This window comes from Pipra filicauda, unplaced genomic scaffold (assembly GCF_003945595.2).
Source record: "Pipra filicauda isolate LSUMZ 115617 unplaced genomic scaffold, ASM394559v2 scaffold334_size1588553_pilon, whole genome shotgun sequence".
NCBI lineage: Eukaryota > Metazoa > Chordata > Aves > Passeriformes > Pipridae > Pipra > Pipra filicauda.
In genome coordinates, this window is record NW_024104459.1 from 323,479 (window position 1) to 599,628 (window position 276,150).

The 276,150-nt window shown below is 44.0% G+C and overlaps 31 protein-coding genes and 1 long non-coding RNA gene across 46 annotated transcripts; 13 read left to right on the top strand and 19 right to left on the bottom strand.

Moving 5' to 3' along the window:
* Positions 1-335: 335 nt before the first annotated feature.
* LOC113988034 (histone H4) lies at positions 336-722 on the bottom strand. Its single transcript, XM_027721264.2, has one exon. It carries the CDS (start codon positions 711-713, stop codon positions 402-404), a length of 312 nt encoding a protein of 103 aa, XP_027577065.1. The 5' UTR covers positions 714-722; the 3' UTR covers positions 336-401.
* A 5,411-nt stretch (positions 723-6,133) lies between these two features.
* LOC113997370 (histone H1.03-like) lies at positions 6,134-6,898 on the top strand. The gene has a single exon (XM_027739142.2). It carries the CDS (start codon positions 6,153-6,155, stop codon positions 6,831-6,833), a length of 681 nt encoding a protein of 226 aa, XP_027594943.1. The 5' UTR covers positions 6,134-6,152; the 3' UTR covers positions 6,834-6,898.
* Positions 6,899-16,400: 9,502 nt separating this feature from the next.
* Positions 16,401-17,076, top strand: LOC113997386 (histone H4). The gene has a single exon (XM_027739159.2). It carries the CDS (start codon positions 16,432-16,434, stop codon positions 16,741-16,743), a length of 312 nt encoding a protein of 103 aa, XP_027594960.1. The 5' UTR covers positions 16,401-16,431; the 3' UTR covers positions 16,744-17,076.
* A 1,185-nt stretch (positions 17,077-18,261) lies between these two features.
* On the top strand, positions 18,262-18,807 carry LOC113997376 (histone H3). The gene has a single exon (XM_027739148.2). It carries the CDS (start codon positions 18,279-18,281, stop codon positions 18,687-18,689), a length of 411 nt encoding a protein of 136 aa, XP_027594949.1. The 5' UTR covers positions 18,262-18,278; the 3' UTR covers positions 18,690-18,807.
* Positions 18,808-22,716: 3,909 nt separating this feature from the next.
* On the bottom strand, positions 22,717-23,244 carry LOC113997377 (histone H3). Its single transcript, XM_027739149.2, has one exon. It carries the CDS (start codon positions 23,222-23,224, stop codon positions 22,814-22,816), a length of 411 nt encoding a protein of 136 aa, XP_027594950.1. The 5' UTR covers positions 23,225-23,244; the 3' UTR covers positions 22,717-22,813.
* Positions 23,245-23,806: 562 nt separating this feature from the next.
* LOC113997389 (histone H4) lies at positions 23,807-24,398 on the bottom strand. The gene has a single exon (XM_027739163.2). It carries the CDS (start codon positions 24,381-24,383, stop codon positions 24,072-24,074), a length of 312 nt encoding a protein of 103 aa, XP_027594964.1. The 5' UTR covers positions 24,384-24,398; the 3' UTR covers positions 23,807-24,071.
* A 12,262-nt stretch (positions 24,399-36,660) lies between these two features.
* On the top strand, positions 36,661-37,923 carry LOC113997371 (histone H1.10). Its single transcript, XM_027739143.2, has one exon. It carries the CDS (start codon positions 37,032-37,034, stop codon positions 37,695-37,697), a length of 666 nt encoding a protein of 221 aa, XP_027594944.1. The 5' UTR covers positions 36,661-37,031; the 3' UTR covers positions 37,698-37,923.
* A 1,126-nt stretch (positions 37,924-39,049) lies between these two features.
* On the bottom strand, positions 39,050-39,534 carry LOC113997383 (histone H2B 1/2/3/4/6). Its single transcript, XM_027739156.2, has one exon. It carries the CDS (start codon positions 39,520-39,522, stop codon positions 39,142-39,144), a length of 381 nt encoding a protein of 126 aa, XP_027594957.1. The 5' UTR covers positions 39,523-39,534; the 3' UTR covers positions 39,050-39,141.
* Positions 39,535-39,809: 275 nt separating this feature from the next.
* LOC113997381 (histone H2A.J) lies at positions 39,810-40,524 on the top strand. Its single transcript, XM_027739154.2, has one exon. The coding sequence runs from the start codon at positions 39,850-39,852 to the stop codon at positions 40,237-40,239; it is 390 nt and encodes a 129-aa protein (XP_027594955.1). The 5' UTR covers positions 39,810-39,849; the 3' UTR covers positions 40,240-40,524.
* A 4,709-nt stretch (positions 40,525-45,233) lies between these two features.
* LOC113997374 lies at positions 45,234-73,213 on the top strand. The gene is made up of 5 exons (XM_027739146.2): positions 45,234-45,895; positions 49,414-49,425; positions 62,309-62,323; positions 63,804-64,149; positions 72,713-73,213. The coding sequence occupies exons 1-5, from the start codon at positions 45,610-45,612 to the stop codon at positions 73,038-73,040; spliced, it is 987 nt and encodes a 328-aa protein (XP_027594947.2). The 5' UTR covers positions 45,234-45,609; the 3' UTR covers positions 73,041-73,213.
* LOC113997378 (histone H3) lies at positions 46,812-47,228 on the bottom strand. Its single transcript, XM_027739150.2, has one exon. The coding sequence runs from the start codon at positions 47,224-47,226 to the stop codon at positions 46,816-46,818; it is 411 nt and encodes a 136-aa protein (XP_027594951.1). The 5' UTR covers positions 47,227-47,228; the 3' UTR covers positions 46,812-46,815.
* LOC120322467 (histone H3) lies at positions 48,067-48,481 on the top strand. The gene has a single exon (XM_039383978.1). It carries the CDS (start codon positions 48,067-48,069, stop codon positions 48,475-48,477), a length of 411 nt encoding a protein of 136 aa, XP_039239912.1. The 3' UTR covers positions 48,478-48,481.
* On the bottom strand, positions 52,623-60,441 carry LOC113997391. Of its 4 annotated transcripts, none has more exons than XR_005564551.1 (3): positions 60,085-60,441; positions 59,675-59,846; positions 52,623-54,368 (listed from the first exon to the last, which is right to left on the bottom strand). It is a non-coding gene; the product is annotated as an uncharacterized LOC113997391 (long non-coding RNA). The 4 variants fall into 4 exon arrangements; XR_005564550.1 differs by having other exon boundaries at positions 59,675-59,776; positions 60,081-60,441; XR_005564552.1 differs by having other exon boundaries at positions 59,675-59,779; positions 60,081-60,441.
* Positions 61,147-61,929, bottom strand: LOC113997379 (histone H2A-IV). Its single transcript, XM_027739151.2, has one exon. The coding sequence runs from the start codon at positions 61,829-61,831 to the stop codon at positions 61,442-61,444; it is 390 nt and encodes a 129-aa protein (XP_027594952.1). The 5' UTR covers positions 61,832-61,929; the 3' UTR covers positions 61,147-61,441.
* Positions 62,178-62,665, top strand: LOC113997382 (histone H2B 8). The gene has a single exon (XM_027739155.2). The coding sequence runs from the start codon at positions 62,201-62,203 to the stop codon at positions 62,579-62,581; it is 381 nt and encodes a 126-aa protein (XP_027594956.2). The 5' UTR covers positions 62,178-62,200; the 3' UTR covers positions 62,582-62,665.
* A 15-nt stretch (positions 73,214-73,228) lies between the features above and the next one.
* Positions 73,229-73,710, bottom strand: LOC113997384 (histone H2B 7). The gene has a single exon (XM_027739157.2). The coding sequence runs from the start codon at positions 73,708-73,710 to the stop codon at positions 73,330-73,332; it is 381 nt and encodes a 126-aa protein (XP_027594958.1). The 3' UTR covers positions 73,229-73,329.
* A 267-nt stretch (positions 73,711-73,977) lies between these two features.
* On the bottom strand, positions 73,978-74,649 carry LOC113997387 (histone H4). Its single transcript, XM_027739161.2, has one exon. The coding sequence runs from the start codon at positions 74,562-74,564 to the stop codon at positions 74,253-74,255; it is 312 nt and encodes a 103-aa protein (XP_027594962.2). The 5' UTR covers positions 74,565-74,649; the 3' UTR covers positions 73,978-74,252.
* A 3,013-nt stretch (positions 74,650-77,662) lies between these two features.
* LOC113997375 (histone H2B 1/2/3/4/6) lies at positions 77,663-78,141 on the top strand. The gene has a single exon (XM_027739147.2). The coding sequence runs from the start codon at positions 77,678-77,680 to the stop codon at positions 78,056-78,058; it is 381 nt and encodes a 126-aa protein (XP_027594948.2). The 5' UTR covers positions 77,663-77,677; the 3' UTR covers positions 78,059-78,141.
* A 1,218-nt stretch (positions 78,142-79,359) lies between these two features.
* On the bottom strand, positions 79,360-80,131 carry LOC113997373 (histone H1). Its single transcript, XM_027739144.2, has one exon. It carries the CDS (start codon positions 80,113-80,115, stop codon positions 79,459-79,461), a length of 657 nt encoding a protein of 218 aa, XP_027594945.2. The 5' UTR covers positions 80,116-80,131; the 3' UTR covers positions 79,360-79,458.
* Positions 80,132-82,019: 1,888 nt separating this feature from the next.
* Positions 82,020-82,654, bottom strand: LOC113997380 (histone H2A). Its single transcript, XM_027739153.2, has one exon. It carries the CDS (start codon positions 82,639-82,641, stop codon positions 82,252-82,254), a length of 390 nt encoding a protein of 129 aa, XP_027594954.1. The 5' UTR covers positions 82,642-82,654; the 3' UTR covers positions 82,020-82,251.
* A 2,976-nt stretch (positions 82,655-85,630) lies between these two features.
* WBP11 (WW domain binding protein 11) lies at positions 85,631-96,274 on the bottom strand. Its single transcript, XM_027739178.2, has 12 exons — positions 96,175-96,274; positions 94,969-95,086; positions 94,149-94,180; positions 93,429-93,522; positions 92,846-93,042; positions 91,865-91,998; positions 90,978-91,177; positions 89,996-90,190; positions 89,361-89,462; positions 88,251-88,568; positions 87,431-87,613; positions 85,631-86,745 (listed from the first exon to the last, which is right to left on the bottom strand). Exons 2-12 carry the CDS (start codon positions 95,030-95,032, stop codon positions 86,312-86,314), a joined length of 1,953 nt encoding a protein of 650 aa, XP_027594979.2. The 5' UTR covers positions 95,033-95,086; positions 96,175-96,274; the 3' UTR covers positions 85,631-86,311.
* Positions 96,275-100,034: 3,760 nt separating this feature from the next.
* SMCO3 (single-pass membrane protein with coiled-coil domains 3) lies at positions 100,035-106,978 on the bottom strand. Of its 2 annotated transcripts, none has more exons than XM_027739187.2 (3): positions 106,960-106,978; positions 102,759-102,809; positions 100,035-101,042 (listed from the first exon to the last, which is right to left on the bottom strand). In XM_027739187.2, the coding sequence occupies exon 3, from the start codon at positions 101,026-101,028 to the stop codon at positions 100,351-100,353; it is 678 nt and encodes a 225-aa protein (XP_027594988.1). In that variant the 5' UTR covers positions 101,029-101,042; positions 102,759-102,809; positions 106,960-106,978; the 3' UTR covers positions 100,035-100,350. The 2 variants fall into 2 exon arrangements, with proteins under 2 accessions (XP_027594988.1, XP_027594984.1); XM_027739183.2 differs by lacking the exon at positions 106,960-106,978 and adding an exon at positions 103,303-104,246 and having other exon boundaries at positions 100,035-101,045.
* On the bottom strand, positions 106,599-119,484 carry ART4 (ADP-ribosyltransferase 4 (inactive) (Dombrock blood group)). Of its 2 annotated transcripts, XM_027739225.2 has the most exons (4): positions 119,368-119,484; positions 117,449-117,484; positions 115,533-115,602; positions 112,804-113,952 (listed from the first exon to the last, which is right to left on the bottom strand). In XM_027739225.2, exons 1-4 carry the CDS (start codon positions 119,432-119,434, stop codon positions 113,823-113,825), a joined length of 303 nt encoding a protein of 100 aa, XP_027595026.1. In that variant the 5' UTR covers positions 119,435-119,484; the 3' UTR covers positions 112,804-113,822. The 2 variants fall into 2 exon arrangements, with proteins under 2 accessions (XP_027594980.1, XP_027595026.1); XM_027739179.2 differs by lacking the exons at positions 112,804-113,952; positions 115,533-115,602; positions 117,449-117,484; positions 119,368-119,484 and adding exons at positions 106,599-107,231; positions 108,092-108,818; positions 110,105-110,493.
* A 2,706-nt stretch (positions 119,485-122,190) lies between these two features.
* On the bottom strand, positions 122,191-128,313 carry LOC113997410 (matrix Gla protein). Of its 2 annotated transcripts, XM_039383975.1 has the most exons (6): positions 128,223-128,313; positions 126,448-126,540; positions 125,431-125,579; positions 124,612-124,647; positions 123,439-123,514; positions 122,191-122,566 (listed from the first exon to the last, which is right to left on the bottom strand). In XM_039383975.1, the coding sequence occupies exons 3-6, from the start codon at positions 125,489-125,491 to the stop codon at positions 122,428-122,430; spliced, it is 312 nt and encodes a 103-aa protein (XP_039239909.1). In that variant the 5' UTR covers positions 125,492-125,579; positions 126,448-126,540; positions 128,223-128,313; the 3' UTR covers positions 122,191-122,427. The 2 variants fall into 2 exon arrangements, with proteins under 2 accessions (XP_039239909.1, XP_027595024.1); XM_027739223.2 differs by lacking the exon at positions 126,448-126,540 and having other exon boundaries at positions 128,223-128,300.
* An 18,954-nt stretch (positions 128,314-147,267) lies between these two features.
* ERP27 (endoplasmic reticulum protein 27) lies at positions 147,268-165,521 on the bottom strand. Its single transcript, XM_039383994.1, has 7 exons — positions 165,461-165,521; positions 164,865-164,965; positions 161,965-162,456; positions 158,396-158,509; positions 155,186-155,311; positions 148,450-148,647; positions 147,268-147,786 (listed from the first exon to the last, which is right to left on the bottom strand). Exons 1-7 carry the CDS (start codon positions 165,519-165,521, stop codon positions 147,745-147,747), a joined length of 1,134 nt encoding a protein of 377 aa, XP_039239928.1. The 3' UTR covers positions 147,268-147,744.
* Positions 165,522-165,964: 443 nt separating this feature from the next.
* Positions 165,965-171,261, bottom strand: ARHGDIB (Rho GDP dissociation inhibitor beta). The gene is given in 5 exon segments (XM_027739200.2): positions 165,965-166,758; positions 167,702-167,765; positions 169,273-169,349; positions 170,221-170,304; positions 170,888-171,261. Coding segments are annotated over 5 exon segments (603 nt in total). The 5' UTR covers positions 171,066-171,261; the 3' UTR covers positions 165,965-166,558.
* Positions 171,262-186,336: 15,075 nt separating this feature from the next.
* On the top strand, positions 186,337-195,186 carry PDE6H (phosphodiesterase 6H). Of its 2 annotated transcripts, none has more exons than XM_027739190.2 (4): positions 186,337-186,444; positions 191,020-191,209; positions 191,472-191,512; positions 192,383-195,186. In XM_027739190.2, exons 2-4 carry the CDS (start codon positions 191,067-191,069, stop codon positions 192,457-192,459), a joined length of 261 nt encoding a protein of 86 aa, XP_027594991.1. In that variant the 5' UTR covers positions 186,337-186,444; positions 191,020-191,066; the 3' UTR covers positions 192,460-195,186. The 2 variants fall into 2 exon arrangements, with proteins under 2 accessions (XP_027594991.1, XP_027594989.1); XM_027739188.2 differs by lacking the exon at positions 186,337-186,444 and adding an exon at positions 187,835-188,019.
* A 20,742-nt stretch (positions 195,187-215,928) lies between these two features.
* On the top strand, positions 215,929-226,286 carry AGBL3 (AGBL carboxypeptidase 3). The gene is given in 12 exon segments (XM_039383995.1): positions 215,929-215,996; positions 216,231-216,297; positions 218,065-218,514; positions 218,517-218,584; positions 218,586-218,627; positions 218,629-218,717; positions 218,720-218,763; positions 218,765-218,806; positions 219,566-219,646; positions 219,803-219,882; positions 226,086-226,153; positions 226,156-226,286. Coding segments are annotated over 12 exon segments (1,230 nt in total).
* Positions 226,287-229,310: 3,024 nt separating this feature from the next.
* On the top strand, positions 229,311-234,852 carry TMEM140 (transmembrane protein 140). Its single transcript, XM_027739140.2, has 4 exons — positions 229,311-229,409; positions 231,392-231,507; positions 232,104-232,217; positions 233,103-234,852. The coding sequence occupies exons 3-4, from the start codon at positions 232,205-232,207 to the stop codon at positions 233,738-233,740; spliced, it is 651 nt and encodes a 216-aa protein (XP_027594941.1). The 5' UTR covers positions 229,311-229,409; positions 231,392-231,507; positions 232,104-232,204; the 3' UTR covers positions 233,741-234,852.
* Positions 234,853-235,230: 378 nt separating this feature from the next.
* CYREN (cell cycle regulator of NHEJ) lies at positions 235,231-236,538 on the bottom strand. The gene is made up of 3 exons (XM_039383996.1): positions 236,220-236,538; positions 236,067-236,133; positions 235,231-235,754 (listed from the first exon to the last, which is right to left on the bottom strand). Exons 1-3 carry the CDS (start codon positions 236,339-236,341, stop codon positions 235,515-235,517), a joined length of 429 nt encoding a protein of 142 aa, XP_039239930.1. The 5' UTR covers positions 236,342-236,538; the 3' UTR covers positions 235,231-235,514.
* A 1,154-nt stretch (positions 236,539-237,692) lies between these two features.
* WDR91 (WD repeat domain 91) lies at positions 237,693-256,403 on the bottom strand. The gene is made up of 15 exons (XM_027739127.2): positions 256,255-256,403; positions 254,355-254,534; positions 253,128-253,335; positions 252,182-252,264; positions 249,903-250,027; positions 247,840-248,017; positions 247,404-247,562; positions 245,226-245,425; positions 244,627-244,777; positions 243,077-243,171; positions 242,589-242,757; positions 241,787-241,895; positions 240,195-240,307; positions 239,232-239,429; positions 237,693-238,339 (listed from the first exon to the last, which is right to left on the bottom strand). Exons 1-15 carry the CDS (start codon positions 256,375-256,377, stop codon positions 238,175-238,177), a joined length of 2,256 nt encoding a protein of 751 aa, XP_027594928.2. The 5' UTR covers positions 256,378-256,403; the 3' UTR covers positions 237,693-238,174.
* A 12-nt stretch (positions 256,404-256,415) lies between these two features.
* STRA8 (stimulated by retinoic acid 8) lies at positions 256,416-272,100 on the top strand. 8 transcript variants are annotated; one of them, XM_039383982.1, is made up of 10 exons: positions 256,416-256,450; positions 257,364-257,561; positions 259,237-259,312; positions 260,741-260,825; positions 261,217-261,369; positions 264,429-264,711; positions 265,951-266,027; positions 267,168-267,212; positions 267,693-267,804; positions 271,293-272,100. In XM_039383982.1, exons 2-10 carry the CDS (start codon positions 257,454-257,456, stop codon positions 271,365-271,367), a joined length of 1,014 nt encoding a protein of 337 aa, XP_039239916.1. In that variant the 5' UTR covers positions 256,416-256,450; positions 257,364-257,453; the 3' UTR covers positions 271,368-272,100. The 8 variants fall into 8 exon arrangements, with proteins under 8 accessions (XP_039239916.1, XP_039239914.1, XP_039239920.1 ...); XM_039383980.1 differs by lacking the exon at positions 256,416-256,450 and adding an exon at positions 256,672-256,945; XM_039383986.1 differs by lacking the exon at positions 256,416-256,450 and adding an exon at positions 256,672-256,945 and having other exon boundaries at positions 257,364-257,408.
* The last annotated feature ends 4,050 nt before the right edge of the window (positions 272,101-276,150 follow it).

Here is a 276,150-nt window from a genome sequence, read left to right on the forward strand (position 1 = left end):
CTGGACATGGGTCTGGGCGTCTGGGCTAGGGCTACCGGCAGCGCCGCCCGCTGAAAAGTGATCAAGCGCCTGCTTCACAAGCCCCACCGTGTCCGTCAAACACGCTGGTCACGAGGAAACAAAGGATTATTTTCTTGGGGGAGGGTGTTATTGCCTTAACCGGGGTTTTGGCGTTTTTCTTAAGCCGCTTAGAAGCAGCAGCCCGACATGAAAAATGTCGGGTTGGGGGGTGGCGAGGCGGAGAGCGGGAGCATGAGAAGGAGGAGACTTACTAAAAAGCAAGCAGGAGCAAACAGAAATACAGCAAAGCAACACAGCTCTTCTGAAAGACAAAGTGGGTGGCTCTTAAAAGAGCCTTTGGGTTCGGTTTCTCGAGGTGATCCGGGAACAAAAGGTGCGTTTTAGCCGCCGAAGCCGTAGAGGGTGCGTCCCTGGCGCTTGAGGGCGTAGACCACGTCCATGGCCGTGACCGTCTTCCTCTTGGCGTGCTCGGTGTAGGTGACGGCGTCGCGGATGACGTTCTCCAGGAAAACCTTCAGCACGCCGCGCGTCTCCTCGTAGATGAGCCCCGAGATGCGCTTGACGCCGCCGCGCCGAGCCAGGCGGCGGATGGCCGGCTTGGTGATGCCCTGGATGTTGTCGCGCAGCACCTTGCGGTGGCGCTTGGCGCCGCCCTTGCCGAGCCCCTTCCCGCCCTTGCCTCTGCCAGACATGCTGCCGCCTCTAACCGCTCTCAGCTGCCGCCGCCCGCGCGGCGCCCTTTATGCGCTGGGAGCCGACCTGGTTGGGAGCAGGGGCGGGCACGGCGGGCGGGGGCCGGGCCTGCGCCTCCGCCCCCTCCGCTGCTCTCGGCCGCCGCCCCGGGGCCCCGGCGGCTTCTCCGCCACAATCCCCGCCTCCCTCTCTGCCTGCGCCTCGCGCCGAGGCCCCCAGCCCCCCTCAGCCCACTGAACCGCTTTCCCCCGCATCTTCCCCTTAGGACGCATCAACGGCCAGTAGACCTTTCTATGATATTCTGAGCGCACTTCCCCTGATGAGTCGATATAGACTCGGCCTGACCAGTCTCAGGTGCCGTAGAGTGTTGCGGCCTAGTGCGGCCGTGCACCGGGATTCCGCCAGTCTTGCAGGGGGTCCCCCGGATCTTTCCAGCTGGTTTACGCAGCGCTCTCCCGGTATAGTGTTATGGGGAAGTGTTCCGAGTCACTTGCCTTGACTTCGCTTATCTTACCCTCTCCTGCCACCTTCTGGGCTTTATATAATTTTCTTTAAACATTTTTAAATTGCATTTTCTACGTGATGACTTAAGTGTTAGGAGTATACATTTGTCTTGCAATTGATGTTGGTCTTTCAGTCTTATAATGAATATGTTCCACTTTAGTGTGTTGCTTTACCTGCAGCACAACATATCTGTTTTCCACATGTCAGGTTTTTTTTATAAATAGCCTATCTTTTTTATAAATAGCCTATCTTTTTTATAAATAGCCTATCTTGCTGGTACTGATTATTTCCAACAATAGGTGCAGATCTTATGATTTGGTTTCATTTTATTTTCCTTTGTGAGGAGCACTAAATCATTGAACTCATATTCTCTAATTCTTCTGCTGCTGCTTACTGTATACTGGGAACTTATATGGCAATACTTTTAAAACAAACTTAACCAGCTACAGAATATAATTGTCAGAATCAGTGTGCCCACTTTATTATTTTCTCCCTTTTGCCTTTTTTAGATATCAGTTTGGGGCCTACATAGGCTCTGGAACCCTTTTAAGTAGCATTCCATGTGAAAATATATATATATAGCCTAGAAGGCAATGGATAACTGTTAACAATTTATAAAACCACAAGCTAACTATAGCAAATAGGGTATTAATTATTGGTTAAAAATTCTGAAAGCATATCTTATAATTTTTCTTAATTGTTTTACCTGTTCATTTAGGTTATCTTCATTTATATTTTTTGCACTTTTCTTCTCAGCTTCTTTCCTTCATAAATTATCAGCGTGGAGACCATTGTCTGTGCATTTATCTGGTTGGTTTCTTCAGTGCAGTTTGTTTGATGGGTTGTTTTGGTCTCTGCTTGTTGGTGTTTTGGGGGGCTTTTTTGTTGTTGTTGTTGTTTTCAGAAAATCTGCATGAAAATATTTTTATATGCGGATGAAGTTCTGATTTGTATGTTACGAACACTAAGTTGACCTCTTTATGTTTCATCAGTGAGGATTACTGCTGAACATGCAAAATGTGAGCATAGCAGCTGCAAACTGCATTTCAAATTCTCCCCATCTGCAGCAAACAGCAGAAATCAGTATGAAGTGGCTGCCCTGGGCTTTGTTCCTGTGTATGCCTCTAAACCCTCCGAGCTTGGGCTGTTACATAGTAACAGGAATTCTGCTAGCTGCTATCAATGGAGTTTGGGAACTTTATGAACTGATTTTGCCATATGGAGGAAAAGTAAAAAAATTCCACATGGGTTAGGAATTTTGCAAACTTTTTTGACTTTCCTCACTACACTATACCAGAATGTTATCTGCTTGTGCCATATCTGGAGTTTCTAAAGGGCAATAACTGTGAATTGCTTGTGGACAAGAAGGCCTCATTCCCATCCTACCCTTACAATTCAGGAAGGAGCTCTAATATGGTTGTTACAAAACCACTGTAGGTCACATCCTTCTTCCATCAGCTTTGGGAATCTGTGACCCGGAAAATGATTCTTTTTCACCCATACTTATTAGTAGATCTATACTGTTGACTAAGCATAAAACGACCCTTCTTATCATTCTCATCCTTTTGCCAGCTCCAATAGCAGCTTTTAGGTCTCATGCTGTGTCAGAAACTGCTATTGCTCCACCCGACAGAAAAAGAAAAATGAAAAGTTACAATCCATTTGAGCTTCTTCAAGCTGAGCAGCAGGGTTTCTATCTTCCCAAGAGTGTTAGTGGACAAAGGCTGGAAGACAGAGAAATAGTTTTCATTTGTATTTGAATGGTGTTTCTGTGATTTCAACACTGATCTATTTCCTGACAATGAGGCATATTTTTGGCATGAGAAAAAAAAGAAATAAAATTGATATGTCTTTCAAATGTGGAATACAGACTTTTTGAACATTTTGTAGTGTTCATAACCCACGATGAATCTTGCCCTATATGCAGAAATTGTAAGACAAATAAAATAAGCTTGCCCTACAACCAAGCCAAGAGCCTCACCCTTGTGGAAACCACAAGTCCTGGTGAAGAAATTAGCTGCTATTCATTTACACATGGGATATTGAAAATACTGAATCAACATTTATTATAGGACATTTTGACTTTAATTAGTCATTCAGGAAAATAAATGTCAGTAGCCACAGAGGAAAGCAATGGGAGCCTATGACTCTTTTAAGCAGAAAGAATCAGTGATTCATGATTTACTGAACAGTAGGACACCTGTGCTTGGCATCAGCTTTGAAATTTTTTATTAAAACACGGGAAAACAATCATTTGGTACTACCTAACCCATTCCTCTTTGGAATAGGAGCAAGGCGAAATGTTTGGTTTCTGTAAACAATCTGTATAAATTTGAATTCATCCAGAGCAGGTGTGGGATTTTAATGCAGAATCAGAACTCACCACATTTTCCTGTCAACGGCTCCTTTTTTTTAATTTTTTTTTCTATTCACCTCTAAAAAAAAACTCTGAGTAGAATCTCTGCAAAAGCCTGTGCTAGTCCATAAACATGTTTATTTCCTGGAAGGAAAGTCACAACATTTAAAAAAAATATTTCAGTATTACTACTGACACTTACTGATTCAGAAAATGAAGGGAAGGTGAATGGAGTGATGATATCCAAATACAACTTCTACCTGAAGAAACAGGAGAATATCAAAGTCTGGAGAAGCCTTCCTGCTATATCTGTGTTAATTGCACCAAGTTGTTAACTTGAGCATTTGCTCTCTGTTTTGGGTTATATTTTATAGTGGCTGAAAAATAAAATTTTAATCTACAGTGGCTGAGAAATAAAAACCTACTTACTGGATTAAAATACAAATATTTGGATGATTCTAGGATATTATGTTTGAACATCCAAAAGTAAAATACATCTGAATAAAAAAGCCAGAGAGGTAAATTATCTCTGAGTTGCATCAACGCTCAGGTCTGCCCTTCCTGTGTTCTGGTTTTATGCCCATCTTTGGTTTTGGTCTGCACTGTAGAGGAGATCATAATGGCTTTTTACCTATACGCATCCACAGCCTGATACTACCAATCTGTCCTTTCTTGGTAGCAAATCTCTCACACATGGTGGGTAGGGATTATCTCCAATGTTCAGTAATATATCTTACGTGAAGCAATGATGAGCTTGAGACACCAGTATCAGATCACGAAACACTTCAGTTTCTAAGTAAGTCAACAAAATATCGTGACAATGAAAGCCAAGAAAAAAGTTGATGTTCTGTTTATATTTCCAGGAATCTTGGAATCTGTTTCTGTCTGAAGGAATTAGGGAAAAACAAAATGATTACTATGAGTCTTTCAAAGTTTGATAAGGATTACAGTACTCCTTGTACAAGTCCAGAGAATTCACAGAAAGCTGCAATTAAATATGAATAGCTTGACACAAACAAACTACTTATATACAGATATCAGAGAGTTACAAAATATTAGCCCCAGTGCCTCTGGGAGGTGTTGAACTCTCTATTCTTTGTGCCTATGGGATTACTACTACTAGTTTAGAAAAAAAATATTTTCCTCATTGTCAGCATTCTGATACAGCAATCAGTAATGTCACTGAGGACCTTAATCCTCCCCCATTATACATAATAAACATCAGATTAAATGGGCATTAAACACAGTTTCCCATTTCCGTGTTTAATAAATAAACAATCACAGTCCTGCAGTACACTTTGCAGTTTTGTCACGGTCATTATCACAGCCACATAATCCAAAACACATATTTATCTTCGTTTTATAGGTTTTATAGATTACTGAAAGAGACCTCACTAAGGTGTATTTTTTTCAATATTTACCTTCAAACAAAGGTTTAAACCCCCCCCCCGGTATTCCAAATTACTGGTACTTGGTCTAACTGTAGCCCTTTAGATTTTTCAATTAAACACGGGTAATTAGAAAAGAATATGACAGTTCACAAAGGCTCAAGTTACTGTGTTTTTTTATTTTCACAGTCCCAGATAGTGGGAACTCTATTACCTACATTTCATTCGCCCTTTTACATTTACTTTTCACCCTGAATATATTTGTTTACACATTTTTAGGAGCTGATGGTAGCCCGGATATCTAGTGTATGAAACACGATACTATTGCAGGCAGACTTTTAAAAGTTATTTAAAAGAAAGCAACATGGCCTTGCAAACGAAGCAAAGAAGTGATATACTGCAATTGCAACCATCATGACTCCTGAATTTAACAAACGAATGCGACTTCATCAAGATTACATTGAAAGTGCAATGACAGAAACACCACTCTTCAGAGGGGGCACGTCGGAGCTTTGTTCCAATGAAATACCGAAGCAGAAGGAAAATAACATCGACTTTCACACATCCAGCTAAAGCACAAACGCCTCCCCACAAGGCATTAGCTGAGACACCGGGATTGCTGAAGGGACACCGAGAGGGATGATTTCGGAGGGAAGCGGCTCAGCCGAGGGAGTCAGCTCTGCATCCGCGCCTGGGACCATGGGGCGAAACTGTGTTACTTCCTCGGCTTTAATATCAATTTACTGTGAGACCAACCGTCCAAACCACCTTGTTTTTGACCTGCTCTGTAGGGAACCTTCTAAAGAACAAGATTTCATGCCAGTTGTGCCGATTTAGCCCATGGTATAATTTTAATTTAAAATAAAAACAGAAGGTTTCTCTCTGCCGAGGTCTCTGCGGCTTCACGCTGCTAAGTTTCAGCGGTCGCGTTTCCCTCATTTCTACTCCTTCCAATGGGAAACTCCATTAGCTTGTAGGACAGACTCCCTCCTCTCCTCTCGGGCAGAAACGGGGTGCATCGGCAGCAAATTTCGTGAGGAAAAAGTCCTTTTTGGACCGGGAAAAAACACAACGGGTGCGGCGGCGGGCGGTGGAGCAGCGCGCGGCGCACCAATCAGCGCGCGCGGCGCTGCTATAAAAAGGGCAGCGGCGCCGCTGCCTCCATTGTTCGCCCGGATCCGCAAGGAAGCATGGCTGAGACTGCTCCCGTCGCTGCGCCCGATGTCGCCGCCGCCGCCCCGGCTCCGGCTAAGGCTCCTGCCTCCAAGAAGCCGAAGAAGGCGGCAGCCGGCTCCAAAGCCCGCAAGCCCGCGGGGCCCAGCGTCACCGAGCTCATCACCAAGGCCGTGTCCGCCTCCAAGGAGCGCAAGGGGCTCTCCCTCGCCGCGCTCAAGAAGGCGCTGGCTGCCGGCGGCTACGATGTGGAGAAAAGTAACAGCCGCATCAAGCTGGGAATCAAGAGCCTCGTTAGCAAAGGTATTTTGGTGCAGACCAAGGGCACCGGTGCCTCCGGCTCTTTTCGCCTTAGCAAGAAACCTGGAGAAGTGAAGGAAAAGGCTCCTAAGAAAAAAACAACCGCAGCCAAGCCCAAGAAGCCAGCGACTAAGAAACCTGCCAGCGCCGCCAAGAAGCCCAAGAAGGCAGCGACAGCGAAGAAGAGCCCCAAGAAAGCCAAGAAGCCGGCGGCCAGCGTGGCTAAGAAAGCAGCCAAGAGCCCCAAAAAGGCGACAAAGGCTGCTAAGCCCAAAAAAGTGGCGGCAGTAGCGAAGAGCCCTGCTAAGGCAAAAGCGGTGAAGCCAAAGGCAGCAAAGCCGAAGGCAGCCAAGCCAAAAGCAGCGAAAGTAAAGAAGGCAGCGCCGAAGAAAAAATAAATGGTTCGGAAAAAATCCTGTCTGCCTTGCAGATAAACCCAACGGCTCTTTTAAGAGCCACCCAAGTTTTCACAAAAGGAGCTGAAACTTCTTTTTTACATCTCGGGGGGGGGGGGGGGGGGGGGGGGGGGGCGAGGGGGTGCGCGCGCGCGTACAATTTTAAGCTTCTTTTTCTCCGTTGCTCTCGCTTACTTTTAGGTGGACTCGGTAATAAATTTCCGCGGTCTTGTTTTTTACAGGTGCTGGGCAGCACCGCAGCACAGCTGATTTCAAGAAAGTCCGCTGGCGTTTGTGCAAATACCATCCCGTTATCCGCAAGGTGCGAGCCCGGAGTCCCTGTTGGGAGTTAAACAGCGGTCAGGGCGTCCCGGCTCTTGGGAGCAGGGCTGGCAGTGTAGTTTCTCCTATCAGCCTGGAGACGGGAGAGCCGCGTTCGGAGGCACCTCCCTCCGCCCCCGGAGACCGACAGATTTCGAAAAGCCCGCGCTGCGTAAAGATTGGCCGCCCCGCTCTTGGGCTTTTCTACTGCCCAGCAGTTTTCAGGTTAAAAAGGCGTTTCACCTTTTATAAGTTCACTCGGAAGAGGCTTAAGAACTTCCTGGTACGTCTCTTCCCTTCCTCCTCGCCTCCCGCTCCCCCACTCCTCCCCCCGGCTTTTCCACTTCCAGTCTAGTTTTCCTCCTTTGGAAACTGTAGGGCGAAGGGGATCTGGGATGCGCGGAGGTTTCGAGCTACCTTGATGCTGCCCGCAGGTCCTCCACTTCGGTGCTGAAACTCCTGCGCCTTGGCGCTGCCGGGCTCTGCTCTTAGCTGGGCGTTCGTTTCGTCAGTGGAGGCGCTCGGAGACGGCGTTGGGCGTGGTAGGAACCCGCGGGGGTCGGAGCCTCCCTCGTGTCTCCCCCTAACCCTGAAACGGCCTCGTTTCCCCGATGAATCTGTTTTCCTAAATATGGGTTCTTTCAGCTGGCGTGCAAGCCATATACAGAGTCGAAATATTTGATTTTATATCATATCAATGCAGAGGTGGGTTCTAGGTGGAATATCCACAAGGCTAGTACACTTTCAGTATGCCAGGTTTTTTCATTTTTATGGAATTCGAACAATAAAAAGCTGGTATTTTCTGTATATGTAACAACCTACAGATGTAGTCACTGGTTTTGTGTTTTCTTGTCTCTGTTTAAAGATACAGTGCACACGCTCTATGAGAAAGGGGCTTATGTGAGTAAGGGGCACTCATAGTCTAGGGGTGGGTACTTACCATGTTAATGAGCTCAAAGTTTAAGCAAGTTGTTCTTTGGGTTTGTAGTTTCATTTGTAGTGTTCTCCAGCTCTTGCTTCTCAGAGCATGGCTCTTGGTTCCTGCAGGTTTAGTTATTCCCTCATTTTTCATAAGTGCTTTTATTAGTGCTGTACTAAACTTAGGTGAATTTGCCACCTTCTCATGGTACTTTATTCAACAATTCAGCCATACTCTCCCTCCCTTGCTTTTACTGCACTTAAGTGATACCCTTCTCTCCTCTTAGCCCTGTCTGTGTGCAGGGGTGGGAAGCAGTCAGGGAGCAGTGAGGGGGAGAGGCTGTTTCCTTGCTTTAGTCACAGTGCTGGTACTACTGCTTCCCCAAGGAAGAATGGGGAATTTCAGGAAATTACCTACTTAGCTCTTAGCACAGATGGTTGATCTCATGTCCGTAGCTGTTAACCTCATATATCTCAAGGGATCAACTGGAAACAGGGTCCCTGCAGTTTGGAAGAGAAATGGTGGGATTTGATTTCACTGGTATTCGTGTTTTCGCAGACTGACAGCATCCTAAATCTGTACTAAAAGGGGAAGAAATACAAAACAGAGCATCTATTTTGAAGTCTTGTTCCTGAAACACTGTTCTTACTCTTCATTGCCTCTTAGGGTGAATCCAACATTTTGATCCTTGCTTGAGTTTGTGATCTCTTCCTTTACGTAACATACACACTGGCATACACACCCCACTTTTCCTGAAATTATCTTGCCATATCCCTTCACCCTGACAGCCTGAATTCCTGAGTTCACTTGCCTGGGCCCCAGTTTGGGGTGGAGATGTGCTTACCAGACTTTCATAGTTAGCATTAGTGGAGGATGTCAGGAATTGCACATGCTAATTCTCAAAGGGTTTCACCCAGCTGGGTGCACTGACCCAAAGAGAGTGGGTCAACTGCAATTTTCCAGCCTGCTACCGCTATTTCTGGGAGGGAAACTAGAGGGGAGGCGTTTTGAGTGGGCACGGTCAAACTGCATGTATATTGTTGTAGTAAATGTGGTATACTTAACTTATTCTTAAAGCTGAGCTTGAAAAGGTGAAACCCATTTATAGTCACATGGGCAAAAACATATCACACACATCCCTTCTAATTGAATTGAGTTCAGCAGGACAGCCCTGGAATAAATACTTCGGCCTCTGGATAAGTCTAGGTAATGACAGAAGTTCAGTCTTAGCCAGTTGCAACTTACCCTCGCTGCTCACTTTGGGGAGGCATCAAGCTGGTCCTTTTCTGACAGGTAAGAGGGAAAACTCAAACTGTTATAACTGTATTTATACAGTTATTTTGTATTTATACAATTATATTGGAGCAGTTACACACTTCAGATATTGCAGTAGAAGGGATTTAGAAAATTAGTGCATTACTGAACACAAGTGGTGGTGGAGAGCACTGGCCTATGTACAGTAATACCTTTACAGGCAAAGAGTATATAGCTGTGGCTTCAGCTGAGTAGGCTTTACCGCTCTTATCTGGAGATAGCTGCTAAATTATGGAAGACATTGTTCCACACTACAGAAAGGAAGTGTATATGTATGCAGGAACACTGGACATATTGGCTGTTTAGGCTCCAGTATCCACTACAGGAACAAAATTAACATCCAACCAAAAAATCCTGTTAAACTTGTAAAGCTGGTTTGGGCAGTATAGCATAAATATCTATTGGATTTTTTTCTTCCTACTAAAAAAAGGGAGTGTAGTGACTAAGCGCAAGAGTGGCCTGAGAAAAATCATACTACAGGGATAAGTGTAATGTCATTTTTATGCCAGTTACACCGCTGGCATATAAGTCTGTAACCCTGATTCATCATTGCTCATTCTTAACCCCTCAGCATTGTGAATGCCATCTCATCTTATCTATGGGATAGGTGTGCAAAACTCCAGACTGATTCTCCCTTTAGAAATAGCCTATGTTAAATTGCCAAGTAACTGCCATGATGTCCAATTAATGTGTGTCCCTCAGGACCACACATAACCTTCAGCAGGTTTCTCTCCAGCTCTCAAGCAGATTCCTATTCTGATCATAAGAAAAGTTGATATCCTTAGAAAAAATTTTGCTGTCATGCCTCAAATTTCTAATTAACTTGCTGAACTGGGGTTTAAATATGTGATTTATGATTGCAGTGAAGGGGGAACACATCTCACTGTTCTATGACATCTTTTTTGGACATCTAGGCATTAATTTGTTTTGTCAAACATGTTAAGATGCCCTATGATACTGGGGAAAGAAGGAAAAGAGATGAGCTCTGTTCAGTATCTTCTAAGATGTGCTATATGGTAAGATGGACAGCTTGAAAAGAACTTGAGATGTCTTCATAACGAAAAATCAAACCTCAAAACAACTAAGGTGCCCTAATGTTTGATTTTGTTATCTTATACTACTGATGAACTGGTCACACTCCTTATTACAAGGAACATCTTCCTTGCTCATCATGCCTTTATCTCCATACCTCTCCTAGGTGGATGTCTTTTCTATGAACCAATGAGCAGAAACTTCTCCAGACATTTCCTACCACATTCAGTAGTTGCATTAATATCCCAAAATAAGATGCCATCAAGACTTCTGTATTATTTGACAGAACAGCTCTATTTATTGAACTACTTATGTCCACTATGTCATGTGCCCAGACTGTTCCACATCTGCAAAGTACTCAGACTAACAGATATTCTGAGATGAATAGTAGATTTGTTAAATTTCTGCAATGCCCTCACTGCATGAACATTTACTTATACTAGAGACTCTAAAGAATACCATGGTTTGGAAAGCAGGTGATAGGGGAAACAGCTTTAGGATCTCAGGCAGAAAACATATTTTGTTTTGTGAGTAGTTCTCACCTGGGAATGGGATGGCAACCAGGCTGATTAGGAATTCTGCGCAAAAATTTGACACAGAGAACTGAGCTGCTGATGGTGAAGGAGGAGGTGGTTTAATAGGAGGAAAAAAACCAGGCCAGTATGACAGTGGGCAGTCATACTTTGACAGAAAACAAAAGGATCTGCTTTGTGATTTTAAATGCTAAGATGCCCCAAAATGAGGAGGAAGGTCAAAAAAGAAGAGTTCAGCATTGCAAATTATTACAATTACATTTCTCTTCCATAGGGTCAGCTATTTATTTCACAGATGTACTTACTGAGTAAATGTGCATATCAAAAGTTTACGGTGTTCTATCACTGGAAGTAGAAATGGAGAAAGAAAATAATGTCAAATGAATCAGTGAGTTAGAAAAAGGTCTAAAAATAGCAGAACAGACTGTTAGCAACCTGCCAAGAATTCTGTTTAAGTTAGTCATTCACAGAATAATAAATTTACTTGGTACTGATGAGCAGGTCTATGATGGGGTTACAGAATTTTTCATCAGCATTAGTCACCACAAAGCCCAATTGCCTGTCAGATTGCCACAAAACCAGGTAATTTTCATATATGTATTTCTTTACATCTTTGTTCTCTGTTAGTGAGTTATGTTACTCCTGTGCTTCTTGTGTATCTGTATCTTTTATGGTCATCGTTGTCATGTGAGAGTAAGAGTTTATTCAGCATGGCCTTAGCATGTCTTTGAAAAATTATTAAAATGTCTCTCTTTAGAGGCTCACTTCTTAAAAACACCAAAGCTGAAGTTTTATTTCAAGTGAAAGTACTCCAATAGTTTCCAAAAAACCTTCTGCATTTGACTGAGAAAATTGGAAGCTGGTCTTGCATAAAAGGTTGAGCAACGTTAGTTTGTGCACAAAGATGTTTCAAATTTGTGCTGGAAACAGTGTTGATAACAAAGGCTGGTTTTCAATATTGCTGAGCAATGCTTACTCAGCATCAAAGCCTTTTCTTCTTTTCGCACCACCCCACCAGTGAGGGGGCTGGGGGTGCACAAGAGGTTGGGAGGGGACACAGCCAGGACAGCTGACCCCAACTGACCAGAGGGATATTCCAGACCATATGGTGTCATGCTCAGGCAGCTAAAGTGGGGAGAAATAAAAGGAAAGGGGGCGTTCAGGGTGATGGTCATTATCTTCCCAAGTCACCATTACGTGTCATGGAGCCCTGCTGTCCTGGAGAACACCTACCTGCCAATGGGAAGTGAGGAATTAATTCCTTGTTTTGCTTTGCTTGTGTGCATGGTTTTTGCTTTACCTATTAAACTGTCCTTATCTCCAATCACAAGTTTTTACATTTTTCTCATCTCTCTGGAGGTGAGTGAGTGAGCAGCTGCATGGTGCTTAATTGCTGGCTGGGGTTAACCCGTGACGGATGAATAAAGCAGAGAAAAAGTCCTTCATAGTATCCTGGGCTGAATAAATTGTGAAATGTATGTTGTGTACATTTCAAGACTAAGTTTACAGGTTCTCAAAAAGAAGGAGCAGAGCGGAGAGACAGCTATAGTGTATGGACAGAAGCTTGGGACAACCACTGTGGAGTCTGGAAAAGTAAGAGTACAATATGAATGGCATTAATACCAGACTTGTTCTCTGCTGGTTGCGTGTTGGTACAGATTTGGGCCTGCTTCAGTTCAGGTACAGAACCACTTTTCAACCAGACAGCTTTGACTTAGCAAGGTTACACAACATAGCTTTTCTTCCACAAATTTCTTTTTTACTGTCTAGATCACAATGCACCCAATCTACTGCTGGGCACTGGGGGTTACCAACCACTATTTTTTCTGTGGGAATTTGAAATCCCTCTGCACCAGAACAGGTTGTCAAAGCACAATGAAGTCATCAGTGTGACTCCTCCTAAGATTCCCATTCACTCTCCCTACTCAATTTTGAACAATTCTTCCTAGATTTGGAGTTGTGTTTTATTCTGATTTTCACTTTGCAGATTGGTTTTTGTGATCTCTTGCATTTCTATTCCGATGTGAGTTTTGTTCATCATTCCTACAGGCCTTCTGCTGGGACATCAGTGAAACCTCAGTGAGTGGAGAGTTTCCCCATAAATGAGTTCAGGATTGGGCTGCCAGGAGTTGGGGGAAATTTGAAATGTAGAAAAATAATAATAGGATTATTGTGTACATCAGTCACTGAAAACTTGATCTAGTAAAAGAAGTCCCTACCCACAGCACAAGGGTGTGGGATGTTGACCAAGGACCAAGGCAAGGGCTGTATCTTACTGTCTATGGCCTACCCTGTGTACTTTCTGTGTCATCTTTGTGCATGGAGGTACGTATCACTGCCGTCAAGTGAGAATGATTTGATTGAAGGAAGAGTTCTTGTGGAGATAAGATGGTCCTGCTTTAGCTCTGAGAAACAACACAGAATAGAACAAAGTCATATCATCTGAACTTTGAGGGGCACATGGCCAAAAAACTATTTTTTGCCTAAAAAGGAGTCATTTAACTATTAAAACTCATACTACTACATATGCAAATAAGCTTAATGAAGTATGTGTTACCACATATATGATTATATTACTTAACTCTCCACCTAGATCACGTCATACGTAAGAGGAGAGTGGGATAAGAGTGTGCTATATATAAGAAGGCTAGAAATTTCACCTACTTAGGAGGAAGACCCCAAAAAAACCTTGGAGACCATCGACGGGTTACTCTCCTCTCTCTCCTCCCGAGTGGGGAGGCCTTCTTGCTAAGCTTCTGCACACAATTGTTGTTATTATTATTATTATTATTATTATTATTATTATTATTATCCAGGTTAACCCAATATTATTGTTCTTGTTGGAGCTCTATCACAGCTTGTGCATTTAGCAATGGCTATTTCAAATCGGTATTTCTGTTGCTTCAACAAACTGCACTATTTTTGAATCTGTGATTACACAAGTTCTTATTGAATGCAACCAGATCTGTAGTGCTGGATCGTAAACTGCACTATTTGTGAATCTGTGCTCATGAAAGTTCTTATTGAACACTACTAGGGTTACAGTGCTGAATTTGCAGTAATCAGAAATTAAGCCCAGTTAGAATGCAAGGGTGTTAATTTTCTGCCAAATTTTTAACGCAACACAGAGGTTAATCTATATGATCTTGAGTGTCCCTTACAGTGCAAATAATTCTATGGATCTCAAGTTCCAGTTTAATTCATTGCACTGATTTCACAGACCAGATGATATTTGATGTATACTTTAGAATCAGCTGGAAGGGAAGAAGAGAGGGAACTCGGCTCCAAACTTGCTTCACTTTATTAGTTATATTTCTGTCATGAGTTTAAAGAAATTCTATGGAGAAGCATGTATCTATTATTTTTTAAAAAAATCCTTTTCCAGATTGTTCTGATATTTTGCAAAGGAGAGAGACAGCAAGAGACAGAGAATATTATATGTAGTCACAGATTCTTGGGCAGAAGAAGCTCAGTATGGGGGAGGGTTATACTATGAGGCTCTAACTTAATTTCATTCCCTTAAAAAAAAAAAGGCCGAAACAAAAATTCAGCTTTGCAGAGCTGGACAGCTTATGAAAAATGCATAGGTATGTGATTTGGCGAAGCCCAGAATTTTCTGATAACCTCATGGCGGACATCTGCAAGTGGTAATAACTTCCAGGAGAGGCCCTTGATACAGAGTCCCTGAAGTCTGATTGAGCAGACTGAACAACTGGATTTTCATGGCAGAGTGGGTTCAAGCAGCAGCAGCCAGTGCTAAACTACTCTGTTTGTAACATCCCGTGGATTTGTTTGTGTACACAGAGAGTGAAAAAGCCAGCTGGAAATGTTACACCAAGTGTATCCTTACCAGTGCAGGGCATACCTACCTTACTGTCAAAATCTCCTGGGAATGACAGAGGAAGTGACTATGGAGTGCCCAGTTTCTCATGGTAGCCTGGTCTTCCGCAGCAGTCCAGTCGTGGTCCCTGAAATTCCCCCCGTGAAAGGAGCAAACTGGCCTTAGGAGAGAGAACACCATGAACTTGGCTTTGGCATCCCCACTGTACTCTGGAAATAAAGTACCTCCATTGCCCAATCTAGAATGCTATCATGTTCCTTGTGGAACAGGGCCTTTGTTACTGGTTTGAAACTTTAGGATGTCTCCTTTGGAGTCCAGGTATTTGTCTTGCCCCATTTGGGTTTCTTTTGGGCCTGTGCTGAAGAAACTGTGCATGAATGACATGGCAGACTACATTATTTTCATTTGTCAGTGAGGAGCCACTGGAACACTAATTTCTCTGCTAACAGATGCAACATCTGTACCTGTGATCTGTGTGAAGATAGAGGTTGATTATTGTTTAATCTTATGTTCTATCTTTACGAAAGTGTACATTACAGAAAGCTGCCAAGCTTGTAGGAAAAAAACCCACACAAACAAACAAAAAATGTCCATGAGAGGGCAGCAAACGCTCAATATTGGAAACTTTTTTTTACCCTTTCCAAATATTTTCAGGTCGAAAACGATCTACTGAATGATTTTTGATAAATACTTGTTTTCAACAGAAAAGTCTCCGAATATTTTCCTCTGCTAAAGAAAGCAAATCCAGAGCTGAATACCTACCCCACAAGTACAAGGCCACCCTTATTTTATGTATTTAATTTTTCAATGTCTCTAAAAATAGCCACATTCTTGTCTTTGCCACCACAGCAATGGAAAATCCTGTAAAAATATTAGTTTAAAAAATCGTTTTGTCTTTTAAAAATGAAACTGAAACATGTAAAGTCTTGATTAGTGTACCTTTACTGCTAAACTCACCTTCAGACAACTTTCAGAGAGAATGGGAAATGAAGATGAGAAAAAAAATCGAGGAGGGGTAGAATTTCTCTGAAACATGATTGGACAGACTTCGCTGCAAGACTATCCGTTAAAAAACGTGTGCAGTAACTATATAAACAGTAAAGCAGCACACGAGAATCTATGTAAACTGGTGAAATTGAAATACATAGGACATACCAATCTTTGAAAATAGTTATAGTGAAAAAATCAAAACGTAATTTAAGCGAATCAATAACTGTAATAATTTTCTATGAGTGAGCTTTTTCTTCTAAACGATCACAACACATCAATTATTTTTAAAAGTATATATAAACTATTATACACAAAGACACGATGACTTTGCTGTAAAAAAAGAAAAAAGACAAAAAATCGAAACCAAAACCAAACAAACAACAAAACAAATTAAAACAAAGAAACAAACAAAAATCGAACACACCGAAAAGTGGCAGAAACACCGAACCGCTTGCGCTGCGGGGAAGGGAAATTCGCAAAAATTCCGCACATTTGTGCTCGCGGGTCGTGCGATAGAGAGGAGGTGGCGGGAGCGTGACTTATGCTCCGCCCCTGCGCTCTGCAGTCCTCAACCAGGTCGGACCGACCGCAATATACACGCGCTGGGGCCCATCCTCACTGCACAGCGGCTGCAGCTGAGCGAGGCGCACCATGTCTGGCAGAGGCAAGGGCGGGAAGGGGCTCGGCAAGGGCGGCGCCAAGCGCCACCGCAAGGTGCTGCGCGACAACATCCAGGGCATCACCAAGCCGGCCATCCGCCGCCTGGCTCGGCGCGGCGGCGTCAAGCGCATCTCGGGGCTCATCTACGAGGAGACGCGCGGCGTGCTGAAGGTCTTCCTGGAGAACGTCATCCGCGACGCCGTCACCTACACCGAGCACGCCAAGAGGAAGACGGTCACGGCCATGGACGTGGTCTACGCCCTCAAGCGCCAGGGACGCACCCTCTACGGCTTCGGCGGCTAAAACGCACCTTTTGTTCCCGGATCACCTCGAGAAACGAACCCAAAGGCTCTTCTAAGAGCCACCCACTTTTTCCATTAAAAGAGCTGTGTTAACTTGCTTAATTGAAAACGGTAACTGAATTTAAGTGTGTAGTATCCAATTTATTAAGATTATTAATGCTAGTGATGGAATACCATTGCTATGCATTGTGATTAACCCTGTGCTGTGTAATGTGCAACTGCTGCTAACGGGGAAATGCTCATTGCTGTGTAAGATGCACTTTTCCTTGTGTATTCCAGATTCTCTTAGAAACGTACCCCAATAAAAATCACTTCGAGTGCTATTTAGTCAAAACTGAAAGCCTACTTTTTTTTTAGTGTTCGCCAACTTAAACAACTATCTTAACTACAATTTAGTGGTTTGTACTTCAATTTTTTTTTTTTAAGTAGATACTTGTAAACCAATTAGCTAGGGAAAAATAAGAAACTTACTCTGAGATAAACATTTTCTTATATTTCTAATTTTTATAAACTTCCTTTCCATGTCAAATGGTTTATTTCTAGAAGAAATCTCAAGAGTAAATCTAATATTATTTTATAAAGATCATGTTTTTTATTGGTTTGGAGGGAAGGGAAGGGCTGGGAGGGGACAGGACAATAAAACCAAATCATGACCCTAGAAACACATTAAAAAAAAAAATTTCAATAGAAGACGTGTGCAAGCACTTTGCATAGGAAGAACACTCCAGTCTGGGACTCACTTCTAAAGTATTTTTGTTGTACTTCCTTCATCACTGAAGGGAAAAGAACAGGATTTCAGCTTTACCTAAAACCTTTGGAGATCATTTGCCACCTGCAAACAATGATAATAAATACTCGTGGTCACAACCTGATTTTTTCACAAACTTAATGAGCAGAGACAAATTAAATAATAGCGTGATACCATATTCCTTAAGCTTTTAATTTCACTGGAAATAAAAAAAAATAATTGCCTGAGGAGTCTCAAAGTCACAATTTTACCTGGTGATATGTAAGGCCTCATTCAGAATTTCCTAGTGAAAATAAAACTAGAGAAAAAAATAGAAAAACTAGGGAAAAATAGGAGGAAAACATTAAAACATTATCTCGATTGTTACAGCTTGTTACATACTTGGAACAACTTGTTATAGGTACAAACTTGCATTATTAGATTCTTTGAGCGCCTGTATTTAGAGGTAACAGCCGGTTTTTCCTTTGAGACTTTCGGGATAACGTGCCCGTTAACATAAGAAAGAGCTCTCTACGGCACTGAAGTAAGTTTTTCCTTTTTTTGTTATCACCCCAGGAGACTGGCAGAGTCGAAGCAGAGGAGATACGAGCGCAGAGTCTGAAATACCCGCCCCAGGCCACGGACCGGCAGCAGGGTCCGAGGGGCTGCGGCCTGGATTGACACGGTAGCCAATGAGAGCGCGCTCCTGTGGTCCAATCAGAGACGAGGCGGCTCTATAAATAAAGGCGTTGCAGCGCCTGTTACAGTTACTTGGTGTTCTTGTTCCGAAGGTTTGAGAGCGGGGAGCGATGGCGCGCACGAAGCAGACGGCGCGGAAGTCGACGGGCGGCAAGGCGCCCCGCAAGCAGCTGGCCACCAAGGCGGCCCGCAAGAGCGCGCCGGCCACGGGCGGCGTCAAGAAGCCGCACCGCTACCGGCCCGGCACGGTGGCGCTGCGCGAGATCCGCCGCTACCAGAAGTCCACGGAGCTGCTGATCCGCAAGCTGCCCTTCCAGCGCCTGGTGCGCGAGATCGCGCAGGACTTCAAGACCGACCTGCGCTTCCAGAGCTCGGCCGTCATGGCGCTGCAGGAGGCCAGCGAGGCTTACCTGGTGGGGCTCTTCGAGGACACCAACCTGTGCGCCATCCACGCCAAGCGCGTCACCATCATGCCCAAGGACATCCAGCTCGCCCGCCGCATCCGCGGAGAGCGCGCCTGAGTCTCCTGCCGCAGCCCTTCCCCGGCAAGGCACGCAGGCAGCCCACACAGACCCAAAGGCTCTTTTAAGAGCCACTACACAAGTCAATAAAAAGAGCTGTAATGCTGTTTTAAAACGATCAGGGTTTTAACGTTTATTTTCAGGCTGAAAGCTCTTATTCTGAGGTTCCAGCTGCTCTTATATCTGTCCCATCTTATTTTACTGCTTCCTGCATATAAATAATTCTCCTTAAAAAAACCCACAAGGCTTAATATTTCCCTGTTTGCAATTCACCCGCGGTACTTTGCAAATATTAAAGGGGAGTAACAGGTGCTTTATGAACACTGGGTGGGGGAAGGAGACAAATCAAAGGGTTGAAATGAGAGATCGATATATTACTTGAGGAGGGGTTGAGCAGACAACCTGAGGCAGGATGGAGGGGTCTACATCCGTATGACAATGCTGGACATTACACAGCATTGTGAGAAGGGAGGTGGAAGGGCGGTGGGTGGGGGGACAGGATAGGGTCAAGCCTCTGTCCAGGGAGGGCCCCCTGTGCTCAGGAAATCTGCACCTTAAACTCTGCGGCTGGCTGGGTTAAAGCAAGAGCAGAAACTTCCTGTGGCTCGTTGGAACTGTGTTACTGTCAAACCTGGCTAAAACAGATTGTCTTAAAGGGAGCTTCCACCTTGTTCAAACCACTGTTAATGCCAGAAGCAAGAATATCCACCTCAATAAACCAGTTTTGAGGCTGGTCTAAAAATGAGGGACTACCACGCTGATGACCTGAGGCTTCTTTCTGGCAGCACAGAAAAGTACCTGAAAAGGTCAAGAAACTGATCGAAAAGTACTGTAGACAGGAATAACTTATTGTGTTTGTCCAGATTTGTTGCCCTATAATAATAAAAACAGTCGGAAAAAGGTTATGTATTTTCTGAGCATTTTTTTGGGAGGAGAGTATTTTCAATAAGAGTTTTATAGAAATCTTGGAGCAGAAACTTATGTGTTCTTGTAATAACAGATATAAATATATTTGTCTTTGAACTTGCACTTCTCCAAGTAGTGATCACAATATCTGACATGCTGAGTTGTCAGATTTCTGCAGTCAGTTCTTTACGATTCTTCATGAGTATCTGGAAAGATAGATGTATATGCATGCAGCTTTCAAATTTCCAAGAACCCACCTTTGCTCAAATTGTTACTTAGACAAGATTGGTCTAACAAGAGTTTGAGAATTAAATTAGGAAGTAAAAATTAGGCCTCGGATTCATAACGCGGATTCATAACGCAGATTCATACATAGTTGATGTTTCTCCTCTTATTTTGGGAAACATCTTCCTATCTTCTCCCCATTTGCAAAAACATCTGGTACCTGAGGTGCAACAACCCTGAGTGCTGAAGGCTGCTATTAGAAGCCAGAGCAGTCACCTGTTGTCATTAGAGGTTTCTGGGCATTATTTGCCTGCTTAAAGACGCTGCGCCATAGACACAATCTGTCAGAGATGGCACTCGGGTAGATGAGAAAAGAAAGTGTAAAGACTCACTAGCAAACAGATAAGATTAAGGTTTGTTCAGGGGTTCAGTCTTCCTTTTTTTTTTCCCTGCTTGTTTTTTTCTTCCTCCCACGTAAATCCCCCTGAATGAATTTGTTGGTCTACATGGCCTTATTTTAGAATCAAGCTGCAATGAAAGCAGAGCTGCAGTGTTACCAAGTGCTGAATGGAATGGTTGTGCAGTCTGTATTGAACAGTATGTTACTTTTTTTATTATATATTTCACCTCTTTCAAGATACATTTCACCTCTATTCCTTAGCATGTAAATTAAAACTTTTTTTGAGTTTGAAGGGAATGGAAATAAAAGAAGCTTAACTGATAAGAAAGAAAATATTTGGAGGTTTTGGAATTTAAGTTGTTGCATGACAAACATTTCTCCTTGTTTGATTAGGCAGCATTGATGTAAGAAGAGAATTTTAACTTACAGCCTGGGGAATGAAGGAAACCTTTCAACCGGCCATAAAAGTTCCACATGCTCTTAAAAGTCAGACAAATGCAGAAACAAAAGCATAATCTCAGTCCTTGTTCGTTCTGCTTCAGTTGTCTTAGAGCATATTTAATACTAACTAGAAAAAATAAATAAAGAAACTCTGTCTTATTTCTAAAAAGTATCACTAATAATACATTGCCAGTGTGAAACAACAATTCGTATCAGCATGGAGCCTACTGAAGTCCTAGAGCGTAGGCTGACAAGTAGTTAATTTTAAAATTATAATAATATAATTTCTTATAAATTAAACCTATAGGCACAGTCTCTGTGCTACACCAACATGAGCACTGCTGCTTTCAGAGGCCTAAAATTGTCACCTTACACTGCAAGTGGTGATGTAAAAAGGGATGAATGGAACAGAACAGTTTCAGCTATAAGAGACTCACAACGATCATCTAGTCCAACTGAGAAGTAGTTCCTACCATTCAAAATACCATAGCATATGGTTGGAAATGCAAAAAAAAAAAAAAAAAAAAAAAAAAAAAAAAAAAAAAAAAAAAAAAAAAAAAAAAAAAAAAAAAAAAAAAAAAAAAAGCCAGGTGCTGCTGAGGCAGAGAGGTTTGGGAAAGAGATGGAGGTGGAAGGATTTGAGAACTAAAATTTTTGAGGGAAAAAAGAGCATATAAATGTATGTATACAGGTATAGAATATGTACATATATGTATGTGTATATACTTTGATACCTACATCACTATGTTATAAATATTTCTTACATATACCATGTTTATGTCCTGTTGGGTGTTTCAGAAACACACCATATGAAACTTCTTACAGATTCCCCCAGATGCCATACTCAAGTACGTGAAGTTTAATTTCAGACCAATTTGGCTGGTTACATTTACAGAAGTGTATTGGATAGGCCAGAGTCCATTATCAAGGGAAAAGGAAAAGATGCTGGGACAGCAAAGCAACAAAATCCATAGGAATGTGGGTGGTTTATTTGTGAATTAATAGAAAACTTACCTCTCTAAAATAATAAAACAGCGAGAGTCGACAAGCCTCAAACAACTAAAACTGAACTAAAGGCCAAGTGTAATTTCTTGACTACAAAACTTTATTGAATCAACAAAATTCTCCTAAGTGTTGACTTTCTGATTCCCTGATTTTTTTTTTCTTCTACTGACTCAGTTTTCTTCTTATCAAACACAAAACCCTTGTCTTCAGTTACCAAAATCGTATAAGCCTCTTTGCTGCAGCTCTCCCATTAGTTACAAAGGTGCAAAAGCTTGACAGCCTCTTCCTTTCCCTTGGTTGATTTGGCACCATGCAAAAGCCAGAAAAACTTTTACGGAGCCAGTGCTCTCAAGGTATTTCAAAAACAGAAGAATGACTTCCCAAAAATAAACACCAGATTCTCTTTGCCTTTTCCAAATTGTCCTTAGTCCTTTTCTCCAGCCTTTTCTCAAACTCACAACAGAAAAAAAAAAAATAAGAATAAAAGTGACAATAATTTATCATTTTTTATTCCTTTCATCAAGCTTATAATCTTAGCACTGTTTTATTCATGTGATAGAGGCAGGGCTGACATATCCAGCTAAAATTTCTTTGGTACATCATAGTCAAAGACACAATAAGAGTATAATGGTTAATAAAAAGTTGATTGAAACTCGAAGTTTGTCTTCCAATACTAACTCAGGTTATGCCTTCCATAATACTTAAAAGTAAAAGGCTGCTCTAGTCAACAAAAATTATGGCAAACATAGCACTTTACAGGAAGCAGTATGTCAGGAGTGGGAAGGGTGCAGGGAAAAATGGGTGTAACTTGTCTGTAGTAGTGTGTTGCTTTTTCTCAATATCACTCCTTTTGTGCAGCTTACTTATTCTCTATAGTTAAATGGGCATTTCCAGGCACCTCACTCAAACTGCACTAAACACTGCTCAAAACAATACAGTAGTTCAAAGTGACTATTTAGCAAGGTTTACAAAGTTATTATCGTTAAAATTGCAATAACCAATAAGAACTTCAGAACCCCTAGTTTGTAAGAAAGTATGAGAAAAGCCATGTTTCAACTCTCTTGTGCAATGTGGTGGCTCTTAAAAGAGCCTTTAGGATGCGGGGATAATGTTCAGGGACATCTAGACAGAAACTGTGGCCGCAGAATCAGGCGCGCTCTCCGCGGATGCGGCGGGCGAGCTGAATGTCCTTGGGCATGATGGTGACGCGCTTGGCGTGGATGGCGCACAGGTTGGTGTCCTCGAAGAGCCCCACCAGGTAAGCCTCGCTGGCCTCCTGCAGCGCCATGACGGCCGAGCTCTGGAAGCGCAGGTCGGTCTTGAAGTCCTGCGCGATCTCGCGCACCAGGCGCTGGAAGGGCAGCTTGCGGATCAGCAGCTCCGTGGACTTCTGGTAGCGGCGGATCTCGCGCAGCGCCACCGTGCCGGGCCGGTAGCGGTGCGGCTTCTTGACGCCGCCCGTGGCCGGCGCGCTCTTGCGGGCCGCCTTGGTGGCCAGCTGCTTGCGGGGCGCCTTGCCGCCCGTCGACTTCCGCGCCGTCTGCTTTGTGCGCGCCATGGCTCAGGGAGAGCAGTCACCGCTGAGACCGCAGCGAGAAAATAAAACCGCTTCGCTCCCGCGGGCGGCTTTTATAGAACGTTCCTCACCCTGATTGGCTACCGAGAATCCTCCGCTTTTATTGGATGATTTCAAATTCGAAAAGCCCGCCTGAAAAGCGCGCGCGCGCCCTCACCAACCGGCCGCCCGCGCGCGGCCTCCCCCCCCCCCCCCCCCCCCCCCCCCCCCCCCCCCGCCGCGTCTGCTTTCAGTGTGGTCTATTTCTTATAACGATTTTTACAGCCTACCACGAAAATAAAACCTTTAGGGGAAAGTGTTCAAAAGGGAAATAATTGGAAATTATGCTCTGTTAAACGCTTAATTAAAAAGAAGAAACTTTCCTAAGCTTTAGCGCACCGAATGCGCGAAGAATAACGGACGATTTCCTACACTCCACTTTTAAAAGGACAAACGGGATGATTCCGGTATTTAATTTTTTAAGAGGCTTAAGGAGTGACCAGCCGTGATACGTCCCACTAAGTATCACAATAGACATTAACATAACTAAAGTGTAAACATATCTACTTCCACCATTAATTTAAACAGACAGATGACATGCCTCTAAAACAGGCCACCTCGGATCAGGAGTTCAAGTTTAGAGTGCTTTGCTACTCGTTTTGCTTTTACAGAGACCTGAAAAAAAATGGTCCTAAACCTATATTAATAGAACGACTATGTCCCCTCCCCTCTTTATGCAAGACGGGCCCCCAAAATGTTGCAACTCAGCTCTTTTTTAGTTTAAGTGGGTGGCTCTTAAAAGAGCCTTTGGGTTCGTTTCTCGAGGTGATCCGGGAACAAAAGGTGCGTTTTAGCCGCCGAAGCCGTAGAGGGTGCGTCCCTGGCGCTTGAGGGCGTAGACCACGTCCATGGCCGTGACCGTCTTCCTCTTGGCGTGCTCGGTGTAGGTGACGGCGTCGCGGATGACGTTCTCCAGGAAAACCTTCAGCACGCCGCGCGTCTCCTCGTAGATGAGCCCCGAGATGCGCTTGACGCCGCCGCGCCGAGCCAGGCGGCGGATGGCCGGCTTGGTGATGCCCTGGATGTTGTCGCGCAGCACCTTGCGGTGGCGCTTGGCGCCGCCCTTGCCGAGCCCCTTCCCGCCTTTGCCTCTGCCAGACATGGTGCGCCTCGCTCAGCTGCAGCCGCTGTGCAGCGAGGATGGGCCCCAGCGCGTGTATATTGCGGTCGGTCCGACCTGGTTGAGGACTGCAGAGCGCGAGGGCGGGGTTCCCATCGCTTTTTCCTGTCTCCGTGACGGATGACGACACATCGTTTCTGCAACCTGTTAGAGAGCTGCGAAGTCTGCAGTATAAACAAAACACCACACCTCCCCCCCAAAAAAAAATTCAGACGAGATACATGTTCGTACAATTGAAAAGCTTTTTTCTCTCTCCTTAGATTTGTATAAACCATTTTTATATGTGTATGTATTTTATTTTATTGCTCGAGCTGATGTTGGTTTGAATTACTTTAAATTATCATTATTTTCATGCTGTTGATCTTGATACTTTTGGTTTATTTGTGTTCAAAGTGCTGTAAACTTTTCTACAGAATTTTTAATGATTTCGGATCTCTTACCAGTTTTAGGAAATTTTCCACATTATTTAATATACTGGTTACTTTATTTCCATTTCTACCTCCCATTTCTCAAATCTTCAATTTTGACATAAGTAGCTTTGTGTCTTTAAGCAGATATTAACCAGAAGGTGGAATAGAATCCTTTTTTATAATGCTAAACTTATATTATTTTACGACTTCTGCTAGTTTTGCACCTTTCCAGTTACTGCAGTGGGGTAATTTTTTAAGTTTTTACCAAAGGTTCTTTACTACAACTAGTAGACCTACATTTCTGCTCCCTAATTAGTAAAAAAAAAAAAAAATCCTGCTGTTGACAGAAGACCATGCATTTGGATCTTTACCTGTTTTTATTTTCCTTTTTTTTAAGAGATCTAAATCTATACTTAAAAAAAGGAGATTCTGAATTATTATTTATTAAAGCAAGGAGCAATCCTTGACATAGGATGTTCAAAATGTCACATTGTAAGAACATCCTGAGCTGGAATAACTGCTAGACTAACACCTAAAGAATGTTTCCTTTTTTCTTCCCAGAAAAAAAAAAAGTTTATTATTTGTTTTCTTTTGTCATTTTATGTATGAAATGCAAATATAATTTCTGTGTACTTTTTTAAACTGTACCATTTTAGATACAATAAGTAGATTCTCTATTGTGAAACTAAACTGGGAAGAAGCAGCTTCCCTCAGTCTGTTTAATAATGATGGAATTACAATTACATTCTATCATAAAACCAAAAAAGTGTTTTGCTCTCTAAGGCCATAATAAAAGCATAAAAGAGGAGCTCATTATCCTGACATTTCAAATATTTTTTCTAATATTGTCCTTAGGTGGTTGCGTGGTCAATATCAAATCTATGGCTTTTTGGGGGTGTTTTTTGGTTTGTTAGTTGGGTGGGTGGGTTTTTTGAGACAAAGGCAACAATTATGATTTAGATAAAAATTGTCTTCTCCCTATCTAATCTGTATCACTTCAGAAACGGGGTATATTAAGAAACATGGGGATCTCTGCTTATCCCCTCTTTCAATATGAAGCAACCCCCACTGCACTCTTCTGATCAGTTACTGTCATTCACCAGGCAGAACCATTCACAGCTTCTACCTACACTGTAGAAACTGCTTCCTGTTGCAGAGGTGCAGAAGAATGCATATATATAATGTGAAGTCTCCTTAGATTTTGGATAGTCCTAAGATCTTCCTGGGAGGAGTGAACAGGTGAGCTGAGTATGATTATATGATTATATGATTATATGATTATATGATTATATGATTATATGATTATATGATATATATGAGTATGAGTATGAAGTGAGTATGATTTTGAATCTTAGAAAATGTATTATGCTGGCTACAGTTCTTGTTTATACTGAACTGTCAGGTCACAAAACAGTAAACAAATTCAAGCCTCTTCTGCTGTAACTAACCTAAAGAAGAATTTCAGAAGAGGGGTTTGTTTGTTTGCTTGAGGTTTTGGTTCGTTGGTTAATTGTTTTTTTTTTCTAATTCAGACTGTCTTTTCTTCATTTAGTAGTGTCATACTAGCAGCAGAACACCAAATTTCAATATCCCTCCCTTTCTGCTTTCCAATCCATACTTACTAGTGGCAGTCCTCAATCAATAGTAGTTAAAATTTTGTTCATTTATCATATCTAGTCTAATCAAATCCACAAGATGGAATCAAGACATAATTCTGCAAAATAGAGGCAAAGGCTAAGTCTCTAGTGTACTAAGAACACTATCTGTGTATTCCCATAGGTTTTTTGCTCTCATCATTTGGTTTCCATTTGTAAGTTTTCAGATCCCTTACTTGTACTCTGGTTTGGCATCCCCTAGGTAATGAATGTGATGGTTTTTAATATGTGTCTAAACTCTACCTCAAGGTAGGTCACCTACAGGGTATTGTGTCTGTATTCATAAACTCAGGATGGGTAAATAGAATATGCAGTTATTAATTAAATAGTGACTTTTAAAAAATCATTCATTATACGTTACTAGAGCCTCAAGGTTTGAGTTTAGATCAACGTTACACAAAAAAATAGAGTCACACATTATAATTTAAGAATATATATGAATAAAATTCTGGAAACACATTCAAGTTTTTGGACCAGTAGTTTTGAATTTTGTATTGGAGAGTTTTTCATATTCCTTCTTTTCCACTCACTGGCAGCTGGTGCTTCATTCCCTCTTCAAAATATTCTCTGTCATTCTCAAAGGAAGAATAGAATTGCAATCTGTCATTTATGACTGAGACAGGTTGTACAGATCCCTGCTTTGCACTGTTGCGTGCTCCTGTGATCTACCAAGCTGAACACATAGTAGATCTCATCTGGACCACCTGGAGGAAAGAAACAAAATCTTCCCTTGTTCTAAAAACGTGGGCGCTTTTGACAGACCAGCACACACCCACAGGAGAAGGGCAAAATGACAATGAGCTGGAGGAATAATGTTCTGTAAAGAAAAATAATGTACTGTAAAGAAAAACTGCACGTATCTTAACACCAGGGAGACTGAAGGGTTACCATGGTTTTTGACAAGACAGCTGCACCAGTGAATCATCAGGTTCCCTCAGACTGACGTCTTTCTGAGCAAACCAGACTAAAATATGGGGTAGGGAGGGTGGGCCATGTATATGTGGCTCTGTCCAACACAAATTACAAAAACTGGACAAAATGGAAAGGTTTGAAGGGAGCAATGGGCTTGAGATGGTTTCAATCAATATATTTCTTCACAGGGACTGAGGCCAAGCGTTGACATCGAGCATTATAGAGACCGGAATGAGAATCACATTTCTACTGTGATTCAACCGTATATTGCAAATGCTTTGTTACGCTTGTGATGCAATTTCAGTACACTGTTGTATCCCTCTGCTAATTCAAAATCCAATGTAATGTCAAGTATGCTCAATAAGAAAATTTGGGATTAAACATTAGACTCTCCTCATGTGTAATATCTGAAAGAACTTGGATTGAGCCTCTACAACGTGGAGATCTGATCAGCTGGGACCTGTCTCTACATCTGTGTAGGACTGTAAACTGCACAAGATCTGACTTCTTTGGTAGACTTTAAGCTTTTAAATATACACCTGAGGTCCTTGTTCTCTGTATCCTCGTGCCCATATACTCCACCTTCAGTTCAGCACATAAACCACGCTACAAAGTGTTGTTAACCAAAATAGACCAGCCCACATCAGTTTGGTAAAAAATTTTTTATGCACAGAAATCTTTCATTTTGAGACTGAGGTCTGAGTCAATATTTGCATGTGCAGATTTGCCATTTGGAAGGAATCTTCTGGCAGTAGCATAGTTGCAAAACCGTTTTGTGTTGCTTAAGCAAAACTAGCAAACAGCGTCACAAATTTACTTTAATGATTGGTACTTTTATAACTAATTTAATGTTTCCTCTTTCCCCTCTAATTGAGAAAGTGAGAGGTGGAGAGCCTCATTCTCACCTTTTTATTTAAGCACTCCTGTCAGTCAGAGACACAAGAGGTTGGGCTGCAGCCCTGGTTTGGACTGTTTTCAACCTCCTTCTTGCTGCCAAATTCAGAAACTACATAGGGACTGCTAAATCAAGCAAAAACCTCTGTCATGGTCCAGTAGCTTAGGCTGCATCCTTTGAGGATGCAGTTTCCCATTCACAGAGAGTGACTCACAGATCAGATGATCCACACAGAGGCAAAATCTTCCAAAAATTGTCTCATGGCCATGTTGTCTGAGTGACTGTCATGGAGAAGGCTTGCATGGGCCTCAACCCTACCAGTCCATGCACAAGCTGCAGTCTTACAGGCTCACTGAATAGCTAGTATAGCTGAATAGGTCCACGAACAAAGGCTGGAGAAACTCCTAGATCAGGTTTGGAGTATTGAGAAGTTAATAAGATACCTAGTTCTTCATGCAAAGCTTTTCTTAGGACGTAGAGAGAAGGGACAGCATCAATAACCTGTAAGTGGGGGCAAGGGCAGCCATGTTGGGCAAATCCTGGGCATGCCCAGGGCATTCCTGGGCTTCTCCCAAGAAGACACCAAAGGACCTCTCTAACAAGTGCTCCGGGTGGTTTCCCTGAACCAGGGTGGCCTGTGGAACTCTGTAGCACACCATGAGAGTCTGCTCCTGCATTCAGGTAGAGACACAGCAAACCAGACACTTGGCAACCACAACAGACACATGACTGCTTCTCTCAAATCCTTACTCTGCTTTCTAAACTGGCATTTGAAGCAGCACAGGTCTCATGACACGCTGACCATTGATTAAGCTAGAAAAAAGTTATCAAGAAAGCATTGTAAGCAACATATTTTTTTGTACAGCTGAGACTGAGCAGCTCCACTCACACAGAGCTGCTCTGGGCAGTAAGTTTTGCAGCTGAACTCTGCCAACTCTTATAGAGTTCTAAATACTTAATAGCAGCTGAAGTACTGCCTTGTCCAAATGGTCTCTCTGGGGCGTAGTTTTCCAAGTAGTGAATCTAATGTGGGCATCCCTGTAGGAATTTATTGAATTTTGTCTTGGGCTGTGTGTTTCTGGAGAAAGCCAAGTCTGAAAAATGGTGATGTGCATTGTGTTGGTGTCTCCAGACACTACTGTTATGCTTTGTTTTTGTTACGGTAGTACTTAGTTGGAAAACCAAAAATGACAGTTGGAACTCCCAGGTGCTTACAGGGATTTATTTGTGGTTATGCTCTGGATAAAGAAGCAGGCTTGTCTTCAAGGATACAGCAGTTGAGAAAGTCACCACAATGTCCAGGTCCTCTCCAAGGTCAGACCAGTCATAACCCTGATGCAAGGGTTGTTGTTCTTCATGTGCAGAACTTGGCACTTCTCTTTGCCACACTGCACGAGATTTATGTTGGCCCATACCTCAGATTTATTAAAGTCCTTTTTAATTGACTGAACTACTTCTGACTCGTCTACCCTTTCTCACTTGGTGTTATCCTCACAAGCTAAATGTACATTCTCTCTCATCTCCCAGGTTGTTCCAGAAAACACCAAGTAATATCAGCCCTAGGGCATTATTTTAATTACTGGTTGCCTGCAGACACTAAGCTGTTAAATATAGCCCTGTGACCCTGTGCTACAGATAATTTTCAAATATCTAACATCCTGTGGATCCTGCCCATAGTCCCTCTGTTTCCAAATGAGAATGCTATGGAGATGGTTCCAAATATATCATTAAATGTCAAGTGTATTGCACACGGCACTCCTCCATTGTCCACACAGATACTTTCTAATCAATAGTTCTGTGATAATTACCCGTACTTAGACATGAGCAATTTTTGTCGGCCTCCATCCACTATCAAGTCAACAGAACCCATTTTATTTCTGAGAGTTACTCAGTCACACTGATTCTTGGGGACTCTGCTATCATTCCATACAACATTTTCTACTCCGTATTAGAAGTTATTTCCTTACTGCTAACTTGCTTCAAAGACCATCAGTTTCTGTATTTTCTACAATGTATAATGAGGAAAAATTACTTCTTTTCTCATCATGTTTTAAGTGTTTAAGAAACTTCAGTTTTTCAACCTTCTTTTTCAGTCAGAGGACTTGAACATGCCTTTTCATTATGAAATAGTTTTTAGACATCTTACAATTACTCTTGCTCTCTTCTGCGTATTGACTTATTGTTCGCTTCTCATTACTTGAAGTTTGGTACTAAAAACTAGGCCTGAAACTCAAAGTGGGACCACACCATTCCAGATCCACACAGGTGCTCGTCAGCTGCTACTGACAGTAGCAGTTCTGAAATATTTTTAATATTTACAAAACTGATAGTTCTTTCTGGGTAAAGTGTCTAACTTATTTTTGGAGATAGTGTCTCTTATCAGGCATTTTTCAATACATAAAATGTCCTCAATTGTTTTAGCATTTGTTTGTTTGTTGGTACTCACAGTACTTATATACAAGCTATGTAGACTAAAATCCAAATTATAAATAAAATTATACCAGGCCTAGGACTGATGCCTGCAGAACTCTGCAGTTTGACACTGCATTTTAATTTCATAGTTGACAATCACAAACATTTAAATACAAGTTTCTACCCTGAAAGAGATGGTGTTTCTGATACACCAAGTTTTCATGATTAATACTTTCATTTCAAATACTTTTCTGAAATGAAATAAAATGAAACAAAATGAAACAGAGAGAAAATCTGTAATATATCAGCCAGCACAAGGAAAACATTGCATCCTCTACTGAGACTCTTTCTAAAGTCAGTTTTGGAGAAAGCCTATTAAAAACGGTTTTCATTTCCTCCCTTATGTGTGAGTACTGTAAATTCTTGATTTTATTCATATCTTCCTTGAATTTGTTTAAGCTTGTAATTAGTAAAACTCAACATGAGTTATTCCTATCCCAGGGTGTGCTGAGTCTGTAAACCTGAGAAATGCATTAATCTATAATCCAAAATGCCTAATTATGTGCTTATTTCTTGGACATATTCTTTAGATACCTAAAGAGTAAGAAAGGCTGCACAGGATGAGTATGTAGATGTGTCTATGGCGTACCATCCCAGGAAAGCTTTCAGCATCCTATTTCCCTTCACTCAGCATGAAAGGCTAGAATTACCTATGAAAGCTTAGGAAATGACATCTGATAACGTGGACTGTGTCACTGAAGGGGTAGAACATAGTTTTTTTGTATCGATGGCCTAGTGTCAATTTACATTTCTGACCAAATCAGCATTTGCAAACTACATCACAAAAAAAAAGAATTATGGTTTGACGATGCTGTGCATCTGGGAGAACAGACAGCATGTAGCATAGTTTCAGAAACAACATTTCAGTTTTTTCCAGGCACTCTGTAGAAGTCACAGCTAGGGTTACATTTCCACACTTTTGCACGTAGATCCCTATGTTTCTTCGTTTTTCTGCACTTATCTTTCTCCCCTTTATCTTCAACTGAAAATAATACAAAGGTAATTGATCTACAGAACAAAGTAACAGAGAATCCTACTCATAATCAAGATTTCTAAGTTCAGTAACACTACTTGTAATAATGATAATTCTCAGTCAAAGGGATGGGTAAAGAGAAGTAAAATTTGGTTACAAGAGGATCTCTGATCCAAAGGCTTTCAGAAGCTGGAAGAAATGTTTTGATGATTTAGGCTGTTATGTTATGGGCAGACAAGGAAATTTGGGGGATGATTCATTAAAATGCACCATCCTTTTTTGCCCATTATCACATATTTAGCAGTTATGGCAGGCAGGAGAGTCACCTCTTTGATCAGAGTCACCTTTTGATCTCTCCAGAGTGTAGAGATGTAAGTTTTACTGAGACTCCAACTAGCCTTAACGTATCTTTCAGTCATATATTGCACAATCACTGAACCAAATTGGTGTAGCTCAGACTGGTCTTGACAAGCCTTGAAACTAAGGACTGTGTGAAGGGTTACAGTATTTTTTGAAGCTGTCTTTATTTAGCTACCAAAATTGAAAAAGTCATGGGAGTGCCATTCAGGGTTAATCTAATAGGCTTCACAAATTAACCTGGAGAAGTACTGTGTGCAGAACAGTACTGAGGGAAATAATTCTATCCCTCCACTTGGAGGCATCTGGAATGTTGCATCCAGTTCTGGCCTTCACAGTACAACAGAAACATGAACATAACAGGAGTGAGACCAGTGAAGGGGCACAAAGATGATGAAGGGACTGGACTATCTCTCACATGAGGAATGTCTTATCAGTGTGTTTAGATACCTTATGGGGGGAATAGAGGAGACAGATCCAGCCTTCTCAGTACTGCCCAGGACAAGAGGCAGTTGGTACAAACTGAAACACAGGAAATTTTACTTAAACATAAGAAATAATTTTTTAGAACCTGCTCCCCAGAGATGTTTTACTGTCTCCCTCTTCTAGATGATCCTTCTTTGATCACAGCGATAGAACCTATTGCATTAGGGGTTAGATTAGAAGACAAGGTATTTTTTTAGCAGATGTGATTGCCCTTATACTGCAATAAAGGTAAGTATATTTTTGTTAGCTTAGTTGAAGTACAACTAAAAAATACAGGCTTCTTTACTACTGACAACTCTTTGACACCTTGAATCTTCCCTACTTCAAAAACTTTGCAATTGCTGAATCAGTATCATCAATACAGTTTTATCATGCTAGACCTGACTAATGTCTTTTGATCTTGTTATGGTATTTTTATTATTAATACTGAGTGATTACTTGAATGTCTGCAAAATTATTATTTGTGAAGAGGAGAGCATGCTATAGTTAAAAGTTGGCAATTTCTCTGTATCTTCACTGTCCTAACTATAGTAATTATAGTTGAGTGAAGACTTTCAGCTAAATTTGGCTAATCAGCTTATCTGGATTGCTCTTTTCCTGCTGTCCGAATGTATTCTTTGCCTTTATTTTCTAATGTCCAATCTGTTTTTCCTCCATGTGAAGCTCCTGTCTTGAAAAGAAAAAAGTTAAGTATTTTCTTTACTATACAGGTTTAGGAATTACTTCTGGTATTATATGTGAACTATTTTTGAAGATCCTTGCATTGGAAAATACTCTGTCATTTTCTAGGCTCTTCTGTAATCTGCACTAGCACCTACACAGCCAGGCAAGGAAGCCAGGGTATGTTGTGTGATGATGCATGGAAATGATGCTATGTTCTGGGTGCACTTTTAAAGAGGTGATAAAAAATTTGTTTGAGTTCCTAAGTAAGAGGCAAACAGAACCTACATTTGTACAGGGTGCTTGGAAAGGAAATCAGAGAGAATATTGAAAAATGTTTGCTGTTTAATTGAAATTAATTATTAAATGAGTCACATTTAAATATTTATCCCTTCACAAGAAAACTACAAACAATTTTTATTACCAGCCCACTCTCCAAACTTTTTTTTAATTTTTAAGTAATTTTGTTTGACAGGAAGAAAATTTCTCTGTCTGGTGGAAAAACTGTTCCACAATCTACCACTGATTTGATAAATTATGCGCTCAAATGCTTGTTTTGCTTTGTCTTTTTCTTTTATCTGTAAAACACCCACGGCAATATCATTTCTATCTGCAATGATCAGTCTCTAAAATAGGAGAACTGTCACTGTGGTCCAGTGTTGCATTTAACAGCTATTTCCAGCAGTGCAAACTTGAAAATTATTCAAAGCTCTTGATAACTTTGTTTTAACATATTAACTAGAAAATGTCATTGCTTGGCCTGGAGTGTGGGAATAACCCTAAAAAAGCCTCCACTTTTCACAGCACCTCATATCCCTAAAGCCCCTCTCTTTAAAAATAAAAAGATCGCCTTCTGCAGAAATGGACGGTAAAATCAAGAACATTTTCTCTGCTCAGAAGTAGGCCAGGGATAATTCTTTGTACAGAAGAGAGTCAGTGTGATGGTTAAGGGAAAGATACAATAAAGGATGCTGACACAAAATGCCAGAGGCCAGCTGCCAAGACTTCCAATGTCTCAGTCTACTAGGGAAAAGCAAAGGACTTCAGAAGTGTAGCTCAAAATAGGGAGCAGGAGACGTGAAAACTTGCAGGAATGAACCCAGAACTAAAAGTGAGAGAAGCCCTAAATTCCAACCCTTGAAATTCTCAGATAATGACCTTCACAACCTTTTTCATATGCTTTCCTTACAAAAACAAACCAAAACAAAACAAGGTAAACAAACCCCCCAAAACCATTCAGAGACGTCCTTGACCTTTTAAAACTTGCCAGAGTAGGGACAGCAATCCTTGTGTGCTGCAGGTGGAGTTCTAGTGATTGAGCTACTTAGGGAGCAAGATCTGAGATCTCTTCTCCCATCCTACCTCCCGTCTTTCTAACCTGCATCCTGTTTATGGGGGAAGGAGAGGAAACCTCTCCTCTCTTGATGAACTGAGAACAGGTTTACTAAAAGCAAGCTTGAAGGGAAACTTGCCCAAATGTGTGAATGTGAGGGATGTGTAAAGAGGATGCACCCCTGAGGCTACAGCTGCATTCTTGCACCAGTAGTTATTGTCCACTCCCAGTTGCTCCCAGCTTCCTGATCATTTTCAAGTGTAACAAACCAGAGCTACAGAGCTCTAACACTAAACTATCAAAGCTACAGAGATTAAGGCACATTAACCTTCATGCTGTCCTTATCCTCGGAATAACGTACATCACGTTTAAGAGACCTGGATGGATGACAGCACTTCCAGGCTCTCTCTTTTGTATCACTTACAGTCAGATTTTGCTTTATGGCCGTCTTTGTTCATCCAAACTGGAAAGTAAGCATAATGCCCTCATCCTACCACAGCCAACTACTTTTATATCTCTCGAACATATTCATACTGTTAATCTGGGTTGCCACCCTGAGCTTTCAAAATCTATGGCTACCGTGGATTTGGTCTAGTTGTTTATGTGGGAACGATGTCATGTTCAAAAGAAGTGTGGCAGATTTCACAGCCCACTTCAGTATGCTTTTCAGTCTGTTTTTTACTGTGAAGTACTGGCAAGCTTAATTTTTCCCAATCTCCACTTTTCCCTTCCTCTCCTTCAAAGTATTTATTGTCTGGCCTGCATGCAAACACAACAAAATGAAAATAGAAATAAAAGAGAATATGAAAAAGTGAAGTTTCACTGTTTTTACTTGTAATTCTAATGTATCTCATGTATAATTACCATTTTAATCTACCTCCTTTCAACTAAAACTGCTTGCTATCAAATATATTGTATCTTTAGCATTCAATATATCAAAATACACACCAGGGCCTTTTAAAACATATTTGATGTCATCTTGAACCTCAAATTCATCCATGCTCCTTTGCTGAAACAGCATGACAAATTTTTTACAAAGTACAGTGGGGTAAAATGTTAAGTTTGATCTTTACTTGTTTTTTGCAACCAAGGGAAAAAAATCTGGCTTCTTTTTAATTAGAAACCAATCAGGGCTTTTGTGTTCTAATTTAATAAAAAATTAACCCAAACAATCCATAGCAGTCCTTAAAAATTTTAATCAATTTCTATTGTCACTTTATGAGACTTAATATTTTAGTGGGATTATGATAATTAAAACTGATTATGATTTATGAGGATGTCTTAAAATTATTTCAGTACTCTGAAGATTTGGGTGAAGCCCTAAATTGACAAGTGTTTTCCCTTTCCTTGAAAGAAAAGAATGGGAGGAATATGAAACCTATGGAAAACAACAACAACAACAGAACAAATCAACACCAAAACCCCAACACTCAGTGTCCAAATATTTATAGGTAATATTGAGGGCGAAGCATTCTATTCACAAAGGCCATCTTTCCACAGTATTTAATTTGTTTGGTGAGAACCGGGGCTTCAGTAGGCTCTATTAATGTTTAAGTAGCATATGATACATATTAGTGTATCTATACCTGTGAGACATTTTTCCCCTACAAACCTGCTTCTGAAGTTTGTAAATCTTAAAGAATAGTATATACTATTGTACCTGAGAAAGCGTTAAATTAGTAGTTTATTTGGAATTCATATGTATTAACTAGGCATTAAGAGCTTCATTTTGCAAACAGACAATTTGTAAAAATATCAAAATCATTCTATCCACTTACAGAACAACACACACAAAAAAAAGCAGAGCCCTGGCAAGTTCCAAACAATTTTCAACAGTATATATATACCTCTGAAGGTTTCTTACGTTCTCAAAACAAGAAATTCTGTTGAAATACTGTATCCTTAATAGTTAAAGATATGGTTAAGAGAGCCGAATCTTTATCCATATTCAAAGCTCAGCCATGAAATTGTGTTACTTCCTTCTCTTTGAAATCAATTTACGACAAAAATACTCAAGCTGCACACTCGGTTTCTATCCTAACCTGGAGAAAACCCCCCAAAGAATAAGCCTGTATTACTGGGGAGACTTTTTATCTACGCGTTTTATTTTAATTTAGAAGGAAAAACAAAAGTTTGCCGTTCCCGGGGTCTTTCTGGCTTCACAACGCGGGGTTAAAAACAGCTTTTCTCTTTCATCTGTTATCCAAACAGCAAGAAACTCTCCCGAATGAAAGTCCACTGTCTTCCCTTCACTCTCCGAAGAAACAGGGGTGATTTTGCAGCACTCGTTTTACAAAAAATATGAATTTATAACTCCGAAGAAACACAGACTCGGAGGAGGAAAAGCTCTTCCTGGCTAACAGTTAGGCGGGCTCTGCAAAGCACCAATCACAGATCACCGCTTCGCTATAAATTCAGGCATCGGGGTTACTGTAGCCCAATTACTTTCTTTTGATTAGGAAGAAGTCTCTGCAGCGATGTCGGAGACCGCTCCCGCCGCCGCTCCCGCTGTCGCGGCCCCCGCCGCCAAGGCCGCCGCCAAGAAGCCGAAAAAAGCGGCGGGCGGCTCCAAAGCCCGCAAGCCCGCGGGGCCCAGCGTCACCGAGCTCATCACCAAGGCCGTGTCCGCCTCCAAGGAGCGCAAGGGGCTCTCCCTCGCCGCGCTCAAGAAGGCGCTGGCTGCCGGCGGCTACGATGTGGAGAAGAACAACAGCCGCATCAAGCTGGGGCTCAAGAGCCTCGTCAGCAAAGGCACCCTGGTGCAGACCAAAGGCACCGGCGCCTCCGGCTCCTTTCGCCTCAGCAAGAAACCTGGAGAAGTGAAGGAAAAAGCTCCCAAGAAGAAAACAGCCGCAGCCAAGCCCAAGAAGCCGGCGGCTAAGAAGCCCGCCAGCGCCGCCAAGAAGCCCAAGAAGGCGGCGGCGGTGAAGAAGAGCCCCAAGAAAGCCAAGAAGCCGGCGGCCAGCGCGGCCAAGAAAGCAGCTAAGAGCCCCAAAAAGGCGACGAAGGCTGCCAAGCCCAAAAAAGCGGCGGCAGCAGCGAAGAGCCCTGCTAAGGCAAAAGCGGTGAAGCCAAAGGCAGCAAAGCCGAAGGCAGCCAAGCCGAAAACAGCCAAGGCAAAGAAGGCAGCACCCAAGAAATGAAGTGTTGAAGTGGAAATACTTAAACCCAACGGCTCTTTTAAGAGCCACCTACTATTGTCCCCAAAAGGGCTGATACACTCCGTCACTGAGCTCCGTGCCTGCAGCAGAGCTGTCCACACGCCACTATCCGTGTGGGACATTTGTCTGGGGAGTGGATGGGACGCTAAACTTCCAGCCGTGGTTACGCTAAGACTTGGAAAAATAAAGTCTACATTCCCTGCGAAAACGCTTTCTGAAGGCTGCCTTTTTTTTTTTTTTTTTTTGAGCACCGCAAGTGGGTGTATGTGTTAAAGGGACTGGTTAAAGGCGGGTACCTTTCTGGGGCGTGGAGGTTTCTTTCATTGCTCTTATCAGCGTGATTTCTAATAGCATGGATGCGACTGCCACACCTCTTAGTGACTGTAGCAGGGAACTGTCAGCACGACTCCTCCGCTTTCTTGGTAATGACCTTTCCGCTTGCCAGCGCTGCCGTGGGGCAGGTCCTGATTTCTGCGTGACTTGACCGACCTGCTTTTTCGAGAAGGAGATCGCCGGGGAGGGAGTGGGGGGAGGCACCAGCGTTCCTGTTCCGCACCCTGCCGAGCTCGAGGCGGCGCAGCCGAAGCGACGAGAGCTCGGCCGGGCAGCTGTCCCGGAGCGCGGGGGGGGCTCAGCCCCGGGGCAGCGCAGGGGCGGAGCGGACGCGGAGCTCCCCCAACTCGGGGGCTCGGGGAGCGCAGCCCTGGGGCCGCCTGTGATTGGCTGATGGGAGAAGCCGCAGCCGCTCATTGGGCGATTAGGAAATTTGGAAAAGCGCGCGCTACAAGGCAGGGAAAGGGAGGGGAAGGAAGGGGGGGGCGCACGGAACTCTCCCCGTGCTGGCTCCGCGCCTGCCGGTGCTTCCGGGTCCCCGCGCTCCGGGACAGCTCGTCCTCCCATAGCATCTACCCTCTCTGAGTTGTTCTCGCTTCTCACAGGCTTTTTTGTCCTTGCCTTACGATCCTGTCTTCTCATACAGAAGGGCAAATGTTTAAGCTTATACTATTCCAGGACATAAGTGTAAAAAGTGATCAGGGTCGATTATTTTCCTTTTTTATTTTCCTTTAATTTAGCTATGATTGGAAGCTATGTAAAATACCTAATTTTGATGGAACATGAAGTATAATGTACGGTCACATCTTTACTGTAGAAAGAGCTTAATATGTTATCGGGGGAAAAAATTGAACGTTTTTTATTAATTAAAACAATAGAATTAATTTAAGTTGTAACTCAAGGCTTTCAGAGATGGATTAATTATCACTGCAAGCTACAATGACTGCTTGAACATTAGTTTTATAATTGTCTTACGTTCCTTAATAAAATTTTCGTATTAAAGACTAAGGCACTACAGTGTAAAGCCCTTTTAGAGAGTATGTGGGTGGCTCTTAAAAGAGCCTTTGGGTTGAAAGTGACGGTCCGAGGCGCCCTACTTGGAGCTGGTGTACTTGGTGACAGCCTTGGTGCCCTCGGAGACGGCGTGCTTGGCCAGCTCGCCAGGCAGCAGCAGGCGCACGGCCGTCTGGATCTCCCGCGACGTGATGGTGGAGCGCTTGTTGTAGTGCGCCAGGCGCGAGGCCTCGCCGGCGATGCGCTCGAAGATGTCGTTGACGAAGGAGTTCATGATGCCCATGGCCTTGGAGGAGATGCCCGTGTCGGGGTGCACCTGCTTCAGCACCTTGTACACGTAGATGGAGTAGCTCTCCTTGCGGCTCTTCTTGCGCTTCTTGTCGCCCTTCTTCTGCGTCTTGGTGACGGCCTTCTTGGAGCCCTTCTTCGGCGCGGGCGCGGACTTGGCCGGCTCGGGCATTTTGACAGCGCTTTTCCTCTCTCTGAGAAAACTCAACACCAAAATGGCCGCAGCCCGCGCTATTTATAGAGCGGTTATGCAAATTTCGGCCCTCCAACCGTGCAATGCGATTGGACCTTACCGCAAGGGGCGCGATTTCGCCTCCGATTGGTCAATATACGATCCGCATTTTAATTGGTTCTTTAAGCAGCGACCGGTTCCAACCAATCGCCAGCGGCCAATCCCGCCCAGGGAAGGGATAAAAAGGGGAAGCTCCTTTGCGTCAGTAGAATAGTGTCGGTTTAGCTATTCAGGGTGAGATCGAGCTTTGTAGCAGACGCTTAAAACATGTCCGGCCGCGGGAAGCAGGGAGGCAAGGTCCGAGCCAAGGCCAAGTCGCGCTCGTCGCGGGCCGGGCTGCAGTTCCCCGTCGGTCGTGTCCACCGGTTGCTCCGGAAAGGTAACTACGCGGAGCGGGTGGGGGCTGGAGCTCCTGTGTATATGGCGGCCGTGCTCGAGTACCTGACGGCCGAGATCCTGGAGCTGGCGGGCAACGCGGCCCGCGACAACAAGAAGACGCGCATCATCCCCCGCCACCTGCAGCTCGCCATCCGCAACGACGAGGAGCTCAACAAGCTGCTGGGCAAGGTGACGATCGCGCAGGGCGGCGTGCTGCCCAACATCCAGGCCGTGCTGCTGCCCAAGAAGACTGAGAGCCATAAAGCTAAAAGTAAATAAGTTCGGCGAGCAAAGCTACTCAGACTTAGCACGAGATTTTAAACCAAAGGCTCTTTTCAGAGCCACCCACAGAGTCAGAAAAGAGTTGTGTTGCTTTCTTTACAAAGGTGCTCTCGTGCTATCTTTAAATGCAACTTTGTTTAACTAAAACGAACTTGTGTTGCATTATTTTAAACTTTTGTTTCTACAGAAGAGGGGTCATACATTTGCTTTCTAATTCTCCCTTTTTTGCTGAAAATCCTATCAGTTTGAAATTATTTGGGGTTTTTTTTTCTTGTAACAGTAAAGCACTTATATCTTCATATTGATTCTGCTCAACTTTCATGATTTCATAGGCTTGTAAAAGTATGGGAGGGTGGCTAAAAGAATAGGGAGGGTGTGGAAAAAGCTATGTAGCATGAAAATAGATTGGAGACCATCCCAAACTCGTATAACTAATAATGAAACTATTTCTTCATTTCCTTTGTAGGCCTCTGTTCTTCAAAAGATCTAAAGCTTCCTTATGATTTAATTTTATTTAGAAATAACATGAGCAATGCCTTAGGGAAAATGTCTCTTTTTGATCTAGATCTTTTAACTAAGACCTGCACTGTAAAGCAATAGTGTAGCACCGTTCCATTCTTTCTACCCTTAAAATTCCCTCACTGTGCATTGCTATTCCTCTTGTTACATCAGTTTGCAGTGGGCAACATTACTTAAATTTTCTATGTTGCTGGCACAAGTATCACCGAAAAGCACCACCTTTAATCTCTTTATATTCACTGTCATAAATTATTAGAAAGACTGTCTATCTGATTCCTCTTGTTAGGATATTCCCAGAAGCTGCATCTGACGATCTGTACTACACTATTAAGGCCATAGGTCCCATCTGTGCAGCACCTCTGCTCTCCATCCCCTGGGGAGGAGGAATGCTCTGGGCTTGGAGGAGGGCAACACTCCCACTCTGCCTCTCCTTGCTACTCCCAAGCTGTAGCAGAGAGGCTTTTTTGACAGGATTGTGCCATGGCTAAAGTGAGACACCAGCGATAATTTGTGGAGAAAAACAGAGAGATGCTGGAGAACCAGCCTTATCTGATACAGTGATGGTATCTGTGCCCAAGGGTCTTGTTTGTAAGTGTACACATTTAGGGTTGTAATGTTTTCATTATGTTGTTTTATTGGTCCTCATTTCCTGCACCTACATGTCCTGGCCCTTACACTTCTCTTTTTGAATAACTGCAGTGGTAATCAAAACTACTTTAACATGCACAAATCTTCTATCTTTAGTTTCCAGAACAGATTCCAAATGTATGTGTGTCAGAAGATTGCAATCATAGAATGGTTTGGGTGGGAAGGGACCACTACAGATTTAGTCCAACATCCCTGCTGTGGATAGGACGTCTTCCACTAGCCCAGGTTGCTCAAAGCCCCATCCAGCCTGACTTTGAACGTCCTCTAGGAATGGAGCATCCCACATTTTCTCTGGACAACCTGGTCCACTGTCCCACAACCCTCGATGAAAAACAAATCCTTACTTACGTCCAATCTAAATGTATCCTCTTTTAGTTTAAAGCCATTATCCTTTCTTCTGTCCCTAGAGGCCTGAAAAAAAATCTCTGTCTTTCTGTATTGAAAGGCAGTCCCAAGGTCTCCCCAGAACCTGCTCTTCCCCCAGCTGAATAAGCCTAACTCTCTCAGCCTTTCTTCACGGGAAAAGTATTCCAGCCCTCTGCTTGTTTTTGTGACCCTTCTGCGGACCTGCTCTAATAGATTCATGTCTTGCTTGTACCAGAAGACCCCAGAGCTGGATGCAGAACTCCAGACGGATTCTCATGAGAGCAGAGTAGAAGGAGAGAATCACTTCCCTCGACCTGCTAGCCACGCTGCTTTTGATATAGCCCAGGTTATGACTGGCTTTCTGGACCACAAGCATTCACCTCTAAATCAAAGAACTGGAATTCCAGAGAAAGGCCATGGGGGGGGGGGGGGGAATCTGTATCCAGGAGCTAGATTTCTCTGCAAACAAACTCCCTTATGTGAAAATCAGAGTTGGTGTCACAGGGGAGGGCCCTGTCCTCTGAGTGTGGATCTCAGTCCAGCACATTTCTCCAAATTCTTTATGTCATCTAACCAGAAATCCATTATTTGCTTCAGAATTTCATTCCAAACACCTCTTAATTCACTCACTAGTCTGCTCGCCCCAGTAACTGTAGTTTCATCCTCTCTGATACTTAGATTCACTCCTTAGCACTCCCTAGTTCTGTTCTTAAGCACCAGTGGTTTCACCAATTGTGAACCCTGTGCTGCCAGCACACTGGTGAGGCCTCAAAGTCCTGTAAATCAGATGGATTACACAACACGAAAGAGTGCTGGAAAATCTACTGGTATTAAAGACTCACAGCTTTCAGGCAAATTACACTGGATGAAGGAATGCAGCGAAGGAAGTTTAAATAAATGAGTTTCATTCGCATATAAAATGAACAGTAGGAAAGAGGAAATCCATACGATATGGTGGCTTAGCTGTGTCACTGGATTCCAATGCACCTCCACCTGCTAAAGAACTTGTGATGAAATTAAAAAACCTTCCAACCGAGCTCCCTCAAATGTTATAGATCACAGTCATGCTTAGGGATAACTCAGTAATATCAGTCTTTATATCAAAAGACTGAGAATTGCATAGTTAAAAATATGAAGGGCTTTTTCTGCTCTTTTTCATCTATATTGCTTATAATGTTAGGAATAATGTACTCTATTGAAAAGATCTTGCATTACTTTAGTTCGCATATTGTTATAATTATTATGACACTTGTAGCAGACACAGACAGGGATTTAAATTGCCATATAATCTCTCAAGAAAATTAAGAGCAGCTTTGCAGTTGGTTATAACACACTGATGCAATGGTAAGTCATGGTAAGATATTGCTTTATTGCAATGAACAAATGTAATTTCCTCATTGCAGTTTAATGAGGAACTAGGGCAATTGCCCTAATTAATGCGCACTTGAAAAGCTACAGATTTTTATTTTATTTCTTTAATGGAGCTGAGTTTTGCAAAGGTTTCTGTTCTCGTTTAACCCCCAATGCTGTTTGTCCAAACTGATGAGGAAAATGTAGTACCTACAATCTGAGGATTAGATCCTAAACTTCAATCCAAATAAAAATTATTGTCTCCAATCAACAGTAGTAGCAACTTCATTAGGGATTATATTCAGCAGGAAAAGTTTCTTTCCACTTTAGTTATTTTTGCCTAAGAAAATCCTCTGATCCATGAGAGAACTGACTAATGTCACTAACAGAAACACTCGGGAAACATCTGTGTGCACTTGTACCAACAAACAGACAAGGCAGCCTTCTAGAAAGTGTGACATTAAATTACATCTAATGTGCTCCAGACACTGAGGAAAAGGAGTTGCAACTATTTTAATTACTGTAAGCTACTAGTCTCAGCCTCTTCATCACCCATTTCTGCCAGAAATGGAAGAAGATTTTCCTAGTCTTTCAGTTGTTATAATGCTAGAAGGAAAAGTTATACTATGATCCTCACTCTGCATTTAGAAAGACTTACAAAGACATTATTATTTGACATACTGAAAGATTTTGTGTAATTCCTTTAGGCTTTCTTTAGCATTCAGAATGTTGTTTATAACTGCCTCAGGAAACATAGCTAGACACAGATCTTCAGGTATAAAGAACAAAGCAGACTTTGTGGAGCCAAATGGTAAGGTTAGGCACCAGCCTAACAGGTCCACCAGTGTGAAATCTTCCAGTTAGTGTTTGTTCATTCAGTTAAAAAGCAAACATAATCTAAATTAAAGCTATGTTTGCTGCTCCTATTGTATATATGAGTGGCAATTCTTTAAATTGTTTAAAATAACAATTTGAATGGAGAAGGAATTCGCAGGGATGATTATAATCATAACAAGATTTGTACATTTTGACACCTGTAACCAAATGCACAACTATCTCAATCGCATTTCTCCCTGAATTTAGGGAACACTTTCTGCCAAGAAATATTCTGGAAACGCTGCCAAGGTTCTGTAAATTATACTCCTGAATAACTTTAAATAAACAACTGCACAAATTTCTAAGGATATAAAAAAATTTAAACAGTAGACAAGTTTGAAGAGTGCAAAATACTACTAACATAAAAATTGGCCAGTACCATAGCCATATTACTTCTATTCTGAGTATAAGTACTATTTACAATCTTAACAGATTTAATTTAGAAATGCAGTCTTATAACTCAGTCAGTATTTATTCATTCACTTCATAAATACAGTCCAACATACTGTAAGCAGCATGTAGAGATGTTTGTTCACAACAGTGTGAAACAAACGGCAAAATTTCTGGATTCTTCGTTTGAACAAAAAATTTTTCGTTAGTATTCATTTTTCAAATGTCATACAGATATCTGCTGTATGATATCCGTAATGTTTTCTCTCGCTTTTTGGATCCCGATGTATGCCAGCGAACACTTCTTTCGGGGCCTGGCAACTGCCGGGAGCGAGCCTAGCGCCCCGCGGCCAGCGCTGCCCCCGAAACCGTACCGCGGGGCTGGGGAGGGCTGAAAGGATGGGCGGACGGTCCCTTCCGCATCCCCAAACAGCCCCTCAATGTTGCCTTCAAGGAGTTTCAGACCTAAATGTTCCCCACCGAACTCCCTCACTGATGATATTCTCTGCCGTTTAGGACCTCGCTCCCTGCTTCCCTTCGCACAGACCTGCAGGTCGCTCTGTGCAGATATAAAAGCGCGAAACGCTCGGTGCCCAGCCCCCCAGACCGCACGGAGGAGAGGACAGCTGTGGGAGTGTCCGGGTAGACAAAGAAAACGCGAAGCCGCCATGGCCGAAGAAAACAAAGGGAGCGCTGCCCGGGAAAGGCGCCTCCGCCAGCTACCCGCGAGTGGAGGCGGAGAGCAGCGGCGGGGCGGGAGCACCGAGCGCGGTCCCGCATTGGTCGGATTTTGCCGCAGACCCGCGGGGAGGGACGGGGAAGGGAGCGCCACCGCCCCTGCTCCTGGTACCGGAGGAGACGCAGCGCTGCCGCGGAACTGTCACCCGCGCAGGGGACACGGCCGGAACGGCACAGGAAAGCAGCAAAGGGACGCGCGGGCTGACAGCGGGCAGAGACAGCGCAGCGCGACCCCTCCGCGGGAAGGGCGGTGCGGGGCCCGGCCCAGCCCGGGAGAGGCGGTACCGCCGCGCGCGCCAGCGAGCCAGAGCCGGGAAAGAGCCTCGGCCACCGAACGGCGGGAAGCCGGGGAGGGGGGCGGGGACTCCGACTGAGACCCCGCCTCCGGCAGCAGTCCTCAACCAGGTCGGACCGACCGCAATATACACGCGCTGGGGTCTCATTTCCCGTTACAACCATCGCAGCTGAGCGAGGCACACCATGTCTGGCAGAGGCAAGGGCGGGAAGGGGCTCGGCAAGGGCGGCGCCAAGCGCCACCGCAAGGTGCTGCGCGACAACATCCAGGGCATCACCAAGCCGGCCATCCGCCGCCTGGCTCGGCGCGGCGGCGTCAAGCGCATCTCGGGGCTCATCTACGAGGAGACGCGCGGCGTGCTGAAGGTTTTCCTGGAGAACGTCATCCGCGACGCCGTCACCTACACCGAGCACGCCAAGAGGAAGACGGTCACGGCCATGGACGTGGTCTACGCCCTCAAGCGCCAGGGACGCACCCTCTACGGCTTCGGCGGCTAAACTCGATTCCTGGCCTAGCTTACGCTTTTAAAACACAAAGGCTCTTTTCAGAGCCACCCACAAGTTTCAGGAAAAAGAGCTTTAAATCGTTGCATGTGTACGTAGTTGTTGTACTTGCGGTTAAATTTGTAGGCGGAAATAAGGGAAGGGACTTCGCTTTTCTTGACCGGGGGCTCCCTGGGCTCAATAAAAAAGGAGCTATGGCAGTTACATCCTGTATACCGGCACTTTGCTTCCCGCGCTCTCCCTCACACACAGAGCACAGCTCCTCTTTGGGAAGGGCAATGGAAACTACAGACAAAGGGGAGAAAAAGCGGGACGTCGGGAGCAAGCGCTGGTTTCCAACAGCCGCTCTCCCGGCACCACCGTTGTAGTCTGATGAGGCGGGAAGGAAGCTCGTGAAATGGCGGCGCTCTCCTCTCTGCCAGTCGGGGGGCGGGACAGAGCGGGAAGGCGGGGGGAGAAGAAAAGCTAAGAACACCCGATAGCGTCCTGGGCACTGCGGAGCAAAGAGGCTGCGAGCCCTCTGCTGAGCAGCCTTCCCGTATTCCCCCCCTCTCCTTGTAAGGATGCCTTTTTCTGCTCCAGGCACCGCTCTCGGCTGCACACATCACCCCAACCCCTCTCCCCTCCTCCCGCGCCGGCAGCTTGAAGCGTGTACCTCAGAACCACTGACACACACCGGGCGGCAAGGAAGGGCGGGACTGGGCGCTACCGGAGAACCACACACCTCCCCCACACCTCCCCCCCGTTATCCCAGAACCGGCACGTACAAGCGCTTGCTACAGACTGCCCGCCCGTGCCTGCTCCATAAGAGACACAGCTCTCTCCAGTGGTCATGTGGTGGCTCTTAAAAGAGCCTTTCGGTCTGGTAGTGGTGGGAAGGTAGAAAACTCAGGCGCGCTCTCCGCGGATGCGGCGGGCGAGCTGAATGTCCTTGGGCATGATGGTGACGCGCTTGGCGTGGATGGCGCACAGGTTGGTGTCCTCGAAGAGCCCCACCAGGTAAGCCTCGCTGGCCTCCTGCAGCGCCATGACGGCCGAGCTCTGGAAGCGCAGGTCGGTCTTGAAGTCCTGCGCGATCTCGCGCACCAGGCGCTGGAAGGGCAGCTTGCGGATCAGCAGCTCCGTGGACTTCTGGTAGCGGCGGATCTCGCGCAGCGCCACCGTGCCGGGCCGGTAGCGGTGCGGCTTCTTGACGCCGCCCGTGGCCGGCGCGCTCTTGCGGGCCGCCTTGGTGGCCAGCTGCTTGCGGGGCGCCTTGCCGCCCGTCGACTTCCGCGCCGTCTGCTTCGTGCGCGCCATTCCAGTTTACTGTTCCTTCCCCCTCAAGCGGACACCACAACAATTGCGAGCCCCCTTATATTGTGTGGCGGCCCCGCCTTCCCGCCTGTGATTGGTCAAAGTAGAGGAGAATACAATTGGGTAACAGCGGTAGCTGGAGGTGCCCCGAACATCAACCCTGTGCACAGGGACTTAATCGTCTTTCTTTTCTAAAAATAAACTTCGGCATCTTTTAATGTTTACCTTGTATTGTGTTTTCCTCTAATCCTTTTTTACCTCCCAAGTTGTTTCAGAATCCGAATAGCACCTGCCGACTGTGTCTTTTAAGTAAACAATGTAATCACTTGTATTACCTTAACTGCTAAAAGAAAAGAACAAAAAAACGAAGTCGTAGGGGAGTTTGTTTCGGATTGCACAAAAAGCACTCACTTTCTCTGGAAATATTTCCATAAAAAATATAGAATGACAAAATATTAGCGACCTGCTTTATAGACACGAAAATCTCGGTGAATACCCACCTAGAGAAATATGTTTTATTTGCAACCAGCTTCACTAGCAGTCTCCTCTTGGGAATTGCATGAGAAGAATTATCTCGATGAAAGGTACAGTTATTTAAGCCAAGTTTTAAAGATCAAAATGTGGCCTCCTAGGAAAAGGACTGAAGGAGCCTGTGGTGAGTTAATTATGTAGGAGCCAAGAGCGGCGTAACGCGGGGTTTTCAAATTGGCCCAATGAGCTCGGCCGTTCCCATCAGCCAATCAACGGGCAGGGCTCGGATATAAAAGCGACCTGGTACCGATTCCGCCTACCAGCTTTCCCTTCTTCGTCGTTCGCTGTGGTCCGGGCGGCAGCTCTGGTGTTATGGCGCGCACGAAGCAGACGGCGCGGAAGTCGACGGGCGGCAAGGCGCCCCGCAAGCAGCTGGCCACCAAGGCGGCCCGCAAGAGCGCGCCGGCCACGGGCGGCGTCAAGAAGCCGCACCGCTACCGGCCCGGCACGGTGGCGCTGCGCGAGATCCGCCGCTACCAGAAGTCCACGGAGCTGCTGATCCGCAAGCTGCCCTTCCAGCGCCTGGTGCGCGAGATCGCGCAGGACTTCAAGACCGACCTGCGCTTCCAGAGCTCGGCCGTCATGGCGCTGCAGGAGGCCAGCGAGGCTTACCTGGTGGGGCTCTTCGAGGACACCAACCTGTGCGCCATCCACGCCAAGCGCGTCACCATCATGCCCAAGGACATTCAGCTCGCCCGCCGCATCCGCGGAGAGCGCGCCTGAGTTTTCTACCTTCCCACCACTACCAGACCGAAAGGCTCTTTTAAGAGCCACCACATGACCACTGGAGAGAGCTGTGTCTCTTATGGAGCAGGCACGGGCGGGCAGTCTGTAGCAAGCGCTTGTACGTGCCGGTTCTGGGATAACGGGGGGGAGGTGTGGGGGAGGTGTGTGGTTCTCCGGTAGCGCCCAGTCCCGCCCTTCCTTGCCGCCCGGTGTGTGTCAGTGGTTCTGAGGTACACGCTTCAAGCTGCCGGCGCGGGAGGAGGGGAGAGGGGTTGGGGTGATGTGTGCAGCCGAGAGCGGTGCCTGGAGCAGAAAAAGGCATCCTTACAAGGAGAGGGGGGGAATACGGGAAGGCTGTTCAGCAGAGGGCTCGCAGCCTCTTTGCTCCGCAGTGCCCAGGACGCTATCGGGTGTTCTTAGCTTTTCTTCTCCCCCCGCCTTCCCGCTCTGTCCCGCCCCCCGACTGGCAGAGAGGAGAGCGCCGCCATTTCACGAGCTTCCTTCCCGCCTCATCAGACTACAACGGTGGTGCCGGGAGAGCGGCTGTTGGAAACCAGCGCTTGCTCCCGACGTCCCGCTTTTTCTCCCCTTTGTCTGTAGTTTCCATTGCCCTTCCCAAAGAGGAGCTGTGCTCTGTGTGTGAGGGAGAGCGCGGGAAGCAAAGTGCCGGTATACAGGATGTAACTGCCATAGCTCCTTTTTTATTGAGCCCAGGGAGCCCCCGGTCAAGAAAAGCGAAGTCCCTTCCCTTATTTCCGCCTACAAATTTAACCGCAAGTACAACAACTACGTACACATGCAACGATTTAAAGCTCTTTTTCCTGAAACTTGTGGGTGGCTCTGAAAAGAGCCTTTGTGTTTTAAAAGCGTAAGCTAGGCCAGGAATCGAGTTTAGCCGCCGAAGCCGTAGAGGGTGCGTCCCTGGCGCTTGAGGGCGTAGACCACGTCCATGGCCGTGACCGTCTTCCTCTTGGCGTGCTCGGTGTAGGTGACGGCGTCGCGGATGACGTTCTCCAGGAAGACCTTCAGCACGCCGCGCGTCTCCTCGTAGATGAGCCCCGAGATGCGCTTGACGCCGCCGCGCCGAGCCAGGCGGCGGATGGCCGGCTTGGTGATGCCCTGGATGTTGTCGCGCAGCACCTTGCGGTGGCGCTTGGCGCCGCCCTTGCCGAGCCCCTTCCCGCCCTTGCCTCTGCCAGACATGGTGTCCCTCGCTCAGCTGCGATGGTTGTAACGGGAAATGAGACCCCAGCGCGTGTATATTGCGGTCGGTCCGACCTGGTTGAGGACTTCGGAGGGGCAGGGCCGGGGCGGGACGTTCGCGCCATCGCTCCCATAGCGGGCAGAGGGGCCGCGCGCGCTGCAGGTTAGGCCCCGCCTCCGGGGGCCCAACCCGCCCCTGCCGCGTTCCCTCCGCGCTCCGCCGGCGCTGAGCCCCAACAAAGGGCCCGGCCGGGCAGCCGAGAGGGGCCGGCGCGGTGGGTCCGGTACCACAGGAAATCCACCCTTTTTTACCGCGAGCTCAGAAAAGGTAGTAAGGTGCCTTTTTTTTTTTTTTTTCCCCGTGAGGGCGACACATTCACTTCTTTTTGCAGGAAGGAAAGTCTTGTGGGTGCACTGTGTCTCCGACTTAGTGATAACACGACGTTGTTTTGTCTGCGAGAGTCAGGTCTGATGAAGGAGTTAACTTGTGTCTCTTGCTGATGGACCGATGAAAATCTACATTGCTCCATGTGTTTTTAAAGATGTGGCATGTGTTTGATTATTCTCATGGTCTTACTTTGTTGAAACATAATAAAAAACTTTTGCTGTTTCTTCACATGATACTACTTTTTGAACGATATGTGTTCTGGAGCTGTTGATTTGTGCTGGGGTGCCTATTGGCTCTACAAGTCCGTTCAGGTGCAGTGAGTCCTGAAAGCTTCCAAACCTTACATGTGCACACACAGTTCTACTTTTTCTGTCTGAATTATTATTTAAATTTACCATGAATGTATGTTTGAGGTATTTTTACCTTGTTCTTGAAGGATCATCAAATAAATGCTATTCCATACAGTTGCTACTTACCATATCTTTCTTGGCAGGAGTTTTTCCCTGGTAAGTTATACCTGTGTACAATGCACATTTTTTGTGTTTTTTTCATCAGTGTAGTGGGTTTCTGTGGCTGGGTTTTGGTAGCAGGGGGGGAGCTACAGGGGTGGCTTCTTTTAGAAGCTGCTAGAAGATTTCCCTGTCCCACGGAGCCAATGCCAGCTGGCTCCAGGACGGACTTCCTGCCGCTGGCCAAGGCCGAGCCAATTAGGAGTGATAGTAACACCTGTGTGATAACATATTTAAGAACAGAAGATGGAAAAAATTTCAGCCAGGGAAGAGCAGAGTAAGAACATGGGAAGAACAATGTAGACACCAAGGTCAGTGCAGAAGGAGGGGCGGGAGGTGCTCCAGGCACTGGAGCTGTGACCCCTGCAGCCCGTGGTGCAGACCATGGTGGAGCAGCTGTGCCCCTGCAGCCCATGAAGGACCATCGGGATTCAGAGACCCACCTGCAGCCCATGGAGGAGCCCATGCTGGAGCAGTAGATATCCAGAGGAGGCTGTGACCTTGTGAGAGGCCCAAGATGGAGCGGGGTCCTGCCAGGGACCTGCAGTCCATGGAGAGGGAAGCCCACGCTGGAGCAGGTTTTTCCCAGTTAGGACTTGTGGACCCATGTCGGTCCAGCTCATTTGTGAAGGACTGCACCCCATGGAGGAGTGACCCACGGGACAGCAGTTTGGAAGAACTGCTCCCTGAGGGATGGACTCACGCTGGAGAGGTCCATCAAGGACCATCTCCCGTGGGAGGGACCCCATGGGAGCAGGGGAAGGACTCCTCTCTCTGAGAAGTGGCAGAAACAACAACTGACCATAACCTCCATTCCTCATCCCCCTGCAACACTGGGGTGGAAGAGGGAGAACACAGAAGGAAGGAGGGGTGGGGGGAAGGTGTTTTTAAGACTTTTATTTCTCACTCTTTGGCTCTTATCCTGCTAGTGATAAATATAAGTACCATCCCCACTTTGAGTCTTGTTTTGCCCATGGAGGTAATCAGTCACTGACCTCTCCCAGCTCCTAACTCATTAATCCTTAGCTGTTTGGGTTTTTTTCTCCTCTGTCCAGTTACAGAGGGAGAATGACAGAGCGGCTTTAGTGGGTACCTGGCATCCAGCCAAGGTCAACCCACTAAAATTGGTCAGCTATTTCTTATTTTGTTTCATCGTTCCCATCTTTTCCCTGTTTCAAATGGATGCTCATTACTGTCTAATGCTTCTTAAACGTGAAAAGGTTTAGCTTGATAATTTCACATACTTTTCCATTTTAGCCATCGCTTTTTTTGTTGTTCTTGTTTGTAATTTTTCATCATTTTTCCTTGAAAGTTCTCTTTCTCAGGAGGTGTGAGAGGAATGGATGTTACAAGACAGAGACTTTAGGATTTATTTTTCTCTCTTTGTAGGCCTTTTGGTATGTATGTTATTTAATTCAGGTTATGCTTAGCCACCATTTTGATAAGTATTTCCATATGTAGATGGCCATCTTTGTAGTGTTTATCTCAATTTATATCTATTAATATCACATGATTTAGTTCTACAGCTATAACAAGGACATATTTATCTTCTGATATCAACCTTAATGATGCTATTAGGACAGATAAAGCCCCCCCACCCCGTTTATGGTAATGTTGTGGTTTAACCCCTGCCAGCAACCAAGCACCATGCAGTCGCTCGCTCACTCCCTCATCAGTGGGATCAGGGAGCCTTGCAAGCTCCCCTGTTCACCTCCCATGCCCACTGTTGATTGACACTTTGCCAAAAAAAAAAAGTTGCAATCTTTTTTATCATTCATTTCTTGATGTTTTTTATTTCCCTATATCTCTTTGTGTGGCAGTTAATATTTTTTTCCTATTAAATTTAACCTTTGCTTACTTCTGCATCATATTTTCTTGATCATCTCTATATTAGACTTCTTTAAGTAATCAATTTTTTATCCTTATCCAGGGTCCATTACATTTTAAGAGTGACAATTCAGAGGAAGAACCAAAACAGATATTAATGTAATTTGTTCTTAACCTAAGCAATAGTTTAATTTCAAAGAAAAAAACCCCACAGATTATTTAATGAATGAATTTTTATTATGACCAGTATTACACAGAATCCTTGTAGATATGACAACAATGTACAGGTACGTAGATTAGATTGGTGCATTACAGTGTGTTTGTGTTATTTGAGGAAATATTCTATATTTCATGATTGTTCAAGTCAAGTAATGCTTACCCAAATTTATCTTTTCCACACCAGGCAGTTTAAGTTTCTTGGTTCTATTTTAGCATAGTGTGTGTGTCTAGTATCTTTCTAAGCTTTTCACTGGCAAAGTAACAGTGTGTGTGTTATTGAAGTATTAGGACATTTCTGAAAAAGAAACAAAATTAAACCTAAAGGAAAAGCAAAAAACCTGTTTACAGGAACTTGAACCTTTCAAGGTTATGGAAAAGAAAGGAGGAGTTCTAAGCAATTCAAATTCACTCAATTCTGGAGTAACACTTCATTTCCCAATATGACATATTTTATTTTATTGCCAGTTTCATATTTTATGGCCAGGGTTCATCCTTTACTCCTGGTGGTTCATCTGCATGGATTGTTTTGTTACTCAAAAGCAAGAAGTGAGTATACGGACTACAAATTAATAATAATTTTTATTTTTTTTTTATTTTTACAATGAGCTCTCCTTATTAATCAAAACAGTATGAGAAGAGCAAAATGTTTTCCTGATCAGGCAGCATGAATTGGAAGAGCCCAGAGCTGTCTCCCATGATGTGGGAAGGCAGTCATGGCACATTTTGAGTGAAGGAACAGGTTGAGTGATGGCAGGAATGAGTGAGAGAATGACTCTACTCCTTTGCCCACTCTAGGAGTGTCAGGAGATTTTAGCACTCCTATTCCCCTCTGCATCAGCTTTCAATCTCTCATCCTGACATTCCTTCTAACACTCTCATCCTTCCCAAAAGACAACCATCCCTTTGAATAGGCTGTTGAAATAGTGTGAGTTTCAAAATTTAAGCCTCTGTGGTACGTTTTTTAAATTAGCTAAAAGTATCACGATAGATATATTGAAAATTGGAGATACAGATTTGCTTCACCTCCTAAAGCAAAAGCTTGTAATAAATGTGCTACTTCATTTAGGTGAGACACTTGTGAGAGAAAGCAATCATCTTTTTTTGCATCATCTTCCTAGGGAAATAGAAGTGTTCCCAGAGCATTATCACATGAAATGCACAAGTTCAACTAAAAATAGAGATGGATTTTTGCCTAGAGTGACAATCAACATGACTAAATATTGTTAGAATTTGTCTAATTTCATGGAGGAAAACAAATATTTTTGAAAGTTGCATGACAAATACGTTAATTACAACGTAAGTAAAATTAAAGCTTGGTGCACCCTACTTACAGGGAGACTCCGAGCTGTCAGTCTCTGCACAGGCCACCTTCCAGGATACTGAAGACAGGCCCATCAGTAGGACTGGTTGTTAGACCCACAATATAAAGGAGAATCACACATTTCACACCCCAGCGTGCCCCTAAATTTCTGCCAGACTGAGGCTTGGTCAGCTCAGTCCTAGTTTTCATTCTGATTCACCTGGACTAATCTGATGCACCTGGCACCTGGAGTGGCTGCTCCCCATGGGTCTGATTGCCTCAGGGAACAGCAGGATTTCTTCTGGGGTGTGCATCTGCTTCCAGGCTCTACTTACAACTGTGTGCTGAAGGCCAGAGCTAGTACTTCTCTAGGTGGAAGCCGGAAATCAGCATGGATCGTGGTAGCTCCCATCCAGTCACAGTGTGTCCATCTCTGACAGGGCTTCAAAAACCACATCAAAATCATACATATACTTTTTAACTACTGATGCTTTGAAATGTTATCTTTTCATGCATTGATGTGTTTATGCAGAAACCCTCAATAACTCTTGCTGGTTATCCCCAAATTCACAGAAATGGACAAGGGACAATTTGGTCTGAAATAAACCCCAAACCAAACAAACAAAAAAAAACAAACCCAAAACCAAAACAATAACACATAGGAGAAAGAAAGTTAGAAAGTTATTTACAAGGCAATATTTTTTTCACCTTTATAATTTCTGCATGTATAGTAATTACTGATCTTGCTAGTACTATCCAGTGCTGCTGCTATTCTGTATGAACTTCTTGTGGCTACAAGGTCCTTCAGCAGTTAGCAGTCTGCACACACACAAGATTAGCAACTAATTAGAACCTCACCACCCATAAAGACATACAGACTTGGACTTCTGGATCATAATGGATGATGGCAAATCCAACCATCCTTTTGGTGAGGAACAAAAAAAATCTTTATTTTCCTGATATGCAACAGTGAACTTGCCATGACCTCTACAGCATAAGCATCTCAAGCGCTCCATCTTTAGGTGTTTTGGATGTCATTAAATAACAATAAATTTCAGTCTTCTCATTTATTCACTTTGATTTAACCACAGTTTTCAATTTTACTGCTTGTCCTTCCCCCGTGCCTGATCCTTAACTCAGTCTTCAAAGCTGTCTCACCACAATCTTCCACTTTTACTGCACCCTCCAGTTTGATCCTAATAAAAAATTCTTCCCACATCTGAAAACAACAAATAAATAACTAAAACAAACATGTTCAATGCTCAGAAGTACTTCAGTGAAAATAACTTGAATGTCAAGAATCACTAGAAGAGGAAGGAACAGTAAAACAGGATATTGTATCTTAGTACCATTGTAGCATTGAGCGAAATAGTTGCACCCTGAGTAGTGTACACATTTCTGGCCCATAAATAAACAAATAAATGCAAGTGGTAAAGAAACTTCTGAGAAAAGTGATAAAGATGATTTAAGGTCTAAAATGGCTTCTTTACTAAGAATATTAGGACACTTTCAGAACAGAGACCACTACTGGTTGAAGATGTTCTTGCTTATTTTTACTATCTGTAAGGTCAGTGGTTAAATCTATCACATTTAGTGAGGTCTAATCTAATTATAAAATTAGTTATAAACCAAAAGGTTACTGAAACCAGAAATGCTAAATTTCATAGGCAGTTTCCTTAAGTAAATGGACTCCTTTTCTCTATAGGCATTTTCCAAATCAAAGACAAAAGATGAAGATGATGTGTGGAAAGACGAGATTGGTGCCATCCCTCTCCTTTATAGAAATCAATTCCAGACTACACAGCTGCTTGCACAAGCAAAGCACTTGCTAATGCCTGTGGTAAATAGTTCACAAACTGGTCCATTTAATTACATGCATGTCCTGAGGATTGATTTTGGTCTTTTTCTATAACATAAAAAAACCAAGCAAAGAAATCCCCCCCATAAAAGCACCAACTCCAAACAAAAATCTGACTCTTCCTCTCCTCCCCCCCTCCAAAAAACCCAACCCAACCAAATAACAGCAAAACAACTTCCCCTAAAAAAAAAAAAGATCCTATTCAAGTGCTTAACTATTTTTTTTTTCAGGACTTCTAAATTGCTAGCATCCCGGTTTGGGCTGGTATTTTCACGGTTCTCTTAGAAAATAGTTGGGAAGGCAACAGAGGAATTCCATGACAGGAAAAAGCTGCAACGTCTTTAGGAAGAGGATTTGGTTTCTGTTTGAAATCCCTCCCTACAAGTGAAGAGCAGTATCATTTGTATGCAGAGTGCAGAGACCTGAAACAATGAAACTCTCAAAGATGTGGTATATAGACATGACATCTGGAGAGGAAAAAAGGTTTGTTTGCATCAGCCTCGTTAGTATGGCAGGGTTGTTTCTGTACCATGCACCCATACATCAAGTTTTCTAGAACAGAAAGGACAAGGGGAGGGGAAGGATTTAATGACCATGGGCTCCTTACAGAAGTATTTTATCATATAGGATGATCCATCTCTCAGTTGTGAAGCCTGTAGAATCAAAATAACATTTTCTGTCAGAGCAAGCTGGAACATCCCAACTGTTCCTTGTTTTGGTTTTGTGGTGGGGTTTTTTGGCTTTTGTTTGGTTGGTTGGGTTTTTTTCCCCTTAGCCTGGGCAGCAGCCACAGTATAAATAAATGGCAGTCAAAAAATACAAACTAGCAGTTGATAGAAGAAACCAGAAGAATTCAAAACGCAGGCTGGTTTTAACAACAGCCAGGGCGAGGGGTTTATCACCCCATTGTGGTGTCATCTAGCAGATTCATCTTCCTTGTCCGCAGATTAACAAAATGAAAATGACTCGGAAAGGGACAGGCGAAGGGGGCAGGAAGCGGTGGCAGAGAAGGTAACCAGAGGGAGATAGAAAGGAAAGGAAGAAGGAGGAGGCTGAAGAGGGAGGTAAGCTGCTTCCAGGGCAGGATTGGTCAGAAATTGCTGCAGCCCAGGCGGGTCGTGACTGGGCACCCCCCACCCCCCCCCACTTCCCTGCTGGGCACCAGAGCTGAACCGGAATGCCTCAAAGAGATCAGCCCCCCCTTGACTCAGCTTGCCATGGTAACGATAAGGATCTCAGAAGATGCAAAGACAAAGACACAGGAGGACTTAGCTAGGGTTTACTGCGATCTGTTTTTCTGTTATTATTAGATACACGCAGAGTATTTACTGTGACCTGCAGAAAAACGCAGTTTTCTGCTGCATTTCCATAGCTGTAGTGCAATTGGTTTCCAGACTTTCCAACAAACTTCCTGAGCATCAGGAATACCTCCAAAATAGTGTGAATGGAGACTAGTGGATTTCTTTCATGTTTACCAAAATCTAAATCGATCCTGCACTATATATTTGAGAGAAACACACAGTAACCTTTTCTTTAAAAAGTTCATTTGGTCTCTAAGCAGGTCTGTTTTCAGTGTTCATGAAAAATAAACTACTCGTGGTATTATTCAAACAGTTTCTATAACATTATACCAGATTTGTAGGATATTCCTACTTTATTGTATTTTGGTGTGCTATATAGGTTTGCAAAAGGTACTAAAGAAACTAAAAATTTGAGTGAAGGAATTTGGGAGTAATTTAATAAAAGACCTTCAAAAGTTGAACCTTTGCATAGTGTATGTGATGTAAATGTTCAAATAAGTTTTACAAGGAGGAGCCTACAGAATCATGGGGATAGCATTGGTACCAAGCAATTAATTCCATTCATGTTTGTTGACCTATGTAAATACTTTAGCTTGTCTATATTGTTGATAAATTTGCTAGCCTAAAGCAAATTCTCATGAGAAAAAAAAATAAAATCACAGTTTTCTCTAAGACTTTTACTACCAAAGGAGCTTGAACAATATTTCAGTTCTGTCCTCAATCAGGTCACTAGAGAAAAATTAAGCATAGACAGTCTTTTTCAAATACAAACAAACAAACAAAACAAAAACAGCAAAAACCAAACCAAAACAACGTGAATAAGACTTTTTGAAGGAAAAGAATATCTAAGGACTTTTTCTCACACTGTATTGTGACTATGAAAAAGCCTAAAAGTGAATGTTCTTCTATTACTTTACTTTTTTAAAATTTGTTTCTCAGCATAATTGGGAATGTTTCTGCAACTGAGTGTAGTTTATTTTTCTTTTTTTTTTTTTTTTTAATATTGTCTTGCATATTATGTTTTAGTCCTTTAAAAAATAGAGCTGTTTTTTAGTAACTACAGGGTGAATAATATTCATGGGAGCAAGTCATCTGACAGATTGCACTACCTATGCTACAGTTAGTACTTTAAAGCAAGGATATATTTTGTGTGGACTTAAAATTCAAAAGTAAATTAGTGTCATGTATGTTATTAAACACTTATTTTGTGACCACCAGCATCTGTGGTGCACTGTTCTTAAATCTAAAGTCTTTTCCCTTTTTGAGAATTTAGGTCGGCTTAATAGTTGAAATGAAATTTGGTAAGGGAAATTTTGCATCTGCAATGAAATAAAATATTGTGGTTTTCAAGAAAACACTTTTAACTCTCATCTGTCACATAAGCAAACAGGTGATATAGTACATTTCTCTCTTCTATTTCAGTATATACAACCCTGTTCTTTAACTATAGTATGCAGACAGAACGTGTTCATTTATAACAAGCGCAGTCACCTGAAGTAGAAGAACAAGTTGCCTTTCTACATTAAATATGAATGACTGGTCAGGAGAAACAGGTATACGCAGTAATCATAGGAAAACATTCCAGGTGTAATTTAGCTGAGGAAAAAGGATTTAGTATACAGAACTTAACAGTTTTCCTCTACTAATAGAAACATACTTAAACCCGTCATGAAAATCCTATTGGTGGGATAGAGAGAACATTGTTTATAAATTTCTGTATAAGGAAACCGAGCTAGTTATATGCATCTAGTTATAGCTAGATGCTGGTTACCATCTCAAGGGGGAAGCATGGCTGGAAAGTTCTGAGAAGGAAATGGTGAACTTCATGAATTACAATACTGAGCTTAACTAGTTTTTAATGAGGAACATAGTAGAAAAACAATACAAACACTTTAGACTAGATTCCAATCTGCTTATATCTTATTTGAAAACTCTTAGAATATTTGTGTTTTCAAATGATTTTTCAAAAATCAGAGGGAAAAAAACAAACAACAAAACAAAACAAATCCAGCCACCTCTTTTCCAATTTCCAAGAGAAGCGGAACAGATATACTGAAGTGTCTAAGAAGAAAGTATGAGCATTGTTCTTGAAAAGAAATGCTCCCTCCTCACACTGTGTCTTCAAAGGCAAAAATGAAACTCGGGAGGCCTCTGTTTCAGGATTTTCAAATGGCCCAATCAGAACCTTGTACAAATCAATTCCCTGCTTTAGACTCACGTAATCTCTTCCTCCCATACTAAATATACACCAATAGAAGGCTATTTTGCCAAATATACTAAATACAGAAAATTTGAGATTATTAAACAAACAAACAAAAAAATCCTTAAGTGTTTTAAACCTAATTCTAGCCTCAAATTTCAGCATAGTTACTAATAAAGTCCCGCAGTTAATGTTGTTTCAAAGTCCAGCTCTGAATAGTAGGTGATTAATACCTAATGCAATTTCTTTCAGTAAGACAGAGATGATTAAAAAAGAAAAAAATCCTCTATCTATTTCGGGAAATAAAAAGATAAAATAACAATCAAAAAACCAAACACACACACACACACACAAAAACAACAACCAATCAAAAAAAATCCCAAACCAACCTGAAAATTGTGCAAAAATCTTGTACCGTTTGATAGCAGTCTCGCCTTTCTCATCTTGTTTCCAAACAAGACTTCAGCTAGGCACTCCTCCGTTCTCTCTCTCTGCTTGAAAAACATTTTCCATTAACGCAATGGCACAGTGGCTCATTTCTCTGCCTCCTGAGACAGAATCCTGAAAAAAACCCCAACCAACCAAACAACAGCAGAAACAAACAACTGCTGAGTTTTCCTTTTTTAGTTCTCGAGGACGGTTTTAAAGAACAAAGAAAACATCCTTCCCAGCTCTGAGAAAGCCTCATTCTGAGTCTCCCAGCTCCCCGCGTTGCATTCCTGCTTCCCCTTCGGGCAGGTTTTTTCTTCCGGAATAAACATTACTGAATAAAAAAGAAGTAAAAGCCTCTTTTACCTACATCTGCCTAACAAAGGTGAGAAGCGGTGTTCTTTACAGTAGAAGAAAAGAAAAAAAAAAAAAAAGAAATAAAATTAACGTGTTCAGAGGAAACAGAGGGGACAAGAGCTGTCGCTGTGCCCCAGCAGGGCGGACTCCCCGAGGCACCAATGGCGGACAGGCTCCTCCCTGCAAATACCGATCTCTCGCGTAGTATCTTGATTTATGTGCCCCCAACACCTCGGGATCCTCAAGCCAGATGCGGCGACTTCAGAGCCCGCGACTCCCGCGTCATCAAGGCCGTGTCCCCCCTCTTTGGAGCACAAGAGGCTTCCGCAGTCGAGCAGGCCAAGGCAGTCGTACCAGCCAAGGGCCCCAAAAAGGCAACTAAGGCTACGAAATCCAAAAAGGTGGTACCGAGGAGCTCGGCCAAGCCGAAAGCGACAGTACCCAGAGTCTGTACCGTATAAGTAAAGGAAACTTTTGCAGAAAAACGCCAAGAGCACTTTTGAACACCACCAGGATGAAAGAGAAAGAACTGAAACAGTTCAAATCTAGACTGGTACATGATGACCCCCTTTCCTGGGTATGTGTGAGTTTCCATAGTGCTTCTATCTGAACTCACACTCCAGCCTATTTTGCTTTAACTCCATTATGATAGTCACCATCATTATTTATCACTTAAATAGAATACCTGGCACTGCCCTTTGGAAACTGTCCTGGACAGCATCACAGTGAAGTACTTACCATTTTCTTACTATCCCCTGATAGCCCCAAATTGCAAACAAGAAAAAAAAAAACAACCTCAGAAGGCAGAAAATTACAGCAACCACTACGCATAAGGCACCCGGACACCTTTCCACCCCAACGCAGGGACAGCAGCGGCTCACTGGGAGAGGAGGGGGCCCAATCCCTCTCTGGTTTGAAAACCGCGCATTCCAATCGGATTGGCAAGGACGGCGCCGTCCCCGCCCCATACTACCACCACCGAGCTTAATGGTGCTTCCCACCCACAGAATCCATGGGGAGGCAAGCAGAAAGTACACCCTTGCCTAGTTCACATCTCTCAAACCATGCTGCGGTGACCGATTTCAATCGCAATAGATACATTTTATTTTTTTTTTCTTCCCAAAAAAGGGAAACGGAGTCACATTTACAGAAGAACATGGATATCTTAGAGAAAGAAAACTGCAGGGAACTACACTGATCAGCAAGTTAAAAATACACAGAAAGTTTATACTTCAGAAAGCTTCTTTTGACATTTAAAATTTTCAGATATGTCAAATAGCATGTATTTGTAGGGTCAAGCGTTCCTGCTCTTTCTAGGAAGATGTAGGTGGCTCTGAAAAGAGCCTTTGGGTTATTTGATCTGGAGAACTTTACTTGGCTTTGGCCTTGTGGCTGTCGGTCTTCTTGGGCAGCAGCACGGCCTGGATGTTGGGCAGCACGCCGCCCTGCGCGATCGTCACCTTGCCCAGCAGCTTGTTGAGCTCCTCGTCGTTGCGGATGGCGAGCTGCAGGTGGCGGGGGATGATGCGCGTCTTCTTGTTGTCGCGGGCCGCGTTGCCCGCCAGCTCCAGGATCTCGGCCGTCAGGTACTCGAGCACGGCCGCCAGGTAGACGGGCGCGCCGGCGCCCACCCGCTCGGCGTAGTTGCCCTTGCGCAGCAGCCGGTGCACGCGGCCCACGGGGAACTGCAGCCCGGCCCGCGACGAGCGCGACTTGGCCTTGGCCCGCGCCTTCCCGCCCTGCTTCCCGCGCCCGGACATGCCTCAGCAAAAAGAGAGCACAAAACAGAAAGGAAATAAAAATAATACCCCACAGAATACCTCGGAAAGCCGTGCAAAAGGAGTAAATACGGCAAAAGGTCCCACTCTGCGTTTTTATCCCTTCCTTCCGGGGTTCAGTGGGACTCCTGATTGGCGGAGGCAGGGATTGTGGAATTTACCAATGGGAATGCAGATGAAAGAGCGACCAATCGAAGATGCTCGATGGTTTGACATCACGGCCCCAGATTGTCCAATAGGCAAGAGCACCGTCGAGTCATATCATTTGCATACCGCCCCTATAAATACGGGCGTCGCCGCCTTTGTATTTACGTCGTTCCTGCAGTGGACAGGTAGTGACAGACCCGTAAAATGCCGGAACCAGCTAAATCCGCTCCCGCTCCGAAGAAGGGCTCCAAGAAAGCCGTCACCAAGACCCAAAAGAAAGGTGACAAGAAGCGTAGAAAGACTAGGAAAGAGAGCTACTCCATCTACGTGTACAAGGTGCTGAAGCAGGTGCACCCCGACACGGGCATCTCCTCCAAGGCCATGGGCATCATGAACTCCTTCGTCAACGACATCTTCGAGCGCATCGCCGGCGAGGCCTCGCGCCTGGCGCACTACAACACGCGCTCCACCATCACGTCGCGGGAGATCCAGACGGCCGTGCGCCTGCTGCTGCCTGGCGAGCTGGCCAAGCACGCCGTCTCCGAGGGCACCAAGGCTGTCACCAAGTACACCAGCTCCAAGTAGGGCGCCTCGGACCGTCACTTTCAACCCAAAGGCTCTTTTAAGAGCCACCCATATATTCAGTAAAAGAGTCTGTCACACTAATTACTTTCGGTGAGTGGTGCTTGTAATTGGTCCTGGTTTAGTTCCCAGGTTAGGACATGCTGTTAAAAGAGTAGGGAAAAATGTTTATCCTGTTTACCGGGAAAGATTTGGGTCGTCTTGCGAGTGTCCTATCCTGACAGGCTGTTTGCCAGGTCTATAAAAGGAATGCTAAGCGCCTAATCGAGTTTTAAATCTATTTGTTCTCCTTCCTCCTTTTAAGAGTATATCTTTTAATTATTTACAACGTCAGTCTTGTCTCAGTGCAGCTTATACTTTTTTTCCTAATAAAATATCGTTGTCCCCTTTAAATATTAGATGTCATCCTCAAGTGACTTGGCTGCAAGCCAAAGCAGCTTGTTTACGCAGGACAGTCTTTAGGGATTAGTCTGTGATATTTGCAAGGGAATGTTTAATGAAATCTATGCCTCCAAGCACAGCAGAAGTAAAAACGGTATAGAGAGCAGTATAATTCACTAGCTCCTCAGGTTTCATAAGGGAGTGGCGTACGTTATATTGTATCCCGTGGCGCATAAGCGCGGCAGAATTAAGGGTTTTCTAAGTGACAACATAATAGGAAATTACAAGTTAAAATAAGGGACACTTAGAAAAAAAAACAAAACCAAAAAAACAAACTAAACCAAACAAAAAAAATTACCAAAGGTGAGCGCTTTATCGCACTTGAAGTTGCTCGGGTTGCACAGGGAAGGCTGTTTTTAAGAAAATGCCTTTTACGAGGGAACTTGAATCCTGGTTGTCCCGAACAGAGGCCGCGATAAAAGCGTTTGCTGCGGGGTGAAAACACGGCTGCCCGGTTACAGCTGTGGCACCACGTCCGGCTGCCTCCGGCCCCGCTCCGCCGGGCGGAGCTGCAAGAGATGAGAAGAGGGAGCGCGGTCGCTTCCCGGGAGGGAGGGAGGGAGGGAGGAAGGGTGGGAGGGAGGGAGGGAAGGAATTGCGGAGCGGGGACCGGCAGCTGCTCCCGCCCATCCCCCTTCCCACCGCGCGGGCTTTTCGAATCCTTCCCCCTGTCCAATGGCAGCCAGGTCTGCCTTCGCGCTGGCCAATCACAGAGCGGGGATGGCTATAAATAGAGTCCCCCGCGGCCGCCTCCTGCACAGGGATTGCTTTTTCGACTCTGCAGGGGCTGCTCCGCGGAACATGGCGCGCACGAAGCAGACGGCGCGGAAGTCGACGGGCGGCAAGGCGCCCCGCAAGCAGCTGGCCACCAAGGCGGCCCGCAAGAGCGCGCCGGCCACGGGCGGCGTCAAGAAGCCGCACCGCTACCGGCCCGGCACGGTGGCGCTGCGCGAGATCCGCCGCTACCAGAAGTCCACGGAGCTGCTGATCCGCAAGCTGCCCTTCCAGCGCCTGGTGCGCGAGATCGCGCAGGACTTCAAGACCGACCTGCGCTTCCAGAGCTCGGCCGTCATGGCGCTGCAGGAGGCCAGCGAGGCTTACCTGGTGGGGCTCTTCGAGGACACCAACCTGTGCGCCATCCACGCCAAGCGCGTCACCATCATGCCCAAGGACATCCAGCTCGCCCGCCGCATCCGCGGAGAGCGCGCTTAAACTTCATCAAACGGATCTTTCAGACCATCGAAAACCCAAAGGCTCTTTTAAGAGCCACCACATGGCCACTAAAAAGAGCTGTAAACTCGTAGTCATGCATAGGAAGTAGTGTGTTTACCTGTGTTTCGGGTGGCTTTACGTTAAGCGAGATTTGACATCTCAGGTAAGTAGTAAACAGCATAAATTACGTGTTAAAGGAGTTAAATCGTGACTGTAGCATTAAGCGGTATAGCGTGCTGAGGTGATTAAGCGGTATAGCGTGCTAGGACAAATCTTCGTTCAGGGTGGAAATTGCTTTCTACACGTTTTTCCAGATACTTATATTTTGGCTGTTAAAGAAAATGTTGTAATCATTGGCTTTCCTTTTCTGAAGGGGAAGATACTCAGCTGGAATATGTATTTTTTTTATCCGTTCAGCTGCGTGTCCGTAAGGCTTTTGTACAAACTGCCTGAATTCATAAAGGGGTGGACCTTTACTGAATTCTGCGGTCACGACTAGAGAATTTAAGTTTGTTGTAAATGCTTTCTGCTGTGCTGCGTATACTTTATGTTCTCATGGTAACGTTACAGCTAGTTTTCCTTTCCAAACATTTTTTTATTATTGTTATTTCTGGAGGACTCTGGGGCCTTGTTTTTTTTCGGAAGCTGCAAGAAGTCCTTTCCCGCCTTTCCTGGAAGGGCGCTTGGTCAGTAGTTTTTCCAGTGTTTTATCACTCCTAGTGTGAGTATTCCTGTCGTGAGCGACGTCTCGCGGGCATTTTTAGCCCTTCTCAAGCACCCACATTTATTCCGAGATAAATGTATTTCCAAAGAGTTGGGGCAGGGCAAAGGCAAGGGTTTTTTCTGCGAGTCGCGTTTTATGAGTTGTGCTTTTTCCTGGTGTCTTCTCTAGGACACACTCGTGGCATCCTTAATGTTTCTGAATATCCTGTATGAATTATTAGAGATGTCAGTTTAGATCAATTTTCTCCATCACTGTTGAGGCTCCCGAAAAGATTTTCTGAAGTTACCACAGAGGAAGTGTTTTCCAAGGAATATCTGTGACTAAAAACTTATCAAGTCTAGAATTATTTTTAAATGGAGACTCTTCCTTATCTGTTGTAGTCAGTGATATTCAGTGATATTCAGTGATATTCAGTGATATTCAGTGATATTCAGTGATATTCAGTGATATTCAGTGATATTCAGTGATATTCAGTGATATTCAGTGATATTCAGTGATATTCAGTGATATTCAGTGATATTCAGTGATATTCAGTGATCCTACCTGGAAAACAGATTTTTCCCTGACTGTAAATTCAGTTGCACATCCCCTTGCTCTCCTGCTTGATAGATCTACAGTTGGTGACTGAAAAATTTACATTTCAAAAAAAATTTCTGACTTTACTTCGCCTTTTTGTTTGTTTGGATTTTTTTGTTGTTGTTCTGGTTTCTTGTTGGTTTTTTTTTGTTTGTTTGTTTGTTTGATGTTTTTTGTTTGCTGGTTTGGTTATTTTGTCTGTTTTAATGCTGCAGGTCGCTTTGTAAAATTTAGGGAGCTTCCTGTTTCATTGAATTATTGGAAGTAATGCCCTTTTCTCTGCTACAAAACAGTACCTGTGCCTTTAAGAAGCGGTTGGATTGAGTTGAACACAGCCCTCATTTTAACTCGGAAACAAAGAGTCCCCGAGAATTGCTTAGAGGAAATATTTCTTCTGAAAAGCGTAAAACCTGCAAGACTCTTAGTTCTCTCTTAACTGTTGATACGCTTCATCTTATTAATTTTCCTTTCTCTGTGTCAGGAACTTGGACTCTGCAGCAAAATCTGACCAATCAAGTGCCTCGACACACCATTTTCTTTCTTCCTGTTTTCTCACTTTCAGCCATTTTCTGATACTTAACCTCGGAGGGATAAAAGGGAGGGGGGAAGGTATAGGGAATAGTGCTTTGAGGATTAAGAAGTCTCTGCTCTGATTTATTCATCCCACCACATTTGTTCGTTGACATAGGACTTGTATTTTTCAGAACAGATTTTTGTTTTCTTTGAGTAGAATACCAATGGGATTACAGCAATGAATTTTAGTGAAAACAAACTCATTTCCTATTACTGTCTGTCATAGACAAAGATCTGTTTATTAATCTGAACCTGTTTATATATGCTTATAATCAAAAATGCAATAAATCAATTAAAAGTAAGCCAGTGGTCAAAACATTTGAGTCAAAAATTATGCACTTTTTTTTTCCATGTGCAAGATATAAATTATTTTTGAGGAGTGAGATGGGGAAACAGGTTTTATTTTCCTTAATCTCTCTCATTTTTCATCTAGTCTTTTCAAGATCTCAAACTGTTAATAAATAAAGTATTATTGGGACTCATTCAGAGAGTTGCATGCTTGAATTGTAAAAAACACTTAATACTCCCATCAGCCGAGGAAGAAAACAGATGTGCAGTGATCTTTTTTTCAGGAAGGGAGAGCCCATATAAACCATAAATTATAATGTCTAAGTCTGAAGTAGTTTTGGGGTGTATTATAAAAGGGTGTAATTTACACATAGGTGACTTAGTGCAAGACTTCATAACTCAAAGTGAGAATAAAAGTGGAGGTTCCTCTCATGCCAGCAAGGTTTAGCTGCATTTCTGTGCTTTTTGCAGGAGAACCTGAGATAAATGGATGCTGCCAAGTAGAAGCTGGATGTGAGCAAGACCTGTGTGCTGACCAGCTGGGCATTGACTTGTAAATTGCTGTTGGTACTCAGGTAAGATGCTTTTACAGGTGATCTTGGATGCTCAGCAACGTACTTGGCTAAGACTGTTCTGGGCTCTTTAGCCATCCTCTATGGATGAATGAATCAAATTCAAATCACTGCATGGAAAAATGTACTTCCTGATAGTCTAATGGGTAAGATACAGCATAGATACTGAGGTCCTGGTGAAATACTTCATTTCATCAGAAATACATAAGAGAAGGTCTGATGAAAGTATCTTTCTAGAACTAAAATATTTGAATCAGTCCTGCCTGGCACCTATCAGTTTCTGAAAAAATCTGAATAGATATATCCATATGAAAAAGAGATGAGATTTTAGTTTCAATTACCTATTGTAATGTACATATTTTGTAAAGGTGATATGGAGGTGGTTTCCATTCAAGCCAGTATGCAAAGATAGTTCCTTAACACGTTTTCATTTGCAAATCCCTCTTGTGGAATCCCTATTGGTTACGGTCTTCAGTAATCACAAGCAGTGAAGTCTGAGCTTAGCCAGCCTCAGCTCTCCTACAAGCCTGGCCAGTACTGCCCTGCTGCATCATTGCCTTTCTCTTCTTTCCCACTTTTGATTCATGTTGTATCTTCAAGCTAGATATAAGCAGGTTTCAGATTGCAGATGTGCAAACAACATTGTCGAAACAGTATGAACACTTGTTAACATTTCGTATTATGTATCAGAAAGTACTTTGTCAGATACTGTTGCCATGGATTTAGTTGTACTGGCCACAACAACTGGGTCTGATCCTAGGATCCTGCTAATTAATGTACTCTTCTAAGTGAAGGTTTCCAATTTGTCTTTTATTAGTTCTCAGCTTACAACTTGAGCTGGGTGGATCTGGAGAGTGACCACTACACCAGAAATTATCCCTCAATCACACATGTACCACCCAGCACTCCACTTAAGTCCATCACTTGTTCCTGGTCAGTTGTGTCTTGATTTTTATTTTTTTTTAATTGCTTTTAACTGCTGTGTAGGTGTCTTTTGTCTGACATTTTCTCAGTCCTTGGAATTGTTTCTTTAGTCCTTCCTTACCTTTTTCATTCTGCTTTTGGCTAGTTGTATATTAGCAACATTAGTTTCTCAACAAAAACTTTTCTTTTTGTCAGCTCTTGTGGCCTAATGCAACAACCACTTCAGCTATTTGTGCTAAGCCACTAGTACTTCATGAGACTATGGAGAAAGAAGAACACAGTTAATAAAATTTCCTCTGTAAGACCATGAAGCAACAGAAAATGGAAAGCTCTGTTCTCAGTAAGCTGATAGAGCAATAAAAGGGACTAGTAATAAAAAACCCCAACAAATTAGAGGAACATAATATATAAAAACAATGCAAAACAAGTTTGAATTAAAACCATTTGTACATAAAAAATGTAAACCCAACCGGTTGGAGGTCTCAGCCCGAAGTTGCAATGATGGATAGAGTTCAGTGAAACAAATCCTACAGCTCCAGGGACACTGGGGCTGCAAAAGACATATCCCAACATTGCTACTTCCACACTATTCTCACCTGTGCCACCCACGGTGCACCTCAGTCTAAAGCTGCTTTTAGGTTTGGCTTCAGGTTCAAAGAGCCACAAAGCCTAGAGCTCCAGGGACACTGATGCTGCAAAAGGCATGACAAGGGGAGCATGGCACTGCCTGTAAAGCTTTACAAAATTCTGGCCTGTAAGAGCTTCAACCTGTGATGCTATCAATAGGTTAGTAATTGATCCAGAAGGCTCATGATACACTTTTTCATAAGTGTTCCATATGATCCCATGCAGTATGTCAATGTTGTAATGAACATGAGGATGTAGATCTAAATGCACGATGTAAGAAGCACGACAGAAACACACACACACACACACACACCCCAAAAACTGTTTCTGGGACACAGCCTTTCAGAAACAGCTGACAGTCAGATGTAAATCTTTGTGTGTTTCAGATGTCAATTCAGTGTGCTGAGGTTTGAACATTTCCCAGATTAATTTAAACTACTTGATAGTCCATGAAAAGCAGGTAAGATCTCCAGTGCACAAGTGTAATGATAAGTAGCATTTGAGAATTTCTGTATGCTTTACTGCAGTCAAAGAGCTCATTGTCCAAATCATTGTCACGCTGAGATTAAAGGAGTTCTAAGCAATAAACAATTCTAGTTGCAATTCAAGTTAGTTATATTGTGAAATAAAATATTATGGGAGCTTTCTACCATCCACCCCTCCTAAATGAAGTATGGTGCTGGTTGTTGAAAATGAATGTTATTTTCCTTATTTGGGCCAATTTTGATCTTCCCATCAGTTCTCCCAGGTAGAGTCATCTAACAGATTATTGTTTATGTTTTTAGGAGAAACGAACATGTTTGGGAAAAAAGTGAAGATCATTTACATGGGTTCAGGCTAGTCCACTTCCAGAAGAGGTAATTTTAAAAGTCTAAGAGTGGTAACTATACATACACCAAAGAAAATGCAGGGGATTGCCAGCATTTGTCACTTCAGGGCTGCTTTGGCCAATATAATACAGAAATTTCACTAGACCAGATGTGTCACCTCACCTCTGCATCCAATGCCTGAAAATTTTAACAGTCAGCAACATTGCCAGTTTTTGCTGGTTTGCTGGTTGTTTAGGAAGGTACGTGCAGAGTTTGAGTTTACCTTGCAGCTGCACAAGTACAGTCTACACAGAAATAAAATGAACAGCCAGACTAACATGAAGTAGTCAATACTGATTACATGCTGTGAAGACTGAATTGTGTGTGTGTGCACGTGTATATGCAGATATTATATGTTTTCAGAGATCTGTAACTTTGGGATCTTTAAATAGGAAGAATAGGGAGTTCTTAACATATCCTCATAAGATTCATCTAGCTTAATGGTCCTGAAATGAATGGCTGTAAGACTCCATTAGAAGTATTTCAAAATACCCAGTATTTTACAAGGTCTTCTATACGATGTATTTTAAGAACACTTTCAAATACTAATACTTTTTATCCTCAAGAGTTTTGGAGGTGGGGATTTTTATTTTTTTTTTTTGGGGGGAGCACATTATAAATAATGTTTAAGAGTTACTTTTTATTAGCCATTTAACCAAAAGTACAGTTAAAAGTCCCCACTAATTCACCCAGCTGTTCCATTATAGATGCAGAACTCAACTACTACACCATATAGGACAGGCACTCTCACCCATATCCCCCTGTTCAGATCTCAGCACATTGAATGGCATCTGAAACCACACAGCTCTCAGACCCTTCCTGAAACCCTCCATGAGGCTCCACCCGGTGTTTGCTGTTGCAAAAAGGACGGTATTGTATTCCTTCTCCTCTTACATACCTTTCTGTAACTCTTTTGTTTATCCATCAGTCCTAATGATGCCTTTACTTAACATTCTGGTTTCTGTTTTGGAGTTGAAAATTGCTTTTTCTTTCTAAATGTAAGAGGCTTATCTGACTGGAAGACGATACACACATGCTAATGGATCAATCACTATTGTAGGAGACTCTAGATGCAGGAATCAAATAGAAGACTGACTAATGGAGTTTATAAGAATGTGACTAAGCAGAAAAGCACAGAGGGCCTCAGATTAGGGAAAAATAAAAATCAGATGCACCATGACACATCCCTAAATGCTTGTAGTCAAAGTTCCAAAACAGGCAGTTGCCTAAGTTATAAAATGGATTCTATCAGTAGATTTACACAGTTTCATAAAAGAAGGCTGGAGAGTTTTGAACAAAGTTATTTGGTGAAGAGGGAAATGGAAAAAAAGCTAAAAGATAACAACAGCTTGCAAACAAACAAACAAAACAAATCCTAACAAAACTAACCAAAATCAAACCTGTTGTCTTATGTTTCTGCATTTGGAAAAAGTAATTTAGATAAATCTATCTTCTAAAAAGATAGCAAATTCCTTTTTGCACATGTATCTACTACACTTTTGAGGGGATAAGGAAAGGAAGGTACATGGAAAGAACTAGGTAAATTTCTTACCCTAAAATGTGTGAGCCATTATGATTAATAAAAAAGAAGGATGCAGGGAGATGGGGTTGTTGTTACTGAAGCACTTCCTTGTTTTTTCTTGTCTTTTTTCAAAGATCTCACACAAAATTATGCCAGTGAAAATGTTTTATAATGCTTATATTTCATAATGTTTTGAGTTCTCACAATATGAAGACTAAATGCAAATTAAAACAGAAATCACATCAAAACAAAGTCCCTAAAAAGTTCTTTGGAAAATTCTCATTTTCACACTTTTTGAAGACTTACTTATGATTATTTCAATATTGCTCTATTAAATAAAAAGATAATAATAAATTATCTTTAGATAAAAAAAAAAAAAAAACCAATAAAAATTTGTGGGAAATTGTGCTGTTAAAAAGAAGAAAGGGGAAATGGCCCAATTTTTTTTTTTTTATTTTGAAATTTTGTTTACTCTCAGTATAAATTAGTTTAATAGTATCTGTGTCAGGAAGTAAAATTTATTACTTTGAGCAAGCATACCTTAATCCAGGAAAATTAATAACATTAGAACAATGATCTATATTTTAGAGTTGACAGTTAAAAATATGAGTAGCATTCCTATTTTAAATGGCACGTGTTTAGCAAGGGGATAACCCAAATATTAGTGTAATAGAGAATCGTAATAGGCTTTAATTTCCATTAAGGTACAGAGCCTCATACTTTCCCAGCAGGAAGCATTCCCAGAAAATGATGTTGTAACCTGTGGTGCCTTCCTTACCTATCTGTCCTCTTAGGAGAATTCTTTAGGCTCTCAGCTATCCTCGAAATGGCCAAAAATATGCTTGATGGGTAAAGGGTATGACAGCTAAATATGTACGTGTTTGCATGTGTGTGCATGTGTTGCAAGAGAAAAAAAAAAAAGAAAAGAAAAAAAAAACAACCAAAAAAACCCCAAGGAAACAAACAAGGCAAAACCACTGAACTTTTCACCTTTAAATCCACAGGAAGAAAATTCTACATGACATTAAACACACAAACAAACAAGAACAAAAAAAAAAAAACCAAACCCTCCCTGCTCTTACCACGCGGCTTGAGGGTTTCTCCCCCTCCCCTTTCAAGAAGGACTTAGTAACAGACTTACTTAACTTAGTTACTTAACTTAACTTAGTAGCAGTAACTGAGTAGAAGCACTTAGTAACAGAAAGAAGCTGTGGGTTGAGGAGGACAAGGCTGCGAGAGATTTTATAAATATACCCGAGGAAGGTTTCTAGGAAGGAAATATTAATAAAAGAAAAATTTAAAAGCAACACTTAAAGCGTCCAATACACAGGCATACGCCGGGATGGCGGGCAGAGAGCAGAGGCGGGGCGGGAGCACCGAGCGCGGTCCCGCATTGGTCGGATTTTGCCGCAGACCCGCGGGGAGGGACGGGTAGGGGAGCGCCACCGCCCCCGCCCCTGGTATGAGCTGTTCCGCCGCGGAACTGTCACCCGCGCAGGGGACACGGCCGGGACGGCACGGGAAAGCAGCAAAGGGACGCGCGGGCTGACAGCGGGCAGAGACAGCGCAGCGCGACCCCGCCGCGGGAAGGGCGGAGCGGGGCCCGGCCCAGCCCGGGAGAGGCGGAACCGCCGCGCGCGCCAGCGAGCCAGAGCCGGGAAAGAGCCTCGGTCACCGAACGGCGGGAAGCGCGGGAGGGGGGCGGGGACTGCGACTGAGACCCCGCCTCCGGCAGCAGTCCTCAACCAGGTCGGCTCCGGGGAAATAAAATGCGGCTCCAGGGAGCCCAAGTGATTAGAGACTCAGTACGGGAGAGTTTGCTATGTCTGGCAGAGGCAAGGGCGGGAAGGGGCTCGGCAAGGGCGGCGCCAAGCGCCACCGCAAGGTGCTGCGCGACAACATCCAGGGCATTACCAAGCCGGCCATCCGCCGCCTGGCTCGGCGCGGCGGCGTCAAGCGCATCTCGGGGCTCATCTACGAGGAGACGCGCGGCGTGCTGAAGGTCTTCCTGGAGAACGTCATCCGCGACGCCGTCACCTACACCGAGCACGCCAAGAGGAAGACGGTCACGGCCATGGACGTGGTCTACGCCCTCAAGCGCCAGGGACGCACCCTCTACGGCTTCGGCGGCTAAACTCAAAAAAGTCGCTAAAGTCATTGTTAAAACCCCCAAGGCTCTTTTCAGAGCCACCCACAAATTTTACAAAGAGAGCTGTTTGTTACTGCAGAGATGGTAGATGCAAATGGAAAGCTGCTGCCTCAGCAGTTTTGCGATATTGCGTTCTAATAAAACGTTATTTACTCTTATTTGCATACATTGCATAATTTATAAGAGAAAATCCCATAGTGTATTAGCAATTACAGCTCCGTTTAGGAAAGTGTGGTGGCTCTTAAAAGAGCCGTTGGGTTAATTTAAAATTCTTCTACTTGGAGCTGGTGTACTTGGTGACAGCCTTGGTGCCCTCGGAGACGGCGTGCTTGGCCAGCTCGCCAGGCAGCAGCAGGCGCACGGCCGTCTGGATCTCCCGCGACGTGATGGTGGAGCGCTTGTTGTAGTGCGCCAGGCGCGAGGCCTCGCCGGCGATGCGCTCGAAGATGTCGTTGACGAAGGAGTTCATGATACTCATGGCCTTGGAGGAGATGCCCGTGTCGGGGTGCACCTGCTTCAGCACCTTGTACACGTAGATGGAGTAGCTCTCCTTCCTTGCTCTCTTCCGTTTCTTGTCGCCCTTCTTCTGCGTCTTGGTGACCGCCTTCTTGGAGCCCTTTTTAGGCGCTGGAGCAGACTTCGCCGGCTCAGGCATCCCTAATGTTTTCTTTCCAACCTCTTCGCTGTAGCTCAACAACATCGAAAATGGCGCCTGCCCCCCCCTATTTATAACGGCGTTATGCAAATTAGAGGATTGTAATCGTTCCATTCCTATTGGAGTAAAAAATACCAACGTAATTACAGGCACTTCCTTTCTGTGACTCTCACAGCTCAGGCGCTGCATTTGTACCGTTGTTGTGCTTTGCGGTTATCGTGAAGGCAGTACTGCTTTAAATAGCAAAATTATGTAAGTACGCAATAATTGCTGCACTGAGTTTACATTTATTAGTGAAATTACGTAACGCCTCTAAACTTAGCACACCGGACATTTTGATATAGCTGATTTTTCTGGACCTTTAGAAATTTTTTTTTTATTACATGACTGATTCTTGGATTACACAACCAGAACATTTTCACAGTAAATCTATCGCAACCTTAGCTCAAAAATCAGTAATAAACAGCTCTCTTTGTAAAATTTGTGGGTGGCTCTGAAAAGAGCCTTGGGGGTTTTATTGATGTAATTTTAGTGACTGGAGTTTAGCCGCCGAAGCCGTAGAGGGTGCGTCCCTGGCGCTTGAGGGCGTAGACCACGTCCATGGCCGTGACCGTCTTCCTCTTGGCGTGCTCGGTGTAGGTGACGGCGTCGCGGATGACGTTCTCCAGGAAGACCTTCAGCACGCCGCGCGTCTCCTCGTAGATGAGCCCCGAGATGCGCTTGACGCCGCCGCGCCGAGCCAGGCGGCGGATGGCCGGCGTGGTGATGCCCTGGATGTTGTCGCGCAGCACCTTGCGGTGGCGCTTGGCGCCGCCCTTGCCGAGCCCCTTCCCGCCTTTGCCTCTGCCAGACATGGTGTCCCTCGCTCAGCTGCGATGGTTGTAACGGGAAAAGGGGCCCCAGCGCGTGTATATTGCGGTCGGTCCGACCTGGTTGAGGACTGCGGCGGGGCAGGGCCGGGGCGGGACGTTCGCGCCATCGCTCCCATAGAGGGCCGGGGCGGCCGCGGCTCGGGAGGGGCCGCGGGAGCGGATCCGGGCGGGCTCATTCCCTGCCCGCGACACAAGGCCCGGCTTCTCGGCCCCGCCGTCGGCGCTCTCGGGGCCGAGGGGGAGCGGGGTCTCGCCGGCCACAGGGCTGCTGCAGTATCCGACCAATTGTGGCGGCGGGGCCGCGAGTGCCGCGTCCCGCCCGCGCTCTGCCGGCGCTGAGCCCCAACAAAGGGCCCGGCCGGGCAGCCGAGAGGGACGGGCCCGCTGGGCCCGGTACTACTGGAAATCCCCCCTTTACTACCGAGAGCTGAGAAAAAGTAGTAAGATGGGGGTTTTTTGTTTGTTTGTTTGTTTGTTTTCCTTGAGGGCGACACTTTCACTTATTTTTGCAGGGAGGAAAGTCTTTTGTGTGTCCCACGTCTCTGAATTATCACGTGGCCTTGTGTTTATGAGACTGACGTCCTGATGAAAGAATTGATTTGTGTCCCTTGTCTGATGTACTCACAGAAAACCTGTATTGCTTCAAGTGCTTTTAAAGATGTGGCAGGTGTTTGGTCATTTTCATGGTCTAACTCTTTATCGATATGTATTAAACTATTTCTTTTGCTGGGTTTTTTCCTTCACATAATGCTACTTTTTGAACGCAAAGTGGTATTTATTATTTATCATAGTTCTACAGCTGCGTTCACAAGGAAAGAAGGACACAACGTTTTAATGAGTTGCATCATCTTAATCATCTTTAGTAGTTTCAAGTGTCCCGATGTTACTTTTTGGTTTTTGAAAATGCATGTTTACTTCCTCCCCTACTTTATTTTTTTCTTGCATCTTGTCTTTTTTTCAGTACAGTTAGTTTATGCTGTAGAAATATGACCCACATATTATATGTTCCTGCCAGGAGTTATAAGGTTTTCAGATGATAGCAACACTCAACAATTTAGAAAACTAGAAAACTTGCAGCTATAAATAGCAAGGTATGGAGCATGAAGGCAATTAGGCTTAATATTTTAATCTCAATAACTAAAAGATCTACAGTAGCAACCTGCAGCCTTGCAACTCAGCTTCTCAAATGTGATTCTAAGGTTCATCAAGGACTTCAGAAATCTTCCCAAATAATCACAACTGCTAGACAGCTGTGCCTTATCGTCAATATATTTGTAATTATCCCTAATGCTATGTGCTAAGTGTCTCCTGCTGATGATCTAGCCATTCTATAACTTTTCCTGAGAGTTCATCTTGGTCCTTTTCTCTGTATTCCACACAGAGGAAAACACCAGATTAAAATGAAATTATGTTCAGAAATCAATCTAAATTCCCATCGCTTATCCTACTATGCTTAAAAGTCTACATTTTTATCTTTGCTTGTTTATTTTGGTTAATATTCTCTCTTGGTCTGTTTTTTGGGTGTACTCTGCTTTTCACAGGTGCACTCTGTAAGCCCGAGAAAATACATAACTTTCTGGCTTTTCTTCTTCATCAGATGATTTGTCCTTCAGCATTTCTGACTGGAGAGACTTCAGGAGGTGGGATATTAATGTCAAGATACTACTCAAAAATTCTGGTTTTTGGATGGAGCCTATTTAGGTAATAATCACAGAGAGAAAAGAATTGTCTTTCTGACATGACATTTCAGAATAAGAAAGAGAATTTTCCAGAAAAATCTGTGTAGGGCTCACCCAGGAGCTGCACTGGCAAAACACTAACAGTAGCTTTGCCTTTATGACATGCTATTGCCTCCTAGACACTTCCAGCTGGAACAGTTACAGGAGAAAACTGTCAGCCTGTAGCACATGTTCACGTGGAGGAGATAAACCATCCAGGGGAACGAGACAGAGTCCCACAATTCATACTGTTTCATAACACGAGATAAGCTGGCGACTCTATCAAGCCCTGACATCTTTTAGTTATTCTAGAGCTGCTGATGAAATCTTTTCTCTGTTCCCTCCCTTCACACTTAGGTTTCCTGATTCTGCATGATTATTTCTTTTGGATGGTCCAAAGCTTTGGTCAATCACTGGAAACTCAGTTCTTACTGAAGTGAGATGGGTGACATGGTGTTAACAAGTACCAACTATTCCACTTTGTGAACATGTTTTTTTAGACTGTTGAGAGAAATACGACTGTCTAGATTAATTCCCCATATATTCTGTCTAAACAGTGCTTTCTCCTTACACAATGAAGTCATATTAACAATAAAACAGCTGGAATTTCTGGTTCATTATACATTCAAACTGCAGAATAGAGAGCACATTTAATTTCTTGGTTTTAATTTAAATACTACCATCCAGTATTTATTACATCTCAAAAGAAATCCACATTATTTCACATGACAAATTAAATCAGAACTTCTATCTCATTCAAAGAAAAAGAAACCATGGTCTGTGGGCCAAAAGAATTAATTTGAAATACCATTATGTGTTTGTGTTCCAGAGTCCTCCTATCTTTTCTGGTTTCGTTTTTTTCCCTTTAATATCTATCTCGTGGCTGTTAGAAATGCAGATTTTTATGAGAAGGTACGCTGCTGCTTGAAGTTAAAAAAAAAAAAAAAGCACACAACAGCAGCAAACCTCTTTACAATTTTCTATAGTTTTGAGGTTTTTTTTTCGCCTGGAGAAATTGCCGATAAGCACATTTGGTCGGTACGAACCCGCGCCCTGGCAGCCGCGGGGGACACACGGTCCGAGCGCTCCGGGTAACCCCGGGAGCGGCACAGGCCGAGCTTCGTCGCCGGACGGTGGGATCGAAAGGGCTCGTTCTTACTGGCTGGTGAGATTTGAATCATTGTCCAATAGTAGCGAGGTTTTTAAAAAGGACCAATAGCGAAGCACTTCTTGTGTGTGGTGACGTCACTGACGCTCTGTCCAATGGAAGCGCTGATTTCTGATACCGGGGATTTGCATAAGGCCCCTATAAATAAGGGAGCAATCGCGGTCTCGGGCACTCCGGTGCGACAGAGCAGCCAGGAAGTGTTTGCTGTCATGCCCGAGCCGGCCAAGTCCGCGCCCGCGCCCAAGAAGGGCTCCAAGAAGGCCGTCACCAAGACGCAGAAGAAGGGCGACAAGAAGCGCAAGAAGAGCCGCAAGGAGAGCTACTCCATCTACGTGTACAAGGTGCTGAAGCAGGTGCACCCCGACACGGGCATCTCCTCCAAGGCCATGGGCATCATGAACTCCTTCGTCAACGACATCTTCGAGCGCATCGCCGGCGAGGCCTCGCGCCTGGCGCACTACAACAAGCGCTCCACCATCACGTCGCGGGAGATCCAGACGGCCGTGCGCCTCCTGCTGCCTGGCGAGCTGGCCAAGCACGCCGTCTCCGAGGGCACCAAGGCTGTCACCAAGTACACCAGCTCCAAGTAGGGCGCCTCGGACCGTCACTTTCAACCCAAAGGCTCTTTTAAGAGCCACCAATTTTTTCAAATAAAAGGGCTGAATCACTAGTATTACTGGAAGGTATGTAATAGGTTTTTCTTTTGCACGCAAGTGGTACATCAGGTACTCGTTTCTTCACGTTTAAACGTACCTACTAATTTTTCAAGGGAAGGGGGGGCTCGGTTAAAGCGGCCTATTCTCTTCATATAGAGTGGACTTGCTTGTTTAAAGCTTAGTAAACGTAATTCATATTGGACTTGAATGGGACTAAAAAGCAGCAATATTTCCAAGTGCGAGTCCCGCGGGGAAGGGTAGGTAAAGGTCTTAAATTTTCTAAGGGTTTTTCAATTCCTTTTACTTAAAAATCCTATCAGCTAATAAGCGTTTCCGCTATATCAGTAAATTAAAATATTGATTCTGTCTCGGTGGCTAATTTTTCGGGCGTGTTAATAGCTTTTTCTTTGTTTTTTCTCTTATGTACCCTTTGACTCCCTTCGCCCCCGCCAGTGCTGGCAGTTTTATTATTCAAGGATCTCCGTACTCGATTAGGCAACAGGGAAGGATTTTCTTGACGAAGGGGTTTCCCGTTTAAAACACCAACGTCCAAAGTTATGCAGGGCTTGGTTCTTTAAAAAACCCGGAAAACAAAACCGGAAAAGAAAACAAAAATAGGGGCTATCAGTGATGTGCAAGGTACTGGGAGGATGGTAGTGTGGGTCCGCAACTCTTGCAGCCCCGCCGCAGCGCTGTGAGCTGCGCTTTGCACAAACTGCCGTCGAAAACACATTTCCCCATCCCTGGTCCATTGCCCTCCCCACCTCCCCCAGCCCTCCCCGGCCCTGGAACCCGTGATACGAGCGGGGGCTGATGCAGTGCCGCGCGTCACCCAGCGACCGGCACTCGCTCCCGGCGTGGGGCCGGCACCGACAACAGCGGCGGTGGAGCGGGAGGTCACCGCCCCGGAGGCGGGGTCTGCCGGGGAGGCGGTGCGGGGCCGGCTGGGCGGTGCGGGGCCAATCACGGCCCAACGCGCCACTTTCAAACCCCCCGGGCACCGGAGCGAAGGGCGCTCGCTGGGCCGCCGCCTCCCGCGAATCTGGGCTGCGCCGGGCAACAAAGAGGGGGCGGAGCGACCGCCGCTGTTATCGCAGGGCCCCCGAAGTGTAGGGACACAACTTCCTGTTTAGGGAAGTCCGGGTCTCCCACGGAGGCTGCACCGAACGTGCACGTACCAAAAATCTTAAATCTTTATTCCTGCTAAACCTTTAGGAGATTCAGCTGCCGTGATTTACCGTAGTGTTCCAGCTCTTTTTGAGAGTGAGTGGGTGGCTCTTAAAAGAGCCTTTGGGTTTATTTCAATGAGTGGACTCCTAATTTCTTCTGTCACCTTACTTCTTTTTAGGCGCCGCCTTCTTCGCCTTGGCCGCTTTGGGCTTGGCTGCCTTAGGCTTGGCTGCTTTGGGCTTCACCGTTTTTGCCTTGGCCGGGCTCTTCGCTGCCTTCTTGGGGCGGCCTGGCTTTGCGGCTTTCTTGGGGCTCTTGGCCGCTTTCTTGGCCGCCGCAGCCGCCGGCTTTTTAGCCTTCTTAGGGCTCTTCTTCACTGCCGCTGCTTTCTTGGGCTTCTTGGCGGCGCTGGCTGGCTTCTTGGCTGCCGGCTTCTTGGGCTTGGCTGCCGGCTTTTTCTTGGTTGCCTTTTCTTTTGTCTCACCCGGTTTCTTATTCAGCTTGAATGACCCGGAGGCGCCGGTGCCCTTGGTCTGCACCAGGGTGCCTTTGCTGACGAGGCTCTTGAGCCCCAGCTTGATGCGGCTGTTGTTCTTCTCCACATCGTAGCCGCCGGCAGCCAGCGCCTTCTTGAGCGCGGCGAGGGAGAGCCCCTTGCGCTCCTTGGAGGCGGACACGGCCTTGGTGATGAGCTCGGTGACGCTGGGCCCCGCGGGCTTGCGGGCTTTGGAGCCGGCCGCTGCTTTTTTCGGCTTCTTGGCGGCGGCCTTGGCGCCGGGAGCAGAGACCGCGGGAGCGGCAACAGGCGCGGTCTCCGACATCGCGTCAGGCTCGTCCACGATCCACGGGAAACCACTGGGCCTGGAGCTACTCGGCGGCCTCGTATTTATAGAGCGGAGCCGAGCGGTGATTGGTGCGTTGCAGAGCCCGCCCCGCTGCACGGCAGAAAGGTCCCTTCTCCCCGCTCATTTTGTGTTTCTTAGGAGCCAAAAAAGCCTGTTTTTATCAGAATTTCTGCCACCGACCCCCCTCCAGTTCGCAGAGGCGTGGAAAAGAAAGACTCTTGTCCTCCTCGGCAAAGTTTCCTTTCGAAGAGGCAACGGGTGAGCTAAAAAAGAGGCGATAAACCCTGAGTCCTGGACCTGGACAGACCTCGGGAGACAGAAACTTTTGTTTTTCCTTCTAAATAAAATCCGCGACGTGGGGAACTAAATTTCCAAAGTAGTTATTTAATATTCTTTAAAGGGTCTTCTCTTAATCTAAACTGAAAAACAGGAATTTGAATCAATATTTTAGTCACAAATTGATTTCAAAGAGGAGGAAGTAACACAGGCTCATCTTGAGCACTGAATATGGATTAGAAATTAGCTCCTTTGTCCAAAATACTTCACCTCTTTCAAAATAATTAAAATAAATTGAACTAGTGCATTATGCAGCAAGGCAAGAAGCAGATTAAAGTCCTGTGAAGGGCTGTTTGTGCCCCAGAAGGAGATGACTTTTTACAGCATAGCAGCTTGTACTGTGTTGCTCAGTGTACACAATGCAGACATGGTTCCCTCATGCTCTGCTACAGAAATACTTAATTTCTTATTAAATTAGGTAACATAAGAACTCAACACGGCCACTTTTTGTTAATAATCATAATCAGTGGCCTAACACTTGGTAATTCGTCAGTGTTTTTATTTTGATACAGCTTGATTGGTGAAAATCTGAGTCATGGTTACCTAAGGAGACACTGCTGCAGCTGAATTTTCCCATACTTCTACACAATAAAACATGCTCAAGTGATCCATTAGGACTCCTCTTTCACAGCAGATTCCTAAATATTCCGTTTTCTTACTGTTCAGTGACTGATCCCTGCATTGGAAGTAATATTAAAAACAGCCTATCCAGCTGATGTATCTGCTTTACTGAAACACCTGGCTGTGCTAGCAAGAGGGGGACCGTCTCTTCAGCTGCATTTTGCCAAGAGCACACTTCAATTAAAAATAAATGCACATTATTTTTCAGAGTACAGAGAATTAAAAGAAGTATTCTCTGGTGTGTTAATATGTGAGTACAACCCTTTGTTTTGCGAAAGGCCTATGAACTCCTTGTTGCCTCTTGCTATTGTAACTGTTGGTGATACTAGAATTTATGATTCCAGTAATTTATATTTTCAAATGGATAATTATTAAAATATGGGTTTTGACCAATAAGAGAAATTTCCTGTTTCTGTTTCAACTTAATTATGGCAATGTTCAGCACCATGTATAAGGTAGAATCAAAACTGGTAACAGTCCTTTTCACCTCAAACTGCCTGTCCAGTGTGATTACCAATTATTCTCAAACTTTCAGATTTGAGGCAGAAAATGGTCTCACAGATCAGACAAAGACTTTTTAAAAATAAAAATATAATTAAAAATTGATAATTCAGAATGCCCATTGATTAAAAGGAAAAAAAAAAAAAACCACAACCAAACCCAAAACACCAGAAAACGAAACCAAAAAGTCTGTAAGCCTGAAGACTGTTTAGAGGGGCAGGGTTGTTTTTCAAGACATCAGTGAGTTACCTGAGCTTCACATAGGGATGAGTGGAAAAAAAGAGGCCTGATGGGGTTGTGGGTTCTTTCATACGGTATTAGTAAACTTCATCTTTTTCACCCCCTCCCCGAGAAAAGTGATTCCTTTCACATGAAATAAATCTCGGGTTTTGGCATGTATGTAGCAGCAACTGATATGTTACATTGTAATTTTTAAAATTTAATTTCGTTTTGAAGAGTTAAAATAAAGGGCTTGGGGCAGGGTTTTTTTTGGTTTGGACTTGTTATTACGTTAGGCTTTTTAAGGGGGCTACTTGGAGATTTTTTTTTGCTATAGTTTTTGCTAGGATGTACAGCTCCTTTAATGAGAAAGTGGGTGGCTCTGAAAAGAGCCTTTGGGTTACTTTTGAGGTGGGAACGCTCCTCAGGTTTGTTTCACTTGCTTTTGGCCTTGTGGCTGTCGGTCTTCTTGGGCAGCAGCACGGCCTGGATGTTGGGCAGCACGCCGCCCTGCGCGATCGTCACCTTGCCCAGCAGCTTGTTGAGCTCCTCGTCGTTGCGGATGGCGAGCTGCAGGTGGCGGGGGATGATGCGCGTCTTCTTGTTGTCGCGGGCCGCGTTGCCCGCCAGCTCCAGGATCTCGGCCGTCAGGTACTCGAGCACGGCCGCCAGGTAGACGGGCGCGCCGGCGCCCACCCGCTCGGCGTAGTTGCCCTTGCGCAGCAGCCGGTGCACGCGGCCCACGGGGAACTGCAGCCCGGCCCGCGACGAGCGCGACTTGGCCTTGGCCCGCGCCTTCCCGCCCTGCTTCCCGCGCCCGGACATCGCTCCCGACGCTGCTGCCGACGCCGCTCCAAGTGACGTGATCACGTGTCACCGCACCCCACCCGCGGCCCCTCTTATAGCTTCCCCGCGCGCCCCGCTCTGCTCGTCGATTGGCTGCGCCGCGCTCTCTCCCGCTCCGACCAATGGCGCCGCGGATCCAAATCCACCCAATGGGAGTCGCCGGCGGCCGAGCCGCCCCCGGGCCGGGCCGAACCTCCGCCCGCGCCCCGCGACCGCCCCGGCACCGGCAGCGCTGGCACCGAGCGCCCCGTGAGCCCGCCTCCCAGGGAAACGTGTCCGCGCCTGCCCCAGGAGAGCAGAGGCGCGCAGCCTCCTCCCGGAAACGGGGGGAACTCTGCTAAAGCCATCGCTGTCGTTTTAGAAACAGTCCTGTGTTTTAAACCTCAGAAGTGCTGCTACAGGGCTACCTTAAAAATTTGTTATTATTACTATAAAGGAGAAACTTTCGTTTCGGTAGGAACATCTGCAACCCAGCACTGCCGATATGTGTAGACACTAGGTAGGAACACGTAATACAGGAGGTTTCTCTGATATTAGAGAGGAATTACTCCAATATTGCTGTAATCAAACTAGTATTGATGATTTCAAGCTGAATTATGTTTCCAGGCTGAGTCTTCTCACCCTTTGTAAACGTAACGGATGTCGTCAGATAACTTCTACAATACAAGTTGCTTAATAAAGAAAAGCACTTTGTGTTTCAAGCATTGCGTAAGATTACATCAGACATAAATATGTATTAGGTGGGCGGAGAATATTTATTAGATAGGCGGGTTCATGTAAATTTTAATGTATGAAAGATGTAACTTTTTACTGCTTGGTGTGCTTGATTTGTGGAAATCTCCACCTTGTACCCTGCATAGAATAATCGATGTCTGCTTTCTAAACTAGACTCTGTTTAGTTTAGGCTCTAAAATCGGCCACAATAATTGGAGGCTTTTCTGAAGAGCATTAGAAGTCAGGCTGTCACACTGCTACTGAAAGTGGAGAATAGCTCACTGCACCTGTAAGCTGAAGTGATTTCCTGAACATTTAGGATGTTTATCTGGTATGACCTAGCCCTGTCTTACAAAAGAGATTTGTGTTCATTTAGGAATTGCCCGTGCTTTCTCTTTATTTCCTGGCATATTTTTCTCTTCTTCCATACACTGTGAGCAAGGGCAGACAATGGACTTAGTCACGTCCTTCTGTCACACCAGTGTTGTACAACAGGCTCTTCCTCCATTTTCCCCATAGCATGGGATTCTACTTTCTTATTTCCGTAAATTCTGGCTACTTGGTTGTTTGGGGTTTTTTATGTTGTTCCCATCTTCATTCCTTGATGTTTTTGCATTCTAAATCTAATTCTAAATGGTTTTTCTTTTTAATGCACAACAGATGATATGGGTATCATAAAATTACAGTGGGGTAGCGTGCATTCAAGACTGTGCTACTTACCCTGGGTGCTACCATTGTAATAGATTCAGGCAAGGATCAAGACATGACTCCCACCAGGCTATCCATGATACAATTTAAAAAAAAAAAAAAAAACCAAAAAAAAAAAAAAAAAAAAAAAACCAAAAAAAAAAACAAACCACCAAAACCAAACAACCAAAACCCAAAACTCCAACAAAACCCCACAACAATAAAAACAAACAAAAACACTAAACCCCCAAAAGATTGCATTTAAACTTTGCAACTCAGAGATCAAGACAGAAGCACATCCTTCTTTCCAGAAGGGTACAATAACAGGAATTCTGATCTAAGTTGTACAGGGCATGCCAGCTGCAGCAGGATTACAAACAAAGCAAAATAAGAAGTTGTTCATAGCACATGCAAAGTACTGTCACTATTTGTTTACTTCTGGGTAACTAAATCCAGGTCCCCCTTCTGAGGGTTTAATAACATTTTGGATGAATCTCTGCATAATGATATGATTCAATGGATTATAATGAATTGATTCATCTTAGGCGTTGTTTTCTATTCCCATCTTTATGCGGTCACTAACCTTGGTTAGTTGGGCAAGTCACATCGCTTCTCGGTGTCTCAGCCCCTTCCCAGCCCATTTCCTCCCCATTATCATTTCTTATTCTGTGAACACTACTCAGAGCTACAGATGAAAAATGTGAGCACAAGATGGAGGTTGTATTACAGAGAAGAACCTCAAACCCTACATGACCACAATAAAAAAAAAAAGGAGAGGTGGCCTGGGCTTATGTTACCAGTAGTCCTGAGCTGAGAACATCTGTTCTGAAGCAGTAAAAATGGCATTACATGATTGTGTCCGTGACCAGTGCCATCATAAGTACATACTCCCATCTCACCTCCCCTTTCCACACACACCCCAAAGCCATCTTAGAGGTCTATCAGTCGAGGGTAATTACCTACCTTCTTTAACCCCCTCTTTGAGCGCATTTAACATGTAGCAAAAATTCAAAGCCTTTCACCTCAGCCAGAAGAGGATGGGTACAGCAACAAGCAAGTGTTCACTCTACCCCACCAGAGAAGGGTTCATCTACATAGAGAATATGGTAGATGCTAGTCTGGTATCTTAATACTAATATTATCCACAAGTAAAATTATCTGTTAATCTCAACATTAAAATTGTTAACCAATTTTTACTTATGGTAGCCTGTCCATGATGCATCCAGTGGTTATCTGAGCCTTGATATGAAGCAAACCTTTTAATAAGAGTATATAGAAGAAATCATTTTGTAATTATTAGTAGTACTACAGGACTTCAGTTTTTACATGCTATCAGCTACTAGAAACTACTTAGCTACTAGCTAAAGGTTGAAAGGGATGTTTAGGAACTAAAAAACAAGAATATAGTAGAAGTTCAGTGGAAAAAAAAAGTATGTATAATTTACAATGTAGTTAGTTTTTCTTTCCTGAGGTTCAGAATGCTTCTATCGTCTCTCAAGGCCAGCCAAGAACTCTCCCTCCTTTCCACCTGCCTGCTAGTTTTACACAAATCACAAGGAAACCAGTATTTTGATACACTGAACGTTTATTGTCTTTCATAAGACAACATGAAGTTTCCCCAGCCCATGACAATCCATCAAGATGACCATAAAGGGGATAGGGTGCAAAATTCCAGTGTACAGTATACGCAACAAATTACCTCCCTGACCACCCTGGAAGAAAGATGATTCATCAACCTCACTGCAACTAAAAAATATGATTATAAAATATTTACAGAAAAAACAACCAGTACAGAAAACAAAAACTGGACAACCATTTGTGTATGAAATGCTGCTAACACTTTTCTGGCTCCTTAAAAACCTGTTCCACTACCCTCACCAGAGCACTTGGGGTGTGCAAGGATTCAGGCAGAGCATAGTCACCCCTCTATCCCACGCTCCCCTCCCCAGAATATCATTATCTCCCTCCAAGGAAGGAGGAGGACTTGAGGGGAGCGGCATTGCCTTCTTTACTGTGATTTCCTTTCACCAAGTGGAAATGCTCTAGCTCTGAGAGGAGGTCCCCAGCCACACCCCATCTGTAGCGGTCTCTATTCACAGCACACTGGCAAGTTAACCTGGGGGTAGGGAACTATTCCCTGTCACGTGAGCCCTTTCATTGCTTGCAGGAGGACTTTCCCTTCTCCTCCCTCCACAGTGATCTGATCCGTGTCCAGAGGGGCAGGAAAGCTGACTAGGACAATGACAGGTCACAGGAGACCTTCCATTTCTTTCATGAAGGCTTCATACACATCATCCTTTGTCTGTACAGAGATAGGGGCAGACGATCCAGCCTTGGGGACAGCTTTGGTTAACGGGAGGGCAGGCTCATCATCTTGTTTTCTCTGGGAGGCAGCTGAAGCCCCTTTATTCTCCCGGCGCACTCGCAAGGCAGTGGGCACAAAGCGAGTGATCTCTGCCTTGGGATTGGTGATCTGCGGCTTGGCACTGATCGTGGCCGTGGCTTTCTTCTCGATGGTGGCTGCACTGGTGTCATCCGCCTTGGGGCGCTGAATCAAGCTGGGAGGGGCGCTCAGTACCCCAGGATTTGGAATGGGAGCTGGTGGAAAGAGCCCAGGTGGGGCAGGTCCTAGTGGGGGCACCAGAGGTGGCCGTAACATGCCTGGGCGAGGAGGAGGGATACCTGTAAGGAGAAAAGAAACCATGAGCTGTCTCCACACCTGGGAATTTTAAATTATTTCATAAAAAAAGTGCACAGGTTCAGAATGCCAAGAAAAAAAAACAAAAAGAAAACCAAAACAAAACAACCCTCAACGAGATGCAGTAGCACTGGCTTAAAAACAAAATGTAAAAAAAAAATAAAAATGTTTTCAACCCTGCACCAAGTGCTGGGTTGAAAATGCTGCTCTTCAGACTCTGAAAGCAACAGGAGCTTGTTCATTGCTCCATTTCAAATTTCAAAGTTATAATCTGAAAATAATAGTTTCTTGATGATCCATCCCACTGCAATTTCAGAGTCATCAGAAATGTCTGACCCAGGTAGAAAAAATAAATATCCCAATCTTCAACTCATTTATTGGAAAACCATTATAGCATGCAGAGCTTATTCAGAAAGAGTCCAGCAGAGCAAAAGTTTAAAATCTGAAATTCCCTTTTTCAGGACAGATTTCTTGCCACCAAACTATACAGAGCACTTACTTGTTGTTATTACACAGAAAAGTGTAACAGCATAAAGCACAACGCAGCCACACAGACAGGAACAAAGGCTAACTGGCCACCAATTATACTCACTGGTTTGATCACCACAGCACAAACTGGGAAAATAAAGCAAGAAGAGACTTGGCGCAGAAACAAATAGAACACTTTACCTGGTGGAGCAGGAGGGGGCAGACGAGGAGGAGGACCACGTGGAGGAGGACCTGGGGGCAGACCTGGTGGGGGGCCTGGGGGAGGACCAGGTGGTCGCCCAGGTGGGGGGCCTGGTGGCAGCAGTCGAGGCAAAGGCCCACGCAATCCTGGTAAGCCGGGAGGTCTCAGGAATGGAGGAGCTCCTGAAAGCATGCATACAACGAAAGAGAAATTTAATTCATAGTTAAAAAAATACCCCAGCAACTGTGTCATCAGCTAATTGTAAAGATCTTCAACAGCAACTTGAAAGCTGTATTAGCCAGCTGCCAGATTAAATAGAATTTTTAAAAATCTCTAAAAGAGGCAGCAGTTATAGAGTTAAAGGTTCTTCATAATAGTCAAATAGTATCTTCTCCTACTTGGAAAAAAGACTCCTCCCCACATAATGAAGTAGTAACTGAAAACAGCTACTGAGCTGAGTTTGTCAGAATTTAAACAGCTAGAAAACTTTCCTCTGTGGCATTTGATTGTTCTTCCGACCTAAAAATAAGTACTTTTGCCATTTTACTCCACTTCATACACTGGCTCTGCTGCAGCCTGTGTTGCCTCTGACAAAGACAGAACCCATCAGGTAGACTCAGCTACAGGAGCTTGATGCCTCAAAAGCAAGGTACAGCATCAAGAGACTGCTGACAGACCATACAGTCTCAGTAATTACCACACTGGGCACGTGTACTCCATCTGCAACATGTTCTGCAGCTTCAAAGCTCCCAAACTGATACCACTGCCTGTAGTACTGAGAGCCTGCATCCTTCAAACCAGAGTAAATCAAGTATTCACCTGGTGGAGGGCCAGGAGGAAGGCCGGTGGGTGGGCCTGGGGGCCTCAGTGGAGGGGCTGGAGGTGGTCCTAGCGGAGGAGGCCCAGGCATAGGAGGTGCCTGTATCTGAGTTGGAGGAACAGTCTGCGCAGCCTGTTGCTGCTGTTGTGTCTGGGAAGCTGCAGTAGATGACCCGGTCTCTGCCAGAGCTTCCTCACTGAGCTGTTGCTGCTGCTGCTGTTGTTGTGATGTCTCTTCAGACTCTGATTCCTCTTCCTCCTCCTCCTCCTCTTCTGAATATTCCTCCACTTCTCTCCCTTCTTCTGGAATTTCCTGACCTGGATATGGGCATATAGTTATAAAATCTGTCTACGCGTAACATCTTTGTGAACATCAAAGAAACTTGAGCACACAAAATAAAAGAAGAAAAAGAAAGATACACTTTGCTTCAAAGGGCAGACATCTGACCACATTTTATTGTTAAACAGAAAATGAAAATAAACAAAAAATAATAATAGAAGAATAATCACTGTTCTAGATAGAGCTCTGAGAACAAGAGCTATCTGTTCCTGTGAGATCTGAAGCTTCTACTACCAACCCAAACTGTAGCTATTTGATCTATGGTTTATGGGAGTTTGTGTGGAGGTAAGGCAACAGGGACAGTGGGTTGGAGACACAATCTCAAAACAAACACAGTCCCCATGTAAAAGAAACTCCCACACCTTTGAAAGATATTGGAGTTTCTTTCTAAAACAAACAAAAAATAATCTTTATTGGTTAACTTATTTCAGTAAAAGGGTATTTTTAAGGAGTACAAACCCTTATAGGTTACAGGCTGAGCACACAATGTTACTCTTTCTCTTTCACCAACAGGTTCATATTTCATTTGAGCAATTGTTTAAAAGTTAAGCAAGAAAAGGTTGAGAAGAAAAAACTCAGTAAATTGCTACTCTCAACTTCAACTCTGCTATGCACAGTGCATACACTACTTAACCAAAAATAAATTAAAAACCCCCCAAACAAACAACAAAACCAAATACCTAACCACAGCTGATACTCTAAGCAGGTCAGACAGTAAAATGTTTACTCTGTAATGGCATATCACCTCATACTATATCCATCTTACTCACCTGCCATTCGTAACATCATGGCCTGGAGTGGAGTCAGTTCTTTCATGTTCTTTTTCTTTTTTCGTGACTTCCCAGGCATGTCTGCAAACCGGACACTATGACCTGGGGAAACCAAAATACGGACAAGGGTGGCAGGACGTAGGAAGAAAATAATAAAAATCAGATAGAGTTATGTCTACACCTGTTATGGATAACATATCATTCTAACATAATGATGCTCCTTACATAAGAGTTAACATTGGTGTTCCTGACTATTTGAAGTTTTGCTAGCCTAGTACTCTATCAATTGGTCTCCCCCAAGCAAGTGAGCATATTTTATACTGAGGCTTAATTTTGTAGGGTACCCTGCCAATGCAATGCTTCAGGTGAAAAATGGCTTATGAGCTATAAGCTAACTCAACTTTTAAGAAAACAGGTTTATCTGAAAGTTGCTCCACTTCTAGACCATTCTAGAAGTGCTTCCTTCTGACTCATCTATTAATAAAAATCCTTCAGCTGGAATTTAGGTGAGTTAGAACAGAGCAGCTGACTAAATAAATGACACATACATCATCAGTCAGGAGAGCAGATAAACTCTACCAAGTAGTGTTTTCCTTTTGAAAAATCAAACCCGAATCTCTAAGTTCCCCCCATACCTGATTTCTTTTCTTCACCACCTTCCCTCTCCTTGTCATTGTCACGATGCAGGAAGTCGTCGCCTTCACTGTCTGCATCTGACCTATCGCTGTCACTATCATCGCTGCTCTCATCGTGTTTGTCTTGATCCATATCCTCAGGATAACCTTCATCTTCACTAGTGCTGGACATATCATCATCATGCCCTCGCTGTCCTGCAGAAAGCAAAGTATTAGGAAATGCATAAAATCCAAATACGCTGCTGTGAAAGAACATTTTGTACGTCTACAGTAAGAAAATTCCCCCTAGCAACAGCACGGACAAACTGTCATCCCTTTACTGCTTAGCACATATTCTGAAAGAATATTTTGGAGAATGTATTTATAAGACTTCCTATTAGCATGCTGGTTAATTGGCAACTGCTACTGCAACTCATTAACTTCTATTCAGCAATTGCCCACCACTGAAATACTTTGATGCTTTCTGGCATGAAACAAAGCTAATCCATCCATTCGCAAAAGTTTCTAAGGATGATACAGCAACTGTGTGAAAAGGAAGACCTAGGTTCTCCTAGCAAATGCACACTCAGGGTTGGCTGGGGATTTTGTTGTTGTGGTTTTGGTTTGAGGTGGGTTGGTCTGGGATTTTTGTTTATTTGGTGGGTTTTTTAAAAGGAAGAATTCTCTGACAATAGCTGGGTTTTTTGAAGGGATAATATGTACAATCTTTCAGCACTGTTAAGACCACATGGGAATATATCCAATCTGTGCAACCTAACAGAAAAAAAAAAATGAAAAATGTAATCAGAAGTTTCAACATACCTAGTAAACAAAACTGCAGATATTATGAATATATCAGAATCACCTCAGAGGCGCACTCATTTAAGAAAAGTCCTTCAAGTAGTACTAACACCCATACTGCCAAGAGAATATCTTGTCTAGGGCACACTACATAGCAAAACAGGTCAAGGAAAACTCCAGACAGTAACAGGAAAGTTCTTACCTGCTTCAGAACTGTAAGAAATCTCCTCCTCTCGCCTTCGAGGAGCCATTTCCAAGGTGAAACCCACTTTACGGCCATACATCTGCAGGACCTGAGGTGGGGGTGGCCCTGGTGGAGGTCCAGGGGGCTTCCTGCCTGGAGGTAAACGTGGAACACCAAGCCCAGGAGGAGGAAGTACAGAAATGGACCGAACCGGTGGTCTGGAAATAAGAAAGGAAATGAGAAATGTAGGAACGCAAACAAAAGTAAACATGCCCTTAATAGAATTATTTAGCCTTCTCTCATCATTGCTTGCACAGCAGCCTTCTAAAAAGAAACGTGAACATTTACAAAGTATAGATCTGACACAAGGACTTTACAACCTCATACAAAGACATGACTGCTGAAGATCAGACAAAAGCTTCTCAGAAAGCAACTGAAGAGAACAATGAAAAAAAGCAAAGATTGAATCCTACCACAGAAGAGGAATGAAGTAATCACAGAGATGGTGAAAACAGAAGGCTATTCAGAAGGGAACAGAAAAAACTAGTACTAGAATGAAAAAAATTAATAAACAAGCAAACTGGGAGTTTATACGAACTATTCATATAAACTGAATATGCTAGCAGGACAAAAGAACACACATGGCAATTTAAGGGGCATTTATGTTCAAAGTGGCAGGGTTTTAGGTTTTACCAATATGCAAAAAGCCCAAAACTAGAAGGCATAGTATTTAACTTAAAGGAATTTAAACAAAAACCTGTAAGAGTAGGGAAAGATTAAAAAGGACTTTGGTTCCGAATTCATGACTTCTGCAAGTCAATATTACCTCTGCTTTTGCCCCTAGCTCCTTCCCAGTAACAGAGGTGCTTCCTCTTCACTTCCCCTCAGTTTCTTTTTCCACTTACCCATAGGCTGACGTCTTCTTGAGGATAGAAGGCGGTTGGGCCCCTGGAAGGGGAATGTCCTGTATGAGGATGTTGGAGGGAGCATGAGGCATATCTGGTAAGGGGATACTTTCCACTTCAACATGCTGAGCATTCTGTAAAGGAGGGGTAAAAAAAAAAAAAAAAAAAGAGAAAGAACAGGTTACTCCCATAGAAGCTACTGCACAACCTCATTACCTCAGAGAGTACAGAACACATGGGACCTGCTATCATTTGTCAAAGGTGTCTGTTCTTAGGGCATGTTATCTTGCAGCAGCCTATGAAAGAAATTTGGGAAAGTGTCAGCAGTAAAAGCTTTCAATGCAAAACAAAGCACATGCAATGCACTTATGAAAGGCTTCAGTATTCATGTTTCTATTTCCCTTCAGACCTTCAGTCTCCAAAACTAAGAGACTGCAGACAAGTGTGGCTGTATTTTTTGAGTACTCAGCAAGCACAAATCCCACACTGATGCATATTCCAAAGGAAAAAAACCAAGAAGTCTTAGTCCTTGTACTTGCACATCACTATGTTCTAGAATACAGCAAGGAAGAATGTTAGAGAAAGATCTTTAAAAGAATGCCAAAGGCTTCTCATTATTTCCAGCAAGAGATTTAGCAGAAATTCACAGATATATCAACTGCACACTCACAGGCTTGCTCTTTCTTTAATACAGAAAACAAAATGCTGATATTGTTGATTTGCAACATAAATTTCCCTTTCCTCCTTTCATGTTGAATGAGATCAGTATATCAGAGACAAACAGTGGCTTGACAACAGCCACACTGTCCTCACTGAAATGCTCTAATTGGAGGTACTGTGCAAATTATTGTAAGTATTTCACATGGGCTACATGGCACTGGTCTCTAATAAAGCTCCTTCCTTTGTAACTGTCCCACCTAATGAGCAGACAAAGAGAATAACACTACGACAGCTACAAGACTGAAATATATTAAGCATTACCTTGACAGCATCAAAATACTGGCTGAGTTGTGATCTCTTCTGCTCGTACTCTACTTCCAACTTGCGCAGTTCTTTATAGATGTCAGGATTCTCTTTCTCGTAGAGCCGCAAGATACGTTCAAAAGTCTCACGGAGTTTTTTGCGTTTATCCTTCAGCACTTTTTCATTAAGTTGTGGCTGCTGTACTGGGTTAAACTCTGATCCAAGACAGTAAATAAATGACAAAAAAAATTCATAAATTACTCTACTGCACAACTGTGATGAATGAAATCAACTCAAAGCAAAAACATCTTCAAACCCTATTTTCAGGAAGTCTTCAGCCTTATGACAACACTCTCCTTCAACTCTAAGTTATATCACACACACTACTCATGCTTTTTATCAGACATCTTTTTGAAAAAAGTCCTTTTTGATGGCACCACATCACCTTAAACTGTAATTAATCTCCAGCTTTAACAGCATTAATCTCCCTTCTAACAGGAAAGGAAATATTCTATTTAGTCTCCCCAGTCATCCCTTAAAACTAAGTTATACATCTACATGAACCACTGCCTAAGTCCAACACCTGGTACCTCTTACTCACCCATCTCATCCAATTTTTCCATGTCCCGGATAATCTGCTTTGGATCTTTCATCTTCAGTACAGCTGCTCGTACCATCATTCGTTGCTTTTTGTTCTAAGATCAGGGATCAAGCAGATCAGAAAAGTGTCACAGAAGAAAGACACAGAACATCTGTTACCCTTTCTCAATATTTCCAGTCTGGAGAAAAAACCACACCTCAAAATGCCCTGCAAATGTTCACCATGACACAAATCAGAAGCAAAGGTAACTAAAACTCCTGGTAATTTTAATTCCACTATCTTGATAATTACAAATGCTACTATAATTCATTCAATTAAGACACATACAATCAACACAATAACTAACTGACAAAATAGAGTAAAACACTAAACAGTGTGTGAGTCTTGGGTGGTTTATTTGTTGTTTGGTTTTTTTTGTATTGGGCTTGTTGCTTGTTTGCTGGCTTTGTTTTTTTTTCTTTTTAATTTTACTCCTAACTACTTACAATAATATTTAAAAAAAATTTACAAGTTAAAAACCAGCAGGTGATGAGACATGTTTACTCAAAACAAGATTTCTGTTTTCTTAAACTACTTGTTTGGATAGTATTTTCCAAAGTCAATCCTAGGATACCAACCAAAACATCTGTAGTTTAGTAATCAGCCACAGCCCATTACAGTCACAAACACGATACACAGTACAGGAAACGCCAACTAAATGTTCTCAATCTCTTTATTTACCTTCTTTAGTTCCCTTTTCCTAGCTTCCTTCCCTAGAGGGGGAAAGAAAAAGAAAATAACAACTTGAAAGACACAATCAAATGGAAGAATCTCTCCTTCATCAAGACTAGTGCTGTTTCTCAACAGCTCACTCATCTTCAAAGACTGTAACTGTAACTCAACTTCCCACTGAGAGAGAAATACAGCATGAAATAGATTTCTGTTTCACATGTTTTATACAGAAAAAAAAAGGAGATACTGCAGTCTTCATGTCTCCAGAAGTAGAACTTTTTCCAAAAAATAGAACAGACAACAGAAGTCATAGTAATACGTGCAACCATGAAAAGATTGCTGCACAGAAGCTGAAACAGAGTCAACAGACAACACACTTGAAAAATATCTAGGCTTTGAGTATGCATCTGAAATAAAGCATTTCCACCATGTAAGTCTAGATTTTCTTTATGTACTTAGCCTTGATAACATCTGACATGTTACCAAAAGCAAAAAAAAACAGTTAAAACAACTCCCTCATCTAACCAGAGCACCTACAAAAGTTGACATGTTCCTCAAATTCCAAACTCAGTCAGATTAACTCTGTCCCAGGAAGCAGCCTGCAGTTTAACTAACAGCTAAATACAAACTGATAACCACAGTGAGAACCAAGAGAGAAATACTCAGAGAAGCAACAGCATGAAAGCAAGAAGCCTTCTCAGCCAAAACTGAGATGTTTTTCAAGTTAGGGACACTCAGTTCTGATTCACGAGTGAGGATCTTATCCTCAGAAAAAGCTTTTTATCTGCTTCCCCCCATTCCCATCTGCTTAGCTTTTATGGATACTTACGGGCCTGATCGGTGGGATTCATAAACTTCCCACTCTTGGTGGATGATGTAGATCTCCGCCCCATTTTGATCTTTTTTCTTCTGCCTCAAAAAAACGAACTTAAAAAATAGGGAGAGACCTGGAAAAGATTATACAGTTTCAGGTCCTATGCACTGATAGCTTAATTATGATTATTTCTCTTCTCTCATTGCACTGAAGTTGCACCCTCAAATATCTCAAACACCTAACTCCGAGCTCATGCTACTCTAATTAAATACTATTAATTTAACTAAGTACCTACTTACTACTACTTCACTAAGAAATAATTTTAAACTAATTGATAATTGTCAATATTCACACTAATATGCAAACCAAGAAGCTTTGTGTTTACACTGTGGAGGGGTGCGGGGGGGGGCAGAAACACATATTCTATTTTTCTAAGAGCATATCAGAGTTCAGTTTCTCATTTACTCTCACAAGAGCTCTCCAGTTTTCACCTCTGTTGCAAATGTTTCCCCCCAAATTTCCTCCCTTCCTCAGATTCTAAGCTGCCACTGCTGTTCCTCCCCAGTAGCCACTGTATCCATCAGCAGGTGTGCCACACACATCCATGTCTTCTTCACCTCCCCAGAGCCCACTTGTGCTCTGTCTCCATCAGCATTATTTCAAGCTGTGTTGTGATGACCAAAGAAAGGGTTATTTTGGAAAAGATTATTTCCTGTCTTTTGACATTTCTTCACCTTACAGATGACTATCTAAGCGTTCAAACTACAGCCCGGGATGCTTCTTCTCTCTCAGTTTTGCTCTCCCTCTACCTCCACTCCTAATTGCCTGACAAAATACTGGGGTTTTTTTGCAAGACACTATCATTTCTTTAGGTGGGAAGCTCACCACACAGAGGTAACAGTTACATTTACACTCCGTATTTCCCACATTTCTACCATTTAAAGGGTAAAGGGAAAGAGAATAAATTTCTGAAACCTCGATCCCAAATCTTCTTAGGACTCAAAACAAAGAGTTTCAATGCAACGAGTTAACATACAAAGGTGGAAAAAAAAATAAAAATCAAGCACTAAATTTATGACTTTTTTGGCCACTGAGGAACGGGGCAGAAAGCCCTCCCTTCTCCTCCCCCGACAGAAGGAGAAAGAGAAGACGGGAGTGCAAACCACCGCCTTCTCCTCGCTTCTTTTCTCCTCGCAACCCAGCACCGCCCACCGCTCTCACCCCTCCGCCGGGCCGGACCGGGCTCCGTCCCGCTGCAGCCGCGGCCTCTCAGCCCCGCGCCCGCCTGCGCGGCCCCGCCGCCATCTTGCACCGGCACCGTGTGGCTGCGCGCGGAACCGCGCTCCGGAAGGGGCCGCCCCAACTCTATGGTTCCGCCGCCCCTCGCTCCCCCTCGGAGGTTCCGACTCTGTGGTTGGACTGGGGCGGGGCCAGGAGGCGGGGCTGGAGCGGGGGCTGGCATGGACAGGGATAGGGATAGGGAGAAGGACAGGGGCGGGGACAGGGATAGGGAAAGGGACAGAAACAGAGACAGGCTGTACCCAGCCAGCCCCGCCGAGCCCTGAGAGCAGGTGAAGACAGAGTTGGGGAGGGATACGGGTGAGAGAGCCCTACGCCGACAAGGCAAGTGCTGGAAAAAGACTGGAATAGGCCAGTGCGGGAATAGGGACAGAAGGGAAGGCCTGTGAACGTGGTCGTCGAGGGCGCTGTTCTCCCGCACTCTCCAGGGGAGATCCCACAAAGTGCCCACCACCCCCGCCCTGAAACAAGGCAGAGCCAAAGGGCATGTGAGAAGTCTCTGTCCATGGGGAATAAACGCAAAGTGCTGCGGGAGCAGGAGGGAGCTGCCCACAGCCTCAGGTCTGTCATATGGGTTTGTTGTAGGATTTGGCCTCGAGGCAGCGCTGCTGCCCTGTGAGCGGGGCTGGCATCCCTCTCTTGGGCAAGCCGCCGTTCCACGGGACTACTGGGAAAAAGTGACTGGATGACGTTCATCTGGGAGCTCAGGCTGTACTAAGGGAACAGGAGAAAGTCTGGTCCCATCAGGGACCACTGGAGCTACTCTGTTACTTGTCTCTTCCTTCAGCTCCCCTTGTGGTGAACTGGTGAGGCTGGGGAACACCGTGTAGGAGCTGTTCTGCATCATCGTCCAAAGTACAATTTCTAGCAAAAGTCCACAGCACACAAAGAACCAGGATAAAGATCCATGAAACATCAGGGTGCAAGCAATAAAATATAGGTGCAGGATTAAAGAATTAGCATGCCAGGGAGAGGTGTAGGAAGGACAGTTTTCTCTGCACAGGCAGCACCTGGGAGCAGAGGTGGTCAGAGCTCTGAGCAGGATTTGTAGACCACCCCCCCACACACTTCTGGTGAACATGCCATACAAGACAATGTTATTGCAGTTTTTCAGATAATGGAGTCTCAGTTGGCAAACTTGGAAGTTTATGAAGGATCATTGCAGGATGGGTAAAAGACTATAAGCTGTGTATCATAATAATGCCAACATCCATCCCACACTGCACAAAATCCAAGTTAGCAGATAGCTAGTCCAGGAGAATCCTTGGAGCCAAGGCTTCAGAAGCTCTCAGTGCCTAGGGAGTCTTGCTCTGCACAGAGCAGAGTCATCCTCACCTTGTGTCTCTTTGGCCTGTTCTCTTTACATTATTCTTGTTACCAGAAAGAACTTTCTGCAGGGCAGATTTTGCTTGCAACCATACTGTTTTTCCACACCGGTTTGAAAGCAGCTTAGACTGGCTTGGGCTGGTTTAGTTTCTTTTCTTCCTTGAGGCTGTTCTGACTTGGAACACGCATATCATAGTTTTAATTCTTAATCCTTTGTCCAGAACAGCAGCCTGAGCAAAGGGAGAATGCTCGAGGGGATGTGATGTAAAGCTGTGGCCATGCACATCCCTGTCATGCAACATGTCACTGGAGAGGGGACGGCTGAATTTTTGAAGATTAGTTGCACCTTACAAAGCTTGGGGCTTTCTGTCGTGGGAACACTGGGCTCAGTGGGGACAAAGGTGCTGCCTCAGCCGTGACTGCTTTCTCCCAAAAGTGTCTGCTGACTTGAACAGTAGTTCTCTCACATTTTTCACTCGATACTTCTGTCACACCAAGATGCAGCTCCAAGGAGTGTAGAGAAGAAATATCAATAGATGGGTTATGATACCTTTGGAGCACCAAGTTTAAGGCTGGACAGACAGTTAGAAAGATCAGGGATTAATTCTGTGGTGGGGAAGCCTGCTTTCCTTTAAGTCCACTAGGAACAAGGATATGCATAGAGCTGAGTAGAAATTGTATATCTCTGTGTTCCTCATTGTGTATCCCACTTCCCCTGACACTGCTTAGTACATGCTTTCAAGAAAATGTGGACAAACTGCCTGAAAAATACAAGAGATTCATTTTTATTTGACTCCACTATTCTTGTACAGCAGTGATTGGGAATCTCACAAAGAGCTGGTGGTTTTTCTTCCTAGTTTAGAACATACATTTGCACATAGAAAGCAGGAGCCAGGAACTCCTACCTCTCCAACACTCAAATATTGCTATTCTGCCTATTGACAATCTCTTGCCTCTATGCAAGTACCTCTAAACTGAGTGCCACTTGTGTCAGGAGACAGAAAACGTCACATTGTGGAGAAATGATGTCTCAGGTCACCATGTCATCCACCACAATACCTCATGCACGCAAGGTAGTGCTTTTTGCCTCCTCTGAATTGCCTCTCCTGATGCACATAGCCTAGTGTGTGGCTTGTGCTGGTCTCAGTTTCTCAGTTCCTGGCACCCACCCACGTTCCTGAAGCCTGGACTTTCTCCCCAGTAACTGGCAGAGCTGGCAGAGCTGTCGAGTGCTAGCAGTTTCATCGCCATCTAATGGCTTTTGAGCACAAAAGCAAAGAGGAGTCAGAACAGATGATTAAAGTGAGACCAGTGGGGGAGGGGGGAAAAAAAGGACTCCATAATGGAAGGGTTGTGCAGCCTATTTAGGCTTTTATCCCTTTTGTAATCTTACCCATTTCTTTATTTTCATAGGCATAATCTAGTTATTAATAAATTACTATTGCTAATATTGAATATTAACAAACATGTATGAATTTGGACATGCTTTTAGTTTGGGGGAAGCTGGTACTAAAAAAGGAACCTATACACAATCCGACTAGATTGTATCTATCAGTCTATCATGGATATAAAAAAATTATAAAATTTATAAATTGCATCTATAATGAAGATTTTAATATTTTCATTATTTGGTTTAAGATTGGGTTTTCAGAACAAAAAAAAAGTACAGAAAATAAAGGTCTTACAATACGTACATTTTTATTAAGTCTTAAATTACCTTTTTTTTTCTAAAATCAAAAGAAAGCAATCCACAGCAAATCAGAGCAAGAGACTACAAATCATGTTCTTCCTTCCATCTTTTGTTTTAAAATCTGAAAAATAAGGACATTTGGTAGCATATTGTGAAATGCAGAATCTGAGCCTTCTCTTGGCAGTCTCACATTAGTGGGACTGGGTAAAGCATTTGAAAATAACTTCGGTGCATTAATAGGTCTGCAATCCTACAGGCGCTTGTACATTTGTACAATTCCATTTCAATCAACAAAACAGCAGCTTTGCAAAGAAGTTTTTACCTGTGGGTTTGCAGGAGCAGAGCATTACCAAGCATAAGAGGTTATTCACAGCCAGGCACACCTGGAATGTGTCAGCTGGTTTCTCTCAGCTGTGGGGCCAAGTTGTGTGTGTGTACCTGTAGGCCCAGGCTTCTCTTACCTGCCAATCTACTGGGATTAGAGTTTATTTAAAGATCTCTGGCTGGCTCCTTAGGCAGGGATGGGACAGGAAATAGCAGCTAAATATGCTTCAACTAGTCCTTATAAGTAGTTCAGTGAACAGGGAATCCAGTCTATCAGATTTAGCACTAATCCACACTAAGAGTTTAGCAACCACAGCTGTCCTGATGAAGCCTCCAGATGTTGGCATGGATTGCCTTGTTGAAATTGTTTTCTCCCATCATGTTGTATATGATAAATGTATATATATGTATATAGAAACATAGAGAAAAATCAGACCTCCTCACCACCACTGCTCCAGCAGTGAGTATTATTGTCACTGGTATGAATTACAGTTCAAGGTTATCTACAATGCATTCCAGAAAATAGTGAAGGAAAGGTACAAAGTATTTGAAACATTGCCATCCAGAAACACCTATAAGCCAGTTTCCTATTAATATATTTCATTGCCAATTCCCAGAATTGTCACATCTCTTGCTCTGCTGCCACTAATAAGAAAAAAAGCCATCAGTAGTTCATTTGCGATAATGAATCAAAAAGGTTACTTCAGGCATAGCTGCTGCAGCCACTGTCACAGGAGAAGAGAGAACTCTGACTTCATTCACTGAACTTGTTGTCTCACCAAAGAAGTCACTTCATGTATGGCACGCTGGTACTTTTCTGAGGCTGCTTTAAACTCAGCCAGGTGCTTCTCGTAGCTTCTCACAGCTGTCAGAAGCTCATTCCTCTCCACGGCTCCCAGGATGGCATGGAGGATCATTTCAATGCCAAGGCCAATAATGGTAATGCTAATTCCCCCAAGAACAGATGCCCCAATCTGTGCAAGGAGACCGATGAGCTTGCTCACAGTGAAAGTTAAAAGATTGGAGCCAAGAAGTTTGATAGCTACCATCCCAGCTGTTGAAGTTGCTTCTCCAAGAATAATGGAAAAAACTTTCTGAGCTATTGCAATTTTCTCCAGTTCAGGCTCTTTGATGTCATATAGCTTCTGGTACAGCACTGGCTCGAGCTTTTCCTTCATGTCACTATCAATCTTCTGTACCTGATGCTGAATCTCACTCATCACTTGAATGATTATGTCACAGTTTTCCTTGACAGTACTGCTCTCTCTCATCTGAATGTGGGAAATGGTACAGCCCAGGTGTTCATTCAGCACTCCAACCAGCTCATTTGTTGCACGGAAATTTGTGGACATGCACTCAAGCAATTTCTGATGCAAATGGATCAATTCTTGCTTTCTCTTGGGATTGTCTGGGTAAAGAAGGTCACTCAATGCCATTCTTCAGAAAAAGCCTACTTCAAGAGAGAAAAGAAATCTTTTACTCTGTTCAACACCCATAACTGTAGCAGTGAAATGTGCTTTGTCTCTGCCTCACTGGTTCTTTTTATGCTCAGCAGGTCAAATCCCAAGGCATATCTTACAAATCTTTATTCTTGGTTTGGATCTTTAGACAAATAATTGGAAAGGACCTTTTAAGACACTGGGTATACTCAGAGCAGCAAAAATAGCTAACAAATATGTAATTAGCATAAATTGTAAATAGAACATGGTTCACTGAAAACTGAAGATTGAAACTGAAATTGGAACCTTGGAAACTGAAGATGATAGAAGCTGAACTAGTTCACTAAAAAATGGAACAATCTCATCTAATCAGCAAAATCTAAAATAAGCTGAGGAAATTAAAGGCTTGATTTAGGCACACTTCTGTATCAGCCTATTTTTTCAGTTTAGAGGCATCTGATTTTTCAGCAACTGTCATGACTGGTGGAGTGGACACGGTCTGTATCACCATAAGAGTGTTTTATGCCAGTGTAGCTTTTTTCGTCTAACATTCAAGAGAAAATGTTACTATATAAGCACTCTTTGCTGCTACTAATAAACCTACCCTTGGGAATTCATACAGAATAGTAAAATTATCTATAATAAACCTATCCTAACCTATGTCACCTTACACACATTTCCCACTGTATTTCCTTCCCTGATATTTAGCCTGTTCCCTCATTGTTTATTCACCTCCCTAATGTTGTAATTGATTTCCCATTGTTTTTTCTCTCTGAATATCAAACCGCTGCAGACAGCCCTGTGATGTTCAGAACACTGTGTAAGCACCATGAGGTGCACCTACACCAGGTTGTCTCTGATGGCAGACTGCCTTGGAGCAGCTTGCCTTGCTTGCACAGCCTCACTCCCTCCATTCCCAGGGTGTCCCATGCAGAGCCAATGTCTGCAGATGTTCACCAAGCTCCTAGGACATGACTGAGCAGAATCTGGCCCTCCCTTATCACTGTACAGACCAGAGCACAAAATTTAACTCCCCTTGTGTCTAATCTTTATGGTCACCATTCTTCTCCGAGCTGTTGCTGGTTTGCCAACAAAAGGGCATATTTAATATATATTTCCTCATAACCTGCGTGTCAATACACAGAGTCCAAAGAGACTGAGTTTCCAGTGATCATGGAGTTACTCCTCATCAAACAACACAGTGCCGCTTCCCTTTGACTCTATCACCAGCTGCAAAGTGAAAATGCTTTAGCATGGTTTTGACTTAAATGCAAAAATCTTAGCAACTATGAATGAGTAGGATGACTAATTTCTTTGTTGATACTTTTTATGTTCTCAGCCCTTTATTGCAAATCTGGGCCACTTTTGTGGCAAGTGTTTTGCCTTTTTCCAAGATAAACCTCTTCTTGCTGTTGGTGCCTGCATATCACAGTTAGAACTACAGATGTGTAGGGGACTACCTAGATTTTTCTTCTTAAAAAGATGCCTTTGTGCCATATTGGTCCTTTGTAATTCTTGCACTATCTGTTAACTGCAAATCATCTGACACTGACCCAGCTGTATTTTACTAAACACACCCTCCCCCACAAGGTCACAATTGAAAACCAGAATGATTTCAACAGTCCCTTGCCAACTTTTAATCTCAGTATTGACATATAAGCCAGTCCGAAGAGATTTTTTTTCCACAGTATTTTGCACAGTACTGTGCATTTCTGTCAGCCACTTACCTTGTAGCTCTGTCAAGAGATTAAACTCTTTAACACATCTTTTTCTTCAAGCTGTAGGGAGCAAAGTACATATACTGTAAAGGTTTGTGATTTTCAGGAAACATAAAGCCATGTCAATGCAAGCTATGATTTCATATCACTCCTGCCTCAGGGATATCACTGACTTACTCTCTGACTCAGTGTGATATTAGAACCTTTCTACTCCAGTAGTGTTTTATTGTAAGGTAATTTGCTTTACTTATTTGTAGAAACTGAGAAGATAAAATGTTTCAGAAGGAATAGCACTTCAACAAACATTTTACATTCTAGACAGGTGTGGAGGAGACTTTTAGCTTCTATTATTTACACATGATTATTTCAGGTTCTTATAGCTGCTCTAGATTTTATGTCTCTTAATGCTAAGATTACTTCTTAGTCTTCACTTTTGCTAGTTTTTACATTTTCTTTCTAGAGTTAGGCAGGCCACACATATTTCTGACAATTTCTCTGGCTCCAGGGAGATTTTCTGCAGAAACTTTTCTAATTAAACATTTAGAGTGCCTACCTGATTTTGTCTGAATGCTCCTGGTGAAATGTGTATGGGACAGTAACTTCAGCCTCTTTCCCCTGTGTTCGTCTGGTGTTTTCCAGCAGCATGTGATGAGTTAGGGATCCGGAGGCTGGGCTTCAGCTCCATCCTGTTGCCTGCCTGCTTGTCATTAATTCTATTGTGTGATGTTTACCCAGATTCATCTATTTTTCTTCCTCCTTTCCCCTTCCTTCCAATTTTAACAGAATTCAGTTTACTTAAAGCTAGTTCCTAATTGTTAGGTCCTCCAGAGACCTTCTGTTCCTGGAGGGAATAGGTACAGCACAAATCCCTCCTAACAGAGGTACCCTCACAAGTACCTACAGAAATGGCTGAAAGGGGATGGTGTTACTTTCTGTTCTCAAAACACAAAAGGTGTAGGACAGCACTTTTTGTTCAAATAGGTACAGGATTAAGTTTTTCACTGGGATTTATAAATTTCTATTGTTTAGAAATATAAACATTCATGTTTGCAACTATGTCTTGAAATAAAGAGTTTTTACAATGACTGTTTTCTTATATCTGTGAATTATGGAAGAAAAGTTGAACAGTCCCACAAAAACAGAAAAATAGATACCACAGACAGTGAAAATAGGCTTTGTCTGTCCCAGCAAGACAAGGCTGTACTTCTGTCTTCAACCAAACAAAACATCTTTCATGTTCTGATCCTTAGAAAGGTGGACCTGCAGCCCCCAGGAGTCTGGTCAGGAATACTGCTTCCCCTCTAGAGAATAGTTGAGTTCTCAGATGAAAGCGTAAGATCAAGCATGTAATGAATACTCTGTGATGCTAACTTGATTTCATCTGAAAGCTGAGCTGCTGTATTCAACCCAGATGAATACAGAGTGCCAAACTCTCTTGTCAGAGCTGTAGGCATGAGAAGATGAGCTGAGAGAGAACATTAAATGATTTAACCACTACAATTCTGGAATCATCAATTAATTGTGACTCCTATTTTTTTAACTGAGAATACCATGTAGTCCTGAATATCTTCTGATATTGGACTGAATTGAATTGAATTGATCTGGCTGGTAACTGCCTCTGTGTCCGATTCTGTAGGCTGGAAACTGATTTCATGTCTTCAGTGTTTGCAATGGATGCAAATTCTTCTCTTCCAGAGCCTCTATCACTTGGAACATGACAGAAAATAATTTGAAGAATATGCAAGCAGTTTTGTTTCTGCTTTACTTTGAGTCTTTAGGGAAAATTATTAGCTATTGTTTCAGGCCTATTAAGTTTGAGCGAAAGACTTTATTTGGAGTGTCTGTCACCTTTTTTTACTGCAATTTGCCAGGTCTCTGATGCCATGAGAATGGAAGAAGTGGTGCAGAGACCCACATCCAGCTCTGAACAGCAGTGGAGGCTAAAATCAATTTTGTTATTTCACAAAATATCAGACTATTTTGCCATGGGAAAGAAATGCAGGAAAAGACAGAGGGCTGAACTGAGCTCTGAGAAAAACGTCTTTGAAAGTATACAGTGGGATGGGAAGTTGCAACTGCTAAGACACATCTATCCGCACATCTAACCACAGCAATATCTGTGTCAGCTGCAACCAGTCTGGCTTTAAAGAAGTCTGGCACAAGCAAAACCAACATCATGCTATCCCAGGACTGTATCTGCAGTTGGCCTTGAGAGAATTTTTAGGTGCAAGCAGAAGGGCATAACTTTCTTAGCAGTCTAAATGGCATCAAGATGGGACCCCAAGCAAGGAGAATGTTTTGTGCTTCCACCTATCAAGAGATGTTTGCATCATCTAGTCACTGTATGTACTGACTGATAAGGGTCACTTTTCAGAGCACTGTAGCCTGACAAAATATTGAATTACTCAGTCTTCAATTGCTTTGTCTCTTGAATGTAGTGTCATGCATTTGATTTTGCTGTGTTTATTCCCCCCTCCCAAGAATATGAGTTTAATTCTGTGTACACCCACCAGTATATACAAACTGAAGGATTATAGTTCTAAGGATGATGTAAAGTAGATTGTTGTCTAGGACTCACACAAATTTACCAATAAGGACCAAAACACAAGCATAATTCATCTACAGCACTTCTCTTGAAGTGCCTTACAATTACCTTACCACAGAAGGCAGCTCCTCCTCGAGCTGAACATCGCAACACCTCAGACTTGGCTCTCTACCCTCCTCTTCACTTTGTGTTTTCCTTCAGCCTATCCCTCAAGAGCACAGATCCATAAAAAAAAGCCTGAAAACAGCAGCTAACTACTCAGAGGAAGCTTTCAGGGTGCTGAAGCCACCTTGTGAAGGATTCCAAGCCTTTGTTAAAATGGTTGAGGCCTGCATCCCAGTGATTGCCCTTTAATCTGGTAAAACCTGATGACATCCAAATTCCTTAAGTGTCTACATTTCTAATGCTAACATTTCTCTTGTACCTAAATTCTGTATTCCTTGCTGCAAGATTTTCAAGGAAATGGGAGCACCAAGCTTATATGGAGCTGCTTCAAGAGTCAAGCAATTCATATAGGTGTTTTTGGCAGTTCTTACTTTTGACTAACCAGCTGACCAGCAGCTTCTGCAGTCCTGTTCTATTCAGATCTGTTTTGGATAACAGCAATAAGTTGTTGCTTACTGTTTCAGACAGGGAAGTGAATACTGAACTCCAGCTTCCTGCCAAGACCATCAGTGCCCAAAAGCTCGGGTTATTTGTGAAATGTGTCAGTGAGTTTCAGCTCAATTGATGACTCCACTGCAAAGTTAAACCACCATGACTGGTCTTCTTAGATCAGTAAGATAACCCCACTGACCATAGCCTCAGCCCAGGGCTAGCGTCAGTAGGGTTGAAGGACCAGGGGTGAAGAAGTGAGGCATGCTGGAAAGGGGAATTGCAGGCAAAAAATATTCCTTATCATTTCCACACTGTTATTTTTTGAAGATAGGAGAACTCCATAGCTCTAAGCCTTGAGTGTTTAAGGCTCCAGAAGTGCCAAATGAATGCATAAAAGTGAGAAGAGTCTATAGCTAAATCAGAAGTTCCATTTTCAATTTATGGTGTTGATTCAACCTCCAGCATTAGACATTACTCAGAACAGCACAGTAGAAAAGCAGGTAAACAAATCTCAGTCATATTCAACACCCATGAAGACAGCAGTAAGGCTCCACAGACTATCCTTCATTTCAGCATGAAATGACCAGCAAGCATTTATTGGCCACTAGAGAACACAGGACCTGTCTGATTTTTTTGAAAGTAATTTTAAAGTCAAACAAGATGAAGACAAGTCTTGTGATTCTCTGCTGGTAAGTTCATGTCTCAGCACAGCTTCATGCTTCTGTCCCCTGTGTGTGAGATGCAGACAATCAGCCTGAGATGAGAGCTGTGGCATTGGTGCATGGCATCATGCAGCTGGGAAAAACTGCTGTGCCACAGATTTTACTGTCTCCTGGGACCCTGCACTCAAAGGAGATATGCAAGGCTGCACAGTTACCCACTTGACTTTACCACTGTGGTGCCTTTCACAACCCGTAGACAGACACTTTCTCACTAAAAATAAAGGTACTAAATAAAGGGTCCAAAGTCCCTGTGTGTCTTTCCTGAATGCCTAAGGGAAAAGCTACCTACAGTGAAGGGTATCCCAGACTTAGTCTTCAGAAGGGCCATAGATAACCTTCCTCCTACCTGAATGGGTCCAGGGAATGTCTGTTTTGATGAACCAGACTGAATGTTCCAGTCTTAGCTGGAGAGTTGCAGCTGAAAGCAAAGGGAAGTTTGAAACCTTCTGTAGCAACAGGAACTCCAGAGACTGAATGTCTGTGAACTCTTCTTGGCTGCTATTCATGGGATGCAGCCAGAGAACCAAAGACTGTGGGCCAAGCACATAGAAACTGCAACCACAGCAGGAAGAATGGCAGAGGCAAGGGCAGCGGAACCACTGTTCTTACATCTTGAAGCTGAAAAAAAATCAAGACAGAAGTATTTAGGACTCTTTTCACTTCCTAAAGCTTGCTGCATTTGCTAACACAACCTTTGCCCAGAAAAGCCATTTTCTCAACTATATCTACTACTTTGGCTTGGTTCCAGGAACAAACTCTTATTCCTGAATGATTGTTTCAAGTTCAAAGATTGCACTGACACATTACTCTCCAAAGAGACAAAAGCAAGAGTCCAGTATTGGTGGTGGACTTACAGAAAGATGGAGATGTGGAACAGGCCCAATGAGGTCTTCCAGCACAGAGTTATCCCTATAGCCAGGAAACTCAGTGTGTTCCTTGCCAAAGGATACCTTTTCTCCCTTCTGTCTCAGGAGAGAGATCACAGCTAAAGCACCAATAGTTTGTTTACACTAACCTCAGCTTGACAGAGATAAGTAGTAGCTTCACAAAATGGTAGTGGACTAGAGTAGTCCTGATGCTGGAAGTGTAGCAGCCTTGCAAACCACCAGCATAAATATCTGGGTTCGAACTGCCAGCAAATCTCACCCGCCTTTGCAATAAGAACACTGGGGACCCAAATGCATGAGTCCTACAACATCCTTGCAAAGGCACCTGGGACAAATGGAGGCTGCAAAGAACCCCGAGACCTGATGTGTATCAGGTGGCTTCATCTTTAGTGACCTGTGGAGTTCTCCCAGGTTTCACAGCAAATGGGTAAAATCTGGGTCACGTGGCTCTTGCAGGTGAATATAGCGGGCAAGCTACAGGTTTGCCCTTGAGTGTGACCCTGTGTAGGTACAACCGGTGAGGGCTGCTTGGGGTAGTGGAGACCAGACTGTCCTGCACCCCCACCGCGTAGGAGAGGCTGTATACAATACCTTCCACCAGCTGGCAGTGGTACTTGCTGTAGTTCCCCACAGAATGAAGATGCAGCCGGTTACCGTCCTGCGTCTGAATGAAGTTTTTGACAAGAAATATCTCGTAAGGGGGAATGAGGACTTCCTTCTCAGATGTGTAGTAAGAAAAGCCTTGCATAGCTGCTCCCAGGCAAGTAGTCACTGTAAACAAAGTTTCATTCCCAAACTTCTGGGCTTCACTCCTGAGGCGGGAGGTGGAAGTGAAACGGCCAAATCGCACCCTGCTGCCTACCGTGGCCTCGATATATAAGTCTTTTACACCCCTGTGCACCTGGTAGCACTTACGTTTCCCCATGCTTTCCTTGCTGCTCTGCCATTCCTTCATTATCTGGATAGCAGTTGTTAGGTAAAAGTGAAAATATTTGAAACTGAAGTTGTGTCTGTAGTGCTCTGGAGAGATTCCTGCTGTAGATGTAGCCCAGTTCAGCTGAGAGTGCAGGGAAGAGTTCATGGTGTAAGCCATGAGGACTATGCCATGGCTGTCATGCATCTCCCTCAGGAGACCTACAGGGCTCTTTAACAAAGCTTCCTGAGCCTTCTTCCAGAGGCTCAAATAGTCCTTGTTAGCAGCTATTTCCTTTTGAAAATAGTCTCCTTGCTCCAGTTCTTCCATCATCTCCTCTCTGCACCCCAGATACTGGTCATCAAAAGAATTCAGAGCCATATCCATCAGGATGTGGGACATAGCCTGCAACATAAAACCAAATTAAGATTAGCATCAGAAGTATGAACTTCTTGTGTATCTCTATAAATGCTAGCCAAGTTTTTCTCTACCCTTTTCTCGCTGCTTTGTCATTATTGGCAGAGCAAGCAAGGCAGGTAGGCAACTTAGGCAAAGACCTTTCTGAGCAACCTCAGGCCTATACATCACCTCAGTCAGATGCCAGTCAGGATACCAGAGTCCTTATTTGATGTGGATCAGTCACATTAAAAACTTCAGGAGAGCTGGCTCTTCAGAGGGTGATGGTATAAAGCCTGTACGACAGACCCATGGTCCATTTATAGCAATATTCTGCCCAGGATTATTAAGTGGTTTTGAAGAGGGAAAGAATAAGCAAATCAATGTGCTAGGGCAGTGTAACCTGAACACTCAGAGGTGAATTTCTTCCTCCTGTCCTTCCAAATCTCTTGGACATGTTTTGGCTCCAGGGAATAATGTAAAGGACAATATAGTAGCAGTGTGACAAAACTTTTGTTCATCCAGTTTGTCTCAGTGAGACCAGCTGGACTTGTCATGTAAATAAATATTAACCATGAGTAAGGATTCACACAACTGGGTCCTATAACAGGAAAATAACCTCTAATATATTCTGCCAATGAAACAACCAGCTAATTATGTGTATCTAGCATTTCTAATTAATAAAAACCTTGTGTAATAAGATCTAAGAAATTGTGTGAGTTATGGTATTGTTCCTTTTGCTTTTTGATCACCTAGTAGACTAGTCAAGTGCTGTAGTCAGTTGATAGTTGAATTCTACAAGTAGCTAGATATTCACTTTAATCTCAAATATTCATCCTAGACATGTAACCAAACTGACACCTTTCTTAGCCTCTGAAGTTATACTGGTCCATAAACTATGCAGGGATTCAATTTATTTCTCATTGAATATCATAATTGTTTTGAGGGAAAGCTAAAAGGCCATCAAAATACACAGAACAATATTTTTACCGTCCCATCCAACAACACACTGTTTTTGTCAGAGCCTCAGCTGAGACAGGTGGGAAAAGAGAGGAGATGATGAGGTCTACTCATAAAAATACTGCAGGAAACCATCTGGCTCTAAACAAGAGGAAATTTCCAGCCAAGCAGTTAAAAGAATTAGGACAGGTAAGAAATGGAACAGAAGAACTGAAAGCAGAAAAGTTAAAAATTAACTAAAAGCTCCTTAAAGAAACTGTTTCAAATGGGAAAAAAATTAAAAACTTATTTCAGTGAGGTAAGCAGTTTCACCATTTCAAATAAAGAACGTTTACCCTTTTTACCAATATTTGTGAGGAGATCAGCAACAGGAGGCTGCCCAGCAGCGCTGGCTTCCTAGAGTCCACCCAAGGCACTGGAAAGAACATTTTGTTCAAGAAGAGGTCATTTACATCTGTTTCTTTCCCTTTTTTCCTGAACTGGAAAATTCTGCAGTTTGTAATTTGCACTCAGGTTTTGGTGACAGTTCTTCAACCAAAGATCATTCACCAGATTCTTACAGCAATTCAGAAGTCATTAATCATCCAAGCAGACAATTTACTGGTAGAAATGTGCCCACAATCCATAAGGAAAGGTCTGGTTGCACCAACTCCAGCTGATGTGAGTGTCCGTCACCTTAATAGCTCTTTTAATTCCAAGGTATCCAGTGTTCTTGTTCTTGCAAAAAGGAAGAAAATCATGGCATGTCTAAGGCAGTTGTCCCCTGAGGAGTGATGTGTCAGGATGAGTACTCCCTGGTCAAGAGCTTATAAAGCCCTTTTAAAGAAGTTGGCTCTCATAAAGCCAACACAGAAATGCAGGGTAGGTTGGGATCCCATCTGGAAGCAGAGATAACCTAACTGTCCTTCTCTTCCTTATCACCCCCTGGTTTCTAATCATGTGTTGCCAATCCTACCCCTACACCACTGCAGAGCTGCACCTTGTTGGACTGTTTACATTGGGTACATGCAAAATGAGTGTGCAAATGCAGATTCTGTACTGAGTCAAACCCCTCTCTAGCAGCTGATTTCCAGACCCCTTCCAAATAACAGCAGAGAGTTATTCCCTTTCAAAGCCCCATGACCTCTGATAACTATTCTTTGTGGAAAAACAGGCAAGAGCTGTCAGGGCCCTGGTTCTGATCACAGAGAAGTGAAAATCGTTTTCCATGGCCTGCTGGTGATAGGCTGGGTGAGAGGTGCACCTCCAGTCATAGCGTGATTTCCTGAGATGAGATGTTTGTGCAGATGCTTAGATTATGTGGATAGAGAGCATTTGCCAAATATTGCTGAAATAGGGTGAGAGGTGACATAAAGGTCTCACACTGGGCTGCTTCCAAAGCAGCTGATGCTGCTGACAGTATCTGTCACCACTGGGGACATAAAATGATGGCATGAAGAATGATACAAAGTGATAGATGAAGACTACCTACTTCTCCTTTTTGGAATTTCTCTGTTATTTTGGGCTTTATTTCAGAAAGTGGTTGTTTGACGGCTAAAAGTGAGTTCACAGAAGGGTTTGTGAATTAACTGAGGCATCTCCTGTTTATGTAGAGATAAAACAGAGCTAAACTGAGATGTGTTCCCGTGGGAGCTTGGCAATCATGATAAAAAGTCCCGCTTAGATGTCAATGCAGCTGCATATAATCCAGTTGCAGATTATGTCCCAGGTTTTCCCTTCTGATCTCTTAGTGTATGTTTAGTGTGAAGGGAATCAGGAAGAAAGGCCACTGAATTTGCATTTTCAAATGCTTCAGAAGAAACGGTGTACTATTAAATACAATAAATACAATGGCCATAAGATGGCAGCAGAAGATTTGTAGCAGAACTTAGACTTGGAGCTGCATTAACCAAGCAAAAATCGAATTCCTCCATTTCAGCAGTAAATTTGTAATGTGATCTGTGCACTCAGATCCCCAAAAGTCATGACTTCAGCCCACGTAGGGATCTGGTGACACAGAGTAGATGACATAATGGAGGCCTCCCAGTACAACTTGCTTGAAAAAAATATTTACTGAAAGGGAGAGAAAAAAATATAAAACTAACAGAATGATCCGAACATAGACAGGAAACTTTTTGTGCTAACAAAACCATACAACAACAACAAAATCCTTATTTTATTATTACACCAGACATTAGGATTTCACTATTCTCTCTAGTATTTTTCCAAGCAAAAATTTCACTTCTTCCAATAAGCACTCCGTTCATTTTTACTAGATGGTGTTCAGAGAAGAGTTTTACTGTGAGCAGTGAAGCCCCATCAGTTTATGCCAATAGAGGAACCAGTCACAGCTCACAGGTGTTTGACCAAGACATGCAGAGATATTTATTAAATGTCTTCTCCTTGGCCAAGATCAGCATAACTGGTACAAGTCATAGCAGCTTGCCAAACAAGATGCTCACACTCCTTCTGGCAGCCATCTCTGTGGACTTATCCCGTGTCCTTACTTCAGGCCTAGGTCTTTCAGGAAAACACTGAACTGGGTAGATGGTGAATCAGGAAAAGCCTGGCCCTCCTTTCCCTCGGCATCACAGAGTGCTGGAAGTACAACCTGAATTCCGATATAGTCACTTCTGATTCACACTGGGACACGGGAGGGGAGGAGGAAGACTCATGCACCGGGTTCCTGCTCCTCAGGGTTCACAAAAGCAGGCTGTACCTTCCAGGCACCTCTTTAACCACAGGTAAAGGTTGTAGAGAGGAACAGAGAGAAGCAGCACACCGACCTGCTTTACATAGGCAGTGTTTATTGCAATCTGCAGCTGAGGATGGTTTCACCAGCTTACATGTAACCAGAGACTTGATCTCTGTCAGTCTCCTGAGGATCAGCAGTCCTTGTCCTCGGAGGTGTGATCTGCCATCTACCTCTCAGGGAAGGAAAGCTGACAGAGCATATTAAGGAAGCTGTGCAGAAAGTGCTAAGGTATAATATTAATACCAGAGAACAGAATGAAGTAGTGCAGAGGGAAGACAATATGTATATAAATACACGCATACATTATATATATATATATATTTAGATACAAGTTGTCTTGAATAAATGAAATGCTGACCAACTTCAATCCATTCTTGAATCAATTTTCTTTTTGTTTATTTCATAACCTTTTTTTTTTTTAGCTGCTTAGACACTTCTAGTTTCAAGCATAAATGCTATAGCATTAGAGACAAACAGGTTGTTTTTTTTGTTCTGCTTGGGTACGTTCAGTTTCACCAGAAACCGGTTAAAAAAACCCACAAACAACAAGATATTTCCAAGTTGCTTTTTACAGACAGTCACCGAATTCAGTGTACAAATGGAAGAGCTCATCTAAAAGGAGGAAACACTCCTTAAACACTCCTTTTGGGATTTCTTTGTTGTTGCTATATGGGCAAATTTTGTGACAGAATAACCAGAAGAATGTACCAGAACCTGATTTCTGTCTATGCATTAGTATTTGCACACTTCTGTCTTTACAAAGTGATCCTACTGTGACGCATACTTAGTGTGATTATACTATGTGAAAATACTGAACTTTCCAGTAATTCTAACAGGAGGCAGCTGTTCTTCCTTCCTCCCAGTGAGCATCCCAGGATCAGATCCATCACATTTACGCACATTGTGTAACAACATCATAATTGTGGCATTCTTCTATAATCCCCCTGCATTTTTCAGAAAAGTACAAGAGGTCTAGTTTTGTTTCTAAGGCATGCAATAGTTTTCTTGAGACTAATCACCATTTTTTTCACCTATTGTGTCCTGGGGATTCAGATGGAAGGAGGTAAGACAGAGTCTTCTGGTGAAGCTCAAAATACCACAGGAGATGTCTAAAGAGAGACTTTTCTTGATGAAAGGAAGAAAGCTAATGTAAGCTCAACAAGTAGGATAATTACTGCCTTGCATTCCAGCTGGTTAAGGAGACAATGGAAGTAGATGCCAGTTTAGATATTTCCCTTCCCTCCTTCCACCCACAACCTTCTTTCTCTTGTGGGGCTCAGAGTGTTCCAAGCCAAACAAATGAAGAGACCTTCCAATCCTTAGTATCTCCCAAAGAAACGGTTGTAGGCCAAGGAAAATCCTATTTGGTCAGAGAGATAGTCACAGGGGGGATAGTTTTCACAGCGCTCATGCATCTGCTCCATTGGATTTTTATAATACTCGAAGTACCTGGAGTAGACAAAGACAGAGATACCATTCTGCAGATTCAGTCAATGCAATTGGAAATGGTTCACACACCTGACACTGACATGAAAGGAGTGATTCTCCAGGGTACAGGGGATTGCTCATGCTGAGTTAAATATCTACGTACATACAAACAGGCTACTTAATCAATGCTGGGGAAAAAAAAAAGAGATTGAACCCAGCTTAAAGCAATTGCTCTGTAAGTTTTATCAGCAAAGGAGACCACAGAAGCAGTTAGGGTTTGAGGGGTTTCTTTGCCTTCATTCCCATTCCCCAACTACCCAGGAATATTTTTTGTTGTTAGTATTATTTATTTTTATTACATATTTATTTTTTATTTCCTGATTGCATTTATTTTTGTTCAGTTTCTACTTACTTTCCCACTAGCTATTATTGTCTTTTAGCTTAATCACTTTTCTCTCATCATCCTCACTTCTGTTGTAGACAACAACACTAGCCCCATGCAGCTAATTTTAATTTTTTTTTGCCAGTTAAGCATGCCCAAATCTTTTAGTCTCAGCTCTGGATGCCCTTCTTAGCTCCTCTTCCAGATTGGATTAATCTTTCCTGAAGACTGTACACAACATCACAGAAGTCCCACCACTCCCTCATGAATTTTTACTTTATTTCTGTATTAGAAATACCCCATTGCATGTTGTCAAATTCATATTTCTGGATCAACCTTATCTCATTATCAAATAACACACCAGGATGTCTGCCTACCTCTGTCCTTCCTGATTAATGCTTAAAGCAGAAGCTACTTTTACAATGCCCCACCTGTAAGGGGGTTGTCGGTACAGACAGTACAGTTGCTGTTACTGAATTTCATCTTGATTTAATCACTGCAGGTTTCACCATCAGCCCGTTCCTCTGCTACAATACTGTGATCCTTCCCTCTACAGATGGGGCCTCCCAATCTTCTATTGTCTAAAAACAGCATTACCCTTCCAGTCCAAAGATGGATTGAATAAAAAATCCTTTTTCCAAAGGCCCGCACGGGAGAGTAGCTTAACAAACCCTTCCAGGAAATATATGAAGAACACCCTTGCATTACCTCAAATTTTTCAAATAGCTAGTATTTCTCCAAATCTTTATGTCTGGGATTTCTGCAAAAGTAGATGTATGATCTACAGCTTCAGAAAGAACAGCCACTCCGATCTAGCCTTATTCCTGCAACAGAGCTGTGCTTCCTTTGTAGGAAGCCAGAGGCAATGACCAAGCTTCTGTGATTCTCATTTTCCTGGAAATTGGTTCTGATGACCCTGTAGGTTAGAGCAGCTTCTAACTTGTATCCTTCTGTCCCCATGGATAGCCCAGACAGCTAGCACAGTCTTTCTCCCTGGGAGGAATACTGGAGTCCAGCTATGAGCTCTCTAAAGGATATTAATGAAAAAAGAACCATTTATCCATCACTGAGTGTCTCCTACAGCCTTTTTCCTCCAAAGTGTGGAGGTAATAACATAGATGTACTACGAAATAATACCTTGTACTGTCCTATTGCCTTCCCGCCCCCTCTTCAGAACAGGGACAGAGTCCAGCACTCAGCCTGACTCCTGAGTCATTACCGTTCATAGAGGCTGGATCTCTTCTGCCTCTTCACAAAGGCATTGGCAACTTCTTTTTTAATCTTGATGCCTACCAAGAGAGAACACTGCAGGTTAGAGATGCAGGGCTATGGTCTATGAAACACAAAGACCAGTCTAACCTCTGAAAATGGAAAGTCTGCTCTCTTCACAAGCAGATGACTGCTACAAACCATTCTAATGGCCTGTTCATCTCTCCCCACCCCACTATCTGCTCAAAGCCCAACAGCTGGGCTCTCTCCTTGCTGCAGCCTTCACATCTCCATGGGGCAAGGGCTTTTTCTGTCGTAAACTCCATTCCCTTATCATACAGCATGATCTGAATCCACAGTATATGTGCAGAAGGCATGAAATATGAATAAGGAGAAAAGAGAATGGCACCCTCTCTCCCTGGTCTGCTTAACTTCAGAGTCTTGGCTTTCTTTCTATGTTGTGATTCAACTGAGAGTAATATGGGATACCAACAATCAGACCTTAAAATGCTTCCAATAAGCCATGAGCAACAGACAGAAACACCAATGCTCACATGTACAGGGTTCCACAAAAGGTAAAGAGTACAAAATAGCGACAGTAAACATCACACAGGGAGAAATACACCCAGGGAGAAATACACAAGATTCCAGTGTTCAGGACCTGGAGAACACGAGAGGCCTTTCAGCCATGGCAGCATTTGCCTCTGCTCTACACTAACACGCCATTACTTGTTGCTTGTTGGCTCCCTTGATTTGTGGTTGTGCAAACACTATGGTGCTGTGAAGCACCCCACAAACACTAGGTTGAGGCACTTCATTCCCCATCCCCATCCAGGGTCATCACAGCACAGCCTCACTCCATGGGATCATCCCACACCAGCAGAGGTGTGCACAAATGCTGGCACAGCAGCAACACAGGCAGCTGCACACCAATACTCATTTCAGCATGGAAACTGGAATGTCAATCATTGCTGTCACTGGGGGGAAGACCTCCGCCTGTGGGGAGATGGGGAAGTTTGTTCCTTCCCTTGTCCCCATTAAGTGTTTGACTTTGTTTCTCTTTGGAGGTGAGAGGTATGCCCTCTCTTGTGAGCTGAGGTTTAGTCTGGATCAAAATACCGACTACACAGAAACTGCCAGTTAATGAGCTGTCAGAAACCACCACCTTTCCCTGAACACTCTCTACACTTCTTTTTTTCTCTTTCCCAATCTCTGTTTGTATTGGCTCACTGGAAAAATACCAGCTTTCATGCTCCTCAGCAGCAATGTTATCCTTTAAAATGTGAGAAAGGAGAGTCAGGGGAGAATGAAAGGGATTTTCCATACAGATTTCTGCCAGGATCAGCTTGCTGCAAAAACTGTGAACATCTCAAGGTGTGCAAATCCCCATGTCCCAGGTGACGGACGAGAGGAACTGCAAATCCCTCATGTTGTGGGATTTGGCAGGGATGTCACAGCCCATTGCCATGGGCAGGTTCTGCTCTCTCAACAATCTGGGGACACAGCAATCACTCTGGATAGAGGTCTGTCTATAAAGCCAGCTCGGAGCAGGGTAACAGGCCATGCTGCTCCAACAACACAACCCAGTTTCACAGAGGGTAGATGCACCCAGCTGCTAACAAGCTGCAGAACTCATGTGCTGCCAGGGGATTGCTCAGGGGTTGTGGAGATGCAGGCTATGGCACTAGCACACACAGAGCAATGCTAGCCTGTAGGGACACTGACCTCCCTTGTGTCACCTGCTCATGTGTGAAAGGCAGCCCCCCTGTTTGCTGCACCTCAGGGACTGCAGCACTCAGGGAGCAAAAAGAGAACAGCTAAAGAGACTCAGCATGATTCTTGTTCAGCCCTCAAACCTGTCAAAGGGGAAAAAGGAGGCAGATGCAGTAGAATAGAGCTGAGCACCAGTCACAATGATATACTCACTGTCAGCGCTGAGAGATCCTGAAGGCTCTTTGGGATCTGGAAGACAGACAGACAGACAGAAAAGAGTCTGGGCTGATTTAGACTATCCTCCTTTGCTGTACTCTGTAACTGAATCCTACCACCGTCTAGCTGGGTCCAGCTCCCCCCACTTACCTAGAAGGTCTATTTCTCCTAAAAGGGTTTTATTAACACTCACCATTTATTAACACCCACCATAATGGTAAAATTAATCCATTATGTCTGGATTTGTTTAATTTCAACTTCCTCTGAGACAGGTTAAATGACACAACAGATGTATAATCACTGTGGAAGGAGGAGGAAGACCTTCCTCCTTCACCCTTCCCGCCCTTGCTAAGAGTAGGGACAACTAGAACTAGGGGACCATTTGAACAAACCCCAAATTTGGACAGAACATGAATATAGCTTAGTGTCTCCTCTATCTTTGGAAGGATACATTTCTTCTGGGGAGAAATCACAAGCCATTGACAGAGAAGAGAAATAGATCAAAAAATTAGCAACAACTCTGTCCTCACAGCTTTCTGGCACAAGGTTGAGGTACCTGGCTCACCAACCCTCTCAAGAGCAATTTACACACATATTTCTGTGTTCAGTCCTGAACTTAATCCTTGATGCCCCCGCAAACATCCAAGAAAAGCATCCTCTAAGAGCTCCTAACCTGGGGTCTCACACACTGCCCTATTTCACAATTTTTTTTCTTTCACTATTTCACCATATCTTTTTTCAACAGTGTCAGTTCCACCCAAGTTACCAGGTGTTTGGCACAAGTGTATTTATGGGCAGAAAGAGGACTCTAGAGACAAAAAAAAAAAAAACCCAAACAATGAAAAGCACAAAAAAACCAGCCAAAAAAAAACACGCTAAAAAAAGCCAAAAACAAAACAAAAAATTTGTGTGAAAAGTGTTACATGTAGTTCTATTTTTAAGCAATGTATGCACTCCTCTGATTTAAAATAAAATAAAATTAGGAGTTACTTCTAGGCCATTAAGCATTCTGGAATATAATAATGACTAAAAAAAAGGTAGATATATACTCGAGTGAAAAAGTAAGAAAGAGACTGACAGAAGAAAAACTCTGATTAAAAAAATATATTTGCCAGAATTGAATCATGACATATCAATGCCAAGGACTGAACAGAATTTAAATCTGAATGAGATAATACAGGAAAACACAGATCTCTCTCCTGATCAGCTTCATTTTTTGATGAAAAGGAAAGCACTCATTTTTCAGATCTTTCCCCTCTTCCCTCTCTCTTCATCAATTATAGAGCTGCCACTACATTGCTATCTTTTCATCATGCAGTCACCATCACTAAATCACCTTCAAATGAGATGTGCTCATTTCAATGGGACAACTCCTTGTTTTTTAAACAGAAATAGGAAGGTGTATTTCCCTCCAATTCTCCGCATCCCACATTTACCTGCAGGAGGAAGCTTGACTTGGTGCCTATCTCTGTGATCCTACAGCACTCCAGGACTGGCAAGGCACAAAATCCCTCTCCCTATGGCTGACACAAATCTGCCTGCAGTTCAACTGTCTTACTCAAAAGTGAGCATCCAGCATACCTTTGCCACTTCACCCAAATGATAAACTTGTTTAATTCTTAAAAATATTAAAATGTTCAAGTTCTCTGCTGCAATTCAATAAGCAAATGAGGTGGGGGGCAAATGGGTGTTGACCAGTGGAAGAAAGTGTCTGGCAAAAGATGGGTCTCTGTTCTCAAGCCCTCTCTCATTCCTGACTCTGTCTCTCTAGCAGAGATCTGAAGTTGTGCAATGACTGGTGGTACATCTCCTCCCCCCCAAAGCTGTCCGTCTCTCCCAGACTAAAGGGAGGCTGGTGGCAAGTTGCAGGGTTGAGCAGTGATCTAAAGAGCATTCCTGGGAAGATGTCCCCTTACCTTTCTCGCAACAACAGAGTGCTGCCAGGGCCAGAGTCACAATCAGCAGTGCCAGCAGACTCCTCATGTCTTCTTTGGCTGTGCTAGTCTCCCTAACCTCAGAGTTTTCCTGGAGGTTACTGAAGTTCTCTGTGGCTTGCTTTTGGGCAGCAGTTTATATCCTGTGATTGCTTGGAAAGATCAGGGGTCTGGCTTGTGTTCCTGTGTCTGCACTCCAAAACAAAGCCCGTCCTTTGGGCCAGGGGATACTGGATCCTGGCAGTCATTTTGACATCCGTCTCGGTACTCGGGACATTTCCAGAAGATTTTATCAGAGGTTTTGAATGGGACTGTTGAAGAAAAACAACTGGATAGAAAAAAGTCATCTTTCTTATAAACTTCAAAGTCACTCAATTGTGTTGGAAAGGCAGGAGAGATACTAGGCACACCCGGTGGTGACCCTTCTCCCCACCTTGACTCATTCCCCTGAAGGTAAAGAAACCTGTAAAACAGCTTGCATAGGGCAAACACATCAGATTCTCAGACAGTTTCACAATTTCACCAAATCACTTTGGAGAGATGAGATTTTTATATTGCTGAGAACTTTGGAAGCTAGTTTGAGGGAGGGTCTTTTTTTTTCTTCCTGGAAATCTTCCTAGTTTCAAAGCTTTATTTTGGCTTTTCTTGTCTAAAAAATCAAATAAACGTTTAGACTCTAAAAGTGTTTTATTCTTCAGGATCTGAGTAGTTAAAGTTGCTTGGTACATCAAGAGCCTTGCATGGGCTCTTGTACAGCCTATCTATCAATGACTGCACACTCCCAAACCCACTGTGCAAGTTCCCAAAGCCATGTCCCACAAACAGCACAGAAATCATAATCTTCTTCCACTTTCTATCCAGTCCTCCTCAGACCATGTGCAGGGGATGTTTCCAAGGGTTACAGAAGTACAGTTTAAAAGGTTCCCAAGGGCAGTCAGAGCCATCAGGGATTTTGCCAACTATTAGAAATACTGTCTTTTATCTTACAGAATTTTCAGGATTAAAAAAAAGCAAAGTTAACTTCTCTACAGCCCAGGAAAGATGAATATATATACTAACAACTTCCAGCAAAAGTTGTACATATATTATTCCAGCAAAAGAGCAACAGTTTAAAAATAAATAAATATCTAAAAATAATAGGTATTCTAGGAAAGTTATGCTTCCAGATGAATACTTGAAATAATACAAATAAATAAATATACAATTCTAGCAATCCAAACAGCTTTAGTTGTCCTCCCAGCTTTTCCCAAGCTTTCTAACCAGCATGTAGTCTCTTAAAACTGTTAGGTTGTTGCTCACACTAATGAAATCCCACAGAAATCTCTGGTATTATTCAATATTTATACTGCTTAACTGGAGGTTGGAATCGCAAGATATTTCTGGACACAGACTCAGACAGCACGAGCCCTGTGTCTTCTGTTTTGGTAGTGTCACAGTGTCAGGTCAAACTCAGACACTGCAGACTTGTTGATTTTAGGGTATGCAAGTTTGCTCCAGTTGGTGATTATAAGATTTACTTCCTTGGGAACATGCAGAGCAAGCGTGGGTGTGAATATACCTAATCCAAATAGTTTTTTTTCCTTAAATGCATTTATCGCTCACTTTTTCCCCTGGACAAAACTTTAGCAACTGGCAGGATGGAGTTTCCTATCAGAGGGGTTTTCAATAAATAAATCAATCAATCACATTTCTTTCCAAAGGTTCAATTTCAAAGCTGGCAAAGCTCTGAGGCACATTTTGGAAAAAGATGCATATTTATAATGTGCCAGGTAGATTTGGCTCTAGACTTTATTTCACAGATTAGTCAACAACTTGATACTTTATACCTCATAGCCTTTGATAGCATGTCATGAACCTTTCCCACTTCTGTAATTTGCAGGTGACGGTGTGAGCCTGGAGGTGTAAATGTTCAAACTATCTGTGCTGAGCTAAGATAGATGTTATGTCCCCTACACATCACTCACTAAGGAGTGTCCCAGCTGCCGTGTCTGCTGACCAGCCCAGAACAGTACTGAATTCTTGGGCATGTCAGCACTGGTGCTGTTTGGTCTGGGGACAGGCTCTGCAATGTGCCCTGGCGATGGTGGTGGTGACAACCCAACTGCAGTCATGCTCACTCCTCAGTGGTCCAGGAGGTGCTCAGTAACAAGTGTACAGGGTTAACACACCTTGGTTTCAAATGATTTGTGAACAGTAAAACTGAACTGTTCTATACAAACAAAATTGGGCCTGACCCCAAAACCTGGGTTTCTTTTATTTGTTTTTTTGCCACCAAGACCCCTCTCCACCTTTGGTTTCTGCAGCTTTCTAGTGCTACCGGAATCATTCCAAGTGGAAGTAAGGGTTTTGAAAGGGGATTGCAAAAGGAAATATGAGTTAAGTCTGAACCACACACTCCTTTCTACAGGAGTACCCTACTTCATGACCTGATGGTAACTGGATAAACAAGAAGAAACTTACAGGCATTTTCTGTCATCAGCCCTCACTCTAACTTTGTTTTTAAGATTAGATAGATGCCTTCTAAATTTTGTTTTCCCAACTGATGAAAGATATTACAGATTTTATTTTCAAAAAGTGCCTTCTGAACACCATAGCATTATAAGATGTCTTAAGACTGGGAGCTGAGATTGGCCAGTGACCTCTGAAAGAAGCAACTTGTAGACCCCTCAACAAAAACACTGTAGATCCTTTCAAACTCTTATGATTGCAAGGTAGTAATTTTTTCCCCAGAATCTGATAAACAAACTCAGCTTCTTCATGGAAAATTACACACCCCCTTTAAAAATACTCTGACTCATGAGAAGATAGTATCAAACCAGCAATTTATTGTGTAGTAAACACCCACATCCTGAACTCATTCTGATCTCTGCTACATCAGCTCAGCACTAATTAACACAGTGTAGGAATCCATGGCTACATGGGAGAGAAGCAGCAGGCTGGATAACATACAGGGACACAAGCAACTGAATATGTTTCAGAGCCATTGCATTTTTTGGGAGGATACCCTGGACTCCAGGCCCCAGGATAGGGGCAGGTCATCCATTACTTAGTCCTCCTCTTCCCAAAATAGTGCCTGTAAGCAGCAGCATAGCCATGGCGATAAGCGTACAGTTCACAAGGGTAGTAGTCCTCGCAGATCTCCCTCTGACGTTCATGGGGTGCCTTAGTACGCTCCCTGATCCTGTAAAAGTAGGAGAGATGAGGGGTAAGTGCTGTCATCCCAAATATCTGCCTACTGCCCTTTCCTGCACCACAGCTCCCAACCAGGATTAAGGGTCCGTCACCAGAGTCCATTATCCAGCTACAAAGATCTTGGTACACCAGCTCCTGTGTTTACTACACCCAGGCAGCGATGTGACTACAGCAGGAATGTTTTGCCTCCCCAGGCAATCTTTTATTTCAGGGCTAAGTAAGGTGGTAGGGAGAGGGGAATGGCTCCTGCCTCAGTCTGAGGAAGGGTCCTCCCTTTGCAGCCTACCTCAGCCTACTCCCTTCAGCTCTTCCCCAAAACCACATATGGAACAAAGACCTAAAACATCATGCAAAGGGGCCACCTGGTACTGAGGAGGTTTGCTTTGATGCCTCACTAAGAGATGATTTCTGTGCTTCAGTCTTAATTTTCACAAGCCTTGCATGATGCATGAAATTGCCTATATCCATATTTTATAGAGGAGGCAAGGAGGCCCTCAGATGGCCCTGTGATTTAGAAAAGGTCAGTTCTGCTTGAGATCTGAGGACTAGAATAAGATCTCAAACTGAGCTTGCTTTCTGATCATCCCACATTCATTCCCTCTCCTTCTGTTGGTGTTTCCTTTAGAAGAATTAATTGGAGTCCTCCCAGAACATGACATGTCCCCAAACCAAAGGACGTGTTCTCTGTTATCTGAATTCTCGCTTCTCCCGGGACTGGGGACTTCAGGGATACCTCACATTGAGAGAGGGACTGAGGCTTCTCAGAAGTCACTGTGGCTGCCACCTCTGGTACCAGCCTGAGCTTGGCAAGGAGGAACCTCTCCCCATTCCCATCCTCAGTGTCTTTAGTCCATAACATACCTCTCCTGAGTGATGGCTCCTAGTCTCGTGTCAGCTTGTATGAAGTCATTGGCCCTTCGCCTATTGATGAAGGGATCTGAGAAGGCAAGGAGTTACTCAGGATAGAGAGGTACTTTTTCAATGCCAGATTACAACAAAAGCTAGCTTTCACCTTTATAACAGCCTTCTTGTCTGCCCTCCTATGCACAGTGAAACCCAGGACCTTTTAAATTCCCTCCTGTCGCCCCCACTGGTTCGTGCACAGCTCTCACTGCGGTTGGTGCAGCCTATATGGAAGTGCACATGCTGGTCTTGCTCTGCTGTTACTCAAGTCACCTAGGGGAATGCTACTGTGATTTTGCTGCCACAGCTCCTCCAAGTAAGTGGAGCTTGGCGAAGAAGAGGTAGGCACCAAGCTGCACAGACCGTGGGAAGTCTGAGCACACTCAGAATTACAAGAATAGTGAAATTACAGGTAAAAACAGGAAGGGCCTGAGTAAGTCTCTCTGCCTCCAAGGTTAGGCAGTCACTGAAAGTTTCACTTTTGAGAAACATCACAGTCCTGTTGCAGAGTTCAGGAGTCTGTGGATATTGGCTCACACATGTGCCTTTGTGCTTCTAAATATCTGCTTTGTGAAGCCCTTCTTCCAGATGTCCAAATTTCTTTTTAGTTTCGGTCCATCTGTGCTCTAACCTCTCTAGGATATTGCTTGTTCCAGAGTGAGACTCTCCACCCTTTCATGCTTTTCCTGTGACACTCACTCTCTCTTCCAGCAGAAGGATCCCCCTATCCATACATCCCACCTGCTTCCAAGGTGCTTAGGCAAGGCTCTCCTTGTCCTTGGGAGAGAATAAATTTTGTAACTGGCTTCTGCAGTACCTCTTTCCATGCTCATCCCAGAGCTTTTTGAGCAATGTCCTTTTCTAGTGTCAGTTAACCTGGTTTTGGTACATGCAACAGACACCTAAGATCTATTTGCCAATTTTCTTTTCCAATTTGCATTATATTCAATGCAAAATGGTGGTATGAACATGTGCTGATATATCTCTCCCTTTTTATCTTGAAACTCCATCTCCCAGTAAATTCAGTTTCCTAGGGCTGAGTGTTTAATCCCTACAGTAAAGTACAAGGAAATGATCTTGAGCACATCTGTAGCACACTTCAAATCCAAGAAAACAGTAAAGCAGTCTTACAGTAATGCTCGTGGGACTCCATGCTCTCATGGGACTCTGGGGAAAAAAAGAGTAAAACATGTGGTAAGACACTGTACTGATAGGAATCGGTCTTTCACACTCTACAGATCAATAGAACACACATACAAATCAGAGAAGCCAGGTTTTAAGGTATTGTTTAAAAGGAAGAGAAAGGGATCAGAGGCGTGACCTAGAATTTATTCGAGTTTAGAGTGTTCAGGAGTTTAATATGGAGCCATGTGGTGTTTTAGTCAGGACTTCCAGACTTGTGCTTGGTCATCCAGTCTGATTCTCAAGAATGGTTCCTCACTTTCTGTTCCTGACGCTACAGTGGGTGTGATACATGCTTACCTTCAAAGCTTACAAGTGTTCTTAGGGAATGGATTAGCATAGTGAAATGCACTTGACTCTTGGATAAAGCAGCATGTTAATTCCACCAGTACAGAACTGTGTGCCTCACAGGAAAACGGGGCTAACATTACAAAAGGAAAAAGGGAAATCTTCCTATTAACAAGGAATAACTAAGAATAAATACTGTTATTGTAGTCCAGACAACAAAAGGACAGAAAGAGGAGCAGTCTGTGAGGTGAGCTGGAACAGAGAGGAAGGGGCTGAAGCATCCTGGACTACAAATCCCAGTGACTGGAGCCAACAGCTCTGGAACAGGAATAGGAGGATCTGACGCAAGGGCAACAAACCAGGCAAGAGATTAAGTTAAGAGAAAAGAAGACACAGAGTTACATAACAAACATCTGAACAGACCCAAAAATATCTGCAGGTTTGGAGTTTTCATTCTACCCAGTAATAAAAGTCACCTACCATAGCAAGTGGCAGCCATCACCAAGACAGCCAAAAACGTAAGGATGATGAGAGTGCGCATTGTGCCAGTGCAGGGAGGAATCTCTCACTGTCTTTCTTGCTGTGTTTTGCTTTCTTCCCGCTGAGGGCAGCTGGAGATCCTGGGTTGACTGCAAAATTAGCAGTGGAATGTTTATTAAGAAAACATAGTTAGGAGGGGGCCTATGAAAGAGCCTGGGCAAGACGATGGCTAGCTGGTACACTCTCTATAGAGCTGTTACAAAACATCCTCTATTAGCAGATTGAATCAAGTTTTGGGAATGCATACCCCCTTCCTCTCCCAGTTCAGGGCTGGGGGTCATAATCCAGAGATAAACATGTCACTAGCACTCCACACTCATAAAAGCTGGCCTGCTTTTGGAATTTCAGGAAAGGAATTTCAGAGACTGCCAGAGGTCCAAAGGCAGAGGTGCGTGTTGACCCCAAACTCAAATGTTTGCCTTTCTAATTTTTCCTCTGATCTGCCCTCTTTGCCCCCACCATGTTCCATCTGGATAGAGCCAGCCCAAACTGTTTTGTCAGCTTTGCTGATGGAGATGTGAAGACTGAGGCTTCAAACACTCCTGCTTCCCTCAGTCCCCCTCTCTCCAATGGCCCTTGCTGTGATGCCAGCCCACCAGTCATCAGAGGAGGAACATAATCCTAGTGCCCGTTCCTGTCTCCTACTTTATTGCTCCAGGAGTAACAAGCAGCAACCTAAACAAATTCCTTCTGCTGAAGGGATCATCATTTTTGCATTAAGATGACACCCATAACTCTCTCTCAGAGGGCTCTCACTGTGGTACTGACACTACACTCCATTTCCAGACCAAGAAAGGACATCTTGGTGGAGGCAGAGGTAACCATATCTCTCAGGACTGATGTCTGTCTGGTCTAGCAATAGCAGTCCTTGCTCCACCAGGCACCAACATCAGATGTCAATGCAAGGCTTTTCAGCTGGGACAAATCTCCAAGGCCAGCAGTCTCTGGGAGCATTACCTTGGTTTTTAAGCAAATCAAGAGTTTGTCTGGGACCAATATCAAGGACAGCAGAGACGGACAAAATATTGAGTGTTCAACTCTCCAGTAGCTCTGTGGAAAAGTAGAAAAGAGTAAAAGAAGAAAGAAGGAATTACAGAGATGGCCATCCCTGCTGGGTGAAGAGCAAAGAGGAGTAGTTTGCTAGAGGAAAGATAGGGAGGGAAAGTGGGTACCCAGTGCCTGCCAGCCCTTGCATAATGGCAGTGGTGGGGCTGGGACCCTACACACTGCCTGGGGATGGGCCTAGGGCATAGGAACCATTCTCAAGTGTGATCCAAGCTGTGATGACCACCTGTTTTCTCCTTGTATACATGCAGGCATCAGGATCTCTCACTGTCAGGGTACAGAGCGAATGCCCTCTGGGTTCAGGCCATTCTCCCCAAACCACTGTGGTGTTGTCACTGCTGTTACATTCAGGGGCCAATCCGTGAAACCACACTGCAGGTAACACAGCCAAGAACTACAGGGTCAGCTAGCCAGAGCCTAACCCTTCACCAGAGAGGAGTGAAACTTCAGTGGAAAAAAGATTACTCTTTTAATCTTACTAAATTAATATTTACAACTTAGCCTTTCAATGCCAAACTCATGGCCCTTTCCTGAAGCCTCTGGTTTCTGGGAGAGATATTGAGAAGGGTCTTCAATACAGATCAAAGAGATAGAATTGCTTTTCTTCCCCATTATCCCATCCCATGTGGAGATCACCTCAGTCCTGTGCCATCAATGCTTAGCCTAAAATGAGGAGGAAAACTAAGGGAAAAAACATAAGTCTGCTATACACAAAAGGTCAGAAGGGAACAGAGACATTTATGCTGCCCTTCCATGCCCTGCCACTCCAGCCTCTTTAAGGAAAATATCTGCTCTGTGATTGTTTTCATTCCTTAGAGCTCATAGTTTCGGACTTAGTGTTGAATGTGGATTTTATAGGTTTCCCAAGTGTCTTGTACAGGAGCTACTAAGAAAGGGAGATTTGAGGGAGAGATTGGAGGAGGGACCCCGGTGGGAAAACAGTGGGGCACAGAGAGGGAGATGCTGGGAGTACTTTGGAATGAAAGTGAGGCTGCACAATGGGAAACTCCAACATGCTTTCCAGCCAAACCCTCTTTATTTATCTTTACTCAAGGCAGAGCTTTCTGCTCCCTGGAAGACTCTGTTCCCATTTCAGAGGATGCTGATCCCAGAGTGCCTGGAGCATACCCTGCATCAACCACAGGAGAAGAGCCACAAACACCACTTTAACCCAAATGTTTCATTTTTCACCACAGAGGCAATACATTTTTCAAGGGTGAACATGCCAGCTACACAGCCTTATACCAACAAATCTCCTTCGAGGAATGCTTTCTCTTGCAAAAGTACATCTCCTTTATACTCCCCCTGCACTCCATACTTCCCCAGCACACATCTCCCCTCCCCAGCAATAGTGGGCTGCCCCAGAGGTAACATACCATGCAAGACAGTGAGCCAAATCCCTCTGCTTTCTAGAAGCAGCCACTGGTTAGAAATAGAGAAGGGAGCTAAGACAATCACCTGCATATGCCAGGGAAATCTCCGCAGTCCCACAAATAAAGGGGGAATCAAAAAAGCAGCCCTGATCTGTCTACTGCTGGATTGGAGACTCACAACGTTATACACATGCCTTAGCAACCACTCCTAACATTTTGCAGCTGTGAAGCACCAGCAAGGCAATAATAACAAGCAGCTGTCCAGTAAAAGCAAGGCGGTCCCTGCATACTCACTAAGGTGTTGCTTCCCTGCCAGCCTGCAGCTGGCGGCTTGTCTGGCGGTGCAGCTCTTCTGGTGTCCTGAACCCTGGACTGAAGAAAAGGGACCTTTTATTTATTAGCATTAATCAGTGACTCCTCCCCTCTCCCACTCTTGATCCACCCCCAAGGGTACCACCTTCTCCATCAGAAATACCTTCTACTCACAGCCAGGAAACCAACAACCTCAAGGAACTGAGCCAAGAGGGAGAGAGCCAGAGCAGACACCAGGGACTAGTGGGGGCACAGCCACATCCAGGTTACCTCTCTGTGCCCAGGAGCAATGAGTGGACAGAGATCTGAGAACAAGCTCCAATCTTTGCTGCAAGACCCTCCCTCTTCCACCCTCTCCTCCCCTTCTGTGCTCTAACTCAAGCCTTGCTGCTAGCCAGGGCACCTATTCTTCCACAGGAAGCAGGAAGCCAGAAGCCTTCTCCCCCTCTCTTCATGCTGCTTTTACAACTGTCTGATCCCCTCTCTTAGTGGCAGGCTAATGTCAGACTGAAAATTCACATAACAAAGGTGTCTTTTCCACGTAGCTCTGAAAACCCCGAAGTGACAAAACCCTGTGAGTTGGCTTACACAAACTTAACCCCTGAGATGCACCCTCTCAGTTCACACCAGGCCCATAACGGTGCTGGACAGCCTAGGACATGTACTTGTTGGACAGGGCTACTGGGCTTCTGATCCTGTCTGCACCACCTAGCACATGGTGCATGTAGAGCACACAGGCACCACACTGGGATGCTGAACCCATGAGAGTAGCAACCTGCAGCAGTGCTCCCTCCCTCAGGAGAAATCCATGCCTGGTGCATGCTCAGCAAAGGTGCTGGTAGGTCCAGTCCCTAAGTAAGGGTAGGCATAGACTGAGGGACTGAGCTCAGCAGAGGTGCAATTATAGCATGGTTTGGGTTGGAAGGGACCTTACAGATGATATAGTTCCAACTCTCCTGCCATGGATAGGGACACCTTACATTAGCTCAGGTTGCTCAAAGCCTCATCCAGACAGCACAAGACTCTGGTCTTCGGGTATTCACAACTTCTCTGGGCAACACCTTTCAGCATCTCTCCACCCTCACAGTAAAGAATTTCATTGTAATATCTAATGGAGGGATGACCAGCTGCAGAAATTAGTGGTTTGGGAAGTTAAGAAAGAAAACCCATCACATTATTCATTAATTAAACAGCTGGTGAGTGTGGCTTGCCTGATCCAGAAAAAGATCCAGTGTGGTCTGATGTGCAGTCTCAGTTGTAAAATGAAAATGATAGAATATGCGTGGAGTTAAAGAACCACCAAATGTTTGGACAGAGAACAGTCCAGTGGTCATCTCTTTAGCTCCTACAGTGCTCTATGAGTTTGGGGAAAGTTCAGACTTCTCTGTGGCAACAGGGTACCATTTTACTCGTGTCCTTGTACAAGCAGCTATTGGTCCTCAGAGCCTGAGAACATCAACCTTGAACTGTTTCTAAGGTATAGGACACTTAATCATGAACCATTTCTGAAAAGCTGTGCAAACAGGAGGACATTTCTTGCCCTAATCTACCGCCCATCAGGGTCATCTGAATATTCGGTACTATGACATGCTGCACCCTGAAAGAGATCAGAAGATCTGGTCACCCTCATCTACCTAGGTACTGGTAAACCTTTGGCCCCGGTGCCATCTGACAAACTTTTAGTTAAGCTGGAGAAAATGGGCATTAAAGCCAAAACCGTGAGATGGTAAGGAACCAGACAAATGGGGTGGAAGCTTAAGCAGTGAAAAAGAGAAATGTTGAGAAACCACTAATTTAATTTCTCTTGGGGCTAGTTTTACTGAATACTTCCATTAATGGCTGGCTTTAAAAAGGAATACTTGTTGAGGAATTTTGTCAATAACACAAAGCAAGAAAGCAACAGCAGTGAAAAGGAGGCATGAGAGCTTATACAGGATGAAAAGGAGGACCTTGAAAGCTGCAATAACAGAAACAGGATAATATGCAGCAGCACAAAGGCAAGGTCTTCCACTGGGATTAGCAGAAAGAATCCTACTGTAAATTAAAAGCTCAAAAACTGGAAGTAAACAGTTAATAAAAGGAAAAACTATGAACCAACAATCATAAAGTTGATGACAGAATACTGATTCTGATATGTCCACTGAGAATGTGCCTGCAGAGATGGGCATCTGTTAGTGCCATTGGATAAGTTACCAGGGAGAACTCAGCAGGATCCCTCTGTATGGCCCAGGTCACCTTTGTTCACAGAAGAATAATTCCAGTGGGAAGTGCTATAGATGAGGACTAACAAGACAAGGTGATTTGCGCTCACACCCAAAATGACAGACCATAGCCTGTGGGAAGCACCAAGCCTCTCCACCCCTGCATTGTCCACAAGGCTTTTCCAGCAGGACAATGAACTAGCAATTACAAACTGTTTCCAGTACCCCTCCAGGGGCTGTTTCAGAGTCCACAGCTCTCATGATCAGGATAAATCTCATTTCCAGACTCTGTGTCTTTAGGGCCATGATCCATATCTATGTGTCCCTCACCTAGTGCCCAGCTCATGATAGGAAGACTTCAGCAGTTGCTGAGCACTACAGTAAGGGAATAAACCCTATCACTTCTGCAACAGAGCAGGGTTTCCAAACCCAGGTTGCCTGGAGTAACAAATAACTGGACTCATCAATCTGGACAGTCCTTTTCAAGCTTGCTTCTGTGTTTCAGGATGGAAGTTAGTCAGCAACCACATGGTCTATGGCTTAGGAAGAGATTTCTCAACATGACAAACAAGTGTTTTTTAGAACAACTAGTTCTACAGCACATGAGAAAACAAGATTTTATTTTTATTTTTTCATTTGGTCCTAAGTAATACCTCGGAACTGATCCAAGAAGAAAGTATAATTGAGCCATTAAGTAAGAGTGTCCAAGTATCCACAATCTAATTAGAGTCAACAACCTCATGGAATAAATCGTGCTGAAAACTAGCATACTGACACTAAGCTTTAGAAGGAGAGATGTTTTTTAAACACAGAAGCTAGTCAAAAGACTATAAAATAAAAATAAACAGAACACATTTCAGACATTTAAAGAACTCAATATACATATCTGAACGTGTGTTAGTTCTGGCAGCAAACTTACTCAGCTACCCGAAATTAACCCTAAAACTAGTTCAAATGTTAGTTCAACCTGGGAAAGACACATTTCAAGAACAGATTGAAAAATTTCCAAAGGTTAAGAGAAAGGGGAAGCACATAAACAGGAGAAATCTAGTTTCACAGCAATCAAACATTATTTGCAAAATAACTGAAATGATTAGTTTCCATTTCCATGGTGGGATGGGGAGAAGAGAGTAATTTCATAATAGATAAGTGGTGGGGATGGGGGAAAAAAGTAATTTTATAAAAAGTAAGCGATGAGTTTTTTCCTCAAAAATATTTAAACACATATATTTGAAACCTGTCTTGACCTTTCCCCTGAGAAAAATGTTGCCCCCAGCATTTACAACGTTCTGCAAAAATAAAAGTTTCCAGTGTGAAAATATGTATTGGTTCTAACAAAGTGAATCCATGTATAGTCTTAGTCCTGTGAAAACCACCATCTAAGCTTACAGATAGCGTCAGCCTCCTGTGGGTGGGGAAGGTTCCCATACCAGCTCACAGCTATTTTCTTTCCTGCTTTCTCCAACATTTTGGGCTAGGATGCACTTTAGAAGTTCCCCTTTCCATCTTACGTAATGACTTCCAGTGACTTTCTCCTGCCCATGGATGTGGAGTACACCTGCAGCCTGAAGGGTGTCACTCTGGACTCTGGGACAACTGGTTGCTCAGTACCCCAGTGTTAAGGAGCAGGACTGAAAATAAATACCATAAAGAGGCCCAGATCCTTCCTCCCTGAAGAAAGTCGGAGAGAGGACAATTCTTCTTCTACCTCCACTGGCCTACAGAATTTTGTCCTATCTCCACATTAGTCATGACCATAAAAATACATTTACAGTTGATGAGCTGTCAGGTTTGGCTCGTTGGCTGGTTGGTAAACTGAGGACTCTTTTGGCCACTGTATTATGTTGGTGGTGGCAGATGTTTAATCTACTGAAATTCAGAGATTAGTGTCCAGATAAAACCTCACAGCCATGGTCTATGTAGTTGTGATCCTCAAAGCTACTCCTTGTAATCCATCAGACTTCAAAATGAAGGCCAATATCCTAGAAAAGTCACAGTCTGGGTATGGATACAGGAGTATTTGGAGTCAGCAGTACAGCCTAATGGAAGCTCATTGCTCTCCATTTCTGCTTGCTGCAAAAAAAGTGAGCCTGGTTCAAGCCTTCAATTCCAATACTCAGCACCATTCATGGGATGTCACTGAGTTACTTTAAAGACTATCTCTGTTTGGCCAGGACTTTCCAGAACAGCTGTGTTTGGCTGAAACAATAAAAAAAGATTACTGGTAATAGGAAGTTCATGAGCACAGAAGACTAAAATTTCACAGAAGCCAGACCAAGGTTATTCAGTTCACTGGATAAAGTAACCAAAACATTCTGGGCTAAGAGCTAACTCTGCTGCTTCCTTTGGCTTCACCCACATCCACCCACATGTGCTCACATACACTGATCAGCATATTTCTCTTTCAGTCTGGAAAGAAAGGAAGACACAGAACAATGTTAATATTATTTGGCTGTTGAAAAAATTGGGAGAGACTCTTGTGTAGGGATTAAATAACCCATCTAAGTAACTAGAATTGCTTGTACTTCAGGTATCCTAAGAAAAACTGAGCAAGCAAAAAGTTCGAGCTTTATATAAACAGAGCATGCTTCTGGGTTGTACTCTTACGGGAAAGGGGAGCAGAAATCTCTCTTCCTTTTCCACCCTCATTTCCCTTGCTTCACCACATGAACACAAAAATGTCCTGACCTGACTTATTCTTTGGGATCAGATGAGATTTACCCGCCTTATTTCCTGTACAGACATGTAGAGAGATAAGAAAGCAACTGTGGTTGCACTCTTCTTATCCATCTGGTAAATAAAAAAATAACAGTAATGCCTCTTTTTTTTTTTTCAGCACAAGCTTTGATAGCATCTTAGATCCTAAATCTGCCTGCCCTTTTGAAGCCAAGATTGGACTGAAATATTTGTGTTCCGTCTGTCTTGAATGCAGGATACCACTGAAATATTTACAAGCATCCCTGCAGTATTATATATGTTTCTCTGTTCTATCTCGAGTTCAGTATCTAAAGGATCATAAATTTTGTCTCTAGTAAGTAAATAACTTTTTCTGTGACACATCAAGCCCCTGGTGTTGGCCTCAGCCTCTGTTGTCAATATCTGATAGAGTAAAAAGGAATGCTAGGGGGTGGGGCGAAAAGCACAATACCCAGCTAATTGTGAAATGCTGTTTGTGGCAAGAAGAAAGACATTCTTATTTCTTGAAGCATTAAATCTGACTACTCTTATCCTCCTGTGCATAACTACAAATTATATTAATGTTGCTAACATCACATGCTAGTCAAACCATTCAACTTGACAACCTTCCTTAGCAATGAATTTCACACACTAATTATATGCTCTTTGGGTATGTACTTATTGTTTATTTGTATTAAACTTGACAACTGATTATTTGTATCCAGAAATTTTGTGTTCTCATAAAGCAGGAAAGAATTTTAAAAGGAGAAGGAAAGATAAAAGGAACTCAAGAAGCATTTGGACAATGCTTTCAGGCACATGGTGTGATTCCTCTGGTGTCCTGTGCAGGGCCAGGAGTTGGACTCGATGATCCTGATGAGTCCTTTCCAACTCAGTATACTCTATGATTCTATGATAAATCAGATCTTTTAGATTAGTTTTTCCTTCTTCCTAAAATGGCACTGGACTCCAGAAGTCACAACTTTGCCAGGGATATTTGTCATTAATGGTCATAAATTCCTTTAAATTATAAAGGAAATGATAAAAAAATATAAATGGAGAACAAAGAAGAGTTCTGGGTGTGGAAGCACTAGGAAGGCAGGCATAAGAAGGGATATAACAACAGCACATGTTGATGGCACCTGGATTAGCATATTATTAAAATCCCAGCAGATCTCTTTCCCTTTCTTTTTAGCCAGGCAGTGGGAGGAAACCCAGGACAGATGTATAAGAAAAAGAGTGACTCCAGCGTTGCAGGCATGAGGTAACACTTTTGGATTCAACATTTTCCTTTGCTTGCTTGGTCAAAGCTAGTTTTGGTCTGTTCTCCTGAAATTATCTTTTTTTCTCTACATCCATGATAAAGGATGTCATGTTAAGACTCAATACAGGTGCCAAAAATCACATAAAAGCATACATATGACTTAAGGCATGTATCAATCCTAGAAGCTGCATAGAGCTTTTTCCATGGTAGAATCTTTTTTAAAAGATTCTTTTTTAAGATTCTTTTTTAAAATATTCTTGCCAACAAAGATACTTTTGTCCTTCCTGGGTTATAACTAATTCTTTCCTCACTCTGTTCCAGTAATAGGATCTGCTTACAATACTTCCTGTCACCAACCAGATTGTATTATTTGGGATTTCTGTTCTCACTGTCTCCCACCTATATCAATGCCTGCACTGGAAAACGTTACTGTACATTTATCAGCAAAATACACTGCATGAGTCAGATGTTGGGTACACAACCCTGCTGGCTGGCTAAGCATAAGATTAATGACAACGTTCTTTAATACCATACATTTTCATACAGCAGACAATGAATGAGAATCTCTGCTGTGCATATATTATATATGAAACATCTGTACACATCTGTAGAACACACCTTCCCCCATGTTACTTGGCCAACCATCTATCTGTCACTTCATCTCTTTGAGGTAGGCGTCTTCTTTCTTGATGCTCATTTCACTAGAGAACTGGAGGAGAAACTAGTGAACCTGCTGGAGGACCCAGTAGATAAAATACCAGTACTACACAATAAATAAAACATATTCACTAGCTCCTAAAAAGACCCTTGTCTATTCTGAGACCTGAAATGAACAGCTAACTCCAGTAAGGACTGCAGTAAGGGCAGTAATTTCTTTAGAGTCACCCTGGTACCTCATTAGGAGTAAGGGTCTGCTTGTGCAAAGTGCTGTACAAGCCCCAGAAGGGAGAGATGTGTGGTTACATACCTGTCCTCACCTCTCCATAGGAGAAGAGGCCTGTCTGGCAGGAGCACCTTCCTCAGCCAAGGACCCTCTTGTCACTGCCTGGCCTTCCCAAGCCTGGGGCTTGGTGATGACAGATGATACACAGGTGTCCAAAGTTCACTCTGTTTTTCAGCCCCTGGAGCTCTTCTGTATTATCTGATCTCTCTGGGCTCCTCTGTGCTATCATTCTAATGATGATCTGTTTCTGACCCTATCCGCTGTTGCAGACAGTGGATTGCTAAACAGAAATTTGCTGACATTATAACTTAACTGGGGAGATCTTGAGTTAGTAAGAACATAAGAAAATAATTTATCTCAGTGGGTTTGCACTTTTGTAGAGGGGCACTATAAGTAAAACAGAAGAAGAAGTGTTACGAGGAGCTCTGTACTGCCACTAAAGAGAGATCTGCAAGGGTAAGGTGACAGCTGAGGGCTTGGCTTTAGCTCCTTCTCTTTTGCCTGACAACAAGCACCTGAAATCTCAGATCAGGCTTCTGCCTCCTCCATGCAACATGCAACACTGCAGCACAAAGTTGACCTGAAGCTGCTTCTGAGAAAAATGTTCCTGCGGTCTTATTACTGAGGCTGTTTCCTGCCCATCCCTATCTGCCTGGTGGCTGCTGTTCTTTATTCTTGCAATCTGATGAATTGTGTGAGCTCCCTGAAAAGTTGCTTGGCCCCAGGAAGGTTTTCTTCTGCACTTCTATCCTGCAGCTACCTCTTTTGGTGACACAAAACCCCACTCCCCAAGCTGATGTCCAACAATTGCAGTGTAGAGAAGTGCCTAAGGAGATCAGGGAAAAGGGCGCAGGGACTTTCTTGACAGCTACTGCATTGGCATGACCTCCATAAGCTAACTCATATATATGTGTCTGAACTGCACTTGATTTCAGTAGGCTTTGATTTTTGGGTGGAAATTAAGCTGCTAAACAGGAATAAAGTAATAAAATACACTTGCAGGCCTGAACAGGTAGCAGAAGACATAGATTCCAGTTTAGCTAGATCTAAATCCCCATATCAAGGCCTCCAAGGTATCAGAGCAAAAGGAACTGTATGCAGGACACTGAGAGCTGGAAGCAGCATCAGAACCAGCTAAGGCCAGCTGCATTCCCAGGGTGGAAGGAAGAAGAGCAGCCCCAGCAGTGCCTTGTGTTTACAGCAAATCCAAAAGTAGGTAAACGTCCAGTTCAGCAGCTCTGCTAATGCAGAGCTAATTCCAGCCACAGGGACTAGCTCACCCACGCCAGCCTCCAGAACACATGACCATGACCTGCCTTCAGCTGTAGGATGTGATGAGGCCTGACCCACCTATCACACTGCCAGTCCCCCGCGCGCCCCATCACCCCTCATTTGAGCACCCCAGCTTCTCCCACAGTAGCTGCATGCCCATGTGTCCCCTGAGCATACATTTCTTTGACCTGATCTGCCTTGCTGTCCATAAACTGAATCAAAAGGCAGAGTGACACCCAGAGTGTACCTCTGGCCCTTTTCTATGTGTAGAGTTGCTGATGTTCACGACGAAGTCAAGCCTGGTGTTGGTTCCAGAACTGGGTTTCCAACACTGCAGGGAGAGCACATAACACAGGAACAGCAGCCTTGGGCAGGAGAGAGGTCAGGCTCCTCATTCTGCACCTGCCCACCATGCTTCAGCCACAGGGTTGAATAACAGTAGCTATAAAACAGCCCACAGCCAGCCTTAGGTCCCCCCATCCCACTCTACTTCCTCTCCTCTCTATGCTTGCCCTACTTGGCCAGTGGGACACACTATGGCACCAGCCCCATCCCCTTCTCCAGGCTGTCTGTCCCCTTCACCACAGATATGGCACTGCCACCTCCCAACTGCTCCAGGCCCTGTTCGGCCCTGGGGAAGAGCCTGTAGGAGGATGCCACGGCCAGGAAAGCTTCACAGAGTGGCCCCAGCTGCTGGGGAGAGGGGCAGGGGGAACATGCACAACAAAGCCCAAATGACAGAACAAAGCAGTTACCAATAGCAGCTTCATAACCAATGAAGAAGCAAATTGAGGTCTTGATTCCCATCTAAGGACCCTGGTGTCTCCATTTTCCATTCGGGAGCATTTTAGGACAGATAACCTTGCCTTTCCTCCCAGCCCTCTCCTTCCTGCTCTCAGTGGGAGCTTTTGCTGCTTTTATCAGTGACCTGGGAATTATGTTCCCTGGGAATTCGCTAAGTGGGTGGTGGGGCTGGGGGAAAAGCAGAGGGGGATGGTGCTTGTCCAGAAACAGACTTCCCTCCCACACATGTTGCCCATCTGTGGCATGTCTGTCTGTCACAGAGAAATTCACAGAGACAGATTTAATATATTAAACATAAATAAAGCAGCGCCAAGTCTTTGGCTGATCGTCTTGGCTAGAAATAGAAGTGAACTACTTCAGGGGTTTGGGTTTGCATGCTTGATGGATTCCCAGCATAAGGACAGATGTTCAGATAAACCCATCCCAAATCAAAATAAACAATCCTGCATGAATTTTCAAGAAGGGGGCACTGAAATGAGCTGGAGAACACCAGTGCTGTTCAAGGCAACAGATAAGGAGCAAGGAGCAGCTCCCAAGCAGCTCATCATGGGGAGGTTAAGGTCCCAGCAACGATGTGAGGGCATGTCATGATAAAGACTACAGTGCTCCTAGCATAATTAAGCTAATGATGCAGGTTTTGGGACTTTCTCCCTCTGCCCAACACCTAGTCCCAAAAAAACAGGTACCATAATACCTTAGAGACCACTGCCCTGCTGTGGGTGTGTCTGATCATTTGAAAGTGGGGACAGGACAAGCAGGTATACAAAGCACCTCATTTCCATAGGAACAGCCACAGAAATAACCCCACCCTATCTTGTAAAATGCTGGTAAAGCAGTTTCTCAAGTTTGAAATGTCCTGGATACAGTTATCTTTATTATTAAAAGAAGAAGGGTTTTATTGTCCTAGATCAAAAGGCCAGACTTGCCAAGAAGGAGTCCTCTGAAATACCAGTTTCAAGACTCAGAAGGTGAACAGGGCCCCTAGGGCAAGGCAGCTAATCCATTTTCTTGTGTTACTGAAGTCTTGCTTTATCACCATTCTGATGGAGAGTGCCTGGCGGGTTCTCTGTTTTCCCTTTGCATGGGATACTTATTCTCTTTAAAAAGGAGTACCTGGGGCAGGTGCAACGTGACAAGCACTTTCCCCTGGGAGCAGCAGGGTTATGCTTGGGACAGAGCTGCCTTCAGTGCATGGGATGGGGAAAAAGAGAAATAAAATCATACTAGCATCAGAGAGCCCTGTCACTCACACAGAGACAGGGAGCCAGCAGGGAGGAGGAGGGTGCACTTAGAGCCAGCCCTACCCTGTAGACTGAGAGGGGACATGTGGAGTATCTTCTACCACTGAGAGTCTCCAAGTTATTGAACAGAAATCAAGGCAGAAAGAAGAGCCCCTGGTTTGGGATACTGAGGACAAACCTAATGGGATGATTCTTAGGTCCCTCTATTCCTGCCTGCTCCACTCCTCTGTGGGAGCAGTGTTTCTTTCCAGAGTACTTTGTGTCCCTGTGTGGTGGCAGTGAGTTATCAGGTCACAGGAGAGACACCAAAGATGTGCTGTTTCCAGGCTAGGAACCTGCCAGATGGAAGCAGTTGGAAGAGCCATTAACCATGGCAGCATCCAGATTCCTGGAGGACAGAATGGGTCTGTAGAAGAAGACTGGCAAACCTTTAAAGAGAGTTAATCATTTGATATAAGCATTACTACTTCAGTTATAGCATGAGAAATAGCCTTTCACTTTAACAGTACCTTTCTGCTACTGTCTTGCCAAGATTCAAATGTACCAAGCAAGGGCTCATTCACATTTTTCTCTCACCTGCCATAGATGCTTCTTGATTATGCAAAGATATCTTCTTAGTATCTTTGTAATAAAATATTTTAAATAGAATAATATTCCAATATTTACTAATTATTTAAAATAATATTAAAACATTTACTATGCAAATCTATCTTCCTAATATCTACATAACATAATATTTTCTTTACTGCTAGAATCTCAACAGAGCAGAAAACCTGAAAATGTTGCTACAAGATGGGGGTCTGAAATCCAGGATGCCCAGGGATCCAAGAAAACACTGCTACAACTGCTTTGGGAAAGCCATGTGGAAAGGAAGCACATTCACCATCAGCCCCCAAAAGGATAAGGCAGTTTGTGCAGGAGGACAGATCTCACTGGCAAGGAGTGAGAGATGGAGAGAAAGCAGTGATCCAAATCTGATAAGCTTCAGGTGTGCCAAAGCAGAGCAACCAAACAAGGCAGCCTTTGATACACGGTGAAAGGCTGCCATTTCAACTTAAGAAAATAGCCACTGAGAGTCACAGGGAGATGGAGAGTGAAGAGAAAGTGTGGCCATATGGCTAAAGTCCAGGAGGTCTGGATGCGGAAGATCTGGGTTCTTTCTCCAGCTCTGCCCACGGGCTTCATCAACAATCTGGGGTAAGTCACTGTCTGTCTCTTCTGTTTCTCAGCCAAAGAACAGAAAAATCTGGCCAAGGAAAATAAAGTCTTGACTGCAATAGGAAGTCATGATACATCCAGGATCAACACCCACATTGAATTCCAAAATGCCAAAGAATACTTAGAGCACAACAGATTTATACTGAAAACATCATATCTGTATTTTAAAACACAATCTTTTGGGCATACAGCCCTGTACTATTTAGTGGATAAGAAAACAGACTGAACATTTTTTCTTAAGGTGATTAATTTATTCCTTCCAGTGGTTAGCAGCAACAAAACAAAACCCAGGAAAACTAAGATCCCATCCTGCTCTTCTGATAGTTGATTAGCAGACCCAAAGATTTCACATTTGTCTGCAGTTGCCCACATAGCACTGGACTGCACCAATGTTATGTCTTCTGGTACCTATGGAAGTAATGATGGACTATCTCCGGCCTCTCTGAAAGGTACAGATAGCAATACTACCAGTGCCTCAGTTATTAGATAAAAGGCAAGAAATAATGCTTGTGATGTAGACATCATACAAAACACATGACATAGGTGGCATAGAATCAGACTAAGCCCCTAACAGGGTAATGAAATGTGGGCTCTAGCCTAGGAAGAGAGGGAGGTGGGAGACATGAAGAATATATAATACTCATAATACAGGGATAGGGAGAAACCTGGAGTGCACAAACAACCCATGTGTTTAGGCTGGAAAGTGGATGGGTCTCACTTTTCAACCTGTATGTGGACAGGATATGGTGTTTTGCAGGGGCTGCAGTGATCCATGGAGGATTCAATGGCTTAAGCCCTGGGGAATGTGTGGGGAGGGGGGCACGGTGCTCTTTGCAGCTGTGATACAGCGGGCAACTCTGCACAGCCGTCATATGTGGAGGCCTGGTGCAGGCAGAGATGCAGTTATGCATGGGCCTTTCCTCTAATCTGAAAATATATGCTGCTTTACAGATCGTGGAAGCAGCCAGCCTGGATTTTTAGGTACATTAGCAGAGAACGGAGAAATTCAAATGGGGGAACAAGTACTCTCTTATTCAATGTGCATCTTGTGGTTTTGCAGGTTTTTCCACTGAGAATGTTCCTCTGAAGTTTCCTTTGTGACTGAGCCAAAATGGGTCAAAGAGGTATTTGATTCACAGCCCTAGAAAAAACACTTATGTGTTCTCATCACTGTCAGTTCTCTGTGGTACCAATCCAGCACCTTCCCTCACTGACCCTTACCTGTTGCTGGCCACATTCCCCCTTGGGCAAGTCCTTTCCTTCTCCCAGATCAGCCTCTGGCTCTTCCTTGCCCTCCTCTTTCACGGTCCTGCAAACCACTTCCCCAGTTGATTCCTTCAGACAATATTTCCTCCTCCTGTGTCAACTGTCCCCACCTCTTTGCCAGCCCGTGGGCTGCCATTAGTGGTACTGAGGGGAACCCATCCTGTGCCAAGGTGCAGCATGACTGAGCCCTGTGATCTGTCCACCCGCAAGAGAAGATTTGTTTCTAATATTGCTGCCCAGATTTATTGGTTCAGCTTCCTTCCAGACAAACTCCTTCTGGGCTCCTCAGTACAAGAGAGAAATGGAGCTCCTGGAACAGGTCCAGCAGAGGGCAACAGAGATGATTAAGGGACTGGAGCATCTCTCTTATGAGGAAAGGTTGAGGGAGCTGGACCTGTTCAGTCTTGAAAAGAGATGACTGAGAGGGGACCTTATCAATATCTGTAAGTATCTGAAGGGAGGGTGTCAAGAGAATATGGCCAGGCTCTTCTCGGTGGTGCCAAGCAATAGGACAAGAGGCAATGGGCAGAAGCTGGTACGCAGGAAGTTCCTTATACCTGAGTATAAGGAAGAACTTCTTTACTGTGCAGGTGACTACACACTCAAACAGATTGCCCAGAGAGGTTGTGGAGTCTCCCTCACTGGAGATATTCAAGAACTGTCTGGATGCAATCCTGTGCCATGTGCTCTAGGATGACCCGGCCTGAGCAGGGAGGTTGGACCAGATCCACTGTGGTCCCTTCCGATCTTACCAATTCTGTGATTTTGTAAACAGAGGTGTCAGACAGTCATGCACTTCCTCCTTTTATTTTAAGAAGGACAATGGTTCCTACCATATCTTGCACTAAATCATCACTATCTCCTCCCACTCCTGGGAACTCAGGCCCAGCTCAGTGCTGGAGTTATGTGCATGAGATGGGATCTGACTTAAGCACCATAAAGCTCATCCTATGACAGGTATTCCGGTAAATAGAGGAGAGATTTTAAAATTGTTTATTCAAAATTGGCAGAGTCCTGATGCCTAGCAGAGTCCCTAGAAGAAAGGAAGAAGGTTTATTCCTGCCTTGTGCTGGTGATTGTTTTCTGCATGCATAAGGGAGGAGGGATGCATGCCCTGTGAGATGTCTCTTCCCTTCATGCTGGCAGTCAGAGGGCTCTGAGCATCTCCCGGCCACTTTCAAGAGCAGGAGCAATGCTAACCAGATAGACTCACGTACAGAAACCAGTGCCCACTCCTCTTCTTCCGTGTAGGTGCAAAGGTTGTTCTGGTCCTTCTCCTGTCAGATTCCCCACAGCTCAGTAGACACTCACAGCCAGATCCAGAACTCTGCATGAAGTGAAACTGGAGCTGAGGGCAGACATGTTCATATTGAAAGTCTTCCTTCAACCTGCAGCAGATGGGGGATAATTCAGAGGTTTAAATCCCCTACATTCAGCAGTGTTCAGACTTTGGTTTGGGCCCATACTACACAAAAGGAAGAAAAATTCTCTGCTGAAGCACAGGAGTGAGAGATTGCAACAAACAGTTGATGCACCACATGTATCCTGTTAAAGGCCCTCTTCCCCAAATAGCCTTGCTCAAGCTGATGATGAGTATGATTTACATGAAGTTGGCACTGCATCAACTGCTGGAAAAGAGAGGAATAAAGCAACAGAGAGCTGAGCCTTGCCCTGTGGACTTCGGGACAGAAGAGCAGCAACTCTCAGCACCAACTCATCCCTCAGGTCCCTTGCTGCCTGCTGACATACATGACCCAGCAGACTCCTGAGGGATGTGTATATCCAGAAGAGGTGCTGATGAAATATGAATACTTCACAGGAAAACAGCCCACCAACCATTAGGAAATGCTGAGGAGAGGGTTGTAACTTAAACATCTGCATCTCAAGGGCATTTGCAAATGCCAAAGAGAAGTGCCCAAGAGAGCTGAATGGTGCCACTAGGACCTGGCAGCTGGTTTCTGCCTGGGGAGTATAGGTGGGGAGCACCCCTGGGACCCAGCCCTCACCTCTAAGCAACATTTACTTATTTTATGCCCCACACAACAGTTCAGGGGAATAAACCACAAAAATGTTTGTCCGCTTGCTGAACTTCCAAGTCTTTGTAATATTCTGCTTCTGGAGGCGTTCAAATCCTTTCTCACCAAAGATGAATGCAAAGTTGCATCATCCACAGTGCAACCCAATTCCCTGTTCCCTGGAGTAAAGACAGCAGCTCTCATATGCCTCTGCAGCCTCACTTTGCTCTTAGGCAGACTCAGCTGTTTTCTTAGGTATTTTGAATGTCCTTTGAGTGCAGGTGCTGCTGCAGAGCAGAGGTTCTCACATCACAGTATCTCCAAAATACTGAGGGCAAAGGGAACCCCCTCATCCTGCCCTCTGTCAGTTTGCATCTAGCACTTCCTCCCACTGAAAACCAAACCAGTCTCCCCAGACAGCTCAAAACGTCTGGGCCACGTACACCACAAATTCAGGTCAGAGATAACACGACTGGACAAAAAAAAAAACCAACAAAAAATGAAACAACAAACAAGAGATTGCCCCATCCACATCATTGTGCATCTGGTTTCTCCCTCAAATGGTCCATTGCAGCGGTTAAGCCCACCAAAGTTGCATTGCAGAAGCCTTCAAGCACATTGCAGAAGCCTTCGACTCCACCGCCACCACATCTGTGCCCAGCACTCTAGGACTGTCCATGCTGTGCAAGTCCCACAGAACAGCTGGAGGAGGAGGAGGAGGAAGAGGAGGCCTTTCCTCTGGTGTCCTTGTGGCTCCCAAGATTGTCAGTTCGGTGCAGAGCTCTTCAAGGTGCAGAGGGAATTAAACTCCCCAGTGTACATAATGAAGCTCCTGAAAAGCTATCCCTATAATTAGCTGTGTACACAGCGAACACAGTCACTGGGGACACTGCTCTTACTCCCAGGCTTGTTTGCAGAACCAGAGCTTCATTCATGTCCTGTTTTTTTTCCCTCCAGCACTGAGGAAGAGTCACGTCGCTGTGCCCAATTCTTGCAGCTGTTGTGTTCACACAGGGCCAAGACATGTACCTCAGACACCTGTGCAGCAGGCCAGTCCCCCCACGCTGTTTGGTCTGGACCACAGACATGCATGACACTGGAAACATCTACAATGCCAGGACTCCTCGTAGATGTCTCCGCAGCAGATCTTCCCTCTTTACCATACTGCAGAGGAAGGAATATAACCCTTCCCAGGGAGGAACAAGCTGTAGCCATAAAAAGCAGCAGTTTTCCAACTGAGGGAAAGCGAGCAGGATTCTTGGCAGAAGATACAGCCCTGCACGTTCTAGGACTAGTATAAAACCAGGAATTCAAAATCATCTGTATTGGGTCTGGTTGAGCTGTAGTTCATTTCCCCACAGTAGCCCTCAGTGCTGTGCTCTGCATTGGCAGCTAGAAGGGTGTTGAGAACACACTGGTGTTTTGGCTACTGCTGAGCACAGCACCAACACTGTAACATTCCTTCCTCAGTTGAGGGCAAGATCCTGGGAGGAGACCCAAGTAGGCCAGCTGACCCAAACTGACCAAAGGGATATTCCATACCATATGACGTCAGCTCAGATATAAAAGCTAAGGCACAGAGCAGGAGGGTGGGCATTCATTGTCTAATGGCTGCCTACTGAGAAACCGTCACACATACTGAAGCCCTGCTTCTCGGGAGTGGCCGACCACTGCTGCTCATGGGAAGCAGAGAATAAACCCTGCTATCTTTCGCTTCTGCACGCGCAAGCTTCACTTTGCTTTTTGCTTTAAGTAAACTGTCTTATCTCAACCCACGAGTTGTTTCCTTTTTTCCACCTTACTCTCTCCCCTGTCCCTCTGGGAAGGGGAGTGATAGAGAGGCTGGGTGGGTACCTGGTGTCCAGCCAAGGTCAACCCTCTGCATCATCATACACCACTGACATGGGGATTCTGGAATGCAGGTGTGAGTTTGCTCTGCTTAGTCCCTGGGCCAGCGCAAAGTAAGCCATCTCTTATCCTCAAAGCTGTACTGTGTGACAGGGTCTGGGATGGGACCCTGTGGCTCCACAGTGCTTCTGAGGGGCTGACCCCTGTGCTCACTCCTTCACAGAGCCCAACACAAAAGTCACTTCGTTCACAGTCTTCCAGTCCAGACCTGCAATCTCTGCCTATACCCAGAGCAAAAGTAGCAAGATATTGTGACACCTTAGACCCTTCCCCTCTCTTTGAGGCTCAGTCTTCCACTCTCAGCATCTCTCCTGTACTTCTGTAGTCCTTTTTTAATGAACAAAAGCCACAAGAGCAACCAGCAGAATTTAGGAATGTATTTTGCCACTCTACACATGCTCATTCAAGAGATCATCTGGTACAGAAAGTTCTCTTCCCCGGCCCTGTGGATGGTGAGGGCATGCTTTGCTCTGCTCAGCAATGGCATCTCCTGGGTAAGCTCACTGATCAGGAGAGAGGCTGCAGCACAGCTAGAGATGCTGCCAGGCAGGGCCCTCCATGCAAAGGAGTGCTGCTGAGAAGCAGTCTTCACTTGCTGCTCAAGGATGAGAGTGTAAATCCAATGCACCAAACACAGTGGTCAGTATGCGATCCACCCTGAATAGTCACATGCTTCAGAGAAAAAGACATTTAAGAGGGCTTCAGAGACAACTCACTCCAGTTCTTATATGAATACTACATCTATGGGCCAAACTTTATGGCCTTCTGGCTCCAGCTGACGATGGTAACATCTCCACATCTGGGACTACATGCTAGTGACAGAAGGTCACTGTGAAATGGCTTCTCAGAAGAGGGGACACCTAAGTAAACCAGTTTCATGGGCTGAAGGCATGTGCTTCCACTTTTACCAGCATAAAAAAAGAATCAGTATGTAATGTGCCAAACTCATCTCTCCCTTAACATCTTCAGTGTTATTATCTTGCTGTGTCCAGAAGCAACACCACAGGTTTTCACAGGCAACATGCAAAACAGAGTTTAGGGAGCACTCAGCTGTGATAATGGGAGAACTGAGCAAAGGTGGTTTGCCTCTCTGCTCTCCTTCCTCTTTTTTCTCTTTTCTGAACCGCCTAATTTAGGAAACAATTCTTAGCTATTGCTTTGACTATGGAGCTTCCAAGAACCCATATTGCCTACTGCTCTGCTTTTTAAGGGAGAGCTCCCTGTCCAGGAAGACAGTTTCTCGTCCTTGCCAAGAATCCTCAGTACTGTTTGGATTGTACCACTCTTCCTTGGAAATGTGGAGCGATTTTGATTCCTTGTACCAACTATTACAGCACAAGGTTTTCTTCACATAAGCAGAGGAGAAGGGAGGATACAGCACTATAGAGATAAATCCAGCTGTGTGGGAGACAAGAGTTCTCGCTAAATGAATGATCCAAGTGGAAGAGAGAAGAGGTAACACAGCACTTGCCTCCCTGCTGTGGCAATCATGGTATTGGGCGGTTACTTTGCATCCCTTCCAACTCCTGACTTCTTCCTCTGCCTTGGAGAGCTGTGTTTCCTTCATAAGCAAGAACAACTTCTTTCTGTTATCAGTTCTTTGCATTGGCCTAATCTCTGAGAAAGGTTTCTCAGCTCTACCCCTCTTAGGCTCCCTGTCCAAGACCTAGTCTCTCAAGCCTTGAGAGACATTGCAGTCACTATTTGAGAGGAGCATCCATACTTCATGCCAAAGGATGCTGAGCCAAGTATGAGTCAAGCCTACTGCATGCATCTAGTACAGCAGAACAAAAATGGCTCATATACCTTGCCTGCAAAGTCCCCATTCCCTGTATACCAGTACTGTGACCCCTGAGGAATGTCTGAGGTCAATACACAGACATTAGCCTTTCCCTCCAATGTAGTGTGGAATATCCCATCTTGCAAGGCAACTTTCTACTGCCCTTCTGCAACATCTTAGGTTCATTCATTTCTGCTGCACCATCTCAGAGCTGCTGTACCCAGTGCTGTTCTGACTCCAAACCTTCCTAGAAATCTCTCATCCTGGTGGAAGTATCTGTTGATGATGGGTCTAGTTCCATGGGGAATGATTTTTAGCAACCAACCTGGTTGGTTGCTAAGCCTAAGTTAAACTCAGAGAAAGTAGATTTTTTAAGCTTACTCAGAAATATAGAGACTTCATTCTCAAGTGAAAGACAAGAGGAGTGAGAAACAACATATTTGAGTAAAAATTCAGGCTATTCACTTTCTGCTTTATTTAGTAAAATAAATGGAAAAGTTCATGTGACATCATGCAAACAATCCATTTGTAGTGTCGGGAAAGGCTGACAGTGGATCCCAGCATATCACCAAAAGCCAAGAGAATGAGGGAAACAGATCCCTGGGAACTACCAGCTTTACCTCTGATATTGCCATTTTGCTACGCCACTCTTTGCTCCAACAGAGTGGCATGGAAGGGCACATCGTAAGGCAATACCAAAGGTACTGGAGTACTGAAAAGAAGTGAACTGGAACCAACAAACGAGAAGAGATAAGAGATTTCTGGAGAGGATAGACAGCATATATATACATAGAATGGTGATGGGAATACATGACCAACTTGGTTCAGAAATTGTCGAGCTGCAGGGTGAAGTGAACTCTTAATACACCAGAATAAGATGATTCTGGGCACAGTCATCCTGTTGGCTGAGAAGGAATCAGAGTTCCTCATTGAGGGGCTTCTCAGATTCGTCTTCTTTCTAAAACACATTAGAGGCATGAAATCAGTTTTGATGTTACTCGGTTTCTCAGTATAGTGATAAAAGGAAAATAACTCAAATGCCTCCCTCTGCTGTCTATGCCACTGCCCTGCCTATCTCATTTCCACTTTACAACACAAAACCTCTGTGCTATAGGAAGATGAATTTTAACGGAGAAAACTCTTAACACTGAATGAACATGGAGATTAAATTGCCCCTCTCCCAGCAGAGACCTCTACTAGAGTCCTAAGCCCCCATCTGTATACTCTGTTCTGTAGCCTTCCCAATAGATTTCATTCCTATCCATGCCATTTTTTCTCTCACCCACTCTCATATGCGGCCATTCACCATCCCATTCTCAGCATTCAAAGGTACCCTTCACTTTGTCTCCCCAGCTGCTGTTCCTATATGATAGATGCTTCACAGAGACCTTCAGAGGTCAGTGAAATCTTCTTGTTGTAGATGAAGAAAGAGGCTCTGCAAAGATATTCATCTCTGTTCTGCCCTAGATCTAATGCTTTACTCATATTCAGGTGCAAATGTATGTGGAAGAGAAGGTGACAGGGATGGGAAGGAGTTCAAGAAACCGAAGTCATCTTCTTCAAGAGCCTTGTGAACAACAGCATCATCCTACAAGATCCCGGTTTCCCATACAGGACCCACCTTCTTCATTTTTTGTATGAAACGATTACAGAAGTCCTGCACACGCTCAATGGAGATTTCATCCACAGTCATCACATCATGCTCATCATCTGGTGTGTGGAATATAGCCAGAGCTGGCAGCTGGGACTTCTTCAGCTGGAAGTATGACACTACTGGTTCATTGCTCTTCAAATTGCTGTCTAACAGGATAAAGAGAATCTGTGATGGAAACAGGAAAGGAAATGTGAGAAAAACAGAAGATGAGAGAGAGAACAGATCCCCAAACAGCGATCATATGAAGATTAACAGTGATTTTTTTTTTTATAAAGAGTTTGAGAAAACTATCTCTGTTAGAACAACACTTTCCTCTGCCACAATCTAGCAGCTCCACGCAGTGCATTTTTCTGTATTTTATTAAGTCCAGACTTACACTACCAACCAAAATGTCTTCTTTCACCTTCTTTAAAAATATATCTGCAGTACGACAGGAAGGCAGTCTCCACTTCTATTATCTTAATAGATAAGGAAACAAGATGTCCTATCTTAGCAGCACACGTCAAAGAAGTTGACTCTTCTACTTGCATGTTATTTGCATAAGATGCTCACATACATGCAAGACCAAGAGCGGCAGAAAATGTTTTGGTGTGTGAAGAATCAAACTCAATTGCAAGAACCTGGGAGTGAAGTACAGGACAACAAGGATAAGAAGATGAAAGCACCAAACACAAAAAATGTATTTAAGTTAGCTGCAGTGAACATAAATGAAGATGCAATCATTTGGGAAACAGAAGTTGCTGGCAAGACACCAACGTCCGTACAGCCCAACTCAGTGAAGGGTTGTTCAGACCTGGGGAGAGAAGCACAGTAATGAATAAGTCAGGATGAGAATGACCTACAGTCTTCTGTGCTCCCAGATATTCTTGGAGAACAAGATCAAGCCAAGGATTAGGATTATTCTGGGATGATTCAATAGTACAAATTTATCATAATTGGTGACCAACTCCATGATTTCAGTTTAAAAGCTAAGTTTCAGCCTAGATTGTAGAGGTGCAGTAGGAATTAGCACAAACTTAAAATTCTAGAATCTGAAATATTACCAATAAAATATACAGCCATCTCAAAAATCTTTGCTGAATTATCTATTAATGCTAAATACAAAAATTATGTATAAATTTTATAAAAAAAAATACATCAATGAAACAATTTAATCAGTGACCTGATTAAATAGCATCCCTCAGCAGTTGAGATCCAAGTCAATGAAATAAACACCCAGCTAGCATGTGCCATTTTATCTCCTTTTTATCCTGTGCAGTCTATTTGGCTAGCATATTCAATGTACTTTTGGACAAAGCTATGACTTAATTGACACAAGAAAAAAGAAGAGTTTAATAAAAGAAAAGAATTGTAATGTGAAGATGATGTGCCTAATTCCCAGGCTGTGACTCATGTTTTTCTATCATTTCAATGAAGAACACTCAAGCTAGTTCAAAACTTGTTTTCTTCTCTAAAAATAAACTTGGTAAATCTCCAGTTCTTTATTTTATTAAATTTATGTTCTATAAAAAAATGAAACAAATCTGGAAACTTTCCTAGGGAACAGCCTATGGAAAGGAAGGATAGTTAGGATGCTGTATGGTTTAACTGCAGTTATATAGAGAGATACAGAAACAGGAACAATACTTGCACTGGATATGTGATATTTACCACTTGCAATTTTTCTTTCAAAAGCCAACTGTGCCCCAAGGGAAAAGTTAGTGAACAGATAGGTTGTGGTGAACTTCTCTCAGAGTGTTTAATTCATCTTTCTTGCAGGATAAAACACCAAGCTAAAGAATGGTCACAAATTTGAAGTTCATAGGTCTAAGGACCTGAGCTAAGTGGCTTTCAGATGGAACAGCAATACTTAATGTTTTAGAGCTCTCCTTCCAACCAGCAAGCTGGAAACAGAAGCCATTGCTGGAGAGGAAGCATTTTCAGGGGGTTGTTACAGGAAATGGTACCACATTTTCAGCAGTTCATTCACAAACTTTTGGTTTTCTCTATGAAAGATTCACTAGACAACCGTATCTTTTCAATCAAATGTTAAACAAGAGGTTATTAAAAAAAAAGGCATTTAGAATACTTAGGTTCATAAATGGTGTCATTTTCTATACAAAACCTCCTTCACCTTTAAAACAGATGAATAACATTTTAAAATGGCAATATAAATAAATGTTAGTCAATATTCTTCACTTTATCAAGCTTCCAGTCTTTGTTAAAGACCCCGAAAACTAAAAAGCTGTACACATTTTATCCACGAATACAAAAAACAGAGTAAGAATAAAAGAATAAAAATGTTGGGGTTTAGAATTTCAAATACCTTCTTCCTTACAGAAGCAAATGGAAACACACAAACTGAGGAATTTTATTTTTTTATTTTATTCCGAGATTCCCATCCAGCTCTATTCATAAAGAATAAATGCAGTGATCATGGAAAATTATAATGACCATGAGGCAAGATTCATATTGCCCAACCTCTGCCATCCAGATCCTAGCCTTGTCTCAGTCAGCCATTTAGGTAACCTCTACAATAAACAGTGACAAGCACTTTATTCCACCTATTTTGGAAGGGAAGATATGGCTGTCCTTCTCAATCAGTGCTGAAAAGAGCCTAAAACCTTTGCTCAGACAACTCACCAAAGCTATAATTCATCAAAACAAAAATACCACTTATAATGGTAACTCTTTTATCATTGCTAGAAACCAGTTAGTTCCATCCCAAACAGAAAGTTCACTTTCCATTTCATACTCTCCTGTATAATAATTGGTTGAGTTTTTTTCATTCTGAAAAAATTATTTCCATGAAATTGTTTCATTTTGTGGCAAACTTCTTGCCTTATTTCAGAGGTCTGCTGCTACAGGCAGTGATGGATATCCTTCATGGATGACGAACTCCTGACACAAACTCTCTACTCCACACATGATATTATCTTTGCACTGTCACCTGCGATAAGCTCTCTTTCAGAAAATTTGTACACTGATGCTGTTTTGGTGTGTTGACAACTTGATTCTTAGCCCAGTGCTTTTAGAACATCGAGTTCCTAGTAAATACTAAGATATGGAATGATGTTATTGCCCAAGGAATTAAAGTTAATTGAAAATAGCACTGCAATGGTAATAACCAATCTAACATTGTTTAGTTTTTTCTAACAAAGATAAACAGGAAAGATGATCAAGCCTCATATCCAGTGTTTGACTTTGAACTTCAGAGAACTGCAGTCTTCATTCTTGGAGAAGACTGTATAAGCAAAAAGATCAAATTCTGAAGTTTGAATAATGTCTTACATAGCTTACAGACTGCCTCAAAGCAAAACTAAAACATCGGTCTTGAATAAAAAAAAAAGTGTAGAAACAACTTTACTGTAGATATCTTAAGTGACATAGAAAATCCATATTTACAGGCTCCTCTGTTTATTGCTAAAAGAGGCATCTCTAAATATTCTCTCTCTCAGTTCTGGAGCCAGTAGTGTCTGATAAGAAAAATAAAAAGTGTATGGATGACTGTCTGCAAGAGAAAGGGCATCATCTTTTCATTTCCATGGAAGAAGTCCTGAAGGACACTCAGGAGTTTCTCAGAACCCACTTCTAAATGGACCTACATACAAATTAAAAGAGAGTTTGCAAACATCTCTACCCAAAACATTTTCACATTGGAAACCAATTGCATCAGTTGCAGCAAAAGCTGCTTTTGTTATTCCCAACATCACACTACTGAAACTTCTGCCAATACCCATGAGGTACACCAGCTGTAATTATCATGCTATACTCTGATCCTGTAGCAAGAAAACTGAAAATTATTATGCTAGTTTGGCCCAGCAATGCAAACCCTGACATTTTCTTTCCAGTAGAAAACCTGGACTCTTGGCAGTACTTTCTTAAATAAGCACGTATTTAATTGCAGTGGGATCCGTCCAAGAAGGCTGGTGGATTTACTCCTGCAGCTGCAGTGCTCTGAACTCTGTTCACTGTTATCCACCCACAGTTGTTTCTCAAAGTCTGCTAGAAAACTACCATATTTCTTCTTATTGTTGTCAGCTTATGCTGGCTTAGCATCATCTACCATTTGCTTTTTCCTCTCCAGCATTTTACAGCACCCAGGTTCCACAATAAAATCTAGAGGAATCTAGACTGCCTTCAGGCCCTCACTGCTGCTCAGGGTGCAGTTCAGGCTGTTTTCAAGTAACAGTCCTCACCATACAGCTTCATGGATCCTCCAGCTGAAAATCTCAGCTTCCTCTCAGGCAAGAATGAGAAGATCATAAACCAGAGATGAAAGGAGGACCATAATCCAGGAACTGGCAGGTGAATCACTTCTTCATGATCCATTATTGGTTGGACTTGATGATCTTAAGAGTCTTTTCCAACCAAAATGATTCCATGATTCCCTGATTTTCTTCACTATTTGGGGTCAGCCACTCAGCAGCAGCAGTAGTTCCTCTTCACCTCTCCATCAATCCAAGCAACAAGTTTCTCTTTTCCCTCCCACTAGTGATAATAATGACAAGGAGTATTCTTCCATCAGATGGCAACAGAGATGTGTGATGGGATAGGTACCCCTTCTCCTGCTTGGGAACCCTCTCGAGGCTCTGTTTGTGTTTTGCACTGGCCTGTACAGAAATTGCAACACACACCAAGCATTCCCACTCCGTTCTGGCACTCTGGCTGTAAAGCACTGTACAGTGGTACATGCTCACAGGCAGCCTGAACACCACTCCACAGCAATGATTCCTTGCTCAAACTACTGACAGCACTAACCCTGCAGCACAAGCAAGCCTTCCACCACTATCCCACAGGATATGAATTATTCACTGGTAATCTCTAATAAAATTCAAGTCAATAATCTTGCATTAATTCTCAGACAATCTGCAAGCCACAAAAAGGCAAACTTTACTCAATTCTTTACTTGTTTTGAAGTAAACCTCAGTTAACTTGGTAGTCCTGACAACAGACAACTCCATTTAGGAAAATTAGCTAGCAGAGATTATCATGGTATTATGCAGTGGCTGCTTCTGATACACAGACTAATTCCTGTCTTTCTACATAACAGAACAATGGAGACAAACCTAAATGGGCATATGACCCTGCTTACTCCTTGCTGTCCAGATCTAAAAGCCAAACAGAGGGATCATAGCTCTCTTGCTGTTTTCTAAGAGGGCAATTCAAAACACGGTTTACTCCTCAGAGTGCCATTCCTTTGGGAAAAACAACTTATTTTCATCTCTGTGTCCTGCAGTAACACTGCAGTAAAGCAGAAATAATTAGTCTAATTCCCACATCTTTATTCTTTTATATTTTACTCTGGCAAACTTCTAGACTGATTTGGTGAGAAACTTGCCTGCACGAATAAAAAAAAGTTAGATTTGGCTTGCTGAAAATTCATAAACTATCTGGACTTCAGTACAATATTTTATCCAATGTTTTGTGAAGTATTTCTAGGAAAATTATTCCCCTTTTCTCAGATCTAGGTTTATCACATGAAAACTAGATGCAGTTGCATCAGCAAAGGATAGCAGTGCTAAACAGCAATTTGTTAGAAGACTTAGCTGCTTGGGGGAGACCTGTATCAGACTGCTGCTCATGAAGGACAGTGACAACAGTATTAATATAACACAAATCTCACATGAGATGAATAGAATTTTTCAGATAAATGAGGGGTTTTTTATCACTACATACTCACCAAGGCAAAACCCTTCTAAAGGGACCTTTTGACTTTGATGCAAAGTTTCTACCTAGTCTCTTGCCAATGGGTAGGGAAGATGGCAAGGTCCAAAGTAGTCCTGCCATAAACATGTCTCAAGACTTTTGGGAGTGCATAGTCCTGAGATGGCCCCAGAATTTGAAGGTGAGGATATACTTGATTTCTAATCTGCCCATTTAGTGCCAAAAAAAGAGGTATGCAGATGTTCTAGTTATCAAACCCCAACTCTTTCCAGCTCCACACTTCTCAGAGGAAGATCTCTGCCTGCCTCTCAGCTCAGTTGTCCCCACTGCTGTGATCTTCTGCCCACTCCCATCTTCCCCAAATGCCTTCCTGTTGCTCCGAATTCTCCTTTGCTTGCCAGTTCATTCCTCTGTTTCTCAGACACAAATTCCTCCATAATCCAGCTGCTTGGCAGAGAATCAGCCATGGGTTGATTTACTATTCGGGGAGCTCTGTACACAAGGGATGGGAACTAGGCAAAATTTCTCTCAAACATCCCATCTATCTCATCGCCTTAGTGTGCAAAATTCAAGAAACCCACTTCCAACTCCTTTAAAATAGCCATTTCCCCAGGATCCAACCAGAAGTCTAAGGGTTAAGAAACATTGATGTTATTTGCTATCTGGTCACTTATATAAGGCTCCTTGGCATCTTGTGTGTTGTATATACAAATTAACCTCTCACATCAGTGGAATGCAACCGTCACCAGACTGAAGCAGAGCAGCTGTTTGTCATCATCTAGTACAAGGGAACAAAACTGGACCAGAAGCAATGAAATACACAATGTTCCACCAAGAGAGAAGAGGAGCGGGATAGAGAGGATATTTTCCCCGCAAGGAGGCAAACTGGCAAAAGGTGAACAGAACCAACTCCTCCACTTAATTACCCAAATAATCTTCTTTTCCTGCTACTTGATCTTTGCTCTCATAATGCACAGAGGAGATTATGCTCTCCCCATTCATGGCAGAAATTACTGTATTTTTTTTCTCCCTTCTCTTTGTCTCTGTTTGGACTCACCTTTCCCTTGAAGAGCTCTGCTGCCGCCCGAAACTTGCGCATTCGCTCAGGGTGCTTTGGGGACATCTTGTCTGTGATCAGGAGGAGGTTAAACTGGAGCGAACTCTGCATCACACCTATTGCTGTCTGCCCATCACAGAGAGAAAAACACACACAGACAAGGAGGTTGAGAACATTCAATTTGTATTGGATGCAGTGTCAGAGGGACATCAGTCCTCCTGACTTGGCTGAGGTTTCTTTGCAAATCAACATCACAAGCAGGACAGGTTTCTTCAAAGCAGGAGGGTTCCAATCTGGGTTCTTTGTGGAAGCACTTAATCCCCTGATTTTGCTTATTCCTAAAATGAGTATCTGAAGACCACAAGGGTTCACCACTGTCCTCAAGATAGTTAGTGATTAGGTAGGGGAACTGCCTATATAAAGCAAGCTAAAGACTAGAGCAAGGATGTGGAGAGTAAAGGCCAGCAAACAGCGAATATAAGGGTGTTCTAAATCACTGAGGACTCATCTAAATCACTGGACCTCATCTAAATGCTGAGGTCCAGCATCCAGATGAAACGGAAGCAAGAAAGTGGGAAGGATTTGTTATGTCAAGGTTGGTGTCTCCCCTTACTTCTTTTCTTTAGTGTTAGGCTGTGCATAGGATGAGAATGAGTCCAGAGTTTCAGCAACCCCAGGGCCTGGGCACTCCAGAGTGCTGAGGGTTAAAATTGCCTTGGCAGTCCCACAGTGAGAGAAGACCTGGAGCCAGCTGTCTCTCCCTCCAGGCAAGGGCCAAGTAGGCAATCAGTACACACTGGCCCTCTGTGAGGAGACAGGGCTGGCACTGCCCAAGAAGCCACCGCACCATCTCGATGAACTCACTCACTCGTCATCTCACTTCTCCTTCCGTCTGCTTCCTGCAGCGCTGCAGCCTCTCCCTCAAATTAAACACTAACGGGGCCAGACCTGCTGCCTCCCCCGTGCCACCGAAACCACAGAGGCACAGACTGTACAGCTCCTGGCCAACAGGAGCAGAAAGTTTCCACAGGCTCCAGGAGTAACAAGGAAGGGGTCAGGGAGTGCATGCTGGCAAAGGCAGTGCACTACAGAGCATCTAGTTTTTGGCAGACAAGACTCTGCTGTTAGCCTAATGTTTATCAGACATTTTGTATTCCTTCACTCCTCTGCTGGTGCACAGCTGAGGCAGGGGAGAGTAAAAGGGATGCAAACTAAGGCTGGAGAACATTAGGGAACCTCATGGGAGAGGACGAGGGGGAAGGTGAGGGTGAAGTCAGCCAGCACCAAGGGCCATGACAAGGCTGAGCTGACAGTGGACAGGGCTGGAGCAGCAGGTCGTCCAGCAGCTCCACACAAAGGTATGCTTGTCCACACAACTTTGTGCAAGAGCAATTAGCAGAGCTCATCAACATCGTCAGGTCATATCTGACTCTCCTGGTAAGCCCACAGGGTAAGCATTGCCTAATAATGCCTTAAGTATGGAAGAGAAACAGTAAGGGCCCCAGAATGGGGAGTGAAACTCTTGGCAGCACTCGGTGCAATCCATGTGACCCCATCCTCTGCTGACCAGCAGCATTCTTGGATGCAAACAGCATATGCACTGGGAAAACATATTTACAAAAACCCAGGCTACCTTAGGGGAGCTAGGAGGGCTTTGGGCCAGAGACTGCAGGAGGCACTGTTAATTGCAGCACCTTGATAGCACTCCAGAGTGTCTGGAGAAAAACCTAACAACTTGTGCACTGACAGTCAGGGTGGAGGGGACCAGCTGAACAGCTCATGACTTCTTGGTCAGGGACACAGCCTGGGTGCCAAACAGGACACCATGCAGTGAGAACCCAAAGCATCAGCAGAAACACATGAACAAAGACTTATGATCTAATGAATTGCAAACGGATGCAACGGGAGTTCCAAAGGTTAAGAAGGTCTGGGCAATTATAGAGCTAACAAGAACATCCCCGCCAACATGACCTGGGTGCTCTCAAAGGGCTTTGAGGAGAGTGGGGCAGGATATAGCAGTCCCCAGAAACATTCTGTTATTTTAAAATGCATTTTTCACATCGCTTATGAAGATGAGAAAGCAAATCCACTTCTTTGGGAGGTGTTTTTTTTGTTTTGTTTTGTTTTGTTTTGTTTTGTTTGGGGTTTTTTTATTAAAGAAAAAAGACAAACTTCAACAGTATTTCATTGTGGAAACAAAAATTTTACATTTTCAAAGAAAAAAAGCTCTCCTACTTGCGGGCTGTGACTGAAATGCATATTGTATCAGTTCTCTTAGATGATCCTTGGGATCAACTTGAAAAGGTATAGCTCTGAAACAGGTTGGGCCATCCTCCTTTGATTAAAATGAGCCTGGTCAGCACTGTTGTAGCTATCCAGAAGGCCACAAAATACCCCATCAGCAATGATAAATTCTCAGCCTTGCAGCCACTGGGGCTTCTAAGACCTATTGACTCCACAGCAGTTAGCCCAGTGAACTGCTGAGATTTCTGAGAAGCCTAAATCCTTGGTCACCCTCTACAGCAGGGAAGACCACTGTGACCCTGCCAGTGGCAGTGAGATGGGTGAGCCAGAGAAGATGGCCAACATGGAAGCATACTAAGCCTGGTTTTGTGTGTGTGTTGCAGGTGTGGGTTTTTGTTGTTGTTGTTGTTGTTGCTGAACAGATGAATTCTGGAGTAAGGGATGGAGGGGATGTGAAAAATTTTGCTTGGGAAGATCCCAACTTGCTCTTGAATATGCAGTCAAATATCTAGGCTTACATCAAACCCTGTCCAGTGAGTGAGGAAGAAAAGCCTGCCTTCTGGGAGCGGGTCATTTGAGTTTCCATGTTTCTCAAGGCTTCTAAGCCAAAGAGAGGAGATTCTGGTTGAGGTGAGTCTGCAGGCAGGGCACAACATGGCAAATGTCCGTGTGAGGAAGCAGCACTGCCTGCAGGAGTGGTAAGGAATGGAGCTCTCTGCCCATCAACATCCCAAATTTACTGGAAAGCTAAAGGAACTGCCATGACTCCCTTCCTTTCCCACCCCACCCACACACCCCAGCAAAGCATCTGCTTCCAGGCCACGTATGGAGAAGCAGTGAAGAGCTGCATGGCTCCCTCCACCCCATCCACCCTTACACACATCTGGGTATGCAAATTCTTGGGCCCAGGGACACCCATGAGAAGGCCAAGTGCAAGGGTGAGGGCTGCAGGGAGCTGCTAATTACCACAGGGTTGTACTCTGTCACCAGGCGGAGCTCATTCAACCGAACGAAACGAGTCATCTTCTCAGTATCAACATCTTCGTTGTTCATATCCAGATTCCTCCGGTCATTGTCTACCTGAAGACATGCAAAGACACCTACAGTCACAGCTGTCCTCTCATCTCAGCACCCCCTCCAGAGGCACTGATGGCACTCACTCACAGACACACGAACCTTCTGGGACACCGCCATCCTCTCTCCATTACAACATAATTCCCACCTCTCCCCACCACCACTTCCACCACTTCTGGAGGTCTAGAACCTACAGAGGCCAGGTAGGTTTAAGATCTGCACTTTAAGATCTTCCATCCTTTTTCAGTGTCCCATGTACAAGGCAAACTCATGGCATAGCAGAAATCACTTAGGACTCCAGCCATCCCTACACTATCAGCTTCTGCTGCACTGGAGACAGGGAGGATTAGCTGACAAAGTATTCTAGGCACTGTGGAAAGAGATCATTAAATAGCCTAACTCCTCGTATAGACTTTGGCTTTACATCCCTTTTAAAAAGTCTTTGTCTGCTTATTCTGTTTCTTCTACAAGTAATAAACATTGGCATGGACCTGTATGGAATTCCTGGAAACATTGTGCAAGTAAGAAATCTCTCCAATAAAAAGAGGATTTTTCTTCCAGCACAGCAGGAAAAAAAATAAAAAAAAAAATCAAGTCCAGCATGTCTTAGTTTTAGAGGAAAATCCATCCTGCCGCATATCTTCCCACACTCCTTTTCCCCAGAATGATGTGATTTTATTGAGGTTTTCGTGACCTGGTAAACACAAAAGAAGCAGGCAACCATTGAATGATAGCTAAACCATCCGAGCTTAGGGGCAGAGTTCCTGTGCAGTACCAGCACAGGAAGTGACTGAGTTAAGCCATGGGGACACTGGACCCTGGCATGAAATAGGACCAAAGTTTGGGATTTGATGGCCATTGATACACATGTTGAATGAGGTTCTTGGGGCTAAGGAGAGACCCATATGCACACTCCAGATTTTATTCCCCACATCTGTACAACGTCTGAAAGTGTTTGTGTTAGTTTTTCCTGTGGGGTGCAGACATTTAAAGTCATTTTTGCTGTTCTGTGGTCACTGGCAAGGTCTTTTATATCAATCACTCGCCCTGTATTACAACCCAAGCTGGTGCTTTTCAGACTGTGTGGCCCAATTGCTCTCACAGATTTTCCTTCTGCATAACATGAAACAGTAGTTCTGCTCAAGTAAGTAAGATCAGGACAGTGCAACACCTGGGCAGGTGACATCAGATAGGCCTTGGGAAACAATCTAAAGCACCCTGGACTCTACAGAAAGTATTCTCTTGACTTTCATGGGCTTCTGAAAACACCTGATTTCCATTTTGGGATAATAACATCTTGAATCTGCACCCAACATTTATGTTCTTAAGAAAATAAGGATGGAAAATAGCCTGCATCTAATAGTTGAAGCTGTAGTCAAAATGTCTTTATCACTCCATATAATTAGGTTGTTAGCATCTGTTAATTATGTTCTTTTTAGGTCCATCAGGCCAGATTCCTCACTAGAATAAATCAGTTTCCTTACGCTATATGCAGAGAAGTCTCACCAGTTGACAGCAGTCCCTCCTACTACTGTAATTATGACTTAAACTTCTAAGCATTACAAGTGTTTCATACTCTGCAAAAAGCAAAGAAAAAACTAATTTACGCCTCTGATTCACTTCTATCCTGGTCATGCATCTTTGTATTGTTCAAATGAGTGTTTGATTAAAAGTTCCTGTATCCGTTCTTTTAAAATTCCTTTTTATCTCTGACCGCTAACTCCTACACATTATCCAGCACAAGATGAAATGAAAAATAATGTGTCTGATAATTTAAGAAAAATTGACAATCAGACAAGTGAACTGTCAACCACATTTAAACCTGACTAGTGTATTATTTTCCTGGCTGTTTTTTTTTTTCTATTAAACAAGAGTTCAGTCACAAAAACTGGATTCCAAATGAAGAATATTCAATATAATCCAAATTCCAAAAACCCAAACACTTTCTTTTATCAAACACTCTTCCAATGCAGTCATCCTCACTATCTGCCACAGCACGAAAACAAAGGATGTTTTCAGTACTTTTGGAAGAAAACCACCATGACTAAAAACCAAAACTGAAAAGGGCGTTGCTTAGAAATTGCAACATCTACACACAGTAAATAAATGGTTAAATAAAAGGACCTGCCTACCTATTGCTCACTCTTAGATCATTCTTTTTGAATTATTTGGATAATGTCAGTGGTAAACACAGTGCAGGAAATGATGAGAAAGAACAGAGAACAAACTGTCTTTGTCCAATCTTTGTACAACCTAGATCTAGAACTTGGCCAAGCTGACATATTTAGTTTCCCTAGAACATGTAGTGTGTTCCCATTTCTCCTCACCCCATGCACTTAGAGCTCTGGTGACACAACACTTCACTGGCTCTTAGGATTTCTTGTGCTACCTGGGGCCCCTTTGCTCTTCAGATATACCTACCTCTCCTCAAGTGCCATGCTTGTGTGAAAAGGGGAAACACAAGGAAATTGATATAACCAGTAGAACATTTGCTCTTAGCTTTTCTTGGTATTCTTGAAGCAAGTACGTGGCCATTTCCAGTATCATCTCCTTAAATTTCAGCAAACATAGCTACAGTGAAGCACCAGCACATACAGTGGGATCAACAAAAATTTGATCTTGCACAGTCTCCATACCTAAGAAACTCTAAAGTAACATTTCTAATGAGTCCATGACCAAAGCTTATTTAGAGACTAAGTCTGCAAACCACAGTGTAGGAGACAGAAAAGAGCATTTGGGATTTCTTTTGGTGGCAGAGCATCTGTAACTGCAGAGACCCAGCTGGATCTGTTTTCAGTCATGATGGAAAAGTTTTGTATGCTAGGAGACAGCTTTGCCTGCCTGAAGTGACACTTGGCAAGATTTGATATCAAGCCTGCTGTGTTGATCCACTGTAACATGGGCTCTAGACACTTCTCATGTCTCAGGACCCTTTCCGAAACTACGGAAATCCCATCCAAGTTAATGCCGAGCTCCAGGCAGGTCATGCAGAAACACAGACATTGCTCTTTACAGAGCACTGGGTGCTGAACCAGATCCATAGGGCAAACACTTAAAAAGGCGAATCTCATCAGATGTGATAAATGTTCCACGTCTCAGTGACGGGCACTCTGCAAACCAAAAGCAAAAGCCCTCTTTGGGGCAGGAAGCTATACCGATGTGCTTTGAGGTGGGCAGGCAGCCTGACTGCCAACGACAAGCCTTTTTTTGGCTTGCTCTAAGGAGAGGTGAGCAGCTTCAATGTTTTTTTTACCACTACTTCCCAGAGATCTCCCTTCTGTGCCGTGACTGCGGGCACCTTGAAAGTGCTTGTCCTAGAGCCCCTCTCACCCATGCCAACGTGAGGGGGCCCCAAAATCAGAGTGCTCATGCTGAGAATCAGTTTTTTGCCCGGCAGCGTGTTCCCCGGGAGCTGCTCGAGGTTGTGTGTGGCACTGCGCCACGCCGCAGTGCCCACGCACCCTGCGGAACAGCGTGACGGTGTTCGCCGAGACGCCGTAGTGGGACAGGACGGCGGGGCTGGTGCTGAGGCCGAAGGGCACCTCCGGGATCCGGCCGGCCGCCAGGCGAAACTGGGACGCTTCGGCGCTCTCCGGTTCCTGCGGAGGCAGAGAGAGGGCAGTGAAGGGCCGGGCAGTGACGGGCCGGGCGGTGACGGGCCGGGCGGTGACGGGCCGGGCAGTGAAGGGCCGGACGGTGACGGGCCGGGCGGTGACGGGCGGAGCCCCCCCGGGCACTCCCCGACCCCGCCGCCCGCCCGGGGCGGCGCGAGAGCGACACCTGCCGCCCGCCGCGCGCACAACGGCCCGGAGCGGCCCCCGCGCGTCCTGCGCGGCCCGCGGGGTGCGGGGGTCACGCACAGCCCCGGCCCCCGGCCCCCGGCCCCGTCCTCGCTCTGCCGGGGCCGTCAGTAGGCGGCGGTGCCAAGCGCCCCTTCCGTCCCAACCTACGGCCTGCAGTTAATTATGGCAGGATGTGCACCCTGCCCTGCACTCCTCCCAAACCTCGCTGCCCACGCTCACGGCGAGCACAACAAGATGGTGAAGAGCCCTTGGGCTCTCAAAAGGAAGGGGACAAACCCATAATCTGGATGTAGCACATTTAATTATGTGTGTGTGTGTGTGTGTGTAAAATAAATATATAACCCCCACAATTTTTAAGCTAACCTTGATTCTAGAGTCAGGGGTTTACAATTTTTTGAACACCTTGCATTATCAGTATCCTGTTTTCTTTTAAAAAGATATCTTAAATATATCCTTTCAAAAGTAGCTAATTCAGGCTAATTCAGCTAATATCAAAGGATGGAAATGTGCAATTTCTCAGCAATTTGAGGTCCATTCTCTTTCTTACAGCGAGAGCATTAACTACAGCCCTAGCCTATATTAAAGCCTCCCTTGCTATTCCGCTTCCCAACTTTTTAGTGATGTATTTCTGTTACTGGATATAAATTCTGAAGACATGGTCTCTGCTTGGAAATTGGTTTGTTTTTCTTTTTAGTTTGAACTGTCAGCTCAGCTGCTTGCGAGCCCAGAGTGAATGGAAAACAAAATTCTTTGTTCATTCCAAAGAAAGTCATCTCTCGCGACCTGTTTTGGAAATGCAAGAACATCAACATTGCTCTGGTAAGAGCACTAAAGCCTAGGGTGGGAATAATCTCCCAGAGTGTTGGAGCATTCCTGGGAAAGCTGGGGTTTAATCAGGCCAAGCACGGCCCTTTCTCGCAGACACTCAGGGTTTCTGGAGCAGTGTGCTGTTTTTCCACCATGGCATGCTGTTCCCAGTCAGGGAGGCCATGCTCATTATACGGGAAGCTTGCCGAGCCGCATACTGCAGTGAATTGAAAGGCTGCAGCAGAGAAATAATTTATGGCAAACAGAGAAACACGGACACTATTTGGATGAATATACTCTCAGGCAGAGGGCCAAGCCTTCATGGTACACATACGTCTTTATCTACTGTTCATATCTACTGTTCAAACGCAGCCCTGTCGTGCTTCAGGCATTGAATGCCTGACACGTCGCTGGCGGCTGCAGCCTCGTGCTCCTGGCAGCTGGGGCCGTACGGCAGCAGCCTCCTGTCTGGCTCTGAAGAATGAAACCCTGCAGCGGGAGGGAGGTCACTGTGGAACAAGACAAAAGAAGCCATGTCCCTGCTGTAGCTCAGGAGGAGGCTCTGGGTACAGCCCTGCCACAAGCTCAGCCAGCTACCCTGGGGGAAGTAGGCGTCTCAGCACTTTCATTCTGTGTGTGTAGATTGCCTCGCTGGTTTGCACAGCTTTAGCGCTGCAAGAGCAACCCCCAAGAAGCTCCAAATGCCTGCAGGCACTGAACTCGAGGCTGGTGCTCTGTGATCAGTGCTTAAGGCCCCTGGGGCATAAGCCTCCAGCACTCACACACTTGCTGCTTACAGTGCACAGGCAGCACCATCAGCCCTCACTCTGTGCTGGGATGTGAGATGTCAGTACGCTATTCCGAGGGCATGATGCCCTCCCTAGCTGCCCTCCAGCCCAGACCTGTCCTCTGGCACAGGACAGAAATAGGAAGGTGCTTGCAGAAGTAGTTGTTTTTGAAAGCCTGAAGTCTTCTCTGACATGAGGCAGCGTGTGGGCAGCAGAAGAGCAGAGCTCAAAGAAAAGGCAGAAAAAGGTGCAATTTGAGGACCTTAAAAGTAATAAGTATCCTGCCAAAGAGGCCTCTGTTTTAGAGTGCTCCAAATCAATAAATATTTTTGTCTTATTTCCTGAGGAAAAATATGCATGCTCAGGGGGCAAGGGGCTTGTACCCATCACTCACCTCTGAATTCAATTGAATTTAGATAAAAAAAGAGACAGAGATCTCAAGGATATTCTGGGGAACCAAGCAGTGAGACAAAGACCATGCCTACACCTTCCCTATGAGGAGGTTATAGCCTGAGCCCAAGCCATCTTGAACTTCAGAGGACCCTCACCAGCGCTGCTCCAAGACAGCTTCCTCAGCCCCATCACACAGGCAGTGCCTTACTCTGTCTTTGCTGACTACAGCAAAAAACCTGACATTCCCACTCACCCCTCACTAACACTGTTTCTATGCTACCCACATTCTTGCTTTGCTTCCCCTGCAGCATTTCCCTTTCTGCTGCTCCAAGGCTCCTACAGCCTCCTTCACCTTCCTCCCTTACTCCATCTCCCTTTCCACACAGAGACCGAATTCCCTGTATTCCCTTTGTGACATGTCACCTAATCCCTCCACATGCCTGTCACAGCTCCAGCACCTTTCAGGACAATAGCTGCCTTTGGCAGGTGTTCACACCACATCCAGCCCCAGATTGTCATCAGTGTGGGGTAGGGATCACAACTGGCAGAGGGGAGGTGCTGTGAACACACCTGGAAGAATCCGATGACTGCAACCTCTGCACCACTGACAAAGGCTTCAGCATCTGCGATGTTGTTTAACAGGATAGGTTTCTCTGTGGTGCTGGCTGTGCCTGGAGAGGAAAGATCTGGGTTGGGCAGAGGGTACACAAAGAGCAGCTCAAAGAGGCTCCCCCAACATACACACAAGCATCCCAACCTTACAAGCTCACCTGAACGCCTCTCCTGCAAGCTCAACACAATGTTTGTGTATACCTTGGATAAGGAAGACTCCTTGCAGCAGACACCGTGTTTCCCTGAGCCTGGAAGAAAGCTCACTTACTGTGGGATGCAGAGTCAACATCTCCAGCACATCCAGATGGGGAGCATCTGGTAAGTAGGATAACAAAGAGACACAGGAAGACAGACGTGCCCATGGTACCAGCTTGCCTTCTCCTCACCACGCCACCCGCTCCAGTCCTCTCTTTGGCAAGAGACACGTCAGCTGCTACGGTGGCCCACAGCCACTCCTGGGGTTAGTGGGAAAGGAGCAGCTGGCCCAGGGAAAAGCCTTCAGCTCCTGGGATAACCACCTGGCTGGAGAAAGCCCCTCCCTGCTGTGTGGGCACCAGCCTTGGAGAGCTTCACTGGCACTGCCACTGGTACATCCTCATCCACAGCATTGGACATCTCGGCTGCCCCATGCCTTTGTGACCAGGCACCCCAGCTGGGTAAGAACATCCCTCTCCAAGTGGTGTCCAAGCAGGCCAGCCACGGGGACTTGGAGCTCTTGCATTAGTCCTGGGGAACAGCTGCTACGGCAGGTGTTAAACATGAGAAGGCTATTTTATAGCTTCCTGGCTTATTCAGTTGCCATCTGGGATGAGAGGTGGAGGCTGTCTAACCCTGAAGTCTACTTCCTATCACAGCCCAGACTTTGGGCTTCAAAGGATTCATGAAATCCCTGAAGGAAACAGTTCTGAAATAATTTGCTTACAGAGTAAGGCTGATGTTTTGAAGGAGGAGGGCTATTTCCCTGCTGAAATATGCTCTTAAGCTTTCCTATAATGCATTCTTCACATACATAAACTGAAAAACATACTCTAGAAAAGAAGTGACACTCACGCAAAAAAGAAGAAAGAAACTGGTTTTATTCTTGGGACACCAAAGTCTTATTACAGCAACTAGCTGCATTCCCCCTGACTGGTTTTGCCTGCACAAGGATGGATTTTAACAGGGTAGGGCACCAGATACAGACCAGGAGACCATCATGAGAGGTAAGTAACCATTTACAATGAGTCAGAGCACAATGGCAAGTGTAACTCAAGATAGGGATTTTCCAGGGACCAGTCTGCCCTGCCAGGTGATCTTGTTTCCTAGAAAAGGCACTTCCGGGACCGGAGTTGGTACAGGAGGGACAGTGGCAACAGGAGGAAGTATTGGGAGAGAGGGAGGGAGATGCTTCCCAATTTAACCCATTATGTGTCACGATGGGGCGGCGGTGAGAACGGTTGGGTTGTTTTCAGTGTATCAGAAGAAGCAGCAAAGGCCGCCTGCAGGGCTGTGCATCAACCAAGGCTGGCACAGAGCCCCAGCACTCATGTGAAGGGCTGCCAGGGCTGTGGCCAGCCATGGTGGCAGGAAGGAGCAGCATGGTGGGCATGGCCCACCTGGAGACTGGTGCAGGAGGCAAGGGGACAGGAAGGGGGAAGGCAAACTGGGTGAACTCATTCTGTCCATTCCTTCTTGATGGACAGGTTCCACTCCCAGGTGAGATGGTCATGTTTGTCATCATCCGTGAAGAAGGATTTGTTGTGATAGGTGCCTCGAGCCAGCATACCCTTAGGAGCCTCTTCAATAGGTGTCAGGAACTCATATTCCTCTGGCCGTGGCCCATAGCTGCCAACCATGAATGTGGCTTTGTCCACTAGGAGAAAACAATCCACAGCAGATGAGTCCCTCAGATGGGGAATGGTAAAGAGAGAAGAAGCCGTGAGCATAAGTGGAGATCACAGACAGAGAGAAGATGGGAGAGAAAGGGACAGTCCATGTCAGCAAAGGGGAGCAGAATTGGTGGAAACAGTGAGTTAGTGAAGCATAAGGACAGCTGGAAGGATAAGATGGGTGGATGGGCAGGTGAACAGGCAACTCAGCTTATACCCTGTCACATCTATATGATGCTAGAAGGGAGTGAGTACACAGAGCATACAGCTCAAGGTCTACCTTGATTCCCTATTACTTCTCTTTCCTGATGAGAAGACACCACTTACTTATGTGTGCTGAACAGGATGCTGAAGCCTTAGGGGTGGTTGCATGCAAAAATGCCTGTGGGATGTGTGTGTGCAAAATGGGGCTTTCCTCTGCCTTGTCCAAGCAGACCAGCACTGTATGAAGAGGGGAACCCACCAGCAAATACAGGACCCTACACACAGCAGGAAGCTTTGTAGAGCAGGTCTGAATTTTACCAAGTGCTTCTGAAGAGCTTTCAGGGGATGGGAAGCTTCACACAGGTTGAGCCACTCTATAGGGGGAGGAGGAGAGGTGGAGGGGAGGTGAAGAGCTCATATGGAGAAGAAATCTGTGGCAAGCACTGTCTAAGCAGAGTCTCTGCAGACTTTGCTGCTGCAGACAGTTTAGCACACAGATAGCAGAGCTGGTTCATACTTAGTTCACATGGGACAAGAAACAATTGTCCTGGGCAACAGAGGTTTATGCAAACTGCTGAGAAGTCACCTCCTGCATGGCAGTGCAGGGAGGGACTTGGGACCAAGGGAGCCTCTGTCCTAGCCAAGAGCTGCAGGAACACTTTGAGCAGAGGGAACACAGAGGTAGGAGCACTGGTGTGTAGGGCATGAAGGACTCTTACTCACCCTTCACCCCTGTCCGGTAGGTGTGCTGCACATATTTCAGTCCTGACACAATGTCCCTGTTTACCTGAAAGAAATGACCAGAAGTAAGTGTCAGGAGAAGGGTTTTAGTTCTGTATCTGCTGATTTTCCCTCTCGTTAGAGACATACCCATCTTGACTCCCTATAGCAGGGAGGCTCAGAACAGGACACATTGTAGAGAGCACTAATACAACTTTTCCATAGGCACCTGGAGACCAACAGCATCCTCTGTGCATCTCCTGCACTTCTCCATCCTTTGCCTGACTTTGAAGCTGACTGGAGCACATCAGTCATGTTCTCAAGACAGGCTGATGAGGACAAAGAAAAATGAAGCAGGGAGTTCCCAGTTAACAATTTTCATATTGAAAACCATACGTGGGTAACTAGTCATCCCTCCAATACAAATGGGTGGGCAAAATTAGCTGAGCACTGCCAGCTGTCCTCTAAGCTCCATGGGGAGCTGGCAAGCTTCTCCTCAAGAGACAGAGGGACGGAGTTTTGTTCATAATCGTTCCTCAAATCTCCCATCAGTAGCTTGGATGTATCCCTTGCTGTTCCCTTCCAGCATACACTGCCTTCTTGCAGTGTACACTACTTAATCTGGAAACAAGATGGACAGATCCTTTTATATCACGGGGGAGAATTCACGTGATGCCAGCTCTTACCAGCCATGGGACTGAGGGAGAGAATTCGAATAACCTGTCTGGCTCCAGATATCTCCTGTCAACAGGGCTCAGATACAGATGGAAACATTTCATAGCAAAAAGAGAGGTGGAAGTGTCTCAGGGGACAGCATCGGGGGACATTCATCTCTGAGAGAGCAAACCTCGGAGGAGAAGGGAAATGTGCCCTACAAACCCCAAAATATTAACACCTTCCCTTGTCTGCCTCAGAACTACCTTCCTTCCATTTTTGCCTTCTCTGCCAAGCCTAGCTTTGTCTGAAGCAAACATTTGTGGAGATGATCAGTTCAGTGTTGGATGCCACGCTGCAGCGTGGCCAAGTTTTGTTTTCAGCTGCAAACAGAAGAAATGGCTGACACACTGGTTAATGAGAAAGAGGGAGAAATGAGCCCTTTTGGGTATAGCATGACTCAGAAGAACTCAGCTATCTTCAGCCAGATGTCACAATATTAAAAATCCTTTTAACGTGTACATGAAGCCCAGTAACACTGACTGAATCAGTACTTCATGAAAAGCCATTATCTCTTGTCTTCTCCTCCCTGTCCATTTCCACTTTGTGTGGAGTAAAGGTTTTCTGGTGGCTAAAAAGCCAAACCAAACTCAGCCAAAACTACCCATCTGGCTTTCAAACCACTTACTGTTCACCAGTGTGAGTGGACAGAAATCAATTTCCTCCAAGGGGCGAGCAAACAGAAGTAATTCCCTGGAAATAGCTGTTTCTTTGTTGGGTAGAACAACATCTGAAGCTAGGGAAGCTTTACAAGGGCCCAGCTATTGGGGAGGCATGCTGCCTGGCACCAGTTATCTGATAGACTGCTGCTGACTGGCTTCAGCAACTGATGAGAAGCAACAGGAAGGAAAACAACTCACTCTGAAGTGGATTTTAACTCTGTATTCCACTCCTTCCTTTAATATAAAGGTCTCTTTCTTGAGTGCTTCAATGTCACCTGTAAGGAGAGGATCAAGCCATTAGAGTTGTCACAGCAAGGAGAGACCATGCGTGGGAGGGAGGATGGGGCTGGGATTGGTGTTGGAGGTCAGCATCTGTTTGAAGGTTGGCAACACCTGCAAAATGAGCACATGGAGGTCTGTATAAGCAATTGCACCATGAGACCACATACACAGAAATGCCTGGCTGTACGTATGTGTCTGTGCCCACATCTGTGAAGATAATGCCTAAACTAACACAGGTCTGGGCACACATACATAAAGATGTTTATGCATACACTTGTTGTTGGGCACCTGCAGGAGTGTGTGCATGCTCCATCTATGCCCAGCCCTGTCTCGGGTGAGTGGAGCGTGTTTCACAGCTCCTGCCCAGCTTGGAAGGCTGCCTGGGCTCTGCAGGGTTCTGTGTGGCTTTGGTTGAACAGGAAGCTTCTCTGCCTCTCCGGGCACAGCTTCCTCTCTCTTCAGAAAAGCCCATATAAGGTGAAGCCTGATTCTCTCCCCATGTCCTCAGGAGCCGGAACTGCAGTATTGCTTGATTCTGAAGTTTCAAAACAGCCTGTTACCAAATGCATGCACATCCCTTGTGCTTGTGAGGTCTCATTGAAAGGAAGTAAGCAGAGATGGAGGAGAAACCCAGCTCCTAGAGCAGTCTAGATGAAGAAAAAGACCCTTGATATTTTCCTCTGTTACACCTCCTCCTTTTTTATTCATATGTGGATACCTTAAAGTAAGAAACAAGGCTAAGATGCCCTCAGAGTTCCTCTAAAGCCCACTGTAGCATCCCAAGGACAAACTCCCTTTTAACTTAAAGCATGCCAGGGCCTTTGCTTGTTCCCCTTCGTGATCAAGGACAGAGCCTGTGCCTACCTGTAAGGTCCATAGTGATCGGTCCTGGAGCAGAGTCACATACCAGAGTGAGTCGAGTGACCACCACATTGGGAGCTGTTGGGTCTGCGGGTAGGAAAGTCAGGGGGAAGCTGTCAGCTTGCAAAATTAAATATAATCACAGGGAAATGACACTGAAGAAACAGGGATGCCTTCCCACACAGAAACTGCATTTCATGAAACACCCAGTAACGCCAGGCTTCTCTTAGCACAATAGGACCACATGTTTACCCCAGTCCTTAAACATGGATCCCTCTGGTGTCCATCCCGATACCTAGAGGATGTCTTTCCACTACAGAAGACTTCCTTCTTAAGATCATTTCTGAGCAACAAGACTCCCTTTCAGCATAGGCTGGTTCCCTCATGTTCCTAACCCCCCAGGAGTCCTCCAAGACCAACACACCTCCCACCACAAGTCCCTTTTTGATGCCAGCACTCCCCAGTAATCCTACTCCTAATGCTCAGAGCATCTTCCCTGCTTCCTTTATATGCATCTCTCCACCTGTCCATCCCCAGTCCTCCAGCAGAAGCAGCGCGTGACCCTGGTCAAACAAGATCCCTCTTCTTTAAGGCAACCTTGCCTCATGCCCACAGCACACTGTTGTGATACATCTCCCCAGTCCCTCCCTATCAGTGTGCCCCAGCCTACCTACTACCACAGGTCCATCTCCCAGCAGGGATTTCTTGTATTTAGCAAGGCTTTCATCATCCTTGTCCAACTCTTGCAGCTCCTGCAGGGTTTTCTGGGGAGGAGGTTTGTAATTGAGTTTCCCATCCAGCTAATCATCATCTTCTTCCACGTGAGGTTCTTGGGTCTTCTCAGTCATGGTCACTTGGTCTGGGTAGCAGAGGAGGGGGCAGTCAATGAGATTGCTCTGGACAGGGTAGTGTCCCCAGGGGCAGTCACTCTGGGCACAGTGTGGCTCAGTCTCCGGGACAGGCAAGCACACACCCAGTGCCAAAGGCAGCAGGATTGTTACAGGCAAATGGCGACGGTGATCAGCTGCAATCCCGATGCTGCTGTGCTGATATTCTGGCTTGAACACAAACCCCCTCTACCCCCGCTCCTCTCTCCCTGCAGGCACCATGCGCACACGCACTTACACCATTCTTCCCTCCCAGGGAGGAGGTGCAGGAGCAGAGGCTGAAACCAGAGTGATTTACAGCCACTCTGCAGCATGGCTGTGGCCGGCAACCCCGCAATTACAAGCCACTGTACAAGGCTTCAGTGCTCGTCAGCTATCTCGCACAAAGAGTCACTGCCACGCACTGGAGCACAGAGATATACAAATAAAGTCAGGGAGAGATGTTTCATTCACCCTCTCATAATGGGTTAAAAGCCACATTTTATAGAAAGATCAAATACCTGACAGCTACTCCCTTAGATTAGCAAGTCAGCTGAAGCTCTCAAGGAAGCGAACCCACTAGTCTATCTGCTGGCATCCCCTGTGCTCCCAGGAACAGCTCCCTTCAGGCACTGAAGGAAGGAAGCATGATGATGACCACAGAGCAGCCATGCATACCTGTGTTTTTTCAGTGGGACTTCTTGCAAAGGAGATGCAGGAGAGCTGGAGCCTGCAACCACGCAGCCAGCATGGTTGGGACATGCACCACTGAACTCAGAAGGGCAGCAAAATTGCTTGGGTGGCATCCCAAATAGCAGCCACAGCAGAGAAAGATCAACTGATGGGCAACCAGGGTATGGGATGGGGGGACAGGAGACAGGCAGGAGAGGTAAGCAGTGCTATGCCAGGTTACCCTTAGTTAGCTGCCTGCCTCATGGAGCTAGCCACATAGTCCTAGCCACCTTCCCACTCTTCAGAGAAAGGCTGAAAAACAAAGCAGTGCCCCACTACAGTGGCAATTGTCACAAATGGCCAAGCCATTACTTGTTCTTTGGCTGCAAGGGAATTTGGTCAAGCTACACAGATCATTCAGTTCACTTCCACTTATCCTTATATTAACTTTTTCTGTGAGGCCAAAAATTCCCCTTTTGCCTGCTTATTTGCAATTTTCCAAACAAACCCTTTATCCTTCTCCGAAGCTGTAGTCTTAACATTTGCCCTGCTCCCAAAAGTTAAATTGGGAGCTAATTGGATAGTTTTCTCCTTCATTAAAACTGAAAGGAAACATTAAAAAAAAAAAAAGGCAACTCTTCAGGGTGAATCAGCAAGTGGTATCAGGCAACACCTTAATCCTTAATCTTCGTTCACGAAGCCTAGCCATGAGTGAGTGAATCAGGCAACAATCAGTAATAGGTACACCTCCCAGAGTAATTGCAATGGGGGAAAAAAATAATCAAGGAGTGATATATTGGCATATTACAAAGGGACAGAGGCACGTTACAAAGACTGAGCAGCACAGGAACAAGAAGACTCAGTTGGGCATGCTAATGGGAAATGGTTATTGCAAGACAACTTTGCAATTTTGTGATGAGTGCAAAACTAGTGCAGAGTGGGCAGGTGGGAAATAAAAGGGAATCTCAACTCAAATAGACAGGAAAGAAAGCAGATCCTAGCAGCTGAATAACCTGGACCGAGTTCACACCCAACTCTAGGAGTGTGAAGTACCTAAATACCATAGGAAAGGTCCTTGAGCTTGTCCTCATGAGTAAGGAAAAAAAAAAAAGCTCTCTCATGAAAGCAATGATCACACATGCCCCACCACTCTGTGACCTCTGCAAAGTCACCTTAGAAAGCCTCACAATCCCCTCAGTGCCATTCCACACTCAGCACAGGAAGAGGGTGTGATGAGCCATGACAGCCACTGCCAGGTATCACCTTCCACTTGGGCTCCAGCTGCAGGTCTCAGTAATTTTGACTCTCCTAAGCTCTCTCATGATACCAGGCTGCATCTGCCACTACTACAAGCACAGAGCAGAGATGCCTGCCTGCCTGCCCCTGTCCTCCCCCATCCACATCTTGTGGTTTATCACAGGAGAGGGACAGACCCAGGAGATGGAAAGAGAGATCTCTGGCTACACACAGAGAAAAGGCAGAGAGTCAGGACTGATTGCTCCTCATCCCTCAGACCTTCCCTTTGCCTCATACATGACACAAAGTCTCTCCCTGTCACCCTCTGGGGGTGGCTCACTTGAGAGGAATGCTTTTAGACTCTGAAAACCTCCCAGAAAGATGGACAAACAGCCTGTCATACCAACAGTAAGATCCTGCAGGGAACAGGACCAGGTAGGCTGTCTGGGATGAACAACTCCTGGCTCACATGCATCTCAGGATGGCTCTGATCAGATCCCGTTCTGTCATTTCTCCCGAAGCCATGGACCTGACCCTACCTTCCTGCCAAATTCCCAGGCAGAAGGTGGCCAAGACAAAAGCTCCCATCTCAACTGTTCCTGCCTCTACTTGCTCCAGCTCTGGAGCTGGTCCCCTCTGCAAGCTGAGACACGTGCCTGGGCTCAGGCACCAGCGCCTCCCCAGAGAAAGCATGTTGCTGCCGCAGTCCATGAGCTTCTGTGCCACTGCCCAGGCCAAGGACTAAGATAGAGCCCCCCATTCAGGCCAGGAGGCTCATTAAAAATGAGAACATTAACCCTATATTGCTCTACACAAGGAGAAATCTTTGTGATTTTTGTCTTGCTCTGCCACATTTTTCTTGTGCTCCTGCAGCCCCAACCCACAGTCCTGCATCACCTGCAATTCTGAGGCCTGGCAGGACCCATGAAACAGCAGGGAGAGGGTAAGGGTTAGGGATGCCTGCCAGAAAGAATAGGCTGCAGGAGGCGAAGGAGGACCTGACGAGGGGTGCATGCATCTCGCAGCTGAGTTCTGCTTGTGCCGTGGGTGGGTGGCTGCCCTCGCACCTGCAGCAGGAGGGGCCAGTGACAGGGTGGATGGTGGGCACCTCCTCGCCCCCCCATGCCGCCATGGAGCACAAAAAGGGATGTCACAGGAGCAGCATTTCACTTGCCTTCCCTCTGCGTATCACTGCTCCAAACCATCCGCTAACCAAGAGCTTATCTCCAGGAAGCGGGCTTAGCAGGGAGGAAGTAATTTTCCGCGATGGGGGAGAAACACACCCGATTCAGGAGCGCCCCCAGCCCTGGCCTGCCCATCCCACCCCCTCTGGGGTGCGGGGATAGAAAGAGCGCCCATTGCCCGGGGACCGCGGGTACCACCCCGCAGTGATACCTCCGCCGCCACCGCGAGGGCGCCGGGGCCGCTTCCCCTTCCCCTGCCCTTCCACCCCAACGCCGCGCGGAGCCTCGGGTGGACAGGCTTCCCCCTCGGGTCCTGGCAGGGCCCTGCCAGTCTCCCCGGGCAGGACTGGGCATCGGCGCCAGCCACCGGGAACAAAGGCGCTAAGTTGCGCGGCGCCAGCGAGGAGCGAGCCGGGGGTGCGCCCGCTGCGCTGTCCCTGCGCGGCTCCCCCCTGCCCGCCCCTCGTACTCACCGGCTGAGCGGCGCCTGCGGCCGGGGTCCTCTTCTGCTGTCAGCGCTCAGCCTCGAGCTTTGGCAGTTAGAGCAGGAAGGAAGTTGGTGAAGAGAGGAAAAAAAAAATAACACTCACACGCAGAAAAAAAAAAAAAAAAAAGAAAGCGCGGCAGCAGCCCACTCGCAGAGGAAGCGCTGCGCGGCCCCGCATGCTGCGGCGCCTGCCCCGCTTTGTCTGCGCTCCCGCCCGCTCGGCGCCGCGCTGCGCTCTTTTTGCTCAGAGGTGCACAGGGCTTTGTCTGCGGAGCTGAGCCCGGCCAGGGACGCGAGAGTGCTCCCCGTGCACGGCTCCGGGCTCTCGGTGAGGGCTGCTGTGCCTGGGAGCGAGAGGGGGGGATGTCTTTGTTTTTCGCCGCTGGCTTTTGCTTTGTTTATTTTCCTGGTGTAATTAAGGTCGATTTCAAAAGCTGGCCCTGATTTATACCAAATAAAATATGCGGAGAATCAGGCTGTGTATTCCTGCATACGTGGGAAGATAAGGGGTAGTACAAATGGAGGTCATTATGAATCTCATTTTTCCTGCTACCTGCTGCACTTAATCAGTTTATTGTTCCCAACTCCCACCCATTCTCACACAAGCAGTTTCAAAGATCAGCTACCTTAGGAAGAACAAGCTCTCATTTCCCAGGGTTGCTTAAATGATCCAAAAGATTGTATACCGCTTCCTTTCTGAAATACCAGCAGATTTCTTCTTTCTTTTCCACTCCCGCAGTTCCCACTTAGTTAGTTCTTCAGTCACATAAATCCTTCGCATACACAGTCCTCGGTGTACAACAAATTAGATCACTGGTTTGCAACCGACAAATCTGGACCTGCAATGACTGATACACTGCTTTTAATGCACTTACAGAAGCAAAATAAGCAAAGCAAATCTATTGTCCATGGGCCTAAATTCACTACCCGTCCATTAGAAAACATTTATTGTACACAAATTTTTAAAGGTTGCAAACAACTGAGTAAAAGGGCTCTTCTTTGTGGATAAACAGATCTCAGAGGAAGGGGACTGATTCTCCCAGCCTGACATTGCTTTCATTTAGGCTATGGGTTGCACAATGATTCTTAGCTCATGCATTTCAAGGGACAAACAGAGCATATGTCTGTCTGACAGTGGATTTCCATTTAGCAGGGGCTACAGCCGGAGAAGCGTTTTAAGCTTCCATGAATTAGTTTCACGACCAAGAGAAATCATTTTGTTCTCTCCTGCTCTTTTTCACTCCTACACTAACCCTCCCCATGGGCTAGCACAAGAGAACTGAGTTGAATACAGCAGTGAGATGAGTTTAAACAGCACTGGGCAGAAACATGTAAGCAAATGCATAATTATACACCAGTGAGTTGTCAATCCAGATAGGTTTCCCAATATTTGTTCATAACAGACAAATGGGCTAAACCTTTATGCCAGCACCAGGGAAGTGGCTGTGTGGGATAGGGATGAGGAAAGGGCAGAGCAAATTCTTTCAACTACAGTGCCACTTCATGGTGGCTCATATTGTTCATGTGAACAGTCCTGGCCTGAGAAAGCTGTGAAGAATTGGATATAACTGTGGGGAGCTTTGAGAAAGCCACTGAGTCTTGTACATCAACTGCTTGTCTTGGGCTTCTTTGCTGTCTGGACTAACACACTGACTTTAGCAAACTTCCCAGTTCATACTGGGAGACCAGAAAATTGTTTAGATGGGAGGAGGTGTGGGTTGAGATCCCTGTTCACTCATGGCTTGGCTTGAAATTTCCTTGGGTTTAGCAGCTGTGTAGAGCGAAACCAGTACAATCATAACTAGCATTATGGTGATCATTCTTGCTGAGGCATAGTTGAGATTAGCTTGGTCTCTTTTGTGGGTTTCTTTCTAATTAAGCACCAGACTGCATGTGCCTTTCTGTAGCTATTTACACACTATTTCTAAATGCGTGTGAGCATAAATCAAGACCAGTATATCCACAAATATGCATAAAGGCATAGAAGTGTATAGCTGTGTGCCACCGTATGTATATACCTTCAGCCTATATGGGCATGTGTGCCTAGCATGCAGGGGAAATAGATTTTAGTCCTAGATTAGAAATTAGTCAGCATGTAATCAGGGGCAAATCATGCCATTGCTCTGTGCTTCATCTTCCTATTGGTAAGCAATGTGAGAAAGAGCTGTAGATGTTGGATATGTACCATGCGGAGCAGATGGGAACTTAGAAGCCAGTCATCATCCTTTGGGTCAGCATATCCAGCATCCTGCTGGGGAACCACGTCACTGCTCTGCTGGAAGAAAGGAAGGTTTTGAACCACGATGGAGCAGAACATCACTGAAAGCAAATCTCTACAACCTAGTATTTAATCTCTGACAAACTGATGCCATGCAATGAAGATCATCTCTTGGCAGACATTGTCCAACCACAGCCAATTCCTTTTTCTATGACAGAAGGAGGCGAGGACAACAGCTAGAGTGTGCCTGCTTTGTTGCAAAAAACATGGTAAAGTCTCAAATATGTTCTTAGTTGGAAAATAATATGTTCTACTTAAAATATTATGATTCGGTCTTACTTATTTTTACCCCACTGATCACAATTAGTTGACCAAATTAATACGTCTGATAAACCACTAATGTCTAAGCTTATTTCAAAAAGCTTATGCAAATTTTTAAAAACATATCCTTCAACTACACAGCCTTTATTCTCAGCAGTCATATATATCTGTAGTGCCTTATTGGAAACAACAAACCTTGACTTTTTTTAAAACTGTAAGATTAAAAAGAACTAGGTATGGCATTTTTTCCTGTTTGAATTTGGATTGCAGCCATAATCAGTCCAGTATTTCTGGATTTGAATTTTTTACAGTGGTGGTATATTGCAGCTTTGTGCTGCTAAATGTCATCGCCATCTTCTGTTGAACAGGTGACTGCATTTGAGGAACAGAATTATTTTACAGCCTTTAGAAGCGACTAGTTCAGAAAAACTTCACCTGTTAGAATCTTGTACTTTCACTTACTTGTAATTTCCAAAACTGACTAATTTGGAGTGAAATTTCCCAGGCTGGAAGCTCTGAGGGGAAAAATCAGAAGAGATTTCAGTACAGGTAGGGAATCCATTTTTGTAATTTTAAGAGGATCAACAGTATAATATTTTTTAATGCTGCTCTTGTAAACTGGTTCATTTTGGAACTACTAATTTGCATTTTCTCTAAACTCAATACATAGTGTTATTAACTTAGATTCCTCTTTAATGAATCCTGACATTGTCATGAGTTTTGCCTCCTCCTCAAGCTTTTTATAGTCTCCAGAAAGGCTACAGGTGATATGCTGGGAAGACAACCTCACTGTGCAGCAAATTCATGTCAACAGGTGCTGCAAGGTAAGTGTCAGTTTTGGCCCCTAGCTGATGTCCCCAGATGGTGTCCCTCACTACACACAGAGATCCTCTTCCCTGCAGAGATAGGAGGAGGTAATCCGCTCCTGAGACAGTCACGAGGTGATAAGAACGGGGGAAGGTGACAGATCAGGGAGCTCAGACACAAAACCTTTCTCTGCCGTAGGAGGGGGCATTCACTGCATCACGAGGTGCCACCCAACTCCTTGGTAATCTCAGCATTGCCTTCTCTGCCTCCCATTTAGGTGAGATAAATGGGAATACAGACAATGAAGCATGAATTCTCTCCGTTTGAATAACACAGGCACATGTTGTCCCATGACTGGCTTTAAAAGTCAGCATCCTAAGGTTGATCGTGCTGTGCCTAGAACAAATGGTGCCCGTTTTCTTCTTACTCTGTGCCACTCACTCCTCTTAAAGTGCTGCAAAGGAGTGTGCAGCTGATGGGGTGGGAAGGGAGGAAAGGGATGGAGGCTAGACACAGTGCCAGGCAAGGGAGCCAATATTCAGCAGGGAAAGGAAGGAGGGAGAAGACACTTTGAGGTGCCAACACAGAGCCCCTGGTAACGGTTTAGCTGGGGTTCCCAACCCCAGTCCAATGGGAATCCCTTCAAACCACCCAGCCACAGTACTTGAAGGCTCTCAGATGGATGAAGAGCTGACCCATGAAAAAATGACTGTGTGCTCCATCTCTCCAGCTCCTCCAGAAGTGATTTCTTTGGAAGACGGAGGGAAGATTGAAGATTTAATAGTTGTCTAAGCAGCTTTCAGGCCTGTTAAAGCGCTAATCTCATAACACCCATCTCAAGCCTGAAGGTGTGCAAAGATTTCACATGTCACTCCTGAGGAAGCAAAGAAACAAGACAGAGGAAGGAAAAGGATTTGGTTGGGGGTGAGAGAGTAGGGGCAAAACAGAGCCAGTTTCCTCCAGAGGCTAACCTGAGAAAGGTTAAAGATGGACAGAGCAGCTCAATGAAGGAGAGGGAGAGCTAAGCAGCTGGAAGGGGGTGAGTGAGAGGACAGGGGAAAAAGGTGCCTGCCATCAGGGAGCAGGGGTGTCTTCTCTGCGTCCCCTGCACTCCAGAGCCCCACAGAGGGGAAAGCAGCTTTTGCTCTCCATCCCTCAGTAGATGCCATGGCAGAAGTCAGCATTATCCAGGGGACGTGTCCTAGAAAAGTCACCCACCAGAGCTGGATTTGAAAGAGGACTGGATTATTTTAGGACCTCTCAGAAAACAGGTGGTTATGTAAGGTCAAATCTCAGCAAGTGTAATCAAATCTCATTTCTAAGCTGATCACAAGTCAGGGTGTTAGGAGGTAGTTATTCAAGCGCTCCTCCCTGCATTATGACTTTCCTCTGAAACAGCCAGATCCGAAGCTGGGATTAAATTAGGAAGAGAGCTGTGCCATCCTCTCCTCCTCTGCTGACCTTAGGAAATCTTCCTTACCAGCTGCACCATGCCGTTCCTGTGCTAAACACTACTCTTGACAGGGAACTTGATTTTATGCTGGAATTCATGTCTCCTTGTCAGGCTGTGTCCAGACTCCAGCTAGCTCATGGGTGCCTTATGTGCCTTGGTGCCTTACCAAGGCAGTGCTCAGGGCGTGCTGCTTGCAGCTATATAACCTCTCTCTGAAGCCATGAGACAGTAATTACCAGCATCTCTGTGGCAACATTTTTCTTTTATTGCACTTGTGCTGTTCCCATATTATTGCTCTCACAGCCTTGCCTCTGTAAACCCCCACAACCTTATTATGGCAGATTCTCATGGAAGAGCTGGTGAGAGAATTGCTCTTCCTCCCACTCCTTTTTTTTTCTTGTTTTGTAAATTTTAGTATATAAAAGAGGAAAAAAAATGTGGTGCTCAACAAAAGAGCCAACGGCTATTTAAATTCTCAGTAAATATTATCCAATATTATATATTCACAGAAGCTCAATAAGCAATGAATGTGCAGCATTTACCCATGATGAGCGTTCTCCTCCCAGAGCTAATAGAATCACAACCAGGAATAACCAATAGGAGTTTAAATGGGTCTTGATGAAAAGTATATCACATAAGGGAAAACATGGTGAGAAATCATCATATTCATCATTTGCACTGTCATAACCTGCTGCACTGGAGAGAGGTCTCAGAGGAGGATGGTCCTATTGGACTCCATCATTGCCCTTCCCAGCTGGCCAGTGGGGAAATTTTCCCTTTTTCACTCTGTCCTCTTCCTTTGTTTTCATTTTTCTCTAGAAATGACTTTCACCGTTACATTCAAAGCATTCTCTCAGCTATCAGTGTGCCACAAATAAATCTTTGTTTATACAAATCTGCCAGAACACCCTTTGTGCAACACGTGCATGCCCCACATGCAATGATGGCTACTAAACAGTTCACTTAATCTATGATGTGTTTATGATGCTTGACTGGACTAGCAAGCAAGCTGTAATTCCAGGTTCTTGACACAAAAATATTGTTAGTGGCCTCCCAGTAAGAAGCTTGAATGCATTTTATAAAGATGTGTACCTCCAGTGGAAAGCAAGAGTGTAGAGGATCTAAATTAAACGAAGAGGTTGGAATCTGCCAGTGAAAGGCCATTAAAAACAAAACCAAAACCAAACAAACAAGCAAACAAACAAACAACATTAAGCTCTACACATTTGCAAGATCCTGAGGGGTGGGCAGAAGGCTTAGTACTTGCAATACACCTGAGTAATAAAAGGAGAAGATAAATTTTTTAAAAAATTGATTCAGATTTTCATCCTCTGGCTTTTCTCCTTCCACAGTTATTTCCATCAGGGATCTGCTATCACATGGCAGCTAGAGCATTTAGCATCTGTGTGTCTAGGAGGTGAGCAGCCACCCAAGAGACAAGATAATGGAGCAGGAAGAGCTGCCTCCTCTGCCCATTAGTCAAATGTTCCCAAGGAGAGTGTGAGATGCTCCCCAGAAGCAATCATTTCTTTTTGAAAGCCTCAGCTGTTACATGAAAAAAATCTTAATAATGGTGACAAAGAGCTGAACTGGATGAGATTGCACAGCAGTGCTTTTTTGTGGTAGGAGTAGGAAAGAAGAATATGTCTGTTGTGTGATGTGAAAGTCATAGGAAAAGATGTGTCCCCTTAAGAAGAAGAAAGAAACATTTTACCAAAATGTTTAGAAAGTCTTCCTTTATTGGGCTGCTGGTTACCAAGGAGAAATAATTGATCTTTCAAAAAAAAAAAAAAAAAAAAAAAAAAAGATGAGAAAAGGAGCTGTCAGGAAAGAGGACATCTGGAGCTGACTTGTGTACAGTTTCTTCTTCTTAACCCAGAAGAAGAAAGGTCTAGAATTGTCTGATTTCTATGATTTCTATTTAAATGAAAAGATACTCTTGAAGTCTTTTTTTTTTTTAACAAGGCAGTATTACTTCTGTGTTTTGTTCAATGTATGATCATTTTAGAGAGTGCTAATGGGCTATTTAATCACTGTTCACAGGTATATGGCATGTCATTCATACAGAAGGAATCAATTACGGAAAAACAAAAATCTAAATAAGACCCTTGAGACAATACTGTGGAAGCTGTGTGATTCAGGTACATTTTTAAGAGCAACCACATGCTCTGATTTATGGCAGTCACATAGATAACAAAATTAACTGTCTGGGTTTGATAAAAGAAGGGGAAAATGTAAGTTTTGGTTCAGTATAATAATGTTGAGCTTGTTCTGTAAATGTCATTCAGGAGCAAAAATAATCTTACAAAAGAAAAAGAAGATATTTTAATTGTGGGCAGAGTAAAAACAAGAAAGAAAGCATGCTTTCTAAAATGTTCTAACAAACTCAGTCCCACTGTGTCATTACCAACAGCCTGGATGTAGACATTAAGCAAAGTTAGTGCATGGAAAGGATCCTCACTAATGATACTGCTTTCTCATGGGACAACTCTGCAATGAGTGGGGGATACTCTTAAACAATGAATCACAAAGCAGTTATAAAGGACTGAGCTTTTTGTGCTGCATGGCTAAGCACATCAGTCCCCACAGCAGATGTCTGGGTGTCTGAGTCTCATCTGCAGGTCTATCAACTTTCTGTGAATCAGCTTCTGTATTTACAAATAAGGATGATGAAAGCTTCATTCTCTCTTTCAAGATCTGAAGGTGAAAAGTGTTATCTAAAAAAAAAAAAAGAAAAATCTTTCTGATTTTCATTTTATTTATCCCAATCAGGGAAAAGTTCCTATAAGTTAATAAAATCATACTAACATGGCAGTCTTGTGAGTGTGAGATGGTAAGACTCAGCTATCTGTTCCAGGAAAGGCTAGATTCACTACTCAGAAGAAAATTTAACTCTCTGGTAACTAATGAAGTGTATGACAGACCACACAATTTTATATCATCTGATGTAAAAAGCCTAAGAATGTCCTAAAGCATTCGGGCATGAAAGCCTGGATCCTGTAATGATGTTATGACATTCACAAGTAGAGCATCCTTGACTGAATCAGAAAAGCAGGGTCTTCTTTTTTCTTGAAGAAATCTTCACAATGGCCATTTGGCTTGAGGACTTAGTCATCCCCAGCGCTGCCTAGTTTCCAGCACAGACAGGGCCATTGCTCATAGTTCAGCAAAACCTTATGGCTTGATTTATATTTCCTCAAAGGACCCTTTTCTCCAGGTTGATCACGGAAATCTCTCTCTAGAGCCCTGGCAGTGGAAAAACAGACCTCAGGCTCTTTAATCTCTACCCCATTGCCAGAGCAGCCTCCAGGGCATGAGTAGAAATGAATATTGAGACCAGGCTCTTCTGCAAGCCGAGCTCCAGAACACTGAATGTAACTGTTTATCCAGCAGCAGGCACAGACTCCGAAAGTCAGCACACCCAGTTTATTGCAGGCTGTTACAGATACTTAATCCTGACACCAAAATAGCTGTGTATGATTTCCTGAAGGAGAAACAATAAAACTCTCAATGAGGATGCCTTCTCTGCATCTTTGATGGGCTGATTTGCATGTATTCCAACAACTAAATATCTATACCAGGCAAAGCCCAATCCTCTGTATCTGTTTCTCTTTTTTTCACTAGCATGAACAGCATACAGCTTAGAAACATGATCGGCACTGGGGGAGGAGGATTACAGCATGCAAGTCTTCTTCTGCAGGTACCTTACTGCACCGACTTTCTCTGATCTTCTACAAGACCAATAAACAATCTAACTCTAAATCCAGGTCCTACAATGGTCCTTTCACCAGAGATCCAGAGGCAGTTGGTATGCTGCCTATCTGCAGCAGAGAAACCAAGGTTTAATTGCAGATGCCTGGTTAATTCTCTGCTCATTTCCAGTCAGGTGTATCTGTGTGGCAACTGATAAAGCTTTATCAATAAGGCACAAAGTATCCCAAGTATCTGGCACAAGCTTGTAGAGATACATTTCAAAACAGTTATTGTGGCCCATGCCAGCCACAGCCCTCATCAACTGCATCCCTGAGTCTGTGCCTCAGCTGGGATTTCCTCCCACAGTCCCATGAGCTCAGCCAGCCTCTGGAAAAATCACTATCTTGTAAACTTGTGTTTTCTTTGTCATTCAAGTGAGCTGCTATTTCTGGTATAACTACAGTTTCCATGGCTACGCCAGCTCATAAATAGCGTCAGAAACCTTGGAGATGTTTTTTTAAGTGATTCCTTGGAATAGGGAATAATCTGGCCAGAGGTGACAAAGCTCATGAGTTTTCCTTTGAGACCACAAGGAGTGCAATCCTGCTAACCCCTTGGACTCCCTGGCTTCTGGTACAGCTCTGATCTGGATCAGATGGCAACTATCGTGTCCAAAAAGGACGGCACTGGCTTTCCTGGGGCCAAGGGAGGAAAAGCCTCAGCAGGGAGGGACAGAGATCAGGTACTCAGTCCTTGACTAGGATTTGTAATCCATCTGGTGTGGAAGCCAGGTGTGAGCATGAAGCGGGTGCCTGTTGCTCTGAAAAGAAGCTGGGCACCCACATTTGCAAAGCAAATACCACCTACTTTGTGAGGGGAAAGGAGAGAGAGAGGATGTATGGAGAGAGGCCTGATAATAAGAACATGGTAAGTGGGGCCCTTTAGGGAGTTTCTGTCATGCTTTTTCAGTGGCAAAAAAATAGCTTCATGTGACACCATGGAAATTTTTTTCCCACACGTCAGCTTTTGTTAAAGAGAAATGAGACAGATTTCATTGGGAAAACAGGAGAACAAAAGGAGTGTTTTGAAAACAAACAGCCTGAACATGTGTAAATTTTTAAGGTTCAGAAAAGAGGAGCAGAGATGATTTCCCCAGCAACGCTACCTACATAGAAGGCAGAAAGGGAGGAGGAACACCCGGAAACCTGGCTGCAGCAGATGGAGGCATGGGAATGAGCAGCCGGGATGGGAGTGCAGTCTGCTGCCAGCAGGCTGCACCTCTTTATATCCACACAAGCAGGTCCCTGCCCACAGTAATCACTTCTGCTGTCAGAAGAGGCTGAGTGCAATCAATCTCCAAGCATTTGTATACAAGCTGTAGTCATCACAGGGAAGAGAGGATGCCAACACGATGCTGCCCCCGTCCTCTTTCCTGTGCCCAGAAATTACTGCACAGGCTTCTGAAAGCTCTGTAATCATCTTCAAACACGTGGGAATGTGTGTTTGCTCCTTCTCTGCTAGATTGAAAACTCTCGGCTGCATCTAGGATTTACTTCCCAGCTTCTCAGTTCCCACTCAAGGGGTAGGACCTTATTGATTTTTTTAATGTAAGCTAAGAGTCTCACTGAAGGATTTATCTTGTCTAACTTCAACCATCTGAAAGGCCACAGGCCTCAGCTCAGCACCAGCGCAGTGCTGGACTGCTGCCCACTGCCAGGGTCTGTCACGTCAGAGAGAGCCTGTCCCTTCTTGGTCACACACAGTCATACCCCTGGCTGGCATGGCTGCTCCAAAATTCCCTCCTCCAGCCTCACCCGAGGATAAATCCCATCCATCATACACAAACCCACACTTTGGTTTCCTTCTACCCCTTGTAGCTCTGATGCTACTAGTGCTACTCCCTTTTCTGGGACCATTTTCAACCCTGCCAGCCCTGATCTCATGTTGTGAGCTGGATGGTCAACGAGGGTAAGTGAGAGGTGCTTTGCCAGAACCAAGGGCACCACAGGATTGTTAACCCTGTCACTATGCCTCAAGCCAGACAGTTACAGTCCATGACTGAGATGCTGCTACAGCTGAGGATGATCTTCCAGCACCTTTTTGCTGGACTCTGGATCTTCTCTTTTCATTCTGACTCTTTCTCCGCTGACTATTTCTACGTCTCTGACACTGATCTCTCAGGCAATTATAAAAGGCTATTAAAATACATTGGAGGTGCAAAGCACTCAATAAAATAGTGTGCATTACCATGCATGGAGTTTTGTTGGGTTGGAGTATGGGCTGAGGCACCAGCTTTTCCCTTTCTTAGCGACATCCTCACAGTAGCAATGCAACTGGTACCTGTAGGGTGCACGTGTCCTTATATACTAAGGAAAATACATACTCCTCGTGAGGTGGTGAAACAAAGAGATTTATTTCAAATTTGGTGCTGGTTTTATCCCTTAAAACCATGTGACTTCTTTGACCAATAAGGTTGTCTATGTCAGTGCATGCTCCCTCGGGCACTCTTGCCCTGGTACATCCCCTTTACCTTAAACACGCCCCCTTACAGGTACCCAGATGCAACCTAGCTGTTACCCTCAGCCTGTCACCTCTGTTGGTTCTCAGAGGTGACAGGCCACCCCTTGGCTGGCCACCCACGAGCAACACAAAGGTTCCCCCTTCTTCCCCTGCCTTTCCAGCTGCTTCACCAAGACTCTGCATAGCATCTCAGCAGCATTCCCTATGATTCCCTTGAGCAGACTCAGGGCTGTTGGCGTTGGGTTGATTGCATACATTGCTCTGTAAGGCGTCTTCGCCTTTGCAGCATTGCCAAGAAGTTTACTGGAAACCTCTCCAGGCGTTCACCAGCAGAGGGGAGGGATAGGGGGTGATTAGGACCAAATCCTTTCTACTCTGACATGTGCAGACACGAGTGTGTGTGTGTGTTTTCCCAAGCAGCAGCATTGCTCAAAGTGCAGGTTATTTCTTTATTTCTCTTTGCTTCTCCAGAGATCTCACCTCAGGAGCTCCAGAGAAGCCACTTTTCTTGCAGAAAGTGGCACATCACCCCTCAAGAGTGTGCCAAGGCTCTGTTGCTCCCCTAGACCTTGTCAAAGCTGTGCCTGCACAGTGCTGATCTTCCAGTGCTCCCCCCACCTCCTTGCACCGCGTAGGCACCCGCCCACGACTGATGTCCTGATGTCACCTGGTGGCAGGGTATATCTGGAGGAGAAAGGACACCTCGAGATTCTTTCTACACAGGCTGCAGGACAGGAGTTGAATGATTTGGAAGAGGAGCCTTTGGTAATGTAAGTGTTCTCCAGGAGCTCAAATCAATAAGGGGGGCAGGGGGATGAAAAAGGAACTGGCTACAAAACCAAGGGGAGAGAAAAGTCCGTAAAAAACCCTATGGGGAAGAAAATCTGGATGTTTGAACTTGGAGAGCGCGAACAGATCCAGTAGCTAGGAGAGGAAGTTGTGGTTCTGTGTTTGTTTTCTGTTTCCTCTAACATTAGGGCAGGTGCTGGAGCTCAGTTTCCTGGCTGTACAAGCAGCTTTGCTCTCTGCAAGGCTGCTTATTTTCCCATGCTGGGCACCCCTTGGTCAGGGTTCCCTGGAACCCCCTTGGCTTGTGTCTGCAACTTGCTGAGCCTACATGTGAGCAGCATCGGGGGGCTCCTGAGGAGCAGCTGGGACAGGCAGCTGGTGTTTCCTGCTGTGCTGCCCAGCTGTACATGCAAGAAACATCAGTGGGGAGTTTGTAACCTGTGATGCTGTACCTCTGGTGTTACTGAATCCCTTCTTTCAACTAGGATAGTCTTTCAAATTATTTCCATTTGGGAATATAGTTCTACTTTAAATGAGTTTCTGTCTTTCAGAGTGCATTCTCTTTCACCTGTTCTTGGTCTTAAAACAGCTGCTAGAATGAAGGGTTTGAGATCCTGTGTAAAACACAGGAGCAGAAAGGGCTGGACTTGCGTGGACTTTTTCCATCACTATGATTAGCCAGCTCAAGCAACTGAGACTGGAGCTATGAGACTCCTCAAAGGCATCTTACACTGGATACAATACTTCCTGTTGAAAGCTTGCCTGCAAGGATGATGCTAGTGGCTCTTACGAGGTCAGGAGCTGAGCATGCAAGAAGTCCATCAAAAAGAATGTGCAAACAAGGGTATTTCCTCCTGGTTGCTGTCTACTTCCCATGTATCCCTGAATGGAGTGCCATGGCTCAGGGAGGTTCTGTGTCTGACACCCCTGAGACAGCATAAGGCAAGCACACATGGAGAAGTCTGTATTTTTGAATGTTTTGGACAGGGGAAGATGAGTTCCTACACCAAAACTGTCTGAAGAAGATCAAGTGAGGCATCTACATTATCTACCAGGGACATTTTCCACAGAGAATCAGAGATTAAGGACAGGACAGATTAAAGAGTCAGCATTTGTCAGTAGTATTCAAGCCCCTTTAAATTCGAAGAAAATTAAAATAAGGATGATTAACCTGGACAACAACCTAGAGGTGGGATTTCTGACGCAACTGAGATAAGCCCATTAATGTGTATTAGGTATAATTAGCATTCCTACGCAAGCAAAGCTCTTGCCCAGAGGATTAAACCCTATCTGAGCAGAAATGCTGTCAGGGGCAATTAAGTAACACCTTGTCAGAGGAGGGGGCAGAGGAAGTGCACGGCAGAGGATCTTATGCCTCAACAGCCTTTGCATCCACAGCCATCAGCTCTTGTCCAGGAGCTGCACCCCAGTGCTGGCAGAAGCAAAAGAGATCTGGCAGCCAAGGAAGCACTGGGAGGAATCATCATAGCAATTGCAGAGATCTAGAGGAGACTCAAAACATTTGATCTGATACCAAGGACTATTCGAGTAACCAGGTATGGTAAGACAAAAGGCTGTGAAGAAGATGCTATTGGCATTTCTTTCATATCTGTGATCCTGGGGTGCTGGTCTGGCTGTGTGTAGGGGCAATTGGTTTCCAAGATGTGGGAACTGGGGTAGATTCCATGCTGTGGGTCAGGGCCCATTCCAGCATGAATGGAGAAATCTGACTGTGCACCACTAGCTCAGTGGTGAGAGAGCAGCTTGATTCCTACTGCAAAATATGGTTGTTCTGTGGCATTAAGGTTGTTTTCCATCCTCGGTCAAATCTTTTAGTGATGCATGGAGAGAATGGGTAGAGGGAAGTTAGTAAGGGAGAAGTTAGAATTGTCCCTTACTGAAAGTTTCATTGAGTGCTCTTTTTTGAATTCATGCAGGTGAGAGAGGATGAAGTGTGATTTGGGCAGATAATTTTTCCTATCAAATCCTGGGTTATTGAGTAGCTGGTAGATGGATACAACTAGTTTGGATTGGGGGAAAAGGAAACTCCAAGTACCAAATCTTCCCCTTAGCTATTCGTCTGTTAAGTAAAGGTCAGGAACAAGGTGTGGACCCTCAAAGACATTTTTGTGATTAAGGTATCATGCTGGCAGACAGCAGGGGTTGGTGAAGCAGGGCAAGAATTCAGTTGGAGATGGAGCTCAAATGCATCTTGCAAATTTTGGATGTCAGTCCTAAGGGATGGAAATCTGTTAGTTGGTTTGTTTTTTCTGTTGTACTTTTGGCAGTAGCCCTTGAGAGGGATGCTAGGTATCTTTGATGTCAGATTGACATGGTGCTTAAAAGTGGATGCGTGTGCCTTGTAGTACAGGAAGGGTATCTAATGCAGACAGACAACCTACTAATGAGAATTGCACCTGAGACAGTAGCATAATAATATACTTCGGGCATTAGCAGACGTGCTAAAAATGAAGCAGTTTTTTGATGCAAAGCATTTTGTTGTAGGGCAGTACCATCTGAATTTCTCCCATGCTGAGTAACAGTGAGGCACCAAATTCTGTCTTTATTTTTGAGCCAAAGTGCCTTCACCTCTCAGTTTGGCTCTAAAAAACCGTGAGTCAAAAGATTTCATCACCAGCAAGGATGAAATCCAGCAGTGCAGTCCAGGTGATACCTATCACTGTACCCCCAATCTCATTCTGTAACAGATGAAGGTGACACTGTTTGCCTGTCCTAACACCCCGCTGTGGGGATAAAGCTGTAAATATTGGGAGACTGTTCAGGTGCTTCAGAGATGGCAGGCAAAGAAGTAACTTCTACAGTTTGAGCTGATCCCTGTGTTTGTGGGCACAGCGTGTGCTTAGGAAGCATTGTGTTACTTGCGGAGGAATAGCATCTGTGCATACTTCAGCTGCAGACACAACCATCTGCTGCTCCATTTGGGGCTGCTGGAACCTGTCCAGTCTCTTGCTTGGGATATTACAGCTGAGACAGAAGCCTGACCACAAGCGACAGAAGAACTATCATTTGGAACCATCCTTCTGCCACCACAGATGGAAAGATGTCCTGGGTGAAGTATTCCTAGACTGCCACAAATACAGAAATATGGCTCTTCACCTTGCATTGATGTGCAAGTGACACAGGAAGATTGCTCAGATGATCTTTCTCTTTCTGTCTCAGGCTTTGCTTTCCAGCACTCTGGCTATTTCTGGACAGTCAAATACATGAACCCTCTTTAGATTAAGGAAAAGAAAATCTTTGATGGCATTTATAGTTCTGAGATTAAAAGTCCCGAGTGTCGCGGCAGGTGATGTTGGGGATTAAGCCAGAGTACTATGGTGATATAATGAGATTAGTCTTTAGTACCAAATCCTGAAGGTAATTCCATCAGCGATTATATCAGCCTGGATGCACAGGGACGAACACCTGGAGATAGGAGACATGTAGCAGTCATGAGGAAGAACGTGACTTCAAGAAAGGGAGAAAAAAATTGCATTTATTTTTATCCATAAATACACTTGCTCAGACCATTCTACCATACTAATTAGACAAAATTTAATGAAGGGCTGGAAGCTCCCCTTTGGGCACTTCTGAGACTTATTGCTGTTTTCTCAGGGAAGGAAGCAAAAAGTTCAGAGTGCAGCAGTTCGGCCCTCTAAGGCAGGAGAGGTGTCTCCCAAACAAAAATTGCTCCCTAAGAACTGTTTAGCCCCTGTGAAGTGGGAGCTTGGCTCATGTACAGTGTCATGAAGAGAGGTCAGCGTATGTAATATAATTTTCAAAAATATCAAAATGGCCACATCCTGGGGAAAGTTACTCTTCTAAATACTCTGCTAAATCCTGCATAATTAACTTCTGCATAAAAGACTGTCTCCAAGCCTTAGCTTTCTCTATAATCTTTCAACAATCCTGTGCTATTTCCCATAAGTTTGGTATTGACAATCATGAAACCCTAACAGCAGCTCCACCCAGATAAAGGGCCCATCTAGCTCAACATCCCATGTCCATCAGTGTTCATCAGATAGTGCTTAGGCACGGGTATAAGAACAGGTGAAGTATATCATGATCATTCCCAAAGACAGGATATTTCTCTAAGCCATGCATGTGTCTTTGTCGTTCCTAGTCAGTAAAAACATCAGCACTGCTATTCCAAGGCTAACTAGAAAACAAACAACATCAGCATTAAGTTTTCTATTTTACCAAAACTGTGGGGCAAGCCGCTGCATCAACCTGTCTCCAAGAGTCCAGATGTGTTTGAGACAAAAGAAGGTGTGAGTCCCCATGACTTTGCAAGTCATTGCACCATGGGGTTAAGTGTTTTTTGGCCTTAGCTCAAGTGTTCTTTGTTTGACATCTTAATTCTAGCATGCCAGATGAAAGGCAGTGCTACCCTGCTTAATTTGTATGCATTACAATCTTTTTCTATCTTTAATATCATTGACTTTAATCCTGTCACAATTATATTTTCCATAATTCTGTCAACTGACTACTGATACCTAGAAGAGATTAGCAGAGATAACCAGAGTGTTGTGTCAGTACTTGCTGTTATCTTGCAGACAGAGGGATCTGAGAGAGGTGCGTGCCTGCTGCACACAGCCCAGCGATGAGTGAGACTCCAGCTGCCACCCTCAACACTGGAGATGCTGCTCCAGCTGGTTCCACCACACCACGCAAGGGGCCTCCCAAGTTCAAGCAGAGACAGACAAGGCAGTTCAAGAGCAAGCCTCCCAAAAAAGGAGTAAGAGGGTAAGGGAATTTTGGAAAGAGAAGAAACCATGCTAGTTGGGTGGCTCCCCACTCTAAGCTGGGCTTCTGCAATACCATCTTTGCTCAGGCAAGGAGCCAGAAGGCTTCCTCCTGCCCCTTGGTGCCATCAGCTCTTCAACCTAGAGCTGCTTCCCTTCTTCTGCTGCCCACCCACCACTCTCATTGGCTGGGGGTTCAGGGCAGCTCCCCTATCCTTGCTGCTGGCCCGAACTCACTCCTTACCTACTCTTTTCTCTCCTAGGTTTGGAGATGACATCCCAGGCATGGAGGGACTGGGCACAGGTAAGTTGTGCAGGATGCTGTTGTCGTGCCCTGCTTTAACACAAGTGCAGACAAACTTAATGATGAGAGAGGATTCTGGGGTGACCTCTTTTTTTCCCTGGTCTCTCTGCAGCTCTCAGGGTCACCTGGGAAGGCTAGTACTACCTCTGCAAGTTGCCACGTTCATGCTTATGCTCTCATACACTACTAGACAGAAAGGCCATTTAGGCATGCTTCAATTTCTCAATACTCACATTTGGCTGTTAAAGTGCTTGTTTGTTTTCTGCTAATACTCTAGCTAAGAATTTCAGCAGCATGAGGTTCTCAAAGAAATGCTAAATGCCAAGCTATTAATACCAAAAATCACAGGAACTAAATCCCAGATGGTTAAGTATTTGTGTTGTCATCAGAATCCTAATTTTAAGAATTTTATGTACCCATCTGGGATTGAGAAACATGCACTGGATGAGCTGTAGCCAGTCAGAGCTTTGTAGGTATTGTTAAAAAGAGAGTTACAGAACCCGTAGACCAAATTATTCATCATCAGATTTAAAGCTGCACATCTTCAAGGAGATCACATTTTGGTTACAGATAGTTTATAAGAATAGTAGAGACCACATAATTGGAATGAATTTTTACACCAGTTTACATAGTCACTGAAGAGACTGTAGGAAATGCTGGCTTGCTTTTTCTTGCAGAGAGAAAAATACACTGATCTGGTTTGGTCTGACAGGTAGTATCAGATTTGAAATGCTCAACTGCTCATTTAACCTTCAGGTGGAGTCTCATTCTTCTTAATGTTTCCTGAATAAATCAGCCTTTCCATTAATAAAAAATAAATAAAAGGAATGCAGGGACCAGAACTCATTTCTAATTTTCTCTCTTTTGCAGATATCACAGTGATTTGCCCATGGGAAGCTTTCAGCCATCTGGAACTGCACGAGCTGGCCCAGTTTGGGATCATCTAATGTGTCAGCATCTCTACTGGTGTCACCTGGTGACTCCACAGATTGCAGCATGGTCTTCACCACCTTTGACACTTATTTTTGGCCCTTGCATCCACCCACTTATGGGCAGAGTGGTTTTGTAAGAGCTAGTTATGAGAACGTCCTTTGCAGATTAATTTGGCAAAGTTATTTGGGACCCTGAGCAGACCTCATGTTCCATGTGATGAAACTATGAAAAATGTCTTAATGTCTCCCTGCACTATATTATTTCCTCTCTCACTGTCATAGATATTCAATATTTATGGAGATACAGGGAGGCTGTATTTGAACTTTGTCCCTGATTAGCTGAGACATTGTGTGCAGACCTAATTATATCAAGCCTATTCTGTTTTCTTCCCTCCCTCCCTGACAGCTTTCTATATAGAATTTCCATGGGTAGGTCTCCATGTTATTTGGGCCACCAATCATTTGCTGAGAGTACATCTGTAGAGAACAGCTTTAGAGTCGCCAGTCCAGACGTTAGTCAATCTTTCCATAGGAGAATCTTCTCCAGGGGTTCACCATAAGCAATGTGCTGCTAAGATTTACCTCATCAGCAAATGGGAATAAGGGCTTGCAAATGCTGTATCTGCTGTACTGCCCACAAGCCATGAAAGTCTGGCTGTTATAATGTTAAGTGAAAATATGTGTGTCTGAGATCAATAGCTAAGTGAATTAATCCTCTTATTCATTCCTTTGTGGTTGCAATTCCAAAGAAGCAGCACTCCAAATGACGCTGTGTTTCCTCTCCTTTGATGGGATGCCCTGTATGACACTTGCACTGTCCCCATGCCCACACATACTTACTTGAGACATTTGCTCCCCAAGACATGCTTGCTGCTGGTTAGGAAGAGAGAGAATCATTATGATCTGTCAGCAGACTGCCAGCAGAAGATGGTATTGCATTAACTTCTCCCTCTTCCCTGTATTTAGCATGGTACAAGTCTCCCTTCACACTGCCCCCCATAAACAGGAAGGCTTTTCTTTCTTCCTCTGGCAACTTCAAGCTCTGGAGCTTGTCTGGACAAGCAGGCAAATGGTGCCCCCAGTGAGAGGTAACAGCAGAGCAAGTGAGGAGGCAAGAGAAGGGTGGGATGAGTACATGCAGGCAAGCATGGAGTGAATCCAGTTAATGCTATTGATCTGTGTCTCCTGGTCTCTGGTAGCCTGAATGCTGAGGAGTGGCGAGGCACCCATAACCACTTAAATGTTTGGGGAAGGCACCGAGATTCCCTACTGCCCTGCCATTCAGGAAAGGCTTTTGTTTTGTTTGTAGGCAAGGAGCAGATTTGTTGTAGCTACATAATATGCATAAGAGGAGATAAAACTTTTAATCATTGCCTTTAGCTTGACAAGCCTCATTGCATAAGAACTGCCTCCCCCCATCTTATCTTTCCTATGCTGAACATGTTCATGGGAGCAAGCAGTGATTGTGAAGAGGAGAGCAAATCCTGTCTAAATGATTGATCCCCACACATAAAGCATCACTACAAATCCATGGCAGTGCTATAGTTATCTGCTACTGTTATTCCAGAAACAAAAGCTAGCCACTTTTGGTTAAAATATAGCTTCAGCACCAAAAACTAAAGGAAATTAATTCCTGTTGGCAGTCAAGAGTACAGCTTTCATTATTCAGCACTCCTGCCATTAGAAACACTAGTAAACCACAGAGTGGTTCAGAACCACAACACTCTCACAGCACAGAAGTCATGTACCATTTAGCTAATTGCAGCCCACAGCTATTTTCCTGAAGCAGTCTGTCCTTTCCACTTACTTCCAATCTCTCCTGCCTTTCTCACCTTTTAATGCTTTTCTTCTTTCCCTAAGTGTTCTTTATGTAGATTACATTTTATTTAGCTTTTACTGTAGGGGACTGATTTCATTTTTTTTCAAGCTCATGTGCTAGCCCTCTCTTTCTGTAGTTAGATGTAGTTCCTATGGCAATGCTCTCATGCTTTCCCTCACGTTATGCCATCCTGTATCATATGATCCTTACTGCACCTTCTCAGTCTGTCCTCTTCTCTCTGGGAAAAGACCCATTGGATCCAGTTTTGGATCCTGCAAGCTGATTGCCTCTATTATCATTGAGTCTCCCCTTTTTTAAGGTTTTTTAAGCAGGAGAACAATGAGAGGAGAAAATTTTCCTCCGTTTTCATCTCAGGCCTTGGGAAAACGGTCCAAAGATAGTGAGATACTCTATCAGAAAATACTGGAGTAAAAGCAAAATTCTCCTTAATCCAGGAACTGAAGCTTTTGAGCCAATGGGAGGGTCCTGGTGTAGTTCCACATCTAATTGCCATATCCCTAGTTCCCATCAGAGAACTACTCCATTCTCCTTCCTAGAGGAGTCCAACAGGAATGCACACACACCTCAGCTCTCATGCCTGGCTATTGAGCTGTATCAGAAGATGGATGCTTTGAGTCAACACAGTTTATTAGTTATTTTAAAAATAATTTCTATTCATTAATAGGGATTGCATTCATTCCTTTACTTGTAAGGAATTTTGAGACTTAGGAGTCTTAAAACACCCTCACAGTTGTTTTGTCTGAGGTCCTGAGTTTTTTCTAATGACCTGTAATTCCTGAAAGTTCCATTTTTCAGTGAGAGATGGCTATGGTGCAAGAAAGCAAATGTGTTAAAAGTATCTTATTGAAGGACTTCAGTCTATATACATTGTAATATGTTATTCTCTGTTCTTTTACTATAAAAAACATGTCAAAAGGAATAAAAATTAATAAAAAATGTTTTAAAAATCCTAGGAATGTAGTCTGACTTGCTTAAAAAATATAACCGGAGAAGGGCAGATGACTTAGCTTTTCACTCTGACATACTTTCCTGGGGAAAGCTCAGAAAGTCACTCACCACTTCTCATTGGAGAAAACCAGCTATTTATCTCCAAACAATAGACAATAAAGACTGACTTTGATAACATCTGAGAAACCGTTTTTCTCTGAGTGATGACTGGTGTGTTCTCCCAAAAGTGGTGCATATGGTTTCCTTAGGGCTGAAATCTTTTGGCCAGTTACCTCTTCTGGGACTCTTTTTGCAACTGAACATCAGCATGTTTCTACCCTGTAGCAAAAAATGACAAATGTGAATGCAAACACTCATCTCCTCTTGCTTCTTGCTGTTGCTGAACTAAGTGTTCATAGGGGTTTCAAGTTTGTCAAGTTCAACTGCCTCCTGGTGTTATGCTGTCAAGTCTCAGTCTTAGAAATGTTTTCTTTTGTGACGTCTTTGGAGTTTTTTCTTGCAACTCATCACTGAGTGTCCAATTGAAAATCTTTTGTCTTTGATTGTTGTCTATCCTATAAGATACAAATGTGAATTGTCCGGGAGTCACTTTGTGGGGGCTTTTTATAAATCCCTTCCCAACAACACTTTGAAAGCCAGAAAAACATCTTCTTGCAACTTTAGAGTCCCATCCACACTGACCTCAGTTTCTGACTCTAGTGAGAAAGTTAATTAAACCCAAATCTCTACCAGAAAAGAAGAATGAACCTTTGGAAAAGTGAAAAGCACTTGTCTTGCTTTCACAGTCCCCCCTCCCCACCCAGTATCTAAATCACCTCAGGAATCTCAACTAAAAATAAAAAAATAAAAAAAATTAAAATAAATAAAAATAAAAAAATCTAAACCTTCAGTGTAAGTTGGGTTCTTCAGGAGATCTGAAGATGCCTAGTGCAACATTCCCATCCTACAACAGTTTTCAAGTCAGCACCTCATTCAATATCAAGCCACTGTTACGTTTTCCTGTGGTATTGATCAATATGGTATGGACTAACAAATGTACTCTGACAATATCACTCTGTGTTTTGTAGGACATTTTTCTATCTTATAAACAGGATTTTGAGAGTTAGAAAAATTAATGTCGAGAGTGCCCACCACTTTTAGGTCTCCAATACCTGATTTTTCAGACTACTGAACATTTTATCTTGGTGTTTAAAATACAGCTGTCATTGGTTGTGGTTGCAGCTGTGAGCGCTCATCAGCGAATCTCATTCTCTCTGAGTCAGGTCTTAGTAAGATCCAGGGCCTCAGCTTGGAGCTCTAAGGAACAACAAGTCTGTATCTTTGAGAATATTTATGGAAAGCCTCATAGGGTGGGGAGGTTATCCCAGCCAACAGTCTATTTCAGCATTACCACACCACTGTGATGCAAATCCAGACACATTTGAAACAAAAGAACAGAAGATCATGCAATGAAAATAAAAGATACTATCACATGCTTATAAATATGCTCAACCCTGGAATTTCCTCATATCAGACTGCTTAACTTTGAAACCTTACTCCCAGTCCTCATAGTGCTGTCAGTGTTTTTAAGGCTGGGATCAGCTTAGTACCCTAATGTTGGGCACCTGCACCTCCAAAGTTTGTCCTGACAGGCCAAGGCAGGGAGCACTTATGGCTCTAAGCTTTTCCCACACCAACTGTGATCCACCTAGAGGGAGTAAGATGGCTGAAGCCTCTGTGCTGGGAGTACGTAAGGATTTCATTCTATCAGTTGCAGCTTTTTTCCTTACATTTAACAAATGCTCTCACTTTTTATGTGGTTCCTCTTCTTGAAGTTTAGCATAAATGTGGTGAGAATTTTGGTCCTTGCTGCTCCTGCTGGGAGAAAAGAATGCCTTCACTATGAAGGCTCATTGACTTCAGAAATTTTCAAACACTTTGGCATTTTTCTGAGGGCCTCTCACATTCCTGAGGCTTTAAATGAAATAGCTGAACATAACAATCACCAGCACATATACAACATAACCAGACTGTACCTATGGCAGAGCAGACCAGGGATATGATAGAAATAAATGAATTATGCTGCCCTATGAAGAGCAGGACTTTAGTCAGGGGGACAATGGGAGTGAAGAATGCTTTTGGTACTGCCCTATGAAGAGCAGGACTTTAGTCAGGGGGACAATGGGAGTGAAGAATGCTTTTGGTACCCTGAGAGCTTGGTCAGGACAGTGGTCAGCACAGGAAAAGTGCACAGGAAGGAAAAATTATTTCAAGAACATGGAGAAGCAATGTGGTGAAGCCCCAGCTCTGTAAGCTTCCTGCCAAAGCAGTACACTGTGCTCTGTCCTGCAGATTGTGCCTGACAGGGTATAGCAGATGGCCAGGGACCACTCAGGAGCTCTGAGCCTGTTATGATACCAAAGAAAAGCATCCGCACGAAGCACAAACTATCTACAAAGGGCATCCACTGAGCAAGCTGAACTTGCTTACAAGAGACCTTGCTTTATCTGGGAGACAGTGGCTGCACAACCATATAGGAAGAAAGAGCGCTTGGTGAAAAACACATCAAAATGTGGGAGCTCCAGACTACCATCACAATGACCATGTAATCATGGGTGACAGAATAGGTAAACATGAATAATATTAGTGGGAGAATCTCTGTCTTGTACTATTAGGAGAACTCAATAACCTGTGGAGGTTTTTTTCCCTTCACCTCTGGTTAGGACACCAGGAGCAAGAGCTGGAAATCCCAGGACTGTTAACATGCCCTCCAATGTAGGCTGCTGAAACACATCCCTTGGAAGTGTGACCTATGCAGGCTTACAGGGGATGAAAAGGGGCACTGCAGATGGGAGACAAGGCCAATTTCTCAGCCATACAGCAATTTCTGCCCCACAAGTAACCTGAGGCACAAAATCCCATTTACTTCGTCAAAACACCATATTGGTTTTTGTAGGCACAAGGAGAAGGCAAACTCTTTTCCACATCTCACAAAAGCTATCTGGATTCAAGGCAGCCCAAATCTGTACACCAGACAGCCACCTTACCATCCCGGCAGCTGCTGGCATGGGTATAGCAGGCTTTCATCTGCACCAGGGGTAGTGGCTGCAGGTCTGAAAGAAAGGGAAGAAAAATAACAGCATAATGTGTTTTCCAACCACATGGAAAACAGCAAATTATATTAGATCTGGCTTTAGCAACTGCATTTTTACCAAAAAGACTCTGGGATCAAGGTCTTTCCATGCTAGATACTTTGTAAGTACATCACTATGTACTAATAAATTAGTAATAATCCTGGACTCCAAGCCAACGTGTTACTCCAGCCTGTGGATGCTGAACTTTACTAAAAAGGGGGCATAGTACAGATGCAGCACAGTCAGTCTTGAAAATGGCAGTATATAGACAGCTGGGATGAGGAACACGCAGATGGAGGGGAAAGTCCTTTCACTCAAAAGTCTTAAACTAGAAGATCTGGTAAGCACCAGTCTCAGACAAGAGTAAAGGGAAAGCAAGTCAGCTATTACATTGGAACGAAATATGGTCAGCAAATTTTGGACTAAAGCTGCCTATACCTAAATAGTACCACAAGGAGCTATATTATGAGAAATCTGAGAGGATCTTAACACCATTGCATCCCCAAACAGAAGGCTATATTCAGTTCTAGGCATTTTGAGGACAGAAGCTGATAAACTGTTCAGCATTTTGAACTCCTGTAGGAAGGGGATGAAGAGAAAATACAAATGAAGTAAGGACTCCACAGTCAGTAGGGAAGTTGCTCCAGCATGCACAGCCCCCTGAAACAGCCAAGTGAAATTGTGATTCCCACATGGATGTAGCTGTAGGATATAGATAACAAAGAAGGACAAATATTAGCTAGGATGAAACAAGGAAAAACTGTCTGCAAATAACATCAAAATTACAAGTAGCTGTTATCAAGAAGTCCTAACAAACACCTTCCTTGGGAAAGCTGGCCCCTTGTCCCATGGGAACTGGGAAGGCTCTGATACTGAGTACATTTGTGACTGCACTGTAGTCCAGGCATCCAAGAATGCCCTGCAGAGAACATCTGGAACAGATCAGGCATAGTTCCTGCAGGAGTCAGGGCAGTCACATTGGGCCACCTCCACTGCCGCTGTCTCTCAAGCTATACAACAGTGATATATAGAAAGTAAGCTTGTTTTTCATATGAAATTCATGCTCAGTCATTGTAACATCAAAGCTACATACGTAGCAAGCTCTGTTTAGCAGCCCTCTGTAAGTTTCCAATAACAAGACATAAACAAACCAGTGAAAAATAAAAACACATTGATATGATGGAGGAAAAGTATTTGAGCTGACTTTTATCCCTTCTCTCTGATAGCTGTCAGGAGTTATTATTCCTGAAGAAGACAACAAGTAGGAACCCTTGGCTCAGACTCACAGCCCCTTTATCCCCCTGTGATCCCTCTGAGAAAGGTGGTTGTACCTGCTCTTCACCCTCAGCAAAAGCCAGGCAGCCCAAGCGACCTCCTGCTGTCACAGGATTGTTCCGCCATCAGAGAGCAAAGTCAGCAGCAAGGGCCTCCCACTCGCCGCGTGCTGCAAAAGCGCGGTGTGGAGATGTCTGCGGTGTCAGTCCTCAGCAACCCTTCCCCAGGCTGAGGCACAGGGGACATGATCCCATCTATCATCTGTGTGCCTCCATTCATGCTCCCTGGCACAACATGCTCTGCTCCCCTCCCTGTCATCCTCCCATGCTCCTCTCTCCTCCCACTTCTGCCTCTTCCCTCATGTGCTTTGCCTTTCTTTTCCTCCAGAAAATGCGCTTCAGGAAAGCCTTTTGCCTCCTCCATCTGCTCGCACTGACAGCAGCTGCTTCAGATGTCCTCTCTTCTCCTCTCTTTTCCATGCTTCCCTGCAGCACCAGGAGTCCTTTGCAGATTCTCTAGGGGCTAATGAAGCAACCACAACCAAAAACTCATTTGGAAAAATAAATGTGGAAAAAAATCAAAAATCTAAAACTCAAAACAAAGAGCATGGAAGCACATGAGACATTTTCATTTCACTGTTCAGTGAGAACTGCTTCCTTGGAAAATACAGTATTATCTATTTCTACATCCTACTATTAGTGCCAGATTTCTCCAGTTGGAAAGACAAGAAATGCACCTCATTGTATGTAATGCTGTGATATGTAATTTTTTTTTCTTTTCTCCATTTCCCTGAAAGGTGGAATAAAGCTTTGCAGCTTTATGCCAGCCATGTAAACTCTTTGCACTCACTCATGGTAATACCTAATCCCATTTTTAATCCTAATAAGCTCTTTAGTGCAATAATATCCTATGGCATTAAGGCATACAACTTAATTCCTTGAATTAAAGCCAAGATTCTCTTTGGAGTTTTTACACTGACTTCCATAGGCTTTGGATCAGGTCAGGCTCCAAAACAAAACAACCTGCTGCAAACCAGAGAACTACCTGACTGAAAAAGCACTATGGTTTTATATCCTCTTAGCACAAAGCTTTTCTGTGTATACAAAATCTGCATTCACAGGAACTTTTGAATTTCAAGCAGTGTTTAACCTGAATAATTTGCTACCCTGATCCCAAGATGCTCTTGATAAACTCTTCAGGAAGGAATATTACCCTACCCTGGCCCAGGGCTAATACAGTGATTTAACATGGGAAATTTGGAGCCTGTGGGTGCTTACTGCCAGAAGAATGTTATCTCTTGATCTACCTAAATTGGTCAATTAAAAACAAGATTCACAAGATCATGCAGACAAAAATGATAGAGAGAAATTTAATTTGAACTAAATTGCAAACAAGAGGAAGTTGTTGCTAGTTATAATAAATTAATTACGGAGCAAAATTTAAATCACCTCTTTTGAAGGTCTGAGAAAAGTCATACTGTGAGGACCACCTGGAATTTCTCTCTGAGCCCCAAATAAAGGTCCAAAGTGATCCCAGTGGCACAAATCCTCTGGCTTGCTCTCAAGCTGGAATTGTGGCCAGGAGCTACACAACAGTGCAAAAACCATTCTCTGCCCTTCATGTGTCTTCACTTTGACACTACTTAAAAATGGGAAGAGAAATCTGTCTCCATGGCCCCTTCAGTCTCTTGAACTTTGTCACAAGGCACTGAATGTGCACAATGAGGGTAATTAGCCCAAGGCTCATAAAAAAATCCAAAGCAAGGGGATTGCTACAGCTTTAAAAGTGACTGCTCAGTGATTGGGTTGAGAAGGTGACCTCTTTGGCAGCTCCAAGTGCAAAATAAACTGGAGTTCACGGTTGTTTATGGTTGCACATATCCTCTCTGCTTGCAGCAAGCTCAGAGCAGAAGCACAACTCATTGCTGCAGCTCAGCTCCTGAGCAGTACCCAGTAACCCAAAACAACTTCATTATTTTCTATCAGGGGTCCCTAACCCCTTTTGGGTTTACTAAAGAGATGGCCAAAAGACCATTTGATCAGACCCAGCAATGTCTTCACAGGAAAGCATTTCTAAGAGGAGATGAGTCTTACTTTCAAGCAGCAAAAGTAAAATCATATCTGGAAACTGGTGGCTGGAAACTAGTGTTTGACAAATTCAGATAAGAACCACGTTGCTGATTTCTGACAGAGGAAATAGTGAAACTCAAAAACAACTTTCCACATGATCTGTGCCCTGTAGGTCTTCAAACCAAGACTATGTGACAGGGTGGAGGATAGATATGTAGATGGTAACATCTGTGGTGAAGTTTTCAAGTCAGAACTGTATAGGATGTCATTAGGATAATCCCAGCTAGGTCTGACAATCTAACACCATTGGTGCACAGTTGGGATCCCATGAGCAAGAGCTGTGTTTAAATATGATAACTTATATTCATAGCAAAGTATTTGAAAGAATTGGCATTAAAATGTTAAAATAATGCCACTGTGCTTGACACAGGCATTGCAAAATTTCTAGCCTATTGCCATGGGACAGGCAAAATAGGGCTTTATTGCTACCTTCTGAGTGTCTGATTTAACTGAGAAATGTCCAGAAAAGCATAAGAATTAAAAGTCTCTACCAAATCAGACAAAAAGTCCCTCAGACACAATACTTCATCTCCAGCTGCGGCCAATAATGGATGCAAAGGACAAGATACAAGAAGGTGAACATATATAATAGCACATTACTAACATATCTAGTATTTCCAGTGATTTACTCTCAAGGACATCCTGAGCCAGAGCTGATATATCACAATACTTGGTAAATTTTTCCCTCATGATGCAGTAGAGACACTTTTTGAACTTACAGAAACCTTTACTATTTATGGTACCCTCAATCAAGAAGTTCACACAACAAACCCATTCATATCTAATGAAGAAATGAATAGAATCATTTTCCTCTCAGAATACATAAAAAATTCACCTCATTCTACTTGGTGTCATGTGCAAGTTTCCTCAATATTTCCCTTGGAAGAGAGAGTAGTACTATACTAACAAAAGCGAAGTTATCCTACTGCTCTTGGTGTTCCAAAGCAGAGGATGCTGTGGTCATTCATTGTTTGGCCAGTTATAATCAACTACAAATTAGGTGTTCCAGTTCAGAACATTGTTACTTGAAAACTACTAAAAACTCCATATTCTTTCTAACCTAGAGAGATCTGTATTTAAATACAGTTACAAAACACAGTGAGAGGTTAGTTTTTCTTTTAAGTCAGTGTTACTTAAGAGCAGCATTTCAAGAATTCAGATAGGACATAGCTAAGATTAGTAGAGGTTACTGGAAGTTGATAAAGTAAATTTCCTGTGGGTGGGTAAAATAATCTTTCCAATTACTGTGTTCTACCAGTAGTTTCAAGATTAAAAAATACACTTCACAGCCATCTCCTACACACAAGGTCAGAGCCTCTGCTATTGAAAATTAAACTGATCTCATAAGTCACCATACATTTATGGCAACTGGTTGCAAAACCAACTTTCTGGGCTCTTGGGAGAAGCACAGGTGCTCTTGTGGCTTCTCCAAAGCGTTGGTAGCTGATCCTCACAGTAAAAGCCAGATAAACTCATTGAAACAATGAATCTGAGGGCTTTACTATGGAAAGAGATGTAAAGTTCTTAGCCTTCAAGAAGTAATTAGCAAGGAGGAACATTATAGAGACATTATAGTTTGTTGGTTCAACATTTTAGCCAGGTATGTGAAAACAGGAGACACTGCCTCATACTCATTAATATCTTAACTGAGGAGATATTACATTTCATGGGTTACTCAAAGCAAGGCTATGGTAGAGAGCTATTGCCTCAGAAAGGCTGGCAGGACACACCTAGAACAGAAACTGGGTGATTAACTCTCAGATGGGGTAAATGTTTCCAGCAGGCAGGATTTCCTGATATAGCAGAAGCAGAGGGAGAACAGCAGATTCCCGTGGGAATCAAAACAGGGAGATGCTAATTTATTTGTAGCAAATAAGGTTTAATTAACAAGTAGGTATCCAGGACACCCCTATTCTCTCAGTGCAAAGTCCAGCTGGAGAAGCAAGGCCACCCCTTGGACTTGCTGTCAGTACCAGTGAGCACAGACTGTGACTGACCTGGCATCCCTTTTGTTCCAGTGCTAGAGGCAGCAAGGCTGCAGGCGTGTGAGTGGGCACCCTCTCCAGTTCTCACTCCCCATGCACTGTACTCAACTGTCTCCTTTAAGCTCCCTCTGGAGGATGGTGATGGTGATTGCCAAACACGTCCTGCTCTCTTGGGGCTCTCCACATACTTGTACTGGTCCTGCCTGCTGTTCATCCAAGGGTCACTGTGCCCAGCTTCCCCTCTGCACGCAGTGCTGGGCACTCAGCTCCTGGCCATGCCAAACTCAAGGGGAAATTCCTTAACATAGAGATATCCTTATTGAGGATGCAGCCTTGTATGGTTAGACAGTAATATCTGTGGTGTATTGTGAGAACTGAAGCTGTAAACACAGAAAATAAGAGTGACTTCAGTATGTTTTTCCTGCTTAAATTTTTATTGGACTGTTTAGATCCAGAAATACCAGAAAGCTCCTTTAATGCCAGTGGCATTCTCTGTGAAAACTAAGCCTTAAAACCTCTGCCCTACCAGCTCATGCTTCTCAGGTCTTGATGTAAAATTATTTTGAGTGAGGCCGTGCCAAGTGAAGACCCTCCCGAGCTTCCCATTACTGGCACTGAAACACAGGGAAGTTCCCCATCCATAGAAACATCTAGAGACTTTTCCAAAGCTGGTGGAAGAGGAATCACAGGATTAGTAGTACCTGACATCTGGATGCAGAGCCTAAGAAGTCCTGCTGCCTCCCACGACCCACCCCATCATGCAGGAGGGGAGCAGTGCTGTAGCATCTGGTGCCAGAAGCAGCACAGAGAGGTCCGGGATGCTCATCCACAATGATGTGTGTATATCTCAAGATAAATTCCCCCTACATGAAAGCAGTGATCTCTACTCTAGGAAATGTCAGCTGTTGGTATGGACTTACTTGGAAAAATGCAGTCTTATGAGTTTTATCTTTTGGCAGCTGCTCCAAAAGTAAGAACTTTGTCTTACTGGAAGCAAAGCCAGGGGCTTTTGGGAAAATATATTGTACCTTTAGCACTATCAAGTATTATCCAAGCTCTCCACAACTGCAGGAAAACAGTTGTTGGGTCGTGGTTTTGACAGTGAAAGTCATAGTCATGACTTTGAATGACACAAGCACAAATAGCTTGTTTTATTTATTTTGCTTTCTCAAATCTATAAAAATAAACAACTTAAAGACTGTGAGACTTTGCCAAAAGTTAAAAATACAATTGAAGAAGAAAGTATCTGCCACAAACTGTTCCTAACCCAAATTTAATATAAAAAAAACAACTTAGCCACAGCAGAGTAAGTCTAGTCAGTGTTTTCTACTCTACAAACTCACCTCTCATCTCACCTCTCAAAGAAAATTTTCAAATGCAAAAAGAAATTAAGAACATAATTCATTATCATACTCTAAATGTCACTTAGCACTTTTGCTCCCTATCAGGTTCTTTTTGCTGTTTATACCCCACTATCTTGACCTAAAATACATACTTCCTGTCTCAAATAAGCTATGAAAGCATTTGTGAGGCATCACCCTGATTTTTCTGCTGAAGGACATGCTGTGTCCCAGAAATCTGCAAGGCACAAGGAAAGAGAATTAATAAGTGATTTTCAGTCTGTGGTCTACAATCTCCAGGGATTCCTTGAGCTATTTCTAAAGGGCCCAGGAAAAAACAACCAAGGCAAGCAAGATGCTTGTCACTATGCTTTGATTTAATGGGTGGTCCATTAGAAAAATATTTTTAAATGTTTAGGGAAAAGATAGAAGAAATCATCCAAGATCAGAGGCAGTCTAGAAAAGTCCATGAAGTCACCTATAGAGCAGGAACTTTTTGATACATACCTCTTTCCGGACAATAAGTGTTTCAACTAGCTGAAACATGAACCTATGGTGATTTTATATAGCTTCTCAGCAGCATTTTGCAGTCCATGCAGAATTCTTGCTGCTGCACCAATTTCCTTAGCAGCATCCATGCCAGATAGCTTAAAGCTAGTGCAGTGGCTTCATCGCCTTTTTAGTGCTACTTTATTTGAACTGTTATCATTTCAGTGAGTCAAGAGGCTTTGCTTTTATCTTAAAAGTAGGAACATTATTGAACTGTTTGTTTTCTGCGTTATAGATCTGCTTTGCTGATTTACCCAGCCAGCCCTAGATCTTCTTGACTCATTAAGTATCACCAAATCTACTCCACGGTGTCCTAATCTATATACAGCTATCTTGCAATAGAGAGACTAAAACAACCTCTGCTGTGTTAGTGTTTGTCATGTTGTCTGTCGTATCACAGACCTCTTTGGTGCAGATACAGGCAACAGAGCACAACTGCATTGTACAACAGAGCCTGGTGCAAAGGTTGCTGAGTTAATGCCCACCAAATTAGTTCTGCATTGGGAAACAGCCTAACACCTCAGTACAGCAGCCTGGCCAGCTAATTTTCCCTGCAGAGCAAAGGAGTCGCTAGCAAAATTGCTGTGCTGTCCTGCAGGTCCAGACTGCTGTCTCAGCACAGCACTGCTCAGGTACTCCAGCTCTAACTGGAGATAGCTCCAGTACATTTGAGCTAGGAAATACAGACATGCCATCAGCGTGCTAGTCCAGAAATCACTGAGTATTTTCCACAGATCACATCACCTCTACACAGCATGTTTCCATAAAGAAATGGAACAATAAATAAATAAATGAGCAAATAACAAAATATTTTCCATGCTCTGGTACAGCAGCAAAAAAACACCCAAGGTAAGAGTGGTACATTAGAAACATAGCAGGTACAAGAAGCCACAGAAAAATAATCTATTTGCCATTCCACTACTTGGTGTCATTTCCAGATTGAGTCAGGTAGGAAAGCAGACTGCAAACAACTGGGTTAGCTTTAGAGGCATGGGGGAGATGCCTTTAGGCTATCACTGGTGCTGTGGAAATGTAAATTCAAGTTCATGGTACTTAACAGGACTCAATCAGGATAGCTGATCTCTAAATGCTCTTGTTTATTGATGCAGTGCTGGAGGATCAGAGCTTGCCATCACTAAGCATATACTGTCTGCTCACCTTCCCTCTTGTGTAACAGGTGTCTCAACTTTTCCCTCCCTAAAGCATCTTCCCCATCAGCTTTTCTCACTGCCTCTCTCCCTATTTCTGTGCCGTTTTGGAATGCTGGTCACTGTTCCTCCCAGCACTGGTGTCACATTGTTCACAATCAAGCCTGCATTTTACAGTTTTGGGGTGTAACCTCTGAGCCTTCTGGCTGCACTGTTCCTTATAGAGGTCTTCCTAAGACACAAGACTCTTCAGAGACTCATTATCCCAGGGCATCCATGTCTTGGATGGCTGAATATTAAATCAGAGGCAATCTTTAGTGCAAGTCACAAACTCACTGACACTGAGATGCATCAACCCTGCTACCATTGGTCTCCCACCAGGCCCTAATCACCCCTGATGGCAATGCTTTCATTAACTGACTATAGCCAATCTCCATGGAGTTTATAAATAGGAAAAATTAATTATTATTTAATTTAAAAAAAAAACACGAAAAATAATTGAGTTGGTTCCTATTAGTAAACCCAAGTTTACAAAACAGCCACGCAGCCAGCGATGGCCAGTCAAGAGCAAGGAGGGTGGAGAAAGGATTGGACACATCAACCTTAGACCCACTGCCATGTCTCTACCTTGTTTGTGCAATGTCATTCAAAGATAATGTCTTTGATTTAGAAAGCTTTTGAGTCAGACCTTTGTAGGCTGCAAGTACCACTGTGGGCATGCCCTGCATCCTTCCCCAGGGTTCACTGTTGACAGTTATCAGAAACACAGCAATAGGTGTGTGAACCCTTGTCTTATGTTCTATTTCAAAAGCTGAGGAAGGAATTTCTCTTACTTCTGCTGCCCCTGTATTTAGAAAAACATTAGTGAAAAATGTCCAGTGAAAAATCAGTGAAACCAGTGAAAAAACAGCAGTGTGGGTAGAAAGCAGTGTGAGTAGAAAACAGTGTGGGCACAAGCACAGCACTGGGAACAAGCAGCAGGGATTAGCCAAAGGGAAGGACAGAGCAGGGAGGGAAGATGTGGTAGAGGGGAAAAGGGAGAAAGATTATTGTCTGGAGCTCATGCTCCGCCCCAGATGTGTCCGGCTCTGTGGGCGTGGTTATGACAGATTCATAGACCAGAAAAAAATCTAGAGGAGTCCCTTCAGCATGCCAGGGCCATAGTCCCTGCAGCACCCAGCCCTCTGACTGGGCTTGGGTTAGGCACCATCTACACATCAGCTTTCTATGCTTAGTTATACAGGCAGCACGGTACAGGTCTCCAAGGATGGGATTCATCTCTCCTGACTTTAGGTGTCTATAGAATGACTGCCAAGGGGGATCTAGGCAGTAAAACTACTGCAGTTGAAGGATGTATTCATATAACCAAACACAGGCATCTGCTTCAGCATGAGTCGTTAAATAGAATAGTATTTACTGGCATTCCCAAAATATCCAAAAACCTTTAACAGGGTTCAAAGCTGTGATGTGCTAAGCACTGCACAAACATATAATAAAAAGACACTCCCTATCCCTGGAGGAGTAAGACCCATGTGCTGTCACCACCCCTTTTCTCTGACTCCTTTTTTCCCCAGCCATTTCCAGGAGTGTCTCAGCATCATCCATGTCTCTCAAGGGCTTGTGCTGGAATGCAGTAACATGATTTTGGGAAGCATTTGTGTTAAAACAGGGTTGCCTCAGAACAGGGCATATACTGTTGTTTGCAAACTTTCTGACATTGTAAGGCCAAGTTTGTACCATAACATTTCAGATTTTCTTTTAGGTGATCTTAGGTTGTTTGAATATGTCTCAAGAACTTCAGCCAAGACTTTAAACAGAATGAGGTTACAAAGAAAAATATTAGAAATATTCCCCAAGTATTTGAGGAAACTTTTGTATATATACAAGAACAAGAACAGTTGGAGGAAAATGGTAAAGAAACATATTTACAGACCTCCTTTGTAACTCAGTAACAACAGGCTCAGAGCAATCTGTTAAAGAAAGTAGAAAAATATTTTAAATATTTTTTACTTTTTCTATACGCCAGGCTTGAATTCAGGTGTGCGTCAAGTACCCAGCTATCTTCAAGAGTTCTATGTTCAGTCTTTAAAATAAAGTCAACTTATCTTTATAATTCACATAGAAGACTCAAAATACACAAGGGTTTCTTTGGAGTTGCAAACGAAATCTTCAAAGAAAGCCCAGGAGGCTTATTAAAGTTTGAGCTGGGAAACGGGAAAAATATAAAAAAGAAACCCAAGCATGGTCACAAGAATCAGTATTGGCTGCTAGGGATGTGACGCTGTGAGATGGCCCAAGAGAATAAAATATCTGGAAAGAACAGAAAAGAACAAAGCAAAAATAACTGTATTTAAAGGAGCTTGTTTGACTAAGAGCTTCTCAAATACCTGTAAAAATTCATAGACATTTACAAAATCCCTTAAGTGAGCCAGCTGTGTAACTATCCAGAGAGTATATTATTTTTTATTTAGCTAAAAGTACCTGGAATATATATGTTCTTGAACAGTTTGCTTTCTGTAAAATGGAGGATGCACCTTTGAGAATTGCAGAATCAAAGGAAAACATGGAAATGAAGCCAGAAATAGGAAAATGTATCAACAATTTTATCAGAGAAAAACAAACCAAACTGTTACTTTCAGTGCTGCATTTTATCACTCCATAAGCTGTATTATAGCCAAATGAAAGCAGCCGAGAAGGGAATCAGGTCAATTCGAGACATGATTTATTTTGAACCTCCTCTGTAATGTGTTTAACATAAGCACATTTCACTGTACCACTAAGAATAGTCCTATAGAAACTGAGAGAAATTTAAAGCATGTGTGCATGTTTGCACCAGATGAAAGTGATCTAGTACAAACCTTTTCTTCATTTCTGCAACATTAAGTGACATTTAGACTTCTTTGCCTCCAGGGACAGTCCTACTGACCGATGAACAGGCGTTTAAATCTTTAGCACTGAGGAGAAAAACTTGCAGAAAAGATGGACTTCATGGAGGAAAAGGCAGTTCAGACTGTTGGTTGTGGCTCTCAGTAAGAAAACGACCACGAAAGTTGAGTCAATACTAGTACTGACACCGTTTCTCTTGCTTTAAAAGATTTAAACTGCATGCTGCAAAATGTTTGAGCATTCACATCTGAGCACCATGCCCAAATGAAACTGCTGCTATTCACAGCACAGCTAGCATTTGTACATAGAAATGCAGGGCTCGTCTTCACTGCAGATTTAAATTAACTTTGTTGTAATTGAATGTTGCCTTTACATTAAGTCCTGCTGACACACAATAACCTCACTCAAGTATGATGTAGAACAGATACAGGATAGAAGTAGATTAGTGCTGCCAGTGCTCACACACCTTCCCACAAATTCCAGGTGTCAAAAAAGCATGACATCCTGCCAGAATTCACAGCAAAATGGTCTAGAGAACAATCTCCTATATCTTTTCTGCTAATTACAAAATTATCCCTATAGTTGTCTGCCCCAGTAATCCATCAGAAGCTCCCCTTTCTCTTCTCTATTATAGCAGGAGCAACTGAAGTAAAAATATTTTTTTTCCCCAGAACTGTAGTTTCATGCACATTAATAGGGATTTGCACACTGCCAAATCACTCTGCAAGCACAAATTTAATCTTGATCATGTGTGGGCATATGACTGCACTTCTGTCAAATCAGACAGGGCACATGATGAAGTTTTCAGTGTCTTTTTCTATTAACATGAACTTTATGTCAGCCCGGGAGGGTGGATGACATTTGATCTCTCATAAAGCCAGCCAGTATAAAGTTAACCCCTCACATTACTCTGAACAGATCCTAGAGGGCTGAAGGAGTATATAGGAAGTCAATACTCTGCATGGGGCTGTGCTGTTCTGGATGCCATTAGGAGATTACAAAAAGCAAATGGACTGAACGAGCCCTCGAAGGCCTCACAGCAGCACACAATCCCAGATGTCAGTTTATGCTGGCAATTTTAAAATGGATTTGCACTTGGCATCCTTGTTCGAGTCATGTCCTGCCAGCCTATGGGGCCAACAAGAGAGATGCTGTGTTATCCTTCACTGCTTTACTTCACATGAGATTACCTCGAAGTGAAACAATTCAAAAAATAGATCTAAAATAACTCTGCTTATACACTGCAAATGTTCCACTATAATGCACAAGACACACAGGGCATACATACTTGCTTCCCTGGATCAAGAAGAGAAGCTCAGAGCCGTCTCCCGGCCCTCCCTTACAGACTGCTACCACCTCGTGGACATTCTTGTTCCACCTCTTGGCAGCAGTAACCGAAATTTTCAAAAGTCGGTTCTGTTTTCCTCTGTTCTCTTAGCTGTTCACTAGAAAAAAATGGTTCTTAGGGAAAGAAGTAGCAAACCCAAAGAACTTTAGGTGTACTGTGACACTGTAGAAAGAATTACATGAAAGAAAACATGTCAAAGACTTCCTTCATAAAGTTTATACATGGATCTCAAAATAGCACCTATCACTCTATTTTGCAAAACCAAATAAAACTTTTAAGGAAAGATAGCAGAGATGTTTTAAAAACAAATTAATAATTTGTGAAGAAAGATTTCTCTAATATCAAACAAAGCTTTAGTGCACTCATCCTGAATTCCTGCCATTCTTGATTCACTCAGAAACAAATTAAGACTGAGACAGTGAAACAATTTACAATATTAAGCTTAAAGAAAACATCTTAAATCAAGCTGCTACCAAGACAAACACTTTTTTCCTAAGAAAGAATATAGCAATACATAACTTCTCACCAGAAGTACCCAAAGATTCCTGGAGATCCCAGACTAAAGTTTAGGCTGTGAAGTTTCCCCTGTAAACTCCAGTAAGCGACAGTGATGCCCAGTGGACAGGACAGATTTATAACACACTGGCAGTTTTTTCACTCCAATCTCTGGGCAAAGTCAATCCTGCCTCCTATCCCTGCCTCTCCTGTTAACCCCTCTAAAGGAAGGTTGACTCTTAGCAAAACATTGCACTAACACAACATGATTGAGATGATGATTTTTAATTACTACAATGATAGAAATAAAAATAGATAATTGAAATAAGAGCATATGACTGATTTTGTTTTGTGATTAAATTACAGAAATTATTGTTTATACAAGGGAAGCAAATCTGATCATTCAACTGGCATTTTGGGAAAGGAAAAAAGTAATTCTGGAAATAACAGGGTATTAATCAGCTAATATTACTTTTCATCTTACAAACAGAATAGTTTTAAGGACAGTTTCAGGATATTTTTCCCCACTGTTTGCTCATATTACAAGGGTTTTCTTGTGGCACACTGTAGTAATATAGTTATATTAAATGCACAATTTTCTCTCATCATAAGTAGGGAAATAATATGGTTTAAGTTTCTTTTCTCAGAGACATAATTTATTTCAAATATTTTAATAGCATGGCACAGATGTTCCACACCTGTGTGCATCTCAGGACCACCTTCACTACAGAGAGAAACATATACATTGCTTTCCAAAGTTGAAGATGCAGAGTCTGACTCTAGAGGGGGTTGTATACATGGAATGTGATGATGAGAGGGATGAAGAAACTTTCCTATGTGTATTAAGAATCAGTGTTCTCTCATTTCATGTACAAACAGATACGACCATAACATATATAGCCGATGTAGAAGTCATGGCATTCATCCTGTGGCAGCAAACAGCAAAACTCCCATGACTGTTTAGTCCTAGAGACTGTGGAGCTGGTAGGTGGTTTGTGATTATACAGATCAAGAGTACATAGTAACGTCACTACTGTAAGAGGTAGGTTTAAATTCTCCCTCTTCTGCTCAGTAAAAGATCACACTTACCAACCACAGTCCCTTCTGTGACCATATGTCCCCTTTGCTTTGGGCACGGTTCAGAGGGCTGGGCAGTCGTGCCTGCCCGTAATTCACAGAAGTCCTGGGGATGGATATTCACACACAACCAACTTGGACTCCTCTGTTAGCCAAGGAGCTCACCACCGGTGCCTCTGTAACCAGTGGAGGAAAAGCAGGTCTTCCAAAGAGCAAACCCAAGCAGATCCAAAATTTCATGTTCTGGTTTGTTCTTCAGGAGTACCTTCAAGAACAAGAGGAAGCTGAAGGAGTCCAGTCAGTGTGTTTAGGTGACTGTGATCTCCAACACCACAGTTATTCCTGAACTCCTGTGTGAATTTCTGTTGGGCCTTCACTGTATAACCCACCAGACTTTCCTGCTTGTGCCTCCTCAAACAGCTGAAGAGCACCCTGTCTCAGTTGTACACAGGGATGAGTACTATCCAGGCATAGAACAACGATGGAGTACATTACTATGGAGATTTGAACTAATTCTTCTGCAGGGCATAAAATAAACCTAAACAGAAGCAACTCTTCTCTCTGAAAATAAACAAAAGTAAGCTGTCCTCCTGTGGACTTTCAATTTCATTTTAGTATTTTAATTTAGTTTTTTTAGGATGAAGACCCCCCCCAACTCACTTGTGAGAGACGACAGTGAGCAGTGTACTGTTCTTACACATTAAGACCCTTTCAAATATTCCCTTACATTTATCCTATAAAATCACAGGGTGAAAGAAAGGGGAGGAGGGAAAATATTAGTGCTCACATTACTGTCAAACTCTAAACAAAATTGGAAGTAGGTCTAGTCACACTTAATCTTGATCTCAGTGACTAGTTATCTCATTCCCATCTTGCAGCTCACCCTGAATCACCTGTTACTGAGCCATGTATCCATTAGAGTTAGGTCTCTACTACATTTCAAAAATGGTTTCATCAGTTTTGGGTTTAATTCATTTCCTTTTTACATATGATGTCATCTACACCAGAAGCCAGATCCTCCAGGTGAAGCTGTTTTGTCTATTATGTTATTTTGTCTGCTGTGAAGAGAATTAAATCTAGGAACCAGATCTAAAGCAATGAGACATTTTTTTTCTGCAAAAAACAAGTCTTAATGGCGCTGGTATCTGATTAAGGCCCAAAGCAAAAACAAATTCATATGAAACCAAACTTTTATCTTTTGGCCTGATATAAGCAGAGAGTAGGCAGGATAGGGAATGCTTTGGAAGGGGATCATGTCTATGATTCTGTGACAAGTAATTAACTCTGGGCAGTGTTGTGGTCAATGCACAGTACCAGATTCCCAATCATCCAAATACTAGGTATTTTTTCAAAGCCTTTCCTCTACCTAACATGTTTTCATTCAAGTGACTTCTCCCAACTTCAAAGAATTCCTTGCTCACAAGCAAATAACTCCCCAGTGCCTTCAAATGCCTCTGTTGCTTTACAAAATTCTTGATAGCACCTAATCTGCCTCTCCTGTCATGTTAGCCAGTACTATCTTGTTCTTGCATACACACTGAGTGATAAGTTTTGTAGGAATAAGCTTTGTTCATTATTTGTACAATATTGCACAGTCCAGATTTTTGACTCAGGCATTGAGATTGTAGGCCTTAACCATAACATACTAGTCATAAAAGCAGTAATAAGTAAAGGTGCCAACACTTTCTATAGGAACCCAAGTAAGCTATTTCCTGCTGCAGTTGAATACCTGCTTTGTGGTTTAATTGATTAACAGTTCATTCAACACTATTTTTAAGTTCAGTGTGGTACATATCAGTTCAGTGTGGTACATTACATTTCCTTTACAGTGGGATGTAATTTTATTCTGACATGCTAAGTTATGGTATTTTAATGTAGATAATCTCTGCAGCCTGTCTCCGCTTGAAAGAGAGAGACTGATGTGAGGGTTCTTTGACTTTCTCAAAGATTCTGTCTGTGCTCTGTTTTTTTAAAGGGCAAAAGAGATTCTGTTATCTTCTAACTCAGAGACAGTGGTGCCCCATCCTTGGGAGCCTCAGAATCTGAATGATCTATGACCTTCCAGTCAGTTTTCCCTAGTGTACTGGCCACACCAATGTGAAGTCATCAGAACAGAATTAAGCACATTGGTAAGTTATTGTGTTATGCTTAAAATCTTGTATATGGGCAAAAAGGAAGAATGCCTTATATTTAATAAAGCCAAGAATTTATTGTTAGTGTAAGTGAAATCTTAAAAGGAAAATCATTATTATTCCAGATCTAATTGCTGCAGGAAAAGGAAAAATAATAATGCAACTAAAATTGTTATACGTAAGCTTCATTCACACCCTTCTTCTACCTTCCCTTCCACTGCTACTCTGGATCCTAAGGTTAGCAGTTTCACTGTAGACAATTTGTTCTGGTGAAGGTAAGAGTTGTTTGTTGTGCATTATCAGCCTCTGAAGTCCTTTGCTGGGAGAAATATAATAGTTATACTGATATCTTCCTCCTCACTCTAGGATCCAAATAACTCTGGGGTCATTTCCATATGTTTGCTGCACCCTTCTCTTTCTTCAGGAGTGTGCAAGTCCATGTTACATTTGAATTTACCATATCCGGTGTTCTTTTCATATGTTAGATATTTCCCTGTTCTCTTTGTTACCCCCTGGAAGGAGGTTTGTCCAGCTGCAGGCCTGCATTTCTACATAGAACAATTCCTTGTCGCTGCTGTCTGTATAAGCCTATATTTGTATCACTCAAAGGTAAACAAAATAAAACAAATTAGCCATACATGTCAATTAGAGAGATTGTTGTCACAGATAAATTAGGTGAAACAAAGCTGCAGGCAGATAAAGTTCAGACAGGGCAAATCTGACATGCCTTAGTGTTGAGGTCTTACAGATTCAGTACAAATCTCATGTTCTAGCAGTGTCAGTACTGTATTGCAGGGCTATACATTTAAATATGAATGTCAGCTAATAAGTGCTTTCATGCAGTCTGTACAGTAGTCATACTGCAAACTTATTTTGAGGTAGTAAAGACTTGGGCAGTTTTTGTGCTTTATATATACAACAAATTGCAATTTGGAAATCATAAAAAAAAATTGAAAATGCATAGAGGTGGAACTGAGATAGCTATGCTCTTATTCTGTTACCTTTGAAAATAAATCCTAGCATCTTGAATGGAATAGGGTAGGACTGCTGTGAGTACTACAGTAAGGAAAGGCCTACTGTCAGAATGAGTGGGTCGTCGGATTATCTTTGACATGCCAGGCAGATGTCATGTCAGCTACAGGGAGACACTGCATTACAAATATGCAGTATCTGTGTGGTCAGCAATCAGTGACTTCACGCTGTAGTTGGAGCACCTGTAATGGTACCAATGGTGTCTAATATTCATCATTGTCATCTGATGGTAAACAAGCTGTACAGGAAGCAGAGGTAAGTTTGCACAGCAAAAGTTTGTACATGCACAAAATAATATGTATTTTTATTTAGAGTTTAGTGAAGATTTCTTCACAGATCCAAAAAATGAGGCTCAAAAGGAGGCTTCCCTATTCATCTATGTGGAACTGGTGTAAATAGGATGAACCACTTTTAAGTGTGTCCTTTATATTATAAAGATTACAGTATAATCTTACTGCTTGTACTCCTCCTGTGTGACTCTTTTTTCAGATTGGATACTCACTACTCCAGTAATGTTGTTGTACACTACAACAGGTTTGGAGATAATACAGATATAGTAAACTCTTGACAAAGAAGTTTTTATCTAGGAGAAGGTGGGAATAGGCTGATAAATCTTGCTGTGAGCTGTAGGTAGATGAAGGACTTGCTTTGCTTTCCTTTATGAATCTAATTCAAAGCCTAATGAAATCAATATGCTTTCCTATGTTATTTTAAAGCACTTGAGAATAAATTATTTTCCTATAGATAGGGATGAAAATTAGTTACATAGTTATGCATCTCTCATCATCCATAAGTTCTGCCTGTACTGTTACTTATCCCAGAAGTCCAGCTCAGCTCAAGCCGTTGTTCTCAATGAATAACAATACGAACCAGCTTAAAATGAGTTTGTTGTGAAAATATGAGAGGAGAATTATAATAGCCAGAAGAGAAAGTGAAAAAGATGAGAGCTGTATGACTGCAACATCAACACTGAAATCTGTGTTGGGAGAATATTTTGTTATCCTATTTTCTATAGTGTTTTTGCCAAAATTTATAAACAAAACCTGGCCAGATTGGATCAGTGCTTAATTACAGGCTTCTACATCTGGCAAGAATTAATTGGACAGAGTTGAAGGAACTTAGTTGCTTTATTCCACTGTCACTGGTTGAGAGTGGAATGAGAGTTATTTATTCTTTCCTGTGTTTGCTAAGTTTATCCAGTTGCCTTGGATGAACTTGGAACTTCTGGCAGTTGTTGATTTTGGTCCTGAAATACTTCTACATTGATAAGAAAGCATAATAACAGTTTTGCAATCCTAGCGTAACTAGTTGTGGCCACTAAATTTTCAGAAACACAAAACTGAAAGGGAGCTGGCACCCTTTTTGAGGCCAACACAGTTAGTAAAAGCTTGTAATACACTGAAAAGCACTGGTACTCATTGACATCATGTTTATCTAGAAATTAGCTACTTCTGCAGTATGGGTATATTACCTGTCATAAGTAGGCTGCTACATTTGGTAACCAAGAAAACTGGTAATTGCTGTCTGTCTAGAAAGGAACCTCTGTCCTTTGCAACTGGACATGATAATTTATTAGAAGGGATAAGATGTGGAGGAACACTCAGAATCCCAGCTCCCTGCCTTTTTGTAAACAAGGACAGGGATTTCTGTTATAGTCTTTTAGTTGCTGTTCTTTAAAAAGTGCAGCTTTCCATGTTCTTTATTAGTGACTTGAATTTCATGCGCAGGCAACTGGAAGTGATTCTTATTCAGCCTGTCCAACTCTCCAACAAAGTGTGTTGTGGTGTTGTGGTATTGTGGTTTTCAGGCTTTAATGAAACTTTCCAAGTGAGGAGCTGAAAACTGCTGCCTTAAGTATGGCCAGTTGTCCCTCCTCTCCTGAGGAATGATGTTGTGCAGGCAGTTACAGGCAGTTAGCAATTCTTGGGATAGAAAATACCAAGCTGCAGTAGAATATAGGTGCTTGTTTAGCACTGAAGGTGTTCTATAGGTGATAATCACACACACAAACTCAGCACCTTTTCTTAAGCACCTTCTTTTAAAGTGTAGAGCAGAGAATGTTTTTAGAAATTCAAGTTGTTATTAAAAGTCCTAATCAAGATATCAGTTGCATTATTGATATGCTCAGTGGGAGCAGGCATCTTTTTCTGGCAGCTACACAGACTTTGATTTATAGCAGTGTAAATCAGATTTGCACCTGATTCACTGTGGTGTGCTTTTTCATGGCAGCACACACTATTTAACACTATATCATACTGCAGTGCTAACCAGCAAGACACTGTTTGTCTGCTCTCTGCCTACCAACATTGAACTTACATACTAGCCGACCCACACACTGACCTCTGCACAAGCAGACACACAGTGGTACTACTTACAAGTAAGCAATGCACAGGCAGGGATGCTATATCGCTTCACTATTGTCAGCTTTACCAAGTATAATAGCCTATCTAAAGATGGCTTGTGGCCATTGTTGTACTCAGAAGTTAATGCAAAGACACAGCATAAGAAATGGCTGGTGAAGGACTGGAAATTAATCAAGCATTAGAAAAACAATGTGAGGCAAAGTGGACATCATTATTTCTCACTTTGGATGTTCCAGTTTCCTCATGACCAAAACACCTGCTACTTTGCCCACTATTATCCTTACCCCTACTCCAATCTGTAGGAGTATCTGGGGGCCATCTCTAAAGATCCAGTGAAGTCCAAATTCTTCAAGATTCACATCTTATGCCATTCACTGGCAGGAAACATCATCATCATCATCATCACCACCACCACCATCCCCCTCCAAAAGTGACAAGGAAGGCTGTGATACTGATGGTAAGGGTGCATCCAGGAGAAACAGAGTTCCTGGATAATGAAGGGGTTCATGGATTTCATTCGTGGTAAGCAAAGCTCAACTCCTGTGGGACAATTTTATCTTGAAAGTGGTACGAATGTTGAATCCATATGGTGTGATTGTGGGAAATCACCACTGCTTTTAACAGGCCATGACTTGAATTGCAAATATAGATCTATTGTAGGAGGAATGTTACCCTTCCATCTGGTGTACCCAAAACATGATAAAAAGATAACCTCATTTTCTTTCCCTTTGAAACAGTTGATTTTCCTTTCCACTATATTTTTTAGTTTGATGTCTCTATGTCCCTTATTGTTTTGATATTGTTTACATCTTTGCACTGCATCCAAGCGTTTCTGACTGCTTTGTTTAGGTTTAGTTGCATTTCAGAGTGGGTTATTTGCAGGTTTTCCTTTAATATACTTTCTCCTTTCTGGTAATAAATTATATCTTCAAAGCAAAAAGAGTTTTCATCAAAATGTTTTCAGCATATTTCTCCCCATATCCTCTGCAAAAAAATCTAGTTATTAAATTCCTTATTTCTTTCATTTGCTTCTTTTCTGGCATACAACTACTTTCCAGAATGAGATTAGGTTCAGAATAGATCCCAGATGTCCATTTGACAGCAAAGATTGCCAAATTTACTTGTTTTAATATAAATGGTTTTGACTTCCTATGTAGACTTCCAGTCACAAAGACATTGATATTATGGATATAAAACTAAACCTTCAGGTATTAAATTAAACCTTCAGCAAGTAAACTAAATCTCTCTAGTTTAACTTCTACAACAAATTAATACAAACAAAACTCTTGTGCAGAAAGTCAGTGTCAGAAATAGTACATTTAATGTTTTTCATCTAGGTACAGCTTGTTTTAAATAAGATTTGTGTTCCTTCATGTGACTGGTTTGGCCTATAGATCCCTAGCTTACAGGGATTGATGCTTCAGGTTGCAGACAAAACACACATTTGAAAAGACATGAAAGAACACACACGTGAAAGACTTGGAGTCCATGGGACAGCATTTCCATAATGCTCTCTTAAACTACTGCGTAAACAACAAGCAGGTAAAGATCCTCCTAGGCCTTTTCTCCTGCCTCAGTTAGTCCAGCTGTGAATAACAGAGTAGTCTATAGGTCTATAGCAATAATAAATTTGATAATGACTTTCTTTAACCAATTAACTAAATTTGCAATGTTTCTTATTATTAGCTGTGCCTGCAGGAACACAAGAAGGTAGTGAAACAGCAAGCCAGGGTGAACTCCAAGGTCCTAAATTCTGATGTGTTAGACTGGAATACCAAGTAACTTAGAATTATTTAGATATGCCACAATTTATTTTATGTTCTCCTTATCTCATAAAGAGTGTCAAAGGAAAAGTTATAAATGTTACTAAAATTAGACTTTTACTACTCACACTTCTTAATTTAACTCTTCTTAATTTAACACTACTTAAAAGATTCCACACAAATCTTATAGCCAAACCTTAATAGCCAGTTCACTGGAAGCAGAGCTCTGTATCTACTCCAGGTGGCCTTCCTGAGGAGAAATGAAACTGCATTGATACAGACCTTGGTCTAGTGCATCACTTAAATCAATATGCTTTTTTTGCAGCCTTACATTTTGCAGAGCAATCTAGGCCCCATATAAGGTGTATTATTTGGTTTTGTGGAAATTTTTTCATTAACCTTGGAAGACACTAGCATGATTCCATTTAGCCAAAGCAGTTAAGTTCAGGGGAACTGATCGAAGAGCAAGAATCTGTACACTGACTAAACAACACACCTATTAAACACGATCAGCTTCTCCTGTGCAGACTGTTACTGGAAGATCAGATGTGCAGGTGATTTTAGAGAGGTGGGCATTATGCATTATGAAGAGCTGTGGCCCTAATGTGGTCATTTATTGGGGAATAAAACTTTTGTACATTTCCTTTTTGGGGAATCTTTATTACGTTGGATCTATCTCACCAAACTTAAGGTGCCCAGAGTATAGAAATCAAGATCTGAGCTTAAAAACTGATGCTGAACTGCAAAGAAATAAAAAAGAGACATGTGGATAGATTTAAATTAGAAAAAAATTCTTCACTATGAGTGTAATGAGCCACTGGAACAGATTGCCTGAAGAAGGTGTCACTGCTCCATCCCTGGAAGCGCTCAAGGTAGGCTGGATGGGACTTGGAGCAACCTGATCTAGTGGAAAGTGTCCCTGACCATGGCAGGGGAGTTGGAATTAAATGATCTTTAAGGTCCCTTCTAACCCAGACCATTCTATGATTTTATGATGGCGCTATCATCTTGATGCATCAAAAGAGAATTAGGAGATGGTTTACTTGTTGCACACCAGCTAAAACCAGGTACTGAGGTATGCAATGACTTTTCCTTGTTGTTTATATCTCTGTCCTGAATGACACTGGGAAAGACTCACTAGAGTTTAAAAAACTCTATTTTGAAGAACTGTAGAATTAAGTCAGTCAGAATAGTAACTAACAAATCAATAGAGATACAGTCAAATGAACAGTGCACAGCAGTAGTATTCATTTTCCCTGTAGCTTAACCTGTATTGTCCTGAAAGTAGTGGTTTTGTTCCAAAGAGGGTGGCTTTCCACCTCTCAGGTTCTGCAGTACAGCTGAGTAAACAGACATAGGGTCAGGATAAGGAGGGCATCAGCTTTAAGCATGAGAAGTATCAGTTCCATGTACTCTGATGTCAGTCATGCTTTGCAACATTCAGTTCAGAGTGTTCGGGAGTTGCGTGCTCCTCTCATACATGCAAGAAAGTCATCACAGTGGCACTAAGTGTCCATTGCCTACATCTAAGCTCACAGGCACATGTAGCTTCAGATTTAACAAAGTGATTTCACTGGAGGGCAATAAGACATTTTATTTTCCTTAAACCTTTATTTACTTGTTTTGCTTGTTTTGCTGAAAAAGAAAAGGGAGTTGTAACATGTTTTTTATCCTTGTTTACTTGTTTATTTTTTTTGTGCCTGTGATTGACATAATATTGTATCACAATATTGTGAGTATTACAAGAATAAACTCTTGTGAGTAAATGTGTGGGCATCGCGTTACAGGAAGGGTGCTGAATAGCACTCTGGGAGATGTAGTTTCCCAAGTACTCTATCACACGTGCAGTGAAGTGCCTTGGTTGTTAAGGTCACATGGTGTTACTATTCGAACCCACATACAAGCTGTTGTCCCATTTGAATAAACAGATTTGGTTGCTGGAACCCCAACCAGCCGGGTCGTATGGGTTTATTTATTATATTAATAAAACCATATAAATGACTTTTAGAAAGCTTGTGGATGAATTTTAGCCAACAATAATAGTTCCTGTAAATTGTTGCTTCCTGTTTGCGACATAAATACTGCAAAAAAACAACAGTAAAATGGGAAACTAATACCCAGACTGTGTCCTAAGAGCTTGTCCAGCTGAAGTGACCCCTGTAATGCTTTGGAAAACATGCAGATAGGCATATCTGATGACTGGGCTGATTGAAAAATTGAATTCTTTGGAGTTTTAGATCTAGTTTCAGAGGTGGTAGTTTGAAACATGCTGTAGTCAGATAAGCTCTAGTGAGCGCACTTGTGGTGAGGGAAGCTGCCAGATAACATGGGAGATACAGAATCCTGTTGGATAACCGATTTGAGGGGATTTCAAACTCAGGAAAAGAATTGGAAGGGTGTAACACTGCTTAAGGTAAGAGCAGTCCAGACAAACACAGAAGACCACCATAGAAAGTTAGGGTATTGTTTCTCACAGAAAGTTAGGGATTGTTTCTCATCCGTTTAGTTTAGTCTTTAAAACGGTAATATACGTAAAAGAAGCATTCAAGAACAAAGAAAGGCAGGGATGCCTTCATACAACCACATTAAAAGAATCATACATAATCCTTTGTTAAAGCTTAATTACTCTAGGATAGATATTAAGTAATGGACTATCATATCCCTCATACCAACAGACATTTCACATGATGTGATGAGCCATTTTACAACCACTTTCTATCTCCCCTTTTCTCCTCCTGCCACATTCCCTGTTGTATATTCCTTCCACTTATATCCTTCTGATGTTCAGTCCCTGCCGTGACTGAATAAACCAAACCCATCAAAAGGAATGAGATGGTTTTCTGCTGGGTTGAGTTAAATCAGATCACACAAGATTTTTATTTTTTTTTGAGCATCAGAGCCAGTTTAAGGAATGGAGTAAAACACTAGCTATGAGTCACAATCAGAGCAAGAAGCTTCTTACTTCTCTTCCTCTCATGATTATGGGCACTTTCCCATGTGGATCTACTTCAGTGACTAATTAAGTTTATTAGATAAAAAGACTTACCAAAATTTCTGTTATTGTTCTTGATGAAAGTTCTTAGAGACATTTGAAAAAAGTGAATAGCGAGGAATATCACAGCTACAGTAGAATTTTTGACAGAAATGCATGCTGGAGCTGTACGTAGCCCTCAACAGCATTTTGCTGCTGTTCAGCCTAGAAAACTATATGGCCTTAAGGATGTAAAACAGAAGCATTGTTATGGTGACCTAGAGAAAACTGTCATTTGGAAAGAAGACACATTGATATTTTTATGGGTAATATTCTTTTTATGTATATAAACATTATAATGCTGACTGCTTTATTAATGCTTTTATTGGTTCAACAGTTATACCAGTGTTTCTCAAGCTTTTTGCATTTTCTGCCAATCCTTCTTTTTAGAAGCCCCAACACTGGAAAAACAGAGCAGTGGCAATTAATGCTACTGAGAAAGCATGGATGTCCAGGTTCCCAGACTAAAAATAAACAAGCCATACTGAGTAGGAAGTGAGGTCCCTTGTCAATATGATATGTTTGTATCCAGGTTAATAAGTATTTGCTGAACAGAACAGCATAAAGAATTCAATCTTGAGCAGCTTGCTTATATGTACTCCTTCTGGCATTGTGATTATCATGTTTATTTGCAAATGTTGGGGTTTTTTTTGATTTGTAACTATGATATGCCCTCATGAATTAAAATGGCTACATTTCTGAAAAAAAAACAAAAAAACCCCAAAATATCGGGAGAACATTTTCACATTTCCTTAGCATCGCTAAGGAGAGAAGTAATAAAATCAAAAATACTTGTATTTTTCATCCCAGGATGAAGTTTACTAAAGGGTCATTGTCAGAATATAAGATGTAATATTTTTTAAAAACTTCTCCATTATTGCTATTCAGCATCCTACATAACTATTTAGACAATGTGAGTCTTGTTGGAGTTGACAAACACTTAAAGATCATAGATAAAAATAATATAGTCTAATGTTATGTTCCTACATTCATTAAAAATAATTTAATTTAGATATTTTTTATAATGCTGAGAACCTAGCAGCTTGCAAAATGAACACAAGTTGCTGAGTCTTCTGAGCTTTTGAAAATCATGTTAAATACTGAATGCCGAGGTTGCCCTCTGCGTGTGGGGGAAAAAAAAAAGACCAGCCCCTTACATGTTAACTCTTTTTCCCACTAGTTATTGAACTCTTACCAAGCTTCCCCTGTCCTGGTGAACACTACTTGAACAACCCATAAAGGAGCTGACTGATAATACCTTTTGGTCAATCAGTCTTTTGGAAATTGATAATAATAATAATTCATTCCTGTTTTTATTCTGCTTCACAGACTCAAGGCATCGATACTCAACAGGTATCGGACCCAGTGAAAAAAGGTAAGCATTATACGTTTGGTTAATTTTTTAAATCCAAATAAGACATTTTTTTCTATAATCTCAAACCTCAGTAAAGAGTATGTTTCACAAAGATAAGTACAGAGTTCTTTGGCTGGGGTTTCACTCAGTCTCAGCATTTGGAAGAGCTCATTTTTCTATAATTTAAACTGTCTCCATCACATTATTACACTATTATGTATCGACTGACAACAGTCTCACTCGTGAAAAAATAAACCCAAGGCAAATTCCAGAGAGGGAAAAAAAATATTTGCTCCTTCTGGCAGTAGGGTACAAGCATTTGTAATAATTTGCAGAGCAGCACTAAAGCCAGCTGCAGCTAACCTTGTCCATGGCTGGCTGGTGGCACATCTGCCAGGTCAGGTCAGGCTGAGGGAGAGTGCAGGGGCCTGGGCTGCAGCAGTCATTTTGGCACTTGAGGAGATGTGGTCTTTACCTGCCATCCGTGCTGGGGCTGTGCCTGTCACACCAGCCAAGGCGCTGGAGAGAACCAGGTCTGGAGAAAAAAGACACATGAGCCACCCACAGTACAGAGGGAGAGATGAAATTAAAAGGGAGTCCCTCTTCGCCAGCCTCTAAGTCTGGGCACAAATCATTACAGCTGTAATTGGCTTCTGTGCAACAGGAGGTGCAGTTAAGTAGAGTTTAAGCACAGTTTAAGTTTGGTACAGTTGAGTACGTTGCAGTGTTATGACGGCTAAGAGCTTGCCTGCCAAAAAGGAGATTAATAAAGAATGTTTTTTAAATGTTTTTGCAGTCTTGGCACTTTCTTCCCCAGCTGCAGCTGTTTGTTCCTAGTTATTGTGAATCATACCCAAGGGGAAAAACATAACAGATCACATTCTTCTAGGCTTTCCTGGAATTGACATTGCTTAGAGGAAGTTTAACAAAAAAATAAACAAATGTCCTGGCTCTTAATATTTTTTTCCTGTGTTTTAGATCCAGACTGGAGTATTATCCAACATAATAATATGTGGGATAAGGTGAGAAAATAAAGGTCAAGACAGGACAGGTGGCACAGACACTCCAAAGCAGACAGTTACTAGTTTAGAATGGTTGGATATCTTAAAATCACAATATTGTCTCAGTGCCAGTGCATAGCTCACTGCTAGCACATTTCCTTCTAGGTTCTGGTGCTCTGGCAATGAACAATGAAGGCTGTACACTCCTATGGGTGCAAGGTCCCCGCTTATTGTTGATGTTTACTTTCCTAAGTACCCACCTACTGATAGCACCAAATGTTCTGTGTCTTGCTGAGCATGCACTTGGCTGTTGTTGGTTCACAGAGCAAAGCAGATTTAGCAAGCCAGTTAGACTGCAGCAGAGCCTGCCCCAAAGACCTTATGAAATAATATGTAATAATTTATTTGCACTACATGATTTCAAGGACTTCTGCTTTGCACCTTACAGCTTAGACTTTGCTACACGAACTTGAAAATTGTAGGTTTTCACCTGACAAAAAAGAAAAGAAATATTTTTGGTGACTGTTTTTACTTCTGTAATGGTAAAGTAACCCTCTGCTGCATCTGTGATAGTACTTCCAACTGACTCAGAGGGGGTAGTGGTATAGTAAGCATATGATATTGGCACTTATGGCATTGTGGTTCTTTGTAGTTTGAAATACAGAAAATTACTTTTTTTTTCTCATATGATTCTTAAGAAATGCTTCAGACTACAGTAGCAGAAAGTTTACCTCTAAGGATTTTCTATTCCGTGTGGTCATATTTACATATATCTTGTCATGAATTTCTGTGGAGATATAGTATTTTCTGGACTGACCTCTGCATCTTTTAGCTCTGAGAGTCCCACCCCCAATGCTAAAGGCATTTATGAAAAGTCATCTGTGCAACAGGAGGCAGGAAATTTGTGTGCCATGATATGATCCTGTCCAAAAGAGAAAATTTTCATTCATCCAACTTTAATCTGTTCTCCAGAAGATGAGGAAAAAATGGTTAAAGTGTCTTCAAGACCGCAGAGAAGACTTTCAATATCTAAATGGTTTCTCAGTTATTGTTCTATTCAAAATACAAAAAAGACTAGGGTTTGGTTCTGTGTGGAGGGTTTCTTGGTCTAGTTACATCATGGTACTGAAAGACATAAGACACGGTAGCAGTACATTAGCAGAGCTGGAAAACTCCCATGTGTTCAGCACAAGCTGATATGCAGTGTCAGATACCAGAACTGTTTTCATGGAGCTTCCCATGGAGCTGAAACACTAGAGGTCCTGAAGCTTGTTGACCTCTTTGTAAACAGCCCACGGAACAGAGTGTAGAAAATCTCAACCTAATGGCAAAGAATATCTCTGACCCTGCACTATCCTTCTGCAATTAATAGGGGAAAGGCTCTAGCCATAGGTTCATTGCTTTTCATATGTATCAGCATGCCATAAAGGGATGTATGGTCTGACTGTGAAATGTTGGAATTAACCTTTTTAGAGAGAGGTTAATAGAATGTCATATCACCAGAGCAATAAAACCAAGTCCTATGCCTATGACTAAAGTTTCCACATTTTAGCACTAGAATTTGTATCTTGCTGTGGTTCCCCTTTAGTAAAGAAACCAAAGCCATATACTTTTTTTAGTGTATAGTAACACTGTAATAGTTGATATGGATTTGTTCTTTCCTCTTTTTTGGCTCAAGTCATGATTGTAGCACAAAGAGCAATTCAAAAAAGGAAGAAAGACAAATGAAGGAGAGGTTCCCCTCAAGAAACACAAGACCCAAGAAAACCAGAACAGCAAGCAAAGATGTAAATTTTGGAAAGAGAAAATCTTGCCAGCCACAAGGCTGGCAGCCAGGAGGGCCAACCATGTCCTGGGGGCCATCAGGCAAAGCATCGCCAGCTGAGGGAGGGGATTGTCCTGCTCTGCTCTGCACTGGTGCAGCCTCACCTGGAGTCCCGTGTGCAGTTTTGGGTACCACAATGCAAGAAAGACATTAAACTATTAGAAAGCCTCCAAAGGAGGGCAACAAAGGTAGTGAAGGTATGAGGACTAGCTGAGGTCACTTGGTCTATTCAGCCTGGAGAAGAGGAGACTGAAGGGAGACCTCATTGTGGTCTTCAACATTCTTATGAGGGAAAGCACAGGGGCAAGTACTGATCTCTTCACTCTCATGACCAGTGACAGGACTCAGCATGAGTCAAGGAAACTGCCTGAAGCTGAGTCAGGGGAGGTTTAGGTTTTATATCAGGAAATATCATTCTTCACCCAACCAGAGTGTGGTTGGACACTGAACATGGAAATGGTCACAGCACCAAGCTTGTCTGAGTTCAAGAAGCATTTGGATAATGGTTTCAGGCACATGGTGTGATTCTTGAGGTGTCCTGCACAGAGCCAGGAGCTGGACTTGATGATCCTGGTAGGTCCCTTTCAACTCAGCGTATTCCATGATTCTATGATAGTATTTACTGCTCAGAGCAGTGCAGAGAAGGCCAGAGACAAGGAGATCTGTGAAAAGGCTAAGGCCAGGATGTATGGCCATCTGGCACGCTCATGAAGGCTGAGGTGCAGGAGATATGGAGGGGAACAGCCACCCCTTTAAGATGACAGTGGCTCCAGGGAGAAATGCCATGGCACAACGGAGCAGTCCCACCGTGGCAGTCATCCTGATTACCCCAGCAAACAGGACTCCAATGAGAATTGAGAATGTTTGTGAAGGAGGTGCTTATGCCTTCCACCCATGGCAGTGAAACAGCAGCCTCCCTTGTGGTGCTGAGATCAGCTAAGGAGTAGATCACCAGACCAAAATTACAAACCCTTTTCCTTCCTGAATGACAGAAAAGTGAGTGGCATGTTGACAAACTGAATTACCACCCCTCTTGGGAGCACAAACATGCCTCCTGCCAAGGGATGTTACTTCACTGGAACAGATGTCTTGCCCCAGAAGTCTCTGCTCATTCCTCAGTTTCCCAGCCAGCAGCCCAAACGTTAGAGGGAGGCCATGTTCAGCCTCAAGGCTTCCTTCATTCTACTCCTCACCACTTTCAACTCAGCAGCTACGGACTGCTGGGCTTTATTTGCTGCAAGCTTTCCACCCCAGCCCCTGATTTCTCCCAGAAGAACCCCTGTCTAAGCCACCTATGATCTGAACCAACTTGATCCAGATCCTTGTCCTTCTGCATGCTAAAGTTATTCCACATACACAGGCCACACAGGAAGGCACCTCCCCACTGTCACTTGCATGCTGTCTCTATCCACTGAGTTTCTCTTAGGACTTCCTCCCATATTTCCTTTCACCTACTTTGTGCTCTTGGATGTGAGTGCCAATATTACAGGCTCACAACATGTGTATCACATGGAGATTTCCAGACTGTGCCAAAAAATGGAATTACTAGGTGGAACTCTGTGAATCTACCGGGTGGAACCTAGCTTCGTGGCTAGGTGTCCCACATGTATCAACCCCCAACACACAGCTCTCCTAACAGACCTACCACAAAGACTGCTAAACGGACAAATGGTTCTGGATCTGGCCGGGAGGACTAAAGGAAAGAGAGTTTTGCCCCTTTCGTCACTCGAGGTTTCAAAGCTTTCCTGTAGCAGAAGGCACCTTACCACTTCCCCTGCACTGTGCTTGCATAGGCACGGTGTCTGCAGGCGAGGGGGAGATTGAAATTGGGTGGTGCTGGGTCTGGGAAGCAGAAGGAGAGTTCAAAGTCCAAGGGCAATGTCAGTGAATTCTGACAGTGCTGTGGTACTGGGGTCGTTGCTGGGACAGTCAGTCACCTCTACAGAAGTGTCCAAACAAAACAAACTCATCTAACCCCTCGTGGACACGCAAGCTACTACAGTAGCATGACACTCATGGTGAACTTAGCCAGGTCAGTTATTCCTGCCAGTTAGCACAGCCGGGAGAAGGAGATGCAAACCTGGCCCCGGCTCTCATTGTGGTGGCTGGGCTTGGCTTCCTCATATTTGGATGAGTCATATCAGGGAGGAGCACACTGAGGAGAGCTCAAAATCGAAACAGAAAGCGAACAGCACGTGACATAACAGGGGCTGGCTGTGTCACAGCCCAGCCAGCTCAGGACCTGGCAGCACACAGACCAGCTCGGCTCCCCAGGGCACCTCAGCCCTCTCCAGTGTGTCTCAGCTCCGCACCCAGTCAGATGGGCAGCCGGTAAGCATCCTCCACCGAGTCCCCCACCTTTTTAACGCTACTGGCATTGGAGGGAACTGCCAGGAGAAGAAGTGGTGTGCAAATGTCTTGGAGGGAGCAGGTCCTTCCCCAGCTGTAGGACTCTTTAAGGGCAGTTCCTCTACAGTCTGTTGCATTTGCCGCTGGCTGATTTTTGCTTGCTGGCAATCCTTAGCTTGTCAGTGGCCTTTCTTCACCTATGGTTTCTCTGCAGATAATCCTGCCTGAGGGGAAAGAGGGTTCCGGGAAGCCGAGGGGCTGGGAGGGGGGGCAAGTATCGTGAAGAAAAAGTGCTAAGTCCAAAGCTGCCTTCCTTTCCCACTGCTCTCACATGGCATTTCTCCCTGCAGCAGCCAGGGAGAGGGGATGCAGGAAAGTCAAATCTTTTGGAGGGCTCTTCGGTGAAAGAGAACATGCCCATCCCCTCGTCCCTTTGCATTCAGCCCCACTGCAGTGGCTCCACAGAGATGTGTGACCCTGCACAGAGGCCAGATCCTGTGCCAGAGCTGCATGCATTCCTGCCACCTTTGCCCAGGCATTCTGCCAGCAGCTTGTCGGAGGAAGCGCAGCCCCAGCCTGGGAAGCTGCTCACCTCCCTACCAGCAGCAGAGGAAAGGGCTGCGCAGTCTCAACAGCACAGAAGGTGCCACATCTCCCACAAAGACATCCCAGGGAGCTCCTGAGCCATGCAATGGAGCCTCTCTCTGCCGGGGAGACTGAGACACAGAGCTCTCCTATGGTGAAACCCAGTGTTTCCAGCGATGCCTGTCCAGAAAGAAGGAGGCTGAATCCAGGCTGGGGCTTGCTGTGCCATGCTTTGATTCCTCTTTCTTGCACTTTTGAGGAAGAGCCACAGAGTCTCCTGTCCAAAGGCATAGGCACCTCCTTAGAGGTGGCAAGGCTGCAGATGTTTGGGAAAAACCCCAGCTGTACCCTCGGTGACAGCTCTTTCCTGTTTGTTCCTTGCTTCTCAGCCAGGCTGCCACTAAAGGATGAGCTGCAGAGCTCACAAACGCCGTGCTTGCGGCTGCACTGGTGGCAGGGTGCTAGGTCTCAGCCTTCACTGCCAAATGATACATCGCCTCCAGGCCAGCCATGTGTTCTCTGTCCAGCTGGCACAAGGCACCCGCTCCAGGCATGTTTCTGGCCCTGTCACAGTCACACCTAGGGACAGGGATTTACCTGCTGGGCTGGCTGGAGAGGCGGCAGGAAGATGAGGGGCAAAGCTGCCTGAAATTTGACAATGAACAGAGTGGCATCACTGGGAAAAGAAAATATGTCCTTATAGACATGAGCCTCAAAGCAAAAAAGAGGGCAGAGATACCATGGGGTTTCCCCAGGCCCTCATAGATGTAGAGATCACACAGCAGCCCAGGGTCTCTGAGGTGGCTGTCCTCTACCTGTGCCATATATATCCACAAACCTGCTAGGAATTTAACTCTCTGTCCCCTCTCTAGTAAATATGTGCAAGTAGGACAATTCTAATAGCTTTTATGTTTTATGGATGCTGGGGGAGTAAACATGAGATGATGGAACAAAAACCCTGTATTTCTACAAGCTTGCCTTCCTAAGGAAGTCAGGCTAAAGAAATATGACAGCAAGTATTGGTGAGTGGGCAAGGCCAGGAGCTGGCTGGGCTGTACTGGTCCCAGCTCTGAGGTCTAACAGAAATCTCTGGGGAGCTGGTCAGCTAACCAAGAGTCCCTTCCAAGTGCAGCTTCTTCTGACGGCTGTGAGGCAGGACTGCAGGGAGAACAGTGGGTGGTGTGAGCCCTTGTGGAACAGGGAGAGGAAAAGCAGCAATGCCTGGCTGCAGGAGACCGTGTGTAAGACAAACAAATCAAGGGGCAATATCAGGGGCAAGACAAACCATGGTGAAATTACATGTGCCTGAGGTCTCATTCTGCAGCACACTCTGTGCCCAAGCATGAATATTTTCCTCGTTGCTTGTGTCTTCATTGTAGATTCAGAACAATGGGCAACCTCCATGTGACCTTCCAGTCTCTCCAGAAGCCTGTTGTGAAGACCTCCAAGGGAAGCTACAAGAAGTGAGGGAAAAGTGATCAGGGGAAGTGGACAGGTTGGTGTCTGATGCTGTGACCCCCCTTCCATGCTGTGTGTGTGCTGCTCCTAGCCATGACTGTGTGGAGAAGAAGTTTGGGACAGAGAAGCTTTATCTCTGTGCTCATTAAACAGAGGTGCCCACTTCCAAGTATCCAGGGAGAGACAGGGAGTGGGAGGGGGATGCTGAAGGGTCTCTAGTCACCAGCACTGCAGCCAGGCACTGGGTACAAATTTAGTGGAGTCTCTCCTGCTGCTCTAAAAACTCAGAGGCTGGGCTGTACCAAATCCAAAAGCAGCTTTGGGTGATGGCCTAGAGAACATCCAGGACATCAGGATGATATACCACTAGACAATAGGCAACAGAGGGGGGACAGCGGAACCAATGTGAACTTTTTGAAGGAAAGCGGTGAATGATTCTCAGGAGATAATGCTTGTCAAAGGGGAGGAAAGTTATTTGCAAAGCCTCGAGCCAGAGGCTGAGCTTGAAGCCAAGATCTCCAAGCTCTTTGTCTTGCTTGTGTCTCTTTGCAGATCTGGGTGGTCTGTGCTGTGATGCCATGTGGATCTGCAGCCAGTGATACCTCTTCCTGATGCCACTTTCCTGTTTTTCAGTGTGAAGCAGAAGCCTGCAAGAGGGCACTGAGGACAGTTCACATTTCTGGGAGAGGAGCAGTCTTGGGTTTGCCAAGCAGTCCGAGAGAGGAGCACAGAGGATGGCAATCACAGGTCTGTCTCAGTAACACCCATATCCCTGGGCCTCAGAGGAGGGTGAGTGGCTGCAGGTTGATCCGTGCCTCTCTGAGCTGGACAACAGCCTGTCTGTGTAGGGCATTGGTCCTTAGGCAACCAGGACAGAGGAGCACCATGTCTGCCAGCCTCAGTGGTGGGAGCAGAGCTGCAGGCAATCAGTCCTGGTGTGCTCAGAAATCTATGGGCATGCAAGGACCTCAGGTGCAAGTGGAGCTCAGGTGCTGGAAAAGGGTGGCATCGATGGCACTGACTGTCCCAGAGCTCTAGGATGGGGCAGGGAGGCAAGGGGAGCCCTGCAGTTCAGATCCTGTCATACCTGCATTTTACTCAGTAGTCCAAAGATCACAAGGGATGTCCTTGTCTGACCAAAACTGAAAGAAAAGCATTTTCCCAGAATAGCTCTTAACTCCTCCTTCTTTTACTCAGTAGTCCAAAGATCACAAGGGTTGTCTTTGACCAAAACTGAAAGAAAAGCATTTTCCCAGAACAGCTCTAAACCCCCTTCTTATCAGACAGCAGTTTTGCTCCCCTCTCATCACTGCAGTTTGCTGACAAGTGCCTCTCTGTTCAATATGAGATCATGGTGCAAGGGGCATGTGTGGGGCTGAGTCATACCATCCTCCCAGTGCTGGTCCACACACAGGACATCATTAAGCCACCTTTGCTGTGACAAAAAATGCACCTAATGCACCCCCTTGACCCAGTAACACATGCAGCACAGTCCTAGGCAGGACTGAGATGCTTCAGTTCTACTAGCAAGGGGAGTCCTAGACTCCAGCGACACAGGCTCAGAGCACATCTTGGGAAGGGTGCCATAACAGACAACAACTGAGGGGTCCCCCCCTTTGTGTTTTGCAACAGGCATCCCCACAGCAGGCTTTTCCATGGCACCAAGAAAGCATATAGGCACCAGGATGGGTCTGCTGCAACAGAGTTGTACAGGGTACCTGCTCTATGTGCTGAGTCTCCTCGAGGCTGCTGGGACCTTGACCTTGATGGTCTACGCACTGCTGTATGAAGCTGGAAACCTGGTTGACATCCCTGACAAACGCATTGGCTTCTACAACTTCTGCCTGTGGAATGAGACAGCTGGGGAGCTGCAGTGCCTGGACTACAAGCATCTACAGGTGATGGGCGTCAGCCTACCAGAAATGGCGCTAGCCAGGGTTTGTGTGTATACCTGCCTGGTCTTCAGCATCTTCTACCCCCTTTTTTTTGTAAATGTGCACTACACAGAGCAGAGAGAGGGGTGGAAGGTGATCCTCATCATACTCTTTATCCAGATGATAATCCTGTCTGGAGGCCTGGGTATGTTTCTTTTACAAACCTCACAGTGGATTCACCCCTCTGATTTCACTGGGGGCTTCCTGGCACTGCTTGGGACTCAGGCTCTGCTACTGCTTCAGATTCTCACTGCCACTATGTACCTCAGCTGGGTCAAGTACACACATAAGTGTCAAAGGCCTTTTACAGAGAAGGTCCTGCCCACTGAGATTTGACAGTGAAGATGCAAGAGCTAACATTAACCTGATTTAAATTAGTAATGCAAATGCAGCTTTAGTCACTGGCAAGAACTTGATCCTTAGTCCAAAGGCTCATGTCCAGCCATGCTCTGGCATATTGCTGCGTGCAGCACTCCTGTGTCAAGATGGCAGCAGACACCAACAGCCACAGTGTACCACAGAAGCTTCCCAGGAACAACAGCGTGTAACACCCCTTAGTATGGGGCACAGCATCAAAGCAATAGCACTTCTGGCCCTGACCCAAAGGGCAGTGAAGAGATCAGAACCAGTATACAGTGGACACAGTCCTCTGTCCTAAGCTAATATCTAGCTTAAGTACAGGCAAGCAGAGAAGAAAACAGGCTTCCTTTCTTGGAGTTGCCCAGAGAATCTGCTCCCTCTCCACCTCCTGGACTAACCAGGGATGCCTTCAAGGTAACTGTGACTTGAGGAGCTGTGGCTTTACGCTGCCATCACAGCAGTAGCAGCCTCAAAGGTGCACTGAAAATACTCTCTTCAGCAGGAGCACCTGTACTTTACCAGCTATAGTATCTGGAGTCACTGCCTTAGTTCACTGGGGCAATGTGCCCCACATCCAACCCCAGAAGCAGCAGAGCACCTGGAGAGGCAGCCTAACAACTTGATGAACAGAGTTCCAGTGAGGAGGGTTTCCATGAGGAAGCAGAGGATTTTGGTGCAGAGTCCCAGGTTTGTCCCCACTGATATTATGGTGCTGAGCCCAGCACTCCAGCAACCTTTGAGACTCCAGAAGTGGTTCTGTGTGAGGGCAGCTCACCACAAAGCCAGCTCAGGACACACTACACAAGGGTGTGCTCAGGGAGCAGGGCCAGGGCTGCCAAAAGGCTGGGGTGCAGTGCCCCAGGTAGGCCATCATAGCCAGAGCACTGGATGGAGTCTCCATGCCATGACAGTGCACAGCAGTGCCCCGTGCCATGTATGTAAGCTTGCACAAAGAAACACCTGCTTTGCCCCAATTCCCTCTGGGGACATGAGGGTATGTTTTCTTTCCTGCTTCAGCCTTGGTGGGGATGTGGCTGGTGATGGTAGTTTGACTGATTCTTCATTTCGATAAAGGCTCTCACACCTGGCCTCATGTGGTTTGTTCACTCCCCTTTTGGATTGGGAAAAGGATACTGAGGGGTATTCATCCCTTCCTATCGCCCCATGCACACTGCCATGGGGTCAGCCCCCTCAGGACAGTCCCAGCCCCGCCAATCTGCTCTCACTCATGTCTTCCTCAGCCATGGGAGGACTGATGGAGTCTGGAGGCAAATTTAGCATCAGGTCCAATGTGGACAGCCTGCCAACCCCCACTGCAGATGTCACAGAGGGACCACAAGGACAAGGGAGCCCACAAGGCTGAACCATGACTATTGCAGCTCTGCAGAGCCAGCAAAGGCGTTCCAAGTCAGCAACTCCCTGCTCCCTTCCAGTCCCAACACTGACCCACCAAAGGGACGCTCACAGAAACCAGAATGTCCTCTTTAATCTGTCCATGCTCTGAGATGCCAAACAGAAATGAACACATCCTAATCTGGAGCCAAACCCCACTGAACCCAGCACGGATTAGGTGAAGTGAGTGCCTCCTTCCTTTCCCCTCCCTGGCTTTCATGGGTATCCTACCAGCTCCACAGGGCACCAACACAGCAGATACACAGCCTGCTCCAGGCCCTCCTCCCAGTGTCCTCAGCACCATGGGAAGGGACACTCGCCCCACTGTCCCCCCTACTCCTGGAGAGTCACAGAGATGTTAGTTGAAAAAGATCTCCCTGACATATTTCAGAACGTCGTCTTCAGAGTTCTCCCCGCCTGTGCTCTGTGTCTCGGCACCAGCACTAGCACCAGGAGGGGATGGAAGCGCCGGACTGTGGTCGCTGCCTTCCCCCGCGTTGGCCTTGCTCCCAGGAGCCTCGTTTAGTGTTGGCTGAAGCTCTTGCTCCTCTCTGCTCCCAGACCGGGCCTTCTCTTCACTTTCCTTGCACTGTAGATTCTGACCAAAGGGAAAACAAACAAACCCGGCCGTGCGTGACTTCACCCCGGGAGCACCCCAAGGAGTAGGGGGTGCAGCCCACCATCCCGCGGGACAGTCCTCGCCAGGTCCCAGGTCCGCGGTGGAGCCTGGTTCTGTCCTGCAGCGCCCGGCAACGGCTGCGCAGCTGGGATCGAGAGGAGGGGACCGGGAAAACTGTGCTACACCCGGAAGGGCCCCCGACCCGCCGCCGGGAGAGGGGCCGCCCGCAGCCCTGCCGCCCGCCCGGCCGCTCCCTTACGGCAAGGCCAAGTCCCGGAGGTCCCGGCTCACCTCGGCCAGGACTGCCAAGGCCACCTCCACCAGCTCCGCCTCGTTCATACAATACACCGCCGCCGCCCTGGGCCGCGCACAGGGGGGGCGCTCAGCGCGGGCAGCGCCCGGGCTCGCCCCCCGCCCGCCGCTCCCCCGCCCCGGCGGCGCTACCTGCGCGCTGCCGCCGCCCGCCGCCGCCCGGCCCGGGGGGACGGGGACGCCGCCGCCGCCCGCTCGGCCCCCGCCGCCCCCATCCAGGCCGGGAGCTGCCGCCGCCGCGCGCCCGCCGCCATCCCCCGCAAGGGAACACCGCGGGAGGGGCGGTGCCGGGGGGGCAGCTTCCGCCCGTCGCTCCGACCCTGCTTCCTCGCTCCACCGGGAGCGCGGGGCACCTGGAAGGGCGGCTCTAAACCGCCGTACAACCCAAGTCACGACAGAGCCCCGTGCTTGGTCAGGCGGGGCGGGAGGCGACGTAGGCGGAGCAAGCCGGGCTGTGGGCCAGCTGCGGAGCAAACAGCACGTTCGGAACAGTTGCCAGCCACCCGGCCCCCTCGCTCGCCGCTGCCGGGGCGCCCTCCGCAGGCTGTGGCGCGCAGTGCTGCCCCTGCCGCGGGCGGGCCCTGCAGGAGAGAGAGGAGCCTGGTCAAAGTATATAGAGTAAAAATCCCTTTAGGAATAAAGCATGTCTGAGGATTGTTCTAGCAAAACAAGATGTTCAGTCCTTGAGGCTTCTGGCACAGAATCAATGTGGTGCTAATGCATCATTTTGCATAACAGCCTTGGTCTGAAATATACCTTTAATATTTTATTTCCCTAGCAGTTTGGAGGGTTTTTTTAGTCCTACTTATGAAGCAAACCTGAAAGTGGTTTCTCTCCAGAATCTTAGCTGACCCTTTGTCAGTGTTGTTAGAAGGTAACACCTGGAAGAAGCTAACATCCCTGGAAGTCTTCAAAGCTGGGTTGGATGGGGCTTTGAGCAGCCTGGTCTAGTGGAAGGTGTCCCTGTCCGTGGCAGGGCAGCTGGAACTAGATGATCTTTAAGGTCCTTTCCAACCCAAACCATTCTATAATTCTGCAACTCTAAATTCTAAAACACCTGTTCATTTTCCAGTAGAGTGTGTATGCTCTGCCAAGGAACATTACCATAAACTCCCAATACAGGCCAAGGACATAAGCAGCAGAAAGTTCTGTGGCAATGTGTAAGCAGATGAAATGTGTCTGCTTAGTCCACTCAAAGACTATGCAGCGCCTTAGCACAGCACTTTCCCTGATGTTGGAGGGTGCCAGAGAGCACTACACAGGGCCAGACTGGTTCTGGCTCTCCCTCCTCCTACCCACCATCAGGTAGCTGCTAAGCATTAGTTAGTTTCTCAACTCCAAAACAAGCATTTCAAAGTCTGACTAAGGATCTTTGCTGTAGTTGGTAGCAGATACCTATGACAAGGTAACTCAATACAGCCAAACAAACGCCATTATTTTTGTTCATGGATGTCTGGTTCCCCCCTGGTGTGCGGGTGTCAGTGCCGGAAGCACCCGGTGAAAAAGCACAAGGGCCTTTTCTCCATGCAGGAGACTCTTGGACATCACTGTCCCAGCCACCCTCCACGTTTTGCAGCAACAGCTGAACAAAGCACAGATCTCGAGTGCAAGGGAATACTTTCTTTTTATGGAAAAAAAACCAAACAAAAACCAAACTAACAAAATCATAACAACAAATGTTATATAGAAAGAATATCCTGGCTTCATGTCAGCCTTTCCAGTTTGAGTCATCTTATCATCATGCACTGTGCTGCCTCATGCTTGCCTCCTCCAGCCTCAGCTTCTTCTGCAGAACCCCTGACATGACTCTAACAGCCTTCTAGCCACGTGCTACTCAAGACTCCCTGACAGAAGGAAGCCCAGCTGCCATAATGGGTCAGTGGAGACTTATTTTTCAGTGCTGCCACTGATCCAGTCCCATACTGGCATTCTATTGCACAGTGGTTTGGCAAATGTATTTGTCAAGACGCAAAAGCTACAATGAGAAGAGGGACTTTGCTTTGCCTTCTCTCCCATGCACTTTGTTCCTGTATAGTTAACACTGTTTTTTTCAAGTCTGTAGTTCTTTCCCTTCAGTACTGTCCAGGTTAAGACTTTTGAGCCAGTAAAGTTGTTAATTTAATCTTCCCATCCATAGAGGCAGTGAGGCAGGTCCCACAGTCCATGGCTGTGCTCCAATCCACTGTGACAACGGGAGCTCGGTGTCCTCCCAGGGAAAGGCAGCTTTCCAGAACCTTTTCTTCACCATTTAACTAAAAGAAGGAAAACGTAAGATTTTAAAGAGGTAAGTTTCTGCAGCGGGGACAATGCATCCAACAAGAGAAGTCAAAGCCTGCTACAGACTCCGTATCTGACAGCATGTGCAATTAAGCAGAAAACCAGAGAGCTATTGAGATGTGTGTAGCACACATGAGAAAGGAAGTTTCCAGTCTCCCAACAGAAAGCACATGTTCTCAAGCAGCTCAGCTTCTGATGTCAGCTGACCTGCAGTAATTAAACAAGGCAGGCTAACAGCACACACTGATGAGAAACACATAAGCCTAAGCTAAAGCTCATGTTAGTTCAGGTGCCGTGAGTGCCCCAGATGCAAAGTAAAAATTCCATCTAATCTGCTTTGCGATGGCTTATACTCAAGAGAAGGCAAGGGGTGTGTGATCAGTAACCATTGTCACTGAGGCACAGAAATTTGTGTACTTGGAACCATTCAGCCTTACGCTTAATTTAATTTCAGTACAGAGTAAGGGGAGAATCAAGCTGGGTCTAACATAGCATCAACAAGCACACGAGGCAGATTAAAGATGAGCATCAGTCACAATCACACATTTTGCATTGAACTGGCGTGCATCCATATATTAAAAAAATAATTAAAACTTTGTCCCAGGCACTTGGACACTAAGAAAAACTGCCACGGCTAAACTTTAAGAAGGAGCACACATACTCCAGCTACATACAGAGGACCCAAACACTTGTTAAACACCACACACTGCTAAAATGTGAAACTGTGTGAAACTGAGCAATAACTATCACAGAGCAAGGATGCGTAGGTTCTGCTTGAGAACTTCCAGTGTCTGCTGTTGCACCCCTGTAAATAACAAAAGCTTGTATGGATATGTAAGAGTACTCCCCATCACTTCTCAGACTTACCTTAAAAATTACTCCCCCAGTAGAAGAACATGTCAGCATATAATTGCCCTCAGAGTCAAAAGCAAAAAGCCGTCCTCGTGGGAACTGGACTTGCTTGTAACCACTGTACCCGGACAGAACAAACGGACCTGTAGCTTCACTGGGAAGGTCATACTCAGACACCTTCAAACCACTTTTGTGAATATTCCACTGAATAAACTAGAATGAGAAAAAGAGATGACAAAAGCCTATAGTGAAATTAACTAGGATCAAAGTAGAGTGGCCATTTGTTGTTTTTAAGCCAAGTGGCTATTCCTCACAAACAGAAGGTGGCATTTTGACATCTATATCTAAGTGGCTATATTAATAAAATGCAGGCAGCGAAAGCTGTAAGAGTCCAGGCAAACCTATGCCCTACCTTCCATGAGCACTGCTGCCTGTGTGTCCTTCCACATTGCATACAGTATCCTGGTGAGAATTCACTTTACTCTCCTCATCCAAGGCCCCACACCTTCAGGCAGGTGGCTCCCTCCCTAAGCTACACCTCTACTGCTGAAGACTGCAGAATTGCAGAAATTGAAACGTTTATTATAAGCAATAGGGAGCTGCTGACAAGGAGATTTATGCAAAGTGGTCAAGGATCTGCTTCCCTATGAATCCCAGATCTCAAATGTGGTGATCCCAGGGGCACAGAAATGTCATCTTCACATGGACTACCTAGGAAGGGGTTGTCACCAACAGTAGGATTTGCAGACAAGGTCCAAGACAGCTCCAGCTCCTAATATACTTTGCAGCCCCTCTCCCTGTAGAGACTGCATGGAGCAGGGTGCTACTGCAGACTGGGTGGTACCTAAGATTACAGTTAGCAGCCCACAGATCTGAGGTTCTGAGCATATTTTTACTACTATCCCCACCATATGGAGAAGACTCCAGAAGTGATCTCACTGCCAGTAGAAGCTGACAAGTAGGTCACCCACAGCCTACCTTGCCATCCTCGCCTATGCTGTAGACTGTGTTCTCATCATAGCTGAACTCAACGGAGTAGACTTCCCCATCATGTGCCTTCCAGCTCATGGCGCACTCGTGCTGCTGCATATCTAAGGGGAGAACCAGTACTGAACACTTCTTGTACTTACACAGAGCTGAGGTGAAGAGAGAGAGGTCTTTTATGTTCCTAAGGTCTTTGTCCCAGCCCTCTAAACCAGCCGGGGGAGCCCAATCCAATTCCAGCACCCTGTGCTTATACTCCAGCATATGGCTTCTACTTTGGCCACAAAAATCATTGCCTGTAACTACTCAACTCTTCCTCCAGCTTTACAGGGCTGCTCACTGTCAACTGCAGGCATTCTGCATCTAAGCCACATTGGCACCCCTCCTCCCCTTGTTATCCATCCACCTTCACAGCTGCTGTGAGCTCTGTCCTCCCACAGACCTGGGGCTGCAGCCTCCAGCTAGCACCCGTGCCAGAAGCAGATTCCTCATTCACAGATGAGACAGGCCCAAACTGCCTTTATTAAAAGGTCAGGCTGCAGAGGGCAAAGCCTGAGAAACAGAAATTGCTCAAGGAAGGAGGACTGATATGAAGCCTGTGCCTTCAAATGGAAGGTCACACATTAGTTGCTTTCCTCAAGACTCAGCCTCTAACAGATGTACTGCTATCTGGTATGACCCAAGAACACGTGGCTCAAGGGCAAGTTAACTCCCCTCCTCAGCAGGAGAGAAACAACAAATCCAGCTGCACTACCAGGGTCTCCAGACAATATCCTCCAGAAAAAGTTTGTCAATTCACTCCCGAGAGCTACTGTGGAGGGAGAGAAAATAGCTTCCACCCTGATGTTCAGGCATATCTCACAGCTGCCTCCGGGCCAGCAGAAGGGTGCTAAGGGGAGCCAGCTGAGGACTAGGAGCCACCTCACTGCCCAGTGTCACAGAATCATAGAATCATTTAAGTTAGAAAAGACCTCCAAGGTCATCCAGCCCAATCATAACCCTAACACTGCCAAGCCCACCACTAAGCCATGTCCCCAAGTGCCACATCTATACATCTTTTAAATACTTTCAGGGAGTGACTCCAGCACTTTCCTAGGCAGTCTGTTTCAGTGCTTGACAACCATTTTGGTGACTTAAGTTTTCCTAATATCCAATCTAAACTTCCTCTGATGCAGCTTGAAGCTGTTCCCTCTTGTCCTATACCTTGTTACTTGGGAGAAGAGACCAACCCCCATCTTTTCAGGTAATTGTAGAAAATTATAAGGTCTCCCCTGAGTCTCCATCTCTCCAGGCTAAACACCCCCAGCTTCTGCAGCTGCTTCTCATGAGACTTGTGCTCCAGACCTTCCACCAGCTTTGTTTTTGCTCTTTGGACATGCTCCAGCCCCACAATATCTTTCCTGTAGTGAGAGGCCCAAAACTGAACACACTGAGCTGCGGCCTCATCAGTGCCAAGTACAGGGGGACAATCACTTCCCTAGTCCTGCAGGCCACACTGTTTGTGATAAAAACCAGGATGCAAGCCATGGCCACCTGGCCTCACAGCTGCTTATCAACCAACACCCCCAGGTTCTTTTCCACCATACCAAAGAGACGAACAATCCCATCTGCAGCCCCAGTGACCAGCAGGTTGCCATTGTGGTTGAAGGCTGTGCAGTTAATAGCAATGGGCTCAGGCTCCAGGGAGAACTGCAGCTGGAAGGGAAAGTCTGCATTAATGCCAAGAAACAGAGCTGGGGGTGCTGAAGAGCTGATTTCCAGGGGAGGGAGAAAAGATGGTATTTAGTAGCAAGAACTCCTCCAGTTTGGAGCCTTACACCTCTAATGATTACAGACTTCAAGGCTGGCAGTGGCATTTTACTGTGACACTAAACCAGCAATTCACCTCAGCCAAACCACAGCTTTCTTGGCCATGGCCTCAAGATTGCAAAACCAGCTTCTGGCAGGCATTAGCTTGAGTATGTTGCTTTCTCCTACGTGTCAGAGACAGCTCTTCACTTAAAAACAGGGAGGGCAAGGGAAACAGCAGCAACAAAAACCCTTCAGTATAGCTCAACTAGGAAAAGCCTGAGCAAAGCATCATTCAATCCCCACTTGGGATATTTCCAGTCACAAACTGTGCAGGCAGGATAGAAACAAGGCTATGGACTATTTTGAAGAATCCCTTAAAAAATCCAACACATCAATAAAACAAAATAACTTCACTCAAGGCCAGCAGCTACTTACATTATTTATTTTTACCCTGAATGTGATTGAGGAGGGAGGAGGAAAAAGAAGGGTATTGAAAAAAAAGTCAGCATAATATAGAAAGAGGGCTCCTACGCATTGAAACAGAAGATACTCGTTCTCAGCAAGCAGACTGAGAAAGAAAAGAAACCCAGCAAGTACCTGCTGCTTCATCGTCTTAGTGTCCCACAGTAGCAGCTTCCCAGGAACTTGGTTCATGCTTTTGCCCCCAGAGCTGACTACTGAGAAGTCCATGTGGGAGACAAGGCTCTGGGCAGCCGCAGAACAAACAAAAGAGGCACCACTTGGGCTGCAGGCAAGCGAGAGGATCCTGAAACACAGGCACATAGTCTGAATTGCCTCTCTCCAGCAGCTGCCCCAAGCACAACACTCAAATACAACCTCTCCCTTTAAGACCCCGCAAGACAGGGTGCACTGTAAAAGAGGGCAGTATTCATGTGCTTAGACAGATTTTGAGTGTCTCCCTTTTAACTGTGCAGTTTTACACTGCTCAGAGATGGACTGACTGTCCTCTGGATGAAGGCAAGATAGTTCTGAAGTTGCAGAAAAGCAGCAGGAACATTGAGACGTTCACTGTCAAAAAAACCGCCATTTATATTTGTATACAAAAATCAGTATTCCAGAGTTACCTGGGCATGTCTTCATCAATGCTGATTTCACAGAGATTCTTCTTTGCTTCTGTGTCATAAAGACGAACTGTCCCAACCCCACTGCCAAGCAATAGCTTGAAACCAGCAAGGAGTAGATGGAAAGTGTGTGAGTGAGCAGTACAATGATGCTGTCCAACAACCACCAACATTTACTCAATTTTTTTTCTATTTATGCATTCAGACTAAATTTCACTCCATTAGGGTACATGCTGTCTTCCTGTGCAATCATGCTGAGTAGGACTACCCCAGAGCCACAGAAGTCAGAGTAAAAACCCTGCCTTCCCATGAGAAAAAGATCTAATAGGGACCAAGGTGACATAAACACCACTTTCTAGATCATGGCTCAACACTATAGGATGCAAAACATCTATGGAATCTCAATATCTAGGGGAACAAGGAAAGAGAAATTAAGGATTGTTAATTCTGTGCTAAAGAGAAAATCAAGCAGAGGCCATCTCCTTTCATCCATGGGAGAACGAAATCATCCAGAAGGGCTCACACATGCTTTATCAGTGGTGTTACAATTTAAATTAAAATTTAAATCATGGTGGGATGCATCATAAAAGCAAACTAAGCAAGCCAGATCCCTGTCACTTCAGTGCCTAATTTGCTGGTGAATCCCACATGTATTTCTGAAAGAAGAATCTTTCTATTAGCAAGCACAAAAAAAAAATCCACAAAGCAGAAGAAACATCAACACAACACAACAAGCAAAGTGCAAAAACTGCATGGACAACTTGCTTTCTAAAAGCAAAAAAAAGAAAGAGACAAGCTGTAGCACCAGCTCTTCACAGGTAGCATTTTGGGGTTAGCAAGCAACAGATAGTCCGTGCCAGATTGTAAACAATATTGCCTTCTCACACAGCCCTGTCTCTTTACCAAGGGAGGGCAAGAAACACTAGCAACAGTTCTAGGACTCAGAAGAATGCATATAATTTACAGCTCCTCTCTAGTAACAGAACTAGAGAAAAAGGGCTACAGGAAACATTTAAACTGCCATGTTATTTAAACAAGCTCCAAGCTCCTTATGTACACACAGACCCTCAACTCTTAAGACACCAGTATAAAACTGGCCACGGAGCCCTTTCCACATCTGCAAAAGTAAAATGCCTCCCACCATACCCCTGTTCCCCCTTCTCTGCTGCTGGCTCAGGGTATGAGTAAATCTCCACAGCTCTCTGCTGCAGGGTTACCACAGAATGTTGTAACAGGTTGCCTCTGCCTGTCTTTACAAGCGGTTGTGTGCTCTGCCTGAAGACAAGCACTTCTGTCCTGCAGCTTTACCCACAATGCAGCTTGGGAACTTCTGTTTCAGGGCCACCTGAAGTGGTGGTGAATTCCTTGCTCAAAACACAGAGTACAATCCTCACTCTAGCTTTTCTTAAACCATAGAGCCTTTGGATCCCCATGTCCCACTGAAAGTGGAAACTAACCGTTGCCCTGATCTTATCCACAATGCTGCTTTCTAGAAACTAACATGCAACACAGCCCCAAATCATCTGCTGCACCTCCACACGCAGACTACTCACCAGCCGATCACGCTTAGTCGCCCATTCCAGAGAGAGCAATGGAGATTTGGAAATGGAGGAAGCTTTAGTTTGCATTATGGGGTTAAAAGACCAGACTTTGATGACCCCATCCACATCCAAGCTGGCCACCCTCCGTCCAGAACAATCAACCCTGTGTGCAGAACAAAACCAATGGGGTATTTTTCTCCCTCCAATTCTTAGATGCAATTATATATCCCATTAAGCCATCCTTCCCTGGCCATGCACCAGTTCCTTCTGCAGGAATCAGAACCTCCTTGCACCACCTCCCACTCAGTTCACAGTAACTGGCACAATGAGGTGCATTAAGCTCCAGATGTAAATTAAAATGCCCTTATGCAATACCATCCTGCTTTCCAAGGGAGTTTCTTCCTGGCTAGCATCTCCCAGCCACAAAAATCTCTGTCCATTCTCAATGCACAAGCTACAGGCTATTTTCAGTCACAGCAACTTGACTGCCCTACAACTGAGAGTATATGCACAATGTGCTGGACAGAAGAGAGGCTGGGAGAAAGAGGCCAACACAGCTGGTCCTTCTGCAGAGGCTTGTACAAGACAGCCCTCTTCTGACAGTCCATTACCTGCAGTACATGATGGATGAATGGTGCTCCCCATACTCCTCCTGGCTCAGGACGATGAAAGGCTGTTCCTGCCGAACTCCCACAGCCTCTGCACTGCTGGTAGGCATTTTGGCTGAAGTCTCTGTTTGCTCAGCATGCAGCTCTGAGGATGGTTCTGTCTCAGCTATGCCAATATCTGTTTTCTTCTCAGCACTTTGGCCCTAAAGGAAGAAATCCTGTGTGAAATACAAGGAAGCAGCAGCTCCATATCAAGCTCCTCAGCCACCCCAGCCTGCTGGGAGAAAAAAAAAAAAAAGAAGCTGCAACGAAACAGAAGAATTCTCAGCCCAACACTCTTTCTTCCAGGGACCTTTCTGAGCACAAGGATAGTGTGTTGCAGATTTGCACCATGGCCTGCTTAGTTGTAGAGTCCCTTATACACCCCTCCATGTGCCCAGCCATACACTTTCCTGTAAGAATTAAAGGAAACCTCATACCTCAGCCAATATTAGAGGCCCATTTAGATGCCATTAGAGCACAAATTCGCAAGTAAATCAATGTATTTCAAGAAATTCTTGCATTCAGCAATATAAGTTAAGTCCGTATAATATGCAATTAAGCAAATCTGCACAAAATCTCTTGTTGGTTATTAAGCAACAGTGGATGGATTTTCCTCATCTGCCAGAGATTTAGACTGTGTGCACTGGAGCCACCACTGCAGCCAACTGACTGATGACAACAGTAGAGTTGGCACATGAGTCCAAAAGCTTAAAACCCAATCTGACAGAGAAGACAGAACAAATGGAGTTTTAGAAGGTGAAGGCATTTGGATGAGACAAGATCTGCACTGCAGCACATAGAAACGTTAGGAAGCAGCTTAGTCCTCCCTTGCTACCAGAAGGTGAACAAGAAGCAGATACAGCACATAAGCCAGTAAAACATCTGCAAGCATTCTTTTCTTAAACCATCCTCTGAAAATTAAGTGTCCCAAAATGGTATGGATGGTTTTGAATCCACGTTCCATAACAAATGCTTGCCTCATTTACAGTAGCTTCACATTAGGACCAATGGATCAAACACTGCATAATCAAATAATGTGAAATCACAGAGCTGGAAAAGGTTGGGAAACAAATCCAAGAATGATCTCTCAATTAATGTGGGGAGGTAACAACCAATGAATGACACTCGTGAAAGAGGAAGAAACAGCACCACCTTTCATTTTCCTTTTTGCTCACATGCTTTGAGAACAAGAGAAAGCTAAAGAGTATCAAGCTTGCCCAAAAGCGCTAGAACCAATTTTTACATAGCCCAAAAAACACTGCCCTAACCTGGAACATCACAGAAAAAGGAAAGTCAAAGGAAACTTATTGGGAAATTGGGCTTTGCAGTTTTCCAACCAATGTTTAGAGCGTTTTGGATGAACCATGAAGAAAAAAAGTTCTCTCAAGGCCTTGAATGCTGAGTGATGGAGTAACTTAAAGCAGTGCTCCCACAAACAGAACAGCCACACATACTGGCCAACAGGACACAGTCCCTAAGCACTGTCTCTCCCCCAAGGCAGTGTCTCATATAGCCCAAATAAACATGGCTGAGATGTTGCCATCATTCCTCCTGTGCTCTGTATTCTTTAACAACATGGCTGCTGAAAGCCGTACAACACACAGGTGAACAGAAGGGGTCTGCTGACCTTCAGCAGTTAAATTCCAGGACACAGTTTTATTATTTCATTAGATCTGAAAGCAGGGCACACTCCCAGGCAAAACTGCAACATGAAGTGCAATAAACTCCAAAAAGAAAACATTGCTAGGAAAGATGTTTCCACTCCTGTCCAGGAAAACTTTCTATCAGCTTTCATCTATCCCACACAGAGCCTGCACAAATCTGCATAAGAACGCACAGAAAGAGAACTCACTTGGGCAGGATGGATGGGCCAAGTCCATTGCTACTGAAAAATAAGGTTTAGCAAGGAATTTGAACACAGCCATTAAGGTGAATGAAACATACTGCCCTCAGGATCAAGCTGTTGAAAAAGATCATGACAAAAGACAACTCTTCTTCCATTTGAAATGGGACTTGATTAACTACAGAGTTCCGGGTAGCAATTCAGAAGCTTAAGGGAAACACTTGCACTTGCTTTACCACTTAGTTTTACAGAAATACCAGCCTTCTGCTTCCCAGCCTTGCAGTGTTGACCAGTACCTGGAAAGTTCCTTTCGACAGCAGCTCCTTCCTTTCCTTCCCATGCTCTTGCAAGCGCTTCTGCCGCTGCTGCAGGGAACTTGATTCGCCTGAGACTAAACCACTGAAGTGACTCTTCCCATCCTTAGAGCTCACTGTTCCTTCTTTTCCTTTGGCACTCTGGAAGGCAGAGAAACAACTAAGCAATGTTATGCTTGTGCTATGCTGCAGAACAAAGAGCAAAAGAGGCAGCAAAGAAATCAAGCACCTGCAAAGGCTCTACAAGCCCACAGAAAACAGTAGCTGTTCTTGTGCTGCATTCAGGTCCAGCATATATTGCAAGGCAGGAAAGGACATTTCATTTTTTCAGGTGGAAGCAAAAGCTTGGAGCAGTGCCATGCAGCAAGTTAACTCCTTGGATACTGAGCAACTTTCAGTGAACACAGCTGATAATTACCTGGTGATTTGTTGGTTCTTTCTTCCCTAGCAGCATACTGCCAGTCTGTGTTGGAGAAGCCCCACTTGGATGGGCTGGTCTAGAAGGCCCCTTTTTACTTTGGGAGAGAAAAGTAGACAAAAAGCCTCCCCGGGACTGAAGAGAATGTGCTGTACTCCTCTGATTGCAGGTCATATCACTAATGAAAAAAAGAAAAAAAAAAATAGAATATGAAAGTGTAGCCAGGCAACCTGATCAAAGACCACCCAGCAAGTGAAGCTGTTTGAACCACTTGAAGACAGACGTTCATTTCCAAGCCAGAGGACCACTATGCATTAAAAAACTGTTTGAAAACATTCTGTTAGTACCTGGAGCAGATCATTATAATTCCCGTAACCAAAAGCTTACTTCTTAGAGATGCCACTGAGATAGTGGGATCAACTGTTGTTGAATCCCCGGTAGAGCCACCTAAAACTCCATCCACACCATCTGGTTAGTTTAGAAATACCCTAAGGGAAAGGCAGGGGAATCCAGATCTCTGAAGAACCTGTTCAGCTGGGATTCCCAATTCGATGTTTCTACTTTGAGAAACATTCAGTATCCAGTGTTTCACTAAATACCCTTAGACAGGTGTTCAGCAAGTGGTGTTCAACAATTTTACAGCAGGCCTTCAACATCTCAGTATCTGCACCCAAAGCAAGCAAGAGAGTTTGTAATCATTTCTATAATTACAAACACCTCCCTTCTCAGCCCACAATGCCAAGAGCAGCAGCTGCTTCCCAGACCATAACTATCTGACCTCACTCTGCTACAGCTTCCTCTGAGAGCAGTGTGGCAGCAAGGGGAAGGGGAATACAATAATCTTCACTGTGTCTATCCACTCTTCAAGGAAGGAACTGTTCTACCAAAAGCTGGGCTTTGGGTTGAGCAGAGACATGAAAATAAGCAACCAGAACTGGCTCCCAGACAGCTGCATGCACAAGAAATACTGCTTCTTAGGCAAGTTTTTCTAATACAAATGAACAAAAATTAATATGGGAATAAATAATCCCATCCCTCACGTCACACTCCCCCACATGTGCAGATAGCATTGGGGCTTTCCACACAGTTAAAAAAACATATCACAAACTAAACTCTGTAGTCTGTCCTCTGTAAGGAGTGCAGAGCAATTATCAAGATAGTTCAATAGACACTTAAGTCTATTTAATCAGACTGCTTTTAGACTAAAACACTTTGTGTGTGGTATCTGCTACAACTGTTGACAGTTGTCACTGTCAACAGGATAATTTGATCAATCCTCTTCCCGTCTGAATACAAGTGAAAGAAGCACATGAGAAAGTCAAAGCCCCAGTGTTATTAATAACCTGTAGCTGAGCTACATATTCTTTCAGATCCTTTTAAAGTAAGAAAAAAACACCTCAGTAACACGGTGAATCCAAACGCACAGATTTGCCTTGCCTGAGAATATACTGGGGGCAAAACAGAGTTTAAATAAAAACTGAACAAGGTGTATCATTGTATATGTTGCCTAGTTTCCACAGATAGGTATACAACAGATGCAGCCACAGAACACACTTTTAACTGCAGCAAGTTTATGGGGAGTTCTGCACATAACTGAGCCTCATAGAACAAAAACTCCTTCTCCCTTGACTTTGCAAAAGCAAGAAAACATCTCTCTGTAACAAGAATCCCTACAAAACAACACAGAGCACTCACCTATGGCATTGCAGGCACTAAAGTAAATTGGAATCAAGAGACAATCCACTTCATTTGAGCAATACTACAAGGTACTGCACTGCTACCATTGCCCTGGCTGCCCAGAACACCTTACTGCAATGCTGAGAGCAGAATCACTTCCATGTGTGCTTGGGCTCTCACTGGTTTGCAAGAACCTCCCAAATGATGGGAGAGATGTCCATCATGAATTCCCCCATTAAATCCACTTAGGTTACGAGATTTTCTGCCTTGATGTATTTCTGCCTTGATTCCCGGGGCAGGGAACAGGGAAATGACCCTCCTGGATCCTCCCTGACATAACAAAGGCAGCAGAGCCTGTCCCCAGCTCTTCCCCTGTAGGCACTCACAGCTCAGAGTCTCCTAGTCGATCCATGTTGGCCACATATGCAGGCAGCTTGTGGTGCACAACTGCTTGTTCCACTTCCAGTTCTTCTTTCTTCATGCGGGAGGATTCAGCCTGCAGAGCAAACAGCTAGAACAACAGAGAAGAGCCAACTAAACAGAAGGTCACTGAGATTCACCTTCTTCCTACCCAGTGAGGTTGTTTACTCCTTTTATTTCAACAGCCTTGGAAGGGTGGGGAAGGAAGAAAATTGCTCTGACCAGCTGAGCACTACATTAGTCTGAGTAGTCAAAACAATCAGTACTTTACACATGTGAAACCAGAGCCTACTTAAAACCCCTCACTCCTCTCCCTGGGCTGTTGCTCTGGGAACATTAATGGTGCTGGGAAACAAAGAGCCAGGCAGGGCAGAGCTGACTAGTCACTCTCCACGCAGGCAGTTTAAGGCCAGAGCAATGCATGTGACAGGCAGTAATGATGTACCAGTACGGAGCCTAGAAGGTAATCTTCGTCCCACACCAAGGGTTTGGAGAACTGGTGAACTAGCAGGGCTCACCAAGGTCAACACCACCAGGTCACCCTGAAATCCAGCTCCATATCCTGTGCATCTCCTTCTCAAGTATGATAATGAAATTTATCTCCATGTTATGGAGAAAGAAACATTTTTGGGTTTCCCCTTTAGCAGAGAGGAACCTCAGGATGCAGCTTTCTGCGACAGACATGCTTTATGCCTGTGACTCATTCACATGAAGAGTTCCTCAGGCTCTTGTGTTTCTGTACATTTGTTTTTCAGATATAATTCTTCTTTTTCCTTTTATCGTAGTATTTAAGGAACAAAACTACAAGAAAAATGAATTTGTTATTCATATATTTGCATTGTTTCAACAGTGTAAAACAGAATTTAAACCTGCCCTCCGTAGGTAGTTGCTTCCTTTTCTGACCTGAGCAGTTCTCCAAAAGGGAAAGCCTTGTTTTAACTCTGCCTATTTGTCAGAAAACCCTTATCCAGACTGTAAATTATATCAATCAACATGCCAAACACAAACCATAGCTTTAATTTCACTAAGAATACAGAATGCAAAATTGGAGGAAATAGAAGAGCTGTTTCAAAACGTACCTTATGCTGCCGTCCCTATTCACTGAGCATCTTTGCAGAACCCTTCCGTCTGACTGATCCACTAACTCTGTACAGTACACAGTGACAAACCTCGCTTTTCTTTCACAGAAAAAAAAGCCTCCTTTTTGAAATCAATTATTCTACTTTACTTCAACATTTTTAGGACAGTGTCGAACAGCTACTAAAACAGCTGAAACAGGAAGCACAACATACAACAGTGTTTTGTAACATGGGAGGTAAAGCACAAAACTTACTTTACTCAAGTATTCATACAGAAAGAGCTTTAACTTTGGTATGTTTGAGGAAGTGAAATTGAAGTTCTGCTTACATGAATAAGGCTTCCTACTTGTATGTGATCATCCACATATGATCTGTAGTTTAGAAAGTTCTTAAACTGCAGATTTCATGAATCTCTCTAACAGGAAGTTATACTGGGAAATGACTGCCCCATGTTACATATTCTTACACCCTCTCTTCTAAGCATCTGCTGATACTGCCAAAAATAAGACGTGGGGATGAGCAACATTTTCTCTGAACTGATCGACCCTTCTCATGGTTTCCTGTAAGGTCTAGAGTTGGGAAACAGACATTCACAACATTTCCATTAGTTGATCTAAATTGCTTTAAGTGTACATCAAATATGGTGAAGTGGCCATTTTAGAAGTAACAGTTTCTGTCTCTTTGCCAGAATTTACTGCCCATTTCTATTGCTTCTATTGTTCTATCAGCTAAAATCTGGAAATGACTAAATACTATTCACAAGTTTCCATGCAAAATCAGCGATATATCCCTTCCAACACATTCTATATTTCTACAATATGCACCCTTAACCTGCCACTAGTTTCACATTATCTTGACTCTGCAGCATATGAGAAAAGCAGTTAGAATAGTATCCAGCCACTTATCAGACAGCACAGGGACGGGGACTGTCACGTCCATCAGAGGGACAGGAATACCCTAAACAGACAATTCACAGTATGATCACAACCCTAAGTTTGCTGGAGACAATTGAAATATAAATCAAAATATAACAAAGGACTTAACAATCTGCCTTAGAATAACTGCACTGAACTGAACAGTTAGTACGTCCTTGAATGGGTGGAACCAATTTTACAAAACTCACAGCATCACACAGTCAGCAGCTAAAGAGTGACCTCAGTTCTGACCTTATGCCGCAACGATTCATTTTCTTCTTGTATGAGACTGCTCCTGAGACATTCAGCTTCAAAGTTCAGTATGACTGGAACCGGTAAGGAATGTTAAAGAAAATCAAGGCACGAACTTGTGAGCACCTGGTTTAATTCTAAAAGCCAGCACTCCATACCAGCCATTTGCCTGTAAAAACAAAGCTGCCCAGTCCATACAACTAGCAATAAGTATGCGCACGACCAGAAGATCAGCAACAGCTTAGTTACCGAGTCAACTTTGTACTTTGCTGTTGCACAAACTATTTCACATGGACTTTGTAAGGATTTTTAGATTATTCCTTTTTACAGTCAGAGCTGGAAGACAAGACAGGTTATGTTACTGCTTTACTGTACACTGAAGAAACAGTTCCTGATGAGCTGTATTCCAGCCACAGTGTAAGCCTGCCCATCAGCAAACACATTAGGCCAGAACTCTGTAGTGTGAGGCAAAAACTTCTGCCAACAATTAACTGCCCTATTGTAGTGAGCTGTCACTAGACAATGTTGTGAACATAATGTACCCAGAGAAGAGTCTAACAGAAGATGCCAGAATAGTTATGGACTATGACCCACGGGTGCATGCCTGTTTTGTACTATGTCAAGCAAAGAGTAAAAGCATTTCAGAACAAGGTGTGGGCAAGATTTCTAGTCACTAGGACAGGGCTGCATAAGCAACAATCACAGTTGTTTGTGCCCAGGGAATGTAACATATCATCAGATAATTGAGCAATAACTATTCCAACATCCTCTGGTAAACACCAGCTTCCTATTAAGTCTTGGCTGTTTTAAACAATCACCTGAAAGCAGCAGGTTCTGTAATACTATACTGGTATATAGGTTCTGTAATACTACATTCTCGGCATCACTGTTAACAGTATAACACCATGGCAAGGGAGATTTAACTATTAGTTGCAAAAAAGGATATGCATGCACTGAAATAAGACACTCAGGAAGTTGTGCAGAGACACGATAAATGTATCTGCCCACTGGCGGGAGAAATAGGTAGCGAAGGTGGGGTTGGAGTCTGGGGCAGGGAGGAAGGGCAGGACAAACCACTCCTTCCACTCCACTTGGTTCTGGAGCTCGGAGGCCTGCTTGAGGAAAAACTCCTGCGCCTTGTCATTGCGGCCGTTCTGAAACACAGCAAGAAGAAAAGGGCTCACACTTCTATTAATGCTGTCAGATTAGGTCTAGGAATACTTGCTCTCTGTTATGTTCTGTTATGAACACAATAACAACTACTTTCACCACCTGACACAGCAAGTGGCTAGAGTTAAGAGATTCATAAGGGAACAAAAGAATCTCAAATACGCTATGAGAAGCTCACAAATACACTTAATCCAACCTTCTTTCTAGTCACCACAATCTTGTTTAAAGGCTGAGACAAATCAAACTAAACACACTGATCTCCAGTTAAACCACTGCAGATCGTGCGCTGACATAAGACATGAGCGTTCATACTCAGGACCAAAGTGTAAATTACTCAAGCCTACAGCAGATGTAACCTGAAAAGGTTTCCGCCTGTTATATTATTCAGACAGGGCTGTCACACCTCAGGGTAAGCACACGGCAAAATAAAATACGAAAAAATGCACTTCTGGAAATGCGTATTAGATTTTGATTCCTCCACCAACACCAATCAAGATTTTCAGTCAGGGACTGGAATCAAGGAGGAAGAATCAAGGGGAAAATATACTCCATTGACTTTCCCAGGGTTTCAGTAAGTTAATCTCTGTTCCATTTTAAGCTCATTATTTTCTGTTCTATTGAAAGCAAGCAAAAAGATATTAATTTTCTCTCCCACATTTCCTTGTACCAATTTGAACCTTGTGATCTCTGCCAGTATCCAAGTTATCAACAGAGGCTAAGCAAGACTGAGCTAGCATCCTTCTGAGGGGAACTTGCCTTCATGTCAGACTGTGAACATCTTGCTCTCAGCTAACTGTGTTTCCCCCTCGCCCGAGTTTCCCTGTCCTTCACACAAGCTTGTCATGTGAGACTGCATCAACCTCGTTACTACACTACTGATCACAACACATGAATTGCTTGCTCCTTACCCACCAGGCCTGTCAGAGGCTCACAAGAGCAGTTTACTCTCTGGTTTCAGAGACCAGGATCTTGATAAAAGAGAAGCCTAAAGATCAAACACTACCTGAATAGCATGGACAAGGTAGTATCGGAATAAGCTGGTTTTGAGCTTGTTCACCGTTGGCCGGTACACGTCTTCCAAACGGCTGAAAAGGCGTCGGTCCAGATAACTCCAGTAATCCCGCAGGGCAGCCAGATCGTAGCTCTGAACGAACTGCTGCAGCTGGTCTACTATCTTATCCACCTAAAGAGGGCAAAACGGAGAAGACTGAAGTCATTGAGGGCTCTTGCGGCACAAGAGACTTTCTGTAACTCAGTGCTGAGAAGTTTTAACTGCATAAATGGTACAATCCAACACTTATGCATTAGCCATTTTCCTAATCCTGGAAACACTGCATTTTGTATTAGCATTCTTCCACTCTGCAGCACTTTCCAAATAAAAGAAAAAGAAACATGATAGAATATAGACAAAAAGATTTTCACAGAAATATGACATTTTGTTAAGCCCAGTTGAGAGGGTTCTTTGCAAGTAAGCAAAACTTTCCAGTGCTTTGAAAAGTCACTTGATAATGAAAAAGTAATAACGTGATCAAATGTTGAAAACTCAAGTGCAGTATACGAAAAAAATAGCATTATTTTTAGACTAAAAGGAAAAACACCCCTACATTTAGCCAATAGAAAGAGGAAGTCAGTTCTGTTGTATTGCAATCTTTGAAGTACCTTTATCTTTAATAATTTCATCTACTAACAAGGTAGGCGTAAAATTTTGCAACAGGATTTTTTTATTATGATGTCCTTCTGAAAATAATTTCTGCAATATGAATAAGGAAGAATGGTGGTGTGGGAAGAGATTTTTTGTTCAGTGACTTCTGATGGCCAAGAGAGGCATCAGGAAAAAAAAACCAACCCTCTACCCTGTATAAAATTAAACTGAATTCGTTTAATATGTGGTTTGCTCTCCCCTCATCAGTTAATGTTTCAGGACGTCACTCAGCTTCTATCTCTGCGGCTTCCTACAGATAAATGAAACTGAAGTTTGTGACCCCAGCAGTTCCTTCTTGGACAATAATTTCAGTTAAGTCAACTGTCTGACAATCTCTAAACATTAGCAAAGTGCTAGTGTTTTAAAAATAAAAGCAACATGCTTAATGAATAATAAAAGTAGTGGCTGGATTGGTGGTTAAAGAAAAAATCTGACTGTTCAAAGCACTACATTCAGTGCTCAGAACTGCTGTTACACGAACATGCAGCTCGCATAATAGACTGAAACTGTATTTTTGACACTGGCAAATTCTGTGCCAACTTCCACACGTTTGTCAAGGTAGCTGGTGCTTGAGACACACAAACTAAGAAGCAGAGCTGTAATGCCGCTGGACAAGAATCTCATGACCAAGAAAAGATCCAGGCAAAGAGATGTCTTCCTGCCGCCGCCCTCGCGGTACGCGGGTCTCCTCTGTTCCTCTCGACTCGAAGCCGAAAATCCCCCGGTGGGTTGCAAGTCGGACAGACGGCAGTTCTGGGCGGGCCAGGCTGACCACCGGCGGGGGCGGCTGGCCGGGAACTGTGCTCCCCGACTGGGAAGCCAAGCGAGGGGATGAAAACCACTGTCCTGCGCTAACGCCGCTCCGGAGCCACGCAGGAGGGGAGCCTTCCCCCTGCTGAAGTGCCCCGCGGTCCCCAGCGCGCACACAGGCGGCGGCCGGGCGGCTCCGAGGACAGGGGTCCCTCTGCGCGGCCGGCCCGGCCCCGCCACCCAGCCCAGTGCAGCCCGGCGGGGCGGGGCCGGCCGCTCCGGAGGGAGGCGCGGGGGCTCCGAGAGCCGCCCCGCCGCCGTCAGGCCCGCTGCCCTCGCCCAGCCCCGGGGAGCGCGGAGAGGCGCCCGAGGCCTGCCCGGGGACCGCGTCCTCCCCGGGGGCACCCGCGCCCAGCGCCCCGCCGGGAACGGGGACACGGCCGCCGCTCACCCGGAAGCCTTTCTCCCGATCCGCCTTGATCTCAGCGTCCAGCTGCTTCAGGGTGGCGGTAAAGCCGCGGAAGAGCAGATAGTCCCGCACCAGCTCATCCGTGCGCTCCGCCGCCGCCGCCATAGGGACCCCGCGGCGCCGCCGGCTCCGCCCGTGGGCGGGGTGGGGCGGGGCGGGCAGGGCCCGGCCCTGCGCGGTGAGGACTACAGCTCCCAGCATGCCCTGCCCGCCCTCCTTTTCCCGCCTGTTCCCTGCCCCTCTTCCCTCCCCGCCGGAGCTCAGAGCCCGCGTTTTTTCCGCCTTCTGATTGGCCGCCGTCCGGCGCGGCTGCGTCGCGATTGGCCGTTGGCCACGTGTGGCTCATGTTGCCTGGCGCTCGCGGCAGAGGCGCGGCGGCCGAGGGCGGCTCCGGGCGGGGCGGCACCGAGGGACACACCCGTCCCTGCAGAGTCCGGCGGCGCCTCAGGGGTTTCCCCCGGCCGGCCTGTCCCCTCCCGGCTGCGGAAGGAACAGCAGGGGCGGGCCTTCTTACCCCTAGGCTGTACTTGCGGTCGGTAGCGGGGCAGCGGGCATTGGCCTTCCAGTGGCAGGCCGGGAAGGGCTTTCCAGACGGGCGCCTCAGGCTCTGTCAGGCCGGCGGGGCAGCTGCAGCAGGCCTGGCTGCGCCTGGATCTGGCCCTCTTGTGCAAGTGTATGTCTGATATCGTTGCCTGCACAAATGTCACAGTTAATTGGGGAAAAAAATCCAATATTGTAAAGAAGTCTGTCACTTAGTAACATGTGTGGAAGGAGAGGAGTCAGTGTGAAGCCAAGCCCTGGATATTTGATGGAAACGGGGAAGTGTGCAGGAGGTGGGAGGCTAGCTTAAGCTGTGTTGCAGTTTATTGTTAGTGTTTTAGTAAGTAAGATCCCTTTAACAGGCAGGGATCTGTCAGGCAAAGAGAACATTTCAAACTCCATGATTTTCTACACAAAGATGAGCTGGAATGCCCTTGTCAATCAGCCACATATTTTTGTTTGTTTGTTTTGGTCTGACCACTATGCAGGCTGTAAGATTTCTTTTTCTTCACTTAGATATTTATTCAGTATAAATAAATGTTGCATTGCAGCTTTCGGCAGAGACAGCTGGAGACTGTAGGAAGATACATGCCAGAGTGAGTCTCAATCCCCTGACACACCTGTAAGAGGTAGAACACTGTATGGCAAAGCAGCACTTGCCACAGGCACACCACCGGGTTCCTCTGGCAAGACTCTTCAGCAGCTTGCGGGGAAGAGTTTTATCCCAGTCAGACAACTGTGCCTCAAAGGTGCGGAGCAGCGACTACTTCCCTATCCATCACTATAATACATAAGCATGTTCAAACTTAACCAGGTTTAGGTTAAATTTATGAGGATGACCACTGTATCTTAATGGGTGCTGGTGCGTGTGTAACTTCACTACATGCACCTTTCCTGGATCTCTTTAAAGCTGCCAACTCAGCATAAGCAAGTTGTTCAGTTTGTAGTTTCTGGGTCATGGGTTTATCATGTGCCTTGTCTGCACTATTCTTACAGGCTTTTTTGCTGCATTTTTCTAGCTTTGCGTCTTCTTTTATAGTGTTTTGGAAACAAACCAAGGGATCTCATGATGGAGTTATCTTGATTTCACAGCATTTTGCTCTGAAATCAGAATAGTGAGTTTAGGGACAGAAAAAGTTAGAGGGGAGGGAGAAATTCATTCAGCCTCATGAGGCTCTGTCTTCAAGGCACTCTGGAAAAATAAGATCAGGAAAAAAACAACCACCGGTACTGTTTCTTTGTCTATTCTAAACAAAGAAACTATTTAATCAAAATTGTTTATAAAGATGAAATTTACTCAAAATACTACTGAACAGATTGATATTGCTATGCTGGAGGCAGAGAAACATCAGGAGTCTTTTCTCAACCCTGCCACCAATTCATTTGGTTACATTGTTGTTTGGTTACATTTTCCAGTTTGAAAAATGGAGAGGGAATTGTCCTTGTACAGGGCTATGAACATGCCAAATACTTCTATATGAGGCTTGTGCCTGCTCAGGCCCTTAGCTCTCATGTAGGTTGAGGTAAGAGTTTGGTTTCCCATGTTCTGAGCAAGATGCGACTTAAGCTGAAGTCATCATGATCTCAGAAGCCAAAACTAAACTACTACTTCCTTTGCCTAGTCTAAGGAGACTACGTTCACATGCCAATTCTTAAAATTGCTTTTTCATAGTATCATGTGCCGCTTGTGCGACATCAGGGGGTCAAGGAAGTTTAATATCTTGAAAAAGCCTAAATACAGAAGGTCACTTGTATCCTTAGTGTTTAGTGTCTTGCTAAAATATCTGTCGTGAAAGCTCTGCAAGGTAGACATCCCATGTAAGGTGATCATGGATGGTCTCACCACACACGTAAATCTTCAAATATTTTGGAGATGTGTATGTTTAAATGCACTGGTCGTATGTTTTCAGTTATGTCTGGTATAAATGATGGAGTGATGTGCAGCAATGAAGTTATTCCAGTTTACATCAGCTGAGAGTAGAGCATGGCAAAGGCTTCTCCTAGCAAAATTCTCACAGGAAATCATTACTAAAATCTTATGCTTTAAGTTGGTAGGCATCCAACAAGGATTCACAGCATGGTATTTCTGGACATGCTCCAAGAAGAGAATGATCCAAAAAAGACCATTTGCTGATGAAAAAAGATCAGAGTTAAGTAGCAAATGTCTTTGAGACTGGGTGTGATGTGTATGTATTGCATAATATATACAAATATTTATATTCTATGTTGAAGTTTACTATGTTATTATTTTCCCTTTTCATATGTATAAGGGTAGCTGGTGAAACAACATCATTTTTTTCACAGAGACATGGAAATTACTGAAGGTCAAAATGAAGCAAAAGTGAAGAAAAAAATCAAGGCATTTTCAAACATGAATCTAGTTAGAGCAGAGAATAATCAGTTCTGTTTTCTTCTTATGTTTAGTATCAGGTTTTGTGTAAGGCTAAGACATCTATCCAGAAGTTGGAGCAAACCTTGTGTTCTTTGCTGAAGATGAAAGGTAACTATGCAAGTATTTGCTTGGACAAAGTGCCTGCACTTGGTTTTTATGTATTTGTTAAACAGAGACAGATAGGTGCACAGCTGAGGATCACAGCCAACTGTGGCTTTAGTTGTAGCAATAAAGGGGATAGCAAAAAGTCTATCAACCCACTAAGCACTGCATCTCAGAAATCCCCCTCTAACTCAGTGTTTCCTACTCCCTCCCCAGCCTAGGTGCAGAAAGGAAACAAGTATTTCCTGCTATCCCATGGCAGCAGGCCTGAGTGCCCTTGGCACACTGCTGCCGATTTGCCCCCAGCAGGTGTGGCCTGGTGTGGGTCCCCATGCTGGATCCTTAGGCTCTCACTAAGGAGCCTCACTCGCTGTGGGAGCATGTGTGCTCCTCCCGGCCGCAGCAATGTGGTGCAGTGCGAGTCACAGCCGTCAGGAGCACCCAGCGGTGTGAGAGCTTGAACTGCAGGCTCTGGTGTGAGGTAGGATTTCCTAGTGTAGGAAATGGAAGCCTCTGATTAAGAGTTTACTCTGATAAAAATGGCTAAGAGAGATGGTACAGTTTTGTTTTCTTTCCGCTTGATGGGTCATCTTCATGCCCTCCTCTGTCACAGCCTGTGACACGCGGGTCAGCATGTGCTGTCAGCAGCTGAGGCAGTTCCTGCTGTGGGGCTTCACACCCTCAACAATGAGCCTTCTGTTTACTGATGCTGGCCACTGCCTCCACTGGCAGCAAGTAGGACTAAGGGCGTATAGGGTAGAGGCTTTGGACATATTTTTTTGTCCCTTCAAGTGTCCAAATTCTTGTCAGCCAGAAGAAAAAAATTGCTGTTTATGCAACTTGCACCTCCAATAATTTACATCAATTAGAAGTCTCAGTGCTTACAATGAACAGTCTTATCTGAAACCACATCTTTGGATGACCCGTAAAAGTCAGTCATAGGTAGAAAGAATATTTTGACAGAGCAAAACTGAAGGGATCACAAGCAGTGAGGCTGGCCAAGCGGAGCTTGGAGGCAAGCTTCCCCTTGTATTGACTTGCATGTATGTAAAATTCATACTGCTTGTGGTAATCACAGCTTGGATGTCAGGGTTTTTTACATGCAATTCGTTCATTATATGGTAATCACAAAATACTGTATTGACTAGTGCATGCCTGAACTTTGATTTGCTTGTTGTTTTCACCATCAGTTCTGTCAGATCAGTGTTAGGAACAAGGCGTTGATTCTAAGTTCCTCAGTGTTCATAACCTCCCAATGATGCTAGTCACATTGTAGGAGAGGCAGAGATTTCTTCTTTCACATTATTTTCCCTCATGAAAAGCTCTGGCTCATGAAGAACCAGTTATTGAAAATACTCTGTTTGGTTGGGGCTGAGGGTGAGTGAGAAGTCAAAAGTGCCACTGATGTAACAGTAACCTTTCTGCTGACAACAGAGAGCTACAGTCTGGAGGATGGGAACCCATCCAGCTTGGAGGAAATCAGGGAGGAATATGTCAAGAGGCAATTCAGCAATCACAGGTAAGGGCTTATACCAGTCAAGAAAAGATGATAATACTTTGCACTTGCTTCCATCCCAGCATCTCTGAACCTCTTTGTCATTGTTACTGTATTTCCAAGCAGAGGTCTTTCATCATGAGAAAAGGATGAAGAGATTTCCCTTGGACCCCTGTAATCCCATGTAGTACACAAACATTCTAAGCATGTTGTTGGTCTCATTTCCAGTCAGTGCTTTTATTTTCTTTCCCTTCTATATAGCTGATCTCCACCAAGGACTTCTCATTCTCCTGCAAAGCAAAAGAAGGAGGGAAAAGCTGGCTTGGGAAGAATGGCCCTGGACTCTGGAGTGACCATGACAGGGGTCCAGTTAAGAAATTGTTCATGTAGCTTTTTTCTTTTGTGTTCTTTCCAGCATTACATCAGCCTCAGAAGACGTGAGTGAAAGTGACTCTGCCATCTGGTATTTGATTCAAGAATGTGAAAAACAAACACTGGAAGAAGATGGGAAGCCAGAACTGATCCAGTTTTCAGACTCTTCTTCCCCAGATCTAGTGGAATTTGAACGGTAAGTGCACCCCACATTTCCTTCAGTTTTTCAACTTGTTTGCATTAACACTGTGCATTGAGGCGCTGCTGTTCATACAGCCCTGCTGGAGCCTGAATCTGCCTTGCAGAAGACTTGTGCCAGCAACTTTGGCCCTGCTGGTGATGGAGCTGATCACTTCCCAAGTCCTTTACCTGTGACTTGCATGTGAATGAACTCTCAGCATCATAGCAGTCCCCAGCTTTCAGGCCCTGGTAAATCCCTGAGGATTTTTCACCCCTTCTCAAGAAAAAGAAGAAAATTTCTTTCAACTGTTTCAGTCCCTGTGTGGCCACGCTTTACCACTGTCCATAGGACTTTCAGAGTACAATGGAACATACTTGCTAACAGTAGTGCTTTAACAGGCAAGCTCAGGTGAAATAGGAGGTTATTAATCCAGGATGATTTATGCAGGTGTGTGTCCCTGTTTGTTTGTGGTATCAGTACCCCCATAAAGTTGTATCCCTGCAATGGGGCTAGATTTTAGGAATGTAGGAATTGCTACACCAGATGAAATTGTCAGGAGTCTAGCTGTATGTGTTCTAGGGAGGTACAGGAACCAGAGGCAGAGCATAGTTTCCCCTACAGTGATGCTCATCCTGCCTCTAATAGCATTGTTATGAGAAGCTTGAACACTGTTGCCCCTTCCCAAAATAGACCCTTAGCTGTTTGCAGCTTGGAATACTTTTTTAGTGGGATCAGAGCAGGCTAAGGCTGCATTCAACTAAGGAAGATCTTGTTGTTCTCAGCCTGCAGGCTGCAGAATAGTGGTGGTCTGGAAGATACCAGAAACCATTCCTCAGAATGTCTGCAACACCGGGGAGGAGGGGAACCTAAACTCTTGCATGTGTGTTACTAGTGGGTGTGAGTCCATAACCCCCTCTAGGATCAGCTCCCTAAGTGCCTGATGCAGGACCTAAAAATCAAAGACCACTGTTCTCCTGTCAGTGGTCCATTATTTTAGCCAGAGATTGTAATGGTTTTTTTCAAAGTTATTAATATCTTAAAACTGAGTATGTTATACACCACGTTCTTCCCCTTCCCCTAGTCAGACAGCACTAGGAGGTTTTATCTTGCTTTTCCAACAGGATGATTATTTGATTGTAAAGATATGAGAAATAGATGAATGTGTAATCTATCCTGTACCATCAAGCAGTCAAGTTCACCCTAACCATTCCAGAGTTAAGAACATGCAGTGCAGAAGAATCCACATCTAGCATCCTCTTCCACAGCATCGCCACCACAAACAAACACTTCCGCAGTTCCTTTTCTTTTGCTTCAAACTGCTGCTTATTTCTAAAATTCCCTTGGATCGTCGTGTTTTTCATCAAATGGAGCCTGCAGCTGTGCCAGCAGATGGCACCAGCCTCCCACTACAGCTCCTTTTTTTTTTTGCTCCTGTGAGAATCGGAGGTGCCTGTAGTAAGGTATCGTTTACAAGACCTTGAAATGTGCTGAATCAAGATTTTCAGGGTTAGAAAGCTCTGCTTCCTCAAAGACTGCATGACAGAGCTGTAAACACCTGACTTTCCCATTCTTCACTGACAAGGTAGACCAGGGCCTGTACTGTGTGAACTCTGGCTCTTGCCCTGTAGTCTTATGGCATGTTGCGTTTGGTTCATAGCTAATTCTTGTCAAAAAACGATCTTTTATAACAGGTATAAAACAACAGGGACTCTTCAGCAAAGAAAATAGCAGTCTTTTGGTGATTGTTGAATCACATTATTTGGGCAGCATCAGAAATGCTTTGAGCTTCAACAGGCTGAGTTTTCTCCCCATGTCCACCAGCAGGAGCTACACTGGTAGGACTGCGCGGTACTCTGTCCAGTGCAAAATGTGTCCGGTGCAAAACTCTTTCCAGTTGGGAAGGAAATAGTTGAGTTCTGCTTCAAGCTTAATTTCTTTAGCAGAGCAGTCCAATGGTGATTCATATTCTTCTGCCTGAGAAACTCCAGATCCTTTGTTTGGAGCTGGATATCCAGAAACCTTAGTGAGTGAAATACCTTACATGAGAACGTTTATTCCCCTTCCAGTATTTTGTCTCCAACAATGGTGAACAATACTCCAGAGTATGGAAACGAGTTTAAACATGCTTATGTGTGTGTACAAAATTATCTTGCCAGTATTGGATTACTGGAACAAATATTTAAAAATAGTAAAGAAAAGACTAAACTCTTTTGAGTTACTTTATCATGCAATACTGTTCAGTTAATCAGGAAATGTGCTCATTTGTGAATCATTTTGAGCCCAAACGTAGTAAAAATGCCTGCTGTTTATAGAACTCTTGTTTGTACTCCTTTGATTTTGTTATTTTCATTTGAGAAGCTCTAAGCATTTAATTAATGTAAATTAACCTTCAGTGTTGCTTTCTGAAGTAGACATTATTATCCTTGGTTCACTGTGCCACACAGTGCTAACAGTACAAGCAGGCTTGTTCTGAGATTTAGTGACTGGGTTGAAATTATGACACGTTCCACTACCAGTTTCACTGCAGACTGCTTAGAATTCAGTCTTAGGGATGCATTTCCTCAGATGTAAAATGCAGGAAATTTAGCTCCCATGCTTAAGTCAGAGCATCCAGACCTGGGGTAGTCTCCTTCTGTCTGCATGTACAAGTACCTAACACCTCAGACAGGGCTTTAAAGTGTAGCGCAACGCCAGTAAGTGTCTAAAAAGTGACTTGCAGTGCAAAAGGCTCAGAATACAAAGGCAAGTAGCTGAAAATTGATTAAACTCCAGAATGAGGTCTGCCTGTGCAACAAGTACAACCTGCAGTGCCTGGAGCTTTTGTTGTGAGGCAGTCCTGCTGAAGCTGTGGCTGGAGCCTGTTTTTTGCAGATGAAATCTTGGCAGAACAGAGTTGCTAAAATCTTCAAACAGTGTTGGGCAATCTTCAATAATTGTATGAAGTCTTAGAGGGGGGAGTCAGTGAAGCAGTTACGAATCAGAGCTACTCCTACTACCCACTCTCCTGCTGATTTTCAGTAGATGGCTGCCTCATAGCCTGCTCTTAAGAGATGCTCCCTTTCCTTTCATTCCAGATACCTGTATTTTTATAAGCATACAATGGACCTACTGATAGAGCATGGAATTGTTTGCACTGGAGAAGTGCCTCTTCCTGAGGTCTCCACAGCTATTTCCCATTTCTGGCAAGAGCTTTCTGAAGAAAGCAGGGACAGCATCTTGCAGTACTGTAGTCAGAGAGATTTCCTCGTGGATTCCAAGGCTTCTGGCCAAGAGCCTGCATGCACTGAAGGGAGCGTGAGGGACAGCGGAGGTAACAGTGAGGAAGCCAGTGGTTCCTCAGTCTCCACACCAGAGGAAGTAAGTGCTCAGTAACATACATAGTCTGCCTCTGAAACTCCAGGCCTTCAGATACTAATTGGCTCTGCAGCTTTTAATTGAAAACATACAGTAGTTGTGACTAAGCTTTCTCAAGACCACCTGAATGCATAAGTGGAGACAATAAGCAGTCTTTGAGTAAATGTCTGCACCAACTTTTCTCTTGATAAGATACATAGCAAGCTATAGGAGTGCAGTGGTAGTAACCCTGTGCTGAGTAACAGCTAAATTTACTCATAATTTGCTCCAGGGGCAGGGAGCAAGAACAAGAGTTCCTGTGCTCTGCAAACTCTCTGAGAAGCGCAGAAGATCAAAATTCAGAAGGAATACCCAGTTTGCCAAGGCCTGCTGTGTTTTGGGTTGGGTGGGGTTTTTTCATCAAAGCGCTTGGTAGCAAAGAGACCAGTTCAAATGGTACAGGGCCAATGACTGCCTGTACCATGCACCTCTGCAGAGCCAAGAAGCCAGTGATTGAGTAGACCATGGCATTTGTTAAAAAGAGATTGATGACATGGATTAAATAACTGCTAATTCTTTAGAAATGGTTCCTGGAGCACTGATTGCTGAAGCAACTAGCTGCTCAAAGAGATATGTGTCATTTTATTAGCTGCAACAGAGGGACAGATGTCTACCTTTAGCATATAAGGAAATTGCATTGATAAGTTCTTTTTGAGTCACAGGACACAACTCATATTGCTTGTTGCCTTAGGAAATGTCATGGGGATGTTGCATGTACAGCACTTTCTGGCACAGAAAATGTGTGAACTGCATTATGGCAGAGTGAACTAATGAGCTTATTAGTCTGTCACAGGGAGCATCTAAACTCCTTTGTGAAATAGAATCAGATTTGGAGAGACTGGCTGGTACAGCTGAGATCTCCAGCCATAAGCAGCAGTCCATGGTCAAGCCTCAAAAGCACTGATACAATTCATGGGTTTTACTGATTTTTTTGGGAGATGTAATATTAAGTCTAATTCCAAGAGGTTGAAGCACAGGCTTAAGGGAATGGACCTTCACCTTGTGTTCTTAGTCATGAAATACAGTTATTCCTTATTATTCCTGTCTCCACAAAACCTCTTGGTTTACTCTAGCTGTAAACGTACCTATTAAATATAAAGAAAGAATATCATGTTTTTAAAGACTTTACTATTAAAAATTATGCCCTAGGTAAAAGTTTTAGGTGGCTGGATATGTTGACATCTGAAGTGATTTCTCTGCTAGGTAATGTTTGAAGATGCATTTGATGTTGCTGCTGGTTTCCTTGACAGAAGCAAGACTCAGGGAATGTCTAGCCAGAGGTAAATTACAAAGTTACCCCTTTTGGTAAACGCAGTAAGTTAACAGCCCACCGTCAATACTTCACAGCAAGTGTTCTGTGGAGTAAGACAATAGCCTACCTCTCTTTTTTGTGCCTAATTTTTAGTAAATGGTTAGAATGGCAGCCTCCAGCAACTGTGCTCACAATAATACTTCCTTTTAAGGTGCAAAAGTGAAATGACTAATGGTCATTTAAAGTAGAATCAGTATGAATCACTTATTAAGAGCAGCCTGTCACTTCAGGATAACTGAGGCCCTTCTGATTTTCTTCACCACTCTGCAGAGCTTTCCATTTTTTCAAGTTACAATACTTTGTAATGTTTTCCTTTTCACTCTCTCACTTACCAGATCTGTGAGGACCATGAGGCATTCCCTGCATAGATCAGCTAATCATAAACTGTACTCTTATTTAATGAGACAAAAATGATAATTTTTTAACATTTTCTCCCTTAGCTTTTTCAACTACCCTAATTCAGTCACAAACAGGCGATTAGGTTTAAGTATGGTTGACCTGAACAGTAACACCAAAGAAACACAGGGCCTATTAAATAATATCTCTTTCCTCTTCAGGTCAGATGAGTTACCTTGAAGAGAACATGTCAAATACAAAGCTGGCACTGTCTTTGATTTTTCCCAGTAGACCAAAGAAAGAAAATGGTTGCTTTCTTCGAGAGGAAAATCACTTTATGACTCATCTTTTATGTATTCTTGCTACTTAGTCTTCGTTAGGATTGTTTCTCTTTGCAAATAGTGTTTTTAATCTGTGAGGGGTTTAATTCCATTTTCTACTTATATTTCTACATTTAGAGGGCTCTTTAGTCTGAATCTCTTTCTTTCACCACCGTTCCAGATTGCACTTTCAGAAGAGAATGAATTAAAATAAGGTTGTTTTGGCTGTTGATCAGAATATACATGAATGGATAAAAAAAGCTTAACAAACATTTATCTATTAAATAACATTTATTAGGTCACAACTGCCGTTTGCATTTAAAATAAGATTAAATATTTCTTAATACTGCAATGTGTTGCCATCATCTTTACAGTCTGTTTTAGGTCCCAAATCATATTAGTATTTCAATAGTCAACATTTATCCTGTTCCCTCCCTTGTAATTCTGGACAGAGGTGTGATGGCAGAACTTTGTAAAATCCCAGGAAGAATACAGAGGTAAGGTCCAGAATGAATAGCTTAGCTTTTTGCCACAGTTACCTGAGTACAAACCTACATGTCATTTCATCACCACAGGTTACTTCATTCACTCAAAAACTTTACAAAAGAAGTTCTGAACAACCCTACAAAATACACTACCCAATAACCATAGTTGCTCTCTGTTTTAATGGATATATACTTTCCCCCAAAACAATGTTACTAAAGCTGTCATGTATCAGTGGATCTATTTGTTGTGACACTGGTTTCTTGAATTGCTGTTCTCTGTTCTTGCATGTTGTCCTTGCATTTGTTAGATAGTATCTCATGAATGCATCCACCACCACTCCTCTCTGCCCTGCTTGGCTATTGTCTTTAACATCGGAATCATCTTGAAAACAATTTGAATTTTTTTTTTTTAATTTATAAGTAAAATGTGGAGGAGAGAAAGTAAAGAGAAGGGAAGAGGAAATTAAATACACTATCTGGTTCTATTTTCAGTTCAGCAATTGCAAGCTGCAATTCTGATAATCCAGAGGATCACCACAGACTCTATCTGCTGGTCACTGGCTTCCTAAAACGCCTCTTCTTTGCTAATACACAGTTTTTCCAGGTAAGCCTTGCCAAAGGATTCCTTATAGAAGGAGCAATGTATTTCTGTCAGTATCAGAAAGGGATTTCTGTATTCTGTGCTTCTGATCATATTGTCCAGAATGATTACAAATAAGAACTTGGGGTTCATCACTTCAGATGTGTCAGTAGGATTGCCTTTGTAAGAAGCAAAGTGTGAGAGGTTATTATTGCTTTGAATATTATTCAAAATGGCAAATGACATGAGGAATTTTAAATTTTTTTTTTATTATTTTTTGCATGAAAGTTCCTTGTGGAAAAGCTTGAGTGATCTCCTCTGAGCAGGCAAAGCTCACTTTGCAGTTCTCCATTAACCCCCAGCTGCTTCGTTCTGAGCTCAGTATGACCCACCTTCATCTGGGTGCCAGGTTCCCTACTCTGAGACCTCTACTGGCAGGCCTTAGGAGCAGGGTATCTGTGTTCTTGAAAGAGCTGATAAGCAGTTCCTGAGCTGCCTCTTGACTTCAGCCTACTGTTGCAGGTTTGCTGAGCCAACAAGTCCTTGTGTTTGCAGCGTTCTTCCTCCCGTTCTTATCTTCCTGCCAAGGAGGTGGCTCAGAGCTTGCACGTGGGTGAAGAACCAAAAGATATCCCTCAGCCAGAGCATGCTTGTTTTGGTTCAGAGTCAACTGTGCCTCCACAGTAGCCATTGGTTTGCTAGTTTCTATTGCCTAGCTCCCACCCAATCTCTGGTACTTGAACAGATGCTCCTTTGAATGAAAACAGAGGATTTGTGATGAGGGATAGTTGTAACAGAAAACAAAGCAAAAACTTGTGCTGCACCACTATCTGAATCTACAGTGACTGCTGAGTGCCATTTGGTTCCTCCATCTCAGGGAGACAGTAGCACTAGATGAGGTATAGAGAATGCCAGCAGGCACAGCAAAGACATTGAACAGGAACTTTAGAGTAGGACTTTTCTACGAAAAAAAGACTGAGGGGTACTGCAAGACCATTTTGTTCCTGCACGGTGTGGATTTGGTACACAGAATGATTATTCATTGTGTCTAACACCAGAAGAACTAGAAAGCACACAATAAAATGAACAAACAACATGTTAAAAACACTTACATTTACAAATTACCAGATTTAATTCCAGGGGCATCAATCCATGGGCAATTGCTAAATCTGAAGGTCCAAATACAACTTCCAGCTCAGGAGGCCCTCACAGCAGCTTGCTGTAATGTAGGAGCCTATATTGTGAAACAGAGCACACTGTGTGTGCAGTCCTTGCACTTTTTGTCTAAACTTCCGCTCCTGGCCATTGTCAGAGACCAGGCACTGATCTACGCAGCTCTTTGGTCTGTGAATTTCTATGTTCTGCATAAGGGCAGAGCTCTTCTTGTGTTTATGTAAATGACCATGAACTGAACAGGCCTAGAAAAGAAAGAAAAGCTTTAGGCAAGATATGGTATTTTCCAGTTTTAAATTTCTTTTGTGAGTGTCATGCCTGGCATGGTCTCATTTTGTCCTTCTTGGTGCTGCATCATTGAGCCCAAGTCCATTTCACAGCTCCCAGATGAGGTGGTATGGGAAGAGGTAGTGTCTCTTTCAAGGCCCATTTAAAATAAGACTAGGAGAATGGGAGCAATGGGAAGACAGGCAGCAAAAGAACCCAAAGTACTGCAAATTGGCAGTTGACTGTACTCTGTGGGTCCAAAAGGAAATAAAAGGCTGCACACACTTCTTTCATGCAGGAACTTTTAGTCGTCTGTGATAAGACAACAAAAAGGGAGTTTTAGCGGAAATCACCAAGGCTAAATAATGTGAAGGTCATGATCTGTTTTGATTTAGACTGCAGTACAGCACATCTAGACAGTGCTGCCAAGAGGCAAAAAAAAAATGACTGACAAGATATTTTTTGTTTTGAGAGCAGAAATTTGGATCCATCTCAAAGCAAACAGATTGAGACAGTTATGACAGTGGTTGCAGAGCAGGGATAGAAGATGTTCCAGCTAGCTTGAAACACACCAACTCAGGCAGCAGCAGAGAGATCAGTATAGGCTACTCACCTTGCCCCAGAATTTGGGCCACTCAGAGCATCAGAGACTCCTGGACTTAACAGGGAAAGGAACCCGTCCTGCTTACCTTATGGGTATGACTGAACCCCTGCAGACCATTCCCCTTCCCTTGAAATGGTACCTGTGCTGGCGCTATGCTAGCCCAGGAGTTTGGACAGTGCTGGGATACATTATCTCAAGGTTAAAGTCCCGCTACACTGTGCACACACCTTGTAGAAGATACAGGGGTGGGTAGCAGGTACAGTAAGTACTAAAGTAAGGTGTGTGATGTGCATCCGACTGAAATACAAAAGGCAGCCTATGGTCTCCTTTCCTTTCATCTGCAGAGCTGATGAGGTGATGGGTTTTATTGCTGGTCATTCATGCCAGTGCTATGTTATGCCATTTCTAGTAAACTTTACAGGTACAAAGTACTGCTGTTGGATTGTGTATGGTCACTGTTTTGTAGCCACAGAGCTACTGAGCACAGCTCCTCTTGAGCTGCTGCTCTGGCTCTCAAGGCTGCCAAGGGCATGCACCCCACTGGTATAAAAAACTTCAGAAGGACTTGCACAAGATAAGGGAGGCAATAATTTGGACAAGGAAAGGGAGAGCTCTTAAAAGGGTGGTGATGCAAAAATAAGAACAGGAGCATGCTTCCGTGGTACATGATAGAGAAATATTTCTGAACTTGAGATTAGTTAAGCAATCTTGTCATTTTTCAAGAGCTGTTGTCTTAAGGTCACATCATAAGAGAAGCTTAGCAGCAAAGGCGGTAAAGAATTAATTTAGACTGAGGTCCAAAGGTTTTGCCTAAATGAAAGTCAGTGGGTTTTTTTCTAAATAGTACTGAGCACCTTTGTGTCTTCAAAGGAACACTTTCTTTTAAAATTATGGATTTTAGATGAGTCACTTGACAAGCAAGTGGGATTTAGTGCTCCTTAAGCTATACATTTTTAAACAGCACCTATTTTTAAAAGCAGTCTTTCCCTAAAGAGTCCTGCATCAATACAGAAGATGGACTAGAGGGACTGCAAGCATGAACACTTTCATCTTCCAGACTTTGATTTCTCAAGAGCCGCTTATTCTCTGTAAGCTGGTGAAAGAGAAGACCACTTCCTTCTGTTGCTAAAAGTGGAGCAAAGCCTGAAGTAGGTAGAAGTTAAGGCCTCAAGAAGCTCTCATATCTTCAGAGCCTGTTGTGTGACACACTTGCTATCACAATCAGTAACAGCTGTCTAAATGACAGAGAGTGGAGCCTGGTGATTTCAAAAGGAAATTGGTTGAAAATCTGAGCCATTCTTCATCAGGCATCTCAGGCACTTGACAAGTGCTGGTTGCTGATTCAGAGAGGAGGGAGGGCTCACAGTACAGTAGCTGACACATCAGCTCTTAACCAAACCACTGTATATTTGAAACACAATCAACTCCACTGGTTTTTAATCCTGCTTGACTTGGGGGGGGCTTTCAGGAAGAAGATCTTCCATACGATTATGAGACTGTGATGCTGAGGTGCACTGAGACCTTCGATGATGAAGATTTCTAAACAGTACCTCTCTTTGCTAATGTTTTGCCAAGCAGTGCCAGGTACACCAGGCACGTGAAGAGGCTTCACCTCCTTCAGTGAAGCACTTCTCTGAGCAGTGCGTGGAGACACTGTGTTGAAGTGGTTTGTTACCATTGACTTCTCCTTCCCTCATTAGTACTTCTTGATATATCAGTTGAGTAATTTATACTTTTTAAAAGTCTTAAAGGTTTTAGCTATTTATTATATCTTAATAAATGTTTTTATCCATCACTATTTAATGTTAAATCTCGCCTCACAAATAAACTGAGGCATGTACAGTTAAGTGACCTTGCCTAGCATAACCTGTGGAAGAGCAGCAGAGAGGCCACATCAGTGGCAGCCTGCACACTACCATAGGATGCAAGTCTCAAACTGCAACCTGTAAAAATCACCACCCTGACAGTGATTACTTTTCTGGTGCTGTTTTTTAGCTTGGGCTGACAAGGAAAGATGGATTTCCTCACAAAGAGTGGGATGAGGCTCTTCTGTCTCTTTATGAGGACAGCAGCAGTGGGCACCCACTCCCAAATCACCCAGAAAAGTGCAGGCACAATAATACACTTTGGATTATTTACTTTTGAAAAGTGTGTAAAGCTGAGTGATCAGCCCTGTGCTCTTCTTCCATATCTAATTCTTTGATGAGTAGTGCTGCTCAAATAGTGTCTTAGAATTAATGTGCTGTGAAAATGAATAAAATCCTTCACATCTCAGAGCTACCATTAAAGGCTATTCTGCAGACTTGAACAAATTGTGTTCTGATAGTGATTATGTTGAAGTCATGCTAACAGCCATCACAAACAGAAAGGATAGAAGTTTTATTTTAAAACCTAAACTAAAGCTGGCACGCCCAGGTATCGATTGGTCTTCAGCAGCCAGGCTTTTAGACTGAACCCAAGAGGGCTGGGCTGTTGCCCAGCATTGCCTTGGTGCATAAAAGATGATACATTCAGGCAAACACACAGGAGCCTAGTACTGAAGTACAAGGGAAGAATAAGGGCTACAGAGGCCCTTCTATCCCTGCAGTTGAGGCTGTGATAGCACTCCATGGTGGATGTTTGCTAAGCTGCTGTCTTTTAAATTGGGGGTGGAGGGGTCCTGTTTGGGTTTAAGAGCCCTTCGGAGTTCTCCAGCCCTTCGGAGTTCTCTGCAATAAAGTCTCCCCTGAGCCTCCTTTTCTCTAGACTAAATAACTCACCTCCCTCAGCCACTCTTCCACTCACAAGACTTGTGCTCCAGATCCTTCACCAGCTTCATTGCCCTTCTCTGGACTTGCTCCAGCACCTCAATGTGTCTTGTAGTGAAAGGCCCAAAACTGAACGCAGGATTCAAGGTGCAGCCTCACCAGTGCCGAGTACAGGGGGATGGGCACTGCCCTGGTCCTGCCGGCCACACTATTGCTGATACAGGCCAGGATGCCATTGGCCACATTGGCCATCTCCTGTTCTATCTACCACACAACATTTGGTCGGGTTTGTTACATTAATGATTCTTTCACTGTGTCCATCTTAATTACTGCATCAGCTGAGGTCAAACTTGGCAATACTGGCACGTGCTGAGTAGATAAACTTCAAAGGTTAACAACCTTTTCTTATGCTCCCTTCATCGCCACCCTTTTGAAGGCCAGTCCAGGACAGAAGTTAAACAGTGGAATATTTAATTTTCAAATTATTTTCAGCCTGCCACCTACAAGAGAAGACAGTTTTAAATGGACACCGTACACTATTGTAAATGCATTCCCTTAATCATTAGACATGAGAGCTTCCGATGCTTCACCAGGAGAATTTTAGGTTAAGACTGGCCTGAACAACCATGCAAAACAATAGGTGTGTTGAGTTAATGTGAAAACAATACCTCCCTCAAATAGGAGCAGGCTTTGTGGGCAGTGTAACGACACTAAGGAGAAGATGAAGTGCACATTACTTTGGTTTCTCCTCTTGCGTGATCATAGTTTACAAGAGCACAGGCCAGTGTGTAATGTGGGAAGGTGGTTTCCTCTCCTGCAGAGCCAACTCTACAGAGACAATAGCTGTTCTGGCCTGGTGTGTGTGAGGTCTGCTCTACCTTGGCAGTGAAGCAGCCCTAATTCCTGAACACAGTATTGTTAGGTGTGCACATGTTCCACACTGAGCTCAGTGGTTGGTCTGATGGAAACGTTTCATAAAAAAATCTGGAAAAATGTAGGCTAGCAGGCCACTGGGGCAGTGAGGTAGGAAGGAGTTGGAAGCAGAAGGGCAGCAGGGATGGAGGAGTGAGAAACATGGACACATCAGTGGAAGTGCTGCCATTGTAGGGGTTTGGGCAGACCAAGCTGAACAGCACAGAATAGGACCCAGTTGCACAGCCATGTGGGAGCCCCTCACTTTACAACACACTGAGCATAACAAAGGACACTCCTACTGCCCGGGTCATGTCTTCTTGTGAGAAAGCTATGAAAATGAGCCTCTGATTAGCTGCTCTAGAGCCAGTGTACCTAGGTACAAGCAAATACCCATCACTGTTTCTCCTCAACCAGAACAGCAGGAGCACCTGTCTGGATTTCCCAATTAGCTATCTGCCTCTCTGCAAAGTTGCAAGCAGAGTGACCCCCACACCTGGCTGACATCAGTAAGTCTTGCTGCACTCAGGACTCAGTAGCATGAAAGGGAAATGCAGTTGACAAGTAGCTGGCTGTTGTCCCAGCAATCTGGAGCAGCCTTCAAGTGTTCAGTTTTACACCTGAGGATTGTCTGCTTTTCATTTTTTCATTAGGTAGCAAATAAACAGAAGCTGTTTTGCTGTGGTGCAAAGCCAAAGCTATTTCCAAATCTCAAGTGGCCACATGCAGTTAGGAGGAGTGGTGGCCCTGCAGACTAACCCCTGCCTACTTCATTTTAAAATACAGAATTGTCCCCCTGAGGCAAATAAAAGGATATTTTATAAATATATAGCTAACATATCAAAGGGGGAATTTTAAAGGGCATTTAGGAGCCTAAGATTGAAACAGGGATGTAAACAGCTTCTGAAAAATGTCTTCTAAGCCTTAGCAACAGGACACAGCTGCCCCCGACCAGCATACCACCACTCCCAGCACCACTCCCTCCCACCCCTGCAGCTGTCTGCACCTCCAGAGCCATAGGTGTGCTTGGGTAACGTGCCTCTTCTGGGGATGTGTAAAGTCGTGCCCAGCTCTAGGGAGCTTGCAAGCCAAATACAAGATGGGGACATACAGACATGGCAGCAGGCTGGGTGTGCAGGGTGACAGCACAACAGATAGACAATGTTCTCCAGCTGTGGGGTGGGGAATAAAAAGCCAATTCTAGGCTGATTTTCATAATCAACTTGTGCCAATGATATTTTTTTTAAGCAAAGCTAAAGCAAATATAAGCCTCTGGCACTTGCCAGCATCCTAACATGTCTTATGGGGAAAAGCAAAAAGATATGGCTGTAGCCATACACCTAACATAGAGACAGCAAAATTACTGAGGGTTCCTCATTTATGGGGAACACACCCTATTGATGTGACTTCTGTACCTCATCCATTAGCTGTATGTCCTGTTCCCATTTAAACCTCTAGCCCGTGGTGGGTCTGGCCAGCAGCAGCCTGGCAGCTTCAGCACAGACACAGGAACACAGTGATGTAGACCTTCAACTCACTTTCACACGTGTGCTACAGCACAGGTAAATTTGAGAGAGATGATGAGTAAGGCCATGGATTTGCCTGCTAGAGAGAGCAGCCTGGGAGTATAGGCTGGCTCTAAATGAGCCTAGAGATATAGTCAAGGTTGGGGATGATGAAGAAGATACCAGAGCTGAGATGCCTGGGACCAGTGATATCTAAAATATGTAATGGTGGAGGGGGAGTCAGATATACTTCAATGTACAAATCATTTTTTCTCTGAAAGATATAACCCCAAGATGCAACAAAGACACGGCAATTCCAATAAAACAATTGCCAACAGAGTCTCTCCAATCTGCCCATAACAGCAAACTATTTGTACCATAATGTTTCTTTCTTTAAGATGCTAACACTCACACAATTGATCTATTCAGGCTTCATTCCCTCTCCAAGCAAAAAACCACATTATATCTGTTACCAATAAACAAGCCACCTATCACTACAGCTGCAGTGTGGGACCAAAGAACAAGACTGTAACAGGCTTTTCATTGAAACCACAGTTCTGTTCAGTCTTGAGACAAGAGAGACTGAAGGGGCCATCATACTGTGGCCTTCAGCTGTCCAGTTGAGGGTACAGAGAAGACAAGGTCAGACTCTTCTCAGAGAAGAACCATGAAAGGACACGAGGCAACAGACACAAGGTGAAGCATTAGGAATTCCAGTTAGGCACAAGGGAAAACACTTTACACCATGAGGGGGGTCAGACCTGGAAGAGGCTGCCCAAAGAGGCTATAGCTCTCTATCCATAGCTCAGTGGGACACAGTCCTCTGCAACCTGGTCTAGCAGGACCATCTCTGAGCAAGAGCTGGCCCAGGTGACCTCTAGAGGTCCCTGCCAACCTGAATTACTCTGTGATTCTTTGAATACTACCTTCCCCTCACTATAGAAACCACCCCGAGAAATATCATTACAGCATACATTTTATTTATTTAAAAAAAAAAAAAAGGAAGTATAAATCTCAATGCAGGAAACACAAGGTTGTGCTACAGCAACAACGTTATTACACATCACCAGCAACCAGCACCACATGCAGTCATATTGTATGTGACCATATAGGTTAAGGCTGTCTCTGCTGATAGGGAGCAGGAGCAAGAATCTGCAAACGT

Excerpts from the sequence above, each read along its gene's own strand:
- ERP27 (XM_039383994.1), bottom strand. The coding sequence starts at position 165,521 with ATGTCCAATGCTGTGGATGAGGATGTACCAGTGGCAGTGCCAGTGAAG. Across the intron at positions 148,648-155,185 it reads CAGAGCTCTTCAAGGGAAAG|ATTCTCTTTATCCTGTTAGA; the intron begins GTGAGTCCAAAC and ends TTTCCATCACAG. Across the intron at positions 147,787-148,449 it reads TCATACAAAAAATGAAGAAG|AAAGAAGACGAATCTGAGAA; the intron begins GTGGGTCCTGTA and ends AATGTGTTTTAG.
- PDE6H (XM_027739190.2), top strand. The coding sequence starts at position 191,067 with ATGAGTGAGACTCCAGCTGCCACCCTCAACACTGGAGATGCTGCTCCA. Across the intron at positions 191,210-191,471 it reads CCCAAAAAAGGAGTAAGAGG|GTTTGGAGATGACATCCCAG; the intron begins GTAAGGGAATTT and ends TTTCTCTCCTAG. Across the intron at positions 191,513-192,382 it reads CATGGAGGGACTGGGCACAG|ATATCACAGTGATTTGCCCA; the intron begins GTAAGTTGTGCA and ends TCTCTTTTGCAG.
- LOC113988034 (XM_027721264.2), bottom strand. The coding sequence starts at position 713 with ATGTCTGGCAGAGGCAAGGGCGGGAAGGGGCTCGGCAAGGGCGGCGCC.
- LOC113997375 (XM_027739147.2), top strand. The coding sequence starts at position 77,678 with ATGCCCGAGCCGGCCAAGTCCGCGCCCGCGCCCAAGAAGGGCTCCAAG.
- LOC113997410 (XM_039383975.1), bottom strand. The coding sequence starts at position 125,491 with ATGCGCACTCTCATCATCCTTACGTTTTTGGCTGTCTTGGTGATGGCT. Across the intron at positions 123,515-124,611 it reads GGAGTCCCACGAGCATTACT|ATCCCTTCATCAATAGGCGA; the intron begins GTAAGACTGCTT and ends TTGCCTTCTCAG. Across the intron at positions 122,567-123,438 it reads GGAGCCATCACTCAGGAGAG|GATCAGGGAGCGTACTAAGG; the intron begins GTATGTTATGGA and ends CTACTTTTACAG.
- LOC113997382 (XM_027739155.2), top strand. The coding sequence starts at position 62,201 with ATGCCGGAACCAGCTAAATCCGCTCCCGCTCCGAAGAAGGGCTCCAAG.
- LOC113997374 (XM_027739146.2), top strand. The coding sequence starts at position 45,610 with ATGTCTGGCAGAGGCAAGGGCGGGAAGGGGCTCGGCAAGGGCGGCGCC. Across the intron at positions 64,150-72,712 it reads CTCTTCGAGGACACCAACCT|TACGGGAGAGTTTGCTATGT; the intron begins GTGCGCCATCCA and ends TTAGAGACTCAG.
- LOC113997389 (XM_027739163.2), bottom strand. The coding sequence starts at position 24,383 with ATGTCTGGCAGAGGCAAAGGCGGGAAGGGGCTCGGCAAGGGCGGCGCC.
- CYREN (XM_039383996.1), bottom strand. The coding sequence starts at position 236,341 with ATGGCGGCGGGCGCGCGGCGGCGGCAGCTCCCGGCCTGGATGGGGGCG. Across the intron at positions 236,134-236,219 it reads CGGGCGGCGGCAGCGCGCAG|GGCGGCGGCGGTGTATTGTA; the intron begins GTAGCGCCGCCG and ends TGCGCGGCCCAG. Across the intron at positions 235,755-236,066 it reads CCTTGGCAGTCCTGGCCGAG|AATCTACAGTGCAAGGAAAG; the intron begins GTGAGCCGGGAC and ends CCCTTTGGTCAG.
- WDR91 (XM_027739127.2), bottom strand. The coding sequence starts at position 256,377 with ATGGCGGCGGCGGCGGAGCGCACGGATGAGCTGGTGCGGGACTATCTG. Across the intron at positions 243,172-244,626 it reads CGACTAAGCGTGATCGGCTG|CTATTGCTTGGCAGTGGGGT; the intron begins GTGAGTAGTCTG and ends GCTGGTTTCAAG. Across the intron at positions 241,896-242,588 it reads CTAAGACGATGAAGCAGCAG|CTGCAGTTCTCCCTGGAGCC; the intron begins GTACTTGCTGGG and ends TTTCCCTTCCAG.
- LOC113997377 (XM_027739149.2), bottom strand. The coding sequence starts at position 23,224 with ATGGCGCGCACAAAGCAGACGGCGCGGAAGTCGACGGGCGGCAAGGCG.
- LOC113997380 (XM_027739153.2), bottom strand. The coding sequence starts at position 82,641 with ATGTCCGGGCGCGGGAAGCAGGGCGGGAAGGCGCGGGCCAAGGCCAAG.
- ART4 (XM_027739179.2), bottom strand. The coding sequence starts at position 110,197 with ATGTTCTTTCCAGTGCCTTGGGTGGACTCTAGGAAGCCAGCGCTGCTG. Across the intron at positions 108,819-110,104 it reads CACAAATATTGGTAAAAAGG|GCTATGTCCCACATCCTGAT; the intron begins GTAAACGTTCTT and ends TTTATGTTGCAG. Across the intron at positions 107,232-108,091 it reads CCACTGCCAGCTGGTGGAAG|CTTCAAGATGTAAGAACAGT; the intron begins GTATTGTATACA and ends ATTTTTTTTCAG.
- LOC113997387 (XM_027739161.2), bottom strand. The coding sequence starts at position 74,564 with ATGTCTGGCAGAGGCAAAGGCGGGAAGGGGCTCGGCAAGGGCGGCGCC.
- LOC113997386 (XM_027739159.2), top strand. The coding sequence starts at position 16,432 with ATGTCTGGCAGAGGCAAGGGCGGGAAGGGGCTCGGCAAGGGCGGCGCC.
- LOC113997379 (XM_027739151.2), bottom strand. The coding sequence starts at position 61,831 with ATGTCCGGGCGCGGGAAGCAGGGCGGGAAGGCGCGGGCCAAGGCCAAG.
- LOC113997383 (XM_027739156.2), bottom strand. The coding sequence starts at position 39,522 with ATGCCCGAGCCGGCCAAGTCCGCGCCCGCGCCGAAGAAGGGCTCCAAG.
- LOC113997381 (XM_027739154.2), top strand. The coding sequence starts at position 39,850 with ATGTCCGGCCGCGGGAAGCAGGGAGGCAAGGTCCGAGCCAAGGCCAAG.
- STRA8 (XM_039383982.1), top strand. The coding sequence starts at position 257,454 with ATGGCAAAGCAGCACTTGCCACAGGCACACCACCGGGTTCCTCTGGCA. Across the intron at positions 257,562-259,236 it reads CAGACAACTGTGCCTCAAAG|TATCAGGTTTTGTGTAAGGC; the intron begins GTGCGGAGCAGC and ends TCTTATGTTTAG. Across the intron at positions 267,213-267,692 it reads ATCCCAGGAAGAATACAGAG|TTCAGCAATTGCAAGCTGCA; the intron begins GTAAGGTCCAGA and ends TTCTATTTTCAG.
- LOC113997370 (XM_027739142.2), top strand. The coding sequence starts at position 6,153 with ATGGCTGAGACTGCTCCCGTCGCTGCGCCCGATGTCGCCGCCGCCGCC.
- SMCO3 (XM_027739187.2), bottom strand. The coding sequence starts at position 101,028 with ATGGCATTGAGTGACCTTCTTTACCCAGACAATCCCAAGAGAAAGCAA.
- LOC120322467 (XM_039383978.1), top strand. The coding sequence starts at position 48,067 with ATGGCGCGCACGAAGCAGACGGCGCGGAAGTCGACGGGCGGCAAGGCG.
- LOC113997384 (XM_027739157.2), bottom strand. The coding sequence starts at position 73,710 with ATGCCTGAGCCGGCGAAGTCTGCTCCAGCGCCTAAAAAGGGCTCCAAG.
- LOC113997373 (XM_027739144.2), bottom strand. The coding sequence starts at position 80,115 with ATGTCGGAGACCGCGCCTGTTGCCGCTCCCGCGGTCTCTGCTCCCGGC.
- WBP11 (XM_027739178.2), bottom strand. The coding sequence starts at position 95,032 with ATGGGGCGGAGATCTACATCATCCACCAAGAGTGGGAAGTTTATGAAT. Across the intron at positions 91,999-92,845 it reads AGTATTTTGATGCTGTCAAG|AATGCTCAGCATGTTGAAGT; the intron begins GTAATGCTTAAT and ends CCTCCTTTACAG. Across the intron at positions 86,746-87,430 it reads GCCCCCTCCTGCTCCACCAG|GTATCCCTCCTCCTCGCCCA; the intron begins GTAAAGTGTTCT and ends TTCTCCTTACAG.
- LOC113997376 (XM_027739148.2), top strand. The coding sequence starts at position 18,279 with ATGGCGCGCACGAAGCAGACGGCGCGGAAGTCGACGGGCGGCAAGGCG.
- LOC113997378 (XM_027739150.2), bottom strand. The coding sequence starts at position 47,226 with ATGGCGCGCACGAAGCAGACGGCGCGGAAGTCGACGGGCGGCAAGGCG.
- LOC113997371 (XM_027739143.2), top strand. The coding sequence starts at position 37,032 with ATGTCGGAGACCGCTCCCGCCGCCGCTCCCGCTGTCGCGGCCCCCGCC.